Source organism: Danio rerio, chromosome 5 (assembly GCF_052040795.2).
Source record: "Danio rerio strain M-AB ecotype USA chromosome 5, GRCz13ab, whole genome shotgun sequence".
Classification (NCBI taxonomy): domain Eukaryota; kingdom Metazoa; phylum Chordata; class Actinopteri; order Cypriniformes; family Danionidae; genus Danio; species Danio rerio.
In genome coordinates, this window is record NC_141025.1 from 41,478,033 (window position 1) to 41,766,390 (window position 288,358).

Sequence of the window (288,358 nt, forward strand, 5' to 3'; positions counted from 1 at the left end):
GGTTGAGAAATTTAGAGAGAGAGAGAGAGAGAGAGAGAGAGAGAGAGAGAGTGTGTTTCCAGTAACCAGTTTCAGTTTCCAGATGAATACCAAGTCCAAGTCTATAATTTGATAGGTAAGATAGTAAGTGAATCCAGCGCATGACGCTGTAAAATTGCTATTTATTTTTCAGTGTCCTTCCTATAAGTTAAACAAGTCAATGCACAGAAGAAATTAAATCAGTTCAAAGAAATCAAAGAGAAAACAACAAGTCTAGCATGTCTTTGAAAATCTAAACTAATTCTCTAGCACACCCAAATAGGAAGTTAGTAAACAGCCTAAATGTAGTATGGGTGTGAAATGTAACATTTAAAGGCAGAATTTCACAGTTTTGGGAGAGAATATCTTTACTGTTGAAAACACGCTAAACATACTCTCACAGTAAATTGATGTTGATCTCTGTCTTTAAAAGAGGCCTCAAAATTCTTCTGAACAAAATAGAGATGCTTTAAAGAGATGAACCACATTTCAGGCAGTGTGAGTTTCTACTGTTGAACACGGAGGAAGATATTCTGAAGAATGTTGTGAAAAAACAGACATTGACTTTGAGTCTATTTTTGTTTCTACTATGGAGATATGCCTGTTTTTCCAACATACTTCAGAATATCTTGTGTTCTGTGCACTGTGGTATGTTTTTAATTTCCTATTTAGGCTTATGCTAAATTCTGCATTATACAGCTGTTATAATTCTGTTTTTCTGACTGGATTCCATGATTGCATCAACATGTTACACATTTAAAACATTCCGTTTTTTGTTTGTTCAAACAACTTGTTTAAAATAAGCTGCAACAACACAATTCTTGATGGGTTTTTCACAACCTAATTGTCTTATGTTCAACCCACATAAATGTGTAAAAACGAATTAAGTTAACCTAATTCCTTCATGCTGTCTCAACACAAATCGATTGTATGGAACCCAGCATGTTTTTGAGTGTTTGTGTGATGGAAAATATAGACCCCTATAGAAGAAGAATAGTAATTTCAAGATTAGAACCACTTTAGTGTGAGTAAATGCTAAGAAAAGTTTCATTTTTGGAAAAACTATACCTCTAAAATTTGGCAAGTGTGGCTCAGTTTTCATCATAGTCACTCCAACTAACAGTTTTAGGTTCTAAAACAGCCTTCAACATTCCCAATAAGTTATACAATATTATTTTTAAAATCCTCTTAGAATGTTTAAAACATCCAGACTTATTAGATGTTCTATTGATGTATTATTTCTGGGTTATAATAACATTATTCAAAACGTTACACATTTCAGTGTCATTCTATATGTATAAATCAGTGTCATGCTCTCAAGATGTATAACATAATAATAACATAGTACCATGATTGACATAATAAACATTATAATGTTCTAAGAATGTTATTCTATGAACATTATGAGAACATTCAAGTACAAGTAAAGCCCTAAAGATACCATATGTCACAAAAATGTTCTAGAAACTTTATTTTAATAACGTCACATGCCAACTTTTAAGAAACATTACTAAAAACCCTGAGACTGATACTGCTCATTATAGTTGTCTACAAACAGAATGTGTTATTTTGTACGTTCAGTATGTTGCATCATAAAATGTCAGCCATTTTAATTCTTTTTATATCTTTAAGTTTAATCTGAAAAAAATGACATTAAATGAACAAGGGTTAAATGTGTCCTTTTTTATTGTGGTTTAAAATATTCAATGTGTGACTGGAACAGAATGCCTAAAGGGGAACATTCAAATTAAATATTCAGTTTATTTATTCTCTGAAGTTAAATAGCTCATTAAGTTGCCTCACATTTTCTTTGTCTGCTGTAAAACTTAAATGAAAAAGATTTTTTAATGCTGATGTCATACATTGTTAAGCAGTAGCTCATGATTGGCGTATCAGCAGATTTCTTCATTTAAAAAAAACACCCAGGTGGAGGAGATAAATTGTAGATAAATGAAAAATCAGGAGTATGTGTTTGCTGAATTTACATTTGTCACAGTACATCACACTTTTCACAGGTTCACATTGTCCAGAAGCTGGACGTGTGAGTGTGTGTGTGTGTGTGTGTGTGTGTGTGTGTGTGTGTGTGTGTGTGTGTGTGTGTGTGTGTGTGTGTGTGTGTGTGTGTGTGTGTGTGTGTGTGTGTGTAATCAGGTCTGTTAGCCAGCAGCCAGAGACAGGAGGAAGCAGTCAGCATTTTTCAGCTGTGAATGAGGCCCTGCTGAAGAAAGAGCTTCCTGTGTGGGACTATAAAAACAACACGCCAATGAAGAATGACCACTGCTCCCAAATTCCAGACCTTTCTGACAGGTATCGACCCAGCTCTCCTCACCTGTACTACATTTTCATTTCTTTACTAAAGGAGCAAAACATTTGCACATTTATTCAGTGCATTAAAACGGTTGATTTCAGCAATGAGGCTTCGTAAAGGGCCATACATTCATTTTCTCTTTTCAACACAAACACATTTCTTCATGCATATAACAATAAGTACTTTTAAATACGTGAAGTACGTGGATGAACGCTGATCTTGCATCTCTGTGTTCTATTATAATATATATATGTTCTACTATATATTAAGTTAGAGCTGCCAATCTGAAGCTTAATACACTTCAAGCAAGCTTATGCTAAAACAGTGCAACACTATCAGATGTCTTACATTTTCAGAAAGCATCATTGTACATTTATTGTAAAAACTAAAATACAATAAAAATCTACAAACATTATCTGGTTAATGTTTATTGTAACATTAAGAGACAGACTGTTACAGTTTTTATGCTTTTATAAAAATGTTTTTGTACAATTTATAAAAAAATAAATAAGGTCATCTCAAACATCTAAGTGCCATCTGAAATGCTCTTCTAAAATAAGCATTTTTCCGAGGCAATTTTCTATATTTATGTTCACTAATTCCACATTAAAGGCAATGAAAATAACATATTAATTGACATAAAAGTAAAATTACTCAACTTATACATAGTAACCTAAGAAAAATGCTCATTTTAAGAGAAAAATTTAGATGTCACTTAGAGGATTTTGCATCTGAACTCTTCATACATATATATATATATATATATATATATATATATATATATATATATATATATATATATATATATATATATATATATATGCCGTTGCAGTGCGATGTGGCTGTATATCAGCTCTGGTGGGAGGTGTACGTTGTATGTTGTAAGTTGACAATATACAGCCACATCGCACTGTTACTCGTGTGATATTGTGTTTATACAGTTTGACAACCTAATCATGTGGATAAAAAAGAAAATCAAACAGTATAGTCTACAAACCCTATTACACTATAAAAAATGCAGGGTTTCACACAATTAATTCATTTTGTCCTAACACAAACTTAAGTTAACAATTTTAACAAATTTATATCAATTGAACACAAAAAAATAAGTTGTGTTGTTTCAGCTCATTTGAAATAAGTAGTTTAAATGAGCCAAAAAAAAATTTTTTGAGTGTATATTAGAAACTACTTTCTTCCGCCATTCATTCACATTTGCAGCTAAAGTCAGAACAGCAGAAACCATTACTAATTCCCCAACACCACTTTAGAGCTAGTATTTGCATGATTCTCTAGCGTAATGTCTAAAGTGATGACAAAGAAGCGGATTTTGCTCACATTTTAAGATTATGAGGCTGAACGTGACATGAAATGCTATCCATCTACAGAGATATTTCCCTATAGTATTACAGTCTATTACAATCTACAGTATTTCTCTGTTGCAATCGGGTTTTCACATGAACCCTGAAAAAAGCAGCACAATGACTACCAGATTACTGTTGTGTTAGCGCTAAGGAAAAATGCTTAACACATGCGGGTATTTCTTCTTTCTTTCTGCCAACACAACACACATATCACTTTGATTTGATCAGCTGTAGTTTAAAATTACGCTGTATTTTTCCTCCTCTAAGGGCTTATTATGCGATCTCTGTCGTTATCTTGTGGATGGACAATGTCAACTTTCTTTGCTCAGTATGACAGGCTAATGGGCACTGACCCGCTGTCTCTATACGCACTATTCTTATGAATAAACTACAGTTGCAATTTAAACAACTACATTCTCGAATAAAAAAAAGCCTCAAAGGTACATTATGTTGTCCAACAGCAGCGATATTTATCAAACTGAAGAGTGCCTTCTGCTTGTTGCTGTATGTGGGTGGAGTAATACACAAGGGTGAAGGGTGAAGAGGCGGTACGAGTGCTGTTACTTATATATATATTTATTTATACAACAGTTCTGTCTGGTTCTCAAATCGGATTGGCTGATAGCCGTGCAATATTCTGCAATATCAGAACTCCTACAGCCTCTTTACCCTTTGTGTATTACTCCGCCCACATGCAGCCAGCAAAAAGCAGACACTACAGATCTAAAGTTTAAAAGATGCACGCTCAACTGTTTAACTGTCAGCTTATGATTTGAATCTGGAAAAAAGTAGTTCCTCATACAAAAGGGTTTTTGAGACTCTCCATGTTTGATTTTGTTTTTACACAATTATGCCGTCAAACTGTTGTATAAACGCAATATCACACTCGTAGCAGTGCGATATGGCTGTATATCTGCACTGGTGGGGGCACTAAGGCACCAACGCACGCCTCCCACCAGTGCCGATATACAGCCATATCGCACTGCTACTCGTGTGATATTGCTCATATATATATATATATATATATATATATATATATATATACGGTATATATATATATACATATATATATATATATATATATATACATATATATACATATATATATATATATATATATATATATATACATATATATATATATATATATATATATATATATATATATATATATATATATATATATATATATATATATATATATATATATATATATATATATATATATATATATATATATATATATATATATATATATATATATATATATATATATATATATATGGATGGATGGATGGATGGATGGATGGATGGATGGATGGATAGATAGATAGATAGATACATAGATAGATAGATAGATAGATAGATAGATAGATAGATAGATAGATAGATAGATAGATAGATAGATAGATAGATAGATATACAGTTGAAGTCAGAATTATTTTATTATTATTATTTATTTTTACAATATTTTATTTATTATTATTATTTTTTTTTTCCTTTCCCAAATTATGTTTAACAGAGCAAGGAGATTTTCACAGTATGTGTGATAATGTTTTTTTCTTCTGGAAAAAGTCTCTCGGCTAGAATAAAAGCAGTTTTCTAACTTTTTAAAAGCCATTTTAAAGACAAAATTATTAGCCTCTTTAACTGTATATATCCAAAAATCTAAATAATTCATTGACCATTGAGTAAAAAAAAAACTGCTGGTTGAATAAAAGTAACTTTAATCTGAATGTTCTATGGGTATGAATAATTTCGGCACTTACGTAGAGTTTCAAGTATTTTTTGAGATTACAATACCACCTTTCAGAAGAGTAGCACTCATGCTTTTTTTTTTTTTTGATTGTTAAGACATTCTTTAACAGATTTATTTATTCAGAGATTTAGCTTTCTGAAAGAGTGATGAGAATGAATAGAGTGGATCACTGTAGGGTGGATGCTTTAAATTCATTTGTACCATTAGAGGCTCTAGATGGTTTTTACAAGATGTATAAGCCAATAGAGAAAAAATGAAACAGAACTGTCACTATATTCAAATATTCAGAGGAAAAAAATATTTTGAAATATATTTTGTGAAACCACATTTATTGTTTGGACCTTTACTGTGAATCACCTTGCATAAAACAAACAAACAAACAAACCCTGGTCTAAGCATAATGCAGCGAGTCTGAATTCTCTTGAGAGTGGGTAGGTCAATTTAACGGTCTGCTGTGCACTGCCAACATTACCTCATGGGATATTGCTGCTTGTTATGCTTAAGGGTTGGTCACCGAAAAGTCAACGCTGATTCAAATTTTTTTTTGCTGCACAGATATATCAACAATGTGCTTCATGTCTCTACTCTTACAGCTTATATAGGTCTAGGTTTGAAAATGAGCACTCAATTTAGGGTCTATATTATTTGCAAATGTAAAACAGGAACCATGTGACTAGCTACTTAAAAAAAAACCAGGAAGTGGGCTGAAGGTGTTTGTTAAATGTGTGATTCAAGATGGAGATAATTCTGCTAAAGTTCACGTTGCAGCTCTGTCTGAACCTTGTGACTCGTTTCAACTTTTCAATTTCTTCCTTTTCTTGAAGTGATAAGGTTATTTTCTGATGAATTATATGCAGCCAACCGTTCAGTTTGTGATAGAAACAACATATTTACCCAGAATTGTCATGATTTAAACTAATTTCCTGACACGTTGTACAATCCTAGCACCCACAAATGCCAAAACAAAGATGTCCTGGCTAAAACAATTTGGGCTGGAAAATCTAATAGACGTCTAATAATAGTTAAAAACTAGACTAGTCATCACACAGACCGGAATGTAGGACTAAACATGTGAAGTCTGTCACTTTTGCTGACCTGTCACTTTTTTATGTACACAATTGTGCTGTCAAACTGGTGCATAAATGCAATATCACACTTGTAGCAGTGGAATATGGCTGTATAACATCACTGGTGAGACACTAAGGCACTATTCATTTCAATTGAGGCAAATGGACCAATGAGATTAAATCCCAATCACTTTCATTTAATTTCTCAACTATTTGAACCAATTAACTTTAATCACTTAATTTTGGACAACTAGAATGTTCTGTTAATTATAGAGTTCAAATTTAACACCTACTTTATTTATTTTTGTTGTTTTTATATGTAACTACGCTGAACTCAGAACTCAGCACTATACTCTTCTGCATAATGGTAAAACAAAACTCTTGAAACTCTTCTAAATTAGTTTGACTTTATTAATCCCCGGAGGGAAATTCACATGTCACAGCAGAGCTCTAAAAATAAGTAAAGATTAAACTCTAATTAGTCTTTCTAATTTATTATTATTATTATTAATCTTATTATTGTAGCCTTTATTTTACCAGAAAAGGAGCAAATTAAGATTAAAAATCTCTTTTTCAAGAGCGCCCTTGAGTGTGTGTGGATGTTTCCCAGAGATGGGTTGCAGCTGGAAAGGCCTCCACTAATAAAGGGACTAACCCGAAAAAAAAAATGAATGAATGAATGTTTCAAATTCCACATCTTTTTAAAAGTATGCACTATTTGAGTTATCTTGAGTATTGAGTAATTAACTCTTCCTGATTAAGTTGACAAGTGTTTTGGTTTACATTAAGGTTGTATTAGTTTATGAATTCATTAACCTGAACAAGCAATGAACAAAACATTAATTATAATATGTACAGTATTAGTCTTTGTTAACGTTCATGTTAATCAGTGAGTTAGCTAATGCTAACAAGGATGCATTTGAATTCGAATAATCCATGAGTAAAAGTTGAAGTGTGATTAATAAATGTTGTACAAGTATTGCTCATTATAAGTTCATGTTAGTAAAAACATGAACTAGCATTAACTAATGTAACCTTATTATAAAGTGTGACCCTTTCTTTCTTTTTACAATTTTATGTGGATTGAACATAATACAAATCAATTGTTAATTGTTAAACTGTGTCGTGTCAGCGCATTTTAAACAGATCATTTTAGCCAGAAAAAACTGTAGTGTAATATAAAGATTTAGAATGATATATTTTAAAAAGACAATAAAATGAACGTAGATGCTCTCTTCTTAATGGAAACAGTATGTTAGCACTCCCTGCGACCTCTTGTTTATCTTAGCATGCATAACAGCACATTTTATAATGGCCTCAAAATTTCATCTGGCCTTGGTACAGATTTCTGGGAATTTCTAAGGTCAAAAATAAAGAGTATGTGTAAACAGGGGAATCTGGTGTAGGATAGGGAGTGGATTTCCAGGGATTTCCAGTAATGTTGTAAGAATGGTGTGGCGTCCACATCCCCTCAGCAGGTCAATGCACATCAAAGTCCTGTGATTGGAAACAGAAGTTCAGACAGCAGGTTCTTGGCACTGTTCAGGTATGCTGGGAAATTGTGAAGTAGCATTGTCCACTAAACGCAGCAGGTCAGCCAGAACACAACACAATACATGACTTATATGCAACAAACAGAATAATATTTTTTAAGTTAGGATATTAATTATCCTCAAGTGGTTCCAAACTTTTATAAGTTTCTTTTATGTTTAAAATACAAACTAAGCTACTAAGAAGAATGTTGGAAACCGGCCCTACTGATTCCATCCCAGTGGGCTTCTTGATGTGAAAATGACATGAAATTGACATCAATCATGACAACAAAAAGCACATTCAAGAGTTCACACTTAGCTGATGATTGATTATAAAGCTTGTTTGGCATGCTGTCCCTGGAGAGAGCCCGTTTGCAAGGCGAGAGGGGAGTTTGAGCTCAGGTAGATCTTGAGAACCCCCCTGCTGTAGTAGCAAATGAACAGATAGTGATTGCTCTTAAGAGATAAATACTTACTAGGAGCATGTCTATGGTGCTGATTTGGATTAGTCAGTTAACTTAAGTTGCATGTTTTTGGACAGTGGGAGGAAACCAGGGAACCCAGGGGAAACCCACATGAGCACGGGGAGAACGTGTAAACTCCGCACAGAAACGTCAGCTGGCATGGTAAGGACTAGAACCACGTTCTTGCTGTGAGGCAACAGTGCTAACCACTGGGCCACCATGCCACCCAACTAGGAAAGGAGGAGGAGTAGGGGTGGAAGAGGGGATTCTTCAAAATGAAGATGGCTGTTAAATGGAACTTAGGGTATTTATAGTGGCTTAAGAATCATCTGATTGGTGAATCATACATTGAATAATGCGGGACCGGCTGCAAGCAATCATAAGCACATGATCCTCTCGAAAATTGTTTATAAATAAACTTCAGTTAAAATAACACAAAAAGTATTATAATATAAGAACATTTTATCCATCTGAAAGCTTCAACTAGAAATTAGGATTTTACACTGTTTTTTTTATTCCTACATTGCAAGTAAACAACTTTAATGTCAAAAAGACATGAAATTGACATCTAATATTGGACTGTTTTTAATAGCAACGCTAAGTGTCAATTTTATATTGTTTTGACATCAAGGTTATCAACTGACATCAAATCATTTTGCAGTTTTGAAATGTTTTTGACATGTTTTTACAGTTATTACCCTTTTTTATACACTATATTTATTTGTTTAGCAGAGACTTTTATCCAAAGTGACTTATAAGTGTGGATAAAAGAAGAGAGTACAGTCAAATCAGAGAGTAGAGAGTAGCTGTATATAAATGTTATGACAAGTCTAGGTTACAAAGTCTAGTTATTTATTTAAATATTTTTGAGGTGGCATGGTGGTTTAGTGGTTACCACTGTTGCATGACAGCAAGAAGGTCGCTGGTTCGAGTCCCAGCTGGATCAGTTGGCATTTTAGTGGTTTCAGTTGGGTCTGGTTTCCCCACAGATCAAAGACATTCGGTATAGGTGAATTGAATAAACTAAATTGGCCGTAGTGTATGAGTGTGAATGAATGTTTATGTATGGATGTTTCCCAGTACTGGATTGCAACTGGACGAGCATCTTCTGTGTAAAACATATGCTGGATAAGTTGGCAGTTCATTCCGCTGTGGCGACCCCTGATGAATAAAGAGACTAAGCTGAAGCAAAAAGGAATAATTAAATTTTATTTTTTGAGACAAGAGAGTGTGTGCAATACAGGTGGTTTGTCAAGCCCACTCACACTCAGAATTGCACAAGGTTTTCAAGAAATATGAGGTACATAAAAGAAGGTGTCTGGTAGATATGATGAGGAAAAGAGTCTTCAGCCTTCAGGTGGTTTGTCAAGACCACTCATCTGAGTGGAGCACACTACAAATCTCAAGATATTTTCAGAAACATGGAGTATTGATAAAGAGAAGTCAGACGTTTTTAAATGTTGTTTTAGTTGTTTTAGAAGTTAATGTTAAGGCCCACTAAGACAGTAGGAAAAACAACGACTATGGAAGTCAATAGTTGCTGGTTTTCCATATTTTTCAAAATAACTTTTAACTGGAAGAGTGAGTAAATAACAGACTTTTCAGATTTGGGTGAACTATCCTTTTAAATGAAGTTTAAAATCTTGTTTATAGGACATTTTTCAACATGAATTGCAGTCAATGGTGTAATTCAGCAGAAAGCAATATTGGGTGGAATGACTCTGATTTTCTATCAAAACAAATAAAACATTTGTCATTCTAACCAAACAACTATGCAAACAAACCAAGTTCTACATTATATTTTTAAGTCAAATTCGGAGGAAATCAGACCTTTAAAGAGTAAACCAAATATTACCATTTTACTCAAACACATAAATCCAATATGTTTTGATAAACTGAAAATTTCAAGTGATAAATGTGCATTTATAACATCTATAACACCACTATTTTCTATTAAGTCTATGCAGTTTGTTCTAGGATCCATGATAAGCACACATGTCCTCGAGATAATATGATAATCTTATCAGTCAAGTAACATTTGTGTTTCTAAAACAGATACACTCTGGCATCAGCAATATATAAAAGAGACATTTAAGAATCAGACATATTCGCTGAGCTTCTATGAGACCAAATGACTATCAGCACTGACTGTAGGCATTCTTCAATTATTAGAGAGGAATTTTAATTTTGTTTTCAGATGTGTTTTCTTTCTGGCTCGTGGCAGCGGAGGCATTCCTAGGGAGGGTGGAACTCATATTGAGTTTAATACGCAGAAGAATCTCAGGACTCCAATTTAGTTATTATGAACAGGCGAAAACAACTAAATGTTATGACTGACCTCATCACAGAGGCTATAGAATAAAAAGAGTAATCTTAAAAGCAAATAACATCCTCAATGAACAATTCAATTTTTTAAATTGATCACCAGTTATTATTTGATTAATTAAAGTGATAGTTCAACCAAAAATACTAATTCTTCTATTGTTTACTAATCTATTTGTTTATTACAAACCTGTTTCGGTTTCCTTCTTCTACTGAACACAAAAGAAGATGTTTTAAGGAATGTTGGAAACCAGCAGTCAATGACTTCCATAACATTTTTTTGTTCTTAACATGGGTTTCAACCGTTTTTAGAATATCTTTGTTTAAAAGAGGGGTGTCACGGTGGTGCAGTGGGTAGCACGATCGGCTCACAGCAAGAAGGTCACTGGTTTGAGCCTCAGCTGGGTCAGTTGGCATTTCTGTGTGGAGTTTGCATGTTCTCTCCGTGTTGGCCTGGGTTTTCTCCAGGTGCTCCGGTTTCCCCCACAAGTTCAAAGACATGTGCTATAGGTGAATTGGGTAAGCTAAATTGGCCCTAGTGTATGAGCGTAAATGCAAAAACGGAATAGGTGTTTCCCAGTGCCGGGTTGCGTCTGGAAGGGCATCCGCTGCCAAAAAACATATGCTGAATATGTTGGCGTTGAGGCGACCCCTGATTAATAAAGGGAATAAGCCGAAAAGAAAAAGAATGAATGAACATTTAAAAGAAGAAAGGAATAAAACTTTTCAATTTAAAACTAGAAATTTATTGAAAAGATAAATGTTGAAAACCTCTTGAGTATGAGTAATGTGCAGTTTTGGGGAACTCTTTAATTATTTTCTTATTTATATAAAGGAACAGTTTATGACTTTCGTATGTATTTTGACTTATAAAAATGGAAAAAAAAAAACCACCATGGTTACCAGTTTCCAACATTCTTCAAAATATCTTCTTTCGTGTTCAACATAAGAAACTCAAACTGATTTGGAACAAGTTGGGGGGTCAATAAAAAGATGAGAGAAATGTGTTTTGGGGTGAACTATTTATATATCATTTTGCATTAGATGAAATTTAACGGGAATGTGGTCAGGATTCTTCAGACTTACTGATACAAATTATGATATCAGTCCTCCATCTGCTCCTTTGGGAGGAACAGAGTTCCTGCAGTTCTAAACATCTGGCATTTATTTCCTGTGTAGGCATTTAAAGGCAGCATTAGGTTTTCTGGCACTCTAAACGTGCGGTGACAAGTGCTCAATATGTGCATTTATTGTGACACACTTGCACAACAACCTGCTCACACTGTGAGCCCTGCTGCATGGGTGACTCAGACTAAACAGGAAAAGACTGAGACATTACTGGACACAAACTGTCTAAGCATAGACCGGCATGGGAATAATCAGAACCCACAGCAGAAGATAAAATCACACCAAGGCGAAATGATGCAGTCAAAAGCACTTTTTTCATGTACCTATCAGCTTTGAGATTTTTTCAGACATTTCAGAGTTTCATTTGTCACTCTTTTATCAATTTGTGTTTGTAATCTATAATTTAAAGACTGAAACAAGACTTACAAACACCCAACTTCACAGTTTTAGCCACATCCAGTGGTGAAAAGAGTGTTTCAGTACATCAGTGTAAAGAGTCTCTCGGATGTTGCTTTACACCACAGTTCATATCTATGTTCTGTAGGTTTTGGTGAACGTGTTTTTACATTGCCTGATTACAACATTTTTTTGTTTTGTTTTCTGAAGATTTGCTAAATTATGAAGTGATGAAAACAGATTCCTAAATCTGCTCTGTAAAAACCTTTGACTCTAATATTGCATAAAGACAATCAGTTTAATCCACTGATAAGTTTTTTTGTTGTTGCTAGAAATGTAGTCAAATTAGAGAATATTTAATTCAATTATGCCGGATCTTTATTTAAGCATACAATCTTTAAGAACACTTGAACTGTGAAATTTAATTCTTGATTTAATTTAGACGACAGCATAAAGTAGTTGTTTTACCCTATTCATCTGCATTGTCTTGTCTTGGGATAGTTCACCCAAAAATGTAAAATTCCTCATAATAAACAGTGCTCAAACTCAAGTGGTTCTAAACTTTTATGAATTTCTTTCCTCTGTTGAACACAAAATAAGATATTCTGAAAAATGTTGGGGAAAAGTAACTATTTGACATCCATGTACTTTCTTTTAGGGCTGTTTATATTGAAGTTGATATCCATCTGCACCATGTTGGTGTTTTATTACATCTAATTTTTAAGAGGTGGATCGTTAGCCCAACGCTCAGCCTCCAACCTGGAGGACCAGGACATACGGACACTACGGACAATTTAGCTTACCCAATTCATCTATAGCACATGTCTTTGGACCACAAGAACATGGGGAGAATATGCAAACTCCACATAGAAATGCCAATTGACCCAGCCAGAGCTGGAACCAGCCACCTTCTTGCTGTGAGGCAACAGCGCTACTCACTGCACCACCTTGTCACCCATAGACATCCATATAGGAATAAAAAAAATGTTGTGAATTGGTTTTTCACAACATTATTCAGAATATCTTGTTTTGTGTTCAGCAAAAGAAAGAAACTCAAATAGGATTGGAAGTGGGGGATTATTAAACAATGACAGAATTTTAATTTTTGGGTGAACTATGCCTTTAAATGACGTTATTACTTTCATTAGCCTTGCGTCCTTATTTTTGATTAGCTGCAATCACAACAGGATACATTATGTATCTGGACTAGTTTGATAGTGATGGTTTGCCTCATTGTGGGCTTTTCTGTAAATCTTGGAAATCTCTAAACGCTTGAGTGAAATGAGGACTTTGAGGCAGAATAGCCCATGGTTGGTGCGAGGAGGCTTGTTTGGCAGAGATACCGGAGACCCGTCCTGCTGAAAGCAGAGCGTGCTTCAGTGTTTATAGCCAGTACTGAGAAAAGCGGCTGTGCCCGGGCCAACTAAGAGCAGGCCGGTCTGGCAAACAGTCTGCGTTCCCACGGCTTGGCCATTTGTCACTATACACAATGAACGCTTCTCTCATTACCACATCAGCAACAGAAACATCACTGTTCACTCACGGTAATTGCTGACTGATAATTAAATAACAGTAGCAAATGGGCTGATAATAAATAGTTTTTATTAGCTTAGATACTTTTTTATGCATGTAATAATATATGTCATAATAAAGGGATAGTTCAGAAAAAACAAATTGAAATAAAATATACACAATTTCAAGTGTTCCTCATAAATTTCCACACTGCAAAAAAAAAGATTTTCTTACTTAGATTTTTTTCTTCTTTCTAGACCAAATATCTTATATAGATATTATAGACCAAAATTCTTAAATAAAGAAGAATGTTCTACACAAGCAAAACATATTGTCTTGTTTAAAGAAATAAAGTGGCAAAATTTTGCAAGTTTTTCCAACAAACAAGCAAAACAATCTGCCAATAGGGTAAGCAAAATAATCTTATTTCTTAAATATTCTTAATGTGGCAAAATAATCTTATTTCAAAAGAAAAGATTTTTTTGTTTTGCTTACCCCATTGGCAGATTATTTTGCTCGTTTTAAGGAAAAACTCACTTATTATTGGCATGTTATTTCTGACAACAAGACAATATTTTTTTCTTGCCTAGAAAATGCTTCTTGATATAAGAATTTTTTGATATTTGGACTAAAAAGAAGACAAAAAAATCTAAGTAAGAAAAACTTTTTTGTTGTGCACAGGAAAAAAAGACAAGCTTTCTCAGCATTCTTCAAAATGTCTTCTTTTTTTGCTTGACAAAAACAAAAATTCAAACAGGTTGATTTTTGTGTGATTTATCCCTTTAAGTTACTGTATATCTTATATATTATATTTATATTTTAAATATTAAATTAGAGATTTAAAAAATGTATGCAAAACAAAAAAAATGTAATGGCATTTAATCTAAGCTTATAATTACTGATTGTATTTTCAGAAAAATTAAATATTTAATCTAGTTTAAATTTTTAAATTTTAAATCACATTCAAAAACAAAGCGAGTTTGTTTGTAAACAGGATTTAAAGTGATGAATTTTGGAGTTTTATTTTGTTGTTGATGCCAGTGAACAATTACAAGCGTCTGTTATTATCATGTGCAACGTGAACATGTAGTGCTGACACTAACATCTACATCCATTTTTAAAAAAGCCAAAAATGTAATTATGTTGTTAAATACTCACGCTCATGTCATTCCAAACGACTGAGAAACCTTTAGAATACAAATAAAGATATATTTGACATGAAATCTAAGCGCTCCCTCATCCTCCACAGACAGCAAAGTTCCAGAGAGAGAGAATACCAACAAACATCCTCAAAACAGACCACATGCCTTGACCATACCTGGTTCAATCAGAATATTATCAAGCTTCGAAAATACTTGTGTGTGCACAAGAATTAAAAATAACATATTTATTCAATAGTTTCATTTTCTCAGTGTCAGTATAGTGGGCGCATTCATGCGAGTGTTGTGCTCTTATTGCGTTTAGTGCTCCTTATAGAATGTGAGCCCTATACTGACACTGAGAAAATAAAACTATTAAATAAAAATGTTGTTTTTGTTTAAAAGTATTCTTGTAGCTTGATAATATTCAGATTGAACCACTAAAGACACACTTTACTATGTTTTTTGGTATTTTTCTAAACAGTCCAGAACCTTGCTGCCTATGGATGGTCAGAGAGCTTTCGGATTTAATCCAAAACATCTTAATCACTTTAAATTAACAGTAGCTAAGTGGATGCTCAGTTTCTCATGTCCTTGCATTATTTTAGTCAGAATATTTTTTATAACAACAACGCTGTGCAAAGGCTATTAAAGAATGTACTCTGGCAAATGTTAGACTAAAATGCTCATATCTGATCCTCAACTACACAAAACACTAGTATTTACAGAAAAAGTATTTATTAAGGCCCAAAAATGTTGGATTCTCTTCTTTATTTACCCTTTTATCACAAAAAAAGCACTGATGCTCAAAATGATGTGTGGCACTTTATTTCAAATAAAGGTTAGGAGGAGCTATGTGAGGTTTTGCAAACAGTTTGAGGAATCGATGGCACTATGAGGTTAGTAACAAGCTCATTGATTAAATAACTCATGGAAAGACAAAGAGTGACCAATAGAACTGATATGTGAAAAAAAAATATGTGGATGTGATTTTTCCAGCCAACAGCTCTAATAATCTACTGAATTAACCAAAGAAAAAGAAACCCTATAGTTCAGTAATGTGGTGTTTGAATGCGTCTATCTAAAAACACACACATACTATTTACATTTGACGCAACAAGCAGTAAGGGGAACGGTTTATTTGGAATTTTCTTTGACATTTTTCAGCACATCTAGGTGTGGTTCATTTTTACACAATGATAAGTAAAAGTCTGTAGTAGACAACAAACTGGATAGCATACCATTAGCCGATAAAATGGTGGGTTGAAGTTTCCAAAATGAGCTCCAGCTACCCTGAGTGTGCCGTGCTTCCTGTTTACAGCCCACTTTTTACAAATATTTCTAGGTACCTGCTCAACTGTCTCCAAGTAATGAGAGGTCATCTTACAGCCACTACTGCTTTCCCTCGAGTGCACATTCTGTTCTGCATTGGACCCAAAATATTACTGTGGGAAGGGGGCTGGGAAATAATACAGAAGGGACACCAAATTAGGGCACTGTGTTCAGCTACTCCCACGCTTATCTCCAAATATGAGCCTGCTACTCCTTTGCCCTGCCATTTCAGGCAGGGGTGACATTTTAATAAGATAATAAAATCAAATCTTGTAAAAACAAATGTGAGAATAAGAATAATATATCATTTTTTGTTGTTTAAGAAATTCTATATATAAAAAAACAACAAGACCAGATTGAAAGGCACAACAGTGTTGACAGTGGCTCTGTAAGGTCTGTAAACATCTAAGAACGGCTAAGAAGGTCTTGAGTGTTTGAAACGTGGCAGTGAGAAGCCAAGTGAGCTCCTCAAGTCGTGTCAATCTCTCATTCATCTGTGTGAAGGACATCGTTAAAAATAGCAGGATCCAAGTCATTCCATGGTCTCTCGCTCCGTCCTCCGAGGAAAACAGATTAGACGATCATTATCGCCATCTCACTATAGGAACACCCCAAACAACATTCAGTTCCCTGTGTTGGACATTCATTGCATGGGGATAGTTTTAATAAAATTATAGACTCTTGGTTTGTCATATATTGCTAGCGGCTGGCTAACCCTCACCTGGCACTCTGTCCAGGCAAAGAGAAACACTGTTGGTCAAATTTGGACGTCGTTCATTTAGGCATTGTCATATTTCTGCAGCGCCTCCTCCAGCTTTCCTGTGACCTTCTGGAAGAAGCTGATCTGCTGCTGTAGGAAATGCTGCATCTGGGATTTAAAGTCCCGCACTCGAGTCTGATGGAAGTACTGGATCTCAGCCATGGTGGCGAAAGAGATGATGTTACAGCGGTCCCTGATGCCATCTGCATGCTGGCTCTCCATCTTCCCTTCTTCTACGTGCTTTTGGCTTTCCTTCACCTTCGTCAGAGCACCTGTGGAAAGAGCAGAACCACAACAAGACTAAATATTGACTCAGATACTGTCAGCAGGATGTTAAACAGCCCAACAGGTTATACATGTGGTTAGTGTCATTTCCCCAAGTAGGAAATGTTCCTGGATCAACATTTCTGTTGATCCTGGTACAACATTCTAATCAGATTTAAGGGAAATGTTTACAGTTTATTTTAAGCTTCTACATCTTTGTTATCCAACTGTTAATGTTCCCAATTTGGTTTTGGGAATAATGTACAGTTAGGGTTAGGTTTAGGGGTAAGGATTAAGTATGAAATACATTTTCAAGTAGGAATGATGTTCCAGAATGAGCATAGATTTAAGGTCGCATCCTACTTGGCAAAATTACATCGACCTTATACACGTCTATACTTCTGAAGAAATATAACTGTTTGAATAAATGCTTTGCCAAGTACAATATGGCACGACTAGGATGCATTGAAACCGTCGCATTAAAATAAAGAAAATGATGTACACGATTTTAAAAAATTAAGCAAATTAAACGGCTCCAAATTCCATTGTGTTTACTCGCTTTTTAAGTGAAGTCAATATGTTGCTTTAAAGCCTGGTTTATACTTCTGCATGATTGCAGTACCCCCGGTGCATACTTTTGTTCATAGCCATGCATTTATACTTCTCTGCTCTGATAACAACACTTCTAAAGCACTAGCAGTCAGTAGGGTTTCTATGTTCTTTCTATGTCAAAGTCAGTAGCTACAGTATGTTTCCATCTAAAGATGAGAATTAAATTTATGCGCAAAACTGGAATATCGCATATAAGACAAAGATATATAGCGTCAAAGACAATAAAATCCTCACTTTCTGATTAACAGGTGATAAATATTAAAAGTAAAGATTTTGCTTTACTTTTAATATTAAAGAATACTTTTAAAATGAAAGAATTTGCTGCATGAATCTTTTCTTTATTTAATAAATGACTTGCGCCTCAGAAGGCAATGCCAACATGAAATACATGCAATGAATGATGCAGAGTACCAACGCTTTTAACAGTTCTGGAGGTAATTAATACTATAATAACACTAATTCTGATGTTGTTAGGCGTTTTGTGCTCAGCCTGCTAGTTTGTCCATTAACACACGTTTTTATCATCACGTGATTTTTATAACAAAATCACATGACTTCTTTAAACCGCATGCTGGAATTTGGAATTTTATTCTTATCGAATAAAGAGTTGATCCTTCTCAGTTATGCGCATATGTTTTTTATGTGCATTTAAATATATATGCATATCTTGGCGTTTCCATCAACCATTTTTATGCGGATGTCCATAATGTGCATAAAAATAGTTGGATGGAAACATAGCTAATGTCCATTTTAAAGGCTGACCAACATTCTGCACAATACAAAGCACAAAAAGAAAGATATAAAATTATAGCTAAAACAAACAATTTTTACTGATGAAATTCATTTATTCATTCATTTTCTTGTCGGCTTAGTCTCTTTATTAATCCGGGGTCGCCACAGCAGAATGAACCGCCAACTTATCCACCACATTTTTACGCAGTGAATGCCCTTCCAGCTGCAACCCATCTCTGGGAAACATCCACAAACACACACACACACACTCATACACTACGGACAATTTAGCTAACCCAATTTACCTGTACCGCATGTCTTTGGACTGTGGGGGAAACCGGAGCACCCAGAGGAAACACACGCAAACTCAGGGAGAACATGCAAAAAAACACAAAAACTATCCAACTGGAGCTTCACTACAGGACTCTTGTCATTCAAGCCACACTCCACATTTTGCTAATGGCTCCGCCCACACTCACCACCAAAACCAATCCTACAGTCACAGCAGAACAGTAGGAATGATTAATAAATCCATATGAAACAATCCCTTAAAAGTCACGTCTCGCTTTCAGTTTCGGGCTTTGGCGCGTTTTGCACTCACACTACAAACGTAAGCCCAAGTGAACCGCGCTCAGGCCCACCTCTTCCAACCGGGCCAGGGCCGGCCAAGTGAACTGTGCTTGAGCCGGATTCAGCGCACTCACACTTATCAAACGATCCGGGAAACGGGCCTGGGCACGGTACGGATGGCATAGTGTGAGTAAGGCCCAATCCCAATTCTACCCTTTAGCCCTTCCCCTTACCCCTCATTTTGCATGTTCACGTGAAGGGGTGTCCTAATTCTCTTTAGCTAGAAGTTGTAGGGCTAAGGGGAAGGGGTAGATACCCCTTTGAACGAAGATTTTTCAGGACCACACTCAAAACCAAGGGGTAAGAAAATTTCCCATAATACACCAACCACAACAGCAGCATAGCTATACCCGGAAGTAACGATGCAATTTTTACATCAAATAAGCATACGTTTTAACATATTCATAATGGCTTTCGTGTTTAACCGTCATGCTTTAAAAAAAAAATCAGCTGAAAAAAAAAACAGCTAAATTTCGCGAACTATAATCCATAATCATAACTCCTGTACAGCAGTTCAACAACATTCTGACACTCGAATACCCTGTCAGTAATGTCTGGAAATTAGCTTTTTACAGTGTCTGCTATAATGTTACTGTTGTTTTTGGTGTGTTTACATAGTTATGACCTTATTGCCAAATGATATCATTATGATAACATGAAATCGTTGCCTTCAGTGATTTCTTAAAAAATAAAATAAAATATAAAAATAACACAACTGGAAAAACTACAACAGTCGTGATCGTCTGATCTCATACAGTATGAAGTAAGAGATCGCGATGACATGATGGTGCTGTAGTGCTGTCCCCTTTCACACTGCTGTTTCAAGGGCCAAGGGGAAGGGAAAAAGGAAGGGGTATGGGGTACAAAACTAGAACTGAGATTGGGCCTAAGTATAGATTAGCCTTCAGGAAATAGGTTTACCAATTTAAGTAAAATAACTAATCGTTTTTTACAATCGTTTTTTTGTAATAGAGAAAATTCAGAACAAGTTTGTCAGAATGCAAGGTCCGATATTAGTTCTTCTGTGATATAAATATAATTATGATACGCGTTTCTAAATGCATGTTTGAAATGAATGCTGGTTAAATACTTACAGTTAATGTTACTAACATGAAGTATGAACAATCCTGTACAGTAGGGCTGCACGATATTGAAAAAAATCTAACATTGCGATATTTTTCATTCTGCGATATAGATATATAGCTATATATATAGTTATATATATATATATATATATATATATATATATATATATATATATATATATATATATATATATATATAGCGATATGAATTCAATTTCATTTAGATGAGCTGAATGACTGTTTGAAAATACTTAATAATTTTATATTGATTGGGATGATTATGTAGAGGAGTGGATAAAATATAACAAAATCTACGAGCACAGAGAAATTCAATAAAGAAAAAAAATACAATTTTTTTTTTTACAAATTTATTAAATAAAGTGTCTTATTGTTTTCCAACTGTATTCAGGTATACAGTAATTCAATAATCAAATATAAAAAAATACTGTATGGTCTTCGTTTTTATAAACAATTCCTTAAAATCAATAATTGTTCATTTGTCAAAGGTACAAACGGTACAATTTCTTATGCCTGAATGCTTTTAAAACCCTCACAGAGTCACAGGCCTAAAAAAAAACCTTGCAAAATGTGATTATGATCCAGACTCAACACTGCATATACTGATGCTAAAGCAATATATTGTGCAGCCCTACTGTACAGCATTTATTAATCATAGTTCAATATTTACTAATGTGTTATTCAATGTCAACATGAATAAATGAATGGTTCATTGTTTGTTCACATTAGTAAATCAATTAACATTAAGTAATAGATCATTACTTCAGTGTTATCAAGCTTTTGTCTACAAGAGGAAGTGAATAAGTAATAAGATATGCGTCAGCTGCATGCAACCCTGCCGTTGTTGCAAAAGTCTTGCAAGCTCACAGAACATGGAAGTTCATTAAAATGCAGTAAAATCACATGTTTTCCTCTTAAGGATGTGACTCGTTTGTACCAGACTGCTACTTTTTTTGCATATCAGCGCTAGACAGGACTGCTCATATCTTATTGGAAATGACTTGGCAAAATAACAAAAAACACTTAAAGTGCAATTTTATGAATAAAAACAAGGAGGGTTCATCACCAGACTATATAACAGTCAGTCAGCCCTTTTTAAAAGTTCAACCCAGATGGCATGATAAGGTCACTCAGATTTTTCTTTTTTAATTTGCTAAAATGTCTGTCAGGTAAATTAAATAAAAGATCATTCAATATTATAATTCTATTATATAGTTAAAGTCAGAATTATTAGGATCCCTTTGAATTTTTTTTCTTTTTTAAATATTTCCCAAATGATGTTTAACAGAGCAAGGAAATTTTCACAGTATGTCTGATAATATTTTTTTCTTCTGAAAAATGTCTTATTTGTTTTATTTTGCCTAATATTAACCACTTTTTACATTTTTTAAAATCCATTTTTAGGTCAAAATTATTAGCCCCTTTAAGCTATATATTTTCAATAGTCTACAGAACAAACCATCAATATACAATAACTTGACTAATTACCTAGTTAAGCCTTTATATGTCACTTTAAGCTGTATAGAAAAGTCTTAAAAAATAACTAGTCAAATATTATAAACATTGTCATCATGGCAAAGATAAAATAAATCAGTTATTAGAAATGAGTTATTAAAACTATTATGTTTAGAAATGTGTTGATAAAGTCTTCCCTCCGTTAAAATTGGAAGAAAAAATAAAAAGGGGGCTAATAATTCAGGGGGATAATAATTCTGGTTGTTGCAATTATATATATATATATATATATATATATATATATATATATATATATATATATATATATATATATATATATATGGGATGCACAATATTGGAAAAATCACATATTATGATATTTTATTTTTCAGCTATATATATTGCTATATGAATACTCTTTCACAAGATGGTTTAAATAGCTCCATTTGACAGTTATCTGTGAAATCTAACAGTTTTCCGGTATATGCACATGCAAGAAAATACCTTTCTTATTTTTTGTCTTTTTGTTGAACTATATGTCAATTTCTTAAATCAAGTAAAAATATTGTGTGTGTGTGTGTGTGTGTGCGTGTGTGTGTGTATTGTTGAAGTCAGAAGTATTAGCCCCCTATTTTTTCCCCCAATTTCTGTTAAATAGAGAGATTTTTTTTAAACACATTTCTAAACATAATAGTTTTAATAACCCATTTCTAATAACTGACTTATTTTATCTTTGCCATGATGACAATAAATAATATTTGACTATATATATTTTCAAGACACTTCTATACAGCTTAAAGTGACATTTAACTAGGTTAATTAGGTTAACTAGGCAGGTTCGGATAATTAGGCCAGTTATTGTATAACAGTGGTTTGTTCAAAAGAAAATATATAAAAAGGGGCTAATAATTTTGACCTTATAATGTTTATTTTAATTATTAAAAACTGCTTTTATTCTAGGCGAAATGAAACAAATAAGACTTTCTCTAGAAGAAACAATATTATCAGACATACTGTGAAATATATTCATTTGAGATTATTTTTTTACCCTGCGTAAAAAAAGAAATTCTTTAAGAAAACATTTAAGCTCACCACGATTGACCAATTACAATCAAGTGTTGCTGATGATGACTACACGTCTCCAGACTTTCAACAAAGGTTGTAATGACCATCATAAAAATTCCAACAATGTCAGTGAATGTCAAGCGTACTGGTTCACATTACAATGACAGGAAATGACAATGAAGGCCATTAAGTGTCACACTGAGCAACTTGACACAACGGTCATAGTCATTAAACAGGATCTTCTGCCTTAAGATGATTGAGACTAGAAGGAGAAATCACTATTAGTTCTCTCAGCAATAAAATACTGGTGTAAAAAGCTGAATATAGGTGAAATATTGGACATTGTGTAAATCCTCTATGTATGCTACCATTCAAAAATAGATAGTAGAAAACAAACAAACAATACTTTAATTCAGCTTTGATTAATTAAACTGATCAAGTCACATTCAAGATGTCCCATTTTCTTTTATAATGCTGTTTTTACAATGATTTCTGATGGATTATGTGACACTAAAGACTTTACATGTCCTTTGCCATCACTTGTAAAAAATTTATAATGACAAATTTGTTATTTGAAACGATAATATTTGATACAATTATTGTTTTTACTGTATTTTTCAAATATATGCAGCTGTGAAAGAGACTTACTCCATTTAATGTCTGACCTGAAACTTTTGAGCGGTAGTGTGTATTGTGTTTGTCTTTGGGAGTGGAGATATCCTGTGCCCCTCGCTCAGGCATTCAGTCAATGTTCCTGGTTAACTTACGTCAGACATACTTGAGAAAGTGGCTCTGTGGTACAAATCCTGATGACTGACAATTTTCAAGCAAGGTTTCTTGTCAGCATACAGCCTATAGAGCATATAGCTAGAAGTGAAACTGCTAGTTAAAAATAAAGATTAGAAGTTTAACCAGAAAACGAATAGAAACAGAAGTGAAACTGTAGAAGTGTATTAATATAATACAAACTAACACAAAGAAGAGAGTTAAAGTAGGCTAGAATGACAGTTGCACTACACTGCTAAGAAATTAATATGATTTTTTGTGAATTTGAAGAAATTAGTTTCCAAGTTTCTCCAAATCTTCCTGAAAACATTCATGTTTGTGTCAAATACAGGACAAAAAGTGCTACAGAGTCTATAATTTAATTCAGATATCATGATATAATCCTCCACCCTCTGAAAGACTTGTGTGTATCAGTGAAGATTTGAGCACAGATGGCTAAATTCCCTCCACAGTGAAGAGAAAACATGCAAGACATTCCCCAAACAACTTCCCATCCCCCCCAAACTTCACATTCTGCCTTCTGGCCAAAAAAAGACCTCGCTTGAGAGTAACCTAGATCCCTGAAATTCCTCAAACGCACAGATTTACAAGGGAGCAGTTCAAAAGAGCACATAAGAGCAAAGACAAGTGCATTCAGGAAGACAAGATCAGGTCAAAGAAGAAATATTACAGGCAAGACAGTAGTGTCATACAGCTAGAGTTGGGGAATTACACATTTCTGAATATGTCACAAAGATCATTTTCAGAATAGTAGTGCGCACTTCAATTATTTTTGCAGTGCTTTTTCACCATCAGCAGACTGAGCCTTTCTTCTCTAGAGTGGAAGTGCGAAGTTCTTTTGAATGTTATTTTTGGTGTGGACAAAGCTATTGCTTTCCTGACATACGTACCAACTACCACAAAAGTGTTTTTACACTTTTAAATGCGCCGGTTAGGGCTGTGCGATTTGGGGAAAATATCTCATTTATATTTTTTGACAGATATTGTGATTTTGATTTGATTTGTGATTTCATTTTGTAGTCAAGCTTCAGCTCAATACTGAAATGAGACACACATTTGTCTCTAGAGCAAACAGTAAACAAAAATAAAATGACCTTACTGTAAACAAGTTGAACTCCAATGAGGGAGAGAGTGTAGCTTATTATACAAACAAAAAATAATAATAATTATGAAAATACAGAGCACTCAACAAACTAACATGGCTGTCGGCGCCAGTAGCCTAGTGGTGCTGCGCGCTGACATGTAGCGCCGGTGTGCTCGTGGCGACCCGTGTTCGATTCCCGTCTCGAGGTCCTTTGCCGATCCTTTCCCTCTCTCTGCTCCCAGTGCTTTCCTGTCTGAATTCTCTACTGTCCTTTCAAAATAAAGGTGAAAAACCCCTAAAAAATAATTATAAAAAAAAAAAACTAACATGGCTGAAACAACTTTGAAATTGTACTTTGCTGTTGCTAGCTACTAGATTGAGTGTCAATGCCAATACTTTCAGTAGACTTTTATAGCCGCCTGTGGAGCTTTTTTAGGTTCCTCGTGCTGTCGCAACAAATCTTTACCAATTTCTGTTTTTGTCCTGTGTCTGTGACTTTAAAACCAAAATATTGCCACATTACCGATGTCCTATTTTTCTTTTATATTAATTTGTCTATTAATGCTTCTGAAGCAACAAATACATACAATACAAACAAATACATACATTTTATATTGCAGCCTCTTGCGATTAGCTAATCGAAACATTTCAAACGATTCGATTTTGATTAATCGCACAGCCCCAGTGCCAGTTAGTTCAAACTCAGCACACCTAAAGAAATGATAGCCGAGTTGAAAAAAGAAATCACATTTTACACGTGTGTAAAAAAGCAGACGGCACTCTATCAATATTTGCTCCAAGTTTTAATGAATGTAATAATGTCTAATAAAAGGTCAGATGATTGAAATGCTAAAGTTAATAAATCTTTGAGCAAGTATTAATAGTGTGTGGGATTTAGGGCTGTACGATATTGGAAAATTTTGATATTGTAATATTTAATTTTTCTGCGATAAATATTGGATAAATATTGAGATACAAATATCGTTTCACAAGATAGTTTGAATAGCTCTATTTGACGAACAGTATTCAGGTACGGAAAATAAATAACCACAATAGATAAAAAACTGCTTTTCTTACATTGTTTTGTCTTGAATCCAGTCCAAATATCAAAACATTCTTAGAGCAAGTGAAATATTGTTTATCCTTAAATTAAATAATTAAGTTTTTCCTTTAAACAAGCTAAATTTTTGCTTTGAAATGTAGATATTTAGACTAGAAACTAGACAAAAATATATAAATCATATAAATTTCATATAAATACAGTGATTAAAGACAATTCTGTAGCTCCTCAACTATAATTTAGACTCAGCATTGAATATCTTTGCGATGTGAATATTGTTAATGTGCACATTGTTATATCCATGCTGAAACAATATATTGTGCAGCCCTAGTGGTATTATTTGTTTGCTTTTTACACTTTTGATGCTAAAAGTGCATTTAGAAAATAGTCATGACTAATTGAACACATAAAATATTGCACTTTTTATATTTAATATTGTTTAAAGTCACAATAATACAGAAGTAATTAAATATCTTTTCTTCTGTATTGATGTAAACAGTTCATACTGAAAATATTTTGAAAACAGATTTACTCAAAACACAAGTAAATAAACTCAATTTAACACAAAGATGAAGAAGTTGGTTGAACTTTATGCTAATGACAAATTAGATGGTGGGATCGCCCAAAAATGGAAATTTTATTACTAATAACTCACCTTCATGGCATTCTCATCCCCTGAGTCCTTTTGTCATCTCAGGAACACAAATTAAGATATTTTCCATGAAATCTGAGAGCTCTCTCATCACAGACAGCAATAGACCAGAAACATTTAAAGTCCAGAAAAGGAACCAAAAGCATTGTCAAATAATTTCAATGTGACTTCAGTGATTCAACTGTAATCAAATAAAGCTTTGTTCGAATGCGCCAGGAATGCAACACGTAAGCGGTGTATTACCTACCTGTAGTAAATGTGCACCTTAATCTGATGCAGAGCACATTGATGAACAAAGTCATTTTACAGTTATTTTGGCACACACTTCTTTGAGCTTCAGATAATTAACCACTGAATTCACATGAAATGCTTTGACAATGTTTTAAGTTCCTTTTTTGAGCTTTTTATGTTACCGGCCTGAACTATTGTTGTTAATAGAGTGTCAGAGAGCTCTTGTATTTTATTTCAAGTATCTTAATGTGTGTTTAGAAGATGAATAAAGGTATCAGGGGATTGAAACAACACAAAGGTGAGTAATAGATACATTAGATACATAGATACAAAAATTGCTGTACAATTTACTGTATTACTGGGAATTTTGGTTGGTTTTGACAAGTAAACTATAAATTAACAATTACAATTGTGCCATAGTTTTACAACACAATTGTAATTATTAATTTGCAGGGCTTTGTAATTTTGACAGTATTACTCGCAAAATTTACAAGCACACTGTGAATTAACTATTACAACTATGCTAATGTGTTAATTTACAGTGCGGGTAATATACTAACTTATCTGCTGTTTTCTCATCGCTGTCATTTACTCAACTTTAGACAAGCCTTCAGTCAAGCATTGACGCTGAAGCCCCGTGTGAATGGGGTGTTTTTTTTTTTTATCAAAACAGCATTCTTAGCAGCACAGCCATTATTGGGATTTTTCATAAAAAGATACTGCAAATGAGGTATTTCTAAAGTATTTTTACTCAAAGTGAACTTTTTTTGTGTGACTTATCATTATATCATTCAGGACCTTTACACACACATGCACGCACATACAGACATTAGAAGTTCAACAGATGTGTCCATAGCAAGAAAGGAGACCACTTACTTATCAGATAACAGAAGGTTCTCAGTTATTCTTAAAATAGGCTACATACCTAAATCAAATAAATTGTACATCATTCACACACACTATTAAAAAAGGTTCTGTCCACCTAATTATGACTTCACTTAAGCTACATTTATATCGAACCATTTCATATAGGAAATGCTTTTAAGAGGTGAAACATTAAACAAACAGGCTAATAAATCCATATAGGGCTGCAGAACACAGTATGAAAACAAACTGAGAAAGGAGGAGAAACACGTGGGAAGCTGCGCTCGACTGAGCCACTATAAAGCTGCTGCAGAACCTCTTCAGGCATTACGTAATACATTATTACACAACACCTAGTCCTGCCATTACACTACATCCAGTGAACACAAGTTTCCTACAGACACCTCTGACCATATTAGACACATCCAGATAAAGTGACATTTTGCATGGGACTTTGCTCTGATGATAACCCGGTGGAGGATTACATCTGAAAAAGAAAGAAATGATTTGGCTTTTCAAACAAATGAGAAGGCAAATACAGAACACTGGAAAAAACAAAAGCAAGAGCAAATCTAATTTGCTTTGGAAATGCACCATTACATTCACAAGCATCAAAGACAATACACAAGTAATCAGCTGTGAATTACAGGACATTTGCTAGTAATTTGCCAGTCCATTTCAGCGACTGCTGTGTCTTCTACGCTGCTAATTTTTTTTTTCTAAATAAACATATTAAATGGGTTTAATTTTTGTCTTAAAATTTTAATCAGCATCAACGCAGCCATCAATTACATATTAAAATAATATTCATTATATTAAATTGTAGTACTTATATAGTTTATATAATATTGTTCTTATTGAATAAATGTACGGTGGCCGAGAGAGCTTAATGTGCTGCAATTTAGGAAAATCACGTGATTACAAAAAAAGCGCCAGCAAATTAAGAAAAGATATTATCCGTTTGACAGCATATGTGCAGCAAATCCTTTAATGTGCACACATTTTTTAAAAAATGCGCTGCATTTTCTCACAACACTTTCAAATAGCTCGAAACACAATGGAAATGTTTCAAGGGAACTCTAAAGCATGACAGACCGAGCTATTTAGGTGATGATTATTTAGGCTAATAAAATATAAAAGACACAGCAATCAGAATGTTAACATTAAAAAACAAAAAAACTCACCTTTAAAAGATAACCTACAACTTCACTGAGCAATAGTTACGGCAAAGCGATGTCTGTCATGTTTTAGGGTCCACTTGAAACATTTAAAGATTTTGCAAGCGTTGTGAGAAAGTCCAGTGCATTTGCGTAAATTGTTTGTACTGTAAAAATATGCAGCAAATTTTATAAATTTGTTGCGCTGTGAGAAAATGCATCACATTTTTAAATGTGCTTGCGTTGTGAGGATTTGCAGCACGTGTGATGTCAAACTGATGAAGATCTTTTCTTAATTTGCTAGCATTTTTTGTGATTGCATGTGTTTGCAGAACATTAAACTCTCTCGATCACTGTATAAATGGGTCTAAAAAAAAAACTTTCAAAATCGGAATACTTTCCAAAGATGCTCACCAATATTAGTTGCATTTTTGTTGTATGAAAAAGGGACTGACCATATGATAAATATTCTGTGTTCCACAGACAAAAATGAGTAGGTGACATCATTTGCAGATGGTTAAAAGGAAAGTATGACTTGATTGGATTGACAAAAATAGACTGTCACAGTGTTTCAAAGAAACGACAAGCCTACAAATTATTCCATCCTACAATAATTAAACTTCTTTAAAAAGACAGACTTCAGGAAGATAAGTTTGTCTGAGAAAAGTTACTCTAAAATAGATCTTTTTAGACTCCATCTTGAATGATCAGAGTCAATAGCTGTGTGTCAAACCAAAGATTAAATTTCTGTGCAAAACTGGAATATCGCATAAAAAGACTTGGGAATAATGCAGAAGGAGAAGTTGTGTGAGTCTTTTTCTAATATAATAAACTTATACTAATAAAGTTTAAACTAATAACTTGCGCCTCAGAAGACAATGAAGACACACAATGAGCGTGTGGTGACGTTTGGAGGTGTGAGATGCTCTTTGGGAGCACAGATGCTCAAGACAGTTCTGGAGGAAATAATAATAATAATAATATAATAATAAAGTAATAATAATACTGAACCACTGTGATGAAGAACTTTAATTAAGGCATTATTGATTGACCAAAACAATATTTCAGATGTTTTACAATGTAGTCTGCCTTTTGGTTCAACCATTCATGCTGTCTACTGCACCCATTTTTAACATCACATCTCTTTTAACAAAAGAACATGACTTTTTAAATGTGCACAAAAATGTTGCATCGTAGTTTAAGCTCATTTATTCTTATCGAATAAAAAGTATAATAAAAGGTATTCAATAAGTTTTCTATGCACATTGTTAAAATGTATTCACATCTTAGCATTTCCATCAGGCTTTATTATGTGATAATCCAAAATGTGCATAAAAACAGGTGGATGGAAACATAGCTACTTTTAGACAAGTTAAACACTGGAAATGTGACAAACAGACTTTTTGACAGTGGGCTTAAGGGTCTATGCAAAGTGCTAACTTTCCCAGCTAATAACCATCTGAGTCATTGTTTCCTCTCATTGTCATAAGAACCACAAACACTATGACATTTTACACAGCACATCATAGATGAGTGACGGAAAAAAGGCCCCCTTACACCAATGTCACTAATGGCTCTCGACACTGCCTTTGCTAATGGAGGCTCTATACTGGCGCAAATCAATACAAGCTCTGCTCATGTGTATTAAAAAAAAAAATAACGTCATTATCATTAAAAAAACATTATGATGACCTAAAAATTTGGTCATCTTACAAATTAAAAGGACGTGCACTGGGTTACACAGGTTATTAGAAAGCAGAAGTTGTATTTGTCATTTACTCATTATGTTGTGGTTTAGCTGTAGAGTAATTTAAGCATCGCTTCTGTGGTGCAGTTGTTTTACAGTATTGATTTTCATTCCACCATTTATTAAAAGGGAGATGAATAGGGAATTCATAAACAGATGGCAAATTATATATAGGATAAATGAAACCACAACAAAATCAAAACACAAACCAAAACGCAACTATATAAGCAGAATTCATAACCAGATTTAGCATTATCTCTTCTCAAACAGACAGAAGACTACATGTCTATGGGGGATGAGGCAGGAAGTGGTTATCATATCCCCTCCTTCACTCGTTTGGGGATTTGACAGTCTTGTGTTTCTCAGTTTGCTTGCCGTCAGACATCATGATTTGATGTCAGCATTTATTCCGTTACAGAGGGGGCAGAATGTGGACAGCTTTGGTCATAGTTTGTAGTGACTCATTCGAGTTCTAAATCATTGTTTCTTCAGAACTTATAGATTCATCTTCGCTGTGCTAATTGCTCACAGTTGCTTAAGTTAACTGTGAAATTGTGGGTAAAACCACAGCCTGAACGCAGAAAAGACGACATTTCCCATTGCCTTCATATACAATAATGCAACGGCTTTAACACAGCTTAGCATTTGAAATATGTTTCATGCTTTATTCTGTGCAAAAAACCACATCCCCTCAAAGAAGTTATGAAGTGAGTATAAACGTGTTTCTAAATGTGGTATGGGTGATGCAAGAAGGTCTGTGGTTCGAGTCTCGGCTAGGTCAGTTGGCGTTACTCTGTGGAGTTTGCATGTTCTCCCCATGTTAGCGTTGGTTTCCTCCGGGTGCTCCTATTCCCCCCAACAAGTACAAAGACATGTGATATAGGTGAATTGAGTGAGCTAAAATGTCTGTTGTGTTTGCATGTGAATGAGTTTATAAGGATGTTTTCCAGTAATGGGTTGCGACTAGAAGGGCATGCGCTGTGTAAAACATGTGCTGGAAAAGTTGGCGGTTCATTCAGCTGTGGGAACCCCAGATTATTAAGGGACTAAACCGAAAGAAAATGAATAAATAAATTAATAAATGTGGTATTTTCATATGCTTTCAGTAGTAGCAGCACTTAGAGCCATCATTTACTTAAAAGCTACTGAAACAGCTGTAACGACGATCACATATTGAGAATTGAGATTTCATTAAAATGTTCTGCGATTTATTACACAATTAATTTAATCTCTGCGTAGTAAATGCTGCTCCATCTGGAAGCATGTGTACAATATTTACTATTGGTTACAAAACCATACTGCTAAAATGCAAAGGACAATCATCTTCAATTAACCGTGCAGCCCTAATGATAATCTGAATAATAGTGATATGAATTTCCTAAAAATGTATCACACTTCTGGTGAACGGCCAGGTATGCCATATGGAGCACGGCTGTATGTGACCTCAGTGCTAGACAGTTGTCTGGATCAGTCACAGTCTGAGGTCTCTGTACTGGACATACAACACAGCATTACAGTTTTTCCAAAGCACTGTACAGTAGGGATGTAACGGTATTGTAAATACCGTCATACCGCAATATTAAATTTTTTCGATATTACCGAAGTCGCATGACTCGGTAAAACTATAGGTCTTCTGAGAAAATTTGCTCAGGCGAATGAAGCGAACGGGAGGTAGCTGGAACTTCATTTCCCATCAGCCCCGGCGTGGCCATAATCCTTTGCGGTCTGTTGTCGCTACAGATCCAGTAATGCGGAAATGGAGTGTGCTGCTAGTAGCGGAGATGAAAAAAAGATGGAAATGATTGAACCTAAAGCGGGTGTTGTCGCCGCGCGCGTGCTGAATAGCGGTGCTGTCGCGCGCGTTCTGATCAGCTGTGTTGTGGCGCGCGTATTGTAAAGCGCCGAGGGGGGGTTGAGCGCGCATACTCAAGAGAGGTGTTATCGCGCGCCTACTGAAGGGCTGGACTGGACGGAGGTTGTGTCGCGTCGCGGGGGCACTTTTGATCGTTTTGGAAGGGCATTTTCTATCCAAGACTAAAAAGGGCATGTGCACTGCACAGGTTGAGCCCTATGTGTGCACGTGCCTGCAAGTTGGGGAATACGACTAATAGCAGTCATGGGGACTGCAGAAACACAGCACACTGTTCAGATTGATGCAGATATTGACTTGTACCGCAAAGAGATCTCTATCTCACTCATGGTTTGTCCTCTCAAGTGGGGGAAAGACAATGCACAACGTTACCCCACTGCTGTCAACATGGGCCAAGTCATATCTCTCTTGTCCCAGAATCCCCAGTCCCAAATGAGAGGGTTTTTTCTGTTGCAGGGGACATTGTAAATACTCAGAGATACCAGCTTTTACCAGATTATAGTTATATGATAATTTTCCTTTAAACCCATCTCTATCTAAGTGAGTGATTAAATGTTAAATGTGATGAGTTTTTAACAATACTAAATTGAAACTTTATTTTTTTACATGGTTTAATAATTTTTTGTTATTAAAATTGAAGTTCCTGTTTCAAAGCTTACAGATAGATGGCTAATTTGTATGTCATTGACACTTTTGGCACTTTTTTGGGAGTATTTTCAAAAGTTTTTTTTTCCTGTAAATGATTCAATAAATACCGTACCGTGACATTCATACCGAGGTATTACCGTACCGTGAAATTCTGATACCGTTACATCCCTACTGTACAGTGATAATAGAGTGACAGAGCTGTGTGTCTGCAACACCAATCTGGAACTCATTCAACATCTGGTTTACACATTTGATAGTCATAAAAAGAAAGCTAATTTTTTAAACAACACGCATTAAAACATTCACTATAATCCTGTAGGAAGACAGCAAACACTGCAATCCTGCATCTTACAGACAGTCTCTCTGGAGTTTGACATTAACACTATTGGCTTATGTTGCGGTGATGAGTTACAAGCAGATTGCGCAAACAGCTTGTAAAATTGAGTGTTGCATAAAAGTCAGACTCTTTGAAAACAAACTATGTGGATATAAAATCCTGCACCAATATATAAAGAGGATACATTTATTATTATTTATATTATTATTAATTAAAAAAAAACAATTTTGTCCAATTACTTGAAAGGAAACTACAAATATAAATTATTTTTGATCAAATTAATGCAGACTTAAATCAATATATTAATAAAAAATTTGATTGATATGAATGATATATATCATTCATATCAATCAAATTTTTTATTAATATATTGATTTAAGTCTGCATTAAATTGATCAAAAATAATTTAAAATGCTTTACCGACGTAAATGCTTTCCTAGGTTATTAAATAAAGGTGTTTACTGTCACTGTTTGTTTAGCCTGCATTAATGTATTCAGTGTAAAGCTGTACAAATAAACATTAAAGGTTGTGATCTCAATTCAAATCTGTGCAACATGAATGATAATGATTTGCATGTTTATTAATACTTCGAATCGCTGCATTCAAATCTGTGTTTGATCGAGAGAGATTCAGTTTTTCATTTTTTCAGTTAGCTACAAACAATTAAATAACACAGAAGTACTGGAATAATAGTTTATAGTTCAGATATAAACACTGAAGTTTATGCTAAGTTTAAAATCACTGTTTAATAGAACTTGATGCTGGTGAATGTTGTAGCAGTTATATTGTTTAACCAATGGGTGGCGGCAAACGACCATCAAAATTATGTCACTGAATAAGTTTTCAAAAATGATCCACCTTTAATGAAACATAAAGTTTTGTGTGAATTTAAACTCATTAATTAAAAATAAATATGATCTGCTGTACAATATTTTAGATTTCCATATTTAGCATTACAAGCAACAGTAGCAAAGATCATTTTTCGTATTGAATATTTTCCTTTTTTCAGCTGGTTCTTTCTTTCTTGATTTTTATTTTTATTATAATTACAGATTCTGGGTTCTGTTTGTTAAAATCAATGCATTTTGCAGTAATATTTTTGTATAAACGGAAAGCAAATGACATTTGTTTCCTCCTTTTTGCTGATCCTAAAAATGGTCCAATCCATGACTCAAAAACCGTAGTGTGATCCATATTTTAACTAAGAAATATTAAATATTATTACATTTGAATTATAATAAATAATATTAAGAAATACATTATATAGCAATAATAATGTAGTTTATTTTAAATATTGTTAATGTTCTAAATCAATACATTTTAAATATAAACTGATTTAAGAATTTCAAATAAGATCAAAAGGAAATCTTTCCACTGAGCTTGGATAGTTGCAACATTAAAATGTCTTACAATTACTGTGGATTAAAGCTCAGATAGATTATTTAAATCATGTTGACTGATGTAACTGCCATGAAATATAAAGAACGCTGAGCTGTAAAAAAAACAAAAAAAAACAGCAAACATTACAATTGATCCTATCCTTAACAATATTAAGTTTAAAAAGACTAATTAAAATGCCTGAGTGAACAAAGAAAGTTGATCTCAAAAATTATTTTATAACCTAGCATGTATACACGTTGCTGCCCATCACAAATATTACAGTAGTTAATCAAACATCTGAAGGTGTTATATCCTCTCCGGGCTTTATTAGCATTCTGTTTTTTTTTTATGGAGAGTTGCATCATGATTCTTGATGAAAGAAAAAAACTCTAGTAGTACATGTCAACACGAGTTCAAATGAAAGTTTATTTTTTATGATCAAGTGCACTGCCAATGCCAGAGATGTGTCACTAAACTAGAATTTACCACTAAGATAAACGCTCAAATCAATGCCTCTGACTGAATGACATCATACTGAAACTCTCCCAGCAACCTTCTTGAACAATGCAGCGTGTCTATAGTTTCAGACTTGGCATCCCATTTGTCTGATTTACCAACCACAGGAAAAGCACACACAGCACGTCAGCAACAGCTCTCACCCCATGTGACTCAGCAGTCAGACGAAACCAGCACGGCCAGTGAACCCATCAACGCAGCATAATGCAAACAAATCAGTCAAGAGAAACAAACTTCTGAAAGCAAGTGATCCTGTTATCTATCAAGCCTCAAAACACAATCATGCATATTTTCCTACTGTTGATAACACAAATAAAAAATAAGTAAAGATCACCTTTTTGGACATGGATGATATCAGGGTAGTTGGTGAGGTGTCCTTGGTACAGGGCTAGCAAATCCATCACTGGGTCCACATCTTGTTTAGGCTGCTCCACAAAGTAGTCTCCGATAACTTCATAGGCTTCTCCTGTGTATGCAATCGCTTGGTTCAAACCAATGGAGTATGACTGCTGGTCCATCTCGAATGCTTGACTCAGATACTTAAAAGACTGTCCCACTTTCTGATACTCTTTCTTGAAGCCAGCTATCTGCTTCCTCGCAAACTCACTGAGTGTGGCATTGACTTGGATCACGCTGTCGTCCATTTTCTTGGAGAAGACCTTGAATCCGTCAATCCTGCTTTCAACGTCCTGCAGGTCGAGAGGAGCTGGTGGAGTGCTGATGGTGAGGAAGAAATTGGCACCGACCATCTCATCCTTCTCTGCTTTCCTCTTCCCCTGCTTCCAAGCCTTTTCATCTGTGCTGGAGCACGAGAGGAAGTGCTGGAAAACATCACACCGGGCCAGCACAGGGTGGCTGGTCATATGATTCATCCACCATATCAGCCCTCTTCTCCTTTTAGAAATGAAGTCTTCTTCAAAGCGACCGGTGGCTTGCTTTTCAGGGATGTGTGGCACCGAGATCACAGGGAATTTCTCCACTAATCGAGCGTAGAGCCAATCGAAATGCTTGTATCTTCTATTGACCTGGCTCTGCGTGTGGGTCGGTGTCAGCTTGTAGGAAATGTAACTTTTCATGCCTTTGAACTTGGTCTGCTTTGTAGGGTCATCAATAGTGCAAGAGAACGGGTATGGATTCTCCTGCCACTCTGGACCATACTGACCCATCACAACACAGATTTTATCTCCATCCTTCACAAAGCCAGACGCCTCCCCGAGCACAAACGCCTCACCACCAGACTTCACGAAAGTGGAGAACCTGTTCAGATTTCTGCTGACCGTGGCTGAACTTTTGGCTTGCTGTGCACCTCTAGGCATAGACGATGTAGAGATGCTGTAGCCAGAGGGTCCGTTTCCTTCATAATTCCTGTATCCGCCACCAACAACCCCTGGTTCATCGGCTATGGATGAGTGATCGTCCCAGTCATCATCCCAGTCATCATCACTGGCTGGAGTCCCTTGATGAGGCTGCTGTTGTTGTTGTTGAGGTAGTGCAGGGTAGGCTGAGAAAGTAGATGCTGGTGTACTGTTAAAGCTCTCAAAAGCACCAGTGGGAACGTTGGCATATCGAGAGTTGTTGTTAAAAGACGAGACCGTGTCATTCCTCAAAATCTCGACGTAGGACGCAGGCAGAAGCCCCCTCGCTCCTCTGCTGTTCGTCCCCTCCAGCCAGCCCTCAATGTCCTGCTCGCTGTATAGAGTTACGATCTCGTTCTCCTTCACCGATATCTCCCCGGGGTTTTCTGAATTGAAGTCGTACAAAGCCCTCGCTCGCAGAGCCATGACACCAAATGTCTCTCCAAGCTGCGTTGAATATCCAAGCGTGTGAGGTTAGCGTATACGCTAGCTAACTCCAACCCAAACTCACTCACTCACTGACCCGCAGATTTGACAACAACTTGCGCGCCCCTGCGGGAACCGTAAGCCCACTATTTTTCCTTCCCTTCACACCGGTCATATGATAAGCTGTCTGTCAATCAGCTCGCGTGATCGAAATCCCCAAAGCTGTGGAAAGAAGTCATTTCTTCATCAGTGGCGTTTACCGCCCGTTGCTCTGCTGTCTGTCCGTCCCACACCGACCGCAGTGTTCACTCACTCACCCTGAACAGCGGCGCCGAGCTCAACCAGTCCGGGTAATCGAGGGCGGAGCTCTGCAGCAGGCAGCACGAATCAAATACAACCAAGACTGACTGGTTTCAGCGAATCGGCTCGTCTGAAGAGATCTTTACAATGAAGTGATTCTTTACATCCACACTCGGTTACGTCATGGAGTAAATGTCCAGACATTTCTGGTAGAAGATAAGGACAAATTAGCTGAATATCACAAACAAGCTTTATTGGCCTGGATGCTGGCATTTAAGCAAACATTATTTGTTTGTACATTATTATTTGTTTGTACATTATATTGCAAGTACATTATTTGGAATAAGAGATGTATTCAATATAAAATAAACCTTCTTCCAAAATTGGTAATAAAATGATATTGTATTAGTTAGACAACTTCTAAATTTAAATGGTAATTATTTATCTTACAGTGAATTTTTAGATAAATTTGGTTTTCCAGTTACTCCAAAGGAGTATGCTATTGTATTTGATGCCATATCTCAACAGCTTCTTCATTTTATAAGAGAGTATGGAAATAAATCTTTAGAAGGAAAATATGTTAAAGAAAACCTTTTTTTAAGGAGATATTAATATTATTAAACAAAGTTATACTAATAAATATACTAGATATAGCTTGGCGTTCTTATAAAATAAATTGAATAAATAACAAAGTAAAAGAGGATACATTTAAAATTTTACAGTGTATATATATCAAGCTAAAGAGGTCTTAGAGAGATTTAATTTGGATATTGACTATTCCTGTGATTTTTGTTGCATGGAAAAGGAATCTATTGTCCATGTTTTGTGATTGTATATATACTGGGATTTTCTGGGTGGATTTGGAAAATTTTCTTAGAAGGAAAACAAATATTGTATTCAAGTTACAAAATTGTGATAGTTGCATTTATTAGGTAAATACATGTAAAAAGAATTACATTTCTAGTCCAATTCATTAATTAATTCATTAATTAATTAATCCATAAAAAAATGGACTGGATCAAATCCAAATTTTGTTCACTTCCTTCAAGATACTAAGGACTACTGCACAAGTTTGGAGAACATTGTTAATAAAAAAAGCAATTAAGCAAAGAAGACGTAATATTCTTAAGGAATATAAGATTTTGAATTACTGATTGTTTTTTTATGTTCACTCTGGCATCTATTTTTTGTATATTAATGGATAATTCTGTATTTGTTGTTAATAAAATGGTATAATGGTAGAAGATGAGAACATTTATGATTCTGTATATAAAATAAATACAACCAATAACAATTAAAATCATCGATAGGAAATACAAATAATAATTAATTAATTACCATACAAATTCTACATCTCCAAAAACATTTTTGTAGGATTTACATAAAATATAAACTGTACTTATGATATAACTTCTGAATTTTGTAATGATCATTTGAAATACAGCTTTTGTAAAAAAAATTATCTGGAGGGTGCCTTTACTGATCATCTTTTATTTCTTTTATTCATTGTACTTATTTTATATTATATTGGAACTATATTTGATTTGCTGACAAAATACTTTATCCTTGGTGGAAATTCTCACCAAGGTCATGGGTAATTTTAGTTTACCCAATTCACATAAAGTATGCCACATCTCTTTGGATCTCTTTGTGGGGGAAAACCAAAGAAACTTGTAGAAAATGAAAGAACAGTTTTCTTTTGATAAAGTGTTATGTCTATTAGTTGACTGTAATAAAAGCAGTTTTTACCATATCTAAAATTAAAAATAATAATAATGATAGCGAACAAACCAAGTTATCCATATTCCTGTCAAATTAAACTTAGTTAAATGTTGAAATAAAAAACTTTCTAGGTTTGCGTAGTTACGTCACTTCCTGTTTCTTTACCGCGCCAAGAGTTTGCCCGCGCTTCAATGCAAATTATTCGGTTGTTCTCAATGTGCTGTCCAAGCACAGGGACCGTTGCAGATTCTACTGTCGAAGAGCGCGGCGTAATGGTGAGTTCTGTCATCTAACGTTATTATAAATAACTCTTACTCATTCTGTAAGTTTTGTTTTCAAAAGTTCAATGGTAAAATGTTATAAAATGAGATATTCAGCTAACAACGATAACGTTATCTGTTTTGCTAGCATTTTAGCGAATACCACACGCGCCAAGAAGCTTTAAAAGTTTTTTTTTTGTTTAAATTTCGTTATATCTTGTAATTATTAACAAGGCAACATTGAAACAGGCCTTTAAACACAGTTCAAGCTAATATATTGAAATTGATTTGACTAATATCAGTCATCGACTACTATCAATCATCATTCAGTCAGTTGTAGTCAGAGCGTTTGTGAACTGGTTCAATCGATTCGATAGTAAGTTTAACGTACAGAACTATCTTGTTTTGTGACTGGATGCATAATATCTTCCATAAACTATTCTTTAAAACGTAGTTATCATTTTTATTATTAAAGAACTGCCATAATAACATTTAAAGTCGATTACAAAATCCTTTCCCACCTCAATAACAATCAGAAAAGAACAAACACAAAGCCCTGATTAGCCCCTGCCTAACTTCCAATTCCAAATTAACGTTAATTCTTACATTTTAGTTATAAAGCGTAACATGGTGGCTGCTGTGTTCATGAAACTGCATTCAGTTCTGGATTCACCCTGCATTCAGTTACACCTGTACTGAAATTAAAATACATTATGACACATAGAAGAAACATTACACCTGTATTTAAAGAGTGATTGTTTGTTTGCTGCTTTTATGTCCCCTGGTGAATTCTTTGTACTAAACAGGTTAATGCCAAGTTTAGCATCGCTGCGTTATGACATTGGCATGCAGAAAAACTTGCTTGTATTATGACATATTGAGATGTCATAGCAATAAAAATTAACCACAATCCTGGAGGAACAGTTAGCTACTGTTTTTTAAAGAAGATTTTTAGTGGCTCTAGGTCAGGGATTTTCATTTTTTTAGAGTAAAGTAGATTACCCTTGTGCGATGAACTCCCATTTTCGAATTATGAAAGACATCTCCATATAGATTCTTCTGTAGAGAATAATTGAATATTCATTTATTCATTCATTTTCTAATCGGCTTAGTCCCTTTATTAATCTGGGGTTGCCACAGTGGAATGAACCGCCAACTTATCCAGCATTTGTTTTATGTAGTGGATGCCCTTCCAGCTGCAACCCATCACTGGGAAACACCCATACACTCTCATTCACACTCATACACTACTGACAATTTAGCTTACCCAATTCTCCTGTACCGCATGTCTTTGGACTTGTGGGGGATCCCGGAGCACCCAGAGGAAACCCACGCAAATGCAGGGAGAACATGCAAACTCCACACAGAAATGCCAACTGACCCAGGCAAGGCTCGAACCAGCGACCCTCTTGCTGTGAGGCGACAGCCCTATCTACTGCGCCACCATGTCACCCCATAATTGAATATATGAAACATAATAAATAATATAAGTATGTCTCTACAATGTGATTAGGAAAATAAATATTTAGTTTCTGCAAAGTTAAACTAATAAAATTATATTATACATTTTATTATCTAATAAAATTAGATGTTTTATTTTTCTTTTATAGTAATATGCATTTATTTATCTTACATTTTATCTTTTTATATTTTATTAATCAAATTATTTAAAATAAAAAATATATATGTTTTTTCCACACTTCTTTAGACCCCCTAGCAATTCCTAAGAACCAAAATAAACACATGAATCACTTATTTTATTTTTATACTGACCACTTTTTGCCACATGTGTTAAGCAGGTAATCAAGCTAGATAGTGTTCAAATCTTTACTAGATAGCAGATATATATATAAAAAAAAAACATTCATCTAACACAGCACATGTTTGATCATGTCTTAATGATTGATTCTCAGTCATTGCCTTTCTTTAATCATTTGCTGGCCACCATCGGTCCTTGGTCTCGACCACCAGTATCCCGTCATGGCACAGCATTGCTTTGAGGTCTCCAGCATGTAGCTGACAGTCAGGCAGCTGATAGTGTCTTGTGAAACTCCGTGACACAAAGCCATGCTCGTCCATCCTCACCCCATGTCGACCTCTGATCAGCAGCCACCCCTCAAACACCTGTATGAGGATGTCTTCTGGTTTAAACTGAGTCACGTCCAGCAGGATCTGAAACATAGGCTCTCCTGAATCCTCGTCCTCGCTGTCTGCTTGAGCCCCCTCAGTGTCCACTTTAACAGGCAGACATTCAGGTCCTGGCAGGGCAAAGAGTCGATGATCTTCAGTGCTTTCTTGGAGATTTCTTGTTTTAAAGAGCTGTTGGTAGCGCACAGGGCTTGAAATCCAGTGGGAAATAGTGATCCCTTCTCCTGCCATGATGCTGGAATCAGAAAATCTTTTGGTTTTTTGTGTTGTAAATGTAAAGTAGCGCAGTACCGGTAGGACCAAGCAAAGCTATTAAAAGACATTCCTCTTCTTAGGTTTCTGGGCAAGAGACGGGGCAGACCATTTTTAGAGTAGGTGAAGAGAACTGATATGTTCATAGTAGAACGTCCTGAGCTTGTGCTCAACACATCATGCAGCTACCAAAAAGCATGTATTTCCAAATTAGGCATTATTTTTTTAAGAAAGGATGCATTAAATTAATCAGAAGTGGAGAAGAAAATAAATAAAGTAATTATTTAAATAATATAATAAATTAATGAATTAACAAACTGACAAGTCCATATTGTAGCCAACAAAGGAACTGCCACGATGCAGTTATATACGGCACAACAGACGAGCATGTTACAATAGGTTTGTGTGTATTAAATATTATGTATAGTAGCAATAGATACCAGAAGTATAACTATGAATACATAAAATAAATGCTTTTAAATTAAAACACCATGGGGTAGTCCAGCATATAAACTCACTTGCGACGCAATAAATCATGTTAAAAGTCACGTAATCATTAAATATGATTTTGCGCGTGTTGATTAGTGTCATTAAGCTTCGCCGGGTGTCGATGTTACTGCAGTGACATGCAGCGCGACACTCTGAGTGACACAGGTCACTGAACATGCCACTACCGAATAACACATGACAGTGAAAACAGGACATGCCACCGGAAGTGTCACGACACTCATTGGCATGTGCCAGTGGCATCTGTACGTCAGATGTCGTGTCACTTCATGTTAAAACTGCAGCTGGAGAAGTGGCAGTAAATACAATTACATTGTTAGAAAGGATTTATACTACAAATGTTCTTTTGAATTTTCTAATCAAAGACGCTTGATTTAATGTCATTTTTACTGAAATTTTAAGCAGTATTCAACTCTGACAAGAATTGTCAGGACTAAAGGAATAAATTGTTATAATGATTTCTAAAGGACAGTAAAAAAATCCAGCTGAAAATCCAGCTTTGCCAGAACAGGAATAAATTACATTTAATAATATTTTTAAATAGGGCCGCACAATTTGGAGGAAAAATCTAATTGCGATTTATCTGATCAAAAATGCAAATTGTGTTTTAAAATGTGATTTACTATAATTTCATGAATGAGCTGCATGTTTGATGTGGATTTAATAGCACAAAATATGCTACACAATGCTTCTGTTCAAAGTTGTCAGTTTTCATGACAAGTTAAGAGAATTTGTATTTTAAATTCAGTTAAATAAATTATATCTAAAATCTTAACCAAAGATCTATAAAACCCTTACATTTAGATTGTGTCACAGTTTTATATCCATTTAATGACTTTCATGGTACACTGACAATGCTTTCCATACACAATTTTAGATTTTACTTCACAGCACAAGAATTCTTATATTTAAGTGTATAATTTCTAAATACATTTATATTTATATATTATTTGTAATACAATTGTGTATTTTAATACAAGCAGTCATATATATGAACTGTACCTTAAATTTGGCATGCTCAAAGAAAACACTCTTTTTGAATGTATCAAACGAAACTCAAGCAACATGAGCATTTATGGCAATTATATAAATGTAAATATTATTCCACTTGCTTTTTGAGCATTGTCGAGTGAGTTCATAAACACCTGTGATCGGTCATTGTGTTCCCGCACCCAGAATGGGCTGCTATTGCATGGTTCTGCGTGGTTAGCGGTCTATACGGGGCTATCACAGCTGATTTGCGATAGAAACAGTGGAGAAAACTTGTGTAACAGCTGAGAGAGGAGAGGAAACATTACCTCACACAAGCAGGTCAAAGATCCTTTACTAAGTAGGAGCAAATACAAAACTCATGTACATTACAGGCCTTTAAGGTGCTTCACCCACACTTCAATCAGTTTAGTGCACAACTAGAGCATGTCGAATTTTTTTTTTGTTCTGGGAAGGCAGACGCTTTACAGACAGATATGGAAGATAAATCGCTGCTGCCACCCTGTGGATGTTTGGTAGGAGTACATAAAATATAGTATAGTTGCCATTGTTTATAAGTAAAAGAGTTACCAATTCAAACATCTTTTGTGGGTATATTATTAAGGCACCAGGACATTATAAAAATGAAATTTCTATTTCAGTAGTATTATCATTATGACCAGTAGCACTTTTTTAGTGATTATTACTTTAGTAACATTGTTTTGTATGCTCATTAAAATGTATATATATATATATATATATATATATATATATATATATATATATATATGATATTAAGAAGTCTAGTCCAACTGCTCTTTTCATTACCCTGGAGATGTGATTATTGATATAAACCTTCATCATTATAATTATTATTTCATAACTCATCATGTGTAGGTGTGTAGAAGTAACTAATCCAATTGGCAGTTTTATTTTGCAGTATGAGGCACTGAGCTGATAATCTCTTGAGACTGCTCTACTAATCCCCTTTAGTTGTTGTCTCTCTCGCTCTCCCTCTCTCTCTCGTTCTCTCTCTCTCTCTCGCTCTCTGAATATTCACCACTAGCTCTTGTTTATTTATGAATGGGCTATGAACAGAACTGTTTCCTCCTTTCTCCATTCTTTGATTTGAAGAAGGACCATTGATTCTCTGTCGTCGTATAGTGTGTTTCTGTGTTCCCTCTTCAAAGCTGTCCTCCTCCTGGCCTCATTCAGTTACTCTGGCTCGGCTTGTTTGTTGTCTGGGGTAACGCTGTTGCTGGGGACGATGTCAGAACACATTCAGCTCTCAGTAGCCCTGTGTAGGATTGGCTTTTACACGGTAAGCTGAGAAAAGGTTTCCATATTTTGCAGTGCATTTAATTAATTTCATGCTCCGCTTTGTTCCTTTTAGTCGATTATTGCTATTCGGATGTGTGTGCAAACTTATTAAGGTAGAATTATGCTGTGCAGTAATGCAACAGGTTACCTGAAGCTACAGCTCACATTTAACAATATTCACAATCTATGTGCTTCAATAGCTCTTTAAAGATCTGCATGTAAGATTACAGTATAGCACAGTGTAATACAATCTGTGTCTCACAGCTTCCATGAGCGGGTTGCAGTTCAAAAATGATTAATCTGTGTTGGATATTAGCGTCTGTTCGTCCCTAGGGGGGAACATGGTGTTGTGGCAGGTGTTTTTAACACTAACCCTCAGGTCAACCTCTGTGCTTTATGTCAAAAGTCACAGGGGAACCTTAAAAAGTAGGAGAAGCACAATCCTATTGTAGCATGTTCTTTTTTTGTCTCTTTGTATTTATCTTGCTATATGTGCTATATTTTTCATGTTTTGGAAATTACAAAATGTTCTTTTCTGTCATTAATACTAAAGAATGTGGGAACAAGAATATGTCTGTGATACCAGGCAGAAGTGATGGTACGTAATGATTTAATTTGGTGAAAATGGTCACAGTCTCACATATATTATGTATATTGTAGGTTATGCTCCTCATAGTTTGTTTTAATAAACTTTTGAAGTTGATTCAAAGGTTTGCATTAAGTAAAATTGTTGAAATCAGTATTTTATAAACACACATTAAAAGTCTATGTTTTTTTTAATCTAAAAATTAAAAAAATTAAATTTATATCTGTTATGGCATAGCTGAATTTTTCATCAGTCATTTTTCCAGTCATTATTCCATTATTCTACAGAAATATGCAGACATATACAAAAAATAGACTAATTGCAACATATTTGCACTAATATATATATATATATATATATATATATATATATATATATATATATATATATATATATATATATATATATATATATATATATAGGGGTGTCACAATTTTGATTTTTTAATTTATGCTCAATTTCGATTATCGAATCAAAAAATAGAATCGCCGATGCTGCCACGCCCCCATGTCACGTCAGCTTGGCTTGACAAGCGGGAAAAAAAAACAGGCTTGTTGAAGTGCTTGTTAAACTGCAGAAGCAGGAGACCCGTCGACAGAACTTAAACCCTCTCCTCTTTCAGTGAAGTCGCCGGTGTGTAAGCATTTTGGATTTCCAGTGAGTTATGTTGACAACGTTCGTGTTGTCGACAAAAAAAAACAGTTTTGCAAGCTCTGCTATGTACGTATTACGTACGGTTCGTCCGATAGACAACACCGGCATCGCGATCCTCCATCCATCCCCGTTGCAAATCCGCTCGCGAAAAGTACACACTCAGGCCCTGTTTACACTGTCTTTGTTTTTAAATGGCATTTTAGAACGACAACGATTTGACATCCACAGTGGCGTGTATCATTTCTGAGCAGCCCTCCTAACTCTATACCTCTGAAAATGCACATCACGTGACCACACAGACACAGACGCATACACAGCCAAACGTTCGAGACAGCAGGTCCAGGTAGTCAGAGGACTGCTTCAATCTTTCACTCATATGTACTTAGTCATTTTAGCGCACACCTCAGATACGGTTGGCTGGTTCCTGTTGGTTGTGCGTCTTTTTTACCGACGCCATTATAACGACACAGATCACTGCCTATTCACGAGTCCCGCAGAATAAGTGATTGACAGGTGGTAATTATGTGTGTATCTTGCCTTTATTCATTTACTGTATGATTTGTTTAGGGGTAAAACAAAGACCATGCAGGTCAGGTAGTTTAAACGGTAGGCTACAAATAGTTAATTGGTCATTAATTAATTAATTATTCATAATCGAAAATCGAATTAAATTGTGACTTTAGAATCGAAAATGTAATCGAATCGAGGATTTGGAGGATCGTGACACCCTTAAAATATATATATATATATATATATATATATATATATATATATATATATATATATATATATATATATATATATATTTTTTTTTTTTGGAGTATGGATAATTATTTGATAAAGGCCCCGGTGTACTTCAATTGAAGTTCTTTTTCATTCTTCGTTGGAAGCCAAAAAGAAGTTTGTAAATGCTGAGCGATGACAAACTGTTTTCGTTTGAAGTATACCGAGGCCTTAACTACATATATTTTGTCTAAAGTTTTTAACTATGTATTTTTCAGGATTCCTAGGAGTCATTCTGAACACATTTTTACATTCAGATTAGTGGTGGAAGAAAAAAATGCACGTGCAAAATGACTGTGCGGTCCTGCGTGGGCCCAAGCTACAAAGAGAAAAATAATATGCATTGACTGGCAGATTTTTGCATGGTGTCGAATTTGTTTCATTTGGATAAAGACAGACAAACTTAAGAATGTTAAAGACATAATGCTTCTAAGACATACACTTTTTGTCTGAAGTGCAACCAAATTCCTACTGTGCCACAAAGTGAAACTTTGAGTTGTGCTGCGCAGTGTGTGACCAGCTTTAGAATCACAGAAGAATGCAGACAGGGTGACATCAATGCAATGCAAGGGCACTGACTTCAACAATAAAAATAAAACAAAACATTAATCAATTAAATAATTGAATGATTCAACAATCGTTCAACAATTAAATATTTTCCTTCAGCTTAGTCTCTATTTCAGAGGTCGCCACTGCGGAATGAACCACCAACTATTCGAGCATATGTTTTACACAGTGGCTCTCCAGCTGCAACCCAGTACTGGGAAACAACCATACACACACTCATACTCTACGGCCAATTAAGTTTTTTTAATGGGCTCTATGCATGGCGGCGCGTGACCATTTTCTGGTAAAATTTAAGACCCCGAGCCAACTTCCGCCGATCGTACAGTACAGTGCTACAACAGGAGCGCTACTGATAAAAACAAGTAATGTTTTGGACAGTTGTCTTAATGTTTTATACCATTATAGCCCACTTATATATGTTTATATCAGCTACATAAATATGACATCTAAACGTTTAAAAGTGTAATTTCAAAGACGTGAGAACAGTACTTATAACTACCACTGCTGTGTTCAGCAACGCACAGCGTCAGAAATTGAACTCTTACCTTAGTTTCCACACGTTCCCAAAAGACAAAGTCGTGCAGAAGAGGTGGGTTGTTGATATTAAACGTGAGAATTTTACAGAAACAGAAAAAGACAAGAGTGTAGCTGACATTTTCAGTCTAGCAAACTGATAGAGGCTCGAGTGCCAACCGGATGCAGACATTTAAAGAAAGGAGCTTTTATGGCAAATAATAGTTTGTTTTCATTGCCTTTGAAGTAAAAAAAAACTGAACATTAATATACATAAACGTTTCTTAATAGGGATGTCCCGATCCGATATTAATATCGGAAATTCGTCTAATATCAGTCCGAAAACTATATCGGAGGGCGTTAAAAATCTCCGATATAAGCAGTCCGATACTCTCTAAACTCCGTTACAGCTATTCTATCCAGCAGCGTCCAGAGCCAGCGTGCAAAGCCCACGTGATCACAACACTGCTTGCTAGCAAACAAAGTCTCTAAGATTTAACATGCTCTTTACACTTAGTTATGGTGTATTACAATAGAAAGCTATTGTGACGGTAGCACACGCTAACGCTAGCAACATCTCTAACGTTACTAGTTTATTTACTTCACGTCAAGCGATCTTTACATTGTTTTGCATAAGGCTGCTAAGCAACATAAGGCACCGAATGGCGACGTAGCGCACATCGTGCGAGCCTCAATTCGGTCATGGCATATCGTGGTTCATCCAGTGTGATTCCTAATTCATCACCAGCGCTTCCCACACATAAGACTTTACCTCAGCGGCCCAGTCTGTGTGCATGAGAAAAGTCTCCGGCACAGACTCGCGGGCTCTGCTGCTGCAGCAGACCCACAGAGACGCGCTGGACACCTGCTCTGACTTTAGCTTTGAGAAGAGCGCGAGGACACGCGGGAAAAAAGCCTACAATACATTATCTTTTTCCCGGACATGTCCTCTATTTGGGACTTAAAAATGGCATTCAGCCAAGATTTCTAAATCGCCAAACATGTCCCGGATTCTGCTTTCTTCAGCTGCGTTTCTACATTTTATACGCAAACTTTCAATCTCAAACTCTCAGCAGCACCAAGATTAGAGAGGGAGCAGATTTGACCTGTCAGTCGTGCACATGGATAATAGGAGTGAAATAGTGGATTTATTATTCTTTATTTCATTTTTTTACTTGAACACTCTGAAAGGAACAGTGTCATGTAAAATGCTAAACATCTTTGTTGTTTTCATTGTCTGTTAAATTAGAATAAGAAATCATTCTGTTGCTGAGGGCCATTACAGTTTAAAAGAAAGAATGGTATTACTTTTGGGGCAGAAGGAAATTTTTATTAGAGACATTCCCATGTTTAACTCTTCTTTAAAAAGCCCAGAAAGATAAAGTGCTCTGAAGCAGGTCGCACACCAGAAGCGCCGCTCGGCGCCGCGACACGGCGCGTACATGACAGATTAAAGTATCGCACACCAGACGCGCACATTCGAATGATATTTAACATGAAACTAAAGCAGGTCGCACACCAGAAGCGACGCTCGGCGGCGCGCCGCGCAGCGCCACGTATTTTAGAATTCTAATTATAGGTTTCTATCAGGATACACACACCGGCGCCGCAAGTCGGCGGCTGTCGGCGGCGCCCGGCGACGGCTCAGGACGCAGTTCATTTTTCAGCCGCGCCACAGAGCGCCATCTGATTAGTTTCATGTTAAATATCATTCGAATGTGCGCGTCTGGTGTGCGATACTTTAATCTGTCATGTACGCGCCGTGTCGCGGCGCCGAGCGGCGCTTCTGGTGTGCGACCTGCTTAATCAGATGGCGCTCTGTGGCGCGGCTGAAAAATGAACTGCGTCCTGAGCCGTCGCCGGGCGCCGCCGACAGCCGCCGACTTGCGGCGCCGGTGTGTGTATCCTGATAGAAACCTATGATTAGAATTCTAAAATACGTGGCGCTGCGCGGCGCGCCGCCGAGCGTCGCTTCTGGTGTGCGACCTGCTTGATAAACTGTGTCAGCTTTGCACATCAGTTTGCAGCTATTTACATTGTCTAATTTTCCCATGTGGGCAGTAGGGTGGAATCTGTGCAAATATGCAAATATAAGGAATTTTGATGAATAAAATTATTCTTAAAAGTCACATTATTTCCAGTGCTGTGGAGAAAAGGTGTGTTTCAATCTAGCCTTTGCAAGTATTTTTATGTGCGATATATAATATTATAAAATTAATAATGTTTGGGAACATTGATACAGCCATAATCTTCTTATGATACAAACACAGATGAAATAGCTCTGATCATGTAAATGTTTGTACTAACCATACTGCACATTTTTATCAACTTAACAATAAATTATTTCTGCTGCCCAGTTTGAAAGCTATTTTTCAGCTCAACTGGATCAAAAATTTATCAAAAAGCTGTGTGTGAAATTGAAATTTCGGACACTGAACCTTTAGCAGTTGTTCAATTAACAATATTTTTTCTAATGTTCCAGCTCTCAGCAGTTTCTACTCTTTGCTGATGGTAAAAAATGAACAACTGAAGTGACTTTTAATTAGCATTTTGCACTTTAAAATTTTACTTTTGTTTATTCAATTAAGATATTTTTCAGGGTCTTAATATTTATTCTTTAATTCATTTTATATATTCTTATGTAAAGGTTCACATTTATGCAACCAATAGTTAATAAACTGGTTGTTTTTATCATACTGTTGCTGACTTGTTCTCAGTTTGATCTAGCCGTTCATACATTAGACTCAACAAAATAGGTAAAAATAAAGTATTCATAATTTGTGCTGATATCGGATTTATATCGGTATCGTATCGGACTGATGGCTGCAATATCGGTATCGTATCGAAGTTAAAATGTTGTATCGGGACATCCCTATTTCTTAAGCTACTTTCTAAGTGCAATTTTTAAATTCAGAATAAAGACCTTTATTTTATTCACTGTACTTATAAAATATAATTCACTGTATATAATTTGAAATAAAAATTGTCAAAAAAAGTAACATTTTGAAAAAAATATTTTATTCAGATGAGCAGAAACAATAACATTGAATGAGTTGTTTTCTTGAATCAGGTGCTTCTTCTGTAACTTGTGCATAGAGAGGTATTTGGGCTGATACGTATTAAATAAATAAATAAATCACCCATCTGTTTCATGGAACTTAACACATAATTGATCCATTCCAAACAATTTTTCATGTGACAACACACATTACACATTTCAGAGTAATGGGCTGTCTGGAAAAGCAAAGCAACCAAATGTTTGCATATCCCACTCGCAGCCACACAAGAGCAGGAGCTATTAACTAGCAGACAATGGCATAGTATTTCTGACGGATGTCCGCTCCAGGATGGAGTAACACACAAAATTTTCTAGCTCTGAATCTCATAATGTTACCTAGAAAACAGAAACAAGAATATTAATAGGTTTTTAAAGAGAGTCATTAAAGGCAGTTCACTCAAAACTGAAAATTCTATTTCCTTCACTTATTCCAAACATGTTTGAGTTTCTTTCTGATGTTTAACACAAACAAAAATACTTTGAAGAAAGCTGGAAACTTGCAACCACTGATATTCATAGTAGTTCTTTTTCCTACTATGGAAGACGATGGTTACAGGTTTTCAGCTTTCTTCAAAATATCTTCTTTTGAAAGGCATCTGCAGCAATATCATCAGATTAAACTACACGGTTAATCATTATTTTAAATCATTTAAATGTAGCTCCCTTTAGTTACACTTTAAAATAAGATTTCATTAGTTAATGTATTTGCTCACTATTAAAAGGACTATTTAATGTTTAATAGTTAGCATTGTTAAACTAATTTACTAATGAATAAAAATCCAAAATCATGCTTCTTAACATTAGCTATTACAACGTGAGTTAACAAGCACAATGAATAAGCATTTGTTCATTAACGTAAAAATCTAATAAATATTGCAAAAGACAAATTGTTGATGTGAAATTAACTAATGACACCTTATTGTTTTGGGTCACCGTCCCATTTAATTACAATGTTATAGACTAAATAGAAAGCATGCTATCTACACTGTTACACTGCATCTGTCATCTCCACTGTTTCAGCAATAAATCTCAGCATTGACACAGTGCTATTTGTCTGTTGTGGATGGAACGGCATTGTATTATTTTATTCCTAATATATCTTGCTCAATAATCATGCTTACAAGCTAAGACAGCATCTGTGTTTCTGTAATTATCCGAACTGAACAGTGGTGGTCACTTTAGAACAGTAAAAATATGAATGGGACAGAACTTCACATGTATGCTGTCCTACTCTCAGCTGGTGAGGAGACTCCGATTTCTTCATAGATCGATCGGTAGTAATGAGCTCTCACTGAGATCTTATTCCTGCCCTGTTTTTACCTGACACTTTGAGACAGAATTACGTACACATATGATCATTTTTACTAACATGATAAAGTTGCAGATGGACAAATTGTAAGAATAGTATTAACGTTAGCCTACAGGCTAGCTGAACTTACCTTAATAATTGCACAGGTAGGAAGATGCATAAAACTTGAAACCTTTCTCAAGTTTGCTCTGCGGTGTTCTAGAGCACATCCGGACAATCATTTGCACATCGTTGACCATAATTTACTCGCAAACAGCGAGTAAATATTGACGACTCTGCCATAATACTGTTTACCTCCGCTTAAAATCACCCGGACCGGACCGGACCGGACCGCGGCCTTAGACAAAACGTGGAAGTAATGCGTGCATATAGCCCATTGACCTATTGCACATGTCTTTAGATTGTGGGTAAAGTCGGAGCACCGGATGAAACCCACACCAACATGGGAAAAACATGCAAACTCCACACAGAAATTCCAACTGGCCAGCTGGGACCCGAACCAGCGACCTTCTTGCTGTGAGGCGACAGTGGTAACCACTGAGCCACCTTGCCATACACATGAGTACTTTATTTTTTAGATATCTTGATAAATTTAAAAGAACTTAAACTTTTACATGTGCAACTCAACAATATCAGTTCCAAAGCAGTGGACCAATCAGAAGAACTTGGATGAGGGACAAGCGTCGTTAGCTTTTGTCTACAGGCACTCAGTGGCTGAGTCATTGATATTACATGCCACTTTTTTCAAAATCTTTTCTGAGTGCTGCATCTCACATTTTAGTCACAAATATCTGTATGATTGGCTTCTTAAAAAGTGCTTAATAGAAAGTTTAAAGTAGCAGCATTTATTTGGAACCAAAGTCTTTATTTTCTTTATAAAGTGTGCCTGTCATCTTGGGATCAATTCATAAATGATCAAGTCTTGCTGAAGAAGTATATTAATGAAATAATAAAAAAAAATGCATGGATAGCGGTGTATGTTTCTGATGTTATAAAATTGCTTAGCAGATCATTTGTATTACTATGCATTTAGATGTGTTATGTACTGTAAATCTTTAAGTATTCAGCACAGCTTGAAAGCAACAATCGTGTTTGAGGCTCAGTGTTCTGTGAGGGTTTTATTGTGTCTCATTAGTTTTCCGTTGGACCTTCATTGAGAAGGCAATGGAGGGGAAAATCACATGCATGCTATTTCAGTCATGGTCTACAATTGTGGCACGTGGCAAACCATTGTCAGGCTTCTCACTCAAAGCAACACTCTCCCTGGTTCACAATATTTTGTGTGCATATGTATGTGCATGTGCATTTACTCAGTTCTGACATGTGTTTTTTCACTAAAGTTGTAAGCTAATATTTTGCTTTTCTGGTGTTCTTGTCCAGTGCTATTCTGAGAAATTTGATGTGTCAACTGGCCATTTTCTTTATTTCAAGTGGGTTTTGTTTTAATTCCAACAATGTTACATTAGATTTGAGCCGTGATTAGAAGTCAGATGGTTGTGGCATTCTTTTTTGGAATAATTTGAAATAAGCTGCATCAGTAGTGAAGCACTACAAAGTTGTAATAGCTTGTATTTTCAATGTTTCAACATCAACCTAGATGGACAGTTTACCCAAATGAAAGGTGAGGTGACTCTTCTATATTGATACCTTTACATTATAGACCATTTTGAGAGAAGTAAACAAAAACAATGGTCCTAACGTATTTCCCGTTTTACATTTTAAATTTCCACAGCTTCTGATAATCCAAAAAGAGCCACATATTCATAAATAATGTTATGATTTTACAGTTTTAACATTAAGTTCTGATCAAATTGCCTCTTGTTACAGTTATGAAATAGTTTGAAAACAAGCAGGAAATGTTCATGAGCAAATGACAAGACCACATTGAAATATTCTATATTGATACCTTTACATTTAGTCCCTTTTTTGGTAAGATGTTTCCTTTTAAAATTAGATGACAGCTTGTAGAATGTTACTTTCTGATGCTTAGAGTAAAGATATGTTTACTGTATATTACATTTTAACATTGCTGAAGCTTCTGAACTTAAATACTGTATAAACCAATTAAAATAATATAGCAAAGTATTTAAAGACAGTAGTCCCAGTGACACAAATCTTACTAAATCTTACTGATTCAAAATGTTTAGAAGAACTTCAGCAGAAACTTGACCAAACCACTTGGTGGTGCCATTTCATTAACTAAGACCCATACTATGCTTGCAGTCAATTATTCTTTAAATACATATGATTTGCACTTCTGGTGATCCTGTTTATTTAATGTGACAACTTTTCTGGGTACTGCTATGTCACACATACATGGGCCCAAAGCCACAGTTCTACTAGTTCTTTATTGGTGGTATAAGCAGGTTTTTCACATAAACTTCAGTGGAACATGCAATTTATTGCCCTGGATTAGGTAGTGAAGGTAGGACATATTGAGGGGCACCTTCTCCTTAAAACTTTGTTTTAGGTTATTTCTCTGTCTGACAAAGCACCATTTGATAGCTTGTTATAGTCACAGTTTTATTGAAAAGTATTTAAAATGTGTGCATTGCAGAGGCTTGTGTCACATTGACACCTAATTAAACTCAGTGACATTGATTCCTCTTGCGCCTTTATTTTATTCAAAATTATTCACCTAATGACATTAAAAGAGCAAACTAAAAGATTTAGTGGTCAAGGCAGCATTTACTATTATTCTATTTTAATGGGCAGCTTTTAAAGACGTTATTGTTTCCTAAAATGAAAAATTCTGGCAATCTGCTCTTAAATACAACATATACAATTAGAAGTTTCCTGGACAAGTGACATCTGAATTTAGGCCTCTAAATGTCATGCACACTTGAAGTACCTGCTAGCATCATTAATTGCATCCAACAGGATAGTGAAACTTTCATTTCGGTTTCATTATGACTGACTTAAATGTACACCTCAGTAGTATTGTTTGTGGTAATGAGGACTACTTAATGGCAGAATGATACTCCTGCTATAGTCTATTATTCCTTATTTCCTCCTTCCTGAGAAGTTCTCGCAGGTAATTAAATCAAACCTAAAATATCATGAGACATATATGCAGATCCTGTTTGTCAGCTGTTTCTGTTCTTCATTCAAGTGTGTACAGCTGAATTGACTAATGCTGAAGGAAAAGCTTGATTTCTCAATTGAGATGGGTGGGCTTAGCAGTGGGGTGCCTGAATCTGGTTTGAGTTTACTATTACATAAGTGCTGAGGTTGTTGTTTTTGAGACCAGGGGTCCAGGGGAAAAAACCCTAAGAAAAATAAAATAACAAACAAACGGGTTCCAGAAACAAATGTGTTGTGTTGAAACAGGGAAGACTGGGCTCTGGGTCAGTAGAAATGCAGGACCATGTTTCTGAGGCCAGCGTTCTGATTCACAATAAAATTAACACATGCTCATTAAGCAAGAATTGCTTGTATAAATAATCACAGTATAATTATGTCATGCATTCACTCTCATTTCCTTCTAAACCGATTTATCTTATCTTCTGTGGAACACAAAGTGTGAATTTAAATCAGTGTTATGGTATAATAAATAGGACAGACAAGCTAATGTTATCTTCATGTTTTTTGTTAAGAGTTAATTGATTTCTTCGTCTGATATTGATGTTCAAATGTAGTGAATCAGTCTTATTTCTATATTCTATATTTTGTAATATTTTTTGAAGTGTGGAGTGCACCTCCTCTATGTGAGAGAGCACACGGCCGTATGAGGTCCCCAACCTTTGCCATTCATGTCAGCATTTGGTTGAATTGCTCAAGGAGATCATCTTTCTGTGGTCAGTGCTTCCCAAAGATTTAAAATATACTTGCGTTGGTAACCCATTTGAAACACACCATTTACCCATGGCACACGGTTACTTGCATGCGACAAAATAAAAGTTTTTAACAATATTTTTATTTATTATGACACTATAATACACTGTTTATTTTCAGTGTATTAAAGTTATAAAACAAAAGACTGTTGAAATAATAAAAGAAATCCACTATTTGTTTCACTTTTATTCTATTCAGGAGCCATGTGCACCCACCGGCAGGTAAAGTCTGTTGCTGACATTTTGTACAGTATTGCCAAAGCATGTTAGATATGTGAAAATATGTAATATAGCAATATCATAAAATTAAAAAGATATATATATAACAAATGAGAAGCAATGACATAAAGGAATAAAAATATGACAATTTCTTTATAAAGTATAATACCAGAATAAAAAATGTAGATTATTTAATTGAGGCAAATTAGTTACTCTTCTAACAGTGTACAAATATTTTGCAGCCAGTTTAGATGCAATTTTGTCCTCCTATAGAAAAGTTTATCGGAGTCGTTCAAGTAATAAATTATTCAATGTTTCTCTCGCTCTTGCTGCTGTGCACAGGCTGTCAGCTGCGAAGGCAAGTGAAAGTGTATCAGGCTTAAAATAAAAATGCTGTACACTTACAAAGCTGTAAATGTGCGTACGCCGAATCTCACGCATATTCTTTTGTACATCTGAATGAACGTGAAACTGAGCGCAACATGCACGAGCACAAAACCCCTCCCTGCCTCCTCCCCCGTATGAATATGCTAATGACTATGCCAATGGCAAAACCCAACGAAAAACCAATGGCAAAAGCAAGCAAAAAGAAAAACTTTGAACAGAATGTGAATTGGAGGTGCTGCTTTCGGAGGTAGACCGGAGAAAAGCGGTGTTATTTGCAAGTTTGTTCTCCGGAATTAACAACAAAAGAAAAAAATAGAGTGGGAGAGTTTAGCTGATGCGGTCAACACAGTTGGGTCTGAACATATCGCACTGAGTGCATTAAAAAAAAGAGAAATAGTGTGGTTTATATCTGTAAAATGTTGCAGGACGCTTAACAGTCTCAGTGGCGCAGCTCGTAAGACGCTTGTGATCATGAATTGATACGTTCGAGCATGAACTTGGCTCGAATCCAGCGTCTGATGAACTCTTTCTTGTTTTTCCCCTGCTACATATCAGATTTTGCCAACTATTTATCACGAGAAAGACAAGTAGGAATCATCAATAAGTTCATATCAATAAGCATCATATTTTATTTGCACATTTATTGAATGGAAATGTTTCTGATTCACGCATGCAAATTCATCTTCAGATAGTGTCTTTATAGCAATGTGCGTGCGATAGATCGCTCAGATTACATTGGGAAAACAGGCGACTGCTGCAAATTGTACTTTAATGTTTAGCTGCTCAAATGTATGGTATGAAAACCTTATATACCTGCTGAACCCGTCTCATACAGCTGTGATTGCAAGGCTCAGACACTTTGTGGAGAGGAATTTAACAGAAATGCCTCTAGGAGTCGCCAATGGAAATAAAACAGACACGCACAAAAAATGTGCGTACGCCTGCCAGAAAGCTGCCATGAACCTGCGCACATTCCCACGTTCAGTTCATTGTTAGTAAATCCAAACTTGAGCGATTCTGAGCGTGAAACCTGGCGTACGCAAAGTTTTTGTGCGTACGCAGCGTTGATACATGAGGCCCCTGGTACTTCTAAAAAAAATAATATAGTACCAGATTTGCTTTCACAACTAGACATTTGTCCCCTTAGCTCGGTTCATTTGGGCATATGTGAACACCACAATTTCAATCTGCGCAAATACAATCTGTCCAAGATCGCCTGAGCGAGGTGGTCTTGGCTCATTTGAAAGGAACTCAGGAGTGATTTGGTTGGAGTGAGAGAGCAATTTGATCCAACAAACGTGGGTCAAAAAAATTCTAAATTGTCCTTTGAATGGGTGATGTTGAAAATATTTAGAGCAATTCTGATGAAGGTTTTGAAAAACTTGACTAAGGTTGACTACGTCTGTTTTATTTATTTCTGCACTGACAGCTCGAAAGAAAGATCAGCATTTATTATCTGACTGTAGTACCAGTTTATCTGTTAATTATCTGTTTAATGTAAGCCTATAATACATAATTCTAGACAAGCGTTTCAAGCTCATTATAAATAATGAAAATGAAAATAAAAACAAGGCGGCGCAGTAGGTAGTGCTGTCGCCTCACAGCAAGAAGTTCGCTGGTTCAAGCCTCGGCTCAGTTGGCGTTTCTGTGTGGAGTTTGCATGTTCTCTCTGCGTTTGCGTGGGTTTTCTCCGGGTGCTCCGGTTTCCCCCCACAGTCCAAAGACATGTGGTACAGGTGAATTGGGTAGGCCAAATTGTCCGTAGTGTAAGAGTGTCTGTGTGAATGAGTGTGTGTGGATGTTTCCCAGAGATCGGTTGCAGCTGGAAGGCATTCCGCTGTGGCGACCCCGGATTAATAAAGGGACTAAGCTGACAAGAAAATGAATGAAAATAAAAACAAAAGTTATTACATGTCTTATTCTAATTTTAAAAACAACTAATTAAATCATAAAAAAATGACAGGATTGAAGATCAATAGGTATATTTCTACAACCTTTGACAACTGAAATGAGGCTATGTATGAGATGAGTTTTACCTCTGATTTATATTTGGTGACTATGTCTGTGGGTGCTACCATTCAAAATTAAAATGCACTTTTGTGCTAATAATATCTTATTGCTCATTGTCATCAATTAAAATAAGAAGCTGATTAAGCAGAATCTTCTAAAACACACCGTAGATCTCTGGCCAATGTGAGGAGAGTTCACTTGCTCGTGATTTGTTTGAACTATTTTTGTCCATTTACAAACTTTGCTGTGTGAAAGCTAACCGCACCAAAAACAAAACCGAAAATTGTAACTATTTAATCCCTGTTTCAGAACAAAACAATTGATCTATAGGTGTGAAAGCACCTTAAGTACTGATTGTACTGAGAACCTGGTAAGCCCAGTTCAAGATGTGATAAGTGAAATCTGCTCAGTCACTCTCTTTTCATATAAGCACTGAAACATGGGTTCTGCTGATGTGGCATTTGATAATAATTAATAATTAGACTTTAATTAAATTACAATTTTTTTTTACATTGAAAATTATTTGAGGTGACACAGTGGGTAGCATTGTCTCATCACAGCAAGAAGGTCGCTGGTTTGAGCCTCGGCTGGGTCAGTTGGCATTTCTGTGTGGAGTATGCATGTTCTCCTTGTGTTCTGTTGGTTTCTTCGGTAGCTCTGGTTTCGCCCACAGTCAAAAGACATGCACTATAGGTACATTAACATTGGGTGAACTAAATTGTCTGTGTAGTGTACGTGTGTGAATATGAGTGTATGGGTGTTTCCCAGTGATAGGTTGCAGCTGGAAGGGCATCCGCTGCCTAAAACTTGCTGGATAACTTGGCGGTTCATTCCGCTGTGGTGACCACTGATTAATTAGGGACAAAGTTGAAAAAAAAAATGAATAAATAAATATGATTTGAAAAAGATATATATGTAAAGTAATCATTACATAAACATTGGTTGTCAACTGGTGTAGAGAGAGGTAGAATTATTTATTAGTAACTGTTACTAATAATGATGAAAGAACATTACATAGCATTCCCCAAACTACACCCCAAAATCAGTAAAAGTTAGGACTGTATGGAAAAAGGAAAAAAAGCTAAAAAGTAGTGATTTCTAAATTTACTTTGACTTGTATTTCATTGCAGACAATACAGCAAACATTATTCAATGTGTTCCGTATGATTTTAATTTTATTATTATTATTTTTTATTAAACACCCAATTAAATTTTGGTTCATGCAACACATTTGAAGAAAGTTAGAACAGTTAAAACGATTAGGGATGCACCGATATGGATTTTTTGGCTGATACCGATAGCCGATAATTCTTCAGACTTGGAGGCCAATAGCCGATATGTATAGGCCGATAATCATAAATATTTTAAATTGTTATATTTTTATACAGTAAACTTCATAAAAGATTGAACTGCTCTTATGAACTGAATAGCCTATACACAAAGCAAAGAAGCTATAACTTCAAAATAATAGACCTATATTCACGATTTCACATAAATCAGCATGCAAAAAATTATTTATTTTTCTTCATAGCAAATTAAAATGCAAGTTGATTGTTGCATATAAATAATAGTTTAAATAACAAAATGGTATTTAATTAACAAGCAAGATAAATATATTTAAATAAGATGAAAATGAAAGAGCTAATAACTGAAACCATCATGAATAAAACATGTTACAGTGATGTACACATGGACAAATATGTCATGTCCGACATCTTTTTTAGAGGTGTTTTGACAGTTTAGAGCCACCGTACAAGCCAACAGCTAAATACAGATAGTACGTTTAGAAAATGCGGCACAGATTCATCCTATTTGGCGTTTTGACATGTCACATGTAGGTGCTGCTTGTTAATCAGACGCGTCTGCGCTTGTTCTTGCCGTCAATCGCGGGAAAAGGATCGATGAAAAGTTTATGATAAACCACTGAGAGTTTTACTCAACAGTAGAGCCAAAGGTGCCATCAGAGTCAGATTTTGATACAAAAGCTGCATTGAGCTGACTTTATGACAAACACAGAGCAGAATATAAAGACAGAATGAGCGGCTAGTTAAGAGCCCCTTTGAATGGATTCACCTCTCGCCTCTCCCTCGTGCTACAGTGTGTGTGTGTGCGGTGACAGCTCTTGTGCGAGCTCGTTATAATCAATATGAAAATTCCGTTCAAACTGAATACTATCTTACATCAACAACACATGACCAGCAACATGTTGATAATAACAAATAATCAGATTACAAACAACCGTTATGTTTATAGGTGTTGTAAAATGTGTGGGTCCTTCAATGGGACTGGGCTGCGGTTTGGGGTGTGTGTGAGACAGAGGGAGAGAGAAAAGAGCAGCGTTTTTTTTGCAATGAGACCATTTTCTGTGATGTCCCCTCTTTGGTGACTTATTTGTTGTACCACACGGAAAGTAATAAATATTTTGGACCAAGTTACATGTGTCCTCTTTCATTCATTTCATATTGAAGGTATCTTTGTGCACAGCTACATGGGTGTGCTTTGAGCACAGTAACAGCTGACAGGTCAGCAAAGTTTCCTTTTGGAGAGACTGAGACGTTTTGTAACAAATACTTATAATGTTGTGCTTGTGTTTTCCTGGGAAAACAACTCAGCATGCAGCTCCCCGGTGCTCACAAAAGACTGCGGTCATGTCATCTGCGGTTAGAGTAAGATGAGTAGGTCAGAGTAGGATGGTCACGCTACACCTACCTGATTTCCCCAAGTAGGACATGTTCCTGGAGTAACATCTATGTTGATCCTTAAACAACATTCCAATCAGCCAATCAGAACTAAGCAATACGTTTACTCTTTATTTTAAGTTTAGGCTTTGTTTAGGTTTATGCAGGTAGCATGTAGAAACATAATTGTTATCCAACTATTATTTCCCTCTGATTTGGGGAATAATTGGTTGGGTTTAGGGGTAGAGAATAGGTATGGATTACATTTTCGAACAAAAGTTATGCTCCAGGATCAACATAGATGTTAATCCAGGATCACATCATTGTACTTGGCAAATTCAAAAATTTAAATTGTGGTGTGCATAGGCAGAAGATTATAAGATTCTGGCATAAGATTATAAGATTCTGACAAAATGATAACCTTGGATAAAAATATCACTTTTATGATATTGTGATCGCTAGTTTAGAATATATAATTTTTAAATGTCTGGGTAAAAAGCAAAAACAAAAATTTCCCTTGTAAACATTATATTTTGAGAAACATTTTAAATACTTTGGAACAGTAAACATGTCAGGCTAAATCATTTAAATTAATTATTGACTGTCTTCATTTATTTTTTTACAATTTAAAATGGCATCTTTGGCTATCTTTTCTGCTGTAGATACTGTTGTTTCTAAAAAACAACAAAAATAGTTAATAAAATACCTTACAAATGCCTCAGTAATGGTATTACAGAAAATTTTGAAGGAAAACGGTTACCGTCCCATGCCTAAGTGTGTATCTACTCAGTGTTGCGTGGTAGATTAGCACTGGTTGCACCCTCACTGCCTCTGTGTCACAACAGAAACCGCTCACGTTTCTCTCATTGATAAGCACATCTCATCCTTTATAACTTGTTTTTCTTACACATATGACTCATCAGAAAACACTCTGTGTCATCTGTGATTCACTCAGAACGGTTCTGTGACCCACCATGTGAGAACTGCTTTAAAAGAGAAAGCATTTTCACAAACAAACAAAAAAATCATAAATATATAATTATAAAAGTGATATACAGTGCAGTGTAGATGTGGAAAATGATTTACCAGCATACTGGAACACGAATAAGGGCTTTGTTTTAATAATGAATATTCAAAATGAAAACATTTTATTAGTGCAGAAATAGAGTTGTAGTTTCAGTTTAAATAATTTGTTTTAATTAACCTTGTTTGGATCCTAAATTTGTGCTCCTAAATTTTTGAAGTTGGAAGCACCAGTGCTACCTAGCATAAATGTTAATTTTGAACTCTCAACGGCCACTTTATAAGGTACACTTGTCCAACTGCACATTAACGCAAATTTCTAAACAGCCAATCACATGGCAGCAACTCAATGCATTTTGGCATGTAGACATCGTCAAGATGATCTGCTGCAGTTCCAGAATGAGGAAGAAAGGTGATTTAAGTGACTTTGAATGTGGCATGGTTGTTGGTGCCAGACTGGCTAGCCTGAGTATTTAAGAAACTGCTGATCTACTGGGATTTTCACGCACAACCATCTCTAAGGTACAGAGAATGGTCTAAAAAAGGGGAAAATATTCAGTGAGAGGCAGTTCTGTGGGCGCAATTGCCTTGTTGATGTCAGAGGAGAATGGCCAGACTGGTTCCAGCTGATAAAATGCAATAGTTATTCAAATAATGACTCATTACAACCGAAGTATGCAGAAGAGCATTTCTGAATGCACAACACATCGATCCTTGACCTACAGCAGCAGAGACCACACCTGGTGCCACTCCTGTCAGCTAAGAACAGGAAACTGAAGCTACAATTCGTTGCCTGGTCTGATGAGTCTCGATTTCCGCTGCGATATTTGGATTGTAATTCAGAATTTGGCGTCAACACAATGAAAACATTGATGCATCCTGCCTTGTATCAACGCTTCAGGCCCCGGACTGTTTAGGCATTTTTATTTTTTACATTTATTAAGGTCGAAGAAGCTGCATGAATCTTTTCCTTATTTAATGAATGAATTGCGCCTTAGTAGGCGATGCGACACTCAATAAACGCGTGGTGTCATTTAAAGGCGTGAGACGTGGAGCACAGACACTCTTAAAGTTCTGGCAGTAATTAATAATATAATAATGCTAATACTGAAATGATAAAGGTGTTTTAGAATAACCAAAACAATGTTTTACGAACAGATGTTTTACAATGTGCTTATCCTGCTGGTTTGTCCATTCACACACATTTTTATCATCACACAATCTTTTATGACAAAATCACATTACTTTTTTAATGCGCATACTGAAATTTGTTCGGTAAAAGTGTTTCCATCGTAGTTTATGTGCATCTTTTCTTATCGAATAATCCAAATAAAGATTATCCTACTAAGTTATGCGCATGCATTTTATGCTTAATTTAAAATTGATGCGCATCTTGCCGTTTACATTAACTGTTTTTTTTATGCCATATCAAAAATACACATGGGTCGCAAGAGTTCTTGCATAAGTGCTTCATAATCCTCATTCCGTAGTACTTTAAGAGAGAAGTATGCTGTGCGTCAGCAGTTAGAAATCTCTCTGCTCTCTGGTTGCTACGTATTACCCCTTTGTGAGATGCTGATGGGCCAGCAAGGGACAAGGGACTCAAGGTGTGCCATCTCTGCAGTGCCAGCCTGCAGACTTTTGACCACCTGCTTGGTCCATTCCTTTTTTGATGTGAGTTACTCTGCGATTTGCTGCTGGCAAGATTTGATCTCTGTTAGACGGTGTATGATTTCCTACTTTACTGGTGTCTTCATAAAGGGAGAGTGCCCTGGATTTAATAATCACTCCTCATCTGCACACTACTTGTGTGGTTACACAGACACAAGTTTTGTTATAACAATATTCTGGAAGGTGATTTATTGACAGTAAGTGCAGAGGTGAAGGTAAACATGCCATATCTTTGGACACTCAGGTGAGTTAGTCTGAGAAGTGTCAGCAGTGAGGGTTGTGTGGTGATAGTAGGTAATCAGTGGTCTCTGTAACGGAAAGGGAGATAGAGTATTAAAACTGATGAGTGGACTGAGTGGCACCCCCTAGCAATTTTTCTCCTTCATTTATATGCAGGCTGGCAGATTTACCTTAGGTGTAGTTGATCAGCACACAATCAGGCATAATTATCATGGACAGGCTGTATTCATGGCAATGTTGTGTCCTCATTGGGTGACTCGCCACACAAGAATTATTCACTAGCTTTTTACGGCTGTTTTTAATGCAGTTGATGTTCTGAAAGGGAATTCAAACTGGCAGTGTTTTGTCTTGTGGGCTATGATAAATAGTTCTAACAGAGTTTGAGAAATGCTTCATTTTAACTATAATGATTTCAAGGTTGGAAATGTGCTTGCAAATATACTTGATTCCCCCCTGTTCTTTGGACAATTTAAATAAATCCTTTGAAGTTTCATTCCCCTTGCATTCTATCTCATGAATTTGTGGTTTTCTGGTCATACTGATCCTATTTTGCTTCTGTATCCTATAAACACCTTGTTTGAAACATTCCCATTATTTATTCGTCTGACCCTAGCAAAATATCTGTAAAAAATACTTTTGTTATTTTAAGACTGTTATGATCACCAGCAATCTAGAGTTTGTAGATTGTTTGAGAACTACACATCTGCCACTTTATTTAACTACAAATCCTATCATGCCCAGCACTCACACACCAGTTTTAGACCATCCTTTGATTTCACACACACAGCTGTAGATCATCCTCACTGATTACTTGAACTATTTAAGCACCACAGACACATTCATGCTTTGCATCATTCCATGTTGCTTGTTTTAATGTTTTGCTCTGTCTGGTTTTTGATTCTTGGATTATTTTTGGACTGTGATAGTTTTTTCCCCGACCTTTGCCTTTCTCTTGGATAAATTTTTTTGGATTATTTACTATCAACGTTTTGTTCCTGTTTTGACCCCTGCCTGCAGGCCATTCTCTCAAAATAAAGTAATGTAATGTAATGTGTATTCATATAGCGCAAAAAAGCTGCACTTGGTACTCTATCTCTATTGCCACGTCCACATTATTACAAAGACATACAAAATCTGTGCTGTGCTGTGATGTATTGTCAATTACGCAAAATTGTGTCATGAAATTTTCAGTGTCAGTTTCAGAAGTTGCTGAAAGTGTGTATTTGTGAATTCTAAATAAAACTGTGGCCATTAAAGTGAGCAGGGTCTCTGATGTTTAATTGTGCGGTCTGTCATTACCATCACTAAAATATTGATAGAATTGTTCATCAGACATGTTCCCCTAAATGACTTGTTTTAATCCCTCACATGAGTACACACCATTTGCTTAGGTGTGAAGACTTATAGTGGGTTACCAGCAAGAGTCTTCCAGAGGGTCTTTGATGGAAAAAGGCTGTGTGGCGCTTAGAGGCCATAATGGCTGCCACTGTGGATTTTTTCTCCCAAGAGTCGATTTGGTATTAAGAAGAAGCTGGAAATAAACCTAGGTGAAGGACTTGTATGCATGGTAAATATCCCAACCAGTACAGTGTTTGAGCTTCAATGGAGGGTGAAGGGAGCTTGCTAGAAACTGCCAGTACGTGAATGGGTTTTGTCCATTTGCATAATTAACCCTTAATGTAAACTCTTCTTAAGGAAGATCCATTCAAGTTGCCGATCCCTGAACAATGAATGAGCATGCTCTTGTGTTGCAGAGGTTAAAATATTAGGTCTGAATCTGTCAGGATTTTCATTTGCTCTTAAGCTTTTGTAAATGACTTAACAGAAGTGGATGTGCCATGTGAGGTCGCAGTGTTACGGAAAGGTTGTAGACTAACCTTTGGCCAAATGAAAGTTTGGCACTTTGTGCAGCAATAGCAACCTTTATTTACACTATAGATTTACACTGAAATCAAATCCCATTTCCTTTTGAAGCTAATTTGAAGATGGACATGGATATAAAGTTTTAATATTAGATTATATTTTGAGATGATATCTGCTTCTCCAAATGCGTTTTCAAGATAATATGTTCCTAGAGGCTTGAATATTTTCTTTCTTTTTTTTTCATTAAAATTCTGGGTCATCTAAGGAGATACTGGCTTGCTGAACAATAGCAGTACTTCAAATAGGCTGTCCCTGAACAACACTGAACATTACACAATACAGAACCTTTTTTCTATCAGGGTACACAAGAGTTCATTTAATAATGTTGATATTTTATAAAGCACCATTGAATGTTGGTCTGGTAAAATAAATTATTATATTAAGCTCTGGAGGTATTCTTTCAGAGCTGTTTAGCTAGTTATTTAAGAAAAACAAAATGTACTTGTAGGGTTAAATATTCTGCCATTTACTGTGAAACCAAGCAGTTTGAGAAACCTAACAATGGTTATGACATTACAAAGTGAGAGCATCACTGTTAACCTCAAAAAGAGATTATAGACAGGGCTTGAAATGAACTTTTTACTTGGTAGTACCGGTGCTCCCAACTTCAAATATTTAGGAGCACCAGAACAAATTAAGGAGCACCCACCAAAAATAAATGCGCACCATTGCAAATTGTATTTTAAGGGATTTATTGTATTTTAAAACAACATCAATTAGGACTAACAAAAAACAGAAAAAAACTATCTAACTAATGTTGTGATGACTTAATATTTGTGCAATAATTCCAAAATGTGTGTCTAATATTTATAGAATATTAATAATGATGAAAATGACAATAATACTAACAATAAATTACATTTCTCATCATCATGCTGCCTTGAATGTGCTTGAATGAAAGTTATCTGCTATAAAAAAAGTCTTACTTTATGAAAAATACATTTATGGTTTGCATCAAACAAAATTGAAGCATTGCAGTAAGGAATATTTATTTTGCACTATTGTTTTTATATGCATGTCATTTTTATTAGTAATATTTCTGCTACAAAACAAATAAAAAACTATAATAAATCGTTCAGTTCAATGCTGAAAGCTGCAAAGCAGTCATCAGTAACTAAATAGCAAAATAAAATACATCTCAAGAAAGAACGGACAAAAGAAAGTAAGAAAAGTCTCACTTCTATTACTCTGTGTCAAAGTTTTGGTTTCAGTTTGTGTCATTTTAAATGCTCAGTCTCGTTATGAGCTGATCTTCATTTTTCTGTGTTAGTGAAAAAGCAGGCGAGTCAGCTGATCCAATATATGAACAGCCAGATGACCACCGGCGCAATACCGCTCTTTGTTATAAGCTGCAGTTTCAGTGTAAAGTTAGTAAAGGCGAGCTTCTTTGGCGATGATATGTACAGTATTAGATTCTACATTTAAATGATATTTGTGCTGAACACGCAGTGAATGCATCGCATTGAGATTTGGGCACTTTCTCAGAAAACAATCTCGGCTGGCGGATCAACATCCACTACATGTCATGATCACTCTCATCTGCGCCTCAACTTTAGGTGGGGTTTGCAAGACTGTGCTTTTCACTCTTCAGCCGTTTGCATTTCCCGCGGTTATTAAAGCTCCCTCTCTGTCATCTAACAGCGGAATACCTTGAGTGATTGAAAGCTAATATGAACCAATACAGTGGCACGTTTTTAGAAAAAATCAAAACAGGTCGCCCTACACCTATTAAATGCAGTTGCTTAAATGCTCCCAAATATATTATGAGGTCGCATAGATTAATTTTTTGGGTTTATTTTAGCCATAATTGTAATCACGATTATTCAAAACGATTATCAGTTAAAGTCAAAATTATTCATCCTCCTGTGAATTAATTTTTATATATAAATATTTCCCAAATGATATTTAACAGAGGTTTTTTTTTTTTTTACAGTATTTCCTATATTGTTTTCTTCTAGAGAAAGGCTTATTTGTTTTATTTCAGCTAGAATAAAAGCAGGTTTGAATATTTTGAAACCTATTTTAATAGCTCAATATTATTAGCCCCTTTAAGCTATATATATATATTGATTGTCTGCAGAAGAAACTACTGTTATACAATGACTTGTCTATTTACCCTAATTAAGCCTTTGAATGTCACTTTAAGCTGAATACTAGTATCTTCAGTTATCAGTTATTAGAAATGAGTTAAGTCTGTTATGTTTAAACTGTGCTTTAAGCATCTTCACTGTATTTTTGATTTTATTATTGATTAATAATAAAAACAGTCGGCAGCAGCAAGAATACCGCACGCTGTCACTTTAAGAATAGTGCGGCTTTGATATGGTTTCTCTTTCTCGTGTCTTTTGATTCTCAACTTGTTAGTTTATTACACAAATGAGGGTTAATATGAATAATCTCTAAACACTGCGCTCTGACACAAATGTGCATGTATTTGACCATTAAAGCATTTGACCATTAAGATCGCGTTAGATGTATGTGTGCTCTGCTGTCTGAGGCTAAGCGCGACGCGCGCGCAGACACACACACACGTACTACCTGTCCGAGGCTAAGCACGGCGCGCACACACGCACAACAGAAAGTGCTCTTTTGTGCTTTTAAAAATATGAATGATGCGCATCCCGTGCTGCAAAAGTTACATTACAGCACATGCTTTTAGTCATTTTCACGTGGAACTGAGCTTTGCAGAGGCAAAGAGTTTTCACACGTGTACAACTGAAAGGGGGTCGGTATGTGATGGAATAATTGTTTATCTCGATTAATGGTTTTTCATAATCGTTAAAAGCCAAAATTGAAATCGGATTTTCGACTAATTGCACAGCCCTAGCTGTGACCTTTTGTAAAAGTGTAAAAGCAGTGTATATACTAGGCATGGGAAGATAACCATTTTCAAAGTATACTGTGGTTTGGAAAAGTCAAGGTTTTAAAACTGTCGAACTTTCTGTAGTATCATTCCTAAGCTATGTGTAAGATTCTTTATTTGATTACCCAGGTCCAGTGTGTAAGACATTCTGCACAGTAGACAAGAAGTTTAATTTGGCTGAGACTGTTTATCAATTGCGTGCAAATAGGGTGCTTTCTCACCTAGACGTTTGTTTCGGAACCTGTCTCGTTTGCCCAGTTAGCGTGGTTCGTTTGTCATATGTGAGTCCCTCAATCACGCTCGGATCCGCAATCTGTCTGAGATCATCTGAATGAGGTGGTCTCGGCTTGATTTTAATAAACTCTGAAGCGAATTGATTGTATTAAGAAACCAATATGATCCAACGAACTAACGAACCTGGCTATATCACAGTGTATTATGGTTGTGTAATAGCCATATATATGGCTATATGAAGAGAGAAATATGAGTCGGGCGGGATGTCATTCCTACCAGCTAATGTGTGTTTCATGTCGAATACGAAAGTGAAAGCATGCTGTATATTGTTAGGAAAATTGACAGGAATTACTATCTGATAATGTTCACTTATTTTAATCCTATAATATTTTGTATTAGACATATTGTTTTGTTAATTTCTGCACTGACATCTTGAAAGAAAGATCAATATTGATCTGCTTCATGATCTGACTGCAGTTTTGGTTGATCTGTTGTTTCTCTCTATAATTCAAGCCTATAAAGCATAATTCTAGACGCAGTTTCATTTTTAATAGAGTAATTTATTCAATAGATAGATTTTTACAAAACTTGACAACTGAAATGAGGCTATGTATGAGAAAGTCTTACCTCTCTTGTTTGAATTTGGTGACGATGTCTGTGGGTGCTAAAATTAAAGTGCAAATTTTTGCTTATTTATTTTGCTTTTATATATATATATATATATATATATATATATATATATATATATATATATATATATATATATATATATATATATCATTTTTTGGATAAAAGCGTCTGCTAAATGACTAAATGTAAATGTAAATGTAAAAATCTGAACCACTGGCACGATTGGGATTGTACTAGTTTCTTGAAGAAGACAATTCTTAACATGAAAATAGGTTTGTCTAAATGGAAATAAAGCCACAAACTGTTTGGTTTAGTGACTGAAATTGTAGTTATTGCAGTCTAAATGCTTATATATGTTACTGGTATGCATTTTGACATTAGTATTTACCATTAGTGTAACTATGCATCTATTTTATGAAGAAATCAAAGCAACCATATCCTGGCAGACATATTTTAAATTGTATAGGGTTTTGAGTGGATTCATTCATGCCATCCTAATTCTCCTGTGCATCTAATGTAAAAAATAAAGCTAATTTATTTGTTTATGCAGTGCCCATCACTTTTGTGTCAGAGGAGCCTAGAGATGCTTATCATGGAACAGTTGATGGAAATGCATTTATGGAGAGAATTTTCCCACACTCGCCAGGGCCATAGATTTGTTTTTTAAATAAAAATTTAAGCACATCTTAGATTAATGGATGCTATTTTAAAATGCCTGATTATTGATGTAATCAAGAATCATGAACAGCAAGAACCCTCCTCCATTTTCCTGTTTTTTGGGGTACCCTCAACCCCCTTGGCCCTCACACATTAGTTGCAGCACATTGAAAAGGGGGCCCTCTGGCTTTGATCCTCTATATCAGTGCAGAAAACATCTTTTTGCTTACTTTGTGTGGTGGAAACCAAAGTTTTGCCGCCTTATGCTAATATGTCTGAGCTAATCACCCTTCCCAATTACAAAATTTATAAACCCAAATGCCCAGCCCCCTCTGTTCTACTCCCATTGCTCTCATCTCTCCCCCTTTTTGGGAAGGTCCCAACTGGGCATGAATGTGGCCTTGAGTTGTGAGGAACATGAAAACACTCAAGTGAACCGCCTACTTCCTCATAATGTTTGTTTCTGCTTTTGTCATGAATTTTATGCAATTCTATGTATGTATTTGTATTTTAAATCAGCATTCTGTCTTGTACTTACACCCACATGTGTGCATTTTACTTACCAAATAGATTTTGTGCCAAGTTTGCAGTAAAGTTTGTGATCTTAATTTACACAAAAACCTAGTGATGCATTTGTATTTAATGGTGCATGTGCGTGTACACTAGTAGAACGAGTGGCATATGTGTTTTGTCTGCCATGAAAGCAATGGAGAGCATGATTAATAATTATGCTTTGGTTTTGCAAATAAAAAAAGACCAAGAAAACACCAAGATAAGTTTATCATCAAAGCTGCCACATTGTTCTTGACAATCTATTATCTATGTATAAAAGAGTTAGATCAAATCAATAAAGGCAGAGGCTACTTTAGACTTGCAAAAGAAGGCTGTAATTCTTCTGAAGAGCAATACATCTGTCTCGTCAGGAAGTTGTTGTGGGGTTAGGTGCCACACCTCCTTGATAAAATCGTACATTTTTGTCCGACTGAACTCGTATGAATTCGTACGAATTAGCCACTGAACTGACAAAACATAAAATAAAATACTTACCTATCCTCATGAGATCAGGAAAATGTTATTTTGGTGCATATTCACATAAAGCAGTCGGTTTTATAATGAAAATAATCTAAAGTTTTTGGGAAGATTGAATTTATTTCTGCAAATACAATTTCATCTTCCATTATTCATATTCATACTGAACGAGACAATGAGTTTCAAATGTTTTTAAAGGTTTTATTTTTTTAAACAACAATTTTTTTCAATAATTTAAACTGTGCAGAAGCTATCGTTATGATGTGATGTTGCAGCTATTTTCATTTTACAGCTATTTGCACATAGACCATATTAGATTGTGTACGTTTTAATAGTTCAGAAATAAAATCAGAAACAGGACATTTTGAAGAAAATACTGTTTGTTTTTTATTATTATTTCTTTTAACAAATTAGTGGTGGATATTTTAAGCAATACGTATGCTAAAGAACATTAAAATTGCAATCAAAAGCCAAAAGATTAATTCACTGCGGGTTTCATTGAGATTTTTCCTTATTTCTTTTTTATGGTTTATGGTTTGCTTGTTTTTTAAGCTTAAAAGTTCCACTCTTACACTTTGCATACGTACTTTTTCGCTTATTTTATTTACGCAAATGTTTTGCAAAAGAACTAAAGATTTACAATTGAGTGCTGCAGTTGTGCCACCAAAACCCAGAAGACTTGTTCACCGCTGATTTCCTTGAAATTTATCTTTTTTTAAATGAGATTTTTACATTTATGGGTTACGATTTGTGTTTTTTTAAGCTTGAAAGTTCCAGTTTCCCACTTTGCATGTGTACTGCTTGTTTTATTTCATGGATCTTTAAAAAATGATCCTGAATGAAAGTTGTAAAGGTTGGCATGACATGAAAGTGAGTACGTAATTACAGACTTACCTACTTTTACCTTATTTCACATCAGAGTTTATATCATGGTACTTTTCAGTTGATCTGTGCGTTAAGGTGATCAGATGATCAAGCCATGAAAACAGCCCCTTTTGGAAATGAACCCCAGACTGTGGTATTGGTAGGTGAGCTGGGGAATGTGCTCATCACAATTACAAGAATTCACTTTGATCATTGTGTGAACTGTGCCGCTTGCCACTTATTGCTATATCCAGATGGCCCTGGTGGGGGGACAAAAAGTTCCCCTTGCCATAGGATCTCTCAATAGGCCGTCTAGACCAGCCTGAGCCCAGACAGATACAGCCTCCCATCAAATTAGCGTTTGTCAGATTTATGGTAATGGTCCGCAACAGCCTTCCCGTCGGTGACATTAAGATTTACAGCTGCGCATCCCCCCCAATCCTTTCTGGGGGTTTGTCACCTCCCCACACATTGGCCTTATGCAGACATAGGGGGCTACAGCCTAGAGAAATGGCCCAGTAAAAGAGCTTTCTGGTGAAGCCGAGCCACCCAAGGTAGGTCAGAACAATGGCTGCACAGGGTTTGATAATCCCCTCTGATGAGGCTGAAGTGTTTGTGGTGCATGTAGAGCACAGCTAGGGGGGCCTGTCGTGGGCCGTGACAGTATAGACTACCGCTCCATTGTCTGGGTGTTTCTCCTGTTTTGGATAAAGGGCCACGAGGGCTATGTTGAGGGCTTGAAGGGGATCTGAAGACTCCCATGTATGTAGGTTACTAGGGTTCTTTCATGTGGCAGCCACAAGTAACCTGATATCAGCAAGAGGATCACCTACTGAGAAATATTTTGCCCGTCCTCGGTCCAAATGTTTTCCACGGCTGTTTTTAACCTCTGTCAGAAGGCTGGTCTTAGGAAAAGACTTGAGGCTACTTGTGTGTTGTTTATTGTAGAAATAGTTCTCAAACATCAAGCTCCGTTGTCATTATGAATTCTGCTGTCTATTTGTTTTGCTATTATTTTTTTCTTTATTATTTGATGGGTCGATTATGCAACGTATGCTAATTTACAGTATTACGTTCTTTCTCTTCAAATATGCGTGTTTAGGAACATTCGTTCTTGCATCTAAACAACCTGTAGTGTAATAAAATAAAGAATATTGAGTGATTTGAGATTTTGAGCTGAAAACTGTTATAGGATTCTTGCAAATACAAGGAGTCTTTTTTTTATAGAATAAAGAAAATTTATTTGGATTCTAGACTTGCAGTTACGTAGTTTCTCAAAGCAGTGCTTTTGTGTGTGATGAAAACCGCACATTTATACTTTGCCCCTTATTTAAGAAAATGAAAAACATTGCACATCTTATGCCTTAATGTCAGGGAGGTAAACAATCAATACATGTCATTTATGAAATGAAATTCAGTCAGATTGTTGTGAATACCAGCACAGCTTATCAAAGCGAAGTACATGCAATGGTAGCTAGGGGGAGGTGGAGCCCTACATAGATACTTATGTAAAGCAGTTCCTGAAATGTAGTGTTCTTAGTGTGGCACAGGTTGAGAGTATGAGAATATGGTATCACTTTACAATAAGGTTCCAATAATTTATATATATATATATATATATATATATATATATATATATATATATATATATATATATATATATACCAAAAATTAACAATACATTTAATATAGTGCTTATTTATTTATCATTATTCACAATAATTCCTGAAAATAGGGTGCTTCATTGTTAACTCATTTGCTAGCTCAGTGCAATGACTTAACAAACACAACTTTAAATTTTACTAATGCATTAACTAATGCAAAAATGTATAATAACCTCAATTAATTAATGCTGTAGAACTATTGTTCATTCTAAGTTTTTATTAGTAAATTCATGAACTAATGGAAACCTATTGTATAGTTTGACCAAAAACACACTACAAAGTACTACATCAACAAATTGTCTCTTGGTGCTGTCTTTTAAGAGAGATGATTGTACCTTAAAATATGAACATTAATATCTTAGAGTAGAGGTTTGTACCCTTGAGGCTGCTAAAGATGTCAAGCACTCTGCAAGGCTAAATAATGTGTAGAGCTGTCCCAGCGACAAGCTGTTGTACTCTTAAAGGTATCCATTTTTTTGTGAGAATGCAAATGTTTCATCATATTAGCATATTATGAAACTTAAAACTGATCACTGGGAGCACAGACAGACAGAGATTATATAAATGCTTTAAAAAGATGGATAAAAAGATAAAAATTTTTGTTTTGACTTTCTGTAGTTGAGTTTCAAACTTCTTCTGAAATATGCTGTTTTCATACTTTTGTTATTATTATTATTATTTACATTTTTACTTGAGTAATTTGTTAGTTTGCACAGGGAGCGTAAAACTCTTTGAATTGCAAAAGTAGTTTCCTTTCAGATCTACCCAGCAAATACTTTAGTAACCAGCCTTTGGTTGGTATGGTGACAGCAAGGTATGGTGTGGACACAACAGTCTCGCTGGCATTTGTTTTTTTCGCCTCCCTCCATATGTGGCAAGCCACTATATTGGCACACTCTTGTGCTCCACCACGGTCTATATAACCACTTCCCCCCGGCCCCATGCTTGCCAACCCTCTGTAAGCCACAAACATCAACATCAAGAGAAAAAAAGATGAATGAAGGTAACCCCCCCATCACCCCAGACGGCCACGGACTCTCACTATGAGCTGGAGTGCAGTCAGAGCTGTGTTATGACTGGTGTGTGTTACACTGCTGCTCCATCTGGACATCCATATAAAGCGCTGTCAATTCAAAGGTCACCTCTGAGCTCTGCAGACAAGTGTTGCTACTGGGTGTCTGGGCAGGGAAGGGTCGCCGACTGGGATGATAGTGAGGTCTGTTTGGGAATGCCAGGCTCAGACTGGTCTGCCTAGGTCTGTGTCTGCGTCTGGTGTCGCTCCCGGCTGCCCTTCCCCCACTCGCAAGCTCATTGGCCCTTACTGTAGTCTGTTTTGGACACAATAAAAACAAACCTGACTGACCCCAAAATGCCCTGGAAAAGCATCAACATTGTAATTACTGCAGTAAAGGCTACTGACACTGGAATAACTGCAGATTATATGTGGATTTTAAAATGGTGCACTGTTAAAAAACTGCCAGGACTCAAAAAACACATGCTTCATACCTATGTTTGATGACTTTTAGGTATCCCTGTAAAACTGACTCCCCATACAGAGTTATATTACATTTGTTTGTGATAAAGATTTAAATAAGGGACAATCTGCTAATTAAAAAAAGTAAATTAAAAAAATCGTGTGTGTGTATATATATATATATATATATAGATATATATATATATATATACAGTTGAAGTCAAAATAGTTAGCCCCTCTTTGAATTTTTTTTCTTTTTTGAAACCAAACCATTCAGCTCTGTCTGTCCTCATTACAAGCAAATACAAGTGGAAGTCAGTGACAATTCTTCCGGCATTTCTCAACCTCCTAATCTTCCCTATTTCCCTCCTTCTCCTCTTCTATTTCTCTCCTTCTTCCATGTAGTAACACTATGGATGGGGGTCTTAGCTTGGAACTTGAGCTTGAGCCTCAATTGAGGAAAGCAATCCAAGTTTGCTTGTCTTTGACTCTCATGGCTTATGGTAAATGGAAGATGGTCTGCACTTATTGTACTGAAATATGATAATAAATGAATTAGTCACTAGCAAGAAATAAAGTCAAAAACATTCTTTTAATTTGATGGGAATACAAGCGTTCACACTCTTACATCCCAAAACATTCAGTTGCAGATCTTAATACGTTTGGAAGGTTAGGCTGTTGATGGTATATTTATATTTTTTTAGGTGACTTGATGCTACTTTGACTTACTTATTGACTTATTTTCCCTAACTAAACAACTCTTTTAAATGTTATTGTTCATACAGCTAAGTGAAATACTATATACTGAAGTGAGTGTGGACCTGTGCTAAATTTACTGCAATATTTTCCACTCTGCAGTGCTATTTATATCAGATGTTGTTCATTATAGACTTGTTTTGGCTTGACCTGAAGCAGTTTGGCCCTTTGCAGTGATCAATAACTGCTAAGCGTTTTATCTTTGTTGGCTATTGCTGGCACAATTTTCTGCTAATAATTTTCCGATGTGCCATTAAGTCTAGAGCAGGTTATTTCCACACCCTAAACTAAAAGTAAGATGGAATACGCTGATCAGGCAAAGAGGGGCTCACTTCAGCGTGCCATCTATCGAATGCAGAGAGATGATCTATGTGTTCACTTCCAGAGACACACCCTCCGATTAGTGAAAGATGAACCTGATGCATGTGGCTTTGGAAAAGAGATGCTGGCTCGGGTTTGTGCTGAATTCAGTACATCTACACAGATGACATCTTGGTGGCACTAGTTGCCGACATCCTCATCAGCTCACAATTATAGCAAATAGGGACATTGTGTGGTCTACATTTGTGCTGTAGGCCAAATTGTGGATTATGGATTAAATTGTGGAAAATTATGGATGCATTAATATAAAGTCGTCTGAAATCAATAAGAGGAGGTTTATTATTGTCTATTTGTTGCTGATAGAACTGCGAAAAGCCTGATATTTTAATGTTTAATTGTTTTGTTCAAATGTATCAAATTATATCAAATATAAATCAAATCTCATATACTTCCACTTTGCTGCATTAGCTATTACATCACTATTTCTCATTATAATAATGACAGTCACAATTATTGTTATTGACTCCCAATGTAGTGGCTACGCGATGGCGCAGTAGGTAGTGCTGTCGCCTCACAGCAAGAAGGTCACTGGTTCGAGCCTTGGCTGGGTCAATTGGTGTTTCTTTGTGGAGTTTGCATGTTCTCTCCGTGTTTGCGTGGGTTTCTTTTGCGTGCTTCAGTTTTCCCCACAGTCCAAAGACATGCGGTACAGGTAAATTGGGTAGGCAAAATTGTTCGTAGAATATGAGTGTGAATGAGTGTGTATGGATGTTTCCCAGAGATAGGTTGCAGCTGGAAGGACATCCTCTGCGTAAAACATGTGCTGGATAAGTTGGCGGTTCTTTCCACTGTGGCGACCCTGGATTAAAAGGCACTAATCTGAAAAGAAAATGAATGATTGAATGACACCCAATGTAAAAATCTATGGAATGTTCTTCAAAAATTAAAAAAATTAAATAAAATGAAAAGATGATAAAACGAGGGGTGGAGAAATTCAGAGATCCTTGGAGGCCAATTAGTGTCATTGTCAAAGCCATGTTTGATTGTGATGCCTAAAGGTGCATGAGAGGAAAACAGGATGGCATCACTGCCTGATTCCCCAACGGCAGACGTCTGCTCTGTCTCTACACTCTCAGAGGGCAAACGAGTGAAATGTGAGCCCTGTCTGTCTGAGTGGTGCTTCCCTTGCTCTTGCCCCCTCATTTATTGGCTCTAAAATTACAAAGCTGTCATTTAAAATAGAGCAGACAAGTGAGCAGCGGCTGGCCATCGCATGTCCGGGGACAGACAGACCCTCATACCCCCCCACTCCCCAACTAACAGTATCTCTATACAGTTTGTGTCTGTAAGGATTAAGCCTTTGGCCAATAACCCTGGCGAGCGATCACTGTTGTCACTGCCGTTCAGTGCGCTCCTCAGGGGCAGAGTGCTGAGCATGTTACTTTTCTCATGAGGGAAGTCAGACGACTGTTTTGCTTTATTGCCTGGAGCAGACAGGGTTCCCCTTCACTCAGCCGAGGGGTCCATTCAGCAGAAGTTGGCAGACAGGGTGTTATTTTTGCAGTGGCGTATTGTTCTGCATTGTTTCTATAAGAGCTGAAGATGAATTCTTGCGCTGAATTCTTGCGCTGTTGTATCTTTGTATTGGTGCCAGGACCTGGACCTCAGCCAGGGCTTTTAATTACATCAACTTTTTGATGTCTTGACATCTTCTTTAAATAGAAAGCTGGGAGGGATACGAGGGCCTGAGAGATTTTATTATTATTGTTATTATTATTATGTACCTTTTATCAAAACATTTAATCGGAATATGCGCAGCTGCCATAACAGGGTCGTTGTCAGTCTGTAATATTTATATCTACAAACATTTACATAAAAAGCCATTCATCAGCTTTTACAACTGCCCCGACATCGGTGAGGTAACGTCTCGAGGCTCCCGAACAATTAAGACAAGTCCAATGTGATGAGAGCCAAAAGAATCAATCAAGAGTTAGCATTTCTCGACATATAGAAACCCTTTTTGGCAGGAGCATCTTTACTTCAACCTGCCTTACTGGCACGAGAAAATCCTGACCAAACAGTTGTTTGAAATGCGATTTCTCGGACACCTGGGAAATCCTTTATTTCGCTCTGCCGCGACAGCATGAGGCACTGAAGTGTGTGGCCTAGTGCTCCTGTGTGCCGCGGGGTCAAAGCTTCAGGACGTGCCTTCAGCAACTGATGTAAATTTATCATCCCATCTGAGCACTGTAAGTGAAGGTGGGGTGAATAGGGTAAATTCATCAGCCTCTTACAGAACCAGATGTCCAGGTTGCTGTGTGACAAAGCAGAAGCATGTGCGGCCCACAGACTACGTAGGACGGCCTCTCTGTGGCAGTTCCTGTGAAGGAGGGCCTGTGAAAGCCATTTAGGCTGGAAGAACACCAGAGCAAATGACACATTTGTTTGCCTGCAAGTCCCTATTAGGATTCAGGAAGAATTACGTAATGCATGAGTGAGCTGTAATGATAGAAGACAGGGATCTGTGGCAGAATTGACATGTTTTGGACAATGACACTCTTGTATATTTTCAGATACATCTTTAAATATATTTTGGACTATTCTTAAAATGCCTCCTATAGAATTATGTGCGTTTATTAGAATATAATTTAGCAATATTTAGATGTTCTCATCATATTTAGAGAGATTAATATTTTCTTTCAATTCAGTTTTAGTAGAAACTAAATGCATTGCGACCTTAAATGTGTCACAAGCTTTAAAATATATAGAAATAATAATAAACTTTATATAATTATTTATATATTATTTAGTCCAGGTGGCCTCTTGCATTAAAAATAACTTTGCGTGAATTTTCATTCCTTTCATTTTTCATTCTTATTTGTCGGTATAAAAAGAAGTTGTTCTTTATAAAAAGACTACGACGGGTATTTTTCCACATGGAATAAAAATATTTATAGGTGAAGGGCAGAATCAAGTCCTGCCTGGTCCAGACTAGTTCTGTCCTGCTAATAAAAGATATCTCTTTTTAGTTCTGTATACTGATCTCTCCGCACTGGCTTTAACCGTCCCATTCACGGTTCACACTGCATTTGCCTGCTAATGTCTCCCAGCAGGCCTCCAGTCAAAAACAGTGATTCATAAAGTGACAGGTCTGTCTGCTGCCATGAGGACACAAGCTCTCAGAATCCTGCCCCTCTCGCTCTCTTTTCCACACCCTCCCCACTAAACAGACTCAGGCTGCGTTAGACTGTCTGGTAACAGTCTATTTTACATGTTAGGACAAGCAAATTCAACAATAAACCCTGTCCTAATATCAAGCGATAGTAAAGGAGGTCTCAGCCACATTAAATGCAGGAGTGTCAGTTAATCATCTATTGTGTTTGCATGCACAGTTTTACACTCACAAAACTGCAAGGTCATGTAAATACTAAAACAGTGTTCATTCATCAGGTATAAATGGTTAAGCAAAAAACTCAATTGCCTGTCTGTGATTGTTTTATCCTAAATTTATTCTATATGTAAATACATTAACTGCCTTTTTAGTGACTTTTTTGGTGTACATGGCTGTTTTTGTAGGAAAAAAAATGGTAATCCTATTTAAAATACTACATATAATAGGCATAGGCCGGTATAAGATTCTGACAGTATGATAAACTTGGATAAAAATATCATGATATCACGGTATTGTGCTCACTGCTCTCTACGCTTTTTTTCTCTTTAAACACAATATATTTTATTTTTCCAAAGATCTAAAATATTTTGGAGCAGTAAACATGTCAGGCTGAATAATGAAAATTAATCATAGGCTTCTGCTATCTTCATTTGTTTCAAAAACACTGATTTCTTTACAATTTAAAACAACATCTTTGGAGATCTTTTCTGCTGAAGATACTGTTGTCCTTAAAAACTAAAATAAAATGTAAATAAAATTTTTTTTGAGTGTGGTGTGATGTCATAACTAGAGATCATTTAAAAAAAAATGTGTTATCATACAAAGAGCATGAAAATGTTTTCATATGGCGCGAGAGAAAAACAATATTATTTGCACATGAAATAATATTGAGCATTATGAATTGGCAGAAATAAATGACCATTCAAAACAATTCCTCATAAAAAAATGTAACATTTCCTAGTCAGTTTTAGTGTCTTCGAGACACAACAGTTGAAGGAACGCATGTAATTGCGGTCACTGAGAAAGCAACAGCTGTGTGGTGAATTTCATGTCTCATTTTGTCAATGAAGTCATCTCATTGTGAGTTTAGGAGGTCTTTTCCAGATGTGTTACTTTCACATCACCGCATTAGTACATCAGCAGACGTCTTTCTCTGGTACTTCATTAGCATTTGTCAGCTCTTGTTCCTTAGTTTATTTTCAGACTGTCTTCTTGGGCAAACATATGCCTTAATTGTTCATCTTTAGCCTTATCAGCAAGCTAGCGAGACGTGCACCACTCATAGTCACTAACTCTGTTTGTCTTCTTGTGTTATTAGTGTCTCCAGAAGTTATGCTGTAAGGCCCCCCCTCCACCGAGACCTGAGTACGACGTGGTGTGCATTGGACTGAGCGGTGCCGGAAAGACAAGTCTGCTCTCTCGTTTGTGCAATGAGATCAGTGATGGCACGGTACCAACCACAGGTAGTATAACACCTCTCTGCAGCTTTTTACTGCAGCATGTTTGAAACCTACAAGACATGCTTTTCAATGAGTTTCAAATCACATTTTCATCTCACAAAAGAGTTTTACAGGTAACACAAAGCTCAGCGCCTGTTCTTCAACAAATATGACAAATCATTCCGACAAATCGACTTAGCACACTAGTTTTGCAGTGTGTTTGGTTAAGCCTCCACATTTGTACGGAGTACATATCTCATCTCTGGCACTGCTCTTTTCCAGTGCTCTGGAAGGTCTGCAAAATCTGTTCATTGTCACCATGTGCTCTTCACCCTTTCTGAGCTCGAAAAGCTGTTTAACGTTATCGCTGCAGGTTCCCTGAGAGCCTCCCTTTGAACACTACACTACTTTACCAAAAAAAAGAGCACACTTGTTGAGGAGCTCTTTCTATGACCATGTGTCTGTTTTTAAGAACATCTTGGCTTTGTGGCACAGACCTTATTTCTTGTAAAATGTGTGTTGATTTTAGTAGAGGTCTTGCCGACTGGCACCTCTGAAGGTGGACGACTTCACTTCCGTTTTTACCAATGACAAAGAAAATATTGTTTTTTTCCGCAAGAGAAGACACAATTGTGTCAGGCTTTCTTCACCACGTCTCAACAATTGGAGTGTGATGTATACAGCATGCTAGACGATAAACAAACCCTGAATGTGTGTATAATGATGATCGCTCTTTGTCTTTGGAGTGAACACCTGTCTTGAACTGTCTAGTGAAGCAGTAATTACAACAGAGAAGTATTATTTGGCAGTGCTTGTGGAAATATGCTTAGATTAAGTTGTCAGAGTTGCTAGTCAGCACCATCAGACCAAAACGGAGTTTATAGCCTGTTCATAGGATATTTATTCTCACCAGCTGGACATTTGATGAAACCTACCTTCTAAACCTTAGCTTTAAAAAATGTGCTCTTCAGAGGATCACTCTCACATTTTCACTTGTGATAATCAGTACCAAATGCCTGTTCCCCTTCACTCTGCATGCAATTGTGGGAAAATACCAGAACGGATGTCATGTCAATTTTTTGTTTTATGTCAGTCAGAGGCATCTTTCTCAGCATTATTGTTGTACTTTAAAAGGATAGTTCACCCAAAAATTTAAATGAGCTTTTAATTAGTCACCCAACATGTTCAGTGATTTTTGTGTGTGTGTGTGTGTGTGTGTGTGTGTGTGTGTGTGTGTGTGTGTGTGTATGTGTATATATATATATATATATATATATATATATATATATATATATATATATATATATATATATATATATATATTTATTTATTTATTTTTTGGTCTGAAATGGGTTGTTGGGGATTCATATAAAATAATGGCTAAGAAAATATTAAGGCAAAATAATATTAATACTTGTGGCTCCTGATGATGCTTTGATGTCTGTCCAAGCAAGTTTTCTTTCATATAATGATCAATGTTTGGGCACAGACTGATACATAAGACTCCTTTGCCTAAAGATCAGGAGGACACGTGTTTCATCAAAATAGTACTTGTTCCTATCCTAGATGCTGCAGTCTATATAAGAAACATAGGATTATGTATATATTCGCAATCTTAATCACAAAGATTCACTTTTAACAACATATGATATACATCATTATGCAACATGAAGTTTGTGCTCCAGATTATCGAGAAGGCATTCAGAACCGTTTACCGTTGCAGTGGATCACAGATAATAATATTGTAAATAATATTGCTTGCACAGGCTTTGCTATTATTTATTATAGTTATTTTGACAGCAGCCCATGCTCCTCACAGAGATCAGATCTTACCATCATCTAGTTTGTCTGGAAAAGACATGAAGAAACAGAAAGACTGATAACAAAGTTGATGTAGGTTTGGTGTGTTTGGTGTAAGTTAATTGACAAATAAAATCTGTTTATGGCATTATTTAAAAAAAGTCAACCTCATTTAACAGCATTTTCACGTAAAACGTTATATTGTACTTTAGCTTTTCAGTCTCAGTCTTCCTGTTTCTTCATGTCTTTCCAGACAGACCAGATGATAGCAAATGCAGAGAACTGGCTGCAGTCAGAGTCCTGTGCATAATGAAACCCCACACTGGATTATTACAATTAACAGCAAAAATAATATTTGGAAATGTAAACTGATATTTCCTACAGACACGGTGTCAAAAGATAAAATATAATGGATTTAAAATATTCTTTGTTGGTGAAAAGAGCTGTGGCTTAGACTGTAGGACAGATTTTTTTTACTCTTAAATTGCCAAAAGCCATTTATTTGCATTTAATGATTGCCTGGGGGCCACGGTTTCTGCTAAAAATTCATTTAAATCTTCTACTGAAAAAAGTAGTGTCCTACATCTTAGATGGCCTGAGGTTGGGCAAAGTTGTGTAGCAAAAGTCACTCATTTTTAAGTAAGTGGCTTGCAAAAAATATTATTTGAATCATGTATACATTTAAATATAGCCTGTAAACCGAATTCTAGCCTATGTACTGTAGATAAATGCAAAGCTGTGTTTTTATCATATTTATCCAATTCAGTATATCTGTCTTTAACCACATTGTCTTTGAAACTTTAACATGAGCATGTTTTCTTTCACAGGTTTCAGCATCAAAGCAGTGCCATTTGAAAATGCCATACTGAATGTGAAGGAACTTGGAGGTAATGAGAACAAATAGACTATATTAATCACCATGTCTTCTCCTAGCAGTGGAGAGTAGACTGTTGCCATGCTAATCCAGTGGTCTCTGAGACAGATCTCTCAGTTTAGCCACCTGAACTCTAAGAAGGGGCGCTTACCTCAGTGTCTCCTACTTCCCAGTAAAACCACAGCTGCACTGAGGGTTTAAAGCATAAGACAGTCAGTCAAGTTTAGTAGGCATTTGCTAAGCAAATAAATATTGTGTCACATTTGGCACAAGGACTTGAAAACAGGGAAACAAGAAGCTGATGTCTGCGATAGACAGTTTTGCACATATAAGTTTCTCTTTGGCATTCATGAACAAATATGGTTTGGTCAGCAGTTGGCATGTTTTCTGTTGTCAAACTGCAAAATACCAATTTTCTTGATCTGTTTTTTCTGTGTTTTTTGTTTTATATTTTTAACGTTTTAAAAAGTAATCACCTAACATGTAATATGAACATCTCCAAATATTTAATGCAGTTTTGCTAGAATGTCCTGCTAACCTGAGTATTCATTCAAGTTTAAAAATGTTTAATCAAAGATGGTTTAGAAGACATTTTTTTATTATTTTTTTTCTTTGTGCATAATAAGTTTTCTGTCTATATTGCATTGCTGTCTCTGCATCTGTTAGTCTTTATTTTAAGAAATAATAAAATAGTAAGACAACATCTGTAACAAGATGTAACGCTTGTTTCCTTTCAGTCAGTCACTACAAGTTATGTTGCACAACATTTGGGGATTGGTATGACATAACATGTAGCGAACGACTGAAGGGGAACGTCTCAGCATTGAATGAAGCCACAAATGGGAAAACAGAGATATTATGTCATGAAATTAGAAAATCCCCTAATTTCTTATGACATTTCTCATAGTGACTGACCAAAAGGGAAGGTGGGTTAGGTTTGTTTTACTCTCTCCACCACATTAGAAGTGTAAGACACGACGGACAATTTTTTTGTAACTTTGTAATTTTACATTGTCTGTAGTATACAGACTTTTACCCTGTCTCCTTCAACTTTTCTATTTTGCATATATAACTAATCTGACCGGATGTTCATTTAAGCTGGCTACATACAAGGCCACAGGTATAATGTTGGAAGATGCTTGTTGTTGTAGAACTGTTGAGCAGAAAGAGGTCTGTGGAGAGAGAAATAAATCAGAGCCCGACTCTGTTTATGAGAATGTTAGGGGAGCCGCTCTTTGAAGTGATTTATGTGCTTTGTGGGACGCGGGGGACATTACAGGTGCACTCTGTATCATGACAAGTGGCCCGACCAACACAACAGAATCAAGAGCCCACTTAAAGAAAAACAACAGGGATAGAGAACACAGTAAACCAGAGGGAGGCCTGACTAAATCTGAAATGCATATGGAGGGCCGTGAAATGAAGCTTCTCCAGTAGGTGAGGTCAGAGCCCCTGGGGATGATTTTAATGGATTGTGGCCTCCAGTGTTCTTTAAGATGAGGCTGATGTATCACCTGGAGCAGGACACATCTGCTCTGACTGAAAGTTTGCAGAGTACCTGAAAGGGAATACAGCTGTAAAAGATATGTTGTGCTTGTGTTTTTATGCTGCCCCATGAACTGCCTTACTTTGGTCATTGACTACTATAACCTACCGGGATGTCTCCCTGGTCAAACTACATTATTCTTTGACTGTGCATCTAATTCAGTGGGTCTCAGCATTTTTGACATGAGGACCCAATAGGTTGCAGTTGGGATTTTGACAATGAGTAATTATATAAAGAACGAGTATTACTCCTTATGAATATTACTCTCCATGAAATGTGCAATGTAGCTGTTTGTTGATTCAATGCTTACTTTGACCTGCACTCTTTTTGACAACTCTTTTTGATGTGTTGTCATCATCATGCCAAGAAGCAGAATTTATTGTTTTTTTTTCTAGTACAACTTACTTTGTATCTGCGCTTTGTCATTTAGCCTTTGGAGGTCCTCAAATGCACATATTTTGTCAATAAGCATACATGTGATCAACAAATTCCAGCATTAGAAACTGGTATTTGGAGTATTAGAAATTAGAAACATGCTTGCAATGGAGGTTCATCAAATACTTTTAAGTATTTCATAATTACGGTGGCTCATTGGCCATTGTATATGTGTGTGAGAATGTGAGTGTGTATGGGTCTTTCCCAGTACTGGGTTGCAGCTGGAAGACTATCCGCTGTGTAAAACATATGCTGGATAAGTTGGCGGTTCGTTCCACTGTGTCGGCCCCTGATGAATAAAGAGACTAAGCTGAAAGAAAATGAATGAATGAATTTCATAATTGGATTTGGCTTTGGATTAATATGTTAAAATCAATATTAATAGCCTACAGTGTGTACAGTTGTAACACAAGTAGGAACATTTAAAATAACATAACAGAAATTCTATGCAGTAATATAGAACAATACTGAGCAACTAGTTGTTAATTACATATTTAATTACATATATTATAGGTATAAGCTGAGACTGATTTGTGTTGAAATATTGTAGTTTGCACCTTCTCACATTTACTCCATAAACTTCAGAAAATAAAGATACCTTATAATAAAGGTAACACTTCAGAAGCATACATATATACAACAAGAGGCTTCTGTTGATGGTGATTTGAATAAAGTTACTGAACATAAATATTTTGGTCACTGCAATATTAATAAGATTGTGGCTACAAAACATGCAAGATGCTAGAAGGTTTCAATTTTGCTGCAGTTTTTACAATATCAGTATTTAGTGTGCTCCATATAGGTGAGTGGGCTTGACAAACCACCTGTTGAACCTCTCTCTCCTTTGCATACTCAGAGAAAATATATAAAACTAACATTTTTATAGCATTTATATACTGATGCTCTCTGAAGATTTGTCCTCAACGGAAAGGTTGAGAACATCTGATTTAGGCTACGTTCACACTGCAACGCTTACTGCTCAAATATGATTTTTTTCTCAGATCTGATTTTTTTGCATGGCTGTTCACACTGCTTTTATAAATTTGGCCAATATCAGATTTGCAGTGTGAAACGATTATGGTCCTAAACTGACTCGCATGCGCAGAAGTACAGATACGGACACAATGTCTAATTGCACACGTCATACTGTATGAAGTAAGCATGTTGTCCAATCATGCTTATGTGATTATTGCCCTTTTCACAGAAACTGTAATGATTGTTCTGCTACAACTGTTTATTTCGGCATATAAAATCTAAAATAAGTTAAAGTTACTTGTGATTGAAAACATTGGTTATTTGTAATTTATGACAACAGCCGTCATTTTTTTTTGATCACCGGTGTAGTGAACTCATAAAGGGTAAATTAGCAGCCGCAGACAACTGTGAAGACGGAGATGTTTGTGAGTTATTTCATTTTACTTCGTTATAAACAGCAGACATGTACAGAAGGGGGGTTTGGGTGCTCGAGCACCTGCCTTTTTTTTACTCTGAGAAAGTTCTCCCTCCTTTGCACACGGGTCCCCTATCCGCAACACGCACAACGCTCTGCGCAATCAACCCGTGCCCTTATCGTTAACAAGAACCAGTTTTATCTCCAAAATCTTTTTCAAAATGAACAACCAACTTGTTTGAGGTAAAGTAATTACCTTGTGTGCCATTCTACTATGCTGCTGAGGAGTAGATGATGTTTGCAGCACAGAATGAGCATGTCGCTCAAAGATTATGTAAAAGTCACATGAAATCCGACATGACCGTTCACACTGCAGTTGCATTGCAAAACATCAGATCTGTGTCTGATTTAAGGCTACATATGAAAGTGGCACAGATCTGACCTGAAAAGATCAGATTCCAATTTTGTTTGGGCTGTTCACACTATCATTACCTGAGTCACGTGTGGGCAAAAAAATCTGATTCGGGCCACATTTGGCTGCAGTGTGATCATAGCCTTAGTTTATTCATAACAGTATATAAAGTTATTCATTCCTTAAAGTTTCAACTTTTGGTTAAGACCCAGTAATCTATATTTAATCACATAATGGTTGTTGATTTAAAAACCTTCCTATTGTAATTTTATTGCAAATATACAGTATAAGTGCAGAATTGTGAGGAGGAGGTGGGGGACATCTGTTGCTTTATTAGTCTATGTACCTTTGAAAGTCCTCAAATGTGCTTAGGCACATTTTGTAGAATAATAAATGTGACTTTTTTATCCTAAAAGATAGACAATAATCTCTGCCCTTCAAGATGCACTTTAAACACTTTAGCAACTCCAGTGACTAAGTGGCTGCTTTTGCAACTCAAGGGCTTTGATAAATGTCATCTGCTCGTCTAGACTGCGCTTGAATTTAAGCAGCAAGAGAAAAGAAAATTAATTCAACTCTATAAAAAAAACTGTAGGCATGCACAATATATTGGTACCATACATATTTCCTTTTGTGTGACATTAGGTATTTTATTTTATTCCTCTGTCTGTTAATATCAGACAACTCAGTATGTAAGCTTGTTTGCCTTACACTCTGTTTTAACAACAGTGAAAGGCTGTCTACACTACACTGTTAGACCTTACCAGGCTTTTTTACAGTTGAATACTGGCAACACTGTTGCCAGTTACTCACTGTAAAAGTTTGGTTACAGTAAGTAACTGGCAACAGTGTTGCCAGTTATTTACTGTAACTGAACCAATACAGTGAGTATCTGGCAACAGTGTTGCCAGTTATTTACTGTAACCGAATCATTACAGTGAGTAGCTGGCAACAGTGTTGCCAGTTAATTACTGTAATAGAGCAGTAGTGGTAACTAACTGGAAACTGTGCACAGTTAATTACTGTACTGTAGTGTTACAACTCACAGCATTATACTGCATACAAATTAATAGTATGTCAGTGTTACTAAAATTAATTAGTATTCTTAACCATTATTAAAAATAAAAGGCATAAAAATTCAGACAAATGTATTTTATTGTTTTGGCAGCAAACAAATATACAACAGAAAATGTATAACAAAATTAAGAAATCAGCAGATATAAATATCGTCTTACATATTACAGGTCTGCACAGTAAGGCTGCGGTCACAAAATTACACAAAATAATTAGAGATTGAAAAAGCAAGCGACTGGTCCATAGTTAAAATTTTTGAGCTAGCATTCCAGGTCTGCAGCATTCACATGCATATAAATGGAAGTCTACAGGGAAAAAAGTGCAGTGTGACCAGGAATTTAAGCTGTAACTCTAATTGAACACACCTGATAAAACTAATTGAGGCTTGTTAGAAATCTACAGGTAATGTTGAAGCAGGGTGTGAACTAAACTCTGCTGTGCTGCAGTTCTTCAGGAACTTGAAGTTTGACCCCATGGTATATAGCATACTTTTAAAGCAAATGCCAACATTTATCACAATCACATATCAAATAAAAAAAACACACGCACACACACACACACACACACACACACACACACACACACACACACACACACACACACACACACACAGAAAGTGCTGCAGTAAAATGTGTTTCTTTCTCCTCAATGCAGACCATGCAAAAAAAAAAAAACTAAACAGCAAAAAACACAAAATAATTATTATATTTTTTAAAGTTTTAAATAATTAAGAAATAAGCACATGAAAAGAACACACACACACACACACACACACACACACACACACACACACACACACATATATATATATTTATATATATATATATATATATATATATATATATATATATATATATATATATATATATATTACATGTTTGTCAAACACAGGCACATACTGTGTCAATTCTCAATAAAAAGTTTTAAAAAATGATAAAAAACTAAAACAAAGTCGGCAACACCGAAAATCCAAAGGATTCAATCTTTTATTGTTATAATTATTATCTACTTTAAAAATCTCATGACAACAAGCTTTTCTATTGTTTCTAATATAAATTCATAGGTGGAAACACTGCTCTGAAAAATACTTAGCAACAAACTCACAACCTGTGACCTGACAGTGGAGCTTTAGTGTGTGGATAGTTATTTGTATCATATTTTTTGTGATTCCCTGTGATGATTTCTGTGCACGTTACCTTACTGAGGTGATGGAATTTAATGGTTTTTATGTGCATAAACTGTTAGCATCTGTATATTATGGCAATATGCAATATCCAATAAATAAATATACTTAAAAGCGAGGAGAGGCTAACTAGCTAACAATGTAGCTTTCAAGTACACAATTCAAGATAACAACAATATAACTTAAAACACAGCCTTATTTTAGAAACCCTCAAAAACATTTCAACACATTTTACTTACTCATTGTAGATTCTTATTTAAAGCCTAAAACATATCAGACTCTACATCTGAATTGATGGACAGAAAATAGAGCGCACTCAGCAGTAAACAAATCAAACACCTGACTCCCTTAAAGGGCCAGCATTTTCTGAAAACTTCTTCTAATACCTTTGTGTTTAGAATAAGACAGACAGCCTGTGGAAGTGTGGTGAGGCCTAAATCATTGTCTTCTGCCTTTAAAATGCATGTCTCTATAAATAGCAACATAAAGTATCAGAGTAAATGGGACAGTAATAGTTGAACAGTAATTTGCAATTTATTGTCACAGTAATGTGTACATAAAGTATATTACTGTAATTTGTCCTTTGCATTACACAATTTTATACAAACTCTACTTCTTTTACAGTAAAATACTGTTTCCTTTCATCACAGCAAAACACTGGCTATTTTGCAGTTATTTACTGCATAATCTAAAGGGTAACAGTGCAGTTAAGCTTTAACCCTAATTAAACACACCTGACCTAACTAAATCTAAAGGTAGTGTATTGAAGCAGGGCTGGAACTAAATTCTGCTAGGCTGCGGCCCTCCAGGAGTTTGACACCCCTGGTGCATAGCATATTTTCAAAGCAATTGCCTACATTTATCACAATCATGCACATATTGTTGAATAAAAACAATAAAAATATACAAACTTCATCCATAGGAAAAAAAAAAATAAATAAATAAATAATCTGATCCTCATGTCATTCCAAATCTGTAGTAATAATAAAAAACACAAAAATTACATGATTTATGCATTTATTTAGGAAAGCCTTTATACTATACTGTTAATGCCACTTTTACTTACTTCATTTGAAGTTTTCCAGACAAACTAATTGAGTCTCTGCAAACATGTATGTATGTGCTGTTTAAGATTTTTTTTTAAATAACACATTTTTACTAATAATTTAGCAAAATACTAATATTCAGTTGAAAGTGCAATTTAAAAGCTTAGATTAATTATGGAAACGCAAACAAAGTTATAAGAATTATTGTGACAATTTCTTTGCTCTGTGTGAATATTTTTGCCTTTAAATGCATCTCGTCCATATCTTATGCTTAGCTTTTAATGATCTCTGTGGCATTGGTTGACTCCTGATACTCAATGTTAAAACTTAAAAGAAACCAAAGAAAACACAGAGATGGCTGCAGTGAAATTCAGCTTATCATCACTGCAATGTCCCACTCTCCCCCTCAATACTGACCATTCACATATCAAAACTGAACAGTAAATATATATATATATATATATATATATATATATATATATATATATATATATATATATATATATATATATATATATATATATATATTTATATAATTAATATAAATAGCAACATAAAGCATCAGAGTAGATGGGGCAGTAATGGTTGATCAGTAATTTACCATTTATTATAACAGTAAATATCTGTTATGGGTACATAGAGTAAATTACTGTGATTTATTCTTTGCACTACAGAATTTCATACAAATCCTGCTTCTTTTACAGTAAAATACTGTTTTCTTTCATTACAGCTAAACACTGGCTATTTTACAGTTATTTACTGCATAATCTACAGTAAGGGTTAACAGTATAGGCATCAGAAAATAGACATTTCAAAAGAATTTTGTCAGTATGGCATAAACAGAATAAAGCCCTACTATACTGTCAAACATTTGTCATTTACTTTATGCCACATCCAGTGTTGAAAAACTGTTTATTATAAAAAAAAAAAAATTGTCTACATCATACCTAAGCTTTTCTTTCTAGGCATGAATTCACTGCTTAACTTTTACTTTTTGAGCATAGTTTTTTGTCTGTATGTAAAAAAAAAATACTAGCTACCATTGGCAGCTACTGTACCTCCATTGAACCAGTGATTTAAAAGACTTAAACATCCCATTGGACCTGGCACAAAGATTTACTCACCTAAACTACATCTGTGAGGCTAACTTAGTAGTTGTAGAGCGGAAAAGGCAGAGGAGGCTGACTCACTACTATGACTGCGTGTTTCCGCTGCTAAATTGAGTAATGCATTTTTTAACACCCTCTCCCATGTGTGCTCAAAGCTTACAACTGTCAAGCCCTTCCTTCTCTTTTAAGAGCCGGAAAAACCATATTCTAACTGCATTTATGATATGCACCATGCTCTTGAACCCTCAAATTTGAAGAGGTCATGAACTGGCTTTTAGATTTTTTTTTTACTGTACTCTGATGTTCACAGCATTATCAGTTTTAGTCTAACAACAACAACAAAAACATTTAGGGGTAGGGTATCACTTTATTTTAAATGGTTGTTACACATATTCCATTTACTTATTACATAAATTAGAATTAATTAAATTAAATATTTAGCATTCTTACAAGCAACTAAACCTAACCCGCTTTCTATATCGCAAGTACACGTAATTAAGTTACACTGTAACTACACCTAAAAATGTAGTAGGCTATTTTCTTGCCTTGTTATTACTATTAGCGGCTCACAGTTTTACATATTCAAAACATTTAACCACTTAAACTCGACTTTCGCTTTAAGATTCAAAGGGCTAGCATTGCACCAGAGCCCTGTAAGTGGTTTTGTTTGAAAGTGTAGAATCTATATTTTATGCACATATGCATCACTTTGGTTTTTATTCTACTGTACAAAAGTTATTTATACCTAAATACACAGTATTTTGGATACCCGAGCTAGGTATTTTACATTTTACATTGTACATTTTCATGTTTTTCATATGACACGTGTACAAGTTATAGCTCAAATGAAAGCTCTTGCTGGTGCAGAAATGAAAACAATACATTTGTGATCACTAAGCAACCCCAGATAGCACACAGCTGTCATCTCTTACCTTATGCTGTGTGCTTCAGGGCCATTTCTCCTCTGTTTTTGAGGTGATCTGCATAAGCAATCCTTTTATATTTCTGATGTGGTCCAAACATAGTAAATTATGTTTGATCAAACAAAAGAATAGAGAAATATGAAAACAATGATCGGTCCCTGTGGCTTGCATAGCACCTCTCATCAGTTGGAATGCAATAACTTTTGCATAGATTATGGAAGAGACATTTTTCTTTTTTCCTATGATTACAGACATGTGCAGGAACCACCATAATTAATTACAGCATGCTAGACCACTTAGAACCTAAAAGGTACACTTTCAAATTTGAGTTCATAAAAAAAATGCAAAAAAACACACCTTTTTTTAGGTGTTTATTATAACACAGACAACATATACAGTTATTTGAAACACTTTCAATAGTGTTTTATGAAAATTCAAAGGGTTTGCTTTAAAATTATACCAAATTTTTGCATTTACACCTCTGCATGTGGATTTGGGAAGCTTTTAAATTTGGGGAGGCAAAATCCAGGCGGAAATCCCAAAATAGCAGCAGAGTTAAACTGGTTAAACACTTTTCTTCTAAGATTAGGTTTCACATTTTGAAAGGACATTTATAAAAACTTCCAACCCAGGCTCATTCTGAAAACATAGTCCCAAGGACGTTCCTGGAGACAGCGAAATGCGTCCCGGGAGGTATGTATTTTTGCAGTTTTTGTTTTCACGAATTCACGCGAGGAAGCTATGTGCGCTTTTTTGTATCTCAAATGTCTCTTGCAAATGCCGTTCGTGTCTGCGCTGTTCTCACGTAAACCCACCAGAGGCCACTGTCGAACGACCATCTGTCTGACTGACTAAATGATTGACTGTGCGACCGGTCAATTATCTGACCCCTTCTCCTTCCTTAAACCCAACTAATTTTACAAATTGACCCGCCCATCCGCTTACTTCCCTAAACCCAACAAACAATTTACAAAAGCCGTACAGAAAAAGTAAAAGCCCTTGTCTATGTTTTACCACATTTTCATATTTTATCACATTCTCACCCTGTTATGACCTTGTTCTCTTTATTGTTTGGATAATTTTTTTGTCTGACATGATTTCTGAAACCACTCTTCCCCAGACTCGAACTCGAAGTCATCATAGTGCTCAGCTCCTCTCCGTTTCAAGTCCGCCGTCGGACAAACTGGTAGTGGCAGGAAAGCCTGACTGTTTCATCTACTTGGCCCTACTTTTTTGTTGTCTTCAGAGTCATCTTTATTGCTTTACTGCTGCTTAATCTGTCTCATTGTTTTTTTTCACTGTATATGCAAATCAGCAATTGGAACTGTGAAGTAAAAGTAGGCATTGATCTTCCTCTGTGGAAAAAAAGGTGTAGACACATTCAATAACCTGTTGTATTGGCAGATTGGCTTTAATAAAAGCTGTTTTTGAATCAAAATCGTGAATCCTGAGAACTACAGGATGATAGTACTATGACCTCTTATATGGCAAAAGACCAATGGGAGCCTTGGCTGCGTCAGTTGGCATTTCTGTGTGGAGTTTGCATGTTCTTCCATGCATGTTCATGTGGGTTTCCTGTGGGTGCTCCGGTGTTCCCCACAAGTCCAAAGACATGCACTACAGGTGAATTGAGTAAGCTAAATTGTCCGTAGTGTATGTGTGTGAATGGGAGTGTATGGAGGATTCCTAATGATGGGTTGCAGCTGGAAGGGCATCCGCTACTTAAAACATTTGCTGGATAAGTTGGCGGTTCATTCCACTGTGGCGATTAATAAATGGACTAAACGTAACCCACATTTCCTGAAGGAGGGAACTCCAATGAAAAAAATGGAACAACACTTTGAGAATCGCAAGATGACCAATCATTCTGAAAAGTAAAAAAAACAGATGTCATGGTCTGTCACCTGCATGTTATCGTCACATTCATTTGTTTTGTTTTCTCAGCATATAAATGATCTTATCTAGTCTTGTCTTGTCTCGCTATTGTTTAGGCTCCAGTGCCAGTTTTTGATTTTGTTTTGGTTTTCTGCCTCTTTCCCTTTGTCAAACCGTTTATGCTGCTATCCAGCCGTGACTTCTTCGCTTCTCTGCACTCTCTGCCCCAATCCCTTTCTATCACCCACGAGCAATCTCCCTCTCCAGTCCCATTGCACTCAACCTGGGTTCTCTCGTTCTGGCCACCGGACCGCAATATTAAAACCCCTTGCTGACTGACGGTTTATTTTGGCGTGCGCCTCTTGCTGGAACATTTTAGTATTATTTTAACTTTTTTTTGTATTAACTCTTTATTGACTGGTGCGTCTGGATCATTGTGCACCCTCTACAGGCCACCCTGGGTATACATTATATTTCTTTCATTTTGACAGGATTTTTTCCATGTGTTATAGCTCAGTCTGCAAGATTAGTAAAACTTATTTTTTGACCTGCATTGAATCCTCTCAAATTTTCCCTTGACAGAACGATGAGGAGAGAATGGATTCAGCAAGTTTGGACCAGGCGCAGACTGCACTTATCCAGCAGGGTGCACACTTGGGTCAGCGTGCCACTCAGCTCACCACCACCTTCTGAGAGGTAGAGATGCTCTTTGCCCAGGTGGTCGAGCTCAATGCACACATTTAGTTGCTTCAGCATGATGCTGCAGTCTTCAGACAGGTTGCTTCACCTCTCACCACACACCATCATGATCCAGAGCCCAATGCCAACAATCCACCACCCTATGATGGGATCCTAACTCCTGTCAGTCCTTTTTATCCAGTGTGCACTTGTTTACACCCTGCAACCCTGTCGTTATGCCTCAGAGGCATCTAGAGTGACGTACGTTCTGACCCTGCTCACCGGGAGATCACTTGATTGGGGTACTGCAGGTTAAAGTGCCAGGACATCTTTCTGCCACTTTTTTGATGACTTCAATGAAGAAATGATTAAGCTCTTTGACTGGTCTGCACAAGGAGATGAGGCGGCCGCCCGGTTTGCACGACTGTCCCAGGAGGTTCTTTCCAACACCAACTATTCCATCTAGTTAACATTAACGCCTCCTATAACTAGAATAAAGGGGCCCTTTGTTCTAGATTTTTTGGGGGTCTTAATGAGGTGATCCAAGATGAGATCACTTTTCATGAGCTTCCCCGTCACCTGGAGACTCTTATTGATCTGGCTCTCTGTGTGGAGGGATGCCTTCGCTGCCGCTGTCAGTTTCGGTCTGTCCACTCTTGCCGGAGGGTTGATGACATCTTCTCCCAATAAGTCAGCTCCTCTACTCCTTCCTTATCCTATCCTGAAAAGGAAAAGGACCGTCTTGCTCATGGCCAAGGTAAGGACTGTTTCCTAGTGGCCAGTCCCCAACACCTGCAAGGCTCTGCAGCATTTCCTGGGTTTTGCCAATTTCTATAGGTATTTCATCAGGAACTTTAGTCAAATTGCTGCACCCTTAACGGCTCTCACCTCAACAATTCATTATCGAGGTAGATGCCTCTGATGTTGGGGTAGGCGCGGCCTATCTCAGCGATCCTCCAAAGATTTGAAGGTGCATCTTTGTGTCTTTTTCTCTCATCGTTTTAACCTTGCAGAACAGAATTATTACATTGGTAATAGGAAGCTGTTGGAAGTGAGGTTGGCTTTGGGTGAGTGGAGTCACTGGTTAGAGGGCGCAGCACACTCCTTCTGGGTCTGGATGGACCATAAGAACCTTAAATATATCTGTTCGACCAAGAGGATGAGTGCATGCTAAGCCCGCTGGGCACTCTTCTTTGGCCAGTTCAACTACATCCTCACGTACCGGCCAGGATCCAAAAATACTAACCCTGATGCCCTCTCTCGGCTCTTCGAGGTCCCTAGTGGGGAGTGCCCAATTAAACCCATCCTCCCTCAAGGAGAGGTGGTTGGGTCTCTCTCATGGGGCATTGAGCAGCAAGGCCGAGGGTTCTAAGTACCAGAAGGGTGTCTGGAGGGTCGGTTGTTTGTGCCTGTTCCGCTGCTTTCTGAGGTTCTGCGGTGAGAACTTTTGCTTTCACATTGGTTTGTCACCCAAGAATTTGGCTGCCATCCACCAGCAATTTTGGTGGCCCTCTCTGAAGATAGATGTCAAGTAGTTTGTGTTGGCTTGTTCAATATAAGCGGAAACACTGTCATTATGACTGTACTAGAGCATTTTTCTAAAGCAGCCTATTATATTCCATTGCCCAAACTTTCCTCAGTCAAAGAAAAAGCTCTAGCTAGGGTTGACCATGTTTTTCAAATTCAGGGCCTTCCGGTTGATGTATTTTCTGATAGGAGACCACAGTTTGTTTCCCGTATTTGAAAAGACTTCTTTAGGTTTTCACCCTCAGACCAATAAGCAATGGGAGCGAGCCAAACAGGATGTCGAAAGAGCCCTTTGCTGCCAGACCTCCTAGAATCCTAGTTTCTGAAGCCAACAGATCTCATGGGTTGAGTACGCCCATAATTCCCTGCTGGGCGTCAACAGGTATGTCCCCATTCCTCTGCTCTGTGGATTATCAACCTTCTTTTTTTCCCTCACAGGAACCCGATGCTGCAGTTCCATCTACCTTGACCTTCGTTCAACTGTGCCACCTCACCCGGATGAGGGCTGAGGAGGTCTTGGCTCGGACTTCTAGACGGACCAAAGCAGCAGCTGACCGTCATCAGACCTCCCCACCTCTATATATGTGTGGTCAGAAGGTATGGTTATCCACCAAGGACCTGCCTCTCAGGGTAGCCTCACATAGATTGGCTTCCAGGTTAATTTGCCGATACCTCATCACCTAGGTCTTAAGTCCTGTGGCAGATCGGCTCAAGTTACCTCCCACTCTTTGTCAGGTACACCCTGCTTTTCATGTGTCCAGGGTTAAACCTGTGTTTAGATTCATTCTTAACTCTGTTGTCTCTTTCCCTGCCCCAACCCCCTTCCACCTATTTGATGGCTCTTTGGCATACAGTGTCAGGAGACTGTTGGAAGTTGGACACCGGGCCAGGGTTTTCAGTTTCTAGTGGACTGGGAGGGTTATGGCCCTGTGGAGAGGAGCTGGATAGGGCATTGATTGTGGATTTTCACTGGCGATGGGGTAAGCCCCGTTCTCGCTGTCCTGTACCTTATCGTTTGTGGATTCTTACCTTATGGTCCGGTTTCTTAGATCTTGTCTTGTCTAGCCTTGTCCTGTCTTGTCTTGCTTTTAGGCTCCAGTGCTAGTTTTTAAATTTGTTTTGAATTTTCGCCTCTTTTCTTTTGTCAGACTGTCCCTGCTGCAATTCAGGCATGACTTCCTCGCTTTTCTGCGCTCTCTGCTCCGATCTCTCTCTACCTCCTATGAGCGATCTCCGAGGCCACCCTTGGCATAATTTATATTTCTTTCTGTGGGATATTACCCTTCTGTTAGTTCCCCAGCTCCCTCTGCTGCAGATCTTTGTTATAGTCCAGTCTGCAAGATAAAAAAAAACATATTTTTTGACCTGTCTTTGAATCCTCTCAATTTTTTCCTCTATAACAATCCAATAAATGCCTATGAATTGGCTGTGATCAGCTCCCACAATCAGTTGAGCATAAAGCCAGCACCTGTAGAAGAGCAAGACAGGCTTTTATCGCTAAAGAAGACAAACATTCAGCTATCAGCTGGAGACCCAGCTACTGTGGAAGGGAGACTTGAAATTCCGTTCCTGTCTTTAAGGAATGTAGGTTATGTTTGTAACCAGAACGTTTCCATTCAGATTGGGAACCTTTAGTGGCTTGTTGAAACGACTTTGTGAAAGTGTATTGAAAACATCACAGTAGCTGGACCACCACACGCCTTTTGGTAAGAAGTTTGGCAAGCACAGAGTGAGTGCCCAATCATCACTAAAGGCACAGCCTTTCAATGTCTCCAGCCCCTTACGAGAATATGACATTTTTGTATTAAAATTAAAGAGGTCGTATAACTCTTTTACCAAGCTGGGTGTAGACTAGGGATTTTTAAAAAATGACAGACAGGATGGGTTTAATCGCCTCACATCTCTGAAGAACCAGATGACAAGGTTGTGCCGTCCTAGCACATTGCCATATACTGAATTATGATGAGCGGAGGTTGCAGCAAGGTAAAACTTCAAGATGGAGGGTGACAGCCTATGCTCCAGCTTATCCTGAAGGAAGGAAAACACAAAAAAGACTGATCTGGCATGTCTGGGGGTTTTCTCTGTGAGAAGGGCACCACTCAGTGAATAGACTTCACTTCAGGGCGTAGGCAGGCCTCATAGAGGGTGACCTAATCTGAGTGATGGTGTTAACAACTAAAGCCGGTAAGTCACCTAAGTCTTCCATGCTGGGTCTAAGGACCACATGCTCCATTCTGCCCGGAGTGCGAGCTGCTGTGAGAGTGCATTGGCTGCCCGGTTAAACTTGCCGAAGACATGAAGAGCTCTTAGCGATTTCAGTCACGTATGACACTAGAGGAGCAGATTGCAAGCTAGCTGAGACATGCGGTGGGAACGTATACTGTACCACCCATTTGATTAAATTACACCACCGCTCTCCAGGAGCAGGGTTGGTTACCCATGTTCTAGTGGCACTCTGTACCATAGAAAGGCAAGGCCCGCCCCAAATGTGTTAAGATACAGCAGAGTGATGGTTACTCGATGCGTGCCCATGCGCCATGCCCATCTAGGGACCCGATCGTCAAGCCAGCGCTGAAGTGGTCTTATATTTCAGCAACCCAAACAGTGTAATAGTGGCTGTGGGAGCCATATTCCCCAGGGGCCTCTGTAAAGGTTTCAGTGGGACCACTGTATTCCTGCCAAACTCTTTCAGACAGATCAGCATCAGCCTAGCAGGCTCTTAGGTAAGGTGCAAAGTCAAGTTTGGGGCACCCTTGATGAGTTTGGTGAAACCAAACTGTCCTTCAGGTCTACTGCTGCAAACCAATCCCAAGGATGAACTCATCAGAGGATGCGCTTCTACGTAAGCATTCTGAACAATATTTTGTGCGGATAGTGGTTCTGAATGTGCAGATCTAGGATAAAACCTGCTTTTCAACTCTTGCTAGAGGGACGGGCTTAATTGCAGCTTTGCCATCACTGTGAAATACATTTGAATTGCTTAGCTGAGTCTGATTGTTTGAATGAGTCACCACAGTGCTAACCAGGCTGGCAGAGCCCATTCGAGTGACACCATTGGCACATTGGGACAGCCTGCACTCCAAAAAAAAAAAACTACTGAGGGAAACAATGAGGGGGAAGCAAACAGATCGATCAAGGATTCCCCAAATCGCGCCCATATCAGCTGAACAGACTCGGGATGGAGCACATTAGCTGCATGGTTGAGCTCACCTGGAATGTGAATGGCGCGCAGTAAATTCAGCCACGTATGACTCCAGAGGAGCAGACGGCGGGCGAGCTGAGACATGTGGCGAGAGCAAATACCCTGCATGCGTTTGATAGCACAGTGCTGCTACTCCAGCACCGGAAAAAAAAAAACGTGGAGTGAGGAAAACTGGCAAAAGCTCTAGGCGATTGATATCCCAATGCAACTGGGTTCCTTTTCATAGGCAACACACAGTCCCCCAGCCCGTGCTGGAAGCATCTGTTGAAAAAACAACATGACTGGATGCTTGTCCTAGAGGCACTCCGGCCTGTAGGAACGAGGGGTCGTTCCAAGGGCTGAAGGCGCTGCAACACAGTGCAGTAACAGTGACTCGATTTGTGCCTACGTACCATGTGCGTTTGGGGACTTGATCGTAAACCGGTGCTGAAATTGTCTCATATGGAGTAATCCGAGTGGCATGACATCAGCTGCGGATGCCATATGCCCCAGGAGCCTCTGAAAAGATTTCAGTGGGACCACTTTTTTGCTGTTGAACTCTCTTAGACAGTCCAGCATAGCTGAGCATGCTCTCCAGAGAGGCGTGCTGTCATGGTGACCGAGTACAGCCCAAGAAGAGATCTTCTGCACAGGGGTGAGTTTGCTCTTTTCTCGGTGGACCTGAAGCCCCAACAGGTAGAGGTGGCGGAGCACCTTGTCTCTGTGCATAATCAATTGTTCCCGAGAATGGGCTGATTTGGAGAAGCGCGAGGTGACCCGTGGAAGAGCTGGAGGTGAGAGATTCACTCTCACCTCACACTTCGAACTCCGGATGCGGGGGCTTTAGGAGTGGGAGAAAGGAGACCATCCTCCCAGTGCCTTTGAGCCACAGGCGAAATGCACGGAACCTGTGAGCTGGCAGGCATAGGGATGCTCAAAGCTAAAGGCAATTCAAATAAACAAAAGAGTTTTTTTTAAATGGGTAATGCATTTGCAAGACTTTTTCTGTCAGCGTAACCATCAGTAAGAGTTGTAAAAAACAGCTCAGGCCTTGTGGTGTAAATACATTTTCTTTCTAAAACATTAGCATTTCTAACAAACATTTCTAAAGCATCCCAGTCTGGCAGAGTTCGAGCTGTCACATCCGGGGAAGTAGAAAAAGTTGCTCTCTCTGAGGAGCCCAGCCCTCTACTGGGGAGAGAGCTAGTTCCCTCTTTGCGCTTTGGGGTTTGTTTTACTGGACTTAGTGGTGCCCTGGGGTGGGAAGCGCTGGTTGTCTGCGAGGTTCGGTGGGGGGGAGCAGTCTTACATCCCTTTCTTGCCATGCAAGAAAGAAAACCAAGCTCGACCATCTGCCGCTACGTGTATCACACTCTGGACTCTGGTTCGCTCGGAATCGCTGATGATCAGTAGGAGGACCCCTCATCGACTCAGAAGAAAAAAGTATGCCTCACCTTGCTCTCAGTGTGCTTTTATTGCTAAATAGATTAGCAACAAGCATCAGCTACGTAAGCTGACACTGCCAATTCATTGGCATTTTCATTGGCCCGTTTACATACTCTTTCAGACGATTGGCTTTTTGAACGAAATCTCCATATGTGGATTGAATTCACTATAGCGTTGAAGTTCCCGATCCGAAGGGGAACACCGCACAGGGATTTGACACTATCATCATTAATACAAGACCTTGGTGAAAAATTAATGCAACTCTGGATGGAAATAAATGACATGACATTTCAGCAACATATTGAAATGAAATGATGCCATGGTGAATGTGTGCTCAAAGCTAAAGGCAATTCAAATAAACAAAAGAGTTTTTTTTAAATGGGTAATGCATTTGCAAGACTTTTTCTGTCAGCGTAACCATCAGTAAGAGTTGTAAAAAACAGCTCAGGCCTTGTGGTGTAAGTACATTTTCTTTCTAAAACATTAAATGTTTAATCAGAAATCATTTTTTAAAATGTACTCTAGTAACCATTTACTTCCACCATTGAAAATAAAATGTCTGTCTAAAAAGTACACATTCCCTACAGCTTACGCTAGTATTCTACTAGTAGATTGGTGCTTGATAAACTGTGGAATGACAGGAGGGATGAATGTGAATGTGAGAAAGTTCTGAATGTGAACTGTGAGCATTTGCCATAGTGACATATCGGCAGTTTGTCACACAGCTCGTGGCCTGAAGTCTGTCGTTCGGCTGCGGTTAACAAACTGCTTCCCTCATCCGTGTAATAATCCGCTCTGATGGCAAAAAGGCACACTGTGTCTGTTACCCTTTTGACACAAAGGCCAGCGATGCCCTGTGTGTGTTAGCAGTATGTCCGCTAGGTGTGAGGCATGACTGGCACAGTGAGGAGGCATCTGTTAATGGAGTCTGTGAATGTGCCCTCTCCAGTGACAATGACGTCAAAGGAGATTAGATGTGACTTTATGTGTGATGATAGCCCTTGCTGTGAATGTCAGACAATGTTATTCATTTCCTTACCACTTCATTTTTAGGCACAGACCAAACAGTGTACTGATTGTTTTTTCTCTAAACTCTTAATGTCAAATGACTGAATCAGCATGCGTATTTCAGTGCGTGAGTAGTTATTACCGCCATCTGTGTTATATCTCCCTGGTTACACTTGAGTATCTTACAATCAGGTGATCACTTTGATTTGGGCAGCATGAATTTTCATACCATCTGGATATTGTTGTTATTATGTGTTTTTTTTTCTGGTAGTGCGTAAGTGTTTTTATAGTTATTTTTTCAATATAAATATTATTTAGGATTTTTTTTATCATGGATTTTATTGAACATAATTTGCTTGTTCTGCACATTTGAAAAAGCATGTAACATACAGTTGAGCCTAAGTTTCTGACTGCTAGTGAAAATGTTTATATGCTTGCATTTATATTACAGATTGTTTTTTTATAGATACCCAGAAAGGGAGCTTCCAAATCTTTAAGTCCTTCTAATAAAAAACGAAAAATTCATACATAATACAATGTATCATACAGAATTATAAATCAGCTAATATTTCTGCAGTTTGTACAACTCTCTTGGATTTATCTCCGGAACTAATGTACTGTTTTTATGCTAATATTATTAACCATAAGCTAAAACTAAAAGCTATGCAGTACACTTTTTACTGTTCTTTAAGAACGGCATCCACTGCATAAAACATACCCCAAAGTATTTGGCAGTTCATTTTGCTTATAAATCAGGCACTAAGATGAATGAAAATGAATTATTTAATTTTTGAAAGGGTGGCGCAGTGGCTCAGTGGTTATGTGGAGTGGTTCAGTGGAGTTTCCTCCGGGTTCTCTGGTTTTCCCCACAGTCCAAAGACATGCACTATAGGTAAATTGGGTAAGCTAAATTGTCCATAGTGTATGTGTGTGAATGAGAGTGTTTGGGTGTTTCCCAGTGATGGATTGCAGCTGGAAGGGAATCCGCTGTGTAAAACATATGCTGGATAAGTTGGCGGTTCATTCCGCTGTGGCGACCCCTGATGAATAAAATGATTAAGCCAACAAGAAAATGAATGAATGAATGAATGAAATTGGCCGTAGTGTTTGTGTGTGAATGCAAGTGTATAGGTGTTTCCCAGGGCAGGGTGTGGCTGGAAGGGCATCCGCTATGTGAAACATATGCTGGATAAGCTGGCGTTATAAGTTCATTCCGCGGTGGCGACCCCTGATAAATTAGGGACTAAAATGAAGTAAATTTTAATTAATTAATGTTTGAAATGGGCAGAAATTGACATGCTTGGCATTAGAAGGTGTTTAAAATTTAGATTTTTGTCAAGATCATGTTGGTTAGTTATTGTTAAGGAGTAAAATATTATATACACATATATTATATATTATATAAAATATATTATATACACAGTGAACACCTATACACCTATAACTTAGCGAAAATGATTCTGTTATGCTTTTTTTGCATTCCATATTTATCCATATTTAAATATAAATATTTAATTTAACTATTTTATACATACTATTTTAAATATGAATTTAATTTTTTTCTTTCTTTTTTTAAAATGAAAGTTTTGCTTTAAAATGAGCATCATGTCCTTCTGCATGAATCGAGATGATCTAAAGATCACGTTGTGCCCCAGTGGAAGCAATTATATTTGTTTGTAGCAGAAGTTCAGATGATAAGAGTAACAAATTCACTTTGACCCATAAAAATATTTTTTTTCCATAACTTTCTTTTGGTAAATTATTTTCCAAATCTTCAAACTTATTTTTAGAATAGTCACAGATTTTTGGATCATGCTGTGCAGTTTTAAGAATGTCCTGCCAGGGTTGAGTTTCTTCGGCTCTTGCCAAATCAGACCAAAGTAATTTCTTGATTTTGTCCATCATTCTTAAGCTGTGGTCACACTAGAGTTTGAGCATGTGAAATTCTGTCATATGGTGCTGCAAAAAATGGCCAAATTAAACAAGATGATCATACATTAAAAAAGAGAGCGATTGCTCCATATTTAAAATTTCTGGACAGAGAGGTCGAGTTTTGATCTTCTATTGGTCTCACACAATCATGTGATGCGATTTCGCAGGTCACCAAGCTTAAACTTTGCAACACAGCATTGTGCGAAATTTGTCGCACGAGCTTGTGTTTCCATTTTGCTGCATTTGCATCCATATGAATAGAAGTCCATTGGGCAAAAAGTGCAGTGATTGTGGCTTTACACTTAGAATGCGGTAACTCATTGAACATATTTAGTAATGACAAATACGGCTGTTTTGATTTTCCATGATTACACTAATGCAGTGCCTAATGACTGATATGTGGCCACTGTTGTTTTATTGTTATTCTGTTTCCACAAAATTTCCTTCAGTTTATGAAATAAAGGATCATCAGAGAATCCTGATGACCTCAGGGACACTGATGTCTTGCATTTGCAGAAAGATCTCTCCACAAGCTTCTGAACCAGCTAGACAGCAGATGATGAGTACATTTATTTTTATGGATTATAATTCAGTAGTTTTAAACTGAACATTCAGATTTAACATTTTATCAGTCTCAAAAAGAAAAAAAAAATGAAGGTTTGCATTGCTTTAAGCACCTGATATACCCTCTGCAAAGTTATTTTTGTAGAGGGGTAAAAGATGCATTTAATTTACATTCCTCTTTTGAAATTGTCACAGCAGTTTGAAATTATTTATAGGAAGCTTATTCTGAAAAGACAGTGTTTAAAAGTTATGTATATCTAAAAAATGTAAAGTAACTGGTTAAAAATGTAGTGTGAAACTCTTTGGTTATAGGATTGTTTTACAAATGCAGTGTCTTGTGTGATAATAGAAATCAAAAATTCAAACCTTTGGGATGGTTATATTTTTAAAGAAATCTCCTGTGTTCACCTAGGCTGCGTCAGCTCAATTTTATCTATTTTATCTATTGTTTGATGCAATTTATTCTTGCAGTTACAAAGCTAAATTTTTTAGCAGCCATAACTGCAATCTTCAGTGTCACACGATCCTTCAGAAATCATTTTAACACATTTGGTGTTCAAGGAACATGTTAGATTATTATCAATGCTTTAAAAATGCGTACTGACCTCAAACTTTTTGAATGTTAATGTAAATAGCACACGTACAATGTAGGAATGAAGTGTGGGTTACATTAAATACTGCCAAAATATTTTACTCATTTATATTTAAAGAGAAAAGAAACCTAAGACTCGGTTATGCTCGGTTGTTTGTACTGTCTGCTGCCTGTGGTTAGATGCTTTCGAGCGGGATACCATGACCTGGATCTGAGCTGTGGAAAGGCATTTCAAGACCCAAGCTGTCTTATGTGATCCAGACTGAAATGATGGACATTTAATGAGTTAAGATGAAACACTATACCCTGGAGATGTGGACAGACGAGCAGCCAAGACAGACTGTTTCAACATTTCTGCATCTCTCTTGGCAGGTCAAAATAACAGGTCATAGGAGTAGATTGTTTTTGCTAAATTTCGTTTTTCTAGTCTCACATATGTCTTACATAATGGTGCTCTGCAACATCACACAGCATGCACAGCGGGCACGCCATTATTCTGTCTGAACAAAACCAGAATGTACTTTGAATGATTTTATGAGATGCTTCTGAGCACGTTTTTCCAGTATATTAAAGTTTAGCTTACTGAGTAGGCCATTGACCAATAGGTGGCAGAAGACGTCAATATGATGATAGATGGGTACGGGACATGTGCTTCACTGATCACTAATATGAAGCACAACGATCCAAAGGGGATGTGCAGGCCCGCTGTCAATCTACAGTACACCCACTGAACTCCACAGAGAAGAAAAAAAAAAACATATTTCCTGATTCTTGAATGTTGATTTCTTAAGCATTTTGGCTAAATTGATGATGCTTTCACCCAGCAGAAAGAGTGTAGTATACAGCTTTTATTAAAAATAATTCTCCATTCTCCAAAAAATCTTTTTAAAACCAAGCTCTAATAATTAGTCCCAAATGTAGGACAGAAACATCCAAAAATTCCTTTAAAAGTCCTAAATTGCATCCTAGGTCTCTAGGTTTGCTAGAAATAAGCCTGAAATAAGGTGACAGAAACTTAAATTTCTTGTGTACTTGATGCACACTATTGTTCAAAAGTTTGGCCTTCATGAGATTTTTAAATATGTCTGAAATGATGTATTTGATTCAATAAAGATCAATTTAATTTATTCTTTGATTTCAATGATGTATTTTCATCCTTATTACTTGAGTCTTCAGTGTCACATGGTACTTCAGAAATCATTCTAATATACTGATCTGGTACTCAAGAAACAATTCTATTTATTAAACGGTCGAAAACCATTTTCTGCTTAATATGTTTGTGGAAACTAATGCATTCAAATTAGAAACAATTTTGTCACTCTTGAGAGAATTAAATAATTTGTTTAAAAAGGTCATTTTACCTCACGACATTTGAAGTTTTACAGTGTAAATGAAGACACGAGATTATTGCATGACTCACTTTGTGAGCATGTTGGTCTTATTCACAAATACTGTAACTTACACCAAAGGCGTAACCTCCAGTAAGAGGGTCATTATTCCACAATAAACCACAATAGCGTTTTGTGCAAACGATTGTCTCTCTGTGCATTATCCCACTTGTTAAATGGCATGTTGCCAAATAAATAACTAAATGGATGCTTGAGCTGAAATTATTTTAGAATGTTAAAAGAAAGAGGCTATGGAGACCCGTGTTACACAGCCATGGAAATTGGTTGTCAGGCAACGATCAAATATACAGTTTAGCAGTCATAAAGTGTAAACACTTGACCACAGACTGTCAGAATCAGAATCGAGTGCTCCAGAGAGCCATGTAATAAAAACAACTACTGTGGCATAGTGAATGCGAATCAATTTATAGCTCTAAAAAAGAACCATATGTGGAACATAAACCAACGAAACATTTGCTAAACATTTGAGGTGGCAACTAAAACTATCAGAGGAAATCCAACATTTGTAACATGTAGCATTTTCTTTCATGTCATTTATCTCCTTGCACAGAGATATGAGTTAGCAGAACCAAATCTTAATATATTCAAGCTAAACTGGAATCTCTGAAAACGCTGTGTTAGAAAACACTGATCTAATGACCATACTGCCGTTTTGCATCTCCCCAGGAGTCTTGTGTGCTGTTATTTTACACTACTTTAGCCTGACAAGTCAAACCAAATGCTTCTTTTCTGGTGTGATTTATTTCTCACAGTTTCTGCTAAACGATTTTGTTTTGAGACACCAGGACCACTGTTTTCCTGCAAACTTGCGTCATTGTGATCTCACCGGATTTGTCAACAGTTACATGACTTGTGGTCTGATGATTATTGTGACAGAATAATGCTTGATAATTTATTTAGTATTTTTCTCCCATTGAGACCACTCTGGATTCGTTTAGTGCTGTAAGCTTAATGGGTTCATTTTGAAAGTTCTTGAGACTTTGAAAAATCAAGAAGAGCATTGAAGCATATTGTTGATATTAGGAAACAAGATGAGAAATATTTTAGTGCAAAATTGTTTTGTGAGACCTTTCTGGAAATTCCCATCAATATTTTAGATTTGTGCAAGACCTAATTTATGAATGTGAAGTAGGGTTGGGCTGATGGACGATGCCATCATCCATCGCCGATGGCCATCAAACTTCACGATGCCAAGCCAGTATCGCGATCCATCACCCCGATCCACATTTATGTTGATATATAACTTATTATTTGCATGTCATTTTAATAGCAATAACAGTCTTTTCATGAGCTGTGTTAAACGTTACATATAGCTACCGCTTGCATGGCTGACAGCATCATGAGGATTAAATGAAGGATTATACAGTACCTCTCGCGCTTAAAGTGTGTAGATTCAGTTGCAAACGCTGTTACCTGCAAACCCCGTCCCACAGACTTTACAGTGAATGTCTTTAGTTATTTTCATAGCGGACTTTAAGCCACTAGAAGTCTTTTTTCCACTCTTGGAAAAGTGTAAATAGTAGATTAACATTCTGCACATGATCACTAATAAGATGTGCCATTATTATTAAGGTGTATTCTAAAACAAAATCTGTCAGTGTTATTTTCATTCTCTCATCTTCAGCGCTTCACATTTTTGCGGTTGTAGCTCCTGCCATCTGAAGGCAGAAGGCATTGACTGAGTGATTGATAGCTGATATTAACCAATCATTCTCGTTCCGTTCTAGAGCAGTGGGCCAATAAGAACACTAAGACGGGGCAAGCATTGCAGGCTTTTTTTACTTCAACAAGTTCACATAACAACTGTTTATCTGTTCCTGAGTGCTGCGTTTGGCATTTTTATGTTCAAAGATGCATTCTGCATAAATGTCTTCTAAATCCACGCAGGATGTTGCAATGAAAACAGTAAAAATGTATTTTAAGGTCGCATAGATAAAATTTTGGGCGCATATGCGTTGGTTTAGCCCTAGCATCTTTACTTTATTATTTACTCATAATAATAATAAAATAAGGAAGTTATCGTCAATCACAATACAAATTACAGTGAACTCCAAACGAAGTCTCCTCCACCAGTTGTGGGAAAAGCCATTAGAATGACACAGATCACTTTGCCTATTCATGCCAGAGTCCTGCGTAAAAAAAAGTGATTGACAGGTGATCATTTATTTGTAACTTTTATGGTTTGGTTATAGGTAAAGCAAAGACCATATGGGTCAGGTAGTGAAAACGGTAGGTACAATTAATTAATTTGTTAGAATTCATTGATATTTAACAATGACCCCCACCTCCCTCGCCTACGACGGCGGTGCCATCGTCCATCGCAATGTTTCACATTAGACATCATACGATGCCAAAATGGTCAACATCACCCAACCCTAATGTGAAGTCTATATCAAAAATGAAAGACATGAAATTTCTTTATAAACAAGGACTAAGCTTCACATTGAAAAGTAGACTAAAAAGGCGTGTTGAAGAAAAACGAAAAACGTGAAGATTCTATAAAACAGTGAAGATGAATTAAACCTGTACAATTGTATTTCTGCTTTTTTCTTAATAATTATTAAACAAATATGTGAAGTCAAGCGAGTAAAAAATTATTTCAAAAGGCTTTACCTGTGTTAGATGTCTTTAAAATAAAAACATGTTGATTTTAACAGCTCAGTTTAAATTATAATTTTAGTTTGAATTCACACCCATGAACTAGAAGGCAGCCTTATAGTTCTTCATTTCCCCTCTGAATTTAGCTTTTGATTACACCTGAACAGAATGTAAACAGACGATTCATCAATTCTGTTTCCCTTTGTGTAGGAGCTGAAACTATCAAGAAGTACTGGAGCCGATATTATCAAGGTTCCCAAGGAGTAGTGTTTGTCCTCAACAGTGCCGCGTCAGATGAAGAGATGGAGGCATCCCGGTCTGAGCTCCACCTGGCCTTACAGCATCCTCAGCTGTGCACCCTTCCTTTCCTCGTCCTCGCCAACCACCAGGATTCACCAGCTGCCCGTTCTGTATCAGAGGTATGGTAACTTTCCACACCAAATATAGTTCTATGTCAAGTGCCGACTGTCTTCTCTGTGATCCTCCGCTGTTGAGGGTTGCTGGCCTCTGTTTGTACACACTCTCTGAAGTGTTTGGACTGAGCGATGGGAAGCATGCATTTTGGAGAGCGTCCTGTTGCCATGCAATAAGAGCTGTTGTTTATGGTCAGTCTTGGGAGATTACAGTACGGGGCTGGGATAGGATGTTTTGGGGAGCTCCCCCTCCCTATTGCGTCTTAGAACTAGGACTGACGATGTAAACATGCTGTGACGTGGGCTGGCTGACTAATAGTCTGTTTCCACACACTGAGAAAACCCGGTAGAGGTTGTTCTCCTCCAGAGGAAGTATGACTGAGCTGCAGGAGGCACTTGAAATTTTCCAAGTATGTATTAAATCTAGACACAGACGTAAGTATGGCAATCTGGAGCTAGAGTTATGCATCAAAGACTGGAAAATATCCATCGATACACGGATAACGTGTACATTTTTAAAAGAAGTTAAGCAGAATTTAAAGGGACAGTTCATCCAAAAATTTTAATTGTGCCATCAGTTGCTCATTCTCCACTTGTTTTGTTAAACACAAAAGAGGATATTTGGAAGAAAATGTAACCATTGTAAAGATGATATTGGGTTGGCAGTTCAATCCTGTGATCAGATGTAGACCACAGATTGAAGCAAGTTAATCCCTCCTCTGCTGACTCCTTCTAGCCAGTCAGGCTGAAGGTATATCCACAGCAGATTACCAATTTACAACTGATTGTATTTTAAAAACATTTTGCGTTCTTAGAGATGCAGACTGTTATTATTAATCCTGTATCTGGCACCTTTTGGCTCCCCCAACAGAAACTGTTATCTGTGACGCAGTTTAAGAATTCAAACAGATGCCTGTTGGCTAACTCCACAGATTATATCACTGGCCAATAAATGTGACTCACAATTGAACAATTTAGGCTTGAAAAGCACTTTTTTATTTTCAGGTTTATTCGTTCGTTAATGTGTAGACTTAATAGAAAGGTAAGGTTATATGTCAAGTACTGTAGATCTGTAGAGTATTAGTAGAGGGTTATGAGACTGTTATGGCCCTGATATACATCAAATTAAAACAGTTGAGAAGGCTGAGTGACGTATACAGTTTTCAACACTCACACCCACGCACTGTAGTAGATGGGGTTGTAAATGTGTCATGCTGCTTGTGTGTACCCATAAACACAATGGTGGCTGAGAGAAAAACGATTTCATAAATATCTGGCAAACAGCCTTCTCCACGAGAATCGGCACATAGTCTTGCACATCTTTTTCTTTTTGTTGTGAACAGACACTGAATTGTGCCGTTAGGGTGTCATGACAAGGTGGGCTTCTCGTCCAATGTGAGACTTCCTCCAAGTTTTGAAAATCTTTTGGTGAAAGAATTAGGGGTGCATGATTATCCGAAAAAAGATCACAAATTTCGACCCTACACACGATCTAATATCAGCTTTTCTACGGTTCAGCCAATTATATTTTCAAGGTCAGGAGAGAAGTGTAAAGGCGGATGCACAAGTCTTCACAGTTGGCTCAGTTGGTGTTTCTGTGTGGAGTTTGCATGTTCGCATGTGTTTCCTCTGGGTGCTCTGGTTTCTCCCACTAGGGCTGGGTATCGAGTTCGATACTTTTTAAGCACCGAATCGTCTTGATACTATCGAGTATCGAAAAAATAATTTTCGTTCGGTACCAAATTTTGATACCCAAGTGTATAATCTGGTCAACATCAGTGAGCTAGAAAACCTGCGGCATCCTTAACGTGCCCGGATCAAATGCTGGTGATTGGCTGCAGCGAGGCTGTCTTGAATATCAATAGTTTATGGCGGTTACGCCCACTCGCTCAGAGCTTGTCAAATGTGAGGCTGTAATGCGTACACTACACTTTAAAGCATTTTTGCATTGTTTGACTGCAAGAAGATCACGCCGGCGCAGTCATCATAACAACGTGCCCACCACAAGCGTCGTCCTCCGTGACAGAGGAGGATAACTGCGCGATGGCTGGGGTTCCGAAAGGTAAACAGACACAAGCGCAAGCTGACGGCCCTTTCCCACCTCCTCTGCCTCAAAATCATTTTAAAGTTAGGCGAACTTCGTGTTGTAACTTTTGCTTTTTGTCGCTATTAATACACGCACAGCGGGCTACACATTAAACACCTTATTTTCTCTAACACCAATGCGCACACATCGCTGTTATGATTCACTTATGATTCACGTAAGTGAATCATAACAGCGCAAACTTTTCTGTAACCATATAGTGCTGTGCGCTATCTGTTTTAACCCTTTGGCGTTACATGCTGACTGACTGACTGACAGGTGCGCGATGCGTGAGGCCAGCAAACTCGACGAAGCTTTCAGTTAAGGTGAACACAGTTTCTATAGTTATACTTTATTTATAGATAAAGTATGACTCTGTATATAATCACTTTATCTTGCTGGAGTTTATAGCCGTTTCGCTTTACTTCAGGACGCATTAACACTGCTCTGAAGGTCTAATCGCTGTTTTAAGTTATCCAGATCTGTATGAATCTACAAATCTTGAATATCACGATATTATTAAATATTACAATTGTAACAACACAGACAGCAACACTTTTGCACAATCGATTCCCAGCTGATTCAGTCGTTTCATAAGAGGACCGCGCTTCTTCTCTTCTTTTTTCCTTGTCAACATAAAGGCAGTGAGATGCGCCTTGTTTTCGGCCCCTTGTTCAACTGCAAGACATATTTAACTTGCAGGACGATAACGTATAACCGGTGCCTACAGACACATTTGCCAAAGAAGCAAAATGGAAGAAGAATATTGCTGTTTAACAGACGTGTTGATGCCAAACCAGCGCTTACGTTGACCTGGATCTGCGTAATAAACGCAACAAATAGGCTTTACCTTTTATTTAACAGCTTATAAAGCATGTATGCACATTAATGCAATATCATATTTAAACAAAACTTTTACAAAAAGTCAACATATGCGCGCGTTGTTGTTGTCTATTCTATTGTTGTTGTCTATTTCTATTAAAAATGTAAAAGGTTTTGTGATTTATAATAATAACAGCGGGGCATTAAATAAAGGCATATTTTTCTGTGGAGCAAGCAATTTGAGGAAGTCAGCTATTTTTATTTGACGGAAGAAAAAAACATATGATTGGAAAAAAACAGCCTATGCCGGTTATTAAAAAGAATCAGTCAGTATTTTCGTTTTGTAATATAAATTAATTATTTAAGTGGAAATAATTTAGGGCAGTCCTATTTATTTTATTCATTTTATTTAGTTTATTCTGCTCTTCTGTGCTAAACACTGCAGGTGCGAAGATGCACCTTATTATTGTTCTATTATTAATATGCTAGCATATAAAAAACAAATCAGTATTTTAAAATGCAATATTTAATGTGTTGGACACAAAATAGACACGTCAATTTGTTTAATATAAAATTAATAGTAATCTGACCAGTTAATCGTTAATAACCGATTAATGAGCGGCGGTTGTCGGTTAGCAAAATTAACCGAAATGAACATCCCTACTTCGTATAATTTTCAGTGGCTGGTGTGGCACAGATGGCAGAACTCGCCGAACAGATCCGCCACTTTTGACGCTCATAAACAATCATAAAGCCCTCGTGCTGCAGGAATTATGAGGTTGCTGATGGTGCGCAGCTGTCTTGCAGTAAGGGGTTTGCATTTTTAATAAACTACAGACAGTTTGCGTTCGCTGAACAGTAAGAATGATTCATAAATCCATATGAAACACCCCCTTAAAGGCAAGGCAAGGCAAGTTTATTTATATAGCACATTTCATACACAGTGGCAATTCAAAGTGCTTTACATAAACAAGAATAAACAAGACAAGTTTAGGAACATAAAATGCAGACAATAAAAATTATTAAAAACAGATAAAAACAAATTAAAATGAGTTAAAATAGGTTATAAAAGACCTATTCGAAAAACATAATAGTGCAATCTGTCGGACGTCGCACAGTGCTCATACAGTAAAGGCACAGCTAAACAGATTTGTTTTCAGTCATGATTTGAATGTGCCTAATGTTGGAGCACATCTGATCATTTCTGGAAGCTGATTCCAGCAGCGAGGGGCGTAGTGGCTGAAGGCAGATTCACCCTGCTTTGACTGAACTCTTTGAATTTCTAGTTTATATGATCCTAAAGATCTGAGTGATCTGTTGGGTTTGTATTCAGTGAGCATATCTGTAATGTATTGAGGTCCTTGGCCATTTAGTGCTTTATAGACAAGTAATAATACTTTAAAATCTATTTTGAATGTAACTGGCAGCCAGTGTAAAGACCTGAGGACAGGTGTGATGTGCTCTGATTTGCTGGTTCTGGTCAGAATTCTGGCCGCAGCGTTCTGGATGAGCTGTAACTGTCTGACTGTCTTTTTGGGAAGGCCAGTGAGGAGGCAATTGCAGTAATCCACCCTGCTGCTGATAAAAGCATGAACAAGTTTCTCTAAGTCTTCACTGGAAACAAAGCATCTGATTCTTGCAATATTTTTGAGATGATAGTATGCTGATTTACTTACTGCTTTGACATGACTGTTGAAACTCAGATCTGACTCCAGAGTCACACCAAGATTCTTGACCTTATTTTTTGTTATTTGACCCTTTAAGCCAAGGTATGCATTCACCTTGAGAACCTCATCTCTGTTCCCAAATGCAATGACTTCAGTTTTCTCTTTGTTTAACTAAAGAAAATTTTGGAACATCCAATTGTTAATTTCATCAATGCATTGGCAGAGGTTGTCAATGGGGCTGTAGTCATTAGGCAGTAAGGCTAGGTAAATCTGAGTGTCATCAGCATAGCTGTGGTAGGAGATTTGGTTCTTTCTCATTATTTGACTCAGGGGGAGCATATAAAGGTTGAACAGGAGCGGTGCCAGAATCGAGCCTTGTGGGACTCCACACGTCATGGGTGTCCACCTCGACCTGTGGTCACCTATACTGACATAGTAACCTCTCCCTTCAAGGTAAGATCTGAACCATTTGAGGACTGTCCCAGACTGCCCAACCCAGTTTTCCAGCCTATCCAGAAGTATGCTGTAAGTACGGGGTAAATTTATTAATCCTTTTTTTGGACCTAACGTTATGTACTGTTTTTATGGCTTTAAATACCTAGCTAAGTTGATACTAAAATGCTTTAAGGTTAACAGTAAATTATGAAGTTTACCTCACATTAAACTTATCTCATTTAAATGTCCTTATCCTTGGCTGCATTAACAGTTTAGCTTTCATGTTTTCTTCAAATTAATGTTATAGTCAGTCTACAATTTTATTGTCAAAGATTTGCTACCTTTTTCTACTGTGGAGAAAGATTAGATTTACTGGATGTGCATTTTTCAATGCCCAGAAAGGAACCAAAAACAGTCAAAATAAGTCCATGTGATATAAGTGGTTCAATCATGATTATACTGTATGAAGCTGCGAGTATACTCCTGTGTGCAAAGTAAACAAAAATAACTTTATTCAACTATTTATCTATGGGAGGTTCAGAAAGCTTTTGGATTAAATCCAAAATATCTTCATTTATAAATAATTAATGACAGAATTTCGATTTTTGGGTGAACTAAACCTTTAAGCAGCAGTAAGCCTCACAAATACTTAAAATTAAATGATTTAAAACTGCTTGAACTTTATTAAAACTGTTTGCTTTAATATATTGTTAACTACACTTTGTTCATTTTGTGCTATTGTTCCTTTGTTTATTGGTCTTAGAGATAAGCCTGCTGTAAAAAGTGTCCCAAAAATCCAGAAAAAATAAAACCAAAGTTTCTCAGAGATTATGAGTTATGTAATCTTGTTTAAATATATATTTTTAAAAATCAAAGTATCAAAAACAGTTTCGTTCGGAACCGGTATCGAATTTAGGGTATCGGTATCGGTATCGAACATTTTGGAGAGATACCCAGCCCTATCCCCCACAGTCCAAAGACATATGCTACAGGTGAATTGGGTAGACTAAATTGTCCGTAGTGTATGAGTGTGTGTGTGGATGTTTCCTAGAGATAGGTTGCGGCTGGAAGGGCATCTGCTGCGTAAAAACTTATTGGATAAGTTGGCGGTTCATTCTGCTGTGGCGACCCCTAAATAATAAAGGAACTAAGCCGACAAGAAAATGAATGAATTAACTTAGCTAACAGTGCATACCGCTTCTGCTTGCAGTGTGAAACTGGCCTGAGGAAGAGCACTCTGCATTCACTCATTGTGGTTGCATGTGAAAGTGACACCTGCCCTCCACCAGTGCGGTTGTGTTCGGTGTGGGATGTTTTGGCTAGCCACCTCCACTTTCTACTTGTGTTTCACTGCTATTTTCACTTGACTAAAGAGGCATGCATTGTGGTTATAGTAAGAACTCAATTGGGGATGAGACAAGGAGACTGCAAAATGTTTGAGACAAGCTTATTGCCAACTTTTTGACATGATGAATTTTGCTGGAGATGTTTTTCAAAGACTTAGGTCCTGATGAAGGAAATGAGTATCATGCCCTTGTTCTGTTTTATACAAGAAAGACAAGTCTGCATTTTTAGCTTGTCAGAAAGGATTTTACAAACAACTTCTACCAAAAGTAATTAATACATTCTATAAACACTGGTCCACTTTCCCCATTGATTGGTATAGTCTGTCAGCCAATAGGATTGTGTGCCACCCGGTCAGCAGATATCCTGATATTGACTAACGGCACGTGTGACATGTACTGTGTGACACTACTCTGAAGAAAATCTTATATTTGGTGTTGATGTCACTCATTTGGTGGTCAGCCGAAAGAGACCACGCAGGTCAGTCTTTTGTTTAAGCTCATAAATGTAGTCAGTTGCATCTGATCAGCACGAACTACATTACTAGGGAGTTTGCCATGGTTTGGTCTATTTTTAGCAGTTGAAGTCACAGAGAGCGATTGACCTCTTTTAGCTGTTTGCAAACACCTAGAGCCACGTGAGTTTGGCTTAGCAAGGCAATGAGCTCTGCCATAGGCCTTTTATTTAATCGCAGTGTCATCTCTGTTCCTGTTGTAGGCATAATGTGTGTCCTGTCACAGTAAGGGATCAAGTTCCACACGTCGATCCTCACTTAACTCTGACATACTTGCCAATCGCATTGAATTGGATATGGCCTGACTTAATTCACATCTGTGTGGAGGAAAATGCTTTTAAATTGTATCAGGTATCTAAATTAGATGCAGTATTTGAAATAACACAGTTTTCAGTGTTTCTCAAGTTATGTATTTTAAAGTTTCTTTAGGTCGGTTTGTATGTTTATTTTATTTTATTATTATTATTTTATTTACAAAATATCCAATACACATAAACAACAACAAAAAAACTTTACCACAACACACAGTGAACAGCAATGGCTGTAGCATCAAAAAACATTTCAACAAAAATTTCTGTAGTTTTTAAAAGTCAGAAAGTAGTAGGAAATGTGCATGCCTTTGCCTTGAACCATTTCAGAACATCTGTGGCGTCACTAGCCTTTCTTTCTGCTCTACTGTGATCTTGATCAGGTCTTCTTTCAGTCTCACAGTTCAGTGATTGCAGTGGGTTTTTTCCAGAGGTTTTCAATCAGCTTTAAATGAGGACTCTTGATTTGGCTATTTCATTATTTTTCGGCTTCAGGAAACGACCCAGGTTACGACTGAATCCATGGTTCCTCAAGGGTATCGAACTATTGCTATGGGAGCACTTCCTATTTATAGGAGCCCTAAAGCATATGTAAAATCACTCCAATGTATTGGTGGGATATCACCTCGTGTAGTCATTACCTGGGGCATTCTCCTTTAGGGAACTCCTATGCTGTGCCAAAACTGACACTATGTGAATGCAATGCCATACTGTCAAGTGCCCGGATAACCTGTCCGCTTCAAGGCACCAAAATGTTTCTATTTCCATTTGATAAACCTGGGTACACCACCTGGTAAAACCACCTTGATGATTGCAAATATCAGACAAGGATCTCTCTGAAAAGAAGGATTTAGAGGCCACCATAATCTGTGTTGATTGGGCTCGCACACCCAATGGTGATTGCCTAACCTGGGCTTACTTTTCTAGGAAGACAGACCCTACTATCCACCTGCTCAAAGTCTGCTTGGATGCAGGGGACCCACAATTCAGATTTCAATACAGTATAAACAGCTAGCTTGATGAGATCTTGGGCCTGCCAAATAGCGCTACCAACAAAAAGCAGAACCCGTCTTGATGGATATTCTTTGAAAATACCCAGGAGCAGAGCAATTATGGGAAATACGTGTGAATACAGCCTCGGCCACACCTGTACCATGGCAATTACAGTGGAGCTGGATGCAAAAGGGATCACCACAGTCGACAGTGGGTGGTTTCTCAAAACCAAAAGGCAAAGAGATCTATGTCAGCCTTCTGTGTCAAACATTCTCCAAATGGTCTCCATTACATGTGGATGCAGCCTTCACTGCTCTGGCCTCAGCCCCTGTCTCAACAGTCTATCTTCTTCTACATTCAGATGGCCTTGGATTGAGACTGTTCTACGAGGGAATAGGTTCCCTCAGGCCCACAAAAGGATCTGATGCACCAGACTGCAAATACGTAATGATCTCCAGGCCCTGATCACCAGGCCATCTATGTGCCACACAAGATGATGATCTTTGCATTGGGCACATGGTATCACATTGGACACTGCTGCCATAAGACCTAACATTCTCTAAAACTGTTTCTTGGCTCAGCATGACTGTGCTTATGGCTGACAAGATTGATTTGCTTTGAGTTAGGGAAAAGCATGCACGCATTGTCGTAGGGTTCCAAAATACCTAAAAAGTAGTCATCTGTGTAAAGGTTGGGGGTAGAACACCCTGCTGGATTGCAAATATTGGAAAAAGGTTTTCCTGATAACAAGGCTTTATTATACTTATCCCATACTTCGTGTTGAGTATTGGACTGCCAAAGGTGATGGCTGACCTTGACCTGGGTGATGGCCGACCTAGATGCTTGAATAGCATTTACTTTCCACCCTCTAAAATTTAGCTTGAATGCAGGGGATCCAGGGGACCCAAAGCAAACCTCAGGAACCTTCTGTATTGTGGTCCTCGGACATATTGGGACATATCCATACTGATAGCATATGGAATGTGAATGTTTGACCACTCCATTTTGCCGGTCTGGGGAAGAAACAAGTTCTCAACTATCTTTGGGCCTCACCCCTTGAGGTTATTACAGACAATGCATCAGGTAGGAGATAATGGGCCAAATGCTAGAAACAAATAAATAAATAAGGGAGAGAAAACATCTGGAAAAAATTATAGGCTGGGGTCTTTTTGCGTATGATCGCCCTTATGTTTCTCTTTTAAATGTAAGGCTGTTTCATAAAATAATAAAGTAGTTTTAATTTATAGTGACTTTCTTTGCCTCATCCTCCTTGATGTTTCAATAACGCATAATAATCTTTACACCATATTAAAGACACAGCAGACAGTAAAGGTTTTCGAGAGTTTTTGTCAAGTTTAAAAGGTTTGTGCGCGTTTAGATGCCTGTATGTGAATGTGAGACCGACGAAAAGAGCATTCCCTTCGTAGCTCTGTTGATGCCGCGAGCGGCTTTTTTGTTTTATTTTTTTATTGTTTTTATTTATTTTGGAGATAATACACTATTTGAATACAACAGAAAGACATTAAACTTTACAAATTTCGTGTCCACTTTTGTAGGCTCAAAACAATAGTGTCATATCTAGATAAAATAGCCTAATATTGAAATAATTTAAAGAAATACAAATATCGGATATAATAAAAATCACATTAAATAAATAAACCAATAAAAAAATAACAAAAGCCAGCTATAACAATTAGGTACTATATCAAATAGGGATGCACCGATATGAATTTTTCGGCCGATACCAATAACCGATAATTCTTCACACTTGGAGGCCGATAGCCGATATGTATAGGCCAAAAATTATAAATATTATGTCCGAAAAAGCCTTTTTTAGAGGTGTTTTGACAGTTCAGAGCCACCGTACAAGTGAAAAGCTAGATACAGAATGTATTATTTTAGAAAATGCGGCATAAATTCGTTCTATTTGGCGTTTTAGATTATTTTGAACACACGTAGCATCAACGCTTCTGTTTTCGTTCTTGCTGTCAATCGCGGGAAAATGACCGATGATATTTGATAAATAGCTGAGAGGGCGCAGATTTGCCCTCGGAGTCAGATTTTGATACAAACCTGATCATTGAGCTCAGATGACTTTATGACAAACACAGAGCAGAATATAAAGACAGAATGTGTGGCCCGTATGCTGGCTTCAGTGTCCGGTGAACCTAGGCTCTCCCCTGTTGATCTGTAAAGGCTCAAGGCTGCCAGATCTATGTGTGTGTGTGTGCTTGCTAGGGTTGTAACAATATACCGGTATGACGGTTTACCACGATTTGAACGTGCACGATTATCATACCATGAACAATTGCATATCAACGGTTTTAACCCTTAAAGACCGAGACAGCCGCCCGCGGCTAAAAATAAGTATTGCTCTTAAATGTTTAATAACTTTTGATCCGCTGATCCGATTCATACAATTCAAAGATTGGCATAAAGAAGAGAATCTCAGCTTTTCAGTGCTGTATCACGTAACATTCGCGGACTTTCAGAGGCTCCGGAATCAGTGCGGTTACGTCATCAACATTTGACAACGCTGATTTGACAAAGAAACGCTCGTCACTGTGTCTCCGGACAAATCAGACATGATACATTGATGCATTGTCCCTCCTCCATGCCCAGATTGGTTCAAACTCGCTATATCACAACCAATAAGCATAGGTTTCGCTTTTGTTTGTGAACCAAGGCTGTTTCTCAGAGAATGGACTTGCGTTCTTGTAGAGTGCGGTCTTGCCAGCTGTCCTCGGAAGAATGAACTCAGGAGACCGCGAGGGCAGAGAACGCGTCCTTTGAGAAATGGGATGCTGCGTTCTTCCTGATGGTCATGTGACCTTCACGCGTTTTAAATGGAAATTAATTAAACATTACAGCCTTCGTACAACGATTTATTGTTTCCCCCTCTTCAAAATATATACTTTGCATAAAAGCATTATAAATATACTCTGCACATTATAAATAAAACAAATTTTAATACGAATTTCATCAAACAAACACAATTAATGTGTTTATTCCTTTATTAAGATGTTCATGTTAATGTTTACCTTCACCGTTTCATTTAGGGAAACTCCTGAGGTAAATAAGGGATATCTCTGAACTTTAATAATAAATCTAAATAAAATGCTGCGCTTCCCACCTCCAGTCGCAATGACTTCTGGGACTTCGGTGCTCAAGTCTGCATCGGTGCGTCCTCGATATCAAGAACACATCCGGGAAGTTTCACGCGTCCTCCGTACTTGCGGTCTTGAGCATTGGAACTGAACTTAGGCAGCTGATGATGACGTTTCACGAGTACACGAGGACGCAAGACCGCTGAAGAACGCATATTGAGAAACAAGCTTTTTGAACAACACGGAATGAGAGATAGGCATACATTTATGCGTGGCTAAATAAAACGCAAAAAAAAAAGTTTTGCATGAAATAATTCTTATACTAAGTACTTTTGCATGCACAGCAGCACAGAAACATGACAAAACAGTGACACAGCAAAGACGAACTGCTGCTCTTGCGGTTTTCAAAAGACGCAAATGAAGATGCAGCTGTTTGTCTGCATTGCAGACAACCATATCCAAATCCATAGACAACCATATCCATGCTGGCACATAAAACCTAAGGATGTTCCATATTGAATCTAGTTTCGTTATGTAACTATTTATAGTATAGTAAATATTTATATCTATTTTTTACTGAGGATTTGCACCATGTTTATTTGGACTTTATTTGGACTTTGACACATTATTTATTATTTTCTTATTTTTATTTGTTCATTGTAAGTGGTGTTGTTTATAGTAACTAAAAATATATTATTTGGAAAAAGTCAAATTTGCTTCACTGTTCTATTATTTTGTAACATACCGTATACCGCGAAACCGTCAAACCGTGGTATTGTTTTAGACGATTATCATACCGTGAAAAATTCATACCGTTACAACCCTAGTGCGTGCGCACGGTGACAGCTCTCACGCGCGCTTGTTATAATCAATATGAATATTCCGATCAAACTGAATACAATCATACATCAATAACACATGACAAGCAAAGCGTTGATAATAACAAATAATCAGATTAGATCACAAACAGCCTGACTTGTTTTTGTTTAGCACGTCACGTGTGCAGGTCAGTTTGGTGTGTGTGTGTGTGAAGAGAAGAGGGAGAGACAGAAAAGAGGTGCGCTTTTTTTCGCAATGAGACCAAGTTACACGTGTCTTCGATCATTTACTGGCTGCAACTAAAAGAGTTCACCCCGAAACTAATATTATTCGGCCCTGCAGTAATAAGTAAGTCTCACTGCTATCTCTCTAACACAACAAAGAGACAGAACAGGAAAGGCTTACATATGTAATATTTTTTCCTGAGGCGTTTTAAAGCAAAATACACAATGACACACAATCAGACATATCTATAATGATAAGGAACATCGTTACTTTCTGAGTTTTACCGCACAGCATTACCATGTGAAGAAAGGACGGACTTTGAAGGAATAATCAGTGTGAGGAGAGATCCATTAGAGTGCACTGGACAAGTCTGAACATGTTCCGCCCACGCGTGTGCGGCACGTAGGTCTGTACAATTACCTAATTCATTGGCTTAAAGATATCGGCCTAATTTAGACATCGGATCGATAATGATAATCTTTAAAATAGCATTTATCGGCCGATAACGATATGGGCGCCGATATATCATGCATCCCTAAGATCAAACTGTTTTAAAGCCATATTAAACTTTCGTTTTTCAAAAGCCTCTCTGAAAAAAAAAGATTTTAGATATTTTCTAAAAACAATAAACACCGGAGAAGGTTTTAAATATTATTTATAAAGTATTTGGATACGATGATATTAATCAAATCATGCAAACAGAGCATTTTTGGGGTGAGTGAAAGCAGAAACTAGGCGACCTTTTTTCTGTCTTCCAGCTGCGCAGGAAGACAGAAAAAGAAAAGACAGGAAAACTGCAAGTTCAAAATGTGTTCTGTGTCCTCAAACAAGTGTTTATGTTTTTATATGATGTGGTAAAATTTAAAAAAGGACATTTTAAATATATAAAGAGCTTTATTAGTGCATAGCTGCTAAGCGCAACGAAATACAGGCTATATTTTATTACGTGCTGCTCTTATGTGCTGAAACACTTAACACTTTCCTTTACTTAAGATATAATAAGCAACATCTTTAAATAAAGGGGATCACCTATTAAGTGTCATAAAGCCTATAGGGAAAAATTCATGTTTCAGTTCTCTCCGGAGCATTTTTATATATGTGGTTTTATATTATGGATGTGTGCACTTCCTGTGCTGGGTCCCTCCATTAGTGGCGGTACCACTGGATTTCGATGCCAACAGTCGGTCGGCGAGTAAATGAATATGATGAACGAGAATACACAGGTATGTGCGTATAGACATAAAATGTACTGCTGTACAGTAACGTGTCATTTGTTTGTTTTGGCTGTCCTAATTTTAATAGTTTCATGATGATGTGGTGTGCTTTATCTGCCTGATTCCCGCTGAAGTGGGCGGATTGAGTGACGTTTGATTCGGGGGATGTTCTGGGGGCGGGGTTTGCGTGACGCGCTGCGAGCTACTAGCTCGACAGTGGAAACGCGACATGATTTCAGCCTCACTGCTCAACCTCCCGGGCGATTGGCCCGGCCTGGCCCGATAAAAGCCCTGGCTCGCACTGGCCAGATTGTGGAAATGCGGCTATTGTGTGGACTAAATAGGGCTTATTCATGCCCTTCCAACACCAACAAAAACCTTCCACCACCTCCACATGTTTGGGAGAGTCTTGGTTGTTCCCAAACTGATGTTCATTTTATTCCTCTAATGGTGGTGGATAAATGAAGCATCCGCCTTCTCTCACTGACAGAAGAAAAGTGCAAACTGGGCTTCAGAACCGTAAGAGAACAAAAGACAAGTGAAGAGAAAAAACCCTCGGACCCTTGTCTAACCTCTTTGCTAAAACCATTTGCGACACAAGCCAGCGTTCCATCTTGGCGTGAGCAGAATTTGAGCTGCAAATAGTTTTTGAGCAAAAAAAACTTGAGCCATGAATATTTTACCTATCTTGCTGTGTAACAAGGGTCATTGTTCTACATGAAAATAGCTGGGTGATTAGAAAGAACTGGATGGTTGGTGAAGAAAATATTATAATATGAACAAAAATGCCAACATCAAATGTGTGCTGTTTTTGTTCTGTACAGCATGAGTAAAAGTCCGATATTAAGTCTATAATACAGTCACCTAATTACTAAGCTGTTATTTAGGCATTTATTTACCCTGTTCTTGAACAAATCAGCCATTTGAATGAATCAAATCAATGAATGACTTAACTATGCCTTAATCTAGGGTTGTGATCCATTTGATTTGGAACAAACGTGACTGCGGATTATTAACTTTTATTTTTACTTGTAAGATAATCCAGCATTTATATACTTATTATAATACTTATAATACTATAATTCAATGAGTGCTGCACTTTCATATTCTCTGTCTCATGGCGAGTTCAGGTTCAGGTGAGTGTTTTAAATTAGTTAAACTATCCTCAGTTTAGTGTATAGCATCAAACTGGCACAGAAATATCAGTATATCAATATAGGCTTTGCTAAAAGGCTGGTCAAATGTAGGTCTTTTTATAGAAGCTATAAACAGATGCACATGCTGCAGCTGCAATGATGAGAGACAACAAATCGCATATATTTTGATTTATTTAAAGTAGGCCATAGGCTTCTAATAATTTTGTATAAAAATGTTTATAAAAATGTAGCCAATATATATCACAGAGTTACTGTGTAAAATGTATTAAATCCTTTTTTTCGTGGAGCGAAACAAACACTGCACAGTCGTGTCATAAAAAAACAAACTGATTTGTCAAATACAATTATAATAGAAATAAAAGTGAAATATTCAGTTTTAAATAAAGTATTTTTGTTAACTGTACATGTATGATCAAAAATAAAAAAGGAACCTATTTTAAACTGTTTTCACTATTTATGACAAAATCATCCATTGTTTTGGTCAGTTTTGCTTTAATTTGTTTAATTAAATCATTTGAACATTTTAGTATTTTAGACAAAGTTGTTTCAAGTTCGTGTAACCAATGGTTGATCTTACCTACCTGTCACCCACACATGATTAAACATCATGTAGCCTACTATTTGGTATATACTATTGTAATAAAGTTCGTTTTGTGGTAAGAAGAAGACAGGGTCGACAATATCAGTTCAGCACAAATATTTACTAATTTTCCATGCTGGGCACTTGTGTGTATGTGTGTGCGTGTTGAGTCTTTGTTGTCAGGCTCTCCTGTCCCCCGGCTGCTTCTCCTCTTCCTCCGGCTGTTAGGGTTAGGGTTAGGGACAAGGCCCAATCACTAGAAAATACAGGTGTTACTGATTATTTATGATTGGACCATTGACCAGCCGCCAGTGTCTCCGCACACTCATTCACTGTAGACAATTTAGCCTACCCAATTCACCTGTACCACATGTCTTTGGACTGTGGTAAAAAAAACGGAGCACCCGGAGGAAACCCATGCTGGGAGAACATGCAAACTCCACACAGAAACACCAACTGACCCAGCCGAGGCTCGAACCAGCGACCTTTTTGCTGTGAGACGACAGCACTACCTACTGCGCCACCGCTTGGCTCTTTTTGATATTTAATATTATTCATTCATTCATTTTCTTTTCAGCTTCGTCCCTTTATTAATCCGGGGTCGCCACAGCGGAATGAACCGCCAACTTTTCCAGCATGTTTTTAAGCAGCGGATGCCCTTCCAGCCGCAACCCATCTCTGGGAAACATCCATCCATCCATCCACACACACACACACACACTCATACACTACGAACAATTTAGCCTACCCAATTCACCTGTGCCACATGTCTTTGGACTGTGGGGGAAACCGAAGCACCCGGAGGAAACCCATGCGAACGCAGGGAGTACATGCAAAAAACTTTACACAGAAACACCAACTGACCCAGCCGAGGCTCGACTCCTGCAACCCAGCGATATTCTTGCTGTGAGGTGACAGCACTACCTACTGCGCCACTGCGTCGCACTATTTAATATTATACTTTTTGATATTTATATACAGATATAAATGGTTTTTAACGATACAACACCTGATTTCTTGCTTCATCACTGCGGTAACAAAACATCTGGTGTCATGACCCTAATATATATATATATATATATATATATATATATATTCAATGAGTGCAAACACAAATGAATGTCAAACATACACAAGTAAAACATTCAAATATTGAAAGTTCTAATTTCATCTTTCATGCTACTGCATGACCTGTGTTTGTTGTGGGGCGGAATAGCAGAGCAGGATATCCGAGTCAGGTTTGATTCCTAAGTGGGGAACTGGAATTTCATGCTTACTTTTTCCTCACCTAGGTTTGCCCCACATACTCATTTCACTTAGATAAATACTTACTTAAATGTTTACTAGTTTTATTTTGTATCCTGTTCAGTGCCTTAATGAGGCAGACATGATTCACATTACCTTAGAGTTTTTACTTTATACTTAAGCATTTCAAGATTCACCATAAAAAGCTTCAGACAGCTAAATCTCACTTAATTCAAACAAATCTTTCAAGCATTATGTGCCATCATAAATAATCCAGATGTCTTGTAGAGGAGCTTTCATGCAGAACTTGCGTGCTTAATATTAAATGAAAGAAACTAAATGTCTTTCAGCCTGTGACCAAACAAATTGTTTGCTTACCTCAGAAAAAAAGATTAACAAGCTAAAAAATTAAGTTCAACTGTTGTTCAGAATTCCTACTGATTTTCTTTGGGGTTTTAAATGCCCTTTATTTTATGTAGCAGGTGTTTTTGTGAAATTGTGGTTAAAAGAACATGATCCAGACTCATGAGGTTTACCACAAAAGCTCAGTCACCTGCCCGGAGAGCTGCAGAGACTAAACACCCTTCAAACTCTGAGTCATGATGTATAATCAGCAGGTCATCGCTGCCCACTGAGCAGCTACACAACTGACTCTAATTCTACTCTCAGAAGTGCCACTGCCATCTGTCATAACTGACCGGATTTGAGCTTTCATCAAAGTCTAAAGCTAAAATTACATTTCAACTTCGCTAACTGTGACGTTAATATCTCATGCCATCGAGAAACTTTTCTGTACTGGTGAGCTGATTCACGTCACACTAGATCCTGTTTAGACACACCGTTCCTGATTCAATTTGAATGTACGGGTGGTTTCTACAATTCTGTATTCCAATATGTCCAATATATTGTTTGTTTCTTTTAAAGACATACATTGTGTGTAGGTTGAGCTGCACTCAGCATGTGAACACTCAGCATTCCGTGTTATTGCAAGTTAGTTATTAGCACTGCCCGGTATCAGTTTATGGCATAATGTTGGCGACTTCTCGTTTTTACATTGCCGCAGTGAAGTTTAAAAGACTCATTGGACCTGTAAAGGCCTCACTGGGGTCCTGTGTGTGACTTGTTTTCAGGAGGGAAATATTCATGGGACGGAATTCCTTGTTGACACCAGCCTCCTGCTGTTGGGGCCCAAGGAGGAAGTGAGGAGAGAGAGGGGCGTCATATGTTGATACAACACCTCAACAAAGCAGGCTGTGTGGATGTTTTGCCCTGATGCACTGTTTTTTGTTTTATGAAGGTTTCCTGCATGAATGCTCAAACGTTGGACTGAAGAACCAATTTTAGGATAATGAAGATCAAGTTATCCAGTGTGAGGAAATCAAACATAGTTCCACACACAGCCTGCGCTGATGTTCCATGTACAATGTTACACATTGCAGAGGTTCCTATTAGTTTGCTGACTTTCTTAGGACATTAGTTCTGGCTTAATGGCAGTTGGACTTGTGATCAAAAGGTCCAGTCCTGGCAGAAATTGAAAATAAGGGAGTGAATGAACCACACTCTCTCTATCTTCGATACCCGGCTGAGGTGCCCCTAAGTAAGGCACCTAACCCCTACTTGCTCCTTGGGTGCAAGAAGCAATAGCTACCTACTGCTCTCGGCTTATGCTAAATGTGTGTGTTTGTGTGTGCTCTCACTCTTCACTGACTTCCTGTTTAGTTTAGGATACATTTTAATATTTTAGTTTTGGTGTTTAAATGCCTAAATGGACTAGCACCAAGATACTTGTCTGCATTAATTCAATTGTGCACTCCATCAAGGGCACTTAGATTTGCTGATCAACTACTTTTGGCTGTTCCATGCACAAGGTTAAAAAGACTGTGCCTTTGCAGTGGTTGCCCCTAAACTCTGGAATAATTGCCTCTCCATGTTAGGCAGCCCACAACCCTTTCTGTGTTTAAATTTAGCCTTAAAACCCATTTTTACTCTTTGGCTTTTAATACCATACGAGAGTCTTATGTTTGTTGTATTTGTCCTTTGTTTTAGATGGTGTACGTGTGTACAGCACTTTGGTAAGCACTTGTTGTTTTTAAAAAGCGCTTTATAAATAAACATTGACTTGGCTCAGAATGTGTGTGTGCACATAGATGGGTTAAAAGCAGAGGATCAATTTTGAGGATGGGTAGAACCATAATATACCATAATTCACAAGACTTTAGGGCTGTGCAATTAATCGAAATTTCACTTTCAACTTGGATTTTGGCTTCTAACGATTATGAGAAAACATGAATCAAAATAAAGCGATTATTACATCATATATCACCCCATTTCTAGTTGTACATATTTGTTGCTCTGCAAATCTCAGTTTCACGTTAAAATTACTAAAAGCATGTACTGTAATTTGCAGCACGGGATGCGCATCATTCATTGATGTACATTCAAATCCATCATGTGTTTAAAAGCGCAAAAAAGATCACATGCTGTTGTGTGTGTGTGCTCAGCCTCAGAGACAATGCAAATTTGTGTCAAAATGCGGTGATTATTCTTATTGACCCTCATTTATGTAATAAACAAACGAGTTGAGAATCAAAAGACCATAAACCGCCTTTTTATTTTTATAATTGTTATCTTATTTTAGTTAATTTTTTATTTTCTTGTTTTTTGTTTATGTATTACTTTCCTCGCATGAGAATACATTTTTTTATTTTAATTCCTCTGTTGGGATGGGGTGGGTGTTCTTTTATTGGTATTTGGTTACTAATACAGTATGTATGTATCACATTTTTCTGAAACAATAAAAGTGTTTAAAAAAAAAGAACTATGAACCTTGAAACCCAAAATCAAAATGGTACTGCTCTTAAAGTGACAATATTCCTGCTGCAATTGTGCAATTCAAAGGCTTAATTATGGTAATTAGCAAAGTCATTGCATAACAGTAGTTTCCTCTGCAGACAATAAAAAATATATACTGCTTAATTGGGCTAATAATATTAAATATATAATCCTGCTTTTATTCTAGCCAAAATAAAACAAATAAGACTTTCTCCAAAAAATATAGGAAATACTGCGAAAAATTCATTGCTCTGTTATACATCATTTGGGAAATATTTATAAAAAAAAAATAAATTTAGGATATGTCTATCTAAGATTAGCTGTTGATGAAAATGTACATTTGTATCAAGCATTTGCATGGCTAATTAATATAACATTTTGCAGTAATAATAGTAATTAAGTGAAATTGATGTAAATACATTGCACAAAAAATTTTAATAAAAACTTTTAATGGTCTGCTTTATATCACCCTTCAGTCATCAAAAAACAAAACAAATGATAAATAAATAAATAAATGTCATCCACCAATCTGATCACAATTAGTCACGTGAGATAGCTTGTCATGTACACTAATAGCATATTTAATCAGAGTTTGTGGGGATAATCCCTGTGGTTCATAAACACTTGCTGTATATATTGCAACTCACGTCAAGCAAGCAAAACATGTGCAAAGCATGCACACATTTGGATTCCATGAGTGGTTGTGTAGTACATTTCCTAATTACCAGTAGTTTGATAGATGCTGTTTTATGATAGATGCTCTCTTTATTTCTTGTTTGGTTTTTGTTCTGAAAGTTACGTTCAAAGGATTTGTGAAGTTACTACAACTAAATTTAATTTATTGAGTGCTATCTACTGTTTTACATTGTTTCTGAAAAAAATTATAATAAGTGCATGGACCAGTATGACTTATTCTTATTTTTAACCATGCATTTTTGACAGTGCAACATATGTGTGACTTATTTTCTGTCAAGTATGGTAACTTCTGGGAACTGCAAACCTACAAAACACTTCATCAGAAGTTGAGAAGTTCATTCAATATAGAGTATACTCAAGTATGCGATTTTAGAGTGCTAGATTTAGCACAGTGGTTGATGGACAGCCAAGTTGCCGAACCATTGATTTGGTCATGAAATGAACTCTCTTTTTGCATTAGGTTGGATCATTTGCATTTTCAGACTGTAATAATCTAAGCCTTTTTTACACCTGCATTGTAGTGTTGACCATTTGCGACTGGATCACCCAGGATGAATATTAATACCAATTGTAAACAGAGTCCAGATGACTGTACAAAATTCTCCACTGTGAGGAGGGAATTAGCTCACATCTGGTTTCATTGTACCAAATTTACAACCGATGTTGCTTACCAACTAAATTTGTGACAAAGCAGTTCTACTCAAGCAACCCTGCTTTCAAGCTGTGCTCAAACTTGTTTTGTGTGTGTGTGTGTGTGTGTGGGTGTGTGTTTTAACTTTCAGACAAAATATGTGTTTGTTTGCAGTATGTATTTTCTACTTTCCAGCATAGCAAGAACCTCACGACACAACTGCTCAACAGTTCAATTTACCGACCCTGATTCTTTCTCACCTCACACACCCACTGCCTCAAACACATAATTAATCATAAAGATCTGCTGTGTTTGACATTCGTGTTTCGTGAGGAAGCAAGACTAGTATGTGTAATTTGTTTCCAAAAGTGTTGGAAATGCACGAGATGGACTCTTTCCTTGTGTGTTAGCTATGTATTATGAAAAATACAAAATCAAAAGTTTCTGTCTTCATCTTGACTAGTATGGACAAGATTTCATTCCAGATCTGATACATGTCTTTATTTGTCAATCAGATGTAGATAACATGTGATTCTATTGACATATAAGGATCAATATTCTGTTCTATCAGGTCTTCAAGGCAGATGTTTTTGTTGATGTTGTTTTTCCTAAGAAGTGCAGTCCTGGGTGGTTGTGTTGAAGTGTTGAAGTGAAGCCATGCTTTACTCACACGCTACGGTACTACCCCCTTTAGAGGGTCAACGTTCATTGTTTATCATTTGTTTGTGTATTTATATCTGTACATGTTTATTATGTGTGTGAGTGTGTATACAGGGGTGTAACAGTTTAAATTTCCCACGATTAGATCTGAATCTCAGTTTTGTGCTTTCAGTTTGGTTCCCAGAAAATTCCTGGTGCACCATATTACGCAAACATTTACTACTTTCTTTTTCCTACATTGTAAATTAAACATTAAACATCCCAAAAGCCTGCAGTGTCTTGAGCAAATGGTGCATCATAATGACTGAGTTTGCTATTATTACTACTAGTGTAGAAATGTGGTTTCAGGGGGAAAATGTCAGAAATGTGTTATTTGTTATTATTTGCTTATTTGAATGATTTTTGATGGTCTACATGTGCAGCAATCCTAAGACATCTTGACATAGTGGAATTCAATAACAATTTCATTCAACAAAACATTTCAATCTCTGCTTCTCGGAAGGAATGATGAGTGAATAGCACAGATTTATTGGGACCTGTTAAAGCAGTGGATGGATTTCTTCTTTAAAATGAGGTCTTTCTTCTCTTTTGATCATTGATCTTTTTGACCCTGTGCGTAGAGAAGGATTTTTTTTTTGGTTTTAATCTCTTAGTTGACCTGAACAGATTTGGCAGTGGGATACACCAGACGGAACTGTCTGGTTTTCCACTTGAATGGAAAAAGGGTTAGATGCTTTAATGGTGGTCTGGTTGACTACATTGGCTAGTTGACCCATCTAATGAGGTAGTCTAGACAAAGGCAACATCCCCCCTCAAAATTGTTGTTATGTTGTCTAACTTTTCTGTTGTGTAGTAATTAAAACTAATAAAGGCTTTATGTAAGGTCATTTAATACTTGTCATTCTGATGTTTATTAAGTTTGTGTATTACTAAAGATTTAAGTTTTTATCGCTATTTGATGATGAAGTGAGGTTCAGTCCAAATAATGAAAAATAGAAGAGTTTTGGGACGATGTGGTGGTGCAGTGGGAGGCACGTTTGCCTTACAGCAAGAAGGTTGCTGGTTCTCCCTGTGTTTGCTAGGCTTCCTCCGGTTGCTCCGATTACCCCCACAAGTCCAAACACATGTGGTACAGGTGAATTGGATATGCTCAATATTGAGCAGCTGAAATTGCATCCACTGCGTAAAACATGTGTTGAATAAGTTGGCAGTTAATTTAGCTTTGACAATCCTAGATTTATAAAGAGACTAAGCTGAAAAAAAATTAATGAATGAATAGTTTTGCAAAACTAGTGCAAAGAGGTAGGCACAGCCAATATTGGACTGCTTAGGATGGGATTGACCCATGAATCTCCATGAGTAATGCATAACAGTCAGGGTCACATTTGGACTTGAGATGAGATGAAATCCAGGACCCTTATATTCACCCACAGGATAAGCAGTAAAGGCTGTGGAATATGATTTCTGGTTATGATCAAATGACAGTCGACAGTTATATTCAATGTATTAAAGATGGTCTTGCATAATAATGACACAGGCAATTTGAATTTTGTATGGATCAAGTAATCCACTGTAGTATCAAAGGGCTTTTTACTTTGACATGTTACACATAAACACATTAACCAAATATTCAAACTTAAGACCTCTACCCAGACTAAGCTGCAAAAAGCAGTGTTCAAAAAACACACATTTGCAAGAGCATAAACAAATTAGAAATTTAATCGTGCATGTTTTCATATTACTTACTTTTTCAAGAGTTCACACTTAGCTCATGATTGATTATAAAGCTTGTTTGGCATGCTGTTCCGGGTGAGAGTCCTGAGCTCATAAGATACTCAAGCCCGGGGCTCCCTCCCATTTGCAAGGTGAGAGTGGAGTTTGAGCTCAGGTAGATCTCAAGAACACCCCTGCTGTAGTAGCAAATGAACAGATAGTGATAGCTCTCGAGAGATAACTACTTACTAGGAGCATGTCTATGGTGCCGATTTGGATAAGTCAGTTAACTTAAGTTCCCTGTTTTTGGACAGTGGAAGGAAACTGGGGGAAACGTGAGTAGGGGGAGAACGTGTAAACTCCGCACAGAGACATCGGCTGGCTTGGTAAGGACAAGAACCAGTGAAGTTCTTGCTGTGTGGCAACAGTGCTAACCACAGGGCCACCGTGCCACCCATCTAGGGAATGAGGAGGAGTAGGGGTGGGATTCTTCAAAATGAAGATGGCTGTTAAATGGAACTTAGGGTATTTATAGTGGCTTAGGAATCGTTTGATTGGTGAATCATAAATTGAATAATGCAAGACCGGCTGCAAGCAATCATAAGCACATGATCCTCGTGAAATTTGTTTATAAATAAACTTTACTTAAATAAATGTATCTTTTAATATATGTATAGTTTTAGAGTAAGTTTATGTTAATATTTTCATCTTATTGCCTTAATGCAATTTTCTTGAAATTCCATTGAAATAAATGGCACAGCTGTCACAGCTATCCAGAGAAAAGTGTTGATACCATGCATGGAGAGTTGTAATTTGGAAGTGCGACTGATTTGGCAGCACTGATTGAGCCCGCAGTGATCTAAAGTTTCATCAGGTGTAGACCTATGAGAAGTGGTCACTTACTGTATGAGTGACGCACATTTGTGCACTCTATACCAGTGACTATTTCCTGCTTTATTCATTGGATGCCAAAGAAAGCTGCTTACAATGGTCTGTTCCCCATTTAGAAGCTCAACAATACCACAAATCAACTCCCATTATTTTATGAAAGGTAAAAAGTTAAATTAGGTATCTTGCTGGAAATGGCCGTTCAAGTGATTTTCTGGCATTTGTCTGTGGTAGTAAATAATTCAAGAGCTATTATTGTGATTAAATAGGAAGTTATATTTGATTAGATTCATTATTGTTGGATTTATCGACATCATCAGGGTATTGAGAGGTTTATAACTCTAGAACAGTGAGCCAGAGGTTTTAAGTGTACCACACTTTTGTTCAGGTGCTTACACTAATACATCAGTGGTTTGAATGTTTCATCAGTTTCAGTAAAAAGTGCTGTTACATGTTTTTAAATCCCTCCATGGCCTGGCCCCTGAGCATATTCAGAGCTAATTAGTATACATTAACACGTGAGATCTCTTCGATCCAAGGATCGACTTTATCTGACAGTTCCACGATCACGCTGGAAATGTCAAGGCTTTTTCAGTAGCAGCTTTAAGACCTTGGAACTATCTTCAACTCTCCTTAACAAGATCTCCTACTTTGGAGTTATTTCATAGGTTACTGAAAACACATCTATTTTCTTTAGCTTTCAATCATGTGTTGTGAGGTCTTATATTTTGGCTTGTTTTTGTTTGTGTTTTATGTGCAGCACTTTAGTAACCCTTTGTGGTTGGTTGAAAGTGCTCTAGAAATGAAATTGAGTTGAGATGACTGTGCTGCAGCAGTTTGCTTCTTGCTTGGGTCAAGTTTTACTCAGTGTGAGAAGTTGTCATAAGAATACTGTAGAAACATGTCTTTCAAGTCATAAATTACATAACTATTATGAAGCTTGTTTTGATCTGACGGGTTAGACGGTGAAAAAACAAATGAGCATAATTAAATAAAATGTTAAAATTGCAATCTGAGTTGAAGCAGGAGCTGCTAGAAATCTGCAAACATTTAGTTTAGGTTGGCTAATTTGCACTACACAGAAATGTATTAAATTAGGGCTATATTTACACAAAACCAAAGTTTTTCCCTTGCGTTTTGAGAAAGTTTCAAGTTTACATGACAATATTTTCAAAAAGATCATTATTTATAAATACTGTGTCAGCAAAAATCCCAGGCCAGTATTTGGCACTGTCACCTTGTTTGTAAACAGTACCTGTAGGGAACAGATGATGTGCCGTTGGCGGCTTGGTACTCATGGCAATGCATAATTTGCTGTGTATAAGATGTGTCTCTACTTTTCATTGTAATGTGAAGTTACTTTGCTGATGAAGAGCTAGGAAACATTTGAGCAACAACACTACCATGCACTCTGCTTTTGTTGTGTATGTTTGTTTGTACTTGCCTTTAATCTACACTCCCCTAAACAAGTGCATGATGTCACAATATTAAAGACTCTTGTTTTTTGGGGTGTTTACATAGACAAGGCAATGGCAGGAAGTTCATTAAAAATCCATGTTAAAACCCATTTTTAAACTGATACATTTTCAGTCCTAAATCAACATTCTTATGTAATAGATCAAACAAAATGCATTCAAAGTTTATTGTTTTTGACTGAAAACTGTTTTTGACTGATTGTCTTGTAAATGGCCCCTTTTAGTATGCTAAAATGTTTTGTATAATTCATTTAATGTGTTAATTGATCTATATAATGCAAGATGAATGTTGTTCGTAGTTAATTTGTGTTTAGGTAACATTCTTGTTATGATTCCTGCGGTAATATGCTAATTAAAAATAGCATAAATCACACTTTTCCAATGTGTTTTGAATGTCTCAACCTCATCCAATATAGATCAAGTCAATAATATTTGTTTTGATGCTGTTTTCCGTAGTAATTAACAATGTGTTGATGAGATGCATCATCTGGATCACTCATTTGAATTCTTTCATGTTCAGGATGTGGCGTTTCCCTTAACCACCCGTGTATTGATGCTTCCACAGAAACAGGAAAGATACAAGCGCTTCCTCGAAGTGCTTTCTCATTTGCCATTCATAATTACATTCTCGGCTTGTCTCCACTTTCCACAAGTCGTCCAGATGCAAAAGGCTTTATCAGATGAGGTGTGCCGCCAGAACATGCCTGGCTTGCGACCGCTGCGTCTAGACTGCACGCTTCACATCAACAAAACTGGTGAAAAACATTGGGAATACATGCTGCATGCTTAGATCCACATTAAGTAGTCTACAGAATTAAAGATGATATAAAACAGGAAAGCTGTTGGAAGTGCTTTGAGTTTTGCTATCTTGCAGATTTATAGTTTGCATGCCAAATTTAATTCAAATAAAAGAGCTTGTAAAGAGCATCTTTTTGGAGATGCTTTTGCAAACATTCGTTCATATGCTGTATCCTATATCGTTAATGCATCATTAAGGTAATGTAAATCCTAAACCAAGCTACTTTTCCAACCTCACTCCCGACATGCACACAACCACGACAACCACATTTGGTTTTCTGTACGTTTTGTAATCATGAGAAGGAAACAGAAACTACATTCAGTGATTTATGTCTACTGTGTTCATGCAGGTTTTTTTTCCTGAAGTATTTCTAGTACCATTAAATTGCAACATTCACAAACATGATCTGGGGATATTATTACCCATTAAGATCTTAAAAAATATTATTGTAAAAGAGCCACTTACTGTACAAAAAAAAGTCACTTGAGTTGTTTTAGTTGGCAAACTGTTGTTTTTAGATGTGAATAATCCAAATGTCTTTGGTTGGACTTTGCATTAATATGCTCTGCAGAGACACTTACATAACTTCCCATTAAATAGTGAACATAGTTAACCATTGATTATGTTTACATGGTAACCAAGGCTCTGATTTTAATACAATTTAGACCATACTCTAATTAAGAGTCTACAATGTAAAAAGTGATTTTTGATGACCTTAATCTGACTAAAGTCATTATCGAACTAAACAAATGGAATTAAGATATGTGGAATGTGCCCATTTTAGTTGCATTATATTTATGTAACTAAGTCCAGTACATACATGTAAATACTGCAATCAAACTATTACTGTCATGTAGGCCTTTTCACTTTATTTTGCGACAGGATAGTTATAACCTGAATTAATGCTGACAACATGGTTGCGGATCGAAATAAACGATTTATTAGAGAGGTCAAGTAAGCAATGGTCAACACAGGGGCAAACAGATGTAAACAGGCAAATTCAGAGTCGTAGTTAAATATCAGGTGAGTTGACAGAAGGCAGGCAGCGGACAGGAGTAAAGCAACAAAACAAAGCAAGGAAAACACGTCGTAATGTTCACATATAGTTCAACAAGACTCAGCAACAATGTGAGTGTTTGTGCTGTTTTTATAGTCCATGTAATCAGTTCATGAGTAGCTTCAGCTGTGTCTGTCTACTATCAAGGGGATCTAGGCCAGGTGTGTGAGCAGCGCATGACTGGTTCTTGTAGTCCATTTAATGTCAGGTTTGTAGTTCTATGCAATGTGAATATTCTTCAGTGATCTATGATGGTTAGATCGCTGGTGATTGTGACAATAGTTTATATACACACACACAGCTGTTTGACACTATACTCTGCACCTACCAAGTCAGTAAAGACCACAGACATCCTAAAATTTGCCGTTTTTTTTCTTTCCATTCAGCGTGTGGCATTAAATTATATTTTAAAACAACACTCTTCCACCAGTGCTCACTTCATACTTGCATTCAATACCTCAGTTTGTCATAGGGGAATGAACGAAATGTTCCTGAATGAAAGTCCTGAACTGCAGTTAAAGTTGACAAACTCAAAAATGAAACACCCGAAATTACATGAAACTAGGAAACATGGATGGCGTGGTGACACAATGACGTTAATCGAATTATGCGCTCTTATGGGATCATGAGAGGAACATTCAAAAAGCAACTCATGTAAACACCTAATCATATTATTGTCTTATTCAAAGCAAGGCAAATAATTTGATTACTGATGTCCATGTAAACGTAGTCATTGTTAACATAATTTCTTCAGTTTACACCTTGTCTGAACTATATGCAATGCAACAAGATTCCAGTGACAAGCTTTCTGCACCAGATGTGACAAGGCAGAAAAATGTAAATACCAAAGACATTCAGAAGTGCAGAATATTGAACTGCACTCCCAATCAAGTGGTAAGATTTATAATCTAATTATTACATATAATCCTTCTTTAACATTATTAAAAGTACATGCTGAGTCACTGATATTTGTTACAGTTCTAACATTTTCAAACCATATGTGTGCTAGATATTTTTTATCTGAGGTAAATTATCTGCTTCTGCTTTCAGAATGTCAATAAATGTAAAATGGTATTCAAACTCACATTAGTAGCATTTAACACTGAATAAAGCACATATTCAGCACTTGAGGAGCTGATCATTGTCAGTAGTTTATGCTATTGTTCAGCCGCACTCTGTTTTTTTACACTCCACATTTTGATAACTGCACTTGCTTACACGCTCAAACTACATTTACTCCTGCTCTAGAATCCTCGTTTTGCACGTTATCCACGAAGCCTGTTTCTGGCAGACCTCCTGCGTGGCCATCAGTGATCTGCAACGCTGTCAGCTGCTATCAAGCAAAGCAGGTGCCATGTGACACATGAGGGCAGCTTGCCAAAAGCTAATTGACTCTGATCTGCACTAATTGCAAACGTGAATCCTATAACAGAGCTTTGGGGAAGAGCCACCGGCACAGATGAAAGCATGCTTTGCTGTGTCAAGGGCCAAGCAGTAATCGGTGCGTCCAGTGACCCAGGATGAGCAAGGCCGGGGCTTGTAGCTGTGTCTCTCCTGCAAGACCTGGACCACTGATGTTCTCCCACACAAACCTTTCTGACACCGCCATGCCCATAACACTGACCTAATCGGGCAGTCAAATGAGTGGACTTATATTGTGTCTTTAAAGCTGATAAAGGTCATAGGAGACTGACACCTCTATTTTATTAATTAAGGAAACTGAAACATGAAGGCTAATCTTGTAAAATGGTTATTTGACACAACTTATTTGGACACTTTTTTTTTTTCAATATCAGAACTTGAAGCTACATTTAGAAATGGAGGGAAAATTGCACTTGCTGGAACTTATTTTAAGTGGTTTTGCAGTGTAACATTTTAAAAGTTTTTATTTATTTTATTTTATTAATTTATGGCTTCGTTTGAAGTATTACAGTATTGTTTTGCAAACATTGTAAATGTCTTTACTGTAGTTTTGACTTTTGAACAGTAGTTTTGATCATTCTCATCAAACTGAATATGGTGAACTACTCTGGTAAAAATTCACTGATGATGATTATCTCAATGCTTTTGCAACATTAGAAAAATACCTAAAAGCTATTCTTTTGTCTTTTAGGGCTTAATGAAACATCACTGAATCTTATAAATGATCTTGATCTGTCTCTCCTGTGCTCCACCACGTCATGTGGGAATTAATTCAGACTAGTGTTCTTGGCAAACAGATGCCAGCTCACCTACATTCAGCACTTGTGACCAGACACTCACGTAAGGATTAGTCTTCACTCTTTAAACAACATGGCCTAGATTTTTAGGTAAGGTCAAAGTAAGGTACTTTCACATATGTGATTACGTCCAGCACCTCAAGTCGTCTTATTCTATTACTTAGCACCAGCATAAGATTGAGTATAGCTTGCCCCATAAATCCAGACAGTTGGTCTCTGGTGTTTCTCAAAAAGTTAGGTGTGTCAACAGTATTATCAGACTGAGGTAACCGCTGTGGCATAATATAATGTACATTGTACATATTAAATGAATAACAGAAGCAGTGAGATTATCCAAAGTGTGAGAAGGAAGTAAAAGGCACATGATACACCTGGCTTTTTAAAACAAGTTGCAACATAGTTGTTGTTGGTAAAGTGTAAGATTATATGTATTAATAGTATTATTACATGACATGCCAATTAAGTAATTAAAATTAATTGCGATAAATTGGACCTTTGCTGAAAAAGCTCCAATTTAATCTAATTTGAAGTCATTATTGTTGCAGACTAGTAAACCACTGAACTGAATAATGAAAAATGTATTTCCGTGTTTTATTTTCCATAAAGGTGTGGTCAGATATAGCAAAATTTTACTGACTGAAAGTTCCTTTATCTGTTGTTAGTAGCGATATCTTAGACAGAAATCATAAGCTAATTTAATTTTTGTTGATCAATATGGCATTTCTGCATGACCGAAGTGAAAAATTTGTTTGCACAACCCTCATGGTTTGATATCTTTGATATATAAGGTTCTTTAAAAAAAAATTCTTCGTCAGTGTTTAGTTAAATATGTTAAAACGACACAGCAAGGATTCTCAGCTAAACATCTTTATGGCTCAAAGACAAGGCATGTCTGCATCAAAATAAAGTAACAAATGTCTTTTATATACATGGAAAGTGTACAAACCTTAAAAAATACATATGAATGTAAAATATTTTAAAAGCAATGCAATTTTAAGAACTTGTGAAAATAAATGTCAAAATGTGGATGAAATAAGGTCTCATTCATTATCATTCAGCAAGACTTGTTTTTATGAAACATAGTATTATAATATTTACAAATCTTAAAAGCTTCATTTGCTGACAGTTACAATAAGGTAACTGACCTTTAAAAGAAGAGAACCAATCTTCAGTTGTAGTAGAATGAGTGATTGAACTGTAGAGACTGAAACTGGAAACGTTAAAGGGTTAAATGAGTGTGAAGATGTAATGAATGCACAAATTCTTGGCAAAGCCCTTTTTTTCGTAGGTGTAGCTACATGAACATGTAAACTGTCTGAGTTTTGTAGACATGGCCGCAGGGCAGGAGGAATTACACTGTCATGCAGAGGATATAGAGGTGCTATGATATTCAGTCTGTCACATATTTGAACTCTTTCCAGGTGGAAATAGGTATGCTATGTGTGGGATGGGGAAGGTAATCACTTTACAAAACACAGACCTATAATATAAACAATCTCATTTCTGGAAAATGGCTTGAACAGATTACATGGATTTTTATGCTTTCACAAGTAGTTGCTTAACTGAATGACTGCTGAAGGACTGAATTTGAACATGTCCAGTAATATAGATTCATTCACAAAACTTTTACAAAAAAAAAGGTTTGGTAAATGTTCACACACTCATGCACGCACGCACACAGAAAAGAAAACAAAGCAGGTTCTTGCGAGTTGAATGGAGCAAAAAATTAAGCAAATCAGTGAACAAATTCAAGCAGAGCACATTTCAAAAGATGGTTATTCATGGTTCATCTCAGCTCACATGAACAAGTTCTGCAAGGATTTTGACTGTTTAAAATCTAATTTCATTTGACTGTGTGCTGTGGTAAGAGTCTTCTTATTTACCTACTCGTGGAGAAAAGCTATTTTTAAATTGTAGCTGCAGCATTACGAACTGAACAAACTTGGTTATACTTTTTAAAGAAAGCTAATACTGACTGCAGCACTGCTAACAGCACCTTGTTGTGTTCCAAGTCAGTCAAGCTATTTTTTATTTATAGTCGTATACAAGCACAGGAATGTCGATTACTTCATTGGCAATGAAAATGAATGACGGGGGCAGGTGGACACATTCACCTCTAAGATAACCAGATAAGAGGGGATACTGCAGTTTCTCTTCTTACGCTCTGTTTGTTTGTTTCTCTTTGCCCATCTTTTGTCACTATACACTCTTTAGTCTCCGCACTCCCCTTTCACTCTGATGCCTTTTAGGACTGTTATCTCTGCTTTGAAGAAAGCCTGCTGTTGAAGCTCACAGCTCTTGTTTTGGGAGACAGGCGACACGGAGAGACCTCTGAGAAATGACCTTGTCTTGGCGCTCATTTTCATGATGTGCTTTTCATGAGGGGCAAAAGGAGTGTTGTGAGATTGAAGTCAAAGAATGTGTGTATTTGCCATTGTCTCTTTGCACAGCTCTTCTTTTTCTTTTTATCTTTTGTACCTTTAAAGACAGAGGGCACTAGAAGAGCTCTATAAGTTTAGCTTAATGGGCACCTCTGATGAAAATCATATTTTGAAAGCTGTTTGGACAGAACTGTGTGTAGGTATAGCGTTAGGGGTGTCAAGATTGTTTCTTCGGTGCACCGCGATGCAGACGCGAACAATTCGGTATCGGTTCAGTAATAATCATAACTGGTTATTATGTACTGACGTCATTTACCTCATATGCACTTTGTCGCGAGGTAGGTGAGCGCGGGTATTTATATAAAATATATATATAAATTTCCGAATAAATCGCGGGAGCGGTCGGTAACTCTGGTGTAATTTTAACAGGAGTGGACGGTCTCACAATATCACTCCCGAGCAAGCAAGCAAGCGTGCGTGGCATGTGTGTGCGTGCGCGTGCATGTGTGTGTGTGTGCGCGTGCATGTGTGTGTGTTCGTGCGCATGTGTGTGTGTTTGTTTGGTGTTGTCCTTGTTTGTGTATGTGTGAATGACAGACAGTGTGGTGCTGTGTGTCCTTGTGTGTGTGTGTGTGTTTATACTGACAGCTTGTTATAGCCACCCCCCAAAATACAAACGCTGTGTATGGAAAGCATCGTCAATGCACTGTGATGCACCGCAATATCGAATTGAACCAAATTGATGGCATGATAATCGTAACCGAACCGAACCGTGGGACCAGTATAGGTTCACACCTCTATATAGCGTGTCTGAAGTCATGTTGGGGTGATATAAAGACAATCAGTCTCTTTTTTTTTATTTCCTGTTAAAATAGGATTCAAATCCCTTCCATTTTGAGCCGACCGCAACTTGATGCAGGAGTGGGCGGTGAAAACTAGCATTAAAGACACAGGCAACAAAAGCAGCTACATTTTGTTTACAGCAGAACGTTTCAATATTCTGAAAGGTATAATAAATAATCTGATGGGTGTTTTAAGCTGAAACTTTACAGACACATTCTGGAAACACAAAGCTGGGTTCACACCAAAATAAAATTTAGCCATTCAAAAGTACTCTAATTCAAATGGGTGGATATTAGGGATGCTCATTTCGGTTAATTTTGCTAACCGACAACCGCGGTGTCGCCGACTCGGTCCCAGTCATTCCCTTCGCTGGCCAGCAGAGGTCATCATCCTTGGACTATTGACATTACATCATCCATTGACTGATTAGCACTCACACCTGCAGCACATCTCCCAATCACCTGGCTTACGCTTATAAGTAGCACACACACTCAGTCTCATTTGCGAAGTCTTGTTCTGCCCCGGCTAACACTACTGAGCGTTTCTCCTCCTTGCCTGCTTTCCCCTTTCTACTCCTTGCCTGCTTTCCCGTTGCTTAGCTTGCTTTGATTCACGACCTTGTCCTGCCTGCCGCCTGCCTTGAACCTCAGCCTGAATACCGACTCTGATCCATGCCGCCTCCCTTGAACTCCAGCCTGCACACCGACTCTGATATTCGCCGCCTGCCTCTGACCCATGGTTGCATACTCATTCTGTGTTTACCTGCCGCCAGCCCTTCGATCTTATACTACTGTGTTTGATGTGAGTTCGCACACACATTAAATCTGTGTGCTTATTGTTATTTAACTGTGTTTAATAAACATAGTGCAAATGGATCCCTCTGTGTCAGCCACTTCGATGCACACTGCTGGTTAATCGGATATTAATGTTTAACTGGTCAGATTAATATTAAAAAGTTATTTTTTTTATTTTTTATTTACAAGTCTATTTTTTTGTCTGACACATTCAATATTGCATTTTAAAATACTGATTTATTTTAACATGTGAACATATTAATAACAGAACATAACAATAGAGCATTTTTACGCAACTGCAGTGATTCCAACAGCATAGAAAACCAGAATAAACTAAATATTTAAACCTTTTTACATTTTTCATAGAAATCATTATATCAAAGATTATGTCTTGATATAAAGTTTCCTCTCTTACTCGCGGTTCAAGTGCGAGTGCTGCGGTGATGAAAAGACAATGACAACGCACCCATATGTTGACTTTGTAGACAGTTTTGTTTAAATATGATATCGCATTAATTTGCATACATACTTTATAAGCTGTAAAATGAAAGCTAAAGCCTGTTTGTTGTGTTTATGACGCAAATCTAGGAGGTGATCAGTATCAGCGCTGGTTTGGCATCAACTCGTCTGTTAAAGTGTGGTTACACATTATCGTCCCACGATTAACAAATATGTGTTGCAGTTGCACATTAAGGGGCCGACCACAGCAAACGTGATTTTCCGTTCCAAAAACGCCTTTTATATTGACAAGGAAAAAAGAAGCGCGCCAATTTTCTCTGCTTGTAAACAAAACCTCTTGTACACCCCTCAAATATTACTTATGCTGGTCAAGCGCGGACCTTCTGGTGCTCTCCCAAAAAACCGCTGCTGAAGTTCGATTTAGTGCGTTTATGTAGTGAGTATGTCTCCAACATTTTATTAGATTTGCTAGGAATATTTCGGAATGTCTCCAATACAAATGCAGAGCGGCATTAATGCTTCCTGAAGTAAAGTGAAATGGCTATAAACTCCATCAAGATAAAGTCACTGTATGCAGAACCACAGACCTTTATCTATAAGTAAATTAAAATTATGGAAACTGTGTTTATCATAACTGAAAGCCATGTCGTGTTTGCTGGCTTGACGCATCACGCACCTGTCAGTAAGTCAGCACGTAACCTCAAAGGGTTTAACAAATAACGCACAGCACTATACGGTTACAGAAAAGTTTGCGCTGTTATAATTCACTTCCCTTTTAATACGTTCTAGCGCTATTAAAAACAACAACAACAATAACTAAATGTTTTGAATGAGAAGCTGTAATGTAGCTGTGGAGGGATGCATTTTAGTGTGGTGCCTCGCCATGGAAGAATGAATGTAGCAGGAACCATGCTCTTTAAAAGTTCTCTAGTTGTCTTGACATCACGGACACTGCAGATGCTTGAGCATCTGTCTACAAGGCAATACGAATGACTTGGAATGTGTGACGTGTTTGCCAAGAGTGTGCAGAATTTAACTCAATCGCATCTTTCACACAAGTAATAGAGCAGAAAATTAGCTTGAAATGAAAAACATCTTGCAAGTAAGCTAGAGTAAGAGAGGTGGTTCTCTGCATTTAGTGTGAACCCAGCATTAGTTTCATTACAAATATTCTCATTGGTTGAGGTGTCTGTTCCAATTAATTCCACCACTCTTATGACCTATTGTTTATCTCTATGTATTTAGGGACTTTTAAAATGAGTTAAAACTGCATTTATATGTAATATAATAATTATCTGCGTAAATTGATTATTGCGTTAACATGCTAATAATGCATGAACTTGTGTAGTCGTGCTAAAAAGTTAACTTTAAGACTACAATACAAATTTGCCATTTCCCGGATGGTCAATTGTGGTCAAAAACATCAACCATAATGCATTTGCACAAACATACTGACCAGTTACTCACTTTACACACAGGGGAAAACTAGGTTGCTGTCGGAAGCGGTGTTAGTGTGGCCAGCAGGGGTGCTCAGCCCGCGATCAAATCAAAATCAAATCAAATCAAATCACTTTTATTGTCAGATCATCAGCAGCATGTGTGCTATGATGAGTGAAAAGCTTAGGTGCTGACTCCAGACAGTACAAAATACAGACAGTGCAAAAAAAATTACAGGGCAAAATACAGACATGCAATTACAACAGCATACTCCTTAAAAACAAACAAAAAATAAAAAATAAACAGGAAAATGTAAAATTGACAGCGATATGTACAATGAATAGGTGTACCCATAGTTGTATGGGTACAACTATGGGTACACTCACTAAAGCATGGCTACCCATACAGGGTTCAACGCTAAGGATTTTTTATACGGGTCTGATCGGGCCATTGGTTGGAGATTTTTACTTGCCCTGCTAACTAAACAGTTAATAGCTATTTCTTAGCCACATATTTTAAATAGTGGCAAAATTATGCCTTTGAATCTAGAATTTTAACATTTTAAATATGTTAATAAATGTATAATGAGCAAAATTCAAGATTTTATGCAAATGAAAGAGCAGTATGAAAAATGTGCTGGTATTTTAATGCAATTCAAAATTATTTTTTAAAAATGGCTTGCCAAACTGACAGCTTTTTTTTTTTTTTTTCAGTTTCTTAATTTTGTACCCATGTAATTGTCTGCTTCTAAGACTTTAGAAACAGACGTTTTCTTTTAGCCTCATTGTTTAATTTTGCTGGTCTCTGTGAGTCCTAATGCCCCAGTATAGTGAAGGGGATACTATACTGTCATTGAGTGCCATCTTTCAGATGAGAAGTTAAACCTAGGTCCTGACTCTCTGTGGTGATTAAAAATCCTATGTTGTTTGTCGTAAAGTGTAGGGGTGTAACCCCGGTGTCCTGACCAAATTTCCTCCATCTGCAACCCATCATGTATTTTAGCTTACCCATTTCACCTGTACCTGATGTCTTTGGACATTTGGGGGAAACCAGAACACCCGGAGAAAACCCACGTGAACACGGGGAGAACATGCAAACTCCTCAAAGAAATGCCAACTTACCCAGCTGAAGCTCAAACCAGCAACCTTCTTGCTGTGATGCGACAGCACTACCTACTGTGCCACTGCATCGCCAACACCAATAGTTTTACACTAAAAATCTTAATTTTTTAATATAATATTGTGCTAGTTTTTTGAAGAAAATACCTATAATGCACTTGATATTGCTATTATAACTATTGTAAACTGATTATAAGATCTCCCCGAACCACTTTGGTGGCACTTTCCTTTATCTCAACTGCACCCTTTCACCTCAGACTTCATTTTTTTGGACTGAGACACTATTATGTTTTAAGAATCTATGGCCCTTAGCTGTGAAAACAGAGCTTAGAGGACCAGCGGAGAGTCACGGAATGCTTCAGGCAAGTGGAGAGCATTAAAAGTATGTCATCTTTGTTGTCTGGTACATTACCTCTGAATGAGACCCATGGGAGTCTGGGGGCACACAGAGGATGCACTTTGCCCTCAGGGACACAAAAGGCCGACATGGTCCACCATTCCTATACTCACACACTCAGTGTTTTCACCTCTGTTTTTGGTTGCTCTCTTTCTCACCAAAGCACAAAGCAAACTTTACTTGCGAAGACAACTTGAACTTCCTGACTCCTGTCTTATGTGTTAGTGGTGATGAAGTAATTACATCCTTGTAAGGAGGTCTGCTTCTCTTGGTTCTTGTTTGTCTGGTGGAATTGTGGAGTTAATTCATTGTCAAAACTAGATTTCTTACTGTTGTACTGATTAATATGGTTGCATTTTTTCAAAGCTTTTTTCAGTAAATGGTATTAAATAAATAAATATATATATATATATATATATATATATATATATATATATATATATATATATATATATATATATATATACTGTTCAAAAGTTTGAGGTCTGTACTATTTTTGGTTGTTTTTAAAAAATATTTTATGCTCAACATATACATCTCATCAGTTGTTACGCCATAGTGTAACATCATCATATATCATCAATATATGATGATATATAATATATAATAACATCATCAATATTACTAATATGCTAATTGGTGTATGATCAACAATGAAAACACTTTTTGAAATTGATATATATATAAGATTATTCGACAAAACAAAAGCTCAAAAGAACAGCATTTCTTTGATTTTTTTTATTTATTTGTTTCATTCATTCATTCATTCAGCCTACAGCGGAATGAACCGGCAACATAATAAGCATATGAATACACTTTCACGTTCACAAATATATACTACGGCCATTTAGTTTATTTAATTCACCTGTAACGCATGTCTTTAGACTGCGGGAGAAACTGGAGCACCCGGAGGAAACCCACGCCAACACTGGGAGAACATACAAACTCCACACAGAAATGCCAACTTGTCCAGCCAGGACTCAAACCAGTGACCTTCTTGCTGTGAGGCGACAGTGCTAACCACTGAGCCACCGTTCCACCAACTTTGTTTTAATTCATTAGTTTATTCTAAAATGTATTTCTATAATAAATTGGTTTATTATAAAGTGACCCAGTGTGGTTAAGAATATTGTGGCTGAAGCTGTCAAACTAATGTCAACAGAAAAGGACTGACAATCCAATGTGGAAGTAAAGGATCAAACTTAAAAATTAGCAAAACTTTTTTTTTCCAGTGGATCAATTGTTCACCTAAAAAATAACAATTTGTGCTAGACTTTAAATGTCACCCAGTAAAATACCTTAAGCGTGTGGTGATTTTACTTTAAACTCAATGAATGCATTCTGCGTGTTACAGAATTGCTATTAAAACTTTTCTTTTTATTTTATATTAGCATAGTAACGATTTTGGCAAGACCATGGCACTATATTGTTACTTTGTTGTCAGATTATATAGAATATATGCTGTATTGCTTCTGTCCCCTTTCTGTGACTTTTTTATATTTTATAATGGCATTTGTATAATTATCTAGACTAGTTTGATCTAGTAAAACTAAACAGGAAGACAAATCCCACCCCCTCAACACCCCCAACCTCTTGAGGTTGTCATCAGTACAAGAGCAATGTAATACAGCCTAGTAATGGCTTGGCCCCTTTCTCAAGTGTTGTCGAAGCAAGGCAGTCTGTCACCCTCTCAGTAACCCCTTAAGTTTCTGCTCATGTCAGTGAGTAAACATTGAGACGCACTGGCAATGTGATCTGAGCACTTCACTCCCAGAATTAAGCCACAGAGTTCTAAAGTGGCATTGCCCAGGAGATGTGTCTGGGCTTGTCTTAACGACTAGATTTCCCAGTGTTGGAAACATCTTCTGGAAAGTCAGACACTGTCTTATAAAAGGGCCAGGTTTCAGTTTTAGACTCAACACTGCTTTTGGCTTTGGGACTGATGTATGTGTTAATCCCATAAACATAGTAAATCTATATCAGTAACATATTACACAATTCTTAAATGGGGTGGCTTGCCATTTTCTACTGGTGACTGGCTTGCAATCTTACTGTGGGACAGCAATTGACAATTAGTACAGCTGTATATAAAAGTAATACAATCTAACAAGATAAGATATAAATATTAAAAATGTGTATGTTTTGGAGAAGAGGAGTGGATTGGGGTCATGCAAAATTAATTTAATGGAATAGGAAAAAGTTGAAACGTCCCATATTGATTAAACAAATTAAATGTACAACCATGCTTTTTTTATTTTTGGCAAACGTGAAATGTGCTTAAAATTTAATTACGTAAAAAGTGTAAAGCAGTTTTATAGCTTTATAGATATAAACAGACACATTAGTGGATTCAATTATTAGGAACAGTATAAAGACTCTCTATTTTAAACAAGTCAAAGTCAACATTGAGCGTTCCTCAAAAGGATGCAGCATTTTTTTATTGTTATATTCCGTATGTCAAAATTGGAGTATGTGATTCAAATGTTAAGCGGCTCTACCAACACCATCTAAGCAAGGGGGACAGTGGTAAAACACACACACACACACACACACACACACACACACACACACACACACACACACACACACACACACACACACACAAAAGACATTAAGAGACTAGGCTTGCTAGGAAAAATGTTTTTTCTCCAGCCAAGCAAATAAAGAAAGTAAAGTTGCAGTTTAGCCATTTGCAGACAGTTTGTTTTTCAGTGGTTTTAAGTGTGATGACAGCCCCCTTTGATTGAGGTGCAGGTCCCAGCCATTAAGATAACCACAGATTAAGATAACATCCTTGTTTAGTTGATTAATCATTAGTAGAGTATATAACCAGCACCTGTAAGAGAGTGCTATAGGCTGCATTTACACTGCAGATCTTGATGGTCAATTCCGATTTTGTGACTGTATCCGATTTTTATGATGACCCGCTTACATCATCTTTTAAAAGTGACTCGTATCAGATCGTCTGCATTTACACAGCACATGGCAGAGGCGCAATGACCAGGAAAAAAAGAGCGGGCGCTGACTAACAGCTGATAATTAAAGAGTGCTCTTTTCTCTATCCCTGTATGTAATCTGTTATCAGCTTTTGACAACCTGATTTACTATAGTGTATGACAGAAAGGTTTTCATTTGTCCATCTTCTTTTGATATATAGGCTTTTTGTAACCTTTAGGCTTCTTAATGTAATGTCCATAGCGTGATTTATGCACGTGATGTATGCACTAGTATTATATTAGTTTATATTGGTTACGTGGCGGACATTGTGCTCTTTCGCTCTTGTTAACATGCTTAAATACCTGTACAATCTGACAATATGAAAGTTGTTTACGACCTTGTGTATGACATTTAAGGTTTGGGACTGTCTATTCTGAGAAGAAAGTGTCAGACTTAACGTCATTCGCTATGGTTTTTAATGACGCGCGACCTGCTTACACCGCAGACATGAGAACACAGATCCGATTCATATCGGATACATGTTCACATATAAACAAGGCCTAAATCTGATTTGAGTAAATCGGAATCCATGTGATTTGTTACTGTTTACACGTACATGGGCCATATCCGATCTGCACCACATGGGAGAAAAAAATCTGAATTGAATCACTTGAACAGTGCAGTGTAAATGCGGCCTTAGACTTTAGCTGCTGAAGGTAGCTGAACACTCAACTATCAGCTGGAGACCTCCTTCAGGTCGAGAACTTCGACATGTGCCTTAGACATAAATGGGAGAGTATAAGCAAAATGCAACAGCAGCTGAGCCTGTCACAAGTTTTAGTGAGAATTTTGCCAAGCATAGCGTGAGAGCCAACGACACCAAACATGTCTAGGCCCTTTAATTACCAGAATATGGTAATAATTTAGAAGTCAGGGGCGTATATTATCATTTACCTTTAGCTAACTGTAGCCTAGGGTGTTTTTTTTTTTTTTGGCTTTTTTTAACCTTTATTATGATAGGACAATAGAGATTTCAGACAGGAAAGCGTTGGGAGCAGCGAGAGGGGAAGGATCGGTAAAGGACCTTAAGTCGGGAATCTAACTCGGGTAGCTGTGAGCATGTCGGTGCTATATATCGGTGCACAGTACCACTAGGCTATTGGCGCTGACTAGTCTAGGAATTTTAAGATAAGAGGGAAAGGACGTTGCAGAGGCCACCTGCTACCCGATTGGGAAGACCCAGTGACAATATGGGCATATGGGGTAACCCTGTACAGGGGGAGCCCTATATGATAACTGGTTAGAGGGTAGGGAAGACATGGGTCCGCCTGAGAAGGGTGAACGCTCTGTGGCTGAATGGTGCATATGGAATTGCCAACAGGGATCATGCATAGCTGTCACTAGAGCTGCACAATTATTTAAAAAAAATCGGGATCTCGATTCGATCCCCTAGATGATCTTAATCCAGCATTTCTACGATTCTGCCAATCATATTTTCAAGTTCATGAGAGAAGCAAAGTCGGCTGCATGAGTCATTTCATTGTTTCACATGCTTTGCTCAGGGACATGGACTCCTCCAAATGATGTTAAAAGAGTCACATACTGTATTTATAAGGAATAATTCACCTAAAAAAAATTTTTTTTGTCTTCTTGTAATGCTGTTTTCGCGGCAGGGAAATCACATATGACGTGAGCTGTTATCACAGAGAGTGGGCGCCCGAGCCCTACTTAATGATAGACGTGTGTGCGTCTACTTTAGTTAACAGAACCTGCATAGGCTGTGACTAGCAGCTAATAAAGTTGTAAATAATATTCAGTTTGTGGCACAGAGTGACCGTTTGGGAGCCGCATGTGAAGTATGAACAGCACTTAGCAATGAAAATGAAACCGAAAGCATGGACATCATTTAAAAAAATCATATCGCATTTTAGAGTTATGATTGCGACAACCATTCGTTTTTTCTTTCATAGCGAGCAGAGTTGTGCATGAAAATAAATGTTTACAGTGTCAGTTTAACTACTCTAGCCTATATCTTGTTGATTTTGCCAGTGAATAAAGTGGTCTAATAAGTTGTCAATGACAGATTGCAAGCACATATCTCAAACATAATTCAACATCAGAATTATTATAAGTAAAAATAGAATTATTTATAGAAACCAGTAGGCCTACACATAATATTATTATTGTTGTTTTACCATATGTTTGAGAAAAAAACAATAATAATTGCCCACTCATATTAACCTTTATTTTACATCTACAGAATCATGAGAAAATCTTTATTTTGGGCAAAAAATGCAGCTCTAGCTGTCACCGATCCTCCAAGCAGGTATACCAACATTGTATACCAGCTTAGTTTACTCCCGATTGACTGGAAATATCCAGTAATTGGGAGGAAACCGGCTCCATGGAAAGATAAGAATCTGGTGAATGTGTTAGGTGTCACCCAGCCTGCAGCTCTACAGCCGGGGGTCACACGCCTTCTATATAGGTTTCTGAGAACATTCATTCATTTTCTTTTTGGCTCAGTCTCTTTATTAAGGCTGATTTATACTTCTGCGTCAAACGCCGGCGTATGCTACGGCGCTGACACATAGCCCTTCGCCGTGACCATCGGCGTCGCTGACGTGCACCTCTCAAAAATTGTAACTACATGTCGCAACGACGCGTAGCGCAAGCTCTGTGATTGGTCGGCTTGGTAGCGATGACGAGTCTGGGCGGGACAGAGAGCCGCGCGAGCTGGATGCGAGCCCAATGGAGCGATTGTTTACAAGTGTGGAGTCCCGTGAAGGAGCTCCTGATGGAAAGTTTTGTTTTGTGTTTACCTCATAGTTAAAGTTGTTGCACGTCCGCCGGTTCCTGGCTCAAAATGAGCGAGTTTGAGCCACTTGTACATCCGGGAAGTGTTCAGGAAAAGCAAAACAGCAGAGAAGAAACTCGACACAAAGGAACATTAACACCTCACTGCCGGCTAGCGTTTCGGAAGTGTTAATTCAGACCAACAGAGACAGCGCGCAGAAGTATAAATGCACAGCTACGCGAGCTGTGTAACATATTGAATCATTGCCCTCTTTGGCATTTTATCTGTCCAAAAATTGTATGTATAACAGACAACGAGCTGTATTGTAACAGGTGCTGGCTAATACTGGAGCTAAATCAGCAGGATACTCCACAATACTTAATTAGAAATCAGGTCAGTGTCAACAGAACCGGGCTAATATGATCATACTTCTTGGTCTAAGTAAGCACTCTTGTTACTCTATTTTGGATCAGCTTGTGTTTGCTTATTTGTCCTGCTGGGCAACCACCCATTAACAAAGTGGTTCCCCAATCTATTTCTGGGGACACACAACTCTGCACATTTTGAATGTCTTTCTCATTTCACACACACAGCTCAGTTCATGAAGATCTCTGCTACGAGCTGATGATCTGAATCAAGTGTGTTAAATAAGGAAGGCGTACAAATGTGCAGACAGTTGAGTCTTTAGGGATAGATTTGAAAACTGCCACACAATCTAAACTTGAGGTCAAAATGCACAATTCAACCTTTTCTGCAGTCGACAGTTGAGAGCAAAAGTCATGATGCAGAAATATTTTAAGATGAAGATATCTAATGACAGTTTGCCATCATATACATGATTAGTGTAAAATAATGTTTAATTTTGTACTCTCAGTGCTTTTGAAAGAAAGCGAGTGAGTGAATCTTGTTCTAATTGTAAAGCCTGGTCTTTCTTTAAATAATATAAACTGTTGTTGCAGTGAATGCCATTTTAGAGGGCATCATGGTTAAAAAATAAAAAAAAAATTTTAAGTGACATTAAACAGGACATATGTATAAAAAAGAAAGCTGTAATACACTTTTATTGCTCACCTTTTCAAAAAAGTAAGACAAATGTGTCTGCAAATGCAAGGCAATTTAAATGTTGCCTCAAGTAATATTTACATATTTCAGGAGATCTCTATTAGACCAAGAATATCTGAACTGTTGTGAAGATTAGCTGTTCAAAAGACAGCAGATAACTCCATCGTTATGTTTCAACTAGGCCATCTATGAAAAATCAGCACCTGCATATCACGACAAATTTGTGTTTAACAGGAGGATCCACCTTAAGGGATGTGTTGAGTGGTGGAAACCTCTTGTCTTTTTATTTAGTCTGACAGCTCTTTTAATAATGTAGCCACATTCTTTTAAAAGTAAAGGTATCCTACGCTTTGAAATCGTTCTACTGTAAAAGCCTCCAATTCATCAGGACAAAGGTTTTCCCGATCACATTTCTTTCTCTGAAAGACAGTTGTTTGAAAAAGTACTATATCAGCCCACCTATGCACTGTGGTTACGTCAGTGCCAGATATCCAAAGCAGAAGCCAGTAAACAAATGCTATCTGTAAGCCTGGCTCTGGGCGCATGCCTGATTACATGGTTGAAAGTGACGACTTTTTTAGTTAGATAAATAGATGCCGGGGGGCCCACACCTGAATCCCTGTACACCAAATTATGTAAACACACATACCTGAGAAGAAATGTTATGCTCAAGTAGCCATTTTAATTCCTACTAGAATACAATTTTTTATTTTTTATATCATTCAGGGAAATTTGAATATGGTGTGCTGAAGACCTTTGCTAATTTGTTGCTTAATATACATCATGAATGTTTCCTTATTGTTTGTGAAGAACTAATAACTGATCAATTTTGTTTAAAATTAAAGTTACTCAAAATGAACTTTTATATTTAACTTTTAAATTGAGTATCAAAATCTCATTCAAACTATTAGTCACTTTATTTATTTGAGTTACCGTTTTTGGAAACCGATACAAGAGGAAGATCTGAAATTATATGAAGTAACTTTGTGCATGAAAACTTTACAGCTATTTGATATTAATATAATATAGTGGCAGTAGAGATGTGTGGTTAAAAGCCACCACATGTGGTGCTGTAATTGTGTGGTTACTGTACGTACATACAGTAGACAAATTTATGATCCATTCACACATTGCTGATTTCATTCTGCTATTTTTATTCATCCGTCTCTCAGTTGTGTGTGTTTGGGTATGCTCAGCATGACATTAGCCACTTAGCTTAATGTAAGTAGCAGCAAACAATGAAATTATATACAATGGTTCTTCGTCACGCACGATTTTATAATGACTCACAATTTGCTCATTAAAGGACGGAAGGAAGGACAAAAGGAAATGGCTGATTTGAATGCAGGCTTATCATCCAAACAGCTTATTTAGGGTCTTAATCATTGTGTAGATTTATGAATGATCGTTAGACCAAAGAGAGTTTTTTTTTTTTTTTTAGGTGGTTCTCAAGCATTAGATTTTTTTCTTTTGACGTCTACCATACTAGTTTGAAAAGCTTGAGCTAGACTGCTGTTCTTGTCAGTCAAGATTTTGACCACAACTTTTATTTTGCATCCGGAATAATTACATAGTAAAGCCAGGACACACCAGTTGATGGTCGGCTGTTGGGCTTTATCAGTATATCGGCATACGTCGGTCCGGCTAGTTGGTTTGGTGTGTTCCACACTTTGCCTCTCGTTGGGTTAACGTCTGAGCTTATTGTTCAGCATGTAGAATAGTTTATTCAGAACAAGAAGTTGGTTGTAGTTTTGATACATTTTTTTTTCAAATATTTGCAAACGATATGTATTATTAGATTATCGGACATATTTGCAAGTATGGCAGACAGATTTGACCAAAAATCTAAATCTTAATTAATTGAACATTTTAACTCAATTATGATTAAAGAACAATGATTTATTTATTTGCCCTCATAGTTCACTGACAGGTTTTGTAAAGTAAATATGCTCACATATTACAAGCGAGAGATTTTTTAATGTTTGGGGCATTACTTGAATGAATAATTGAAGGAAACACACACACTATCTACTATCTATAATTATTTATTGAACATCAACATTGACAACTACAATTAAAACACATTACCTAAAACCAACAGTCACTTTTTTCTTGTGAAACAAATAACTTGAAATTTTGGAAACAAAATGAATTACTTTCAATGTTTTCAAAAAAAGAAAATGAGCAATATCTCTTGTAAATAAAATAACTCTGGTATATTCTGTAAATAATAATTTAAGCAGTGCATTTTTTGCATCTTCCGTAAACAAATATCTTAATGTAAATAATATTTTTCTTGTAATGGAAATATGCTGGCTCAAGGCACAGCTTCCAATCATCATCATCAATGTAGTGCAAACGTGCGATGTGAAGTAAAAATTTTTTTGAGAGGTGCGCAGGTATGTGACCGTGTGAAGGTTGCGCCAGACCATAACCGTGCATTCAACGCTGAAGTATAAATCAGCATTAACAGGGCAGGGTGACCTGACTCCACGTTAGGTAGGGAAAGTAATTTTAAAGATTGAATAGGAACTTTTTTTTTTTTTTTTTTTTTTTAGTTGTTTGGAATTGGCTTGGTGTGTCTTAGCCTGTAGACTTCTCATGCAGGCTAATTAACTTTAGGACAAATGCTATTAGCACTGTTACTGGAGAGCTACCTTCCTGTAGATTTCAGTTGCAACCCTGACCAGGCACACCTGTCTGTAATTATCAAGTGCTGCTTCAGGTCCTAATCAATTGGTTCAGTTGTGTTTGATCAGGGATAGAGCTGAATTCTCCAGAGCTATATTTAAAATCGCCCCCCCATAACCTCAAATAGTGTATTATTTGAGGAATTAGCCATTTCTAGTCATCTCCGAAGTCATAGTGGATGAAGTGCACTTTATCAATCTTACAATACACAGGTATAACCTGCTGTTCTCACGTAAATCTACCAGAAGCCGCTGTCACCTGACTGACTGATTGATCAACTGACCCACTTTCCTCTTTCCCTAAACCAAACCAGTAGCGTTTTCACAGGCACTAATTGACCCACCCACCCATTTTTCTAAACCCAACCGACAGTTTTAAAAAGCAATCCAGAAAAAGAAAAGACCTCGCGGCAGCTTGATTTTTAAAATGTTTTCAGATTTTACCACATTCCCACCCTGTTATTTGCTAGTTTGATGTATTTATTTGGTTTATGTTTTTGTTTTACCTGCTTTGTGGATCCATTCATTGCCGGACCTGAAGCCCGTCATTGTTGTGGTCAACTCGTCTCTGCGTCAAGAATCCGCCAACGTACATGGCAAGCTAACTAGATAAACTAGTAACAGCAGGAAAGCAGTCCAAATGGAGGAAAGCAGTCCATATGGAGGTAAGCGGCCAGCTGGTAAACGCGAAAAGGAACAGCATCAGACCGGCCCATAGCGTTCGTTTTATAGACAAAATGCAACCATATGTACTTCTGGCTACATAATTCGCAATCTTCAGAAATGTATATAGTTTTCAGAATGAGCCTATTTTGACTAATAGACAGTAATGTACTAAATATCTATAACAGGGTCTGACCAGGGAGTGTAAAATCTAATTCTTCTGAGGGATTTATCAAGCAGCAAAATAGAAGCATTCCTTCCTTCATGTCATTCACTCCATCAAGTGGACTTTTAGTAGAAATATTAGTAGATAATGCAGGTAATAGTGAATGAGGGTACAGAGCACAGAAAGGTAGCTCTCCAGGAACAGGGGGCTGTTTGGTGACCACTGCTTTAGGATCAATTGAAGCTTTTCCACTTTTTCCAATTAATTTTTCTCCTAAACAAATTAGCTAAAATCAATTCTAGTCAATGCACACACTTTATCCATATTGACACTTTTAATTTAAAATCTTTTATTTGATCAAGGAGAAATGGAAAGAAAGTAAAATGTGTGACTTCATATGGACATTAAAGCTTAACTGTTATTTCCTGTTGTGGTAATTGCCACTTATCAAATGTGAATGTTCTTGGAAGTCTTGGAATTCATTTTTTTCTAAGAACATGTACAAATAGCATAACTTTACTTAAGCTTTCTCACTGAATTTCTTTGTAAATCATACTTTATGAGTCATGAAATGTCGATGGTTTTAGTCTGGCTTTAGGTGACAGAAAATAAAATAGTTTTATACACACATTTTCTTACTTTGCCTCAGAAGAAAGAAATAAGGTCACAAAGTTAAGTCTGCCTGATCACCCTTTTCCTTTTGATTGCTATTGAAACTTCAGGCTGTCATATAAAAAGTGTTCTTTTTCAAAAGATACTGATCTGTCAAACAGCCATCCTTGCCTGTAATGTTACTGTTCAGAATTCACCTGTTTCCCAGTAGCGGTAATAATGCAGCTGTTAATCCTTTGACATGACACTTTCCAAGTGCAGCAGTGCTATTTGAGGATTCATTGTCCTTCTGTCTATTACTTTTGCAATTTCTTTTCTTTTTTGCTTTCTGTGTTCCTTCCAACCTCCGTGTCAGGGATCACCGAACTTGTTCCTGGAGGTCCGGTGTCCTACAAATTTTAGCTACAACCCTAATCAAACACACCTGAACAAACTAATCAAGGTCTTACTAGGTATACTTGAAACACCCAGGCAGGTGTGTTGAGGCAAGTTGGAGCTAAACCCTGCTGGGCACCGGACCTCCAGGAACAACGAGATTGGTGACCCCTGCTCTGTGTTAGTTAATTTTAAATGTCTTATATAATTTCACATACTCACAGATAAACATGTTTATAGTTTAAATAGCTACAGCAATTCACAATTCGATTCATTTAGAAAAATGCAGAGATTGGCCACTGATTTACAGTATACTGTATAACTCATCGCTCCTTGTGCTCTGAACTGTCAACGGCGCCACCGGAAGTGGTTAGTTTGCTGTTTTGCTATTCCTGACCAACAGAGGTCATCAGTGACTGACCAAAACCTTGACCTAAAATCGCTCAATTTGCAGCATATTAGTTGTACATTATTATATATAATATTTATTATTAAAAATAACAAATATTCCTATACAATCGTCTTTTAATATATTGCACTATACTGTAAATCTACTTTTATCATGCGTCATCTTGGAAATAAACTATGCGCAGTCTGCATTTTTTCTCAGTTTAAGTTACGGTGCATTTTATTTCCTGACTGAGCAACAACTATTTCAGACTCATCAACACAATACAAATTTTGTTTAAATTTCAGTTTCTATTGAAGTAAAGTGTTTGAGTATATGCTGCTGTTGAATTAACTATTAATTTAATAAAAGCTCATTAAGATATCACTTTTATCATTAACTGTTTCACAATTCGTAGTGTTAATGAAATCTTTGTTGAAACATTTGCAGTTAGCTTCCGTGACATTTTAAAAACAAAATCACAGCACAACTTAAATAAACATGGCAAATGAACAACTATACATTCCCAGTTAAGGTACAGTATACTATATGCATGTTTCTTCCTTAGTGTAAATCTTTGTTTGTTTTTTAAACAGAGCACTTTGATATATAGAGAAGTATGTCTGCCTATCTGATTGCTGCTAATAAATATGAACATTTTTTATTAGTGGATAAGTTTTATAAACTGATCAGTGGTGATGGCAACCACATTTACAAAAACTATATGAAATATACAAATTCAGCCCAAACACATAGCTGTTAAAAACATGTAATCAGGGCCTGACATTAACTTTTTTGATCACCAGTCACTATGGCTAGTAGATTTCTTACATTACTAGCCACTCTGCATTTTCACTAGCCACAATTTTGTTGTTGGGAATATATATTTTATATGCATAAATTTGACTTTGTCATACTAAAATTACTCGATGTAGATTTTGTGTTATGTCCACATTCATTTCACTTTTTGTGTGTCTTGTGTATGAGCTTGCTCAATGTGCATGAACAATGGGTTGTGTCGGATTGCTATTAGTTTTATTTTGCATGACTTTTTTAGGGCACAAAATTAGGGATTTATCAAATTTATCTCTGACCACACCAAAAATAAACAAAATATAATTTATTAGCCACAAATTTTAATTTATGTATAATGTTGCTAAATTATATAATGTAGCAAAATAAAGCTGTATACATGTACTTTTTAATTAAGCAAAACTTTTTTTATATATAAAATTGACATTTAAAAAAGAACTATTGTAAAATATCTAAAATATGCACAGTAATCTGTCCTTGCTAAAGGTCTCAAATCACCAGTTTCCAAACACATAAATGGGGAGTTAATCTCATATTAAAGCAACGTTATTGTAAAAAATATATATATATAATTAAACTATATTACGAAAAATAACTAAGCAAAAGAAGGCAGATGAAAATAGCCATGTGTGATAATGTGAATGATTAATCACCTGCACACAGTTAATATTAGTTAATATTAGGCCTATTCTAATCTATTCAAATAATAATTAAAGCAAAAGCAGTCACTACTGCTGCTCACAAAAGGATATATTTAAAAAAACTCTTGAGCTCTTGAAAGCTGCAGGACTGTTGGTGCACGGTTATTGCTTTTTGTCCAGTTTATTTCAGAGAACCAATCTCACCAGTAGTGTTTCTTCCAGGCAAGGTAGCTTTGCGCAACTAAGCGGAAGCGTGCATGCTTTTTAACAGTCACCCGCATCACCTGTGAGTGCGAGTGATCATCCTTTCATTCGGTATTTACCTGCTTTGTTTTGCTTACGCGAACACAATTAGTTTTGTCAGTCATGCTGCTTCTCGATTCTAAGATCACTTTTGCTCGATTTTCAGGCCATCCTTATTGTTAAACCCTACTTTTAAGAAAACTACAATTTGAAAAATATTTTCAACCAGCCAAAGTGGCACGTGCAGGTGTCTATCTAACCTGCCAAAGCTGAAATCTATACCCGCATTTGGCAGGTTGGCGGGTGTTAATGTCAAGCCCTGCATGTAATCATAGCAAAACAAATACAATGGATGTCAATGTTTTCAGCTTTCTAAACAATAGTTTGGACCCTCTCGAGAACGAGCAAATGATGTGTAAATTGTCACTTTTGGGTGAACCTTTATAAATAAATAAAAATGCTTTAATTACTTTTTTTTTTTTTAAATATGACACATACCAGAATATTGAGACCTGCAACTGCCTGCTTTATTAACTCCATCAATTTTATTAGCCAAGCCCAAAACAAATGCATTGCTTTTGGGCTTGGCAACACTTCAATAACAAAAGCACCTTTCTAAACATAAACAAAACATGACACCTACTGTATGTTGAAATTGGTTTACGTAAATCACTGACCATAATAAGTCTTTTTTTTTACAGAAATAATATTTTGGTAATAGTACCAGAATGTTGCTGTTCACCATGGTCTCAATCAGTGCAACTTTAGGAGTGACTTATTTTCCATATGCGCAAAATGATAATTTGGGGAATTCACTCCCGTGACGTGGTTTTCACTTCTTGAACATCCTGTTCTTGTCTGTTGACTTTCCAATGTGTTTTTTGTTGCCACAACTAAACCATATGTTTCATACTAGAATATGTTTTTGATAACCCCCCATCGCCCATCCAGTAGATGGTACAGTCACCTCTACATCATTTATTTGATTTGGACATGGACTGAACAGAAAAAGTGTGAAGGATGTGGACCATTTTGATCTGAATACCATCCTTGCTGGCATGTTGCAAGTGTCTGGTGGTTGGCCTAGTTAGGATTGTACCAAGTAACATTAGCTAAAGCTAGCATCTGCACCCAGACAGGCCACCCAGACACAAAGCTGACATCCACCACCAGAACCGTGCGTTGTGGCCAGATTAGATTAGAATGGATTTAATTAGCCATCGTTATTACTCACACATTATTATGCCTCCAAGAGCAAAGGACTGCTGAAAAGCGGTATAATGTGTTCAGATTTAAGCATTAGGAATTTTCACATTTGTTCTTTGTTCAAAATGAGCTTTGTGTTTGGTACAGGCTGCCCATGACACATGCTTTCTGGGGCAGAGCATATGTATTCCAGGTGCTCTCACTCAACGGAAAGTTGAGTTTCCTTACTACAATGGTTCTTGTAATATTATACTTCCTGGTAATTGTCTGTTTTTCAGAAATTTTAAGATGTTATGACCGCTTGTAATTCAGGCACAGTGCAAGCAATACAAGGGGGTTGAAGGCTGCTATTGTGCAATAAAGGATGTTCTGACATTGTACCCTGCAGGCCAATTATTTGATAAAGCTAACCAACATATCACTCAGCTACACCTTTGGAGGCAACGTTTTAGAGCAGTCAAGCTATTGATGCCAGTATCGTTGCGTCTCCATCCTCTTTTCTCTCTTTCTAATCACTGTAACTAGGCCACAGAACACTTTGTATCCCTTCCTGCAATTAAAATCGTCTCAACATGTCCAACAAAAGCCAAAAGTCATGGGTTTTGTTTTTTGTTTGTCTAAAAATTAAAAGTCTTTGTAAGGATTAAGAAGTCACATTGGAGTGCTTTTTAGCAAGCTGGCTTTCAAATCCACCTTACATTTTGTGTAATGTACATTTTGTTTATATAAACTAGTTGTGTAGTCCTCATGGCAAGTACACTGAAGTAATTGAGATGACTGTCCTTCAACTAAGCATTTTCTCTTCTTCTGTAAGAGACATGTTTTCTGTTGTCTGCCATACGCTTTAGTGTAGGATTACCTGTAATTGGAATCGCTTTTTCTCTGGGGCATACTGTATATAATGTTTCGGTTTTTTTTAGTTTTTTTTTTTGGTCTGCAAGAAAAAAAAGCCACTTTAAGAACCACAGATGATATTACCAGCAGGATATTGTCCTCAAATGCTGAGCACAGTATTATCTAACAGTGGCGTGAGTTTCATTTGAACACTGTAAGACATGTCTAGAAGTACCACAGTGTTTTTTTGGGGGTTACGTTTCTTAATGTGGCTTTGTTGTTATGGATGTTGTGTTATGTTTGTCACCAGAATTTTTGTACAATTTTTAACTAACTGGATATTTTTGGGTAGATACGTAAAAGAGCTGCACAATTAATCGTAAAAAGATTACGATCTCGATTCGACCCCCTAGACAGCATTTCTACGATTCTGTCAATCATATTTTTCAAGTTCAGGAGAGAAGCAATGATGGCCGCAAGTCTTAACATTGTTTTACATAAGTTGTTCAGCAATGTGGTCACCTCCAAATAGTGTTAAAAGAGTCAGATGCTGTATTTATAAGATATAATTCACCCTAAAAATGTAATTTCTGTTTTCATGTAATGTATTTGCGACTGCAAAATCACACGTGACGTGAGCTGACCGTCAACTGTTACCCCAGAGAGGGCGGGCACGCGCGCCTCTGAATGAAGTCTACTTTACTGAACAGAACCTGCATATGCTGTGAATAACAGGAAATAAAGTTGTAAATAACATTCAGTTTGTAGCACAGAGTGATCGTTTGGGAGTTGCGCGGGAAGTAAACCGCTCTTAGCAGTGAAAATGAAACCGAAAGCGCACACAGTGTTGCCAGATGTTACTGACTGATTCCAGCCCAAAATGTATCCCAAACCTGCCGAAATGCAAAAATACCCACCCAGTCTTCTGTATTCACGAAAATCACGTCAGTGACAGATTTTAAGTAGAAAATGACAGATTGTAGGCATATGTCTCAAACACAATAATTTAACATCAGAATTATCATCAGCATTAATGACCAGGACAAATCTAAAGTCTGTTCAAGTCCACCATTCCAAGTCTATACAAAATTGCGCATTTTAATCAACAGTACAGCTACACAAAGCCTATTGCTGTTTTACCACATGTTTGAAAATAATAATAGGCCACTCATATTAACCTTTATTTTATATCTACAGAATCGTGAGAAAATCGTGATCTTTATTTTAGGCCAAAAATCGCGATTCTGATTTTAGCCAGAATTGTGCAGCTCTAATATGTAAATATGAAACTTAAAGTATATAGCGACAAGTATTTGTCTTAAAGAGTGATTCATTAAATTAGTCATTCAAATGATCCATTTAAGATATCTGATACATTCAGAAACAGTGCAAGTGACTTTAAACAAATGAGAGAGCACAGACAGTTGTTATGATCTGTAATTGCATTGATGAAAAGTTAATGTAAAGATTTTGAATGCATTCTCACTACATTATCAAAGATTAGACTTGTCAGATGTGTGTACTGTGATTGTTCACACCAGTAGTTTTTTTCATGAACTTTTAAAACTTTAAAACTTGGTCACACCTTATTATAATATTCAATTCTTGCTATTAATAAACCATTAACCATGAAAATTTGTCTCAAACTCCTAATTTTCTGCTTAATAATAATTATTAAGGTATTCAAAAATTCATACTTAGCTGATGATGGATAATAAAGCTTGTTTGGCATGCTGTACCAGGAGAGAGCCCTGAGCTCCCTCCAGTTTTAAGTGCGAGAGGGAAGTTTGGACTCAGGTAGGTTTTAAGAACTCCCCTCCTTGGTAATAAGATAGGAATTGCTTTGAGATTTAACTGACAAAGAGTTTGTCTATGATGCCACTTTGGATTAGTCAATATTAAATGTCTTTGGATGCTGGGAGGAAACCAGGGTACCCGGGGAAAACCCACGCAAGCACTGGGAAAACATGCAGACTCCACAGAGAAATGCTGACTGGACCGGTAAGGACTCGAACCAGTGGCATTCTTGCTGTAAGGCAACAGTGCTAACCAATAGGCTGCCATGCCACCCTATCTGAAAAAGGGGAGGGGTAGGCGTAGAAGGTGGTATTCTTCAAGACGAAGATGACTGAAGTGAAAAACTCTGGTTATTTATAGTAAAATAGGATTCGTCTGATTGGCCCGATATGTGTAGCTGATGCAGGACCAGCTGTGATCAATTGCACGTAATCCTCTCAAAATTAGTTCATAAATAAACTTCACATATTTTAGGTATTGGGTAAATTAGGGATGTGGAAAAAGATCATGCAAATAAGAACTAATTAACAGACAATATCTGAATAGGCAAGTAATATTCCACTAATTTAAAGTACTTAAACTAAAGTTTTACTGCAATTTCATTTTAATGTGGAAGAGAAACTTTATTGGACTTTCAATTTGTAATCAAACAAAATAAACAAACAAAACTGAAGCGTTCTTTGATATGTGTTCTTGTTTGTTCTGATGAAATAAAGATAAACCAGTTTGAAGATAATTGAAATACACAAGTAAATTAAGATGTTTCATTTTTCATCACGTAAGCGTGTATGATTAATTTAGCCTAAAACAGAAGTGTACACATTTGCATTAAGTATTACTGACTGGGATGTGTTATTTTTCATGGTGTACTGTTCTTTAGATTAGATTAGATTCAATTTTATTGTCAATACACATGTACAAGTACAATGCAACGAAATGCAGTTTAGGTCTAACCAGCAGTGCAATATCAGCAAGTGCAGGATACAGGTATAAGTTATAAAGTGCAGTTATAGAAAAACTATGGTGATATTTACAGATGGATGTACTATGAACATTATATACAGATTGTGTTAGGTATGAACAGAGATTTACAATAGATGTACAGGTTGCTATTAATAATCAGAAGCGTGCAGATAAATAAACATAAACCATCTTTAAAAATTCTACTGTTAAGTACCATCTCAGCTTGAGCAAAAAATTTAGTAAATATTTTTAATTCTTTAGTAAATATTTTTAGAGCTATCAAGACTTATCATTTTTAATCATTTTTATTTTTGTCATTTGTGCAATTTCCTTAATTGTGTTAATAACTTATTAAAAGGTACAAAATGCAATTAATTTTTATTTCTTTTTGTCCTGAGTAAGATTCTTTTTTGTTTTGCTTTGTCTCTGTTGTCTTCTGTTCTTGCGCCTTAATGTGCAGGGTATATGATAGTGCCCTATACTTTTGATATCCATCTTTTTACATTAAGGACAACTAAGGACTGAGTAAACACATGTATTAAAAAGATTGAAATGCCCACTGATGCTCCAGAATAACAAATTCCCAGTGCTTGTCTTTTTGTTCATTTTGATCAGGCAGAATTGTTTTGTCACAGTCAGCTACAGAAAAAAGCTACACTTGATGCAAAAGTAAAAAAAAAAAAATAATAATAATAAAAAAATGAACGTTTATGATTAGACTGTGTATTAAACTTTAAAAGGTTGAGCTCAACCCTCTCTTAACAACAGATAAACAGTAATTGTGAATAGATTTAGTAAGCTTCAAAGCTGAAATCTCTTTTCATTTTCAATCTTGTGCTTGTCTGTAAAGAAATGACTTATGTGAGCATGAGATGAGACAGAATCTTCTATTTATTTATATATATATTTATCATTTAGCGTTTTTGTATTTTTTTTTTTTTGCTGGCGAGTGTCTTATAATAGCTTCACTAATATCAGTGTGAGGACAGCTTGTTCATTGACCGATTATCAATAAGTACATTGTGAACTTTTGAGTCTCGCAGTGTGTGAGGTGATGGTGTTTGGTTAGTCATCAAACACACAGATTGCAATAAAGGCATGAAAGTTCCGTCAGTCGTCTCACACATTGCATGTGTCAGTGTCAGATGTGACGCTAGTATCCACACTCACTCAATGGGTAGGAGGGACGTGTTGAACATCAGGCAGGTAGGGGTCTGAAAATTACTTGTAAAGCTGTGTTTTGTCTTTATAATTAGTTTGCTACTCATACAATGTACAAATGATTAATGCATTATTGAATTAGGCATAGGCCGGTATAAGATTCTGATGGTTTGATAACCTTGGATAAAAATATCACGGTTTCACTATGCCACGTATTGAGATTACTGCTCTAAAATATATTCTTTTAAAAAGTCTGGGTAAAAACAACAACTTTTCCCTCTTTAAACACAATAGATTTTGTTTTGAATAATTCAAATGCATCTTTTACTTCTGCTGTCTTCATTTTCATTTTTTCATTTTCAAAAACACAGATTTCTTTACAATTTAAACAGCATCTTTGGGTATTTTTTCTGCTGAGCTACTGTTGTCCTAAAAAACAAAAAAACGTAAATAAAAAAATCTTAACCATACCTTAAGAATGGCATAGCAGATAATTTTGGCAGTTTTATAACCTTGACTTTCCAAACCGCTGTATACCTTGAAAATTATTATTGTCCCATGCCCATATTATAAAATATTTATACTGTCAAATACATTTTGAGTTGTACTGTACTAATTAAATATTAGAATAAATTCTATTTTATCATCCAAAATACTAAAACTGTAAAAAAAAAAAAAAAAATCCAATACAAAAGTATTTTTTCTAATATATTTTGCATATTTTCACCATGTCATGAATTAAACGGTCAAATTCAAATTTGAGTACAAATTAAAAACATTTATTTTTAACACAGAACTTTAAATATTCCAGCAGACAGTAGCTCAGCAAACAAAGTATAGCCTAACTTTAAGTAAATCTGTAAAATTAAAATATATTTGTTTATAAGAAGTGTTTTCTAAAATTTTTTTGACTTGTACTTCATTGCAGCCAATACAACAAACATTATTTAATGTGTTTCTCATGATACATTTTTTATATAAAGACGTATTCCAACTTTGGTTGTTGCAACACATTTCAAAAAAAGTTGGAACAGTAAAGCAGAAGACACCAAGTGATGAAGTGATTCAGGTATAATTTTTTCCCGTTCTCCTTGCAAACAAGTCTTAAGGTGGGCAACAGTATGGAATCTTTGTTGTTGCATTTTGCACTTCAAAATTCGCCACACATTCTCTATTGGAGACAGGTCGGTACTGCAGGCAGGCCAGTCAAGCACCTGTATCCTCTTCCTCCCTGGCCAGCACTTTGTAATGTGTGCGAATGTGGTTTTGCATTGTCTTGTTGAAACATGTATGGGAATCCCTGGAAAAGAAGGCAGCATATTGTGCTTCAAAATCTCTATGTACTTTACAGCATTAATGGTGCCCTCACAGAAGTGCAAGTTACCATTGCCAAGGGCAATGACAACCCCATACCATGACAGACTCTGGATTTTGGTGATTCTTTTCTTCTTTGGTTCGGAGCACACATTTCTACCTAAAACAATGGAAATTCTGATTCATCTGACCACAATACACATATCCACCTTGTGATGGCCATCCCAGATGCCTTAAAGCCCAGATAAGTCAATGACGCTTCTGGACAATGTTAACATAGAGTTTTCTTTTGACACAATACAGTTTTCACTTGCATCTGTGGATGTAACTATGTATTGTGGTCCTTCAGCTAAGGCTTGCACACTTGTCCTTTACGCACACTGAAATTGCCCCAGATTACTCAAATCTTTTAATTATGTTATGCACTGTTGAAGGTGAAATATCTCTCTTTCATTAAGGAACATGCTTTTAAACATTTCAAAAATGTTCTCACATATTTCTCACATCTTTGATCCTATAGGATGTTGCTTAAGTACTAAATCATAACTACAATGACCTGTGGACATCATCTGTTTCAAATCACATCATTTAACCAATTTACCTAATTACTAGCCCTAAATTGCTCTTTTGTGCAATGTGTTGCAGATCTGAATGACAGGAAAGGATTTATATTTACAAATGAAATGAAGTTGACCAGACAAAACATGAAATATTTTGTGTTCTTAGTGTCTTCAATCAAATACAAGTCAAAGTAAATGTAGAAATCACTACGTTTTGCATTTGCATACTGTCCCAGCTTTTCTCTGATTTGGGGTTGTACTAAAATGTAGATGAATTTATGTGATTGTATGAAACATGATGGATTTAAATTTGATAATATTTCTTTCCGAAGAAACTGATTTTTACTGATGAAAAACATCAGTAGAGTTAGTGATTCACGTTTGCAGTCTGTATAGTGTGCATCCAGCCTGCTCTTAGATTTGTCTCTGCAAACTGTCTGTCTTTGGCAGTGGGGGAAGAATTCTCATCAGGAATATTTCAACTCCATGTGCTGCAGTGATACTGTAATTCATGTCAACAGTAAATGCAGAAAACTTTTTTCGTGTTGACACAACCATCAGACGGGCGAAGCAGTGGCGCAGTAGGTAGTGCTGTTGCCTCACAGCAAGAAGGTCGCTGGGTCGCTGTTTCGAGTCTCGGCTCAGTTGGCGTTTCTGTGTGGAGTTTGCATGTTCTCCCTGCGTTTGTGTGGGTTTCCTCCGGGTGCTCCGGTGTCCCCCACCGTCCAAAGACATGCGGTACAGGTGAATTGGGTAGGCTAAATTGTCCGTAGTGTGTGTGTGTGTGTGTGTGTGTGTGTGTGTGTGTGTGTGTGTGTGTGTGCGTGCGTGCGTGCGTGCGCGTGCGTGCGTGGGGCAACCGCTGCGTAAAAACTTGCTGGATAAGTTGGCGGTTCATTCCGCTATGGCGACCCTGGATTAATAAAGGGACTAAGCCAACAAGAAAATGAATGAATGAACAACCATCTGACATCATTACATGTACAAACTTACTGTTTGTACCTTTTTCATTCTTAATTATTTCCAATTGGTGCGGGATCATTACTGACTGCATATTTTTCCAACTACAGGCAAGACCATGGTTCAAACAGAAAACAGGTGTTGTGTTATTCGTGCATTTATAAAGAAAGTGCCGTTTTTTGAATTTCTGTTAACATGTTATTAATATTGTCAAAGTTAATGTGTTAACGTGATTAATCTTGAAAGGAAAATGCATTAAAATTGTTTTACACAAATTAGTCATTTGATGAGGTTTAACTGCAGCTAATTGTCAATGTGTGATGGATACAATAATATAGATGGATTACAAAACAATGCATGCTGAACAGCTGTAATTGTTATGAAAAACTTTGTGATGGAAGTTTGAATTAACCTCCTAGGGCTTAGTGGCCACATACGTAGACAGCACATTCTAGCTCTTAAGTGGCTATTTAAAATACTTTGAATGTTTTATATTTTGTTACAGACATACAGTGTCATCCTGCAACTGTTTTGCAGCATATTAAATGTCCCAAGCACTATTTTAACTGTCCAAAATGAGGGGACAAATTTGTTTTTACTCTCTGATAGTCAAAACATGTTCTAAAATTTTTCTTTGTTAAATATGCATTACAAAACAGTCAGGAAAAGGTCTTTTATTTAAAAATTGGACCACGAGTCCACATATATAGAAATCATTTTTTAAAAAGATGATAATTACTGTAGGTTTTTATTCTAACTAGGTTCCAATAAGCCTAAATAGCAAAGAGAAATAAAAAATGCATGTAAAAAACACCTTGGGCCTTAAACCAAAGTTAAACCAAGAGGTTAAACCAAAGTTTTTGTAAACTTACTGTAGGGATGACCTTCCACCGAAGCATAACACATTTGACCATCTTTGGGCCAAATGATGCCAGTGCCAAGACAGCCTCAACCAGCCGTTTATGTCAAAGGACATGGAATGACTGCAGCAGCACAAACCTGTTAACAAAATACTGTTAACTGCAAGGCTAACTGATTCCATCACTAAGTGGATATTCACAGACTGCAGACCCATCAACATTGTTGCTGATAAGATTAAAAAAAACTAGAGGATATGTTTCTTTAAACTAGATTGTCATGCATTTCATTATTTCAACACTGAATATTTACAGTAAAATCCTGTATTTTAAAAGCTTTTTTTTTAATCTCATCATTGTTTCATAAAGTATCATTGTGTGGATATTTTTCCCCCGAAACTGCTGTTTGTCTCAGGGCGAGGGACTTGAGAGAAGAGAAAAAGAGGGAATAAACAAATCGCTTCTCAAAGGACCACTGAGTTTAAAAGTGTCTCTGGATGGTCCAGATCATGGTGGGCTACAGCCGTTATGCTCTCCAGATTGTTTTGTTTGTACAGGCTGTTTTTCAGGGAAGGAAAGTGTTGTGATTTTGTTGGTGTCCTGGGAAGAGAAACTGGCCAGCTTTGATTCTCTATAAACAGTGAGCTCGCGCAAATCACCGCTGCTGTTTAACAAGAGCGACAACTTAGTGAGTTTCATCGCACTCCTGTTCTATGAATACGCACATGATGGAGCCATGATTTTTTTGAGTGCTGAAGCGATAGTCGTGGTTTCAGAGAGCGGCTGGAGCGGCTGCCAGATTTCAGGTTATTCAGAGTAATTCAGCAGATGTCAGTATGCGGAGAGCTCTGCGTGGAGCCCTGCTCTAAGATGAGCACACGGCCAAGTCAGTCTCTCTCTATAATTAAGATATTTTCCAAAAAGGTATTTTGGCAGCCATTTTCGAATGAGGTCATTGTTCAATAATAAAAAAAAAAACTCTCAAACAAAGTCTGCCCTCAGCCAATGGAAATACGAGAAATCATGCATTACGTAATCTAGTCAATCATTTCTAGCGTACCATTACCAAGCACACCACACCCACATTAAAAGCAACATTCAGCGCTGTTTGCTTACACTGCCAAATATACATAACAGTGCTAATCAGAGATGTTTGTGCTGTTTCCCGTTGTAGCTTTGTCATAAGGTATTTTTATTTTATTTTAAAAAGCTGTAAAGTGAAAGCATCATCTTTTAATAAAGATAAAAGTGTGGAATATTATTTTCACATTAGAGGAAAAAAAATGGACATGTAATGTTGGCCATTAGCAGATTATTTCCATTCAGATCCTCATCTTATTGGCCTGACTCCTTCTATTGAAGCATTTCCCTTCATTTTGGGTGATATAACACCTAAAATTAAAGATGTAAAGCTGTCAAGGGTGTGGACAATGGAATAGACAACTGAATTATTTCCTTCATATTTTTCTTTTTTAATATAAAAAAAGAATGCCATAAAGGTTTTGTACGATTTTTTGTGCACACTATCCCTGTTCATGTTTAGCAAAGTTTGTACAGTAGTTTTAATTATTCCCGAGAATTTTGTAAAAGCATTTGTGGTTTTTCCACAGTTACTTTTATCAGTTTTCTTGGTTCCTGTACTCCTTTATTAGAAGCATTAATGAGTATACTGAAAACACATTCTCATGCACATACAAGAGCAAATTTCCTGTTTTAGCAACTTCAGATGTTTGCATGTTTTAATAAGGTGTTAGACTCTTAAATGAGTAAGGTCTATTACAAACATGACAGCATGTAGTTTAATTTACAGCAGAGCTGTTTGATGTCTTTTATGAGGACATTTATTGAGGACAGTTCTGCAAAACATCAATTTTGCCATATTCACCTAAATCTTTTGTACATGAATATTTGAAAGATTTTCAATTGATCCTTTTTTGTTTCACTCAACAAAGGCGCTGATCAGCAGTCAATGAGCAGATGAAAGACTGGCGTATTTTACTGCATTTTTAGGAGTAGTGATTAGATTAAAATCGTCCAAAGTGCCAGTTTGACCAAGTCTAAGTGGCTGCTGGCTGTTCGTTAAATGTGACCGTTCAGATGTGTTTGCTTGCATCTAAAACATTACCTGTTTGAGGGGAAGTAGTGGTTTTAAGAGGTGTCTTAACACATTCATTTAAAGGTGCATAAATGTTGTGCCCATAAGAACAAAGGGTGTCAACATGCAGGTTCTGGCAAGTGTGCATACCCTTTAGTCTTACATGTAGCAGATCCTTCCTCTAAATACAGGATAACAGCTCTACTGTAGATACAAATATAGTGTGTGATGACATACACATAATATGAGCATGCACACCCTCAATTCATGTTCAGAGTCAAGTGCCTATTACACACCTTTTGCTTCCCCAGCATACAATGCAATCTTACAAAAGCGCCTGTTGGGTGGCAGAAATGCCATTTTTTGTGTAGACTGATGCGACCGTCCTTTCTGTTTGAATGTGGGACATGCAGACAACCGCTGCCTCATGAGTGTCTCATTCAACATCAGACACTGATGCAAGCTTTTGGGATTAGGCTTTTCCCAAGACACTTTAGTTTTACAATGCCTTCATAGCCAGTTGACCTAGAGAGGACATGGTTTCTGGAGCCTGGGACACATGCAATGAAAACTGTGTTGTCAACTCGCATTGGCTGCCTGGTCCAAAAAGCTGTGCTTGAACACCAAACTGCACTTTTTTCTATGACACAAAATTGCAGTGTCAGGTAACTGAATCCCCAACTTTCTGAAAAGTCTGGTCAAAGTGAAGATTTTCCAAAACTCCGGGTACAGTGTGACCATGTGGAAGATCACACAGGAAACAGGCAGGGTTTACTCCAAACATGGAAGATATAAATGAGGCATATTCTGCACTGTTCAATCACAGGACAGTAATCCACCTCTGTACTTACGTTTGTATTTACTTGAATGCAATTTACTCATGCAATAAACTTTATTCCTCGTTTGATGTGAACTCAATATAAAAGTGTCATTAACGCCACCTGTTGGTTTGGCATGCTCATAGCACGCATCACTTTGCATTTTTGCATTTTAGTTTTTTTATAAATGGGAAAACTTTTTTTATAAAAATACACATGTACATGTGTTGATGGCCTAAACTAGAACATGCATTCTGTGTGCCTGTAAGAGGGAATGTACCTTTCCATAACTGGAGGTCACAGTAGTCTATATTGTCATTCCACAAAGAGTAACTGGCACTAGTACTGTAAATATACACCATTTTCACACTACTTTGTCGTTCGCTTCATATCATTTGCAAAAATTTGAAAAATGTGACGATAGCTATTTTGTGTTCCCTCTTAACTCACCAAGCACACAAAATAAACTACACTCCATTCACACAGGGAGTCAGTGTCAACACTTTCTATTCACTTTGAATGGGTGACATCAGGCATTGCCGAACTGCATTGTGGATCCGTGATGGAATCGTTAGCCGATCAGATCGCTGTATGCAAATACATAAGCTCAGACATTAGCTTCTATAACGATTCTATGATGCTGCTATAACAATCGCTTTAGCCCCAATTTCAGACATGCCCTCTGTCTAGTGTTGACGCTGAACCCATGTGTGAATCGGGCATGAATGTCGGCTTGGTGTGTTGTTATGCTCACAAAGGCTAAATCATTTTGACCAAAATTGCAGTGAAAACAGAAATACAGTGAAAATAGAAATACTGCATCCATATTTTTTAAAATAGGTTTTAAATGGTTTAAGTGTAAAGCTGTATTTTCAGCTTTTGAATTTTGAACCCGCCTGTGTAATACAGCTCAGTAATAGTAACAGTAATAATCATAACCGGTTATTGTGTACTGACGTCATTTATCTCATATGCGCTATGTCGTCGTAGCGTACTATGGCGAGGGAGGCGAGCGTGAGTATTTATAACGCTCCAACTACTTAAAAACGCAGAAACTGTGCACAATTTCACTGCCTGTGTGTTTGCTGGATCAATCTTTCACTGACACTTAAAGCAGAAGCCCTTATTTCACTGTGATTAAGAGAATGAAAGTACTTAATCTCTCTCTCTCTCACTCACTATAGGCCCATTTGACCTGCTGGCGTGACTTTTCCTCCCCTCTTGGCTCTCCTCTAACTGAATTAAACCTTGAGACCAGTGTAGATTCACAGCTCTACCATACAATGCATTTTGTTATTGAGTTATTCTGTTAAATTGATCCGTGATACAGAAGCTATGTGGCGTAGGTAAGTGCAAAAACTATTTTGCACTCATTTACAATCTACAGATTGCTTTGCCTGTAGAATCAAACGGTCTGTTTCACCTTATTTGGAAGCGTTATGAATATTAACAATGAGCTCTGCTCTGATTGACCCCTGCTCATTTTTATGTCACAGCAAAGAGGTACAGAATCAACTATGGCTGTTTCTCAATTCCAAGAATGCAGAGAATGTACTCGTGTACTTGTGGAGACCGATCTTGCCAAGTTACCTTGTAAGAAGGAACTCGGGAGACCACGGGAACACAGAACGTGTCCTGTGAGAAATGAGATGCTTCGTTCTTTCCTGGGTCTTCCTCATGGTCAAATGACCTTCATGCATTTTAAATGAAACATTATTTAAACATCACAGCATTCATACAAGGGTTTATTGTTTTTCCCTTTTTATAATATATACTATGCATAAAGACCTTAAAAATACATGTGCACAATACAAATAAAATAAATTTTAATGCGTATTTAAGCAAATGCAAAGCCTTATGTGTTTATGCCTTTATTAGGATTTTCGTGTCAATGTTTACTTTCACCATTTCATTTAGGAAAACTCCTATAAGTTATATCTCTAAACTTTAATAATAAATCTATATAAAATGCTGCACTTTCCACCTCCTATATTCAGCCGCATTGACTTTTGGGACTTCTAGAGCGAGTTTTGTACTCAAGTCTGCATCGATGCGTCCTTGATATCAAGAACACAAGCGGTAACTTTTATGCACCTTCCGTTCTTGCAGCCTTGGGTTTTAGAACTGATCTTTGGCAGTTGATGATGCCGTTACATGAGAACAAGAAAACGCCAAAACACTGAAGAATGCATATTAAGAAACAGCCTCAGAGATGTGAATGCTCTGAAATACAAGCAAATTCAACAAACGTATGTAAAGTAATCATACTTCAGGTGTCAAACTAAAAACATTTGAACAAATTGAGTGGATGCTCTGTCAAATCACAATCATGTTAACATAGTTAGTGAATTTGCATTTGTATTTCCATGAGTTTGATACACTGGCATGATTACAGGCGTTTTTCAGAGAGGATTTCTGAGCCAGTGAGCCACACTGATAGAGTGTCTGTACTTGACTTGTGGCCTGGCTACCAGTTTCTCCATAGCAGGTTAAGCAACATTACCAACTTTGGCAACAACGTGTTTAAAAAAAACAAAAATTTTATTCCGTCTAATTTCCTGAAAAAATATCGGATTTGGCAATACAAGGTTGTTTTACATAATATTCTGTGATATACATCATTGTTGGAAATGTTGCTTATTTATGGAAAATGTTGGACAAGAACATACTAAGTGGGAAACTCAAAATTGTCTTTGCTATTATTTTGTCACTCATCCTCTCACTAACATTACTTCCACCTTTTGTCACATCTAGTTTCTGGTCAGCCCACCTCTGAGATAAGTCTTTACGTGGAGGGCACTGGGCAAGCTGTGTGGGCATCTTGCCTTGCTGTTCCCACACATCTCTGCCATACACAGATGAACCTTGACCCCTCAAGGTCCTCGCCGCGGCGGGAAGAGTCTCCATTCAGTCAACAATTTCTATTCAGTGTCGCGCCTGTATTTAAAAGCAGGACTCACATTGTGGTCAACGCCTCTTCATTGTCCTGTCGGCAGGCGAGGTCAGATGACTGGCTGCTACAGGGTAGGAAAAGACTTCCGAAAGCCCATTCACATCTGACCTGACCCCCTATTCATTGCTGAGTCATAGGGATCAAACGCTGGGAATCTGGCTTCTCTATCCCAGATCTTTCTTCTATTGGTGTTTTTACGTTTGAAGAGCAACCAAAGTGACAAATTATATTCTTAAGAGAAGCATTTGTTTCTGCTGGGGCATGGGGATGTTTAAGATGCAAATGCTTTTTTTTTTTCCTTGTGACTGTGAATGGTTAACCCTTTCAGAAGGCATCAACGTGACTGTTTTTTGTAATGCTAAATGGCTGGATTAGTCTAAATGAAGCTAAAGATTATATTACTGATAACTTTTATTGCCACATGTAAAGTGTAAACTGAATTAAATCTGTTTTTTTAAGCAGACATGATGACTTGAAGGATAACCTAACCATTTAATGGCATGTTTAGCTTAAATCAAGATTAATATGACTTGTATAGAAAAGCAGTGTATTTCAAAATGTCTGCTACTGTGTTTGTCCATTTTTAATATACACAACTGGATTTGATAATAGATGAAGTAATGTAAGGTAGAGCTGGACGATTCTGGCTAAAATGAGAATCGCAATTTTTTTGCTTAAAATCAAGATCACGATTTTCTCACGATTCTGTGGAAGTAAAAAATAAAGGTATGGTAAAAACAAACATGGCACAACATCGATAACAATATTATGTGTAGGTCTACTGGTTTCTATAAATAATTCTATTCTACTTATAATAATTCTGATGATGAATCATTATGTTTGAGATATATGCTTGCAATCTGTCATATTAGACAATTTTATTCACTGGTAAAATCAGACATCTGCCATTATCTGATTATATTCAACAATATATAGGCTAGAGTAGTTTTACTGACATTGTAAACATTTATTTTCATGCACAACTGTGTGTTCGATATGAAAGAAAAAACATATCAAATGCTTGTCGTAATCATAACTCTAAAATGCGATATGATCATTTAAATGAAGTGCACACTTTCGGTTTTATTTTGACTGCTAAGTGCTTGTTCATACTTTGCGCGCGGCTCCCAAACGATCACTCTGTGCCACAAACTGAATATTATTTGCAACTGTATTACCTGTTACTCACAACATATGCAGCTTCTGTTCACTAAAGTAGACTCGCGCATCTATCATTAAGTAGAGCACGCGCGTGCGCCCTCTCTGTGATAACAGCTTACGGTCAGCAGCTCATGTCACGTGTGATTTCCAGATCGCGAAAACATCATGTTAAGACAAAAATGAAATTTTTAGGTGAATTATACCTTATAAATACAGTATGTGACTCATTTAACATCATTTGGAGGTGTCAATGTCACTGAGCAACGTGTGTGAAACAATGAAAAGACTCGTGCAGCCGCCTTTTCCTCTCTCCTGAACTTGAAAATATGATTGACAGAATCGTAAAAATGCTGGATTAAGTCCTCAGTCCTGGGGGTCCTGCAGATTTTAATTCCAACCCCAATCATACACACCTGGTCCAGCTAATTAGCTCTTACTAGGCTTTCTAGAAATATCTTTGCAAGTGTGTTGAGGCAAGTTGGTGCTAAAATCTGCAGGTCACCGGATCTCCAGGTACCAAGTTAGAGAATCCCTGGTCTAGTATGTCTTTCCATGATTTTATCTGTTGTTCTGTCTGAATTTCTGAATTTCTCAAATGTGAAGTTCAAGTATGCATCCTGATTGTTACATTCCATTGGAATCGTACATTTGAATAGTGTGCACAATCCTTGTATAGTGCTATTACTGGATGTGGAGCGTGTTGGGAATTGCATATCTTTCATTGAATCCACCTGTCCCTGCAACTTTTTGAGTAATGCACAGATGTAGCAAAATCTTAAAGGAAATCAAGCACATCTGTTTACAAAATCAACATGATTAAATGCTTCAATCTGGCTTGAAGGTTTAGTGTAAGTGAAGTGATTAATATATTCTGGAAAGTAATTTGATGTTATGACACTTCTGTACTGCAGTATGTGGCTATATCTGTCTTACAGGACTTGATAATATATAAACTCCCCAGTCAAATCGCTTTGTTACTTTCTTGTTTTTTGGACTCTTATTTTGTTCTTCATCAAAATCCATGTGTTTTCTCACTGTTTTCAATTTACATGTTTTTAAAACAGCCGCCCCATACCCCCTCCTAATGTCCCCATTCTTGACTCTGTCATGCTTAAGCTGTTGTCAAGACTACAGTGAGGTGAGGGCACACAAGAAAAGAGGGGTGGGGGGAAACTGCATGTAAGTGCAAATTTCAGATTGAGGTCCCAGGACACTATAGGTACAGGAAAGGGGGCTCCATCTCCAAGCGTGTTTTAAATCATCTTGAGAGGGTCTCTTTGAATCTCTACATGCTGTGTGTGTTGAGAGGTGCTCTGTTGCGCTATTCTCCTGTGGTTCACCTGTCAGAGCTGGGAAAGTAAAGAGTGGTGGGCCAGAAAAGGGAATAGGGGAGGTGTTTTACCTCTTTTCACAGCCCCCTGAGCCCTATTGTGTGGTCTGCCATGCCACCACCCAGACCTCCTCCAACCGCCAAGGTAGAAAGCACTCAATCGGGACTGGTGCACACAGATGGATTGTAAATGTTATGGTTCATAGGGGCAGCCAGTGCACCCATTTAAAACCGTACTGCCCAGGTGTTAGCTATTGGTTGGTGGGCTTTTCTTAGCTCATAATGAATTGAGTTACTGTAAATCTGTATTAAGTCCAGACAAGCAATGTTAGAGCCTCTGCTTCCTCTTAAATGGTGCTGGGGTTGCCACAAGCACAGGGGTTGAGGCCCAGTCATTGACCCTGCCAATTATTTACTAATCCGGTCAAAGAGGGTTTCCCCTTATATACACAGAGCATGTTTGCACTGCATTATTTCACTATAACTGTTTAGCCGGGTTACAACAGCTCACAGGCTGATGCTGAAGTGTGTGTCTAGAGGTATACACTGCCTTTTGGTAGTTTCATGGATGTAGTGACATTTACAGGCATGTCCATTTAAAGTTCCACTTAGATGTTCAAAAACAATTTGTACTGTCAAAATCTGCAACATCTAAACATGGAAAATTATGACACAATTTTGTAATTTTTATACTTTTTTTTTCATTTGTTTCCACATTATGGTAATCTCTAATTAGTTCAGTAAACCAATTTTGGTAATTATTCAGTCAGTCAGTCAGTCAGTCAGGTAAAATAAAGAAAAAACTACAAACATTAGGGGTTGTAAAAATAAAGAAGAAAGGTCAAGCTCTTCTCTGATCAAATGGGAATTTATCTAAGACATCTTTTATATGCATTTGTAGTCACTGCTTATATGGAAAGTACATTATCAAAGTCCCTAGGCCTTAAGTGCAATAGCATTGTTCTGAAGCCTTGGAAAGGACCACGGTAAGTGTCCCTGTGCCGTCTGGATTTATGATTCTCTGGAGGATGGCTCTGATCTGGCACTGGTCAGTTGGCTTTTAGAAGAGAGTGAGGGAAGAATCGGTCTGCTTTGAACTCTTTCACAGGGCTGCGTTTTTTGGGGAGCTGCTCTCCCTTCTGAACAGCACTAAACAGTAAATCTCCAGCCAGCACGCCACAGCGCTGCTTAAAGTCTTCATTTGTTGCCCGGCAAGACCTTGGCGATGTTCCAGTGAATCTTCAGGCCTATTGATCTTGGCAAGGGCTGTTTTTGCTCCTCACTGGGATTTTGGGACCTACCTAAGCAGTCACTCTCTGAGCCGAATTTACTAAACAGTTGCACACAGTATTTTACATTATGAACCTGTCTTCTTTACTAGCCGCCCACAAACAGTTCATTGCTTACAGTATGTGCCTTGTTCTTTTTAATGAGTGGTTATCAAAAATGTTCAGCGTTACCTATAATACCAAGATGACCTGCCATATCCAACGTGGATTCCAAAGTGTCATTTAAAAGACACTTTACCATCCCACAGACCACACAAAATACATAAATTGCATCACTGGTCACATGACTATGGCAACAGATGTACAGTGAGAATTGTACACACACTAAACACATTCTGGCTTTATGTAACATAAAATTGAAACTTTTTATTTATCTGATTTTTAAAAAAAAAAGATGCTATTTCAAAAAAATTAACCGCTGACCAAATAGTAGTCTTCCAACCAACATAAGAGCAATATAATCTCCGATTAGTACGATTTTGACATTTTAACAGACTTGTTTGTGTTGAGGATCAGTTATGACACCATTAGCACTTGTCAGCTTTAATTGTAGGGAAAACTGGATAATGTTGAGCTTTTGTCAGCTAATTTGCTTATCCTATGAGAAGACCCTGCTTCTTAATTATTTATGAGAGCTCATGCTTTCTATAGACAAGGCAGACCTGCCAAACTGAGACCCAATGACTGGGTGAGACCACATCCGAGCACGGGTCGCATGGGTTTGTTGCATGTTTTTCTCTGCGATTCTGTCAAGGCAAATACATCAAAGCTGTTGGTTTGCAGTAGGGCTGTGCAATTATTCGAAAATCCGGTTTCGATTGAGATTTTTGGCTTCTAACGATTATAAAAAGATCGAGATATTCTGTCCCTTTCCAGTTGTACAAATTTGTTGCTCTGCTAAGCTCAGTTCCGCATGAAAATTACTAAAAGCATGTACTGTAATGTAACGTTTGCAGCACAAGATGTGAATCATTTATTGATGTACATTCGAATCATTCATGTTTTTAAACGCACGAAAGAGCGCCTGCTGTTGTGTGTGTGCGCGATTAGCTTGGAGATAAGCAGAGCACAAACACATGTAACACCATCTTAATGCAAACGCTTTAATGGTCAAGTACGTGCACATTTGTGTCAGAGGGCAGTGTTTAGTAATTATTCATATTAACCCTAATTTGTGTAATAAACAAACATGTTCAGAATCAAAAGACATGTGAAAGAGAAACTATATCAGAGCCGCACTATTTTTAAAGTAACAGCGCACAATTTTCCTACTACTGACTGTTTTTATCATAATCAAATAACAAATGGAAAAAATCCCTCACTGCTCTTGACTAAAGGACTTTTGTAGCTGATTTTTTTTCTTACAGTGAAGATGCTTAAAGCACAGTTTGTTTCATATTTTAGTCTATTGTATTTATTTCCCTTTCCTTACTTACAGGGAGGAAAATAACTGTATATATACAGTTAAAGTCAGAATTATTAGCCCTCTTGTATTATTAGTGACCCTTTTCCCCCCAATTTTGGTTTAATGGAAAGATTTTTTCAACCCATTTTTAAACAATTGTTTTGATAACTTATTTCTAATAACTGACTTATTTTATCTTTGCTATAATTACATTACATTATATTTTACTAGGTATTTTTAAAGATACTAGTATTCAGCTTAAAGTGACATTTAAAGGCTTTATTAGTGTAATTAGGCAAACCATTATATAACAGTAGTTTTTTCTACAGACAATCAAAAATATGTATTGCTTAAGGGGGCTAATAATATTGAGCTATTAAAATAGGTTTCATAATATTTAAACCTGCTTTTATTCTAGCCGAAATTAAAGAAATACATCTTTTTCCAGAAAAATAAATATTATAGGAAATACTGTGAAAATTCCTGTTAAACATTATTTTTTTAATATTTATAAATAAATAAAAATTACAGGAGGAAGAATATTTTTGACTTCAACAGATAATCGTTTTGAATAATTGTGATTATGATTTTTCCTATAATTGAGCAGCCCTAGTTTGCAGCAAGCATTGAAAGAGCTGTACAAAAATTGGAGAATGGTGGATTTTGTTTTTTATCAGTTGAGTTTGTTACTATTGAGACACCTCGTCCATTTCTGTGCTGCTGTGTTTGCCTATTACCAGCAGGGTTAATGGAATAGACAGGGCAAGAGACCAGCTGCACTGCTATCCACTGTGTCTGCATTCAGACTCGGGATTGAGGTAGAGAGAACACGATTATCTTTATGATGATATAACAAATTGTGGTTATGTGTATATGAAATTACGAATGACAAATGTAGCAGGACATTAAATTACTTACTGTTTATTTCTTTGCATTTTAAATTTGTCAACTATAAAATCATGGGTCTCCTCACGGTTTGTGTCTCATTTTGTGAGCCAACTGACATCTGACTTGTTCACTCCCCTCTTTTTCCCCTGCACTCCCGGCCAGGCCCACCCTTCCCACTGCTCGCAGCGCTCCACACCCATCTCGAAGCATTTTTTAAAAAGAAATTCTATTTATTTATTTATTTGACATGGACATCACAATTACACTGGACAACCAAATGCATTTGTTTAAGTGTTTAATTCTTAACACCTGTCCACAGGAGCCTTAAAATTGACAAAATGGAAATATAATAAAAACAAACTGTCACCGACTCTGTCCCAGTCATTCCCCTCGCTGGCCAGCAGCCCTAGCCAGCATTACTGAGCGTTATATCCTGCCCGATCTCCTGTGAATTACTCCAGCCCGTTTCTGACTCTGCTTTGCCTTCTGCCTGCCCAAGACCCAAGCCTGATACACGGACTCTGATACTCGCTGCCTGCCCTTAACTCAAGCCTGATACACGGACTCTGAATCACGCCGCCTGCCTCTAACCCATGCCTGGTAAATCACTCTGTGTCTGTCAGCCGCCAGCCTTGAGACCCTTATTGCTATTGTTGTTGTGTGTTCGCACCTTCGTGTGTATTGAATGTTTGAGTGAAAATGTGACTAATAAATACTGCATAATGGATCCCTCCATGTCAGTCTCCTCGTTACACATACACAACATTACAATTCTTTACATAAAATTTATGCTGGCTAAGGTAGACTTAAAGCAAACGAGGGGGGTTTCATGACTCTGACTCACTTTTTTTTTTTGCTGTCACATTAATTATTTAAAACTATTCTAATTGCACAAACACTTTTAATACGTAGATTTGGTAACAATATAAAGTGAAGGCTTAGTGTGTTACCCTTATCAGGGATCGAAATGAATCTTTTTGCTTGGTAGCACCGGTGCTCCTAACTTTAAAAATTTAGGCGCATCAGCCAAAATTTAGTCGCACTTATAAGCACCGTTACTACAAGTTTTATACAAACATATTTATTGCAAGGAGAAGACCATGACAAAAAGATGTATTCTGACATCTTAAGACAGCAAAACTGCTGATAAAGCATGTTTATGTAGAAGTGGATGCTAGTGACGTACTTACACTTCCCCACAGATAGTGTAGAGTATAGCATTACATAAAATTCTTACTTAAGAGTTGATTTTCCATGTTCACCTTACCATTCTTTACATGCAGCTCATAAAGGGGGGTGGGGGGTTACTTTTTGAACCTGTGCATTTATAATTCCACTGGCTCAGCTGATCTCATTCTTCCAAATTTGTTCTCTAAAGATCGTACTTTTCCAGTCTGTGACCCACCTCCAAGTACGAGGTATTTGTTTCTTTTTAAATGCGTCCAAAGCATTAGATATTGTCTGTAAGCGATATTTTATGGGGCCTCTTTGAAAGCCTTTTGCCTTGCCAAGCACATAACTGCAGGCTCTTTAGACATTGAAAAAACAAGTGAGACCAGCTCAATTTCATGGTAAGTGCATTTGGCGATATCTAGACATTTCTTTCAAGTGTGTTCTCCACAGCTGACTGATATCTTCAGGGGGAAACTTGTCACCCAGAGTAATTGGCTTTTTCTGATATCTGAGCGCACTCTTATATGCCCAAGGTGAGGCACCGATGATGTTTTTCATTTGGGGCTTTCTGTCTAATGTAACAGTTGTGAAATGCTGTCTAACCACAGTAACGTGGAACACTCATACTCTGGAATCATTATGACACCGAAGAAACAGTACAGGCGACACAGTGGCTCAGTGGTTAGCACTGTCGCCTTACAGCAAGAAGGTCACTGAGTCCCGGCTGGACTAGTTGGCATTTCTGTGTGGAGTTTGCATGTTCTCCCTGTGTTGTCGTGGGTTTTCTCCGGGTGCTCATGTTTCCCCTACAGTTCAAAGACATGCGCTATAGGTAAATTAGATGAACTAAATTGACCGTAGTGTATGGGGTCTATTATAACAGTCTAGGTGCAAAGTCTGAAGCGCAGGATGCAAAAGCATTGAGGGCGTCTCCGAATCCACTTTTGCTATTTTAAGAAAATACGTTCTGATCCGCGGTGCATGGTCTAACAGGGTTGAGCTTATTCTCTTAATGAGTTATACGTGTGTTTTGAGAATAAACCAATCGGAGTCTCATCTCCCATTCCCTTTTGGAGTCAGTTGCATCGGGTCATAGCGCATTTGCTATTTACTTGGCGGACTTTGTAAATAGAAAAACTGCCATCAAAACAGCATCTGCAGCAAGAGGAAAATGAGCCTTTTCTATTCTGCCTTTACTTTCACTTTCTCTCTTTCGTGGATAAGGAAAGGGTGTTGAAGATTTATACAAAAGCAAGTTGTCGTGAATAAACTGAAAACAGCCTCCGTGGTGAAGAAGGCATGCAGGTACTGTTTTTTAAGGAAATTTTTTATAGAAAATAATAATTTTTTTAACATCTTAATTCCTTTTCATTTGTACAGACATTTGTGTATTACTCTACATCCTGCGTTTTTTAAGCAATGTTTAAGTGAGGCGCATAACTGACGCGCTCTGCTCTGGACTTTAGACCTGCCTTCAGCAGGTATATTGAGCAGTCTATTTTAGTTCCTCAAAATAGCAACGAGCCAACAATGCACCTTAACACACTTCTTTCCAGACCAGAATACCCATGAGTCTACAAAGGGGAGCAAATGGATTTGCTATTTAAACAACATGACGGAAAACAGGAAAATTTAGGCTTGTTGGTCTGAAACTAGCAACACATCATGAAATCACATCTTGTACCTTAATGCGCTAGGTGTATGATTGGGCCCTATGTGTGTGAATGAGTGTGTATGTGTGTTTCCCATTACTGGGTTGCAGCTGGAAGGGCATCCGCTGTGTAAAACATGCTGGATAAGTTTTCGGTTTATTCCGCTGTGGCAACCCTTGACAAATAAAGGGACTAAGCTGAAGGAGAATGAATGAATGAACGAACGAACGAATAAACGAACATTCCTGTCAAATTTTGCAGCCATTGCCAATTAAAAAAAATAGAAAGAAGTTGATACACTTAGGGCCAGATTTACTAAACAGAGCAAATTTGTTGTAGAATACAATTCCAAAACAGTTGTATGGAAATTTTTGATGATTTACATGATGATATCTTTACATATTGACCAATGCAATAAGTGCACTGCTAATTATCATAGTGTCAAATAAGCAGAGCTCATGCTTAAGAGGTGTGGGTGATATAATATGACCAACCACAAAACAATTGTTTTGCTCTCTACTAGGGTAAAGGGGGCTAGATAAATTTGTGTTAGAAAATAATCAATATTCATGATGTCAGAGTTAGTCTACTGCATAAAAATGTGTTTTTTAATAAAATAATAAAAGCAGCTATGGTACACATATGGAACAAAAGTGTAGTGTTTTTTTATTTATTTGCCAAAGTATTTTCACAAAATTGACAAGCTTAATAAAAGTGACCACAGGACAATGTCATAAACCTTTTACATGCAAAGGTGAAAGACTTCAGAACTGGACAGCTCCCATGTGTCCAACTCCTACGCCTTTTTGCAGTAAGCTTCATCTATGTTAGATAGTCCACATGATGGATATTTTGACAATTGTTTTTGACAAGTCAGGTTTAGATAGAGCAGACCCAACACTGTATGAAGTAGAATACTGGGAGAGAGTGCATCAGTTTTGTTTGTCATTCAGCATGATTCCACATATCCCGGCTTCTCTTACTGTTAGTTAATTGATAAAGAATGTGAATGGATAGTAATTTTGTTCTATAGAAAGCTTGGTTACCTTTTATTAGGTTGTTTTTTTTAAGATTTAATTTTGCCATTTTTGTCTTTATTTGATCTGACAGTAGGTTGACAGGAAGTGAAGTGGGAGAGAGGTGTAGGATCGAGAAAGGTCCATGAGATGGGATTTTAACTCAGGGCACCCAGAGCGCTGCCATACCATATGTCGGTACACTAATCACTGGGCTAATACGCCAACAAACAGAATACACAGGGAAGGCAGCCGTTTATCGAGCTAAGATAACAAGAACGCTAGTTAGGTTGTTATTGTGGGACAATAAAATACAGCTGAAATATTAGACTGTCCTGGGAAATTGGATATCTGGTCATGCGTTTGGGGGCTAAACCTAGGCTATTCAAAATTCCGACAGGACTATAGCCCAAAAATTGAGGTATTAAAAGAAGTTTGGTGGACCTGGTATTACGTGACTCATCCTAGTTGTTTGTTCATCTTTTCATTTCTGAACCAAACTAAAAATAACTGGCAAACAGTGTGTTTATATGTTCCTCTGGCATTCAAAATAAATTTAAATGTGTCAAAAATATCTTCTAGCGCAACCTTAAAAGTGTCTTCACACCAATAAAGTCTGTTAGTTCACTTCACAAACAATGTTGATTTTTAAAATTTTTTTTGGTGTGGTTTGCTTTCACGCTGTCGTTTTTGAAAGTGAACCATAAATTGTAAACAAAACCACACGTGTGCTAAACTCAGTTATTTGTTGGACAGAAATGCTTGTGCTTCCAGAGCGTGCCATCTACCGTGTAACCATCAGCTGTACTGTCCAGAGATCTGACTGTTACTTATCTAGACTTTTGCTCACACAGGTTTTTTTTATTTAAAGGGTCACGAAACACCAAAACACATTTTTTGAGCTGTTGACAGTCGTATATGTGTCCCACACTGCTAAAAACACTATTAAGACACCTATATTTCACTAAAAAGTGTAAATTGGTTGTTTTTGCGTTATTTCAAGCAAATTCGTACTTCCTGTTTGAAACGAATTTTTGAAGCTGCGTCACGGTCATGACATAATAGCCTGTATTCCAGCCTGCAGACTGGGCGTCTGTGCCAGAGTGAGTCTTATTACGTCTTACAGTGCGTTGCATTAATGCATGAGTAAGGCTTGGTTCAAACCAATCAGCGCGCTCTATTGTGCAACTTCATTAATATTCATTACTGTGTTTACACGACATAGACGCCATGTTGTGTTGGCAAAACAAGCGTGAAGTGTTGCTTTTATAGTTTGCTGCAGTTAAGTTTCGTTTTCTTTTTCTCTCTGTGAGAGCTCAGACTCACGTGTGGATTAACAGTGTACGCGACGCTCGACAACAATAACTTACGTGTCTAAGGAGGATTATTGTTTACCTGAGAGCTGTTCTCATCTGCAAACACTGAGATCTGGAATCGCTTGTAGTCTTCTCTTCATAAAGACTCGGCTCTAGTTGCTGGTGATTGTCCTGTTTCTACAGATTTGGTAAGTGAGCGACCAGTGCTCTTTGTTTATTCAGTTTGTTCGTATCGAACTAAGTTAACTATTGCACCGTAACATGTTAGGACCACAACCAAACTTTAACCTCGTGTAGGGTTTTTAACCGCATTTTGTGACCGGAATAACACACGCGGCTTTCTGACGCTACCTGCCGTGTGCATCTAAGTTTCCGGAAAATGCTGAGGTTTTTTTTTTCTCTCATTCGCCGTGCGGTATCAAACATTGCATGAAAAATACACGCTTAGAGCAGTTCCTCGAATCAAATATCTCGTTTGTTGCGAGGGGCATGAATGAATTCTTTGAATGAAAGAGCCAAACTGCAGTTAAAGTCCACCATTTAATAATTTGGCAAATAATTCCACTACAGATGTCCATGTAGGTTAAATACCATCTCTTTCTCCTGTGTGTGAGTATTTTGACTGAAACTCGCGCGTGCCCAAATAGACACTCCCACACCCTCCCACTTTAGTTCCTCCGACACTCCCCCCTAAACAGAGCTGGACACGCCCACTTTTCTGACTTTTTCCAAAGTAGAGGTGTGAAAACACCCTGCTGAAACGAGGGGGTTTCATGGCCCTTTAAAATGTAGGGTTAGGGTATTATACATATTTCAAACCAAACAAGGCAGGTGTGAATAAACCTCAAGGCGTTAAGTTTAGTATTCAAAATACTTTCCACAGCTTTCACAACTATTCAATATCAATATTTTTCTTTGTTCATGTTCAATAAATACTGGTAGTACTTTTAACGCTCATCAATGAGTCCATCTGGCCCATGGGCTCAGAAAATACAAAAACTAAATCGTCATCATGGGTTGTTGAGCACCATTCGAGAGATTTTCATTGATCTAGATTCTTTTGTTTTAAATTAGCTTTCACAAATGTAAAACCAACTGTTTTTCGTAATACTTGCAATAAATCTGTGCATTGGCATATGCTTTTTTACAAAATAAGTAGTGATTATTAAACCACACTGAACTGAGCTGAACTAAACTTAAACACTAAATACTGAACTACACTGTTCTAATTTACTATGATCTTTTATGTGAAGCTGCTTTGACACAATCTACATTGTAAAAGCGCTATATAAAATAAATAAATAAATAAATTACCAGTTCTTTTCATTGACTGTAGATTAAACCAATGGCTTTGATGTTATTGATACATACTGTATTAGTTGAGCTAAATAAATACATTTATATGGCAAATGTTAGATCCATTCAGCCTTGGGAATTTTGTGGATACAGTGTCTGAACTCATTTAAACATGAGCTTAATGAAAATTTCAATTGAACGTGAGATGCCTGACAACTGTAGTTGTATGCTGACACACTGATTATTCATTTTCATTTTTCAAGCGAATAAGGCATGAGCTTTAACAGATATTTGTTTCCTTCTGGCAGTTATGCGGCCCCAGCAGTTTTTATTCAGATCTACAGTACTGTGCAGTGCTATCCAAACACAGCTCAACATATGAGCCCATTTATGTTCATTTAACTCTGACTGGTGCTATGAAATGGTCTAGTGGCTGTTTGCTTGGGCAAGTAACCAGAGAGTTTTGCGGTTTCCAAACCCACGTGGAATTTATCCATCGCACCCAAGAGAATGACTTGTAACCTGAATTGCCTTGGTAAAGCCCCAACCTCAAGAATGGAAATGAAAAGACATTCATATCTGCAGCTGACTGTGAAACGCATAAATAATGGTGAGAACTCTAGAGCAGGACTGGATCCATTGCAGCTCGATCTGGCTAGAGAGCAGCTAGAGGAATTACAGTGCGGCTTTTGGCCACTGGCCTATTTGTGCAGGCCAGACACCCCATTCAGCTCATGCCATGTCTGGCTCTCTTTAGACTGCTCCACACATGACTACAGATTGTGTCATCACATCCTATAGTTGGGTCAGAAGTTTGTAGCTCGTGTAAGCCGTTGAAAAATGCTTGCTTCTTCTTCCCAAAACTTTTTTTTTTGTGCAATTTCTGTTTTGAATATAAGAATTTGCACAACTGTTGTTGTTCTTTTCCCTTTGTTTTGAATCTATAGGGGAATTACACACGGGTTCAAAAAAAGACCGGTTGCAATAGCAAACATGCTATGTTGTGCGGTAGGAAGCCAAATAAAAGCCACACTACTTTTAATGGCAATCGAAGACGTCTTTGGCTAACAGCCATCAAAAGAGCTGAATGGAGTGAGGACCTAATTAAAAATGCTGGACTCTGCAGTTCCCATGCTATATCAGGTAAGTTCATGCTATGCTGAATCATACACATTACTAATTTTTGATTGCAGCAACGATTTCAGTAAAAACTGTTAGATATGGTTAATTAAACAGCAAACACTGAATGCTTAGAATGAAATGTAAAAATCTAAGTTCACATACCCTGCCATACAGGTGCAGTTTGCTGTCAGAATGCAGTTGTTTTGCTTGTTGGTGATTACCCAGGCCTTGCCTAGAACCTTGGTTTTTAGCACTACAAAGTTTTACTTCTGGTAATCATGGAACATTATTTTTTTGCACATGACCACACAGAACAAAATTGTTGGCATCCAAAGACTTGTAGGCCTTTAACTTCTCTCTTGCAAAATCACTAGGAGATTTAATGAGATAGTTGTATATTTGGGGCCGGATGCATGGCCATTTTGTCTTATACAATATTCATGGGGAGGGTGCTATTGCGAATGTCAGATGAACGCCGCTCATTTTAACGTTAATTTTACCTAATAACTGTGCTTATCACTGAGTGACAAGCTTTTATAATACACTTAAAGTATTATGTAAATAATATATATATATAACATGTAATCAAAATACAGTTGAAGTCAGAATTATTAGCCCCCCTGAATTATTATTTTTAAATATAATAGTTTTAATAACTCATTTCTAATAACTGATTTATTTTATCTTTGCCTTAATGACAGTAAATAATATTTTACTAGATATTTTTCAAGACACTTCTATACAGCTTAAAGTGACATTTAAAGGCGTGACTAGGTTAATTAGGTTAACTAGGCAAGTTAGGGTAATTAGACAAGTGATTGTATAACAATGGTTTGTTCTGTAGACTATTGGAAAAAATTGCTTAAAGGGGCTAATCATTTTGACCTTAAAATGGCTTTTCAAAAATTAAAAACTGCTTTTATTCTAGCCGAAATAAAACAAATAAGACTTTCTCCAGAAGAAAAAATATTATCAGACATACTGGGAAAATTTGCTTACTCTGTTAAACATCATTTGGGAAATATAGAAAAAAATAAATCTGAAGAGGGGCAAATAATTCTGACTTTAACTGCAACTTATCTCTAATACAACAACAAACTCTCTTCCGCGTCGGATGTCATTCCCTTGCTGTAAATACTAGCGTTCCCATTTTTTTTTCTGCAACCTTGATGCACGCTCATCCTGAATGCTTACAAACTGGTAATTTGCCTATATGTGTTTTCTGAAGTAAAAGATTCTCGTAGATCTTCTCTTGAAAGCATCAAATGTAAAAGTAATCTCTGCAGGCCAAAAAGCAGCTGGACACATTCGGCCCCCTGTGCAGTCATCAGTCATGGGATCTTAGCTACTAACCACCCACAGGCACATGACAAATTTGCATTTTGTTGTATCAGCTGGCTGTAAAACAACAGGTCACATTGATCATTTTTATTATTGTTTTTCTTTCATATCACTCCTTCACTGTCTCAGTGTGATTGGGTGGTGTTTTTATTACAGGTAGAAAACAGGTCAGTGTATGTTCCTTTGTTAGTGGTAGAAGCAATGTTGTGACGAGTGCTGTTAATTGAGTTAGTGACAACTAGTGGATTTTTTCTGGCATAACATTCTTCAAGCAAGTGGTAGAGATGGCTCAATCAGGTTAAGTTACGTTAGGTACTCCTCTCGGCGAGTAGGTAGTGCTGTCGCCTCACAGCAAGAAGGTCGCTGGTTCGAGCCAGGTCATGTGGTGTTTCTGTGTGGAGTTTGCATGTTCTCCCTGCATTCACGTGGGTTTCCTCCGGGTGCTCTGGTTTTCCCCATAGTCCAAAGACATGCTGTACAGGTAAACTGGGTGAGCTAAATTTACCGTAGTGTATGAGTTTGTGTGAATATTTCCCAGAGATGGGTTGTGGCTGGAAGGGCATCCGCTGCGTAAAAACATGCTGGATAAGTTGGTGGTTCATTCCACCAGGTGACCCTGGATTAATAAAGGGACTAAGCCGAAAAGAAAATAAATGAATGAATGAAGGTACTCCTCTCAATAAGATATGGTCAGTCAAAATATGGTCAACCATTTGGTCAAACGGGCAGTTAAAGGGTTAATTGCAGTATTAAAATCGGTCCTACTTTAAGTCGCTTATACCTGTGAACTTACACGGTAAATAGATGTGTAAGTAGTATGTAGTTACAGTGTATGTACACACTGGTACACAGTGTTTACTTGTATAATACTGGCCTAACTTCACACATGTAACACACTGAACACACTGAATAGTATGTGTAAGTTCAAATGTGTAACGGGACATTAATAACACAATCTTTGATAAAACACCCCTTTAATGTGTATTACTGATGTGATTCTACAATTCACCTTAAAACAACATATGCCATTTGTATATTTCTATATATGCTTATACTTTTTTGGCAAAAGTTTGCTGTTGTAAAACAGTTGCATAAAGGCTTAGGTTTTATATATTAAACAGTAATTTGTGACTTTTTTACAATTTATATTGAGTGGACAGTTCCTGAGAATTTACCCTGTAATTACACTGGTATCGCAAGGTGAAACCTAATGCAGTGTCAGTTCTGCCATTCTTATTCTAATACAGTGTTCAGAAATACATCGTATGCAAACAGGTGTGGAAGTTGAATGTTAGTTACAGATGTGTACTTTTTTGTGTTTTTACCTATGTCTTGTTACACATTTGAACTTACACATACTATTCAGTGTGTTGTTACATGTGTGTAACACACCAGTATTACACAAGTACTATGCACCAGTGTGTAAATACATTGTAGTTACATACTACTAGGGCCAGATGGAATCTGCGGACATTTTTGTTATTTCTGCAGAGAATTTTAATAAAAATTTGCGGATTACTGCGTAAATATTTTGGGAGTATCATAACTAAAACCTTCTTAACTTGTATTTAATGTTTAAAATGCAAATCAAATTTGATTCACTTCATTTGGTAAACAAAGAAAGTCTCTCATATAATATCTCTACAAAAAGACTGAAAATATTACTGTACAAACTGCATTGTGCCAAAGTCAGATGAATATTTTCATATTAGTCAATACTATTACTGAAACTAATTTAAAAACTGAATAAATATAGATTTATACACATTTACTCAAGTAAATAAACAGAATTACTGATAGGCGAAAATCTGCGGAATTCCACAGAACATCTGCTGAATTCTGCGCGTGCAGATTCCGTGTGGGCCTACATACTACTTACACATATAGTTACACATGTATGTTCACAGGTATAAGCGATACTTAATATAAAGCGGGACCTTAAAATCTGACAATTGATAAAAATTCAAATACAAAATACATTTTTGGTTGACCAATCAGTGAATAGGAACAGTTCAAGCCTGTCTATCTGTGTAAATACTTTAATAGCCATAAAAATATATATATATACATTAAACGTTTTGAGTTTTTAATTTGTGAATAAAGTGCTTAAAATGTTATCGCTACATTGAAATGATTTGATATATTCTTGAACATGAAAGCACTTTGTTGTTTTACTCATGCAGTTTTTCCTCTCACTCTTACCTGCGTATTGTGAGTTTAAGAGAAATTTCTGGCAACTTGTCAGAGCTCTAATCTGCTCTCTGTTTTCTGTTTCGCAAGGCCACTCATTGGTCCCACTGACCTAAAGGCTTGACCGTGTGACCCAGTGGTCATCCCAACAGCCATCTGCCACCATGGCGTGAGGCTTTCCATGTCACGTTGTCACGCAACTGTATACCAACCTGCACTGAGCTAAAGCAAATGCTTCAACTGTATGTAATGGTTTATTTATGAAGGCATTGCTGTGCTTTGGTTTCCCCCATTGTGATCTAAGAGATCAGTGCATAGCTTGCGTTCTCCAGAAGGGGGCCTGCCTCAGACAGACAAGCAGACGGACAGACAGACTGGTAAGCCAGCAGGCCTGGGGCAGCTCCTTTTACCAAGACGGATTTGTTAACACTGTTTGGGTCGGTCAGGCCCCGGGCTGAAGTGACCTAATCTGTCATTAAACTCCTGTTACACTATGAGCAAGGCACAGCTCAGTGCCCCCTAAAGACTCTGCTGGAGGAAAGACGAGACACAATCTTCTGACTCAGTGAAGTAGGCCGTCATGAAAACAGCAGACACTAATAAATCCCAACATGGCACAGTTAGATACCTGCACTGCAAAAGCAAGTGCTTCATTCCTGAGTAGGATTGCTTACAGTACGTGCACTAAAGACTCACACTGAACACTTTGATTCGATTCTTCAGCTCTGTTGGTCTGTTTGTTGTGATCAGATTAGCAGCGAGTGTGCTCAAGCTTGCTGATTGCGAAACGATAGACATAGTTGCATCTGTTTGTTGTAGCAACATATCCTCTGGTATGACTTTATCTGGCCCACGGACTGTATTTCCTTGTGCTTTTATCCACTAACACTTTGCTGCTTATCTCATTTGGTTAGGGACATCTGAAGCTGCATCTCTTTTGTTTTGAGGAAGGTAAATTGTGGACAATAGATGACTATCTCTTCATATCTCAGCGTTTATGGATATCGTGGTTTCACCATGTGTCATATCAAAGATGGTCAGTCAGAAAAAAATACACTGCATTTATTTAAACAGAAGCATGGGAAAAACAGTGATTGTCAAAGCTGGTTGCAGAAAGGAAGAATAGATCCAGAATTTGTCTGCAATAATTGAAATAAAAACAACAACATGTTTTTACTGAGCTTAATTTTACTCATATACAGTTGATTTATTACTATTTGCAGTGGGACGGTGACTCAGTAGTTAGCACTGTCGCCTCACAGCAAAAAGCTCGCTGGTTCGAGTCCTGGCACGGCCAGTTGGCGCTTCTGTGTGGAGTTTGCATGTTCTCCCCATCTTCGCATGTGTATCCTCCAGGTGCTCCAGGTCCCCCTACACTCTAAGACATGCGGTATAGGTGAATTGAATGAACTAGTAGTGTAATGAGTGTGGGGATGTTTCCAAGTTCTGGGTTTCAGCTGGAAGGGCATTCACTGTGTAAAACATAGGCTGGATAAGTTGCGACTCCTGATGAATAAAGGGACTAACCCATAAGAAAATGAATTAATGAATGTTTAACAGAGCAAGAAAATATTTCACAGTATTTCCTGTAATATTTTTCTTCTGAAGAAAGTTAAATTTATTTTAGCTTGTCTGGAATAAAAAGTATAAACTTTTTATACTTCAAAGTCAATATTATAAGCCCCCTAAAGAACGTATTTTTGAACTGGCTACAGAGCAAACCATTGTTGTCCAATGACTTGCAAAGTAACCTGATTAACCTAGCCTTAAGCCTTAAGATAGCACTTTTAAGTTCAATTCAATTCAGCTTTATTTGTATAGCGTTTTTAAAATGTAGATTGTGTCAAAGCAGCTTCACATAAATGGCCATAGTAACTGGATCAGGGTAGTTCAGTTTTTAGTGTTTAAGTTCAGTTCAGTTTAGCTCAGTTCAGTGTGTCTTAAAGTCATTACTGAGAGACCAAACACTGAAGAACAAATTGATCGATGCATAGCTCTACCGATCCTGAACCATGCAAGCCAGAGGCGACAGCGGAGAGGGGGAAAAAACTTCACCGATAGGAGAGTGAAGAAAAATATACTTGAGAGAAACCTCAGTTCGGCACAACCATTTTAATTTCCCGCTGACCAAAATTCTTGTGCAGAGCTGCAGTCTCAGCAGTGGAGGCTAGAAGACTCGTCTGTCGGTGGAGCGTCACTGGAATTAGTCTCATACTCTCCACTCCCCCATGACCACCAGTTGAATACTAGTATCTTGCAACTATAGTTTAAGTCAGAATTATTAGTAATTCTGGATTATTAGTCTCCCTGTTTACAAACCCCCCCCCCCCCCCCCCCCCCCATTTCTGTTTAACGGAGTGAAGATTTTTTTCAACACATTTGTAAGCATAATAGTTTTAATAACTCATCTCTAATAACTGATTTATTTGATCTTAACCATGTTGACGTTAAGTAATATTTGACTAGATATTTATCAAGACACTTCTATACAGCTTAAAGTGACATTCAAAGGCTTGCCTAGGTTAATTAGGTTAACTAGGCAGGTTAGGGTAATTAGGCAAGATATTGCATAACGAGGGTTTGTTCTGTAGACTATCAAAAAATATATAGCTTGAAGGGGCTAATAATTTTGTCCTTAAAAAGTTTTTTAAAAAATGTAAAACTGCTTTTTCTAGCCAAAATAAAACAAATCAGACTTCCTCCAGAACAAAAAATACTATCAGACGTACTGTGAAAATTTCCTTGCTCTGTTAAACATCATTTGGGAAATATTTTTAAAAAATATTCAAAGGGGGGCAAATAATTTTGACTTCAACTGTATATTGTATAAAATGTGTTGAAAAAATTGTAAAACAGCACTTGGGTAATCTTTTTAAAAGAAATCAAATTTCACAGGAAGGCTAATATTTGTGCCTTCAACTGTATAAGCATGCTAGGTCCAAATGTATGAGGCTAGGTCTGAACTGATGCTGATGACATTTCTTGTTTCCTGTAGATTCTGAGTGAGATCACGTATATTTAAAGGAATAGTTAATAAGAAAATTTTTAAAAAGTTAAAATGTCAAAGAATGGTCCGATAGGACATGCCTTAGGCACTGTTTACACTAATACGTTTTAGTTTTGAAACAACGTTTTAGAATGAAAACGATCCATGTCCACACTGGCATTTCACATAGAGTTTCTGAAAATATCTTTTTCCACATTTCACCACTGAAAATGAGCAGCGCAGGTTGGACAGTTCATCAAAGATCTTCCACTGCATTTCATCTTACTATAGTTGTCAGATGTGATTTTTAACTTATCTTGTCTCTATCTAATGGTCTTTTGAATCTATTACTTGTTCTCAGGTACCGTGTTTGGCTGAGTGCAAAAAAAAGTTAATATATTAATTTATGTAACCACGAATACTGATTCTAAACATTTGACTGATTGCTTGCCTTAATTTCCTATATTGTATAAACTTATTGTGTGTTAGACTTTTTTAATGGCCATTATTGATTATTAAAACTTAATATTCAGCAAACGAGAGGATGTGTTTCATATTTTTCAAAGAAAATGAAAGGAACCAGTTATATCATAGGATCTAGTTTGTGATAAATATGTATACAATGAAGATGACGATCATATAAATATGTAGATGCCTCAACATTTTTGGTGTCTGTTAAGTTAATATGAAAATAAGCAGTTCCTTGTATCATGTTTTCACTTTATTGTTAAGGTAGTGAAAGTGTAGAAGGGTGATCCAAATGACGTTATAAAGTACACTGTTTTACCCAACATGTCTTTGGGAGTTTGTTTTCCATATCAAACTTGCGAAGTCTGAACTTAAGGAAAGTATGCTAAGCTGAACTTTGTGCACTAAATATTGAGGAAAAGCTCCATTAAGATAGGGGAATGTCTACAGCCATGCCTTTATTTTCAGATGTCTCAGTTTTCCCCCATCTAAACTGACAAGGAGCAGCAGCATTTCCAAAACGCTTGAGGTAGTGTGGCCAGAAGGCGTAACCGTAGCAAATCATTTGTGTTTTATTTGTGTGCTAAAAAGTATTAGTGTAAACAGTCCCTGATACTCCAAAGGGTATGTGATAGGCGTTGGGGAAAAACAAACCTATATATATATATAGGGCGAGGCAGTGGCGCAGTGGAGTTTGCATGTTCTCCCTGCCTTCGCGTGGGTTTCCTCCGGGTGCTCCGGTTTCCCCCACAGTCCAAAGACATGCGGTACAGGTGAATTGAGTAGGCTAAATTTTCCATATTGTATGAGTGTGTGTGTGAATGTGTGTGTGGATGTTTCCCAGAGATGGGTTGTGGCTGGAGGGTCATCCGCTGTGTAAAAACTTACTGGATAAGTTGGCGGTTCATTCTGCTGTGACGACCCCGGATTAATAAAGGGACTAAGCCGACAAGAAAATGAATGAATGAATGAATATATATATATATATATATATATATATATATATATATATATATATATATATATATATATATATATATATATATATATACACACACACATATATATCTTTGGATGAACTGTCTCTTTGTCAAACTACCAGGTTAACAAATAAGATGCATTATGTGAAAGTTTAAGGCTAAAGAGGTGTTTTTGATCTCTAATAACCCTGAGGGAGTGTGTCTGAGCCCCAATCATTATCATGAAGATTCAGAGTTTTGGAGCCAAATGCAAAAAAAGAAAGAAAAAAAGCTCCTTTTGTGGACTTATATATTCCAGGTACTGTCAAGTCTTTTAGATATTTGTGACCTGAAGAACATGATTTATTGTGGTGTGAAATGAGATCAGTTAAATAGAAAGGACAGCATCAAATATTTTCCAGGCTTAAAAGTGATTTTTATAATCACAATTGACTCCTGCAAAGCTGAGAACGTCTTTGGTATGACTTACAGAGTTACTCTGGTAGAGTCTTTTGAGCAGAAGCTGTATGATATTCCTCAAATAGATCAAATTTAACAGATGGTTCTGATCTTCTCATGCTTTAATGAAGTGCTGACATAAAAGTATAATCAAGTACAGAGCACAAAGCTTTGACATATGATCCTTGTAATCAGCTGTTTCTAACAGTTTTGAGTACGCCATGTACATATTAACTAAATCTGCATAGTTTCCCAGCTGCACATTTACAGTGCCTGGACACTGACATGTCTCTGATCATCTGTGAGAAATATTTTGACCTAATAAGTAGATACCAAACCTTTTTAAAATAAAAGCTATTTCAGGACTTTTTTGTTTAGTATAATTTTATGATAAAGTAGCCCTTTATGGTGCACCTTAAAAAATGTATGCAGTTTAACATTTTTGAGGCTGTGTACATCTAGTCACTTTATATGTTGTTTTTTTCTGATCTAATATCTATTTGTGAAACAGGCAAGTGTAAATACCCTAAAAACATATTGAGGGTGGATATCAATCCAATTGCTCAAAGCACTTCAGGAGGTGGTATGGATGCATTCCAGATAAAAAAGGACAGGTCTAGATGCATCGGGTTGTTGAAGTATTTCTCTTCCAAAATGTAAAAATGTTATGGGTGTATGCTAAATGACTTAAAATTTAATAGAGCAAATCAAATAAGCTATAATTCAACGCCACTCCACAGATGATAGTTATTGATGTTTGTTTTATTGTCTCATACTATCATTCATTTTTTTCCAAACATTGGCCCTTATGTTACAAAATTAGAATGTAAAATTAATATCAAATTATTAATTAAAATTAATTAATTAAAATTAAATTAAAAAAACACACCCGAAGTGCTTCTGTGAAAGGAGAGGAAAAATAGTTTAAAAAAAAATAAAGTTAACAAAGGTAGTTTTTTTGGTGAGAGTATACACAAAACCCTTATAGTTTTAAATGGTTGTTAGCACATGTCTACAACAAACATTGATGTTTCATTTAGTCTGTAATGACGCAGAGCCCTGTGCGCTTCTGATGATGTTAAACTGATGATATATCCCACATATAAAATCACTTGTATGTCAAATAAAATGTAACAGTTAAAGTTAAATAATATAATAATTAATATTTTAAAGATACATTTGCATATAGTGCAGAATTTATAGATTGCAAACATATCAGGCCCTGTTTACACTAATACCTTTTAGTTTTAAAACGTAGTTTTGCTTCGGTTACGCCTTCCATCCACACTACCCTGAAGTTTTCGTTACCCTGAACATCTGATTGGAACTTTTACTCAATATCAAGTGCACAAAGTTCAGTCTTGCATCCTTTATTTTAGTTCAGACTTTGCAAGTTTGATATAGACAAACTCCCAAACACGTCGGGTGAATCTTCAAATTTAACAGTGTACTGTATGACATCATTTATATCACCTTTGTTATGCTGTTTCACTATCTTAACAATAAAATAAAAACATGATCTAAGGAACTGCCTATTTGCATAGCTACATATTTATAGGATCGTCATCTTCACTGCATGCATCTTTATAACAAAATTGAGGTTATAATTTTACTGCCTCCTTTCATTTTTATTGAAAAATATGAAATATCCCCTCTCTCTCAATTGCTGAATATCAGGTTTAATAATCAATAATGGAAGTCAACGATACAATAAATTTTTACAATATAGGAAACAAAGGCAGGCAATCAGTCAAATGTGCAGAATCAGTATATATGGTTACATAAATTAATATACTGTATTAACTTGCACTCAGCCAAAACACAATACCTGAGAACAAGTAACAGATTCAAAAGACCAAAGAGTTTTGTTTAACTACTATAGTGAGATAATTAGATGTTTAACATCTAGATTCTATTAGATATTTAACTACTATAGTGAGATGAGATTCAGCTGTATATCCTGGACATTCATGTAGTGTGGATGGAGATCTTTTCTGAAACACTAGGTGAAATGCCAGCGTGGACTTGAATAGTTTTTGTTCCGTTTTAACGTAAACGGGGCCTCAGTTTAGCGAAAACACATTTATGTGGCCAAATGTAAATAGAACCATTTTCGCAAATCGTCTGTTTATAAAAACGATAGTGAACACTAATCTGTTACTAAAGAGAAAAATAACTGCTAAAAATAAATTATTAACATTTCGTTTAAACCTCCCTTCTAGCCTAATTTGTCTCATTTACTCCATATATATTGTTTTGTTTACAAAAAAGTACTCATTAATTTATCTTAACTTTATTTTGAGTAACAAAGGCATTGTACATAAAAATAGTATAGACTACAAGACTTAAGATAAAAACACTGGATGAATAAAAAAGCAAAATGATTCATAAATTTGGATCCCTAACATAATAATAATGCTGTCATTTATAAGTTATTTATATGAATAGTTTTTCAGTTAAAATTTGAGCTTCAATTTCAGTCCATAAACCTCCTGAACTCTCATTAAATTAAATCTGACATCTGCACCATAAATTAAGATAAACCAAAATGATCTTGGTGCTATTTTAGAACACAGGCGTAATAAATTAAATATTTCTTTTTTTGTTTTTCAGATACGAAAGTTCTTTGAATTGGAGCCGCTGGCCCGAGGGAAGAGATGGATTCTTGCTGGCACCTCAACCAATAACATGGAGGACGTGAAAGAGAGCTTCAGTCAACTCATCAGCCTTTTGGAGGAGAAGGAGGTGCTACCTAGCAGGATATGATTCAGTCAAACTTCAAAGTGGAAAGTGGGTTTGAAGTGTTGTTTGCTTGAACGTTTTTTTTTTATTTTTGCTCTCCTCCTTGGTTGTTGTTTTATAACCCACTGGAGACATGGATGCAAACAGCCACATGTTTTGATGAGCTGACTGACATGTTTGTTATCCTCAGGTCAAGGGCCACACATATGCTGGTTTAGTAGCAGGTGAAACAAAATCCTCTAAAGCGATCAGGATTTTACTGTTATTTGTAAAAGAATTAAGTCATTTGATAAAATAAACTTGTTTATTAGTTGTTTGTGCTGCTTGTATTTAAATGTTGCATTGTACATATATACATAACATATGTAGCATGACTCAAACCACAATTTTTAAAATTTCATTTGATATTTTCCTTGTAATATTAGAGCACATTAAGGCCGCATTTACACTGTCAGGCCTTGATGCCCTATTTCGATTTGTTGTCTATATCTGATTTTTATGTCTGTCTACATGTTCATTTAATTGTGACCCATTTCCGATTCATGTGTTTACACTTGCCATACAATTTACAACATTGTGTATGCGTAAAGGCGGGTTCAAGCATCTGACCCACACTAGCCACGATGGAAGAAATGGTCTTGCTTTTAGCTCTGTGAATTATGCAAAGTTCGCCCAACTTTACGATGATTTTGAGGCAGGGGAGGAGGAAAAGGGCCATCATCGCAGCTTGCGCCTATGGTTTATATATGGTGTCCTATATGGTGCGTTTTTTTTTTTTTTTTTTTCCGGAATTGGCTCACATTAAACTGGCAGTGTAAATGGGGCCTAAGTATCCCTAATACCAAAGATTGCTTTCTCCTTTTAGAGAATGTAATGCTGTTTGTTTTTCTACATAAGTTTTATTACACTGGTTGTGTGTATCACGTTCCTTTTACTCAGTTTACCATCTCCAGATGATGGTGTTCATTTTGTTGTTTGAAGAGTTGACACACCCATCTACTTGGCACTGGCTGAGCTGTTTTCAGATTTGAGCTGGAATACAAACTCTATCAATCAGTGTCCGCAACAGCTGCAATTGACAAGTCCCTGTCCGCCAGGCTTAAGCCCTCCAACTGTCTGTGCTGTGGAGTCTCCTCCCTGTCTGCCACCTCACTCCTCGCCCAGCCTCACCCGCTGCTGCTTCCTGCTGATTTTAGCCAGCTTCCTCTCCAAGGATTCCTCAGTGTGCACCTTTCTCATGTGTGTAATTTAACTAATTGGAGTCCCCAGACTTGTTTCGGAGGACTGTGGGACATTTATAGTGTTAACTAGGTTGCGTATGGCTTGCCTGCCAATTGCCATATGATGTCTTTTTTTGGGGGGGGATCTATTCTGTACTGCCTTTCAATTGATTTGAGCACATAAATCAGATAGACTGATCCTTAGTGTACTTTGATTTATCAATCCTCAGGATCACACTTTACTTAAAGGTTTAGTTCACTAGAAATATGTAATGCATTAGGTATTAATGATTGGGAGGTTTTATTCATTTGTGTTGATGTTAAACTGCAGAAATTGTACTATTGGTAATTTTGTAATGTTATTTTATACAACTAGAACTTATCTTATTGTATGGATAGAATTAAACTGCAAATATCTCTTTGATTCATTTTTATACTTTTTTAAAATCAGCATATAGTATATGATTAGCTTTAGAAATTTTTGGTAATAGTTTAAATTGATGTTTTGTTTAGATTGTCTGCTGCTGTTTTAATCTTACTTCAAACGAAAGTGATTTTTGTGTGTTTTGTGTCTATATAAATACATATTTATTTTATTCATTTATTCATTGATTTTCTTTTCGGCTTAGTCCCTTATTAATCAGGGGTTGCCACCGTGGAATGAACCGCCATCTGATCCAGCATATGTTTTACACAGCGGATGCCCTTCCAGCCGCAACCCAACAGTAGGAAACACCTATGCACTCTTGCATTCACACAGTTAGTTTATTCAGTTCACCTATAGCACATGTGTTTGGACTGTGCAGGAAACCAGAGCACCCTGAGGAAACCCACATGAAAATGGGGTGAACATGCAAACTCCACACAGAAATGCCAACTGAGCCGGGGCTCGAACCAGCGACCTTCTTGCTTGTATTTATATGTAAATATTTTTGATGATTTTTTTTGTGCCAACTAGCTAAAAAGTAACGTTATTTAAAAGTTCATAGTTGTCAATATAAAATCATTTAAAATTATCATTTGCAATTGTCTATTAATTCTGACATGAGCACGTATGTGCTAAATATATCTGATATGCCTTTGGTTATTTAATAGCTCCACCTTCGTCCGGCAAAATCAAAGCACCTCCGTGCAATAATCAAAGTGTCCATCGTATCATTGCTTCCCCATCTAATCTCTGTCTGAAACACAAATTTCATGCGCTCTCAGTCTGATGTAGATAAAAAAGGGAAGTTAACGTTTCTCAGACAGGGTTCCTGATCCAGCCAGGTTTATTTTTTTTCTTCGCCTCTTTTTAAAACTACCCACGTTGCTTTAATACAATGTCTGTCACGCAGGTTGCCCCTGCGCTTCTTTGATGTGCTCTTCCTCTGTCTGCGGCTGACGCTCCTCTCTAGTCTGCTGCTCTTGTCTCGCCGCTCTCAGAGAAAGCCCTTTGCCCCTTCTTTCTCGGGCGCTCTGCTTCCCTTTGGTCACGCTAATGGAGCCCACCCTCAAAGCCGAAACGCTGCAGAAAACCAGTTTGGCCTGTTAGAATTGGCCTGTCTGTCCTCGGAAGAGGCCCACAGACAACGATTGCGCAGGCCCTAAGGCCAGGAACTTATTAAATGCCCCATTCCTCTGCTTCGTGCACCATTATCTGGATGTCAATAATGTAATTAGATACACACCGGGACACCTTGCAGGTACTGAGACAAACACAGCCTAGCTTTTTTGTTTTGTTTTTGGCTGCAGTCTGGCAGTTTTTTATGGCACCGAGCGCTCTTAAAACCCTCCCACATGGGATGTCTTTTATAATACCAGTCTTAACTCCATTTGCATATCATTTTTCTCGCTTGGCTCAGTTTCACACTTGCTGTGTCTAGACAGAGATTATTTTTAGTTCCTTAGCAGGAATTCACCAGCAACTGACAAAGACTTGGAACAGAGTGTGGTGATCATTGTTAGGTTGACTTTCCAGAAAGGAGGGGAAACGCTTTTGCTCGATATCCTCTTGAAAGTCTTTTCCCAGTTGTGTTTGTTCAAAGGCGAGCTCGCCTCATCATTTAAGTCCTCTCAGTCTGAAATGGTAATGCATGACTCGTCAGGGAACCTTTTTGTTTACTAGGAAAACAAAGCACGTTCCTTCAAACGCCGAATGTTTTGCTCTCCCTTCGTCCAAACAGCCGAGTAATCTCAGGCTTTCACAACCTGTTGAAGGGGCTTGCCCCTGTGGAAATGCAACAGATGTTCCCTTGACATCCATCTGGTCCTCGTGATCCAGTATCATGCCACGCTGTGAGGCCTTTTTGTTTTTTAACATTTTCAGCTTGTTCTCCGGTCAGGGGGCCAGTGTCCCATGCCTTATGCATGACCAGGAGACAGTGCCACCGGTGACTTTACTCAGCCTGAGATTAAAAATAAACATAGTAGTTTCTCCCACCCTGAGTCAGTGTTGACAACTTGACTAGGGACAAAAGATTTGGTTTGTGTTCCCTTATTTGCATCTTGGAGAAAGGAGGAAATAGGCATACATCCAGGGTTCATTTGAAGGTGTTATCCTATGCATGTCAGGTTTCTCAGCATGGCATCACACACCTAAAACAAACAACATGTGTGAACTATCAATGATATCAGCTGCTGTGGGAAACCTTGATAAGGGCAAAAATTAAAGGATTAGTTCACATAAAATGTAAATCCTATACAAATTGATGTCGTTGGGTTACAATGTCACACATAAGGTTTGGTGTCATTATGTCAACGCTGAGAGCTTCAGATACTGTGTGACATCATGACTTCAAATTCATTGATGTACATTAAAGTTCCATGACATTCTTTTTAATATGTGTGTGATTGCATGTAAAATTTGGTGAAAATTAGACCTGGAGTATATTTATATATTTTAAAATGAAAGCAATTATATACATAGGTTTTCAGATTTTGGTGTGAATGATTTTAATTGCTCACGAGAGATCAACAGTCAAGGAAGGGTTTAAAAAATGTTTGTTGTTAAATTCAAACTGGCAGAAAAAAACTATGTTGTAGAGTGTAATTGAATCCATATAATCAGGCCTATAGCTTAAGATATTACCATTAACCTAAAAATTTATCTCCAAATTTGATCATTATGATAAATAGGGTTTTCTTTTCCTTGATCATGACTTCTTTATATCACATTTAGTCATGTATTTTCAAGACTTTATTTAGCTTACCTTGAGTATTGGAATTTCTGGAATATCATGGAATTTTAAAAGGTTTGTTCCAGTCATTGAAAGTCATGTAACTTTTCAGATTTTTATCTCAAAGTTAAAGGATATCAGAGATTTCTGTGTGTTGCCTCGTTTTTTTATTTTCATTTATCAAAATGTGTTTTTTCCATGCTGTATTTTAAAGTCATTCTGTTCCACACTTGTTGTTAGTCTATTTTAGCTATTTTTTATTCCTTTTATGCTCATTAACTGGCATTCACTTTAGGCATATGCGGTAACCAGGCTGTAATTGTTAACTAAGGCTAACGTGCCAGCATAATATACACTTTCTGGCTTTAAAATGACCTCTTCGAAGACTGGATGTTAAAAAGCCAATAACAGAAAAGGTGCATTGTAATTGTAACTGTAATTGAAAGCTTTGTTAAACTACCATTGAGGTATCAAGTCAGGGAATTTGATATTTAGCCTAAATTGGGAACCCTGTTCATTCCATTCATTCATTCATTTTCTTTTCGGCTTAGTCCCTTTATTAATCTAGGGTCGCCACAGCCCATCTCTGGGAAACATCCACATCCAACACACTCATTTACACTCATACACTACGGACAGTTTAGCCTACCCAATTCACCTGTACCACATGTCTGTGGACTGTGGGGGGAAACTGGAGCACTCAGAGGAAACCACCGCGAACGCAGGAAGAACATGCAAACTCCACACAGAATTGCCAACTTACTCAGCCGAGGCTTAAACCAGCGACCTTTTTGCTGTGAGGCAACAGCACTACCAACTGCGCCACTGCGTCGTTCCCTGTTCATTCCAAAACCCTAATTTCAAACATTTCTGTTTACAATGTCTTAAAATGACAAACTGAGTAAACCAAAAGTGAAGAGAAATGTAAGCAAGCTGGTTACAATGACAGGACTTTTTGATCATCCTGCTGATGTGCTTTGTTAAAACGGATATAGATTACTGTGAACAGAAAAAGTTGCGAGGATAACTTCACTCACATGCCTCACCAGAGTGTCTGCGAGCTGCTCATTTTTCGCTTGGTTTGCACGAGCCGGTCTAATGACACACACAAGAGGTTTGGTCACTTGGCTGAACAGTCTCCATTGAGCTTGTCATTCAAGCTTCTGTTTGGGCTACTTTGGAGGATTTCTTTCTCCTCTGTCCTCCTCTGGTCTCCTCTCTTCCCATCTTTTTTTCTCTCTCTCATCTTTTGACGCGATGATGGAGATGTGTGTCCCAGGTGGCCCACTCATCAAAACACAAGGGATCTGGCTCCTTATTTCAGACAAAAACATCACACTCTTTGTTGTCTAAAGGAAAAGATGTGGATGAGGATTTACCCAGGAGAATCTGCCCTCCCCATTGCCCACCAAAAGCCGTCTCCGCCCCCTGCCGTCAAAGAGAAATGTCAATCAAACGAGGGCATGAGGTTTGTTGAAAAGGTCATCGAGTGGTGGTCATTGCGGCCATTGTATTCCTTTCATGAATGGAGAAGACAATCCAATGTGTCCAACTGACCTCACTTTGGACTAACTCCCCCTTCATATATACCGAGAGGAAGATTTAGACGTCCAGACGCCACGCTGCAATTGTTCATACAACACAGTTCCTGCAGTCCGAGGAAAGATATGTAGCCATATCATTATACAGATTTATGAGCATGTGTTTTTGATGGCTTGATATGGCACATTCAATGAACTATTTAGAGTCAAATCATTTGGATTGTAAGATATTTTTGATGTTAGTCATGAATTTACATGCCCCACCTTTGAGATCTGATCCCACTTGACTGTATCTAACCATCAAAATCATACAGCAATAGGAGGCTAAATTTTAACCACATGACAAACTTTAGTGCAATAAATTGCCACATAAAAAGCTCCTAATAAAAATCAATCAATCAATTAAAACATTCTTGAAAAATGACAACCAAGATATAATATTATTGGATCTTTTCTGCTGTGTGATGGGGTAGACAAATAAATGCATTTTATAATATACCGATTGGTGTGGAAATAATAAACTGTTTTGAGGGTATGCGAAAAAATTAACATAGGCTCATTTTTAAAGCGTAGCCCTATATACCTTTCTGGAGATCTCGAATTATGTAGCCAGAAGTTCACATATTGCTGCAGTTCATCTTTAAAATGAACGCTATGGGACGGTATGATGCTGTTCATTTTTTTTTCTTACCAGCTGACCACTAACTTCCATATGGACGGCTTTTCCCGCAGTTACTAGTTTGTCTAGTTAGCTCGCCATGGAAATCAATGGACTTAAGGATGCAGAGAGGAGTTGACCATGATGATGGGGTTTGAGTACAGTAAAGAACGGTTCTAAAAAGCAGTTAAGACAAAAACAGAAGCCAAAAAAATTCAATAAATAAGTAAATAACAGAGTGAGAATGTGGTTAAAAATGAAAACATGGTAAAAATCAGGCGAGGGTTTTTCTTTTTCTGGATTACTTCTGAAAACACTATTGGTTGGGTTTAGGTGTGGAGGAGGGTAGATTAGTTGATCGCTTAGTCATTTAGTCGACGGCGGCCTCTGGTGGATTTACAAGAGAATAGCGGGTGTGATTGGCACTCGTGAGAGAAGTTTGAGATCTGAAAAATCATACACAGCGGCATCTGTTGGAAAAGTATCTTCTGGAACATAATTTGTGATCTTCAGAAATGTATATAGGGGTACCTTTTCAGAATGAGTCTGGGTTGGGGGAAAATGGTAACAAGGATGCATTCCTCACAGAAATAAAAACTAATGGTAATTTAAGTTTGACCTTCTAAATTTGGTATTAGTGAATGTTGGGTAATAAAGGTCTTCTTTTCAACATTTAAAAGGTTAGATTTTGGAGTTTTTCTGAAAGTGATTCAATCTTTCATTCAGTAGGGAAAAGTTTTAAAAAATAAGTTTTTCCTCAAATATTAAACAGCACAATCTTTACTGAAAAGCTATAATGACAAGAAATGTTGCTTGAGCAAGCTGCTTAATCAGCTTATTAGAATGATTTTTCTTTGGATGACTCTGAAGACATTTTAAATTCACCATAGAGCTACAGCAATAAAACAGAAAACAGTTATTTGAAATTGTATTAATATACTAATAGTATATTTATTATATTTTTGATCGAATAAATGCCTTAGTGCCTCACAGTTTAAGCACGTGCTGGACCAGGAGGCCTTTCTGTGTGGAGTTCTCCCCTTGTCTGTGTGGGTTTCCTCCGGGAGTCCAAAGATATACAGAATAGATGAATTGGATAAACTGAATTGGCCATAATGTGTAAATAGTAGAGTATGTGGGTGTTTCCCAGCACTGAGGGTAGTACTCTCAGTACTTGGTTGCGAGGAGAAGAATATCCGCTGTGTAAAAATGTGGTTGTAATTGGCTGTTCATTCTGTTGCGGTGACCCCTTGATAAAACAGGGAATAAGTTAACTTTACTTTCACATTACTTTAATAAAAATAAAACATTTGTCAACCCCAAACATTTAAATAGAACCTAACATCTTACACAAAATTCAGTAAAAATTTTCCTTTGAGCACACCACAGACTCTTATTTACACATCAAGCGGTTTATTTATCTATTTATAATGTGTGTTTAAGTAATTATTTCTCACTAATTACTTAATTGTTAAAGCCAAATGTCCTCCCATATGGAAGCGTTTAACATAGCATGAGACCTCCAGCGACACGGATTCCTTTGAAGAGACAGCAAATAATCCCCATTCACTGAAGCACCTAATGTGAATCATGCCATGGGACACTCAATTAATCGTTTTGGTCTTGTAAATATTTGATTACTCTATTTAAAAAGTTCTATTTGATTTGCTCCAGGGCTCTGCTCCAAGCACTGTAGGTGGATTATTTCATTTTGTCCAAACAGTTTACACCAGGCCGCAGCTTCACTTACGACACTATGTGGGCAGCTTACAGCTCAGAAATACACATGAAACATGAGGTCTAAAAAAAAAAACAGAGCAACTTCTTTATCATCACAAGCTAGTAAACACCGTTTTCCAGGACGCGAGACACCTGGGCTTTGTAAATTAAACAGAGACTGTGACGATGATGTTCACTCTATGTTAGGTGTGTAACAATTTCGCAGTGATGCATCACTAGACAGGAAGTGGTGTTTTCTAAAACATGCTTTCAGATGCAGGGGAAGGGAAATTAACATATAGTTAGTTCACCCAAGAATGAAAATTTGCTGTTTATTTACTCACATCTAAGATTTCTTCAGGAAAGCATTAATTTTTGAAACCATTGTGCTCGATGATTCATAAAATTTAAGGGCTTTGAGAGTCAAAAAAACATACTTGACGATTAAAATTGTAGGAAATGTTTATCATTTATTCACCCTTGACCTGTTCCAAACCAGTTTGAGATTTTTTGTTTGATTGTGTTGAAAGCAATAGAAAACATAGCATACAAAAAAGATAAATGTATGGTGGCCGAGAGAGCTTAATGCACTGCAATTTAAGAAAGCACATGCAATTACAAAAAACATTAAATTATCTTTATCAATTTGACTGCACACGTGTTGCAAATTCTCACAACACAAACAAATGAAGAAACGTGCAGCAATTGGTCACAACACAAACAAATGAAGAAACGTGCTGCAATTAGTCACGACACTTGCAAATATCCACGTAACACAACGGAAATGTTACAAGGGGACCCAAAACCATGATGGATCCTGCTAAGATATGGAGATATTGCTGCGCAATTCTAAAGTTGTTGTTTCTTCAGTTGTTTGTGTTGTGACCAATAGCTGCACATTTCTTCAGTTGTTTGTGTTGTGACTAATTGCTACGAGTTTCTCAGGTTGTTAAAAACTGAGCTACCCTGATCCAGTTACTATGACCATTTATGTAAAGCTGCTTTGACATAATCTACATTGTAAAAGTGCTATACAAATAAAGCTGAATTGAATTGAATTGTTTGTGTTGTGACCAATTGCTGCGCATTTCTTAAGTTGTTTGACTTGTGACCAATTGCTGTGCGTTTCTTAAGTCGTGACTAATTGCAGTGCGTTTCTTAAGTTGTTTGTGTTGTGACCAATTGCTGCGCGTTTCTTAAGCTGTTTGTGTCCCGATTAATTGTTTTGCGATTGTTAAGTTGTTTGTGTTGTGAGAATTTGCAACACGTGTGCTATCAAATTGATTTCTTCATTTGCTGGTGTTTTTTGTAATTGCATGTGCTTCCTTAAATTGCAGTGCGTTAAGCTCTTTGGCCGCTGTATCAATTAGCTATATGCACAGCTAGTGTTTTTCAGCTAATGATGAACTTTTGGTGAAAGCTTAATGTGACTAATATACAGTTACTTTTTACAGCATCAACGCTAAAATGTAATTCAAATATAAACAGTTAAATAGACTTAAGCATCCATTTAGTTTTTAAAGTGTAAAAATCGACGATAGAACGTTGAAACACAGGTGCCGTCATTAGTAACAGGCTAGCGCAGAAACTTAATGTGGAAAATTAATTTCCATATTTTAAAGACATGGCGCAGAAAAATATCATTTAACACAGTGCCTCTTGTTTGGTCTGAGACCTGCTTTATATCGTATCTCAGCCAGGCAGTGAAGATCAATGTTTTGTAAAAAAAATCTGATCTTAAACATGGCAATTTTGTATGGGATGACAATTAACCGAAAGTCCTGGGGCTGGTGACTGAAATAAAAGTCCGTCTGCATATACCCCATTGAGTAAAACTAAGAAACTAAAAAAAATCACAGACTAAACAATATTGTTTATTTCTACTATGTATATCAATATTAAATGTTGTAGTATTGTTCAAATGATCTTCTTTTGTGTTCCACAGAGGAAAAAAAACAAACAAACAAACAAATTGGTCTGGAACAAGCCACGGGTGAGTAAAAAAAGGCACAATTTGCATTTTTGGGTGAACTAGCCCTTTCATATTTGTGACTTTTGAAGATTACTGTCCTATGAAGCAAAAAATGTTTGTGCTCATCTATTTTAATATGAGGCACAATGCTGGTAATCTAGATTGTTGTGAATGTGGTAAAAGCCACTGGCCGAGGCTGTGGATTAAAGTGTTAAATTTCTTGCACAGACCGATTGTATCATTTTTTAAGACTGCAATGTGTAGTCAAGAGCCACAGGTATCGTTTTTGCATTAACTTCATTTTTGCATCAACAGGGACCAAGATATCAGCTTAAAAGTCACTTGCATTTATTCATTCATTTTTGGATGGATTATCTATTTAAAAGATGAGATGAAATGCAGTGAAACTATAATGTCGCTCCGAAGGCGAGGGAGGAAATAGATAATGAGAAAACGCTCAGGGTGACAGACAGAAAGTGGGTTTTAAGGGGGAGAGGATTAGGGTTAAAAGTCAAAAAGGTCACACAAGAAACCAGTTCACATCCACTCTGATGATGGCAAAAATCTTAATTGAAGGCACAGAAAAAGACGTCTAATAGCAGCAGACACATTTATTTCCTTTCTTTGGTACTAGTTTTAGCACAAAAATTTGAGCAAATTTCCCACAATTACAGCATCTAACTTATGCGGCAGTCTGGAGTTTTTATCTTCAATCCAAGGATACTGTTTTGTGGCAATCCTAGATCATTGTTTTTTTAGGATTTACCCTGCAGCCACTGGACGACTGGCTGGCAGACTATTCTCCAGAGAATTGAACTTCTCAGATCAGTAATCTGTCTGGAAATCCTTTCTCACCATAGTCAAACCCAACTGGTTAGCAATCTGCGCTCTAGTTGTTACATTCATCAATGTTCAAAGGTTTGGGACGAGTATGATTCTGTATTAAAAATAATGGCCCAATGGATGCTATACAAGAAAATCTATTAAGAAAAAAGTTTTATCTTCAACACCATTGTTTTAATAAGAAATGTTCCTGAGCTCTATTAATATAACAATCGAATAAGCCCAAGCCCTATTAATAAGCCCAATCAAAATAGTATAACAATTTCCCAAGGACTATGTAAAAAAACATATTCATTCAATTGATACTATTTCATGAGATTACTGTATTTTAATTAGATAAATAAGATAAGTGCCATCAACAAACTTTTTGCCTCCTAAAATTAGAGTTCTCTCAAAGGGACATCCTAACAAATATACCTTGTAGTAAGTGTCTCACAGGTTGATGTCTATACAGACGTGGACAGACCGAGTTCTTCAGGCATGTCAGGCTGTTTCACATACACAAGATTAAGTAGCAAAAGTGACATCCAAGACCAATCGGGCCACCCAGGAGAACTGCAACCAGCGGAAAGGCTGTCAGAGCCCCCCTTTACACCATTAATCTTCAAGCTTCTCCTGTGCTGCCAACTCGCATCTCCTTCAAACGGGACAGGAGAGAGGGAGGGAAATGGAGAAAAGTAAAGCCACTCTGTTTTTCTCCTTGTGCTTTCCCATCGATTAACTCTTTGAGAGACAAAGTGTTGCTTATCACTTGTGTTTGTTAGTGCTTCAGCACAGGTTTGACATCCTGCTCCGAAAGCTTTGCTCAGAAACACTTTTATCATTACAAATGATTATATCAGCAAATTATACAGTATCCAAAGCTGACTTTAAGACGTGCGCTGTTTTCAATAAACAATAAAAAAGTATTTGAAATGCTGTCTATTGAAGAAAATACTGACATTATCTTGGCATTTTGCAAAAGAATGTAAACTTCCACCCTTGCTGATTGCATTTTCACATTTTACACGTGTTTAAGTCTAATACTAAGACAGGACGGCCACCTTCTCTGTAGATGAATGGGCCTCATTAAAGCAAAATGGAGATTCCGGTGCTGAAGTGTGGGGATTGCCCTCGGACCTCTCAATTCTTTCACTGATCAATAGGACCTTTGATCTCATCCTTAGTGGAGATTCCCGGTCCCTTTACTGGCGACACATATATAAACTAATGACAATGAGTGGTGAAATGCTAAAGTAAAAGAAGGATCCAGGAGCTGATAAATAGCGGAAAATGAGTATGTTATGCTGTGGCATGCCTGAAGTCCCAAGAGAGAGCTGTCTTACACCAGTCCTGAGAACTGAGGAGGAAATCGACCCATCTAGACAGAGCCTTTGAAGAGACCTGAACTCAAATTAAGGGACATGCCATGGATGCTTGCTTCTGTTTTTTTTTTCTCTCTCTCTCTTTAAGTTCTCTTTTTTTCTGTTGGGATATAGGGACTATATGTTTGTTAAGCTTAAACAATAAATTAGAAATCAAATTAAACTAATTAATGTAAAAAAATTATTATTGTTTTTATTTATTTAATTATATTTGTTTGATAATTCTTGAAATTTCCCCCAAAAGCATGAGGTTCTTAAAAACTAAATGTTTTAGCAACATAGTTTTAATGTTATTATGAGCTCGTATAATGCAAGGCTATAACTAAGTAATTAATTATTTACACACCTTCCAAATAACCTAACTGCTTTCCTTCAGACTCAGAGCACAAAATATTTTAATGAAATCTAAGTTTTGGGTTTTCTGCTTCTCCATGAAATTGTGTTCATCCAATTCTTACTCTTAAAAATGGAGGCTTGCGATTGTGTCAGTGGTTCCCTGCAAAATCTTTAATATCCAAAGAACCTTCCCATTCCACTCAAGATTGTTTAAAGTGGAAAAAGGTTATTAAAAGTTCTTCACACTTGCGCAAAATGTTGCCTTCAAGAATTTATCTATTCAATCTGTTTAATTCATATATTCTGAACAGACATGGCCACTTTAGATGGTAAATACATAATTTTGGCTGTTTTCCTCTATATATATATATATATATATAAGCATTGATCAGCACAGAAATTTACAGAATCTCAATCAGAACCGGCAAGGCTTCTTCTTGGAGCAGAGAAGAACCTCTCTGGTTCTTTCACATGAGTCAATCATGCTTGACCTGCCTTATAATTAAATTCTAACCAGTGTTTTCATTTCATAGGAATTACATAATTCAGGTGTATAATTTATTCAATATTTTAAAATAAAAATACCACAATTCTAGAAAAACATCCAGTATACATGATATTATTAGTCATTTTATCTTTCAATCATGAAACTGTTGTAAATAGTTTTGTATTTATATTTGAATAGTTATAAATATTTATGTACATTTTTACTTCACACTTGGATATTTGAATTTTAAATCTCAGCCTTATTTGATTTAATTGCCAATCTTAGTCATTTTGACACTGATGTGCATCTTTAGACTGCAACTTAAACATTTCACTTTTAAATCACACATAAAATCTTCATCTTGGGCAAGGGTATATTTGGTCATTTCCGATTATTAGGGGAGACCTGTCCCACATCTCATGTTTGTGCTTATAATCATCCATTGGGAGCAACTAATTTGATAAACTAAATATATCTTTTTCTAAGCTTTTAAGATTGTTAAAATTAATTACCATTGTATTACATTTCTATAAAGCAATGTCAAGGCAATATGTTCCCCCATTGCACAGGTGTGCAGTTACAGAGGGTGTTACATAAATCAAACATTAATGTTATTAAAAATAGGGAAAAAAGATGGCACCCACGTGTGCATCTCATTTTGACGCTTTTGGTAATTAAACTTTCTAACTTGAGCCAAAATTCTACTAGGGCAAAATGATGCAAACACCATGAAAAAACATTTGTTATAAACAGCCATTAGCTCTTTGTCAGTAACAACCACATTCGTATATGTTGCCGTTTTCAACTAAACATAAACACAAATCTTCCACCTCAAGTTTCTACTCTCCTCATGAGCTGAAGAAATACGCATCGCGTGAGTTTGGACGCTGTGTGTTGCCGTACGTCTCATGTTAACATGGCGTCCTCAATGTCATTCTTTGGTTTAAGCCGTATTCTCGCTCTTAAATCAGTCACAAAAACATTTGTGAATCCTGTCAGGTAATTACCAACAATTTTTGTAATTGTTTATGTGTTTATGCGCGTAGAAATAACGCTCGCTCGGTTTTCTTGGCTCTGTTTATCTGTTTACAGTTAACAGTTAGCCGGATAGCTACTGACATAGCCAGAGTGTCATCGGTCAATTCTTTAATATTAGACGTTAATCTGACACACATATACATGATATTGCGACGTTTTGGACCTTTAAACTTACGTGTTGTTTTAGTGATGAAAACGACAAGCTCTTAGCTCTGTAGTGAGTTGTAATAACAACATTAATTAAACTGGTTAGTATACGTGATACATAATGTTTGAGTCATGTGAGTTAGTTTAGTTAAATGTTAGTGTGGTTGATTTTCGTTTGTAACGCTTTATGGGAAGTTTAGCTCCTTGACCTACTTTCTGAACGAAGACTGAAAATGTACATTTTTCCATTATGTTGCAAAACTCATTCAAAGGTTCACATTTGTATTGAGGTAAAGTTGGTTTTATATTAAATGTTATACTTTAGCCGTTTATTATTGTTTACCCCTAACGTTACTTTAAGTGTTTGCTCTGAAACTGCCTGTAATTATGCATTATTAAGTATTTGACTGTGAACAGTGTTGTGGATGGTTGCTAATAAAATTTCCCTATTAGAGTTTTCAAATATGTTTAATACGTTTCAAATAAAACTGTATTATTAAAGAGAAAGTCAGAATGTGCGAATGTATAACTAACTATATCCCAATCACATTTGTGTGTGTGTGTGTGTGTCATGGCGGTTTTCTTATTAAGGTAAAGTTGTTTTTTTATTCACACATACATTCAGTGACAACTTGTGACAGACTCCATATTGTTTACCATGGCACTTTGAATATTCAGTCTGAAATAACCTGCAAGTGTGACTTGAAAACAAGATTAACACTGTTTATTTGACTGTGAATAATGTTGTACTTTGATAGTCATTGGGTGTTAATATGATTCCGCTATTTTGAGTTAGCAAATAAGTTTTTTTTTAAATTATATTATTAAGGAGAATGTGCGAATATAAAACCAACTTTACCTCTATGGTTTTCTTTATATATTCAATATTCAAATTGGTAACATAATGCATACATCACCTCGTTGTAAACTTTAATCTTATAAACCTGCAGTACATTTGTGCAAGTGCCCTTTAATAACAATTTAATTTCACCTTATGTTTTAAAGTTTGATCATTTTAACTATAGTCATGCTCACAAATCTCCTTTCTGTTTGCATATTAGCTCACCACTGATGGAAATCTGACACTACATGATGTAACATTTCATTTAGTGTGAGAATAGGTTTTGCACTAGACATCAAATTTCACTTCTTCAACATACAATAGATGACATATTAGAAAATAAGGCCACAAGCTCATTACATTATTGTTATTACTCATTCTTTCCTTTTTTTCAGCTAAAAAGGGCTAGTTATGTTGAAGTGGTCAGTCATGCAGATGTGGAATATCTGAATATGATTCTCTTTCTCTACAACCTTTTATGCCTTCCCATATAATTAATCAAAAGTCAATATATTTTGTATCTACATCCAATTTTAAATTCACCACAATCTGCTCTCATCATTGTATTTATTAGTCAAAGTACTGTTTTTATTTTATAATGTATAACTTTTCTTTTGCTTTAGATTTGTTTTTTTTTCATTCAAAAAAGATAGTAATATTCTAAAGCTAAAACTCAATACCTTCAGTTAAAGTAATTAGTCAATTGTACTGTATGTCTAAATTGTTGCCATCCCTGGGTGGAGTTTAAAGTGTTTGATTGCAATCTTCTACCAAACATTGGGCAGCTGGAGTCACAAAATTCCAAATTTGAAAGCAATTTTATGTTCTTGTATGTTACATTTTTGTTCATGTTGGTTATATAAAATTGAAATGAAAGATCTGCAGGTGTTTATGATTTTTTTTGTATCCATTTATGTCAGACCAGCTTCAGGTAAATTTCAAAAGCATTGATTTTAGACTTACAGGACGACATCAGTGGCTGCTTGTTTCTTACTGCCTTTTAGTAGGTAACCTCCCAGAAGCTCAGCAGGCAGAATTAATGGGGCTGAAGAGAGATTTGTTTGCTTTCCTCTCTCTTGTCTCTTGACACACATCCTCCATTAAAATTATTCACTCTGCTGTTGTTTGTACCTAAATTCAGTTGTTTGTGCTGTATCTCTGCTTGTCATCTCTATTATTTTTTAAACTTCATCTTCCTGTTTTACAGGTCAGTAAGCACATCAGGATGTAGGCTGGCAGAGGGACAGGGATCCCAGCTCATCACTGTGGATGAGAAACTGGTATGAACATTGCTGCTTTTTCTGGATTGTATTAGGCTTTTGTAATTGTATGACAGTTAAAAATTGATGGAATATTTTGGAAATTTAAAAGATTAAAAATGGCAAAGATTTTTTTTTTGGTTTGGTTTTTTTGGTTTGTATATTTTGGTTTTGGTTTTTTGGTTTGTATATTTTACACCTAAACTGTACTCATGTACAAAATTTATGGACGAAGCTCAATTGGAAAGAACAGAGCCCTTGGTTATTGTAAAACTTAAATAAATTAGCATAGTTTGTGCTACTCATATAAAGGCCTTAAGAGGTCAGATTTTTTTTAATTTATAACGGCATCTTTAGATATATGTTCTGCTGAAAATACTGTTGTCGTAAAAAAATAAATAAAATAAAAAACGTAAATAAAAAATTGTACACATACCTTAGAAATGGTATTGCAGAGAATTTTGACGGTTTTAAAACCTTGACTTTTCCAAACCGTGGTATACCTTTAAACGGTTATCATCCCATGCTTATTATGAACTAAACTAAAGTGTTGCCGAAATCAAAAATCTTAAACTCATGTCATTTAAATGTTGCACACATTGCAAAATAATAATAATTTTCCAATACAAACATCCTTAAAGGGTTAGATTTTTAGATGAAATCTGAGCGCCACTTTGTTTACCAATGTCTTGCATATCTGGACAGGGTGCTGACTGTAAAGGTACTATGTTATAGTGCCTGTAGTAAATGTGCACAGAAAAGTTGCAGAGATTTTCTAATTAAACACGGAGTTTTGTATGAATACAGTTGAACCACTGAAGTCACAAGGAATGCAATGAATTAGGTTTCTTTTCTGTACATTGAATGTCTCTGGACCATTGCTGGCTATGATGGATCACAAAACTCTCAGATTTCATCTAATATATCTTCAAGGTGTCAGGGGATTGCAACAAAATGAGGGTTATTAACTTGGGTGAACACTTTTTAAATGGCCATATGTTTACTTGAAATGCAAAATTAAGAAATAAAAGTTGTTTCCTGATAAATTTAACAACAATTAAGTTTGGGCTTATAATAATATCAGATTAAATTATGAAAAATATCATAATATACAGTGCTTCCACACATAGCTAGATTATCGGCCACTCAAGTATATTTGGTAGTGACGCATGAATAATACTATTACTATCATGATTTTACACTTTTTTTTGTATCCATCCAAGAAAGCCAAACATTTGCGATCGGTTAACCATTGGGAAATCTTCTCTTGCTCTGCACATTTCCTACTGCAGGTTCTGTGTGCGCGAGAACCGTCAACACATAATGAAGAAAAATAAATTTTTTATTTTTATTTAAATAATTTACTCATTTCCTGCATTTAATTACATGTGGGCACTATGTCCCCAGTGGAAGTTACACCCCTGATTTAGAGAAAAGTGTACTTTGCTTAGATTTTTTCCAAGTATGTTTAAAAAAAAATCTTACATTTGCCATCCTAAAACCATCTTATTGACCAGTTATAAATGGTATTATTCTTTCACTGGTGGTTCCCTCCTCCTGTGTATTGCCCAATAAGCATGCTTTCTTGTTCATTATCACAAATTAAACATACAAATGTTTAAGTCCATCTTACAAAACACCCCCCCCCCCCCCCCCACACACACACACAATTTTTTACTTGTATTAATGCATAGATATATATACACTAGATTTCGCATAGGGACCCTGAGCATGCGTCAATAGCGCCGCCACATTGCTACAGTGCTCCCAGGACAAATGTCATTCAACCGCACTAGTCAAGACAGTGTTATTACTTGAAGATGCGGGACTTTAGCGCTGTCTACGGGTGTAGAAACGAGCAAACAAAGAAATCAAAGCACAGAGGTAGAACATTTCATAGGTAATATTAAGTTTTTTTTCTGTTTTTGTATGTTCTGAACTTTTGTGCTAATCAGGTAACGTTATTGATGATAACAGTCACTTACTGCATTCACCATAAGACAAAGAAGCTCCAACTCGCACTAAACACTCGGCTTATGCTAGTTTTGTTGAATAAAATCAGCAAACAATGCATTAGAAATATGACAACGAGATGCTGCGCTGCCAGAAACTTAAGTCGGCTAACGTTAGTGAAAGAGTCGTTCGGGGGATTCATTCACAAACGAATCGCTCCCTCCGTCAGTATGAGAAGTGAAAGCAGGAGAGGAGGTGTGTTTCAGGACATGATTAGATCAAATTTAACAGGGAGAGTGGATAGTACATTTCTGTACACACAAACACAAGCTTTTTGTCAGGAATGCCCGTGCGGTTACTGATCCATCAATGAAGAAAAGTGATGTAAAATTATAATTTTCGTAATTAGAAAAAAAAAATTACATACAAAACACCCGATCATAGATATATGTGTATATGTGTATATCTCTGGCTTTGGATGGCCACAGTCCTCCAATGTACCTTGGTCCTGCATTCATTTCAAAGGAGCGCTACCCTGTAGCAAGATGGCGTCAATAGACAACAATAGGCCAGGCGACATCTAGTGTATATATCTATGGTATTAATGTATTACCTGCAATTGTTGTGCAAGTTTTTTTTTTTTTTAATGCAAATGTAATGTAAGGAGAGTATTTGAATGGATTCTGAGATTTGCTCTAAAGATTACTGGTATTTAACACCCATTTCATAACAAATTTTGCATTGTGTTTTCAGTGCTCTGCTTGTTTGCAATATGTTTTGGGTCTAGTTCAACTGTCTGTATCAAAATAGCCTGCTATGTCTGTGCAAATTATAGAACATATTGTCAGTAGAATCTGCAGAACTTGACACTAGGATGTCTGCTTTCTGCTAAAGTATGTGGAATTGTGTTTTCATGCTAATTTGCACTGTTTAGTAAGTCTGTCTCTTATACTTTCCTATTAAGTCTATATCATTTAAAAAGAATGCTGGAATATTCCCATTAGCATAAAATCAATATGTTTGAATAAAGGACAAAAACCGGTTCTGCACACTACTGTAGACTACAGAAAATGTGGTATATATTATGTTAAAATATGAAATCTAATGATTCTGTGTGATGAGGCAGGATTTGTTTTAGAGGGGGTAAATTGTCCTCTCTTGAAATTTATTCTGAATAAAGTTTTCTAATCTTTTTTTTTTTTTTGCATGTCCTTGTGAGACAATAATGAGCTTGTTTACCTACGAGACTTCAGCCACTCAGCTGGCTCGAATGTGTGGGACGCTTTTGGCAGAGTGGGGTGTTTGGGTGGACTCAGACTATCTGTGATTGTGTCTGAGCGGGCAAGTACACCCCGCCTGGTCGAGGACTCTCGTTTAATAGTAGGGGCCACTCTAAAGTAAAGCTGCAAAAGGGCCCCCAAAAAGAGGGGATTGAAAGAAAAAAGGGAGAAAAACAGTCTGACAGTAGCAGACTCGCAGGAAGACGGCGGCTGTCCTTTTATAATTGGCCACAGAGCTTTCATTGTTGTTCTCAGGCGAGCTGTGCCCATTGAGCCAGATATTTGGTTTGTAGTGAAGACTACCTGTCTTGTGCAAGACTTTTTATAAAGCCCTTTAATAATAGATATTCATATTTCATTTAGTATGACCATACATTTGCAACTGTGGTAATGTAACGCCTCCATAAGGTTTTTGCCTAATGAAATATAAGAAGCACTTTACTGTTATGGATACAATTTATGGACAGCACATTGTGTTTAAGCATTTTCTGCATACTTATGGCATGCGTGCAGATCATATGTGACTACATGATATGATTTTCCAAACTGAGCACTTATTTTTCAAGGGTCACAGGTTATGGAAGAGTTTCTGCAGAAGATGATGTTCAGGTTCTTAGTGTTCTTGGGTCATCTCACAATGTCTTGTAGAATTTATATTGGGTCGCCTGAATGTGTTTTCTATTTGACCTGGGATAAATTCTAAAAGACAATTCTTTGAATCTCAAATTTTCATGACCCACCCTGTCATTTATCACTGAAACATGAAGACATGTTGACCGGAAAGAATGTGAAAGGGAGTACGCATCTCAAAAAAAAAAAAAAAAAAAAAAACAGAAACTTTTCTTCAACAAGTGTTAAAGAAAAGGGCTTTTAGATATTATCTCAAGTCAACTTTGAAGGTGCATTATTATTATTAGGTTGGATGTGAATATATTTAATAAAATGAATAAAAATGGCACAATTAATAAATCTTAAATAATTAAATGACTTAACTGAAATAAAAATATATATAATTGAAGCTATTAATAAAAACGGCAGTGGTAGTTACTCTGTGACAAAAATTACATGGCGGTCAAGCTGACAAATGCTTTAGCTATTTTTAGTTAAGGAAATTATTTGTATTAGGTGTTTTGAAACTAATTAATCTACAATTTTAAATGCTTTTGAAAACGCATTTTTAATCAATTTTTTTAGATATTTTGGGCGTCTAATTTTGAAAGGAAAAAACAAAGACATTTTCCAGCCCTAGTGAAAGGGCTTGCAAATGTGCCACTTTGCAGTGCAGTCAAATGTGTGGCATTGCAAATGACGTTAATTAAGGTCCTGCGTATTTGTGGCAGAGTCTGGGCACTTTCTCCCTCCGGTGCCAGCGCTGACTTGCTTTTGTTGGTAATTACAGTTTGATTAAGCATGCTGGGCCATGAGAAAGCCTGCATGGCTGGCCAGTGACAGAGTTTCACACGTAATGTCTGAGCTGCGCAGGAGCTCTGAAAACTCTCTGAATGAACCGTGCTCAAGTTTCTAAATCCTGAGAGGACAGTTTTTCTGCAGTTAAAAAATTTCATCTATTATTCTTTAATATGCTGAGACTATTTTTTTTCTTTCCTTGAAAAGCTTAGCCGATATGGCCCTGGGATGCGATGGGCTTAACACGCCAAGCAATGGTCTAAATTCAGAGTCTGTTTGGTGGCACATGACAGTCTGATTAAAAATGCCTTCGTTTATAATTTTTCAGTTTGGTCGGTGGCTGATGACGATGTAGCAATGACACACAGTCATTTATTGAAAGTGCGTTTATTTGCATGCATATTAAAAATGCGTTTGCAAACCACCCTGCGTACGAAAATAAATGCAAACATCAGTGAAATGATACCTAATTGCAAGCGAGAGGCATTTTGTTCAGTCTGAGCCGTAAATTGAATGAACTTGTTAAAGTAGCTGTCAGACTGTATGGTTGTGTCTGTAAGCTCTGAATTGGAGATCCAGCCGTGGTTCTGTCCTCCTCCACCTCCTCCGTCCCCCTCTTTCCCTTCGCTGTTCATCTCAAGTGTCTGTTTTGTCTAGTTGTCCCCTCGTACCAGGTGCTTGTCCGAAAGGAAAAAAAAAACCAAGGCCGGCAAGTAGGTCAAAGGATATGGCTCTTTGAAGAGGATCTGACAAGAGGCTTTGTGTATTAGTCGCTAAATGGTATTTCATTTGCTTAACACTTGAGAAAGTAACCTTTAAAGTGGCCGACAGCACCTTTGTGTGGTAGAGGAAGGAGATTCGCAGCGGCTGTAGAGCACACCGTGTTCCTCCTCACTTCATTTCCATCACCCTGTGCTCTTACAAATCAGCTCAGCCATTGCTACTGCTAATCGGCTGAAAATAGCAATGCTGATGTAGATAAATGGGTTCTTGTTTCATTTATGCTGTTTGTTTCGTTGGTTGTAATTGCTAATAAATTTAAGTTAACAAATCATTACTTATGACAGAAATAGATTTGGCTTTTATACTCATTATCATTCTCAGTTTTATTTGATGTACTTTTTAACTTGGGATGTGTTGCAATTCATTCATTCACTGCACTTACTGTTTGAACGGAAAAAAATGAGATGAGATTTGTCTACATCAAATTACTATTGCGAAGTAATTTTATTTATTTAGTATATTAAAATATTAAATACAAATTTTTAAATCTAATGATTTAAATAACATATACAGATGAAGTCAGAATTATTAGCCCCCTGTTTATTTTTCCCTCCATTTTCTGTTTAACCGAGAGCAGATTTTTTCCACACATTTCTAAACATAATAGTTATAATAACTCATTTCTAATAACTGATTTATTTTATCTTTGCCAAGATGACAGTACATACTATTTTACTAGAAACTTTTCAAGACACTTCCTTACAGCTTAAAGTGACATTTAAAGGCTTAACTAGGTTAATTAGGTTAGCTAGGCAGGTTAGGGTAATTAGGCAAGTTATTGTACAAGTTATTATAGTTTGTTCTGTAGACTATCGAAAAATATATAGCTTAAAGGGGCTAATAATTTTAACCTTAAAATGTTTTTAAAAAAATTCAAAACTGCTTTTATTCTAGACGAAATAAAACAAATAAGACTTTCTCCAGAAGAAAAAAATATTATTAGACATACTGTGAACATTTGGGGGGCTAAAAATTCTCACTTCAACTGTATTTAAAAAAAAAAAACATTTCACTATCCTTCGTCTTGAGATCCTTATATATAAAAATAATGTCTCTTTTTTATAATACATTTTTCATTTTAAATTTGGAATGATTAACTTTTTGCTGACAAATTGTTAAAAGAATAACCTTGAAAGACCTTGACTTGAAAGATGGTGGCAAAGTACAAAGATTTAAAGTAAGTGAATTCAGTAGTTTGTGTCTGAGCTGTCATCAAATGTTTGTTCTTTTAAATATCCCTGACAAGATGTTTAGGTATATGAACTAAATGACATTTCACTTGGTGTCTTGTGTAAATCATCTATATTGATGATGATAAAGATTTTATTGTTGCTCTTATTATTATGATAATAATAACAGACCTAAGAATAATGATAATAAATCTAAATATGTATTATAGATTATTGTGTTGATGCTTAAATGCACGCACAAGCATTTAAAAATCATGTATGAATATAAAATTGAAAATATGGCAGAAAAGGGTGAACAAATTTATGAATAAGTTTGTTTTCTATTGGAAATCTGCTGCTTCTTGTTGTTTTGCTTTTATTAGACACCTATTTTAGTATTCATTAAAATACCAGCAGATAATTGTAATCACCTACCTTTTCATCAGAATTTATAATAATATATAAATATATATAAAGATTTTCAACACTTGAAAAAGATATTAATGTTTATCAAAGTCCTTTTGCTGTTATTTGGCATTTTACTTACAATTTCTGTTATTTGTTATTATCTGCTGCTGTTCTTTTATTAGCAGCAACTGTCTGTTCTGCACATCAGTCAACCAATTGCCACAAATACTTGTGAGATCTGATCACCCATTCATTGTCGTCTTTAGTTTTTGGCTGATTTGGCTGGTTTTAAACTCTGACTGATTGATTTGTTACCCTACAATCAAACTGTTTTAGAATTCATAAGTTTGAATTGTAAAGTTTTTTTCCTTCCTCAAGTAGACCAATTTACCACTAACTCATTAGCGAATCTTTAAAATAAATAGTTTGAAAGTTTTTTTGTGATTGCTGTAAATTGTTAATCAGTAACTGCTATAAAAATGGACTATGCAGTCTAGCTAAGGGGGATTAAAATGCGAATTTAATTATTCCAAGCCACTTAGTATATAAATCATTTTAGCAAGTTGCTTAGAAGAAATGGTGTAAGTAAATTGGCTAAGTATATAGTTTTATATATTTAAATTGCATTTATATTGCTCATGCACGAGTGCAAAGTTTCACGATTTGTCTTCATCTTGTATTTTATGGAGTTTTTCTGAGACAAAACAAAATAAAACAATAACTTTTTGAATTACTCTCCATTCATTTATTCTTTACTGCAATTAAAGCCATTTTGAAATAAATAAATGCTTCATTTAAATTGAAAAAAGAAGTCTAACCATTAAAAGACAGATCTGTAGTGAACGCTGAAGTTTTCACTTAGTTCTCATTTTCAGAGAGCACCTTTCAATGTGCAGGTAATTTGTCACTGCTTGTTTTTTACCCAAAAAAGGTAGATTTGCATGCATGTGGACACCAACTTGTAATGTCTTTCCAAGTCATTTTAATGTCTGTACTGCGTTGGATGTCTCTAAGCAGATTGTTTCATTAATTATTTCTGCCCTGATCATTTCCCCCTGTATTTCCCTTTATTAATCAACATGCAGCTTCAACTAGACTGATTCTGCGGGGATTGTGCTGAAACGGTGATGGCAGTGTAGTCTGCAAATCTGATCTCCATATGCTGACATGAGAACTGGATTGTGTACATAAACGGACACCACAACCTTCAAAAGTTCTTGAGAGGGTCCACCTGTAATCTTCCAATAACTTTTCCATTCCCATTTTATAGTGCACAGTCTGTCTGAGCTTAAAACATACCACAAATGTATGTTACTTTACCAGACTCTCATGTCTTTCCATTTCTCCCCAGTGAATGGATCTGTTTTATATATATATATATATATATATATATATATATATATATATATATATATATATATATATATATATATATGATTAGCCTTTACTCCTTGTCAAATAGTGTTGTCGGAAATATTGGTTGATCTTAGATTTATTTCATTTTTTTAAGAATCTTGCCTGCAAAGTTTGGTTTTGTGAAGTGTGCATTTAAATTAGTTAATTTTTATGATTTTATAGTTAATGATTGATGTATTTATGTCATACTCCTAACCTCACAGGGTAATTGCATGTACATGTTTTCATTATTCATTAGGGCTTCACAATATTGAAAAAATCTGACATTGCGATATTTTGTTTTTCTGAGATATCTATCTGTGTGTGTGTGTGTGTGTGTGTGTATATTGCGATATGAATATAATTTCAACAGATAGTTCATTTAGATTGTGGGGGATGAATTTGTAAGGCTGTGGATCATGTACAAAAAGACAAAGAAAAATGCAAGCAAAAATAATTGCAATAGAGCAATGAAAAAAGTTAAATAAACAGTGCTTTATGATTTTCTGTAGAGTCAAACAGTATTCAGGTACTGAAATGTAAGAACGGAATATAACAACACTGTATAGCCTTCACTGCAGTAAATCACTAAAACTATTCTCCTTTAAAGTTATGAATGTACGAATGTTTTTTGTGCCTGAATGCTTCAAACTTTTTAATGCCTTTAAAGCACGTGCAAATGATAACATTTCATTATGTTATGGTTAGACTTTGCAAAGACACTATATTCTTAACGGTTGTGCTAATAAATTATACTGTATATCCTCCGATGTGACTGTTTGGGACACACACATTGCGATATCGATGCTTAAACGATATATTGTGCAGCCCTATTATTCATCATCTTAAGAATTGGAACACTTCATAGAAGGCATAATGTTTTATTGGTTCAAATGTGGTATTTTTGCCCAGCATCAAACACATTATTTTGGCAGTGCCATTATTTATTGTACAGTTTTTAACGCGCTCACACACACACTAAAAGCAAATCACATAAATAACAATGGTATCTGTATAAAATATAGAAAAAAGATTAAATAGTTAAAATAAACTTTCAATTTTTAGTTTTTAAAAAATAAAATGTTGAAATATCTATTAAACATTTTATAACAGTATATGTTCTAAAAGTTAACCTATTTTTAAAATCTACTTGTCATTATTAGATTTTTGCTGAATTGTATTAAAACTAATACCCATAATTCAATAATTATTAAAAGCATTGAAAAAAGGTCTTCTGATAGGACATTTACATTTGATAATGTCAAAGTTTATGTATTTATAGTTTGCATAAGCAACGTCTTATATTCATTGCATTTGTTTACAACACATTTTCATTTTAAAAAGTGGCACCAACTCACCTTAAAACCTTTCTTGTACTACTACTCGCACGGCAAATTCCTTCTTGTTTACACTTCGGTATCGGTTTTGTCGGCCACACTTGGCTCTACCAAGCTGCACGCAGGGCTCATTCAAGCAGTCGGCCCCACAGTCTGCCCCTCTGAATGGGCTCCCATGCTCTTTATTCACCGAGGAGCCAGAGGTGTCAGAAATATAGACACGCTTTCACGTGACGGAGACTTTGCCAGTCTTTTCTCCCTCGCTCTTAAGCCTGGCATTCTGTCTGCACATACAGGTATTGAAGGGCTCTGTGAATAGTGTCAAACTTCATAGTTCTCATTTTGCTTCCTGTACATGCAAGGAGAAACGTGCAGTGTTTCCCTTTGTGGTCCCTCTCTCTGGCCTAATTTTTTTTTTCCCCTTGAAGCACCATATTTAAGGCACAGTCGCTCGCTTTGTCTATTTGGCCATTGTGCATTCGTCTGTTGCTTAGATCACCCTCGTAGTTTTTGTTGTCCTAATGTATGCAGGCAAGAATAAGTCTAGACTACTTTTTTTCCTCTTTTTAGCTTGCAGGACAGTGGACAGTATTTTCAGTATGTGTAAATAAATCTTTGACATTTCTCTGTCTGATGCCATGTATGAAATAACTAATATGTAAAATAGCCTTCAAATAATGACAGCTTTCCACTAAATATATACGTGTTGTGATAGATTAATTGCAGACATTGGGTTTTGGTGCTTTCATGCCTCCTTGGATTAATTGTCATTCTGCTCAGCTGAGTCTTGAGTCTTTAAGCTGCTCATTTTAAGCAAAAAGATTAATACTTGTGTTGAGATATGTGCCGTTTAGTTGTTCAAGCTGACTGATTCTGATCCTAAGTTAGGAAGATGAACAAAGTTCTACTTATGTTCAGTTGTTGCTGGTGTGGAGCAAAGCGAATGATTTTAACTGAGTTGTGTTAAAAAAAAAAGCCTTTAATTAATCAATTCCCATATAGTTTGTGATTTTAAAGGTGATCTCTGCTCAACATCTTTTGATGTTGAAACAATTAACAAAGTGACTTGTCAGTGTTGGTCATGTAAACGATCGTACAAAACTGTTAATGAGCTGCTATTATTTCCATATTTAAAATCCCTTGCAATATATAGATTACTGACTAAAAATGTAATTAAAATAATTTTGTTAAATTGTAAAGTAACAAAAAAGTTCATGGGCCGGTAAAAGATTGTGACTGTTTGATAACCTTGGATATACAGTGCTTAGCATAATTGAGAACACCCCATTTTGAAAATGAACATTTTTATCCATTTCTGAGGGAATATAGTAAATGTATTTTGGTGCATTTAAACAAAACAGATCTAATAAACATATATATTTATTAAAATAATATTTTAGTCACTGCATATTTAAAAATGTGAAGATAATACAATTAAATTGAAACAAAATATGGCAAAAAAAATAGAACCTACAAAATTTCAACTAAACTTTTCAATTTTTTTGCTTCTCTTGATTTTTGTCATCTTTTTAAAATTTGTATCTAATATTTTTCTATAACATAAATGTGTTTATTCTAAACAAATATAATATTGTAAAGCTTCCTATTCAATATGAATATAAAACATTTGTGAGGGGTATAGTTATATATGCTGCGCACTGTAAATATCACAAGATCATAATGTTCTTTTTAAATTTCTGGATAAAAAAAAATTCCTGTGTCGAACACTATTTTATTTTAAGAAACATTTGAAATATTTTGAAACAGTATAGCTTTTGATGTGGAGGGTCCTTTTTTGCTAAATATACTGTTGCCTAAATAAAACTAAATAAAATAGTCACAAAAAACAAGTAAAAAAAGCAACTTTACATATAACGTAGGAACGTTGGCAGTTTTAAAACCATGACTTTTCCAGACCACGGTAAACCTTGAAACTGGTTATCATCCCATGCCTATTCCCATAATGCGATTGGTAATAATGAAGGTAAAACGACTATATATCACAAAATACGCTATATTAGAAAGTCTTCTTTTTAAAATTGTTATTTAAAAAAAGTTATTAGATAATCTGGCATCTTTTCCCCCATTCTCTGCTGTTCATAATGAGCGTTTGATACTGTATGTTCTTCCCAGCCTGCTCGAGTGTCACGTGAAGACTGTGCAAGTCAGAGTGTTTAGCAGCCTTTTGTTCACAGTTCATGCTAAAGAAGCTCTTTTAAATGAATCAAGTGGCAGATGACAGACAATGATGAAAATTTGATTCTTTGAAGTTGTAATGGCCATTGAAATGTGTGAAGTTCTTGCATTGAAAGGGGAGCTGCTTGTAGGATTCACAACCTTGGGTGGCTGCTTGCTGGGAGGTTTGTCTGTGTGTTGTTGCCGACTTCCCGTTGCCGCTCGCTAATTCCCAAAGGAATTGGACTCTCTTTGGCTTTCAGCAGCAGCACATTTGAGTCTGGGACCATGCAGCATGTTTCTCACATATCTTTCAGATCACCTTCTCACAACAGCCCTCTTTTGTTCTTTTCACACAATAAACGAGAAGCACTGCTGAAGTTTTTAGTTGTGCACTTGATATGATCTAGCACTGTAAAGAAGGGTCCATTAATTAACTGTTTAACATAGCTTGGGCGTTTTTCTGTTTGTTTACACTTTTGAATTGTGTTGTGGAGGCTTGACAATGTTTGAAGTAAAAAAAAAACAAATTGACTTTTATTGACAGTTTTATATTGTTTGGTTGATCGTGTTATAGTAGAAAAATCAGGTAGCGAGCCAGATCTTGTTCATATTTTATGGATTTATTTTAAGATATATATTCTGTAAATTTTTATATGATATGTAGCTTCAGAATACTGAAATTGCAGTACAAGACCGTTTATTAAACTGTAAACTTACAATTTCAACATTAAAATTTGACAGCAGAGATCAAGGTACAGTAGCTCGAAAGCAGACAAAAATGGATTGCATGTAAATCACATAATTTGGAAAACAGTTCAATTAAAAGATAATAAACAACACAGTGCAGGCATTCACCACATCATGGCCTCAATACAGATTTTTCAGTTAAATTCTAAATCACAAGATATTAAAATTACTTTAGTTTTTTTTGTTATTTGCTTAAATTTGGTACAAGTAAATGATAATGTTTTTATCTTAATGCTTTAAAGTGTAATGTGCAGGTCTTCTTCTTTTTGAGATATTTTAAAAGTTCCCGCTTATACGTGTAGTTTGTAAATGATCAGACTGAGGTGTTTTTGTTTAATATATTTATTTATTTATTTTATTGGTTACTAGTGATTTGTCATGATATTGCAGATTCTGTGATTTTTAGCTTTGACATTGTACCTTTAAATCTTTCAATTGTAAACAAATTGTCTTGAGTACTTGTGTTTTGAGTCATTCAGTCATCATGCGACAGCCTTATTTCCTTAAATTATGCAGTCGGAAAAAGAATTGTTAAAGAATATCTCATACAAAGGTTAAGCCATTTTGTCAGCAAGAAGTTTGTTTATACAAATTTAAGTGCATTGAACATAAAAGGATTAAGTTGTCCCCAAAAATAGTTTGTTGTTTCAGCTCTTATTCTTTAAATAAGTAGTTTGAACAAGCTGCAAAAGTCATTTTTTGAGTGGCGTTTGAATTATATTTAAACATTTGTTACAATTTAGACTTTTAAAAAAATGGTTTATATATATATATATATATATATATATATATATATATATATATATATATATATATATATATATATATATATATATATATATATATATATATATATTTTTTTTTTTTTTTTTTTATTTTAATTATTTTTTTTTTATTGGTGTCTGGACTCCAATTATGTCTTTCTTTTGAAAAAAGCAGTTCAGTCAGTGGTGTAGACTGATGTCCTGAGTGATTCACCTGCTGCTCAGGTTGTTGTTGTGCTGTTCAGTTAAAGTTTGTGTTGTACTTTTCACCTAATTGATAAAGTTTAGGGTGTATGAAACCTGCAAGCCCAGGTTTCTGCCATTGAACTGAAGATCACAATACACTGTCTCCATGCTTTTTAAATGTGTGACAAATCAGCCTGTCTGGACAAGTGCGCGTCTGTAATCAAAAAAAAAAGTATTGGGCTTTTATGCCCTTTGGGGAAATGTGCAAATATGTGAGAACAGCAAAGCTAATTTTTGATTTTAAGAGTCTGAACATCAACTCTCAGGTTTTGCTGAACATTAAATGGTCATGTCTTCAAATATTCTTATTTTGTCAGGACATCTCAACTCTGACTGGCGTTCCAGAGGAGCATATTAAGACACGCAAGGTCCGCATCTTTGTGCCAGCCCGCAACGCCATGCAGTCGGGCGTCAAAAACACACACAAGTGGAAGATAGACTTTGACACCAGGGAGCGCTGGGAAAACCCTCTGATGGGCTGGTCCTCTACGTGAGTGGATGACATAATCATAAACCAGCTTTCTGACTTCCCACAATCAAATCCCATGCCTAAAAATGTTTCTGTTCCATATGCAGGGCAGATCCACTGTCCAACATGGTGCTCACATTCAGCACTAAGGAGGACGCCATCGCTTTCGCAGAGAAGAATGGTAATCCATTTCAACATTCTTTCCACTATTGTGACCAAAGTTTTTTAAACACTGCAATCTTCCTATCGCAAAAATGTCTCTAGAGAGAGAGGATACTGAGCTTCGAAAAGGAAACAGTGGTTGTGTGTTTGTGGCATTTATCCTCACCCCACAGTGAACATCTCTCAAATCCAGCCTGTAGATATACTTGGCTGAGCGTGCGCTGTGCCTGTTTATTTTTACAGGTTGGAGTTATGATATAACTGAAAAGAGGGTCCCGAAGCCGAGAGTAAAGTCATATGGAGCAAACTTTTCCTGGGACAGAAGGACTCGAAGGTCGGCCAAGTAGCCATCCTGTTTCGGCCTGTCTGTGTTATCTTTAACAGACCTGTAAAAATAATATACTCTATGTATCTAATAAACTATCTTTACAACACCTGAGACTTTACGGCGCTTCCTTTGACCGAATCTGGATGACGCTTCACTCAGAACGGTCGTAATGATGCAACAGTTCTGGTAATGTGAGTATTTAACTCTTTTAATCACTGCTGTTGTTGGTGCAAACGCTGTGCTTTGAAACGCTATCTCTCCGTTTCCTCCGAAAATAATTCTTCTTGTCAGGTAGTTGGCTTTTCCGAGCCTTCAAACCCTCTTGAAGACAGTTTAGTGTTAATGTTTCTGAAACGGGAGGATGAGGTAAATGTCAAGCTTCAAAGACTGAACGCGGCTAGATATGTTTACTCTCATTCTCCTCCAGGGATGAGCCGAGATGACTAAAACACCTGCCTGCTCCAAATGACGTTCAATTGAAAAAGCAGCACTCGCTTTACTATGCTAGCACATTAGCACAGTATGTTCGTGCGCTTGGCATGTTTGCTTTACATCACCATTACAGCACTGGAATCATTCAAATGTGGTCCATGTCTTCAAAGCCAGACGTGTCTTTTAAAACAAGTTTTTTAACCATTAACTTAAAGGGATAGTTCACCCAAAATGAAAATTCATCATTTGTTCACCCTTGACTTATTCCAAACCAGTTTAATGTTCCTTATTCTGTAGAACAAACAGTACGAATTTTTGAAGAAAGCTGGAAACTGGTAACCATTGATTGTAGTGTTTGTTTCCTTCTTTCAACTAAAAAAAAATGTGCTTACACAAAAAAAAAAAGTTCCCTGACATGTTGACCATTGTTTAACGATGGTCAGTGTGATTGAAACTGCCTTTATATTGCTAGTCACTTCATCTGGTTTGCTTCTTTTTGATTTTTGAGACTTTTTTTTCCACTTATTTCAATCTTTGGGATTTTTTTAGTCTATGCACCTAATGGATTGTTTTGAAGGAACGATGAGTTCATTTTTTTTTCTTTGTCTTTAAAATATCTTCTTTTGTGTTTAACAGAATAAAGAAACACCTTAAAAGTTTGAATCCACTTGAGTAAATAGTGAGAATTTTTGGGGGTAAACTCTCCTTTAACCAGTGATGAAAATGTTTCCTTCTGAAGAACAAATTTTATTTTATTTTCCATTTGCTAGAAAGAAATCATTCTAAAAGTAATTCCAGTTATCCTTTTCTGTTCTGTTGTAGTTTTGGTTTGGAACCTAAAAATAATTCATTTTAATTCATCTTTATTTCTATAGCGCTTTTACAATGTAGATTGTGTCAAAGCAGCTCAACATAGAAGATTATAGTAGATTGAAACAGTGTCAGCCCAGTTTTCAGAGTTGAAGTTCATTTCAGTGTGGTTTAATATTCACTGCTGGAAGTCCAAACCCTGAAGAGCAAATCCATCAATGCGCAGCTCCACATGTCCCGAACCAAGCAAGCCAGTGGTGAGGAACAAACTTTCACCAAAATTAACACTTAACATAGGCAAGTGTATTAAACAGTGTTACCAACTAGCAAGTAACTTTTTTAATTATTTATATTAATTTTAACAACATCTGAGAATGTGATATAATTTAGCACAAAAATTAGATTTCAAAGACTGTTGTAATGATATAAATATGTACTCTGATGGGTTAGCCCTGTAATCTTTTCATATGAGCAGTTGTTTTAGTGTCTTGGAGCGTCTTGGTTTGCTTATAACGTGCAAACTTTTTGCCAAGTTTATAAGAAGAAATCTTTATAAATCTGTTGTCAGCTACAGAAAGGCATTTCAAAAACAGCATTCTTCTCTGTTTACAATCAAAATCAGACTTTGATTTAACATCTAAAGCATTTCACTGATAAATTGGTTGTTTGCAAGTGTGGCAAAATGGTTTAGACCAAAAAGTTTACCAGTTTAGTTTACCAACTAAACCATTCTTCTTGCTGTGAACTGGATCACACACTGGCTCACAGGAGAGAGTGGCCCATGCTGAAAGATGACTTTCTTCTGAAAGAATTGTTGTTTGGAGTATTGGTTTTATGATGTGAATGTTTTAACATGTCAGGTCAGGCTAAATGCATTTCAGCTTCATCATCTTACTTAATAAGAGTTTGATTGATAGCAGAATTGTTCTTTTCTGATTTCATTTGAAGAGACTGAGTATGTTAAAGCTTTATCCCGAATGACACTATAACAGAGATTCATAAAGTAGGGCCTGCGGGCCAAAGTTGGCCTTCTGTAACATTTGATTTGGCCCACCATCCCATCTAAAAGAAGAGTGAGAAAGATAAAGAGGGTTGGGGCGATGCATTTAACACAGTCATTGTCATTTAAACATAATTTTTTTTGTTCGTTACATTGCTGAGCTATAAAAAACAAGCTGAAATGAAATGTTTTAATTAATTGTTGTAAATGAATCAGATTTTTAAAAATGTAAATACTGTCTCTCAATGGATAGAGGGCTATGCAGAAACAAATCAAGGCAAAAACTAGTGTAATTTTATTATATTTCTATCTAATTCTAAATGAGATTTTGTTTTTACTGTAATAAGTTCATCATAAAATGTAAAAAGAAATACTTTAGTTAATGTAAAGCAATGTTTTTGAGTCATTTTTCAAATATTATTAAATAAATTAGTAAATTATTCATGGCAACTATATTTACGTTCACCCCACTAGCCTGAATCATGTTTGGTATTTGGCCCTTCATAAGAAAAAGGTTTGGGCACCCCTGCACTAGTATATGCACTGTACACTATATGTATAGTACACTTACTGTGTACTCAACCATCTAGTGAGTGAATTATGCAGATTAATTGAGTTTCTTTAGTCATTCAACACTGATATCCTGGTATCCTCTGGTAAAGTATCCAACCTTCAACTCTGTCCACACTAAAACTACATTTAAAAAAAGCATAGAATAAAGGATATATGTATATATGCAAATTGAGTAAAAACAAGCATGATAGGAGGTTTATGAGTCTCTTCCCAGAGTTTGTTTTTATATTTGGCATTATTTCAATTTAACTATAGTACAGCTCTAATCCTCTCTAATGGTGAGGTTGAACGTCTGGTGTATAGATCTTATTATAGATCAAATGAATCTTAATAAAATGCTACCTTAAGCAATGAACAAGGACACATTGATCATACACAATTCAACCATCATGCTTTTATAACGATTTAACTCATCTACATGCTATTTGGCTGATGAAAGAGCTCAGTTTTGAATGAAATCCACCGCAGTGACCAATTGATAAGTATTTTTTATTGATTTCACTCTTAATATCTGTACAAATACATCAAACTTTGTATATACATATGACATTTACATAAAAAATACAAAACTATATATTTATAACTGAATTTCGTTTTTATCTTGAGATGTCTGAAAATAAAAAAAAGCATTTAAACAACAAAGTGAAAAGGTGAACGCTTTATATATCGATACTGAGTCCTCCGTTGACCTTGTGTTCGCTCCGCAAGAGCAATATAGAGCTGAATATTGGCAAAAACAAGACAAAAACAGTTGCATGGCACAGTTTTCTGAAACAATCATCACCCACTGCCCATTTCTTGCTGTTTATGAAGGACAGCAGAATCAGCAGGGCTTTTCTAAATGAGAAACAACACATTTCCAATGTCATCCTGCTGCACCATATCACATTAACATTGAAGAACATTTAAGAAAATCCCTTTGGTCAGTTACACTGAACTGTAAACAAAACCAGAAATATACACGTACATTAAAGAGTGACACTTTTTTTTTTTTGTCCTATGCGTTTTTCCATTTTTTTCCAATAAATAAACACAAGCTAACATGCAGGTATGTGTGAAATAAACATCTGTGATACAGAATTGACACTGATAAGCATTTGTACAGCTCAAGGAATGCAATTTACAGCTTGCAGAAGACTCACACTTTACATGATAGCATTTTACCTCACAATAAATAACACTGCTTCTCTTTGGACAAATATATTTCTCGGTCATAATAAAAAATATATATAAAAACAAAACTAAAGAAAGAAAAGGGAAAAACATGATAGACAAGTAAGCCGGACACTGTAAATGTATAAATTATAAAACAGAACACTGTATAAATAAACATCAAGCAGACTGAACTACATGTATACTTCTTTCTTTTTTCTCTGAAAAATAAATTAGCATACACATATGTACAGTGTGGACATGACTCCTCGCCCTAGGACTGTTCCACTGGTTGATGGTGCTTTATCCATCCAGTACAGGTGATAATTGGACATAAGCCATGTAGTCCTGGTCTTCCTCGTCATCGTCATCCTCCTGGTCTTCCGTAATGGCTATATGGGAGAATACATGGTAGCTGTTGCATGAATATAGACCACAACAGCGCAGAATGTACGTGAGTATTTGTCTCTTATCCCAGAGCCTCAGAAAAGCTAGATGACAGCTTGACCAGGTGCTCTGGCTGCCGAAATTATGCAAACAAATGCATATATATAATTAAGGAAGCCAGCAGTGCGACGGGACGGGGCCAATCAGAAGCTTTAATGGCTGAATCCAGACCAAAAAAGTGCTCTTGCATTCCAAGACTGGCTGCTTTTTTTCTGGTTTTGCATTTAAATCCATTACTTTGGCTGACCGTAGCTACGTGGTCAAGCAATGGCACAGTTCTGAGGTATATAATATATATATGTGTGTGTGTGTGTGTATTTTTCTACATAGAGGTTTACATTTCGAAAAATGACACAGGCAAAGCAATTAAACAAATGTGTAGTCCCTCACAAACATATAGAACAACACGACCACAGCAAAACTCACACACACTCGCACACAGAATCACCTTCCTAATGTTAGGTCTAACAGCAGAGATTCAGAAAGCATTGCTCTACTATTAACATGTTCTTGTCCTGCAAATCGTTAAATGTGGCAGTCGTTTAAAACATGAGGTGATCATAAAGTTGGTCCCTTGAAATGACGTCCATACCTTAAGGCGTTAAGGTAAGCCATTCGTTCACATTGATCGTTTGATTCGTTCGCTAGCACAAACTGCTGGAATGCAAGTATTCCCAGGTCTAGCTTCGTCAATCCGTTCTCTGAGCTAGTCAAAATAGGTAGTCTAGTTAAGGTTTACACAACGGCACCAATGTTACAATCACCTTATGTGAGTGTAAATGGAGGAGACCCTCGGAGCGGTTTACGTCGTAGTGCATTTGTAATAATCCATTACAGCCAAAAGCAGGAATCAAACAAAACAACAGGATTCATAAAACACGTACATGATTATGGAATTGACAAGCTGATGTGATTATATAAGTCTCTACAGTTACACTAAAACAAAGGGGGGTGGGAAATGAACTCAGGTCAGACTGAGCTACAAGTCAAACGTGACGATGTCCGCTAGCTGCAAACGTTAGTTCGCACATGTTGTCTTGTTAGTTAAATGAAAAAGATTAGTATGTCAAAGGACTCCTCGGAAGAGCTCTTTGCCACTTTTCTGTTTACACTGAATTGATGGATTTCCATTGCTTTTCTTGCTTCCTTTTTTAAATCAATTTTTGTTTCTTCTCGAGATAATGCAAAATGATTGAAGCCAGCCAAAGAGGACATGCAAAGAACTTCCAATCGTAAGTCCTTTCTGTAGCTTAACTCTTAGCAGCAGGAAGGGAATGAAGAGGCGTTATTTGGAGGGGTGGGAGGTTTTGGGAAGGAGGTTGCTGGGCAGCATTGGATTGTCTTTTAAGATGTGTTACTTACAGTTGCAAGATCCTGAATGCTTAACCTCCAGGAGAACCCCCAAAGAGCAAGCGGCCTGCTTCATGGCACACTCACTGGGATACGTGGTGTTGTCGCTGGCGCACACAGCTTCCTCCGAGCGACTTTCTGGGCACGACTCAGCGCAAACTGCGCAGCGCCCGCGACTCATCTTTGCATCCCATAAACACTTCTTCCCTGCACTGCAGTGGATATCATCGCACGACTTGGCCTCTAAAAACACAACAGAGGACAGCAAACGTCAATTCCTAATTAAGAACCAAACAGCACTTTAGACCATGTTGCCAGCATCAGGAAACTATTACACACCAATGACTTGCTTTTGCAATAAATAATCTTTTGGGATTGGGACATGAAAGACTTTGTCATCTCAACTAAACATGAAGTCAATTTCTCTATTTATATGAAACTGTAGCCAAATGTAAGTGGAAAAACTCACTGATGCATTTTCCTTCATATGCCACGCCGATGGATCTACCGAGCAAGCACGTGGCTCTTCTTAAATGGCATGCACTGGCGTAAACAATCCCATCGTTGCCACAAAGGTACTGATCTGGAGACATGACCTCTGGGCATATGCGGTTGCATGTCACACAGTAGGCGTTGTTTGTCTGGTCCACCACGCAAGTTGAACTTCCCGGGCACAGGACATCACGACACGTCTCTGTGGAAATGAGAAGAGAAGGCTCAGTGATACAGTATTCTATCATTCTTCAGGAAGTTCATAACACATCACAGATCCACACTCTGAAACGTAAAGGTTTTATACTGGCATTAATGCTTAACCAAAGAGGTTTGAACATTTGTGAAATGTTCACTAAAAGTTTAAAACAAATTCTTGTGGAAGCTTTATTTTTAGGCTTGTAGTTTCCACAATTTTTCTTAAATTGAACTCCATTTTCTACAAGCCCCTACTGTTGGGCTAAGTACAAGTGCTAAAATCTCTCTTAAAACAAGACATCAGACAAGTGTGTTACCTACTTTTGCATTTGCCTTGATACTGGACCTCCAGATCTGGGTGCCCTTTGCATTTGGACTTCAAAAGGGCACATTCATCCCGGTATGTTTTTCCATCTGAGCCACAGACGGGCCCTTTCCAGGTGACGTTAGAGCAGTCTGGAGCACAGACGCAGCGAGGTTTACTCCTCCTGTTCATTTTGCATCTCTTTCCAGGACCACAGTCAACATTATCACACGTCTCTGAAATTCACATGGTTTGTAAAACTCTATTATTATGTATTATGACATACATTTGGTAGCCTATAAATTATCGTATGTGAAAGATGTGATGGAGAACAGGAATTGCTTATTATGCTTTACTTTTATTTATATGATTACTTTGTAATAATAAATACTTTGTAATGTAATAATTACTTTGTTTTATTTCATTCAATACTGACGGGATCGTACCTTTACAAGGTATGCAGTTTGGAGCCCCGCCATTGAAGATCATCCACCTGAATAATGTGCTGTTTGGCACATCTTCCTCAGTCCAAGATGTACCGAGCCTCCCACTCCGGCAACATTCCTCCCGACTCATCCCAGGCATGTAGAGAACCTGACATCTCCCGTTCTTGCCCTGTTGAAGCCAGCAGTTACCAGCTGTAAACAAAAAGAAAAAGAGCCAGTCGTATTAAAGTCTGAAGCCAATGACCCAGACACAACACGTGCAGCCTGTATTAGCTGGAGCTCTCCTGCTCCCCCTCCCCCGCTGTATTTTGTCTGATTTTTTTTCCCCAATGTAATGCGACTATTTTACACTTGCGTGCCTTCACCCAGACAAGTCAAGGTGCTCCGGGAATACGCTTTTCCTGTCGTCGATTGTGTAAGGGCGCGCAGAGATTTATTGTCTGAAAGTAAGTGTCAGCTTGACAGACTCGTACCTATTTAAACAATGTGCACGGCAGTCTAGACTCCAGTTCCTCGAGCGCTCCCTGTGCCAACTGTCTGCGCTCATCGCCTTTCAGCACACACTTACAGGAGCGCTGCAAACGCGTTTATTCGCCGCCCAGAATACGCTTCGGATGTTTGTATTTTTATTCTTTCAACTGTCGGGTCAAGCCTGGGGGGAATCAGTCGTGTTTATGTATTAAATTAGGCATTCGCGCCGGGGAGACCACGAGCCAGACAATCCAATTAAATCTTACAGTCACGCGAGCTCTATCAAACTTTGTTTTCTGAAAACGACTGTGTCGTTTGGATGACACGAACGCAAAAGCATCCTAATAATTAAATGCATAAAAATGGCACAATTTTTTTGCATTAAGTCCAGTGATTTATTTTTTTATTTTTTTGGAAAGCCAGACGAGGTAGGCAGTGTCTAATTTCACTACCTACTATTAGAGGAAAAATACAATCGAACGTCTAATGCATACACGCAGCTTTATTTAAATATGATTCTATATAAAACCTTCATTATTGCTAGAAAATAACACCATTAAACATTTTATTTGCTTTTATCACCATCATCAAGACAAGAAATGCATCTCACTGTTCTTTTAATTATGACAATCTTGAACACTTATTTTAGGTCAATAAAACGTTCTGTTACATTAGTATCTACCTCCGGATTGAACACAGTGTGTTTTTGTATTTGTTTAAATAATGGTGCATGTAAAGACGCACCTGTCTCGAGGACACCAATGCAGGCGCAAGCCAAAAACTTTACAGTTGTCTTGCATTAAAGCAGCTCCTTTATTCTAAAGCAACATTTTCATTCTAAAGCAAGCCAAAAATTCACATCTAAAGCATTTAAAAAATAATTTTGAATACACAAATAAGGAAATAAAAGAAGAAAAGTGCACTCACCTTGCACTTTTTGATCTTCAATCAAATAACAGAGCCAAAAGAGTAATAAAATCATTCCCGGGTGGAGCTGCTGACGCTTTAGCATCCTTAGCATGTTTAAAGAGAGAAAGAGTAGAGAGACGAGCAGCGCAAAAGTAATCTTCTTACTCAGGCAGTGCTGAATGAACGCAGCTCTCGGAGTGCCACCTCTTTTTAAGTGTATAAGGGGTCTCGGGCCGACTGTCTGTGGTGTGGGCGGTCTTCCTCTCTGTGGGGGTGGGGAGAAACTGTTTTTTCCCCAACTTCTTTCAATCCAAATCAGGTGACATAGCTGCTTGAAACTTTCTCTTGCCCCTAAATCACTTCAGAGTTTTGCTGCATACTGAGTCGCAGGAAGTATAAATAAAAATGGCCCAATTTCTAACCAAGCAAGAGCTGTGCTGCTGATGGAGGTCCACGACTGATGGATGCGTCTGGTCCAGTTTCACATTTAGGCTCACCCCGGTTTAGCCTCAACAAAAGGGACATGTTTGAAAGTGCTCGGTGAGATCTGATGAACATACGTGTGCGACTCTGTGCGAATTATACAAATGCACGCCGATAGTCAGTCACCGCAAACCTTTAGGGAATGTCACAACTTTCTAGGCCATGACAGCTCTGATTAACAGTAGAGGGTGTCATTTAATACAAGGTTACGGCTGAAAGGTGATCTGCGCAGGGAGACAATGGATTACAGAATAAAAGCAATAAATGCTATTATTAGAAGAGACAGGTGTTGCTGTTTCCCTTCGGGATCACGATCTATATCCTATTCAATTTCCGAGCGGCGGCGGCGCGAGTCAGACTACACACGGCATTCATTTCCATAGAAGTGAGACACGCGAGACCGACTGGAGCAAGATTTTCCCGGTGGCGGAGGAGCACGCGCGACCTCTTCTGCAAGAGTCTTGAACCACACTAAACACACACCTGCACCATTACCTTCAGGTAGCCAGCCTACATACTGAGAGTCGTTGAGGAAAAAGTCGGAGTAACACTGTGTTCGGTCAAAACTTACTACTTGTATAACAAACATTATGAATGGCGAGTGAATCTTGATTGAAAACTAATACACGTGCAGTCTACCTAAACTGACGACTATAATGCCTATTCAATACTGTATTTACCACTGATATATTAGGGCCTTATTCAGTAGCCTATTTTTCCACTCTTACTCTTTTGATTGAGTAGTTTATTGAATAGTTTCACACTTTCTTACATGTTTGAGTTTATAGTAGCCTAATAAGTCCACTTTGTTGTCAAATAGCTTGTAAATCATGCTTAGATCACTGCAGATTCTATTTGACTCCTTTATGGAAAAAACAGCTGTGCGATTGTTAAAGATAATACACATGCCCTTCACTCAGCATTTGAATTGTTACCATCAGGACGCAGGTTCAAAATTCCTAAAGCCTGTAGAAATGCTTCTAAAAATTCATTAATCCCAATTGCATTTGTTGTCTTAAATAGGATTACTGTTTGAAGGTCTAAATTGGTTTTTAAACGTTTAACTTATGTTGTTGTCTTGATGAGTGTTGTTATTGTGTGCTTGTTGTATGTATGCAACTGTTGTCTTAAATCCAGTGTTACAGACCAATTTCCCTTCTGTGCCAAGCAGAACAGACAATAAAGTTTAAACTTTGTAATTCATTAATTATTACCCAGACAAAAACACATCAAATCTGGATTTTTGAGTATTTTAATTTCAGACTTGAATCCTTTTCTCTTTTGTATAATACTTCATTAGCAGATGGTAAACATTTTCCTAATTCTGAATATTTAATATTCGAGTAAACCTGTTTTTTAATCCAATTATTCATTCACTTTCTTTTTGTCTTAGTCACTCTATTAATCCGGGGTCGCCACAGCGGAATGAACTGCCAACGGGGAGAACATGCAAACTTCACACAGAAATGCCAACTGACCCAGCTGGGATTAAAACCAGCAACCCACCGAGCCACCGTGATGTCCTAAATCCAATTGAAGTAAATGTAATACAGCTGCAACATTAAGAATACATTTAAGTTCCTTTGGTAGAATACCATAACACACTAATAAAATAATAATGACAAAACTAGTTGTTTGAGACGATACTTCAAAGTATAGTTGCTTAAACAAAAAATGCTAGCTATTGAACTAGTACATTACATGTATGTCTACGTTCACTTATAATAGGTGCCATATATAAATAAAAATAAAACATAAATCAACGTTTACTACTTTTACAGTAAAGCTAAAAAATTGGCCAATTTAATCCCAAGTGGTGTTCAGAATTTGCAATAATATCAAAAGTATACTTAAATACACTTATTTATTTAACATACTTTAATATAATTAAAGTGAATCAAATTTAGCTTTTTTTTTTTTGTAAGGGCGGTCATATTCATTCATTTTCCTTCAGTCCCTTTATTTATCTGGGGTCACCACAGCGGAAAGAACCACCAACTTATCTAGCATATGTTTTACACAGCGGATGCCCTTCCATACGCATGCAACATCCATACACACTCTTTCACACTCATACACTACGGCCAATTAAGTTTATTCATTTCACCTGTACCGCATGTCTTTGGACTGTGGGTGAAAACCGAAGCACCCGGAGGAAACCCACACCAACATGGGGAGAACATGCAAACTCCACGCAGAAATCCCAACTGACCCAGCCAGGACTCGAACAGGTGACCTTCTTGCTGTGAGGTGACAGTGTTAACCACTGAGCCACTGTGTTGCCCCTGGCGGTTATGTTATAATGCATTATTAGAAGTGTAATCAGACAGTCTGGGTGGCTTTAATTAGGCTGAAGATAGCTAAAAATAACAGAGCTGACTTATGAAAGTCACTGCTTAGAAAAAGAAACGGATATAAGCAAAATCACAAGAACGTCAGATATTCACGATTCTGATTTTCATTCAGCACACCAGTCTCCACATTTATCCACAGACACATTCAACATCCCATTTAACCCAAGACTATAAATACTGTAACTTCAGAAAAGCCTTTTGTACACTTCCCAGTACTGTCAGTGACCTCATTTAAATCAAGGATTATCTGTGATTGATTAGAGTGACACACAGCGTCTCAGACACATAAGATCTGATCAAACCTTCAGTTCGAGCCAGAAAATGACCACGTGTTTATTTGAGCTGTCATTTATGACCAACCACACTCAAAAAATATTTCTTTTTGCTCGTTACTTATTTAAAATGAGCTGAAACAGCACAATTCTTCAGATTTCATTGGGACAAATACATTTTTTTTATGTTCGATCCACATAAATTTGAAAAAAGTGTTAACTTAATCAATTTGTGTTGGAACAAGATGGATGAATTGTGTGGAACCCTGATTTTTTTTACAGTGCATGATTCTTTGGGCTTCTTAACTGTAGTGTTCTTCTCCTGGTTATGTGCTGCACACTGTGGAAACACTAAGCATTGCTTGGTTTCAGAAACGTATCCAAACAAAAGCCACATTTGTGGAGATTTTTTTCCACAGTATCATTAGCTATTTGTGTATTTCATCCCTCTTGGATTTGAACAAATAACCTAATATTTGGTCAGCGGAATATATTGTTGATCTTCTGACTGCCAAGATGATGTCCTGTATGCCCTAGATATATGCTGAACGATAAATAGACTTAGCCTGACTTTTTAAGAGTTATTGTTGAATACTGAGGATGCCAAAGTAAATAAAAGACCAAAATACTTGATCATTTAAAAACATTAGAGGTTATTTTGTGATAGCTTCTGAGATGCGGGGAACATTATTATTTTAATTTTTACATTTTGAGTACACACATCATCTAACAACATGCTTATTAAATGATATCTTCTCCTCATGATACTCTTTACATATCTGCTCTTGTTGCCAAAATGAGGTGTTAATTGTATGATAAATGATATGCTGACATCTAGTGGTAGTTCGGTGCTTGTACGGTTGTTGCTAACTGCGGCTGCATCTGGATGGAATAACGGTAATGTTTTTGCAATATGTCAGTAGTAGTAACTCACAATATTAGATAAAAATAAAAGTGATTATCTTGCACAAAGCACCACAGAGATCATATTAGGAACAGAATGTATTAGTCCCGTCTTCAGTATTCACTATTGCTTACAATATATTGCAAACCGACTTCACCTCATCGTGAATGATGTGAACTCAGGAGGTGCATCAGTCAAAACAAACAAAATGTTCTGAGATAAACTGTGCTGAAAATATTGAACTAAAATACATGAGAAAGGTAAAAAGGCCATGATATGAATGATGGCTCGCAAATTGTTTATCATTCTAAAAAGTGAGTGCTTAACTTCTATTACTTTCTGGATATTTGCTCAAAATATTAATTAAAATACACAAATAGTTGCACAATGAGATCAAAATTAGACGAAAACATATTTAAGCATATTTTCTGAAACATACACAAATGTATGAAAACATAAATAAGATAACAACTAAAAACATTCAATATTTTTATGATCATTTTTTATAAATTGGTCTTTATCTGGTTCCTGGTGGTAAATGCCTTAATGATCTGGCAAACCCCAGTTAACTGGCATTCAACTTTTTTTACTTAACTTGACTTTTCAGTTTTCTCTGATTTTGAAAGACGATGAGCCTTCCTAAAGTCACTGAATCTCAGACAGCAGGGGAAGTTCAAAGGGATGTGCCTTTCAGACATATCATGACTGAGTTCTATAATATTTCACATATAAACTAACTCATTCAGTCTCCCCCTTGCTGATCTTGTTTAAGATCTCAGGGGTCAGTCAGTTCAACACTAGTTGGAATTACTTACCAGTTCAGCACTTCGCATTCCGCTTTATGGCCACACTTTTTCTCAAAATGACCCGATTTGTAGAATTTAATCTTTTCTCAAAAAAAATTTAAATTCATTTTAAAAGTGGGTCAAGATAGACCCACCAAAATATTTGAAAAGTGGGTAAAGATAGGCCCAAACTTACGCAGCTCTCATATACTGTACATGTTTAACATCTGAGCCAAATCCATTTGATATACTGTATGGCCCAGGTCTTATGTGCCGCCTTAAAGATGGTGCCACCTCTGTGAAACCCGGGCCATGTTTAGTTCACATGTCAGCTGCACCTTCAGCTTCAAAAGTGGTGGATTTGTTCCACAAAATGTTTGACTGGGTGTCACTGCATCCCAAAAGACTAAAACTAAAACAAAATGATATAACTAAAGCAAGTGAACACATGCTGTACGCCAGTGCCAGATGAATGCCTGCTGTGCCAGCTTTTTGCTAAATCTGAGCCAGAATTCTTTGCTATGGGTAGTCTAACCTTTGCTGAGGTGCAAATTGTGTAGACAGAGAACTGGTCCAAAGTTTGCTTTAGCAATGAAAGAGTTGTGATGTCCTGTGAGAGACTAGTGGTGTCTGTGAGAGACTGGTGATGTGCTGTGAGAGAGTACACTGTAAAGAAAAATCCTGGTTGCCTTAATTTTTTAAGCTGAATCAAATTAACTTGAGTGACACGGTGGCGCAGTGGGTAGCACGATCGCCTCACAGCAAGAAGGTCACTGGTTCGAGCCCCAGCTGGGGTCAGTTGGCATTTCTGTGTGGAGTTTGCATATTCTCTCTGTGTTTCCTCCGGGTGCTCCGGTTTCCCCCAGAGTCCACCTGCGGTACAGGTGGATTGAATAAGCTAAATTGTGCGTAGTGTATGAGTGTGTATGGGTGTTTCCCATTGTTGGGTTGCAGCTGGAAGGGTATCTGCTGCATAAAAAACATATGCTGGATAAGTGGGCAGTTAATTCTGCTGTGGTGACCCTTGATTAATAAAGGGACTAAGCCGAAAAAGAAAATGAATGAATGAATCAAATTAACCTTATGAGTCCATGAACTTAAAATATGTTTAACTGCCTTAAAAACAGCTTGCGTAACGTATAAAAATAAGTGAGAACATGATTAACTTGCACTGTTAACAACTTCCTGTAGAATCTACAGTAACTTACTGTAAATCAATTACAACCAAAAATACTGTATTTACATTTACAGCACTATTTATCTTGCTGTATATGTATTTACAGAATTGTGTGTATATGTTCACTGTAAAATATGCAGTCATTTCCACAATGCCAATTTAAAATACAGTTACTGTCCTACAGTAAAATACAGTTTATATTTACAGTTAAGTGTAAGTTTAATAAGTTGAATGAACTGAAAATGATTACAGTGTAGGGATGTCTATGAGAGACTAGTGATGTACTGTGAGAGTCTAGTGATGTTCTCTGAGACTGTTGTCCAGTGAGAGACTAGTGTTGAGCTGAAAGATGGTCAAGACCTGTCTAGAGCTACATTAGACATGCATTTCCTAGAAAATAACCGCACACCTTAAATATTCATCAGCTGATTAGAATCAAGCATTCAACCATCCTCCCACCTTTACCCCAAAACACACACATCAAGTTTTTTTTATTCTTTTATTATTAATCAACATGTTGAAGGTGCAACAATGAAATAGGAGGTGCAGCAGCATTTACAGGGCCCGGGATGTTCTTTTGCTCTCTGCAAATATTTTCCGCTCGTTTCTCAGCCTCTTATCATGACACTGACAATCATTTACGCAATTTAAAAACATCTACCATTTAAGGAACTACCATAAAAACAAATAAATAAATAAATCAGGAAGATTTCTTATCTGATTGTCTTCAAGCCGAGTAATTCTGTGCTTTTGACTTGAAATATCACCAAATTTGGAATGTGACTGCAGTTCTGGAAAGCTAAAGAAAAACAACACTCCTTGGATTAACCTCAGATTAATATATCTTTGATTAATGGGATTAATTAATAACATATCTGCCTTCTGCTGAACACAAAAGAAGATTTTCTGAAGAATATTATTATAAAACAGCCGACGGTAGCCACTCACTTCCATATTAGGAAAAAAAGGCAAGAACAGTCATAACAGTCTAGTTATTAAGAAAAGTCTTCACAATATCGTTGTGATTAACAGAGTAAGGAAAATCATACAGTTGGTACATTAGGGGATATGTGAAAATATCTTGGTAAGTAACTGCACATAACCTGTATGTAGCAATAACAATGAAGGGATAGTTCACCCAATAAAAACTCTGTTCTCATTTAATCCTCCACGTGTTTCAAACCTGTTTGAGTTTCTTTATTCTGTTGAACAAAAATGAAGAATGTTGCCATAGTAAGATTTAAATAAATACAAATAAATCTTGTCCATGAATTTTTTCCATTATTCATTCATTTTTCCCCTTAGTTTAGCCCTCATTGGCATTAATTTTTGTTTTAGGAGGGAAAAAATATAAAAAAATATTATAAAATATATTAAAATATAATAAAATAATTAAAAATATATATTAATATTGTTATATAATCAATCAATCAATCAATCAATTGCTTATAAATGGTGTATTGTATGTTTCTGTGGGCTACCAATTGAATGTACTTATTTACCAATCTTAATTATTCAGAAAGTTGTTGGATGTGAAACAAAGCCAAGTGACAAAAATGTGGCACCCACCTCTAAGTCAGGGGTGCCAAAGCTTGTCCTGCAGAGTCAATTACCCATCTCAATTACACAAAATAATTTTTTTTGCTTAAATAATTTACCATTTAAAATGCGTGAATGTCATGTGACCATCAGGAAGAACACAGCATCTCATTTCTCAAGGGAAGCGTTTTAGGCCCTAGTGGTCTCCTGAGTTCGTTCTTCCGAGGACACCTGGCGAGACCGGTCTCCACAAGAACGCAAGTCCGTTCTCTGTGTTCTTTGAATTGAGAAATAGCCTGTGTTTGGGCATCCCTGATCTAAACAGTCTCTGGGTCCATACGTGTAAAATTTTGAACATCTTCTTGGACACAATGCTTCCAAACAGTTTGCTGCAATGTAAAGTGCACATGTCTTGAAGTAGTTCATTGTGATGCAATTTACCTTCTATGTGTGATTTGACTAGACAGGAATTACAGGACTGATTTTTCTAATCCCCATAGACAAGAAAAAATGAAGTAGTGACTGCAGGTAAAAGGAAAGTAGTGAGAATAAAAGTACAGATACTGCACTAAAATGTACTCAAGTGAGAGTAAAAGTACACATTTTTAAAACTACTCAGTAAATTACAATTCCTGAGAAAAAGTAATTAATTACAGTAATTTGAGTATTTGTAATTAGTCACTTTACACCACTGACCACATGTCTTTGGATTGTGGGGGAAACCGGAGCACCCGGAGGAAACCCACACAAACACGGTGAGAACATCTGAACTCCACACAGAAACGCCAACTGGCAGTCGGGACTCGAAGCAGCAACCTTCTTCCACTGAGCCACAATACCGCCCTTTTTTCCCAACATTTTTCCGAATATCTTGTTTTGTGATGCAGAAGAAAGAAATTCATAAATGTTTAGAACCACTTGAGTGTGAGTTAATGGTGAGGAAATTCTCATTTTTCTCAACTATTGCTTTACTGTTTATGAAAACTTGATGAAAATCCTGTTGTCATCGGTTGTGCTGACACACTTTAAACCATTTAGAAAAATGAGTGTGTACACATTTGCTAAAATTGTATACAAAAACAAAGCTGCCACCAGTTGATCAATGAAGCACACTGTATGTCAAATTAGTCCACTTTATAGTTAAACGTACAGTGTGCTACAATGATGACAGCTTTGTGTTTGTATACAATTTTAGAAAATGAGCGAACACTTTTTTTTTTTTTAAATAAGTGATTTAAGGTGTCAGCAAGATTGATAACAACAGGATTTTGTATGTACTTAGTGTCAACAATTTACACTGCAAGCAGAATTAGACAACCAGGGAGGTGTGTGTACATTCCTCTTGACTTTTCAATTGGAGCAATTAAAGTTGTACCTGCTTGAATAGAATTTTAAATATAAACAGCCTGTAAAACTGCGTACTGCAACTTTAATAAACTCTGAGCTCAACAAACTGCTCTGTAAGCTTATCCTGCAGTACTATACACCGTTTCCATCTAGTGGAAGATAAAGAAAACACAAGTCTTTCATACAGTTGTGATTCTGTCCACTGTTCACTCGTTAAATGTTTATCATCTGTAAGGTCGCAGCCAGGGATTCTGCATATGCCAACATCTGGAGCCACATGCTTTCAGTCAGCCCTGTCAAATAATAACATAACGTTTCACAAGGATTCTTTTCTCAGACGCAATAACCATATACCTACATGGCAATCTGAACATTTTAATTCTTTTTTAAAAGTTCAAAATCTAGCACTATATAAAACAGCTTTCAGAGGCCTCCTCGACTTTTTACACTTTATTTCTCTTCAGTTTTACACAACAGAAAGTCCCGTCAAATGTTTTGCATTGCTTTGGTGTCGTGTGTTACCATGACGGTGTTTCAGGGTTATGTGTAGTAATGATACTGAATTACACAGATTACAGATCTCTCCTTTAAATATTTTATTTTCATTGGGATGCTATACAGTAAGATATTAATTAGATTGTATTTTAAAAATCAATACCAAAGCCAAAACTGGATCTCATTTAACTAAATAGCTAAAGATCATGGTGCAAAAAAATAGTACACAGTGAAAATGTCAAGTACAATTTTATTTTATTTTTTTATAATTATTTTTTCGGGGGTTTCACCTTTAATTTTGATAGGACAGTAGAGCTTATTGACAGGAAAGTGTGGGGATCAGAGAGAGGGGAAGGATCGGCATAGGACCACGAGGCGGGAATCAAACTCAGGTCGCCATGAGCACCGGAGTGGATGTGTTGACGCACTAACCACCACACCACTTTTGCCGACATGTTAAGTACAGTTTTAACAAAAAGGACAATACAAAAAAAAGAAGAAAAAAAAGTGAAATGTACAGTTATTCTCAGTGGCTTTGGTGCATTTTTCACAACACTATTTACATTTGCACAACAGTTAATGCATTTCTCAAAACAGTTAGTCATTTGTGCACATCATAGTAGCACTTTCTCATTCCTTCCAACAAATTGCAAATGCTTTTGGACATGATCAACTGCATTCAGAATCAGTTTTATTGCCAAGTGTGCTTCACACACACAAGGAATTTGTTTTGGATACAGAAGCTTCCAGTGTACATAAAGTGACAAGTGACAACACAAAATAAATATGAAAAAAAAGTTGATAAACATTAAACAGAGATGCAGTTAGTCAAGAAATCTGGATGTTGAATTGAATGTACAGATTTGGTATAAATATACAGGTTATACGGTGCTGTGTACAAATGTTAATAGAGAAAGTATTGCATTGTATATTGATATAAGGTGCTGTGTACAAGTGCGAATGAGAAAGTATTGCACATATTTATTGCACAGTTGGGGGATATTTAACTGCTCATGAGGTAGATGGCCTGTTTTTGTGCTTGGTGCTCAGAAACGCCAACCAGACGGTAACAGTTCGAACAGGTAGTGTGCTGGGTGCCAGGCATCCAGAGTGATTTTGCGAGCCCTTTTACTCACTCTGGAAAAGTACAGTTCTTGAAGTGTAGAGAGATTCATTCAACTCTCTGCTGTTTTATGACATTATCATTTGCATGTCATGTCAGTCATAATTAACTAAACTTGTGAATGCTGAATAGTCAGTGCGTATACAACTAATAGTCCTTATTCTATTACTTGAGTCATTACATACAAAAATGTTAAACTTGTTGTCAAAATCTGTCTAGAATATTTTATTAAAAAAATAAATCTTTTTTTCCTGAAAATGTTTTCTAAATTGAACAATTTCATCAATGATTTACAGACCTGTGTATGTTGTAGGTTCAGTTCCAATATGTACTCCATTATTGTTTACAGTTGTGCACAGATCTACCCAAAGGAAGTGTATGCTTGTTGTAAATAAGTGTGTATTTATTCTTTTGCACAATGATGTGAATAAATTAGAATTGCAAAGAGCAAATGCAGTAAAAATGCGAAACATACATATTCAGTGTCTTGTACTCAGATACCTCACTAAATGCAGTCATGTCTAACTTTACTGTAGTTTACAAATGGCTGTGAAAATAGTATATAGTGCTGTCTTGAGCATTTTCAGGAAGTTCAAACAAAGTCAGACTTTTTGCATTGGAAAAAAAACAGAGTAAACTGTCATAATGAAAACATGACAAAGCCATTTGACTATCTTGTTCATATCCAATGGTGTCAGGAATTTTCATCTTGATGACTCAGACACTTTCATTTACATGAATACTTGCTTTTGAGGAATATTTTGTGTATATTCATGGAGAAATTATAAATATATATATATATATATATATATATATATATATATATATATATATATATATATATATATATATATATATATATATATATATATATATATATATATATAGTTAAAGTCTAAGTCTAAAGTTAGCCCCCTTTAATTATTAGACTGCTTATTTATTTTTCCCCAATTTGTGTTTAACAGAGAAAAGATTTTTACAGCACATTTATAAACATAATAGTTTTATTAACTCATTTTTAATAATGAATTCATTTTATCTTTGTCATAATGACAGTAAATAATATTTGACTAGATATTTTTTAAGACACTTTTATTCAGCTTAAAGTGACATTTAAAGGCTTACCTAGGTTAATTAGGTTAACTAGGCAGGTTAGGGTAATTAGGCAAGTTATTGTATAACGATGGTTTGTTCTGTAGATTATCGAGAAAAAATATATATATATATACTGTATATGTACTATGCAGTGAATTTTTACATATAATTTCTTTCTTACATTTCTGTAAAAGACATTATTAGTAGTATTTTATTTATTAAGATTTTTGTCGATTTCATTCTTTACTGTTTTATGTGTCTTATTGTTTGTCATTTTCTTTTTTTATTGTACACTGTAAAAAAGTATCCATAAATTAGCAGTTTTCTTTATTTTGTGATTCATGTTTTTATTTTCCCCTCATTTATTCATGCTTTTGGATTGTATTTTGGGAATTTGATCTTTCTTACAACAACTTCACCTTGGAAATTAAAAAAAGTGACTTTTATTAACATTTTTAATAGTTTACGGTGATATATTGTCTGGGTTGATGTTGAATATTACACTACAAAAACCTTGTAACAAACAGCCAGTACATTCTCTGTTATTTTACAGTATTATTTATATACTATTTTCTTTCCGTCATATTGTTTCAAGCTACCAAAAGTCACTTTGCTGAACTGTAGTTGAATTTTTAACAATCGCCAGAGCAGAGATCAACATCCCAAAAGTCAGTTCACAACCATAAATAAACCGAGAACACTTGTGAATCACAAAATACTGAAACTGTTCATTACAGATATTTTTTACAGTGATTAATTGATTGAAGTCACTGTTGTTTATCCACCGTTAAACTGCTTTGAAAGACCAGACTAAAGGATTGAGGGTAATTTTTGGGGTTTTATTATTGCATTTACATGCACTGTCTCACAAAGTTTTACTTTGGGCACCCAGGAGTCCAGGACCAGTATGAAATGGATCTTGACTATATTGTGTGTACTGTTGGCTGAAACACCCTATAACACGACTTGTATCAAACTAGAGATTTATCAGAATGCAAAATGCACATTGCCAGAAATAGGGAATCTTAGATTTGATCAAAAGCACTTTTGCAGATATTGCAAACTGCCACTAAAAGGCACTCATTCATTTAGACTGCTTAACAAGTAACTGTTTCTTGTTACGATGTGTGTTTATAGAACAAAACACAAATAGCAAAACGTGATTGCAGAGTTTCCTAAGAAGTAATTATACAGTAGGACAGTATCATACCAAAATAATTACAGACTACTTATGATTTCATGCTGCATCTCAGCAGAGGGTTGCCAATATAAGCTAAAACAGTGTTTGTATGAATTGGCATAATTGTAACTTGTTATTTGTAATGTGCTACTTGTAAAAACCCATGTTGTGGTTGGCATAAGCAATTATTATATAATTTTAAAACACTGTGTGACACTAAATGTATCTGTCTAACATATAGTCAGTTAGGCTCTCCTAAAATTCATACACAACAGTGATCAATAAAAAAGAAAGTAACACCATTTATATGCACGAGTGATAAAACATTCACACAAATCATTAAATCTGTACCGTTTTGAATATATTGACATATGAACCTTTAGGGTATTAGATTTTTTCATATTTACATTACATTATATGTATTTTAAAAAAAGGACTAAAATTACCTAAATTACCTCAAAAACTTATATAAATCAATTTCTTAGCACTTGATATTTAAAACTTTTTCTTTACTAAGTGAAGTGGCTAATTGAATTTTGTTCAGCGTACAGAATACAGTATTCCCAGCAGAATTTAAACACATTATACAATGTCTTTCATACTATTAAACAGCATTGTGTTTTAATCAATATTTCTAACCAATGTATAATTAAGTTTTCATTTTAATTTCAGATAATATTTAAATATTTTTTTGTGTATTTGTTTTAATTGTTGTAATTTTAGTACATCAAGTCAAACTTAATAAAAATGTGAACTATATTGGCAGCATTGTGTTAATATAATTTGATATATTTCGGATAGCATCTGTTTTATACAACTAGATTTATAGAATAAGTTTAGTTAACAAAAATAGCATAAAAAAGGCTACAGGTTTAGACATTACTGTACAGCGTTTGACAGTAACTAAATGTTGACCAATTAAGTAAGTTTTCTAAGAATCTGTACTTTATCAATATACTTGAGAACTTTTCACTACAATCCAAAGTAAAATATTTTCTTTTTTTCTCCTTTACATGTTAGAAACAGAGCTGAGAAAATAATGATTCTTAAGAGACATACTGTATAGAGACACTACAGTGGTGTTAGATTTGACAGTCAGTTTACCCATTTACTCTGTTCATAAATTGCATTAAAGTATTCATTTGTGATTGAACCTATCTGACCACATTAATTCTTGACTCAACTCACCGATTCAAATGATCCAGTCAGAGCAAGTCTCCAGTAAATGATTGACTGAATTTACAAACTAATCTGAATGGGGTTCATTTTATTTCAAAACAAACATAAAGTTAAAGTAAATTTATGTATTTTCACTGCAGTAGCACATATAAAATTGAATTATGTCCTTTTAAAAATGTTAACAAATGTTGATTTATTGTTGTCATATATGCTAGAGTACCCATCAAAATAAATGAGAAACTAAAATTAACCAAAACCAGCAACAGTCACTGAAAAATGAACAGAATTAAAATAATAATAATTAGCACAAATAAAAATCGTTATCAGAATTAATAAGCACTTGAAAAATTGTACTCGCTGCAGTGTATTGATGGCACTTTTACAGTAAACATGTTATTTTCTTTCCCTTCATTTGGCAAAAATGTTGACTAGGCATGTTTAACTACATAAATGATCTTTTACATAAATGATCTTGTTTTAATTCTTTTTTTCTTTCTTTTTTTCCCATTTAAGTTGCAGTTGTGTAGTTTTGGGCTCAGTATCTTATGTCAAACTATTATTTCACTTTTATTACGAAGAGTGAATGTAAATAAATGAAATTAAAACTAAACTGAATATAATATCCTTGCTATGACTTGCTTTATATATTGTAATTTTCATTTGTTTGCATTATTGAATATGAATCATGAGTATGACAACTTTTGAAATACGATTTTCTTGCAAAACAAACATTGATCAATAGATACTCTTACTATTCAAGTATTAAGAAACAAGTATGTTTTTACTTTGACTCAAGTAGAATTGAACAAGAGGACTTGATACTTTTACTCGAGTAACAGGGTATTTTTACTTTAATTTGAGTGCCTGATTGATGTACTTCATCCATCACTATACATACAGTATAAATATTATTCCTTCTAACTTTTAAGAACTATTCAAGAAGTCTTAATAGCAATGCAGTACTGTTCCCATAGATGGCAGCATTATCAACAATTTAAGCACAAACACAAAGATCTGTCTAAAACGGAGGCTGGCATATTTCAGAAATGATAGCTTTGCATTTTGATGACTAATTAGGATAGTTACTAATAATTAAAGTGAAAAGTTGAATCATTATGCATCAGTGGTCTAAAGGCTGTGCTGATGAAGTGGTAAAGAGCAGCAGACACTCCATAGACTCCATGAACTCCACACTTTTCTCCTGATGCTCTTTGATACACAGACACCCACAACATTGATCACGGGCCTCAACCATTCCCCTGGCGATCCACAGGGATCCCATTTCAGAGGAAATACTAGCTGAAATCAATCTCTGTCAGCTGTTGGCCTAACAAGGTCAATAAAAGATAAACCCACCATAAGAGATAACCTTCTCTAGACGTCCCTGCTTTAAGAACCATGATTTTTATTTTTATTTTGGTTTTATTTTATGCAATAGCTGTAAGTTTTCAGTTAGCATTGAAGGAGGAAAATTAGAGGCCCTGAGAGCAGTTCTTATAAATTGTCTTGTTCTTTGTAGCATTTAGTAGATATCTCGTATCCAGACGAGTACTTTTTTGCAGATATTTCAACAAACAAACAAACAAACAAACAAACAAACAAACAATTTGAAAAATAGTAACAAATACTATTTTTAAATAGTAGTTCACCCAAAAATGAAAATCGAGTACAGATCAGCCAGTATGTTTTTAAGAATGTACATTTGGCATTTCCCAGAAGTCAGTAATTTAAGTTCATAATTAAAAAAAAAAGTGAAATATTTTTGATACAAAAACACATCAATCTGCTTCATAAGACGCGTGTTAACCCTTATTTCACAGCTGTCTGAAATACTTGATTCTTATTGGCCAACCATGACATTCATGAGTCAACGCTGAAACTAAAAACACAGGCTCATAGGTACTTTAATTCATATTGACCACAGGTGTCAAACTCAGAACCTGGAGGGCCACAGATCTGCACAGCTTAGCCTTAACCATAACTAAAACTAATTGAGTTTACTAATTGACACACCTGATTAAACTAATTGAGTCATTCAGGCTTATTTAAAACCTGCACGCAGGTGTGTTGAAACTAAACTCTGCAGAGCTGCGACCCTTAAGGGACTAAGTTTGACACCCCTGATCTTGATTATCTGTGAATACACTCACATCCATGCTTGTTTTTTGGCGCCATCTTGTGACTGAATAATATGTAGGTTAGTGGATGCTCCATTCAGCTGTTTTCAGTTTTGCCTTTAATGAATTATTAAACTATTACAGCTTTATTTTTATGTTTTGTGGTAAGTAGTCATATGGTACGTGAGATAAGGTACGTCCAGGTAGTTGTTTTTGCAGAATAAAGCATTTTAGGCTTCTTCAACAGCCACCTGCTTCATGTCAGGCTGTCGATAAGCCTTTCGGGCTTTATTCTGCGACTGCAACTGCCTGGATGTACTTTAACCCTTACATGATGTATAAGTTATTTTTAATGATGTATCTACAGTATGTGCTTTTGGAGGCTTTAAAAATGATCATTACCTAACACCATTACAGAGCATGAACGAGCCAGCAAAAATCTAGTGAGACTGTGTTTGTCTGAAAGAAGTCATATACACTAAGGATGGCAGAAGGAATAGATATTTGAATTTTTAAAGAACAATTATGCAGTTATTTTCTTTTTTGAGTTAACTATTTATTTTAGTACTCCTAAAATTTGGATTTAAAAGGTGGGTACTAAGGATTTCAAAACATCAGAATCTTTTTTTTTGCCAGGTGTGCTTCACATACACAAGGAATTTGTTTTGGCTACAGAAGCTTCCAATGTACATAAAGTGACATATTAAAATTGCACATTTCTAAAATAAATCGACATCAGGAAATTAAAACTGTGATGGGTACACTATGGTATGTGTTATATTGTTTATTTTGTTACCCCAAAGGTACCTACAAATTTTAAGAGGAACACTTTTGTACTTTTTAGGAACTAATATATACCCTTGAGGTATGAATATGGACGTTTTAGGTACAAATTTGTACCTTTTGAAAAGGTACCACCCCAGTGACTGATCGTGTACCTTTATTTCTGAGAGTGTAGAGAGAAAAGGTCTGATATACAGAAGATGATATGATATGCAGATAATTTATTTATGATGAATGTTTTATGATCAGAATACCATGAACTTAAAATCTGTAAACTTCATGGTTTACTAACTTCAATACACTGAGTCACCACACAATTACTGTCATGTGTGAAGATGATGTTGAATAATTGTAATACTTATCATTGATGTAATTGGGTGTAAACAGGGATCTTGCCTAAATGGTCTGAAAATGCCCTGATTTTTCATCTAAAAAGGCTTTAGAATTACAATTCAACATTTCCTCCAGAAGTACTCTGATCACACTGTATATTAAAGGATTCTGGCTGTGCATGACGGTCGGTAAAAGAGTAAGGTCTGGATGGTTTGATTTGCATAGTGAACTAACAGGGACAAAGGAGTCTGATCAGGGAGGTGCAAGCTCCCCTTCTGCGTGCATTATTAGGTCATCCCAGTCCAAAACTCACTTTTTTTTTTGCACTATGGAAAATATTGACAGAGAGCTGCGGCTTGCGCCATTGATTTAAATTTAGAGAGGGAGCCACTGAGCCGCCATCGTATCAGGGTGATTAATTAAAAAGCAAACGTTTTTTAGCACGGCTGGCTGATTCGCACTGCAGGGTGGAACAGTGCGGATTAGAAAAAAGGAAAGACAGAGGGAGGGGTGCATTAGACTCGGGATGGCGAACAGGCCCGGCGCTGGACATCCGCTTTTAGCTGCGAGGGAAAATGGATGAAAAACATTAGCCATTCGTGCGCTGCCTAGTTTTGACAGCTTCTGCTTCAGGCTCCTGGATTTCTGACCCATTACTGCAGCCCTTTGTAGCATCTAGTTGGTGCATTATGTTCCATGTCATCTCCCATTTGTCTCAATGTGGCTGACGTCTATTGAGAAAGCCAGTTCTGCTCCAGACATTTCATACCTCAGCCAACAATAAAAAAGTATAGATCCGCCACATTGTTGTTCCTTTTATCATGTGCATTCAGTTGATTTGACAAACTGACCAGATGGGACAGTCTCCAGTGCAGTTCCAGGGTGAATCTGCAATGTTTTTTTATAGTTACTTATGGGCTTGGAATTTATCAGAAAGTCCTACTTTAAAACTCAACCTGTTTTTCTTCTGTTTTAGACAGTCTAGCATCGACAGCTTTGTTTAAAATGCACAGTGGGCCAGTCCTGTTACCTCGGAACTGATGATCGATAGCAATTTGCTCGATTCTCTTTTCTGATTTTGTTTTAAATTACAGCAACTAAAGTAAACAGCATCTAAGTACATTAGACTATTACTAGCTTATCTTCAGAAAGGTCAATGTATTGAGGGCCTATTGATCACTGACGAGTGACAAAACGGCGTGTGATAAGCATCATTTTGAGGTTCCATTAAATAATCAATGCAGTAAAGAGTTTTTTTTTTTCTCTCTTTTTTTTTGGCACATGCCCCGTGGACTTCAAAAGGTCAGTATTTGTTAGTTCATTGGCAGAGTGGTTAATCAATCAATACAACTCTTGGCCGGGAATGTTGGCAAGTACACACACGCAAAAAAAAAAAAAAAAAAAAAAAGGATTTTGCTGTTACAGTCACTGGCTAAACCTGCCATTTAATGACAACAAGAGCAAGATCTGTTCAATCATATTTATTATAATTCATCTTCAGCTGGGGTCTGATCTGGTTTTAGGAGAGATTACTTTATCCAGTCTCCCACTTATAGAAGATCAAGCAAAGAAGCAAGATGGAAGAATAAAGATGACATATGGTATATTTAGGGCATCCATTTATATCATATCAATATTGTGATAACAAATCTGGTCAATAATGATTATAATCTCTGGTCATTTGTAAAGGATATGGATTAGTCTATACAGAAATGTGTGTCCAGATCAAAAAAAAAAATAATAATAAAATAAATGAATATATATATATATATATATATATATATATATATATATATATATATATATATATATATATATATATATATATAATAATAAAAATGCCAATACACTCCAACTGTGTGTTTTCAGAGGCTGTACCTTAAAAAGGCTGCATTTTAAGGCCGACTGAGTCACTGGGGCACAAGGGCGGCTGTCCTAATTGTAACTCCTTTATATGGGACAATAATGGGGAAATAAAATATACAACTGATTTTGATTCTATGGTCCATGACTTCTTGCAATGTTGATATTGATTTTTTTTTTTTGGAATATGTGATTTTTAGTCGAATATCTAACAATGAAAATGTAAAACAAACAATAAAATAGGATTTGACATATCCCACCAAGCAATATTTTTGTGTCAAAAAATGTCTGAGACATATACATCTCAGCTTAAACAAAGATATATTTGGGCTGTCAGTGAAAATCTATTCAATTTCTAACTGTAGCTCAAAAATAGTCATGAAATAGACAGATTAGCCAAACTTCACTAGTCTATATTTGGATTGAATTTAGACCTCTATTTGATTTTTACTGTCAGCCTAATTATAGCCTTGTTTTAGCTAATGCATCTATGTTTCAGGGTTTCTGCCGGGTCTTAAAAAAGTGTTAATGTCTTTAATCCCTAAATCAAAGTTTTAGGCCTTAAAATGTGTGTAATTTACTGAAATAGTGTGTTGTAGGTCTGACATCTTTTTTAAACAGGTCTTTATTTTCTTTGTTTATCTACTGCTACCCAATCTGGCCAAAGCCCATACAATCAACAACAATCCATCTCAATAAAACTTTTAACTTTTTATTCAAAAAGGTCATTTTTTTTTACTCTATTTACCATAATTGTTTCGTTATTTTGCCCACAATAACATTTGTTTAAAAGTTCTCCATGTATTTACTGCAGAGGACATCGACCTGGAGAGATTGTTGTGTGTAGATTTATTTTATTATAGTTCATAAAACTTTTAAAACATTTGTTCATTTTGTTTATGTTGAAAAAAAGGGTATGGATACAAGCAGATCTTTTAAAATATTTTGCTAAGAAATATATATATATATATATATATATAAATAATTGTTTTTAAATTATATTATATTAATTATAATGAATTAACGTGGTAAAACCTGCTAAAACCCTGTTTTTTGGAAGTATGACACATCTTTTAAACAAAAAACTTTTGCTGTGACCTTACTATATAGACAAAATATATAGTTTTATTCAACATTAATAAATCTATAGGATGACATTTATACTGTTCCTTTTTTAGAGAAATGAATATACAGTTTAATACAAATAACTACAATCTAATTGATACTGCCACTCAACAAGACGAGATCAATCCACTTTAAACCAGACTGTCCCAGTCCCTTTGTGCCCTTTGAGGATGCAGTCTCAGAATTAAAATATAGCTATATTTTTGGTCATATCCCTCAGCCTTAGAAGCTACTTGGTTTGATTCATTATACCATGTATATGCTTTAATAGCAGTGAGAGACTGCTGAAGGGCTATAAGGTCATTAACAGAGGGCAAACCATCGCTAATTGGCTTCTTGTGTGGCGTGACTGTGATATGTCATGCACGAGAGATCAGAGTACAGTATGACTCCACTGCCATAAGAAATCTCATTATGGAGGCGAGCTGGCCTTTTTGTCACAGGCACAGCACTTTAATAGGTAGCAAACATATCAGAAAATTAGGTCTAACAGAGAAATTTATGGGTTTATCAATGAAAATGCTAATTACATTCTGCTAGTAGTGTTTATGAAATAATTGCCTGCTTAATGGCTCAATTATATATACTTATATTTACATTTATATTGCTATAGTGAATATCTTTTCTGAACAAAATTAATTTATACATAATTAATCCCTGTTTCAGAGAAGTGTGCAATGTAAATACCAGGACAACCAATATACATGTGAATTAATATTTTCTATAATGCTTTTTAACAGTGCACTGTAATATTTGACCTTACATTCACAGTAAATTACTGGCTAATAATTGCATTACTTTCATAGTAGGGTACTGTATGTAAATTCACAGTAAATTACTGTGAGGTACTTCACAATAACGACATTTATGTAAATAATTCTAAATATCACAAAAAGTGCCTGTACTAGCATAAACACATGTGTATTGATTTCTATGTTGAATAAAGTATTAAGTGTTTGATTTCCTATAACTAAGGTGCAAAAGATATAACCGTTTTTACAGTAAATTTACTGTAATCATGATGCCTGCCCTAATTTCACAATGAAATCCTGAATCTGTAAAATTTAACAGTTAAATCCTGTAAAGTAACACTAATATAATTTACTCTGGAAAATTACAGTAACATGTTGTGAAATTCTGGGAATTTATTACAGTGATGAATTCATTCATCGATGACATTGGGATTGGTTCAAATATGGTATCATAATATAACAACAACTTCTCAGTGTTTATATAAACCGCTCAACCAATGAAAAAAAAAACTGATATGAGGAAATGCAAAGCAACTTTGTCTATTATATGTGGCTTTACATTGAGGATATAGAAATATTTGCCATTCCATAATGTCTTGTGTAACACGTGGTTAATGTGTTGGGATACAATATAAAATGAAGTTAATAACCTGCAATCATAATTCAAACAATACAATAAAACAGCTATTTCCTTTCCCAAATGAACATATAAACAACATTTTGTCACAGTATAAATAACTCATTCAAATAAAGAGCAGGGGGGAACTGCTACAATTGTTTGTGTACATGTTGCAGTTCATGGCTTTGTTGACACATTTCCAATAATGCTGAAGTCTATAATTAAGGCTCTTCCCACTGTGATGCAGGAGAAGAGGTCTAATCCATAATTAGCTCACCAAGTAAAGCAAATGCATTCTCATACAATTAAAGAAAGAGAGAGAGAGAGCTAGAGGGAGAAAAAAAAACAGGAAAGCAAACACACAACATTCATAGTGGCCCCCGTGTGAGCTTTCTCATTAAGAACTCAAACTGCTTCACTGGTTGCTATTTAATGGAATTGAATTTTCTTTGATTGGAGTTCGCCATTCTTGACACTCCGGCACAACAACGCTCAGAGGATGTGTTGGTGCGTGCTGAACCGAGAAAACTAATAAACTGTATAATTAAAGAAATTAAGTGTTGCATGGAGGGAAGAGAATGGCGACTACTCAGGGTGTCGGTTGGTTGGTAAACTGTGCTGGGGTTTCAGAGCGGGTCACTAATCACTGCAGCCAAAGGGTGGCACTAGAGACCCATCAGCTCTCATTCTCAGGAAGACTCTTTCCTGGGCGAGGAATCAGATGTGTTTCTGCTGGAGGTCAAGAGGAGTGGAGAGCTGGCCTGCGTATATATGCATCCTCCTGTGGGCTTTGTGTCATCTCAGAAAGATGAACACTGCTAAACATATTGAGGAGACTTCATATTTTTCCTCAAATATTAATGGATTCTCAGATATAGACAAGACAATTCTTATTAAATCTCTCTCTCTCTCTCTCTCTCCCTCTATCCATCCATCCATCTATGTGTCTGTCCGTCTGTCTATCTACAGTGCATCTATATAGCGCTTCACTTTTTCCACATTTTTTGGTACAGCATTATTCCAAAATTGATTAAATAAATTTATTTCCTCAACATTCTACACACAATACCTATATCGAAAATGTTAAAAAAATATTTTTTGAAATTGTTGGAAATGTATTAAAAATAAAAAAGCTGAAAAATCACATGTACATAAGTATTCACAGCCTTTTCTGTGAAGCTCTAAATTGAGCTCATTCTGTTTCCAGTGATCATTCTTAAAATGTTTCAGCAGCTTAATTGGAGTTCACCTGTGGTAAATTCAGTTGATTAGACAAGATTTGAAAAGGCATACATATATCTATATAAGGTCCCAGGGTTGACAGTGCATGCCAAAGCAAAAACCAAGCATGAAGACAAAGGAATTGTCTGTAGACCTCTAAGACAGGATCGTCTCGAAGCACAAGGCTGGGGAAGGTCACAGAAAAAAATTCTGCTGCTCTGAAAGTTCCAATGAGCACAGTGGCCTCCATAATCCGTAAGCGGCGGATGTTTAGAACCACCAGGACTCTTCCTAGAGCTGGCCGGCCATCTAAGCTGAGTGATCGGGGAGAAGGGCCTTAGTCAGGGAGTTGATCAATAACCCGATGGTCACTCTGTCTGAGCTCAAGCATTCTTTTGTGGAGAGAGGAGAGCCTTATACAGAAGAACAACCATCTGTGCAGCAATCCACCAATTTGGCCTGTACGGTAGAGTATCCAGACGGAAGCCACTACCTCCCTGGAATTTGCCAAAAAGCATCTGAAGGACTCTCAGACCATAAGAAACAAAATTATCTGGTCTGAATTGAACTCTTTGGAGTGAATTCCAGGCGTTACATTTGGAGAAAACCAGGCAGCGCTCATCACCAGGCTAATACCATCTCTACAGTAAAGCATGGTGTTGGCAGCATCATGCTGTGGGGATGGTTTTCAGCAGCAGGAACTGGAAGACTAGTCAGGATAAAGGAAAAGATGAATGCAGCAATGTACAGAGACATCCTGAATGAAAACCTGCTTCAGAGTGCTCTTGCTCTTGACAAAATATCAATGACGTGGCTTCACAACAACTCTGTGAATGTCCTTGAGTGGCCCAGCCAGAGTCCAGACCTAAATCCTATTGAACATCTCTGGAGAGATCTGAAAATGGCTGTACACCGTCGCTTCCCATCCAACCTGATAGAGCTTGAGAAGTGCTGCAAAGAGGAATGGGCAAAAATTCTTAAAGACAGGTGTGCCAAGCTTGTGGCATCATATTCAAAAAGGCTTCAAAAATTCAAAATCAAAAATGTGCTTCAACAAAGTATTGAGTAAAGGCAGTGAATACTTATGTACATGTAATTGTTCAGGTTTATTATTTTTAAGAAATTTGCAACAATTTAAAAAAAAACATTTTTCACATTGTCATTATGGGGTATTGTGTGTAGAATTTTGAGGAAATAAATGAATTTAATCTATTTTGGAATAAGGCTGTTAACCTGTAACATAAAAAATGTGCTATGAATACTTTCCCGATGCACTGTACTGTATGTATGTATGTATGTATGTATGTATGTATGTATGTATGTATGTATGTATGTATGTATGTACAGTATATATGTATCTGCCTGCCTGCCTGCCTGCCCACCTGACTGTCTGCCTGCCTGTCTGTCTATACATCTACATCCAACCCATCCATCCATACTTAAATTACAATGCAATTTTAAATCTTTATAATATCATATTCTAGTCACCTATATTCTTGCCTAGATCCTAGTAAACACCAACATAGGTAACAAAAATAAAACATGAAATGTTTGCAAAATGAAACTGCCTGTCTGGTGCTTGTTTTCTGCAGGGAGCAAGAACTGCTGGCATATGAGGGAACAATGAAGCTGTACCTGTCTGACATCAACCTTCATCGCTAATCTCTGGTGTGCTGTTTCCTTATTGTTCACTTTTGAAGAGATCAGCAAAATGCTGCGTTTAGGATAATTTTACAGGTGTAATCCAAACCACACACAGTTGCAGAGTGGATCGTCCATTATCCCCATAAAGCAACTGTAATAAATCAAAGGTGAGAGAGCCGTCACAATACAAGCACGGTGAACAGCACTGGTATATAACACCAGGTTAATGTCCTTTGTTGAGGGTAATCTCTGTGCAATATCAGCTTCAAAGATGTGGCAGGCAACCTACAACCTGTTGCCCGAGGGAGGGATTTGTGTCTTTTCACACCCATAATTCTGTGCTTGGTGCACAGGACAGGACAGGGCATCATTCACATCACTGACAGGCTGAATATGTTGTCGTCATGCTACTATGGCAAAACATACTAATATAGGTGGGATTTCATGAATATGAATTACAGTTTTTCTCATTGGCTTTGGTGCATTTCTCACAACACTTTTTGCATTTGCACAAAAGCGAGTCGCTTGCTCAAAATGGATAGTTCATTCCTCAAAAGCAGGTATTCATGTCAATGAAAGTGTCAGAGTCATCAAGATGAAAAGTCCTGACACCATTGGTTATGAACAAGATAGTCAAGTGGCTTTGTCATGTTTTCATTATGACAGTTTACTATGCAAATGTTGTCCAACACAAAAAAGTCTGACTTTGTTTGAACTTCCTGAAAATGCTCAAGACAGCATTAGATACAATTTGCACAGCCATTTGAAAACTACAGTAAAGTTAGACATGACTGCATTTAGTGAGGTATCTGAGTACAAGACACTGAATATGTATGTTTCGCATTTTTACTGCATTTGCTCTTTGCAATTCTAATTTATTCACATCATTGTGCAAAAGAATAAATACACACTTATTTACAACAAGCATACACTTCCTTTGGGTAGATCTGTGCACAACTGTAAACAATACTGGAGTACATATTGGAACTGAACCTACAACATACACAGGTCTGTAAATCATTGATGAAATTGTTCAATTTAGAAAACATTTTCATGAAAAAAAGAATTAAAGATTTGTCAAAAAATTTGTTGACATGTTTTAACAACTAGTTTAACATTTTTGTATGTAATGACTCAAGTATTGAAATGAGGACTATTAGTTTTATACGGACTGACTATTTAGCATTCACAAGTTTAGTTGATTTTGACTGACATGACATAAGCAAATGATAATGTCATAAAACAGCAGAGAGTTGTATGAAAGCAATTGATGCATGTATAAAAGCATTTGCAATTTGTTGGAAGGAATGAGAAACTGCTACTATGATGTGCACAAATGACTAAATGTTTACTTTAGAGAAATGCATTAACTATTGTGTAAATGTAAATAGTGTTGTGGGAAATGCACCAAAGCCACTGAGAATAACTGTAAATTCATAACATTTGTTTCCAACATTGTAGGCAGAATACCATCAAATACACTGGTGTTAAATTAAGCATACATACATTTTGGTCTGAAATTGATTGGACATTTCACAAATACCACTAAAGTAACAGCAAGAGATTTTTTGTAGATTTTTGGTAGTACAGTGGCACTAATGAAAATCAGAAGTAATGTTGAGGATTGTTAACTAATTGTTAATGAATATGCCATTATGGTAATTGCACTGAATTACTTAATTAGTCCTAGGTGCCTCAAGAAGTAAAGTCATAACAACAATACCTTTGCAAATCATTAAATAATTAGTAATTAAAGCAGATAAATACCAGTTGAATCGTCCTTTTATAGCAATTAACACATTAATTTACACTGTTAGATGAAAGGGAAAGTTTGACTGTGTGTGTGGTGTCAAACTGATGAAGATATTTTTTTTGTTAGTCAGTGTTTTTCCTTTTGGATGCATTTTCTCTGGGGGAGCACAGTGGCGCAGAGTTAAGCACAATCGCCTCACAGCAATAAGGTCTCTGGTTCGCGTGGTTTCCCCTAAAAGCTTTAAAAAAACGTGGTATAGGTGAATTGGGTAAACTAAATTGTCCATAATAGATGTGTGTGAATGAGTGTCTATAGATGTTTCCCAGTGATGAGTTGCAGCTGGAAGGGCATCCGCTGTGTAAAACGTATGCGGAATAAGTTGGCGGTTCATTCCGTTGTGGCAACCCCAGATTGATAAAGGAACTAAGCTGAAAATGAATGAATTTTTTTTTAACTCGCAGTATGTTTGAGCTCTCTAGGCCACCGTACAAATTCATTCAGGATATTTTCGAAGATTGTGATTATTCCATAGTGTCAATTAGTTGTTTTATGCTTATGAAATTACAATGAAAAGGAATGTTTGGATGCAAAATTGTCAATAAAGAAACATAGTATAATGGATTAAAAGACTGACAAAAATTATGAAATTAGTTATACTTGTAAAAAATTATTTATAATGTAATGAGAGAGAGTAATAGAGTGTGCTGACTAGACACATTTACACATCACTAAAGCCACCTTTGATGCTAGAGTCTGGTGTAGGTCAGAGTTGCATATTTGGCTTTTTTTTTTTTTTTTTACCTATTTTTTTACATATAAAGACACCGGATAATGTAAGACCACCAGTCAAGAATTTTATAAACATTTGAAGATGTTGAATAAACTAAGCATTATGGTCAACATTCCGTTGACATTCCCTTTTGGTTTTGAAAGGGATAGTTCACACACCTTTACTTTAAAAATTTTTTTTTTTTTCTGAAGAAATTATTTTCCAGAATGTAGAACATAGACTCATTCTGAAAATGTAGCCCTATATACATTGCTGGAGATCTTGAATTATGTAGCCAGAAGTATGTATGACTGCATTTTGTTGTAAAAAATGAACGCTACGGGGCGGTAATACGCCATTCCTTTTCACGCTTACCAGTTTACCACTTACCTCCATATGAATGGCTTTAACGCAGTTACCAGTTTATCTAGTTAGCTGGCCATGTATGTCGGTGAACTTGAGACGTAGACAGGAATTGACCACGACGAAGGGGTTCGAGTCTGATGAAGAACAGTTCCAAAAAGCAGTTAAGACAGAAACAGAAGCCAAAAAATAAAATAAACAGGTAAAAAACAGGGTGAGAATGTGGTAAAATCTGAAAATGTGGTAAAGCAGGTGAGGGTTTTTCTTTTTCTGGATTGCTTTTCAAAACTGTCGGCTGGGTTTAGAGAAGGGGGTGGGCGGGTCAATCAGTGCTTTTGAAAACACTATTGGTTGGGTTTAGGGAAGGAGGAGGGTGAGTCAGTCGATCGGTCAGTCAGTCAGTCAGTCAGTCAGTCCGTCGACAGCAGGCTTTGGTGGATTTACGCAAGAAGAGCAGGTGTGAATGACACTCGTGAGAAAAATTAGAAAAAATTAGAAAAAGTGTACACAGCATCCTCTGGTGGATTTGTAAAAACAAAAACTGCAACAACAAAAAAAAGCTCCTGGAATGTGTTTGGCACTCTCCAGAAATGTATATAGCGGTATGTTTTTAGAATGATCCTGGGTCGGTTTTGTACCTATATATGACAGTCAACTTTTTTTTAGTTCAGCAGAGAAAGTCATACTGTTTTGCAACATTTGGTGTGCACAATTTCAGTTTTGTGTAAAGGTTTAGCTTATTTCTAGGATAGCATTTTGATCAAGACTACTAAAGAAATATGTTTTGAAATACGAATGCAGGGTGTAGATCAACCCCCATCACAGAAGGAAAAAATAAACCTTTGATACCAGCAGATAGATGATCTCATTTACAGTAGCCAAGAATTTCTCAGCATTCTCAGGGAATCTTTCATCGGACACACTTTACCCAACAGTAGTGTGAGCCACAACACCAATGAGAGCCAGAGGGGTCTTGGAGAATAAAAGTAAAATAACCTGTTGGGTTTACATCCCAGGACTGCAAAACAGAGGAAGAGAAAGAAAAAGCTCATAGATAATGCTCTCATACAGACCTCACCAGAAACATTTACAGTAAGATTCCACTCCTGACACTGAGATGAAACTACTATTCACCTGCCAGACTTTCTTTCTTTGACTAACAGACCAAAAGTGTGCTGCTTTTCAGCAAAAAGACAAATGTGTAAAGACATCTTGCCATCTGTTTCAGGTTGCTACTCTCTACAGTACAGTGCTCAGCATATATAAGATTATATATATATATATACATATAAAATACATATAAAACATATTATACATATAAAAGTACAACCCATCACAAACTTTTAAATTCATATATTTAATAGGAAGCATATTAAATTTGTGCATATAAATTTGACTAGTCAGTACTCAAGAAAAATCAAGATAAACAAAACAATTTTAAAATTAAGCTGTAGGTTGTAAATTTTTTTTTTAAATAAAACTTTGCTTAAATTTAATTGTATTATCTTTCTATTTCAAAATATGTTTGGTGTTTGAAATATTATTTTAATAAATATATCTGTTTACTAAATCTGTTTTGTTCAAATTCACCAAAATACATTGCCTATATTCATTGAAAAATGGATGAAAATATTCATTTTCAAAATGGGTAGTACTTAATTATACTGAGCACTGTATGCAAGACTTAAAAATAAACTTTGCTGGAGTAGTGTCGCTACAGTTGATTGATTAAGACATGACAAACTTATTTTTCATTTTTTTGCCCTTTATTTACAATACATCAAATGTCTGCATGTTGTTACATAACTGTTGTTTCATTACGGTGCTTTCATTAATTGCAGACTAACAAAAACATGTGCAGTAATGCAACACAAAATTCTGTTATTAACATTATTTCTAATTGATTTTCTAGATTAATTTAATTCAAATAGTGAATGGGATTCTATTATTCCAGACCTATATTTCTATTTTTCTTTACTTCATTTCATAGAGTGTAATAAATGTGTACGCACAATGAGTACACACTCAGGACATGTGTGGCTTTTGATCTTTTCTGTATTGCTCCTGGATTAATCTCATATATTTGTTTATGAAATAATAAAATGTTTAGTGCGGTGCAGTTTTTTTTTTTTTTACATTACTTAAGCATTTATAACTTATTAACTTTAATTTTGAGCATTAGAAACTCTAGATGATGGATAATAAAACCCTTAGTGTCTTCTTTCCAAAGATACATGAACTGAGAAAATAGACCAAATTATTCAGCAATTGTAAATGTTTTAGCTTGGGAAGGTCATTTTTGAGAAAGTGTCTCTGACAGTGAGGGAGAAAAGGACACCGATATAGCCTTGGAAAACATTTTGCAGAGATCTCATTTTGCATGCTATCTTTATCAAAGTCGAATTATTAACTCATGAGACACTTGGCTTTCAAGGCATATTCTTTTCTAGGTCATTACATTAATGTTTTCCTGTGTTTGTATATGGAAAAACAAATATTGAACACCTATTGAATTTTTGTTTGTAGCCCACTGGGGACAAGAACTGTTACTGCTTAAAGTTAGGTAGGTGTAAATCCCCAAAAGTGAGTGCTGGCTTAAGGCTCATTTATACTTCTACAGTACGTCAATACTTTTATACTTGCGTACGTTTATACTTGCACGTCCGCTGGTTCCTGCCTCAAAATGAGCGAGTTTGGGCTACTACTACATTAAAGTAGCGTTCAGTAAAAACAAAACACCCGTGAAGAAACTTGACACAGAGGAACATAAAAACGTCACTGCCAGCTAATGTTTCGGAAGTGTTATTGCAGAGCAACACAAACAGTGCGCAGAAGTATAAATGCACGACAATGCGCAAGGCATGCGTCGTGGGTTACGCCGCAGACTGGTTGGCCCATGGCGTAAGGTTTTTAGGTTCCTCTGTATCGAGTTTCTTCACGGGTGTTTTGTTTTTTCTGAACACTACCTTAATGTAGAAGTAGCTCAAAAATTTGAAGGCGGGAACTAGCGGACGTGCAACAACTTTAATCATAAGTTAAACACAAAACAAAAGTTTCCATCTGGAGCTCCTTCCCGGGGTTCGACAACACTCGCTCCAATGAGTTCACAAGGCTCTCGGCCCCACCTACACTCGACAGTGCTTCCAAGCTGACCAATCACAAAGCTTGCGCTACGTGCGAATGCAACGTGTAGTTACATTTTTTAAGATGTGCACATCAGCTAGGCGTCAGCCTCAACGAGGGGTATGTGACTGAAGGGGCTGTGCCAAAGCATACGTGTGCGCTTGACACAGAAGTATAAATCCAACACAGGCTCATTCTAAAAATGTAGTTCCGCTGACATTTCTGGAGACCACGAATTATGTAGCCGGAGGTACATATGGGTGCATTTTGTTTTAAGCGAATGCTATGGGGTGGTATGACGCCGTTCCTTTTGGCATATATATTTATTATATATTTATTTCCCAAATATGATATTTCCCTCATAAGTTTCTTCCTGGCTTAAATTTTGCCTCACACAGTACACATATAGCATTTCATAAAAATCATTTAAAAGTGTTTTTTATTTTTTTTATTTTACTTCTTTAAAATGTTAAAAGTCCAAAAGTAAATTTCTCCACACAGTCAATTTTGAATTAAGTGAAACCAAAATCTACTTGTACATTTATCTAGAACCTATACATTTAACTAGCCATTTTAAAAAGCTATGAAAAATAAATAACAATAAATCATTAAAAAGTTTTCAAGCCAGTTTAAATGTGACACTACATAACACAAGTAAAAAAGCTCATATCTAGAGTTTTGAAAAACAACAACAACAACGACACAAAAACACCCAAGTGGCCCAAGCTGATGTGACCCACCCCATATAGCATCTGACCCTGCCTTCAAATAGTTGTGTTTACGGTCTGCAAAGTACAAACTGTATAGATTTTTCCCAACATCAAACAGATAAAGGTCAGATTGTGCCAGGGGCTCTTGTGACCCGCAGGCTCCCTGTTCCCCTCCCCTCGTGTGCTCTTAATCCAGACCAACACTGAGGCTTCCAGCACAGATTAGTGGTGTTAGCCTGCAGGCCTTTCCACTGGGCTGCAGCCTGAAAACAGATCCCTCACTGTGCCCATGACCCCAGTGCTGAGATGTGGATGAGTGCCATATGGTTGAAGGTGGGTCTTGTGGGGTCCAGTTCCTCACAGACAGCTGGCCTCGCTGGACTCCTTGTGTCAGAGAGCAAAAACATGTGCCGCAGCAGCAAGTTAGCTAAATAGCGCACATATAGATTAGTGATCGCTGGCAGGGGACGATGCTCTTACACAGAGGCAGAGGAGAAGGCTTTGAAATGGATCAAAATCCCTCTCTTTGTCATTTTAAGCACATGTAGTGATGAGAGGATCAGCTATTAAAGCAAGGTTTACACCAAAGTGAAAGCACAGACACGGTTTGTTTTTGATGGGTATTAACATTGTGGTGTTATTCAAGGAATATTCTGGGATCAAATCGAGTTCAGTAAACAACACTTGCGGTGCAATGTTGATTAACATGTCATTTGACAGCTAAAATCTGGGATGAAGAGAGATATTTTGATAAAAGTGAATGGGGTCAATCTGTAAACAATGTTCAAGATGTTATTAAATCATTACAGTGTGTATTGTTTACAAAGGTTGTGGATTAAAAGTAATAATGTTGTAACTAATGTTAATTTTTCTTGCAAATACTGAGAGTTTTTTTACTCTTAAGCGCCAGTAGCTGTTGATTTGCATTCTTATGAATCACAAAGATTTACAGCTTTAGTTAAAATCTTTATTGTACTACTGAAGAAAACAGTCTGTTACAACTTCAAGTGTTTTACTAAAACCCACATACAGTTGTAGTAGTGTAAAGTAATTACAGTTATTTTTTATTTAAGTAAATTACTGTAACTGCAGTTATTCTCAGGAGTTCTACTTTAATATGTGCATTTTAGTGCTGTGTCAGTATTTTTGCTGCACTATTTTCTTTCAACCTGCATTTACTTCTTAATATCCTTTTTTTATTTATAGTGATTGGCTAAGTAGAATATCCAGTTCAGTTGTATCTTCATGTATATATTAAGTTAAATATAGAAAAATCAAATCAGACAGGCTGACCTCAAGACACAGATGATTTACAAATGTAGCAAAAATGTACAATGTGAAAGCAAATCACTGATGCCACTGATGAGAAAATAAAAGATGCTGATGATGGAAGTTGCTTTAAACAATAACTAAATGCACTACAGAATGTTATGTTTTCAAACACATGCAAAAACTGCACATATTCTATTAGTGCAGCACAAGCTTGGTTTGCAATGCCAACTGCTGGACACTCATAGCTTACTCATAACCCGCTCAGTTTTGTAGTCCGTAAGTGATTATGCGTGTATTCCAGCGATCTATGCAGTTTAGATCGCTGGTGATCATGACAAGCTTAAAATCATAATTTATCCTTTGAAAAAAAATTTACATTTTCACAAATGTAGTACTAAGTTTGGTGAACTGAAAAATTTAGGTATAGTCTACAAAACCGGCAAGTTAAATCAACTGAAATATGCAAGTTTTGGGAGACTCCATTACTCAATTAAATTGAGGCAATGAGTTTACTCAATTAATTTAGTTCAGTCAACTTATTGGGGTTTTCAGTGTACACAGAACAGCAAAGTCTACTAAAGGAGGTTAAGCCATCTCAGTTATGGCTCCTAAACTTTGGAATAGCCTTCCTGATAATGTCAGAGACCCAGACACACTCTCTGTTCAAACCTATATTAAAGACTTATCCTTTTAGTAACCCTTACAGAAAAGTCATATGAATTTCACATGTGATCACATGTGGTTCACATGAAAATTCACACGAAATCGTTCCAAATACACACGTTTTCCCATGTAATCACATGTGAATTCACACAAAAGCGTTCCAAATGCACACGTTTTCCCATGTGATCACATGTGATCCCATGTGCATGTGAAACTCATGTGAAATTTCCGTAAGGGAAATCATACACACAATGCATCACAAAACAGTATGATGCATGAGTGTGCTCCATGCAGGTGAGTGGGCTCGACAACCGTCTGCAGGACACACTCCTCCTGTCTCAATGCACCTGACATTTTGTTAGAAATACTCATGTGCTTTGCATGTTTGTTACTTTGTTTGTATAACTCATATTTTCATTTATAACACTTAAAACACTTTTTTTGCATGTTATGTTTAAATACAGTATGAACAATGCATTAAACATAATATCTGTTTCCCTCAAGTTTTTTTCTTTCACTTTCGTCAATTGGTGAAGTTTCCCCGCCACTGTCTCCACTGACTTTTTTGGTTTGGGACTTGTAGAGCTGTGCATCGATGGATTTGCTCTTTAGTGTCTGGACTTCCAGCAGTAAAATTTAAACCACACCGAACTGAGCTAAACTGAACTTCAACTTTGAAAATTGGACTGAAACTTTCAATCTACTACTATATTAAGCTGCTTCGATACAATCTACATTGTAAAAGTGCTATAGAAATTAAGATGAATTGAATTGAATTATAGGAACAGATTCTTTTACTCTACTTATACGACATTTTTTGGTATTTTTACAGATTTTTCAGTACTCCACCTAAGTTCCACCACTGTACAGTAGATAATATATACAAAAATTTGGCCAAGCTAAATTTCTAAGGATGATTACATTTTGGCAATATGATGTCATATGTTTTTTAAAAACATTGAAAAATATTTAAAAACAATTTGTTGAAATGCTGCAGATTTTGTTTTATCTAGGATAAATCAACCTTCTGTTGGTCACGTTTCTTCATGTGACATAAATTCAAAGTTTTCTCTTCAAGAACAACAAATAAATAGATGCATTTCAAAAAGCAAAATTAAATTTGCTGAAATTGTTCCCAGAATAGTTATTTAGAAACAAGACCGGACAGTCCTTTTCATTGATGAACAACAAGCATTACGACAGTGAAGAAGTTGGCCTGTGTCTGTGAGTGTGGCGGCTGAATGCTGGATGTGTGAGCCGTCGCTGAGTGTCATAAGCATATCAATGTAATTCCAGGCTTGCAGATGTTGTCTAGATTGGATGTGAGGGATTAAGATGTAACCCAAGAGCTCTTTGAGTAAGTCTGGCATGGCTGAATATGCTTCTAAAGACCTGGTGGCAGGCAACGCCGGGCGATCTGCCAGGTCAGTATTACCAGCAGGGCACTTTAACAGGGTTTTACAGCTGGAGGGAATTTATAATGAATTTCGGACAGGGCTTTCTTAAGATGCTTTACATCAATCATTAGAGGAAACAAGTTGCCGTTAAAATGATCATCATCACAAATGTTGCTTTAAAAATGTACCAAAAAAAAGCACATTGTTTAATAAAAAAAAAAAAAAAAAAAAGTTTTTGCTTGATAAAATGATTGTAGAGCAAACAAATATATAAATGAATAAATTCCAATCTCTTGATATGATTGCTTCCTGGATTGCATTGTATTATATTTCAGAAGAGAGGCGCTTCATGCCATGGATTAGATCCCAGGGAGAGGTAATTTCCTAAAAGCACTCTGAATTATTTGGTTATACAGGTGATGTAACAGCGGCAGACACGAATCCGATTTCTAGCTGTGAAGAAATAGGGAATCAGTGTAAAAGCTGGCAGACCTAAAACAAATAGACGGAAGGTATGTGACATCGGGTTGGCCTATTAGGGTTTAAACAAAGCTTCTGCAGAGATGAATCCATCTCAAAGTAAAGTGAGGAAAAAGATGAATTGCACAATGTAAAACAAGATAAAAAAAGAATACAAAAGAATTGCAATAATCATAATAAAATGCTATTACAGAGAGATGGAGGAGACACAAGACAAATATCTCTCTGTCTACAGTGTCTACATATATATATATATATATATATATATATATATATATATATATATATATATATATATATATATATATATATATATATATATATGTGTGTGTGTGTGTGTGTGTGTGTGTGTGTGTTTGTGCAACTGGCATCTGTTGGGTGGCTTGATGCTCCCACATATAGTGAAAGGAGATTATGTTCCAGCATAAATGAGGCTTTTACTTTTTTATATTTTAAATCCAGCAGGCCTAATCTAATCTTATCCCTCCCCAATCCAATTTTTAATGCTGGCTACACATAGGATTAGAGTGTTGGAGTTTGCTTTGTAGGCCATTTGACTGAAACGTAGCATCTGCTGGTTACTGAGAGATAAAAACTTAAGAATAAGAGTGAAGACAAGGTATTTTTTACTAGACTTTATCAAAATTAATAAGAATTCTGCGTTTACAGGTAATTCAACAGATCAACATATATTAATGGGCAAATACACTACTGCTAAAATGTTTGGAGAAAAAAAAAAAAAAAAAAAATATATATATATATATATATATATATATATATATATATATATATATATGGAGAATGAAGTCACATGCATTGCTCGTGTGATTTTTTCACAGACTTCAACAAAGTATAAGAATCTTGACAGTTCTGAGGGTTTCGTCTATCAAATCTGAGCTTTATTTTGAATTTTCTATCAGATACAATTGGATGATTGGCTGGGCCATTCTACAGCTTGATTTTCCTTCTCTAAAAGCCTTTGAAAGTTTCCTTGACTGTGTTTTGGATCATTGTCTTGCTGAAATGTCCACCCTGGTTACTGATAATGTAGATGTTAAATTGAAACAGCTGATATTTACAATGACGAAGGGAAAAGTTTGCTGAATAACTACTGAGAGATTTCAGCCGCTGTCTGAGCTTTCAGTGTTTCTCTACATCTCCCGATACTGTGTTCAATACTTTTTCCATGTGTCATTTCATTTTATTACACATAACTTAATTTTTATTTGAATTAGTTTTGTTTTCTTTGCAAAATTGGATTTCATTGGTTGTTACCAACATCCGGTGAAAAGATCTTAAGTCAAAAACACCTTTCGAAAATGTCTTCTGAGAAATATTGTGCAACACTTATCCTTATATTTATTAAAATGGACACCTGGTTAAAAACTGGCACTTTAAAGAAGTTAACAAACGAGGTAAAGAGGTGTAGGGAGGAACAGAGAAATCCAGCAGAGATGAACTGATCAAGAGAATTAGGCCTACGCTAGAGAGTGAGAAAATGTCAGGTAAGAAGCACAAATGTAGCGACAGTTACGTTGGTTTCAGGTTTACATGAATTGGAGATGCAGAAAATTCAAATTCTCAATGTGTAGCCTGTGGTGAGGTTTTAGCTAATAGCTGTCTTAAGCTCTCATATTTGGTCCGGCACTTACAAACAAGACACAGCCACTTACAAGTCAAGTTTTTTCAAAGAAAATTGGAGGAACTGCAAAAGAAGAAAAAGTAGGCACAAAGGAGCAGTAGCTTCCATCCGAAAAGTTGCACCATCCTTTTCCTGGGTACACTGCAGCATCCACCAAGAAGCTCTAGCAATAAAACATGCTAGATGAACTTTTGTCTGTTCCTAATTACGCTGTGAAAAATTCACAAAAGCTCGTCCATTAAATTCACATTTTTCTTTATTTTAATTTTAATCAAGTATAAAAAAGTAAATGTATTCAGTTATTGTAGTTAAAAATGTGAAGTTTAATCTTGAAGTTTAATCTTAAAGGGGTGCTTGACAGGTATGAAATATTAGAAAAATGTGCACACAGCAAAAAGTTTGTGAATCACTGCTTTAGGAGGTTGAATAATCGTTGTACAGAGACGATGGTAATTTTACTGGCCACATTTGCTATCAAACATTGTGTACTTTACTAAGTCAGTTCAATGGGAAAGGGATTGATCGAATAGGTCTAATTGATGGAAGATTTGCAAAGAAATGTCATGCTCCTTTGTAAAAGTATTGTGTAGTATTTTTAAAATACAAAATACAGTATTTTATTTTGATACATTTATGGTTGCTCTATTTTATAGTTTATTTTGATATACCTAAAATTAAAGTATTTAGTATTTTATTTTAAAATACATTTCATTGTGGTTCTATGATACTATAATAAATTAGAAAAGTTTTGTTTTAAACTATAATATTACAGAAATTTAAGGGGTAACAGTTCAATCATTTTAGGAAAAAAAGTGCCTGTATAAATTCATGAAATTTGATATATCTACAAAACAGTAAAGGCACATTTGTAAAGAATGGTATGACCTCTTAATGACCTCTTTGGGTCAGATTTAACAAGAACAAAAAGGCTTGGACTGTCACTTAAGCGAGTTTGCTAATATAGCCTCATGCTATAATGAATAGAAAGAGAATATGCTTCAATGCATTTCTTCGTACAGCTACACCTTCAAAATCAGGCTATCCTGGAGCTGTTTACACAAGATGTTTATGTAGCGATAAGCCCAGGTGATGTCAGGTTTGCATACAGAATAAATATTTGCCCGCAGACTGGCAGCTGTTTGTCAGGATGCCATTAAGCAGCTGTGTCGCAGAGCAGCTTTCTGCTAGAAGCTCCGCATTCCCTCGTCTCATAGCATCAGCTCCATCATTACACATTCAAACAGAGCAATGGTCCAGGTGGACTCACACAAGAGCCAGATCCCTAAAGATCACCTTCAGGAGCACACCAACACCTGCTCCTTTATGTATGAGGAATGAGGATAGTTCAGATTGGTAATGTTACAGATTCCACACATTAACTACATCAAAACAATCTTTTGAACTGAAAACTGTGCAAATCAATGTTAAGTAAATTGGGCATCCTACAGAACATTCCTATCAAATTAATTACATAATATAGCAACTAATTGATCAAAATATTTTAAATTAATTTTCTTTAAGTTTTAGCTGATAATTTAAAGATAATTCAAAGACAATATTTTGTTATATAGACAATATACAGTTGAAGTCAGAATTATTAGCCCCCCTTTGAATTTAGTTTTCTTTTTTAAATATTTCCCAAATTATCTTTAACAGAGCAAGGAAATTTTCACAGTATGTCTGATAATATTTTTTCTTCTGGAGAAAGTCTTATATTTATTTACATTAAAAACATGTTAAGTTCAAAATGATTCAACTGTATGAGTAAATAATTGTTAATCACACATTAAGTATCTCTAAACAAAGTGAGAAAATAATCATGTATGAACACTTGTTTAAGTGTAAACTTTAAAATGTAAAAGAGAAATCTTTAACATGTGATAGATTAAATGTTATATTTTAAACTATTCATTGATTAATTTTACAGAAACGTAGTTATCAATTATACATCATTATCAGGATATGAGATGAATTATAATGCGATATAAAATTTGTGTTATATTGCCCAGCCCTATTGCTAACTGCAATACATGTAACTTTACAGTCATTACTTATATTGTGGATGAAAATATCAACGTTTTTAAAGTTGTACAATGCAGTGTAACCATAGAGTATCTTCTAGTGCCTGCTGCATCATGCCTGAGAAAGACAGTTTGTAAAATATGTATAACATTCATTCATTCATTCATTTTCTTTTCGGCTTAGTCCCTTTATTAATTCGGGATCGCCACAGCAGAGTGAACTGCCAACTTATCCAGCACGTTTCGTTTTTACACAGCGGATGCCCTTCCAGCCACAACCCATCTCTGGGAAACATCCACACACCCTCATTCACACTCATACACTACAGACAATTTGGCCTACCCAATTCACCTGTACCACATGTCTTTGGACTGTAGGGGAAACCGGAGCACTCGGAGGAAACCCACGCGAACGCAGGGAGAACATGCAAACTCCACACAGAAATGCCAACTGAGGAGGCTAGAACCAGCAAACTTCTTGCTGTGAGGCGACAGCACTACCTACTGCGCCACTGCATCGCCAGATGTATAACAATTTCTTTGAAAAATTATAATGTGACATAACAATCATTCAGTTGGTATAATGCCTGCTTTATTTTTGCTAACACTTTTTTGATGCTGACAAAAGGTGTGTTCATACATGACTTGATTGATTAAAACTCATTCAGGTGCATTTGATCTGTCAGAGCATTTCTTGTGAATTTATAAGAATGAATGAAACCATGAATGCAACTCAGACCAAATGTAGACTCTAAAAAAGGCATATAGTGCTCAAGCAAAGCTGTTTAAAAAAATAAATAAATAAAATAAAATCAAGTGCTGCTTTCTATAGTTTGGTATATCAGAAACCTGTCTCCTTGCAGCAGATCTTCGTTTGTATGTATGACATTTATATTAAACTGAACTGACTCTTGCTTAATCTGCTGTAACAAGAACTACAGTAGCAATTTTCCAGGCTGACATGCTGAATATGTCCCGTGAAATGTTATATTGTTATGCTTTTGATTTCTTGTTTATCTATATGAAGTTGCTTTGACACAATCTACAAACCAAATTACAGAAAAGTTGAGAAATTTTTAATGTCAGGAAAATGAAATCTGCTAATTACCTTTAACTTTTATTTAACTGACAAAAATACAATAATAAGATTTTCAATTATTTCATTGAGCAAATGAACTTTACTCTGGAAATACCAACCCAGGCTCATTCTGAACACGTAGTCCTGTGGGCGTTTCTGGAGACCGTGAAATACGTCCCAGGAGGTACATATTTTTGCAGTTTTTGTTTTCGCAAATCCACAAGAGGCCACTGTGTGCACTTTTTTATATCTCAAACGTCTCTCATGAGTGCTGTTCGCACCCACGCTGTTCTCGCATAAACCCACCAGAGGCCGTTGTCGAACGACCGTCTGTCTGACTTACTGAATGATTTACTGTGCGAACGGCCCTCTTACTTCCATAAACCCAATCAACAATTTACAAAAGCCGTCCAGAAAAAGAAAAGCCCTCTTAACACATTCTCACCCTGTTATGAACTTGTTCACTTTATTTTTTGGATTCTGTTTTTGTCTTACCTGATTTCTGGAACTGCTCTTCCCCAGACTTGAACCTGGTCGTCATCGTCACTGTGGTCAACTCCTCTTAACGTCTCAAGTCCGATTATGTACACAACGAGCTAACTGGACAAACTGGTTGCAGCGGGAAAGCCCTCCATACGGAGATAAACGGTCAGCTGGTAAGCGCGAAAAGGAACAGCATAAAAAATGCTTAAAAATTGCTTAAAAATCAAATGCAGCCATACGTACCTCCGACTACATAATTCGCAGTCTCCAGAAACATCCACGGGACAACATTTTTTAGAATGAGCCTTGGTTGGAAAATACTGTACACATTTTTTTTTTGATGCCACTGTCCCATCTTTTTAGGAGCGTGTTGCAGGCATGTTTAACAAAGTTTGCCATCCACTTTCCTTTTAATACAATGTTTAGTCTTCTGAAAATTAATGATACAAACTTGAAGTTTTACAAGCAATTTTTTTTCTGTCATAATACAAAACAAAGCTCAACAATCTCCTTTCCCTTTTCACAAAGAGACATACATTTTCAACAGGACACAGATATGCACTGCAGGAAGGCCAGTCAACCACATTTACTTGGTGTCTACAAAAGTATTCTTTTGTAGCACATGCAATGAGACTTAATTTAATAACCATAGACTTACCATGAAAGACATCATCTTGATGACAGTTTTCTGTCAATATGTGCCTCTACAGTATATCAATGGTACATTTCTTACACCCATACCGTCTTCTCCACTCTTCCCTAAAACATTACAGATGTTTGCTTTTACATCTGTTGCTCATGAAATTCTGGATAGTCTCTCTGAACTTTAAGACTAGGCTCTCCATGTCTGTTTTTCCCCAAATGCAAATTGAAATTTGGATTTATGTTCTTGATGATCTGAGGTGAGCTCTGGCCCTAAGAACCAGCAGCATCACTACTGCACACAACTGATTTACAGCTTTTACTATCAACAAAATTCAAAGTAGCATTTCTTGATGCAGCAGCAGACTGTATTTGGTTGCAGGGATTTTCTGAAGTTATCCTGAGCTCAATTTTCGCCTTTCACTTAGCTTCTGTCCCAACATTTTTGGAATGTATTGCAGGTATCAACACCACAATTTGTTTATTTTCCAGAATACAATTCATTTGCTTACTGAAAACGTTAGGAATATTTTCTTTGTACTGTTTTTATTTAAGTAAATGTTAAAGATAATGTTCTTAATTTTATTAGATTAATAAAATGGCCCAAGATTCAGGTTGTATATTGCATTAAGTGCTATAGAAAAAAACTTCATTTGATTCAAATTAATTACTTACAGTCAGCATAATTAATAACAATTCCATATCAATACCCCCTAATATTAAGATATTTTTTGTTAGATTACTGTGAAAAATTATGACTAAACAGATAAAAATGTATAAAATCATGAGATGTATTAAAAAAAAAAAATTCAATCTAATTTAGATGATTATCAGAACAGTAAATAGCTTCCTTTCCTGCAGCAACTCATCACCAGGCTCTGTGAAAGTCCAGCACGTCTCAGCCAGGGCTGTTAGGTGTTGTGTAAATGGAACATAATGTTATTGAAGCCCCGTATGCAATGGGCCATGAAGCTGCCTCCAGCCTTGGTGAGGGACGTATGCCTGCTACACTGGGTATATCACTAAGTAGAGACATCAGAGCCCAAGTGTAAACATCATTTGGACACTGCAGTTTTTCCACTCAAATGGGTTTGATGTTGATGAAGAGAGACCTCCTTTGAAAGCGCAACGATCTGCACTGTGGATGATCGATGCTGCCGGGAACGGACAGTAATTATTTGTGTTGTTGAGTGGGGGTGGCTATGCCTAAAGAGATGGAGCAAAGTTCTCTGGGTTTTATCGTCTCCGTCTCACCACCATCTCTCTATTGTAAAAGCAAGCAGAGTGAATGTAGCTTGTGTTGGGTTGTTTTACAAGGTACATGAAGTTCTGTGATGCAGGTTTTTATAGTGATTCTGATGACGCATCTAGCCATACAGTAAAATAATGCTGGATTGTATTAAACTGTGGACAGTCTCAACAAGGTGAGCAAAAGCTAAAACTAAGACTAAAACTATTGGTCAAAAACATTTTTGTTAACTGCAATATACATAAAAATTCATAATGAATGAAAAATTAAAACAAAATTAAACTAACAACAGTTGCTGATAAACAAACTGAAATTAAAATAATAATTATTCATTCATTCATTTATTCATTCATTTCCTTTGGCTTAGTCTCGTCATTTATAAGGGGTCACCATAGCGTAATAAACTGCCAACTTATCCAGCATATATTTTGCAAAGCGGATAACCTTAAGTCCGCAACCCAGTACTGGGAAACACCCATACACTCTCGCATTCACACACATACACTTTGGACCATTTAGCTTATTTAGCTCACTATTCACTATACTATATAAATGTCTTTGCACAGTGGGGGAAACCAGAGCACCTGGAGGAAACCCACTTTAATACAGGGAGAACATGCAAACTCAACACAGAAACATTAACTTGCCCAGCCAGGGCTCGAACCAGAGACCTTCTTGCTGAGAGGCGACAGTGCTAACCCCTGTTCCACCGCATCACCAAAATAACAATTAGCAAAAAGAAATCAAATCAATCAAACTCATTTTATGAGGGAAAATGAGCTGCTGCTGTTTAGAGAATACCTGTGAAGGTGATTTTTGTTTAAGCACCAGCCAATCACAACAGTCAAGAGCATGTTTAAATAATAAAAAAAAAAAAAACATAAAACATCTGTTCTACCTCCGAAATATATATATATAAACCAGTCATGTCAAACGGCATATATTATTTCATAGGATGACTAAATTCTTGCTATATATATTTAGGTTGCATTTGTTGTTTGTGGTTTAGGATCAAACAATTATTTTATCTTCACTAGGAGGTTTGCACAAGGGTTAATCTAAGCTGTGCAAACACTAAACTATAAAACTAACACTAAAACTAAAAACATACAAACTAAATACAGTAGAGATTTCAATCAAAAAATAGTATTCAAATAAAAAATATGGTCCCAGTGGCCTTAACTTACACTGAAATTAATAGTTCATAACAAAGTAGTTATTTCTTTTCTTTTTAGCTTAGTCACTTTATTAAACAGGGGTCACCACAGCAGAATGAATCATCAACTTATGCAGAATATGTTTCACACAGCGGATGCCCTACCTTGCTGCAATCCATCACTGGGAAACACTTATACACACTCATACACTACGGACAATTTTAGCTTACCCAATTCAGCTATAGTGCATGTCTTTGGCCTGTCGGGGAAACCGGAGCATTCAGAGGAAACCCTCGCTAACACAGGGAGAACATGCAAACTCCACACATTAATGCCAACTGACCCAGCTGAGACTCGAATCAGCGCCCCTCTTGCTGTGAGGCGACAGCGCTACCCACCTACATCTGTATTTCATTTCTGTAATTACATTTATGAATACACTGTTGTCCCTTACACCTTAACCCACTTTTATACCTACCCATACCATCAAACATGTCCCTAACCCTACTCATATTCCACCTCAAGAGGACCAGAAGTGTTTTGCAAGGCATTATGAACACATTGAGTACATTGTATTTATATTAGGATGTAAGTACTTAGTAGTTAAAAACACTATAAAGTGAGACCTAAAACAATTATAAAAATGCAAAAATAAAATAACCTCTCAATTTCTTGTCATGTTTGTGAGGATTATTTTAAACTGTAATACAATTGTTCATTTTTTCCCCAAAATTTGACCAAAAAGGGCCCAGCATTTATTAGTGTACAATCTAAATGCGTCTATTCGTGATAAATTTAAGTTAAACGACTTGGTATAAATGATGAAAACAAAGACAAAAGGTAATAAAATGCACACAAGACGCTGTTACAGAACAGAGGTGAACTGAAAAAAGAAACCAAGTCAGTCTGATGAACATGCCAACATCATTACTAATTTAGCTTGAAAACCCCATCTCCACATGAATGGAGAGACAGAATGCCCCATTGCTCAATAACATGATGGGAAATTGAAAGGAAACTTTTGCGCTCCTGTTCCGAGGCTTTGCATTTCCGTACAGAGGTGCACATGGTTGGCAGGTACTGTCATCAGCCGGTGACAGAGGGTGTTTTTCTGCTTGAGGAGACATTTCTCTCGCTCACTCCTGAATCTGCAAGGGACGAAATATAGATTCTGCCTTCAGACAGAGAGAGAGAGAGAGAGAGAGAGAGAGAGAGAGAGAGAGAGAGACAGAGAAAGAGAGAGCTGCACTTTCTCTCCTGGGTCATTTCAAGCATGCAAGGGTCACTTTATCATAAAATTCAAAAATCTAGTCAATTTTATTTAATCAGCTGAAATGGCAAAGTGTTTTCCAGATCATTAATCAAGTGCTCTCTCACAGAGGGGGCTTGTCCGCCAGGCAGACCTGCTTCGCTTTCTCAATCATTAAGGGAAAAAAGGGGGAAAATATAAGAATTCATGGCGATGTAGTCATTGCTCAACAGAACCACCAGTGCTGCTAATGAGTGAGGCCACACTGCATAAGTGAACGACAATATAAGAGGCAAGGACGCACTTTCTAAGGAGCATGTGATGCATTTGTGCTGCTTTTGAAGGCTTATTTGTGGTTTGTTCTCAAGACCTTGAAAGTATGGTTCTCATGAGTACACCTGTCACAATATCTCTCTCTTTATGTGTGTTAAAAAAAATCTCTTGTCAAAAGAATCTCATTTATTTAAAAAATCAAATCAAATTCAAATGTTATTTGCCACATACACATAAATGAATGACATATTTTGTAACATTGCAAAAGCTTTTATAATCACTTAATGACATATAATTAACAATACACATATACAATGAAAACATTAATAGTTTACTTTATCGCCTCTACACTATAAAAATATGATAAATAGTTTAGACATTAGGGTTTAGACATTAAGGCACGCCTTATCAGGTCAAAGTAAACATGTATTTTAAAAACATTAAACGGCTAATGTTGACTGGACAAATAAATAGAAAGTCAGCCAATATTATTATCGTCTTAAAACATGAGTTTGTACGGTGGCCGAGAAAGCTTAATGTGCTGCAATTTAAGAAAACACGTGCAATTACAAAAAACGCCAGCAAATTAGGAAAAGATCTTGATCTGTTTGACAGCACACAAGCTGCAAATCCTAACAACGCAAACACATTTTTAAAAAACGGCTGCATTTTCTCACAACGCAAACAAATTAATAAAACATGCTGTATTTCCCCACAACGCTTGCAAAAACATCAGAACACAGCGGAAATGTTTCAACGGGGACCCATAAACGTGACGGATGCCACTGTGCCATGACTATTGCTCAGTGAAGTAGTAGGTGATCTTTGAAAGTTGAGTTTTTTTGGTTTGTTAATTTTAATATCCTGATTACCTTGTCTTTTGTATTTTATAAACGTAAATAATCAAGCGTTTTTGTAAAATGTTTACGTTGTGGGAAAATGCAGCACGTTTTCTTAATTTGTTTGCGTTGTGAGCATTTTTTAAAAATGTGTTTGCGTTGTGAAGATTTGCAGCACGTGTGCTACCAGACGAATGAAGATCTTTTCTCAGTTTGCTGGTGTTTTTTGTAATTACATGTGTTTTCTTAAATTGCAGCAAGCTCTCTCGGCCACCGTAAGTTGGGCCAAAAAAAAAAAGTTATTCAAGCGAAGTTTTGAGGATAGACATTAAACGAACATAAAAACACTACAGTGTGAATTTGTAAGAAAATATATTTTTCTTTCTTTTTTAACTTTTTAAATTATTCTATTAAGTAGAGAGAGAGAGAGAGAGAGAGAGAGAGAGAGAGGGCAGAAGGGGGGGGAAACGGTAGTAAAAAAAAAAAAGCGGCAGTCATATGGGTTAAAGTCATAATACATTTGAAGCACATTATCACAAATTGATTACGATGACATAGTCCATGTTAGCCAGTACTAGTTGCACTTTTTTAAAAAAAAAGTAAATATTAGGTTAAAAGTCAGTCTCTCCATACAGTGTATTTTCTTTACATTTCCTATCCATTGAGCTCTTGTTGGAGGAGCCTGAAACCATTTTCCAGTTATGGCTTTTCTACTACTTACCAAAAGGATTTGAATTAAAACAGATATTTTTAAAGGGTCTTTCACCATGTATTTTTTGAAAATAAAAACACTCATTATAGTCTGCATATATATATATATATATATATATATATATATATATATATACATATATATATATATATATATATATATATATATATATATATATATATATATATATATATATATATATATATATATATATATTATGTGTGTGTGTGTGTGTTGATCATACAAAATCTTCAGATTTTTAATATGTGTTTTACTCCATTACAAATGGTTCTGGCTTCTGGTTTGAAGAGCATACAGATATAAAAAAGAAAATAAATTGTATTTAAGGGATGCACTGTGATCCCTGTGATTTGTATTTAAAATACAGCAACATGTTTATGTCAACAATTGTTATATTACCATTTTAGTGGGTGTCATCATAAAAGATACAGTTTATGTGCAACATCATCTAGTATGTTGTATCTGTCAAAGATCTCATTATTTCACATGCAATTATCTCATCTTTTCAATGAATAAAAAAAGTTAAACTCTTGAATGATGGATTGTACTGACTTTTTTAACCTCACCTACATTTTTAAACCTTTTCTTTCAGTACAGCTACAAACCCTCTTGGAACAACTAAAAGCACCAACTTCAAAATCACCCAGCCACATCACTATGGGGACCCTTAAGTGAATATAATTGCACCCGATGCACGGCAACAGCTTGGATCAGTAATAATAGTGTTTTTGCACAAGTGCTGTGCCAAGACTGGGGCCATTCCCATCCTAGCAGCCTCTCCGTCTCTGCTCCAATTTGATCAAAGCTATTAAAGGCAAGATAACAGAAAATCAGCAAGACCCAAAAGGAGAGAGGTGTTCACAGTGGAAGACTGTCCTCTGTACTGGCGTTCTGTAGCTGTATATAGTCCAATATTTCAGTGCAAGATTCTCTGCTTTTGATGTTGCTATCTGGGAACAGGTGCATGTGAGGTATTCAGAAATGACTTTAGTTTCTTTGATGCCACACACTGTATATTATATTTCCAGAAGACACTCACACTACTAATCCAGAATGATGCTACAGATGGCATTCTAAACACAAACAGTATTCAGAATATTTGTGTATATATACATACATACAAACACTTTCCAAAACGTATCAAACATGCTTAAACTAAGTGGTTATTACAGTAAAAACTGCATTACACAACTGATATTTTTAATCATTTTTCTTTGGGTTAGTCTCTATTTCAGAGGTCGCCACAGCGGAATGAACCACCAAGTATTCCAGCATATGTTTTACGCAGCAGATGCCCTTACACCCACAACCCAGTACTGGAAAACACCCATACACACTCATTGATACACACACTCATACACTGTGGCCAATTTAGTTTATTTAATTCACACATACAGCATGTCTTTGAACTGTGAAGGAAACTGGAGCACCCGGAGGAAACCCACGTCGACACAGGGACACCATGCAAACGCCAAACAGAAATGCCAACTGTCCAAGCTGGGACTTGAACCAGCAACCTTCTTGCTGTAAGGCGACAGTGCTAACC

The 288,358-nt window shown here is 36.5% G+C and overlaps 5 protein-coding genes across 21 annotated transcripts in view; 2 read left to right on the forward strand and 3 right to left on the reverse strand.

Annotated features, from left to right (window-relative positions):
• Positions 1-16,349: 16,349 nt before the first annotated feature.
• On the reverse strand, positions 16,350-37,073 carry snx18a (sorting nexin 18a). The gene is given in 2 exon segments (NM_001100006.2): positions 16,350-17,370; positions 35,627-37,073. Coding segments are annotated over 2 exon segments (1,701 nt in total). The 3' UTR covers positions 16,350-17,116.
• Positions 37,074-37,241: 168 nt separating this feature from the next.
• hspb3 (heat shock protein, alpha-crystallin-related, b3) lies at positions 37,242-41,817 on the reverse strand. Of its 2 annotated transcripts, XM_087252609.1 has the most exons (2): positions 41,276-41,817; positions 37,242-37,579 (listed from the first exon to the last, which is right to left on the reverse strand). In XM_087252609.1, the coding sequence occupies exon 1, from the start codon at positions 41,732-41,734 to the stop codon at positions 41,282-41,284; it is 453 nt and encodes a 150-aa protein (XP_087108735.1). In that variant the 5' UTR covers positions 41,735-41,817; the 3' UTR covers positions 37,242-37,579; positions 41,276-41,281.
• On the forward strand, positions 39,296-201,049 carry arl15a (ARF like GTPase 15a). Of its 12 annotated transcripts, none has more exons than XR_015490441.1 (6): positions 44,199-44,552; positions 80,988-81,132; positions 83,736-83,795; positions 109,921-112,199; positions 112,618-115,056; positions 115,226-115,941. XR_015490441.1 is itself a non-coding variant. In XM_087252600.1 (6 exons), the coding sequence occupies exons 1-6, from the start codon at positions 44,499-44,501 to the stop codon at positions 200,619-200,621; spliced, it is 681 nt and encodes a 226-aa protein (XP_087108726.1). In that variant the 5' UTR covers positions 44,216-44,498; the 3' UTR covers positions 200,622-201,049.
• Positions 201,050-214,939: 13,890 nt separating this feature from the next.
• ndufs4 (NADH:ubiquinone oxidoreductase subunit S4) lies at positions 214,940-232,048 on the forward strand. The gene is made up of 5 exons (NM_001020676.1): positions 214,940-215,030; positions 217,265-217,337; positions 231,301-231,473; positions 231,560-231,633; positions 231,858-232,048. Exons 1-5 carry the CDS (start codon positions 214,948-214,950, stop codon positions 231,959-231,961), a joined length of 507 nt encoding a protein of 168 aa, NP_001018512.1. The 5' UTR covers positions 214,940-214,947; the 3' UTR covers positions 231,962-232,048.
• A 3,177-nt stretch (positions 232,049-235,225) lies between these two features.
• fsta (follistatin a) overlaps positions 235,226-288,358 on the reverse strand; it is a 201,913-nt gene continuing 148,780 nt past the window's right edge. Inside the window, exons 1-6 of one of the 5 annotated variants that reach the window (XM_087250842.1) lie at positions 240,545-240,711; positions 239,147-239,338; positions 238,718-238,936; positions 238,176-238,400; positions 237,719-237,949; positions 235,226-236,301 (exon numbers count right to left, since the gene is read on the reverse strand). In XM_087250842.1, coding sequence (XP_087106968.1) covers positions 236,213-236,301; positions 237,719-237,949; positions 238,176-238,400; positions 238,718-238,936; positions 239,147-239,338; positions 240,545-240,638 — 1,050 coding nt within the window. In that variant the 5' untranslated portion in view covers positions 240,639-240,711 and the 3' untranslated portion in view covers positions 235,226-236,212. 5 annotated transcript variants of the gene reach the window in all.

Coding starts and splice junctions, on each gene's coding strand:
- hspb3 (XM_087252609.1), bottom strand. CDS start 41,734: ATGGCAGGAGAAGGGATCACTATTTCCCACTGGATTTCAAGCCCTGTG.
- arl15a (XM_087252600.1), top strand. CDS start 44,499: ATGTCAGAACACATTCAGCTCTCAGTAGCCCTGTGTAGGATTGGCTTT. Junction 44,553..80,987: donor GTAGGATTGGCTTTTACACG/GTAAGCTGAGAA, acceptor TTGTGTTATTAG/TGTCTCCAGAAGTTATGCTG. Junction 81,133..83,735: donor TGGCACGGTACCAACCACAG/GTAGTATAACAC, acceptor TTTCTTTCACAG/GTTTCAGCATCAAAGCAGTG.
- ndufs4 (NM_001020676.1), top strand. CDS start 214,948: ATGGCGTCCTCAATGTCATTCTTTGGTTTAAGCCGTATTCTCGCTCTT. Junction 215,031..217,264: donor ACATTTGTGAATCCTGTCAG/GTAATTACCAAC, acceptor CCTGTTTTACAG/GTCAGTAAGCACATCAGGAT. Junction 217,338..231,300: donor TCACTGTGGATGAGAAACTG/GTATGAACATTG, acceptor TTATTTTGTCAG/GACATCTCAACTCTGACTGG.